Source organism: Stigmatopora nigra, chromosome 9 (genome assembly GCF_051989575.1).
Source record: "Stigmatopora nigra isolate UIUO_SnigA chromosome 9, RoL_Snig_1.1, whole genome shotgun sequence".
NCBI lineage: Eukaryota > Metazoa > Chordata > Actinopteri > Syngnathiformes > Syngnathidae > Stigmatopora > Stigmatopora nigra.
The window spans coordinates 11,295,603-11,522,756 of NC_135516.1; the positions used below are offsets into that span (position 1 = coordinate 11,295,603).

The 227,154-nt window shown below is 37.4% G+C and overlaps 8 protein-coding genes across 16 annotated transcripts; 5 read left to right on the forward strand and 3 right to left on the reverse strand.

Annotated features, from left to right (window-relative positions):
• The first annotated feature begins 272 nt into the window (after positions 1-272).
• extl2 (exostosin-like glycosyltransferase 2) lies at positions 273-2,358 on the forward strand. The gene is made up of 5 exons (XM_077723631.1): positions 273-438; positions 645-1,039; positions 1,224-1,294; positions 1,373-1,485; positions 1,596-2,358. Exons 1-5 carry the CDS (start codon positions 389-391, stop codon positions 1,954-1,956), a joined length of 990 nt encoding a protein of 329 aa, XP_077579757.1. The 5' UTR covers positions 273-388; the 3' UTR covers positions 1,957-2,358.
• LOC144201195 (presenilin-associated rhomboid-like protein A, mitochondrial) lies at positions 2,184-5,992 on the reverse strand. The gene is made up of 10 exons (XM_077723639.1): positions 5,893-5,992; positions 5,419-5,593; positions 4,650-4,751; positions 4,454-4,586; positions 3,753-3,848; positions 3,444-3,593; positions 3,214-3,284; positions 3,018-3,119; positions 2,846-2,943; positions 2,184-2,710 (listed from the first exon to the last, which is right to left on the reverse strand). Exons 1-10 carry the CDS (start codon positions 5,970-5,972, stop codon positions 2,560-2,562), a joined length of 1,158 nt encoding a protein of 385 aa, XP_077579765.1. The 5' UTR covers positions 5,973-5,992; the 3' UTR covers positions 2,184-2,559.
• fgf12a (fibroblast growth factor 12a) lies at positions 5,219-36,708 on the forward strand. 5 transcript variants are annotated; one of them, XM_077723636.1, is made up of 6 exons: positions 5,219-5,277; positions 5,556-5,608; positions 20,349-20,459; positions 24,707-24,810; positions 33,414-33,612; positions 34,733-36,708. In XM_077723636.1, the coding sequence occupies exons 3-6, from the start codon at positions 20,408-20,410 to the stop codon at positions 34,846-34,848; spliced, it is 471 nt and encodes a 156-aa protein (XP_077579762.1). In that variant the 5' UTR covers positions 5,219-5,277; positions 5,556-5,608; positions 20,349-20,407; the 3' UTR covers positions 34,849-36,708. The 5 variants fall into 5 exon arrangements, with proteins under 5 accessions (XP_077579762.1, XP_077579761.1, XP_077579760.1 ...); XM_077723632.1 differs by lacking the exons at positions 5,219-5,277; positions 5,556-5,608 and adding exons at positions 15,354-16,326; positions 17,335-17,382; XM_077723635.1 differs by lacking the exons at positions 5,219-5,277; positions 5,556-5,608 and adding an exon at positions 8,651-8,750.
• A 3,978-nt stretch (positions 36,709-40,686) lies between these two features.
• Positions 40,687-71,144, forward strand: LOC144201734 (uncharacterized). The gene is made up of 54 exons (XM_077724496.1): positions 40,687-40,776; positions 41,863-41,960; positions 45,292-45,437; positions 50,204-50,384; positions 53,063-53,129; positions 54,451-54,561; positions 57,428-57,690; positions 57,815-57,885; positions 58,643-58,685; positions 60,333-60,404; positions 61,172-61,306; positions 61,397-61,441; positions 61,513-61,629; positions 61,850-61,915; positions 62,013-62,048; positions 62,157-62,219; positions 62,306-62,341; positions 62,434-62,475; positions 62,562-62,645; positions 62,776-62,820; positions 62,897-62,971; positions 63,069-63,113; positions 63,197-63,250; positions 63,335-63,398; positions 63,514-63,618; positions 63,820-63,978; positions 64,064-64,072; positions 64,179-64,268; positions 64,435-64,586; positions 64,787-64,856; positions 64,938-65,044; positions 65,178-65,361; positions 65,451-65,516; positions 65,601-65,708; positions 65,796-66,014; positions 66,087-66,248; positions 66,324-66,491; positions 66,586-66,729; positions 66,833-66,943; positions 67,025-67,203; positions 67,484-67,547; positions 67,631-67,705; positions 67,963-68,070; positions 68,161-68,268; positions 68,373-68,444; positions 68,524-68,652; positions 68,798-68,905; positions 68,970-69,125; positions 69,188-69,295; positions 69,444-69,581; positions 69,758-69,874; positions 69,953-70,141; positions 70,229-70,512; positions 70,645-71,144. The coding sequence occupies exons 8-54, from the start codon at positions 57,848-57,850 to the stop codon at positions 70,900-70,902; spliced, it is 5,007 nt and encodes a 1,668-aa protein (XP_077580622.1). The 5' UTR covers positions 40,687-40,776; positions 41,863-41,960; positions 45,292-45,437; positions 50,204-50,384; positions 53,063-53,129; positions 54,451-54,561; positions 57,428-57,690; positions 57,815-57,847; the 3' UTR covers positions 70,903-71,144.
• On the reverse strand, positions 42,901-57,471 carry LOC144201733 (uncharacterized). The gene is made up of 51 exons (XM_077724495.1): positions 57,322-57,471; positions 55,635-55,688; positions 54,896-54,985; positions 54,731-54,775; positions 54,592-54,636; positions 54,435-54,497; positions 54,008-54,061; positions 53,693-53,719; positions 53,043-53,111; positions 52,885-52,947; positions 52,670-52,711; positions 52,529-52,609; positions 52,393-52,446; positions 51,971-52,036; positions 51,431-51,475; positions 51,312-51,365; positions 51,167-51,214; positions 50,668-50,755; positions 50,549-50,584; positions 50,192-50,362; positions 49,956-50,045; positions 49,658-49,738; positions 49,373-49,443; positions 49,092-49,280; positions 48,821-48,983; positions 48,643-48,732; positions 48,456-48,563; positions 48,257-48,351; positions 47,855-48,005; positions 47,672-47,785; positions 47,427-47,591; positions 47,206-47,292; positions 46,951-47,091; positions 46,702-46,800; positions 46,533-46,625; positions 46,281-46,420; positions 46,072-46,198; positions 45,900-45,980; positions 45,708-45,806; positions 45,528-45,575; positions 45,244-45,426; positions 45,025-45,155; positions 44,733-44,805; positions 44,600-44,674; positions 44,418-44,543; positions 44,234-44,329; positions 43,866-44,075; positions 43,612-43,789; positions 43,371-43,485; positions 43,131-43,300; positions 42,901-43,040 (listed from the first exon to the last, which is right to left on the reverse strand). Exons 1-51 carry the CDS (start codon positions 57,391-57,393, stop codon positions 42,962-42,964), a joined length of 4,935 nt encoding a protein of 1,644 aa, XP_077580621.1. The 5' UTR covers positions 57,394-57,471; the 3' UTR covers positions 42,901-42,961.
• Positions 71,145-73,046: 1,902 nt separating the features above from the next.
• Positions 73,047-90,748, reverse strand: nyap2b (neuronal tyrosine-phosphorylated phosphoinositide-3-kinase adaptor 2b). 2 transcript variants are annotated; one of them, XM_077724733.1, is made up of 8 exons: positions 89,901-90,748; positions 87,112-87,306; positions 82,765-83,078; positions 78,659-79,726; positions 75,529-76,806; positions 74,970-75,073; positions 74,783-74,892; positions 73,047-74,542 (listed from the first exon to the last, which is right to left on the reverse strand). In XM_077724733.1, exons 2-8 carry the CDS (start codon positions 87,288-87,290, stop codon positions 74,518-74,520), a joined length of 3,078 nt encoding a protein of 1,025 aa, XP_077580859.1. In that variant the 5' UTR covers positions 87,291-87,306; positions 89,901-90,748; the 3' UTR covers positions 73,047-74,517. The 2 variants fall into 2 exon arrangements, with proteins under 2 accessions (XP_077580859.1, XP_077580858.1); XM_077724732.1 differs by having other exon boundaries at positions 73,047-74,892.
• Positions 90,749-95,155: 4,407 nt separating this feature from the next.
• On the forward strand, positions 95,156-167,258 carry LOC144202051 (glypican-5-like). Of its 4 annotated transcripts, XM_077724982.1 has the most exons (10): positions 95,156-95,288; positions 95,632-95,733; positions 104,118-104,279; positions 116,839-117,542; positions 126,563-126,729; positions 127,848-127,904; positions 129,744-129,866; positions 145,475-145,595; positions 154,331-154,469; positions 164,993-167,258. In XM_077724982.1, exons 3-10 carry the CDS (start codon positions 104,171-104,173, stop codon positions 165,172-165,174), a joined length of 1,602 nt encoding a protein of 533 aa, XP_077581108.1. In that variant the 5' UTR covers positions 95,156-95,288; positions 95,632-95,733; positions 104,118-104,170; the 3' UTR covers positions 165,175-167,258. The 4 variants fall into 4 exon arrangements, with proteins under 4 accessions (XP_077581108.1, XP_077581109.1, XP_077581106.1 ...); XM_077724983.1 differs by lacking the exon at positions 95,156-95,288 and having other exon boundaries at positions 95,556-95,733; XM_077724980.1 differs by lacking the exons at positions 95,156-95,288; positions 95,632-95,733 and adding an exon at positions 96,576-97,001.
• Positions 167,259-178,250: 10,992 nt separating this feature from the next.
• gpc1b (glypican 1b) lies at positions 178,251-220,545 on the forward strand. Its single transcript, XM_077724566.1, has 10 exons — positions 178,251-178,786; positions 202,628-202,786; positions 209,224-209,451; positions 209,542-209,705; positions 213,915-214,080; positions 214,618-214,748; positions 215,946-216,074; positions 216,799-216,932; positions 217,792-217,967; positions 219,486-220,545. Exons 1-10 carry the CDS (start codon positions 178,627-178,629, stop codon positions 219,695-219,697), a joined length of 1,659 nt encoding a protein of 552 aa, XP_077580692.1. The 5' UTR covers positions 178,251-178,626; the 3' UTR covers positions 219,698-220,545.
• The last annotated feature ends 6,609 nt before the right edge of the window (positions 220,546-227,154 follow it).

Sequence of the window (227,154 nt, forward strand, 5' to 3'; positions counted from 1 at the left end):
CACACCCCTTGTGAGGATGATGCATAAAATCTGTATTCATCTTTTTATTCTGAATCTCATTTACTTTATTGCAATTAAAACACCTTTGTCAAAAGTTCCCGTTTTCCAAAAATAAAATAAAAACAATACAAGAAGCTAGTTTGGTAACCGAATCAGGGGATTTAGCAATTTGAATGCACCTCCTCCGATATCCATGTCAACACCCACCCTTAAACTCACTCCTGCTCTTAAAAAAAAGTCCTTCCTAAGTCTGATTCCCACAAAATCCTTCATCATAGACCAGTAAACTAAGATTGCTTAAAATGTTTAATACCCCGCACTAAATGTTTTTGGGTGGCAGCTAGTGTTTTCCAGTTTTTCCAGAACTTCTACTACTGTATCATCTATCATGTACAACCCCGCAGAACAAAAGACCCACAACAAACTCGACAAATTCAGGTAAGCAAAAAAAAAAAAGTCCCAAATCCTTACCAAAAAACTCATAACAAACTATACATAGTTTTTTTTAGGTGTAATACTATCCAAATAACATGTGACATTGACTTTCTTTGCAACCTGTTACTGAATAAACAAAGAGGATGTTTTTCCCCGACATACTGTTGTTAAAAATTTGATAACAGTTCGAAATAAACTTCTATTTGCAGGATCCACATCCGCCAGATTGGCCGTAAACGAGCTTGCCTTGTTTTTTGTTCCTTTCTGGTGCTCCTGTTGCTGATTTTTGCCCTCAAGTCCTTCCAATTTGACAAAAGAGAATCCACGGAAATTCCAGATATGATATCTGTCGCCCAGCAAGAAGAGTTTACCCTCATCATTCAAACGTTTAAAAGAGACGACATTCTCCTGAAGGTTCTTGAACGTTGCCTGGTTGTACCTCATCTCCAGAAGATCATCATAGTATGGAACAATGTCGGTCGGCAGCCCTCCAAGGAATTACAAGAGTCCTGGAGCCATTACCCTACTCCGGTTATCTTTTTGGAACAAAAGATCAACAGTATGCAAAACCGACTGCAGCCATTTCCTGAAATTCACACTGACGGTGAGCTTACATTATGATTTTACTGACATATTGTTAACCAAAAGTCAGGAGATGGAATATAAGAATGATTACTCTTGTATAGTGCACTATATCGATACATAATGTATCTTTGAAGGCAACATTTTGTGTTGATTTTTGTGTGTTTGGATTGATATTTGACATCTTTACTCTCTTTTATCTTTAGCTGTGTTGCTTTTGGATGATGACCTTCTTCTTAGTGTTTCAGACATTAGTTTTGCTTTCACCATTTGGAAGGTAAACAGATATTTTTGCTTATACTATGATAAAATGGATCTGGATTGTCAATTTTGCATTTCATTGTTTATTCTATAGCAATTTCGAGATCAAATTATTGGCTTTGTACCCCGGAAACACGTTGAGACACCTTCGGGGGAGTACAACTACCAAGGAATCAGCTTGTCAGATCTACAAATTGGAAGAGACAAGTAAGACTATGAAAATGCTATTTATGTGCAGTAGAAACCAGACATTATTTCCAGCATTTGATCTTAGATTTGATCAAATGTAGAGATTAAATTTGGCTTGCTCCATTTAGATATTCCTTGGTGTTGATTGGTGCTTCGTTCTTCCACCATCGCTACCTGAAGCTGTACCAGGATCAGCCAAAAGCAATGCACAGTCTGGTGGAAGAGACTCAAAACTGTGACGACATTGCCATGAATTTCGTGGTGTCGCTACACCTGCGCAAACTCATGAATGCCACTTTGCCTTCTGGCATTTATGTCAAACCGTTGAATATGGTCAACCTGGAGATGCAAGCCGTCAGCGGTTTCAAAGGCATGTGGTTTCGACCTAACCATTTCAAGCAGAGGTCTTACTGTCTAACCCGGTTGGCCCAGATTTATGGTATCATGCCCTTGCAGTTTTCCAACATTATCAAGACTCACTCTACTTGAAAAACTGTGGAAACTGGAAACCATTCAACATTACATATTTATAGAACAAACTCACCAATTGTTTGTTATTCTAAGAAGGGTTAGGGTTTGGTCTTTAAATCTTTCCTTTGTACAATAAACCAAAACAGGTTTGATCCACATTTGCTTTTGGCCAAGGATGCCAGAGTTGTGACAAAGCAAAAGCTTTGTTTTAAAAAAAATCCATTTCCTTGAATTGTTAGTGTTAAAACAAGTTTATTACATGTTAAGTTGAATTGTTTGGTAGGACATAGTTTAAAAAGTGAATGATGTGTTCATCCCAAAACCTTGCACTTGTGAAAGAAAACAAAGTAAAGATGTGTAAAAAGATATTTTCTATAGGAGATTTTTTCAAAGCAGTAACAAAATAAAGTGATGAATATTGATGTATTTGACATTGTTTGTGTATAACATCATTTGTTATTTCAGATGAGTATATCAAGGTAGTAGCCCTTCACATGACTCGTTATCCATGAAGTAAGTCTTGGTTTAAAAAAATGTTGATCACCCCTTATTCAGGTCCATGTAATCCACCCATCTGTGAGGGCAGGGGGCTACATATGTTTTAGGGGACTTCCGCAAATGTCATTTAGGTCTGTGCGGCCCTCTTGCATCCGCCTCTGGCCCGCCTCCAGGCCTCGATCCACCTCCACCAGGAGTCCGAATTCTGCGCCACATCTCCACCACGCTACCTCTCTTGCTCCAGATCAACTTGTGACCGTAAGTAACGTACCATCTGCACCACACCAAAGAAAACACCAATTCATTATTCATCCACATTAGCTTTTTTTAATTGAATTATCTTGATTTGATCTAAATGTCTCTTAAACTAGCCCTCGTATTGAGATTGAGCATTTTTTTTTTCACTTACATGCCAAAGAGAGCTCCCCCGATGTGAGCTGCGTGGTCAAACACTCGCCATCCCATCAGCAACCCTGCCACATCAATGGCGACAAGAGTTTTCAGAGCCTAAAGTATAGCAAACTGGACGTTATAGGCCGTTATAAAGTCAATGGACACAATCATTAGACTGTTCTACTCACATTTCCTGCAGTCAAGGTGATCATAGGAAGCAAAATTAAGCTGAGTTTGGCATCTGGGATTTTAGCGAACAAAGCTGCCACCACTGCTATGACGGCACCTGACTGATAAGCATGAAAAAAAACATAGTTAAATGTACAAAATGATTTTATTCCATTGAGTGACATTTCTATAAAGGAGCTCAACCAAATAGCTCACCGCTCCTAAGGAAGGGAAGATGTGTCCAGAGGTTGTTTTAAATAAGTAGCTGGACATATTGGAAATAACACCTAATGGGGAAAAAAGGCAGTTCATTGAAATGCAAAGCATAAAAAGTGAAGGAATTTGGAAAAAGCCTGAATTTTATATTATGTATTTTAAAAAAGAATCCCTCTTAAAATGTATTCTCTGGTTACATTAGTTATAATAGGTTGATTTTGCATACATACCAGCCGACATATAGACGGCAAAGAACTGCTCTTTGCCCAAAAGTGAGACAATCCCTGAAGAAAATGTCCATAGAACATACATATTGGCCATCAAGTGGAGGATGGAAAAGTGACTAAAGGTTGACAGGACCATGGGAAGGCATTGATTCTCTATTAAAGTAGAAGAGATGCATAATCATTCTATTGTATTCACTCTTCATACTTTGGAATGACAAACACTGGATGAACTACATACTAATAGTAATATACCCCCCTTACAAAACGTTTTTGGCTACTAGTCATAGATCGTTGTTTTCTTTGCATACTCACTTGAGGCTGGGTTGGATATAAAATACTTCATCATACTTTTTCGTAGTACAGGAATTTTCCAGCAGCACAGAACCAGTACATTTGCCGCTATAATACCTGCCAAAGGGTCATAAATTATATGGTAAAAACTCCAAAGAGATATTTTATGTATGCTAAATTGTTGTGATTTTTAATTAAAAAAATGCAGGTAAATTATTTTGAAATATTTCCTTAACATTAATGTGATCTATAACCAATGTTCCCTCTAATCTGCACTAGTGCAATTGCGCACTAATCTCGTCTTCTCTGCGCAGCAGCCATCATATGGCGCGCAGTAAATAAAATCCAAACTTTATTTTTACATTTATTTTAATTTTTTTACCTCTTTCCCCTTAATGGCGCCGTTTACGCGGCAACCAGTGGCAGTAGCTCTGTCCACTCTTATCTTTTTTTGTGTTTTACAGCATGTTATATATGAAAAATTAGAGGGAAATTGACATGCACCTGCTTATGGCAGGTGTTATAATGGTGTGCCCATAGCGAGCAATGATGATGTCACTCACAATGGTGCTCAGGGAGGTTGTCTTTCTGATGAAAAATTAGAGGGAACATTGCCAATAATATTTATAACTGAAATGAGTAAGGAAATATCTCATTTAAGGTGATGCCAAGAAGGAAAAGCCAAATTTCCAGGCAGAGGAAGAACAAATGCTGCTGATTACTAGTAACGGTCCTCTGGCCTTCCGTGAGACGGCTCCAAAAGTCATCCGCCACAGATATGAGGAGGATGAGTTGGCGCTGGAAGTCGGTCAACTTGTTCCACCAGTCATGCCAGTACATCATGTCATTTGATCCCTGCTTTCGTCGCAGAGTTTAAAGAGGATCTGTCATTATTTAACCTTTTCTTTTTTTTCTCACCTGTAAGAGTTTGGCAGACTCGTCGTCCTTTAATGTTCTGATTCTCGACTTTTGGTTCTCGTACTGCAGGATGGCCGCGGCACAGAAAGAGCAGCCTGTAAACTGATGTGGTGTTAGATAAAAGTCTTCTATTAAAATATTTATGAAGAATACTAGGAGAAAATCATAGCAGGATATGTGTGCATGTTGTTATTGTTATTGTCACTCATTTGATATCATTGTTAGGGTATTAAATGGATCACAAAAATGGCCAGTTTTGATTGATTAAAAATCTTTTTTTGTGTTTGTATTTTTATACATTTATGGAGAGAATTATGTAGACATAGTATATGGATTTATTTTCAGTACTCATTTTCTATTAGATACTGATTATTCAAGGAAAAAATGCTATGGATTTAGTAAATGTAGGAATTTGAATAACATGGGATTTATTGAAAATCCATCTATAAAATACTAAATAATTTTTAAAAAGTCAACAGGCCAGAGTCATGTCGTCAAAAACAAAAATTAACAAGCAGATGATTAATATATTTTTTGTCGTCAATAATTGGGAGGAAATAGACTAATGACGTCATTTTTGCACGCCACAGGTGCGGGACGCCAGAAAGTTTGCCACGCGAAAACGACGGTAAATCCCATTATTTGAACTATTCTTTGTGATCTTATATCATTTCACTCAATATTTTCGCATGCATTATTATATATCATATTTTAACAATGCGATATTCTGTAAACATGAGCCAAACGTCAAATTTCTGTGAAGCCTTACCCCCACTGTAAACAGCAAGGGTTTGAGAATCCTGGGCCGGGGGACACGTTGAGTTTGAGGTGGTGGTCCTTGTGGAGGTGAGGGGTTTGTGTGTGTTTCTTTTGTTACATTCCCTTTCTTTGTTTCTGATCTTTTAGCGTCACGGCGGAATCCACGCTTCGATTGGACGTCCAGCCTTTGAAAACATAAGGTAAGCATTTTATAGAGCTTATGCCATGATTATGTGTTTCAAAAACGTGCAATCAGTTAATAATAAACCGATCACAAATTAAATGTACCACATGAATGAAAATGTAATTGATGTAGGAGACACAATAAATGTGAATAACAAAGCTATCATTTAATAATTATAGTATTACTATATGATTCCATTCCCAATGACATTTGTCATTCCGGTTAGCTGATCAGGACAAACCTACAAGCATGAAGGCGTCTTAATAAGTTTAACATATAGATTTCAATGTATTGACATACCTCAAATCGCGAAAAGAGGTGTTTTTCGGTGTAATAAGGTTTGTTTGGGTCCATTTTACAATGTAGCTTCTCCACGCCATGTTTGTGTATTTGACCTCAAACTGGAACCCCGCCCACACGCGAATTTTCAGCCAATGAGCTGCTATGTTTACACGCATTGGACGTCATGATTGACATCCAACGCGTATACTGTATTGGCCTTCTCAATTTATGAATGGGGTTAGAATAAATACACACCCACACACAAAACAAGTGTTTGGAAAGTATTCTCTAATTTGTATGTTAAAATAACTTAGTCTGCTTTGAAGGCAGGATCTCTTTTGTGAACACTGATGCAACGCAACCCCCTTGTGGCCAAAAATGGACACTTCAGAATGCATTTGTCTAAAATTCTGAGAGTGCTAGAATAGAATAAAACTCATCCCATTCGCGGATTTTACCTATTTGCAGTATTAAAAAATCTAAAATATTTTCTTTACTTTATTCTTTTTCTTGGGGGACATATGGACAAAGCCTATAAGAATCTAAATGAGCTACTATCTTTTTAAAATCTGCTCATTCTGTAATATACTTCTATATAATAAATTTAGAAAATGCAGCATCAAGTTCAACACGCTATTTTGAGTTCAGTGCAGTTATAGCTACTATCCAACTTTAAAAACACACTACCCACTGCTTAATAAAATAAAATAACTACTATCCCTTGTTTAATGCAACTAAAGACAATACCAGGGAACCAAAAAGTTGCTGACTTAACCTTTTAATAAATGCTATTTTAACAAGGACATTCAAAATGTGAAATTATCAACATTTTCTAACGTGTCAGGGGTTTATTTATGACACAATGAGAGAGAACGGCCTAGGTGAGCAATATTGATGTGGTGGCTGGGGTGTTGCTACGTATTGGCATCCGGACAAGTTCCCCAAACTTTGCATAAACTTCCCATTGACTGTAGAATTAAGGGAAGAACTTGTAATATAGCTGCACTGCAGTGTCTGCAGAGGAACTAGGGCTCACTTCCAAGGCCACATCTGCAATATACGCATTGGCCTTTAGCGTCACACTACCTCAAAGAGGAAGCTGCTTATGACGTCTTACCTAGAAATTGCTGGTCTTTGTCTAGGTTATTTGTACGTGTTTTTTTTTAAATATACAAATGATGAAAGGATAGCAGTGTGCCTTTCCTGTTGTAATGGCCCAAGGACACACTGCCTAGTTAGATGATATCCTATAGAGGATATTATCCTGTGGGTGAGCTCAGGACATGATTGCATAGCAGAGGAGAAATGTGATAAAGGATGACGGTTATAGAAGCTCACATATTGACAAGGTGATATTTGTCAATAACAATGATCAGCGTTGTTTTGTGCTGTGGTTGGAAAACACTGTGGTTGTCATTTTTTTTTATGTGTCGGATGTCGAAATCTATGTAAGAGTTCAAGTTCCTTCTTGATCAATACAGGACATTTATTTTTTTCCACAGTAATAGTGTCCCCTTTTCATAAGTCCTCATATTGATCGAGGCTAGTTTGCGTTGGTTTGTGGAAATTGCTAAATCGTTCAATAATTGATGTAATTGACGTCAGTGATGTCGTCAGTGACTGTTTACGTATATAAATTCACTTGCACAAATATGACATGCTTTTGTTTAGCTTCACTAGCTTCTATAAATGCTTTTTGGGTATCTCAGGAAACTGGAGTGGCTATCATCCAGTCCCGCAAGTGCTGACAAAGAGCTTTCGTCAACACTGATCAATGAGTCCCTTGGATATAAACTCCTTGGCTCTTGTTTTCTATCATTTTTTCTCACCACTGCACTGTTTGCTTAACAATTAACCTGTGAACTTAATATATTTCAAATAAAGCAACCACTGCTTTATTTATTTTTTGCATGACAGCGTCACCCTCTCACATTTAAAGTATATGTCAGGGGTGGGCAAACTTTTCGGCTTGGGGGCCATTTTGACTTTAAAAATTTGAGAGATGGGCCGGGTCAGCACAAGATACGATACAAATAAAAAAGTGCATCCGTTAACAGTACATAAGAAACATAAACAGAAAAAAAGGACTAAAGTATTAACATACTGATCACTCATCATTAAAGTAAAAAGTATAAAGTCAAGTAAAAAGGAATGTATTAAGAAATATTAAAATGTCAATTGAAATTGTATTTTATAATTTTTACTTGTGGAAAAAAAGTACTCACATTGATTTTTTTTAATGTACCCCTAGAGAGAGAGAGCTCAAATCCATTTCTAGAGTCAATTCAGTATACTGCACAGAAATCTCTTGCTATATCAAAAATAAGCCCAATATGAAGTTAAAAGCACAGGTCGATTTATACTATCCTTTCATTAAATATTTATGTCAGGCACCAAATTATCACTTGCAACTCCTGATTGAACTTTACAGCATGTGGTCAGCAGTTAAGAGACAGAACATTTGATATAATGTGTTAATAAATGTAATTCAGTGAGGTGTATATTACATTACATATTGTAAAATGTTGTGCCAACTTACACTAGTAATCATCTTTATCTTATGAAAGGATGTGCATTCTCGGTTTTATACATTTTATTTATGTGCTTTAATAAGGGACACAAACAACCTTCCTCCTACCATCATCATAATGGTTTAGGAATAAAGCTTTAAAAAATCAGATGGGTTTTTGTATTAGTAGATTGCCGTGCACAGAAAGAGAGAGAGAGAGAGAGGTAGAGTGAGAAGGAGAGAGATAGCGATAGAAATTGTTCTGATCGCTTGAGGACAGGGAGTAACAAAACAAGGTCCGGAAAGCATTGATGGTGGTTCGCCTGAACTTCTGCACCACAATAGGACATGGGGGATAAAAATGCGGGTAAGAAACCTTCATAGTTAGTTCCTATTATGATGGTGAGGTTGGTTTTCTATTGGATCCATTCTGAACCACATTTGAACTGCATTAGAAAGGTTATGCACTATATATGTGGCTTTTTGTATTTTCTTGCATCAATGTACTTGAATAGGGTGACGTAAGAAGAAGATGTGGTTGTTGTAGCACGTGCTGACTTTCAAGGTTTCTCTTTCTTCGTAGTACTTTGTTATTCTGCTAAACTGTAGGTAGGATGAATGTTTCCCAGTGTATTGATTGGATAGTTGTCGACATTTACTTTTTTGTTTTAACATGGCACTGTACATTGTCAGTGTCATGCATTACTATGATTTCTGCAAAAAAATAGTTACTATACTCTATATAATTTATAGAATGAACTTACTGCAATTAGCTGGCAACCAATTCAGTCTGTACCCCACTTAATACACATAGTTAGCTGGGATAGGCTTTAGCTCCCCTTGTGATTGGTGCCAAAGAATAACGTTAAACAGAAGTTTTGGGTAGTCTCATTTGGGCCATTTTGCTGCATTGTGATGATATAAAACAGGGGTGTCGGATTCAGTTTGATTCGCGGGCCTCATTCATGGCAATTTGAGCTGGTGTGGGCCGGACCATTTTATATATATTTAGATTTTTTTTATAGATCTAGAACAATGTTTATTTTAGTTTGAAAAAATATTTTTAGATAAAAAAAGAGATTTTTGAACAAAAAACACAGGTGAGTCATGAGTCATGTGCGCTTCATGTAAACATGTAATGCTTTGATGTCATGTTCACGTCATAGAATAACAGTTGGAGACAAAAATCATAGTTGTCATCCTTTGAAATCTTGGTATCAAAGAACTGTGTTCAAGTGAGTTTGAGGAGCTTCATATACACCAAGGTATTGTTTTGACATCTTGGTGCTAACGTTAATTTCAGAATTTTTTCCATACAAAAAGGTTCTTAGTCTCCGTAATGTAAGAACTTGATGGTGCAAAGAAACATTGTACTTGTAATACAAAGTCACTTAGTTAGGTCCAGCTTTGTTTGTGCAGATGATTGTTTTTGTAACTTTGAGTTGACATAAAATGGCATAACAGCACATGTTCTTAAATAGTCTTGAATAGAACAGATCGCCTTTCAAGGTGAACTTTTCAACTAGCATTCTGAGCATTTATACTGTGTGGAGGTGAAACTAGAGCAGGCTTATCTTTCCATGGTGTCATCATATGCAGACGATAGTTTCTTCCCAACTCACACACACAGGGTATCTTATTTTTAGGAAGGTTATAAAGCTGTGTCATAAAACCATTTCAACAAAAGAATAACCTCCAGTTTACTTTGTCCACTGTACCTTTACAACACATTCTGTGCATATATATTGAGGACTGTATACTTCAGAGAGAGTTGAATATTCAATATAAAATGAATATGCCCCTCCCACTTTGCATTCCCTCACGCAATACGTATCTCTACTCTTTAACTGACCTTCTCTTATCTGCATGGCTACTGCTGCTTCTGACAAGATATTTTGCTGACCCAAACAATAAAAGCAATATGAAAGCTGCCCACAAATAGGCGCAGTTTATTCCTAGTTGGATAATTGCTATCATTTATCATTCATTATCATTTGACAACAATTGTGTGGTCATTAAAAATGTTTTCTTGACATTATGACAAGAGTATTTTAAGCTAAATATGTATTCTAGTAGTAACATATGGTATACAGGAGCTGATATTTTTTCTTTGAGGATACATGCCATATTTTATGACTTTTACTTAAGTAAAATAGTTGAATCAGCACTTTTTCTTGCATCAGGCCTTTAATATTTAAAAAAATGAGTATTCAAGTAAAATGCTCTAGTGTAAACACTTGGAGTCTCTCCCCCCCTCACTTGCAAAGGCTCCTGCACCAGCACCACCACCATCAGCACCACCGCCCCTCCCCCCCGTCTTTTTTTTACCCCCCCCTGCTATTACGTTCGCTGCCGGTGCCGTACAATTGGAGCACGGCGCCTCGTCCTTGCGTTGCCCGGAGAAACGAGCAAGAGGAGTGCGGATGACGGGTTTTTAGACGTAGCGGACGAGAGAAGAAGAAGAAGGTGGCGGTGGCAGCGGAGGAGGTGGTGGTGATGGTGGTGGTTTAGCCCCCACTCAAGATGCCTCTTTTGAGCCTAATGTGTCCTGCAGACTATGCCCTTCCAAGGCTGTAGAGAAGGAGAGAGAGAAAGAGCTAGAGAGAGATGAAGGCTGGCTGTATACGCTATGCTTCCTGACCCTGCTTGCTGTGTTATGTTGTGCCGTTGTTTGGAATGAGGAGGGCTCTCATCCAAAAGCCAAATCAATGAGGATTCTGAGGCCATTCCTTCAGAAAGGAGCGCATATGCTGCAGTGTTTCTGTGGACAACGATCGAAGTCGACCACTATCACCGACGGTGAGAGACTCTCCCACCACCGCCACCACATACACCACGCTCGCTTTGCATGCTCCTAAGTGGGGGTAAGGGGGGGGGGGGGGATAAGAGTGTAGGATCATAGTAAGGAGGTTTGAAGAACAAGGTGGTCGAGTGGTTTCATTGGCTGCGCACAACAAGTCGAGTGCTGCGGCGGGCGGCTGAGTCTCTCCTCATAGCGCTCATCATCTGGCCCGAGTTGAGTGTGTGTGTGTGTGTGTGCGTCAGTCAGCTGCGAGCCCCACATTCTTCCACGCACACGCCGGTGCGTCGAATGCGCGCAAGCACCCCCAGTCAAAGTGTTCCCAATACGATCAGGACCATGGATAGCGCCTAATAGCACAGCACCAATAGGCCCAAGATGCCAAACTTTTCCGAGCTGCACTACTCTACTGCATGCTCCTCTATGCAGTACACTATGCAGAGGTTGTCAAAGTAATTAAAGTAGTACTCTATACTTCCCTCACCTGCCAGAAGGTTATAGTTTAATGCCTTCTCATCATATTTGCTAGCTTTGTGTGATTTTTAAATCAAGTTCAGGAATTCAGTAAGTCCTCTATTATAATGAAACTGATATGCCATATTTTCTTTTATAGGTTAGAAATAACCAAAAATGTAAGGAATAACCTACTAAAGTGTATACATGTGTATACACTAAGTGTATATATATAACCCTACGTCCTTACCACCAATAAGAATGCCATTAGGAAGCAATTACAAATGAATTAATACTTAATTAGCTAACACATTTTAAGCTTTAACTGCTGTACCACCACAAGTGACCACTTCTAACTCTCAGAGACTTTTATTCACAGCCATGCAGTTATTAGCATGATTAAGGTCAATTTGAAAAAATATGAACTTTTATTTATTCAACACAAAATGTACTTTATTGAAACTGTGCAAAATTCATGTGTTCAACAACACCAGAAGCAGAATCTATCCAATAATTTCTATTGTCTTTCACTAAGAGCAATTAGAATGTGATCCCCATAAGTATATAGCCTGAGTCCTTACAGGTCAACAGCTACTATGTAAAAAACGAGTTATTAATTCATTTATAGCACCACTTTTGAACCGTCAATTAACCAATTAAAGCCATTAAGTAAGGACAGAAGAAGTGACCTTTTGCATGTGGTGGTTAAGGGAGCTTTTATAGGTCTCTCGCACTGCCCCCTTCATGGTTATAAATCGTAAAAGGGATGTATAAAAAATTAATGAGATAACTGATGAGGTAAGGCTCCCACTTGTGGAAGTGGATTTCTCATGCACAAATGCTGTTATAACATAAATGTATCATTTTAATCATGACACATTCTGAGGGGAAAAAAGAATGTAATGATCATAAATTTTCCGACTATATTGCGTGCCTCACTTTCCTCCTTCTCACCGCACAAAAAATTATCATATTTACATGATTTTCTTACAGAAAACAATATTTTTTTAAATTTACATATAAACTGTACTGGATAATAACCCGCAGGAATATTTACACTAACAAGCACACATAATTAGACCATTAAAATCCATAAATAGGCCGCATTGGATTATTAAATTCAGGGTTGATCGATGCAGAAAATGATATAATGATAAAATGTGATAGTAATTGTAACTTTCAAATCAAAATACTCCAATAGATCTGTAGGAACCGAATACTTACCTCCAGATAAGTAAGTCAATATAGTTTGCTGGCTTTTTACACTCATTTTTGAAAATGTATAACAACCCCTTTAGACTCTACAATTAAAAGCAAGTATGGTGCCTTGCTACATTGTATCCCCTCTCAAAATTCAGGCCAGTCTATTACGAGCTCCATCAAGCACAGCTGACTCCTCCGAGACAAATGGACCAAAAGCAGCATGCACTTTTTTCCCCCCAGAATCTGCATAATTAATATAAATGTTTTCAATAGTTCTCATAGCAGATAGAAAAACTATCTACAGCTCCATGTTCAAATGCCAGGTTTATTCATTCTACCACCGCTCTGTGCAATTTGCATGTGATTAACCAATTTAAATTGAATTAAAACTAGTTTAAATGTTCAAGTAGAGTTTTTTTATGGCTGCTATTTGTATTCATAACAGGAAAAAAAATCAGGAATTCTGGATAAAAGCAGTTCTGCATTGATTATTGAACTATAACATTATTTAGTAACATATTTGCATGAACTTTAATTAAAAAAAGCCAGGAAGCTAAAACAAAGTTAGAAAAGGCCACTGAACCACGCAAAATCAAATCAGGATGGACACCAGTTTCAGCTTGTTTACACACAATACTGTTCTCTGACTTGCTGTATCAATTGCTTGTTTTGTGATAGTTGTTCTGCAATGCTTTACTTGCAATGGCCTCAAATGTTGCCAAAGAATTGGGGGAATGTCAGCTTTTCACAAATTATTTTTGCTATTTCTGCTGCATTTCCAAGGTCCATAGTGTGAAAAGCATTTGTGAATCTGAACTTTGAATTCCAGCAGTAAAACAATCTTTTGGTTTTTACCCACTGCATGTGTTTTTTAGTATACATAAAAACTTGAAGTGAACTATTTTTGTGCAATATACTAAAGCAGCAGGCCACCTGTCTCAAGGACACCCATGTGATATACTTGTCCACATGCAAACCTGGTGCAAGCATAGCTTTAAAACAACTGTGGTTAGGTCTTCCTCCACAAGAGGTCAGTACACTTATAGAAACGAATTACAGGACAATATTGTCATCGGATTTAGAGTTGGAAAGGCAACAATATACCTGCTCACTTTGGCATGATAATCAACTTTTGTTCATATGGCTGTCTTGACACAAACGTCAGTTTTATATGTACTCGTTGTCATTTCCCTTAACCTCTTTGACCACCAATTGACGGACTCACAACGACATACACACAACACAACCATCCTGAAAGTAATAGGTGTTTTTTATAGGTGTCTTTACATATACATTCTGCCAATTCAACAATAAACCAAGACTATGACATCCTATAAATGAAGTATAATGCTTGTTGGCTGCAAAATCTTGTCTTGCTATCTTTATTCCATCTTTCTGGCAGAAGCCTCTTATCTCTTATCTCACTTTCAGATAAGGGAAGTGTCAATTGACTATATTCACATCTTAAGTACCGAGGTGTTTAAATAAAAGATTTAAAACCCTGTTGGGTGGGAAAAGTGTCAAACTGAGCCTGGGAAAAAACCTTTTAAAGATTTATACACAGAGAAGGTGATTGCTCGTTCTCACATTTGCACATATTCCGCTTAAATACGAACAAAATCACTTAGTATTTAACTCGTAGGCTCTATTTGGTGGTGCTGGATGTACAATCCATTTGACTGGGGAACAATGTTGGTGATTTTAACGGTTTGGTATGAGTTTTTGTTGGTAAAATTGTTGTTTCATCAGTGCAATTCCTTGTTTTGTTATCTAAAAGCATGTTGCTTTGTCTGAAGTCTTATTAAGAATCCATAATTTTAAGAAGTGTGTGCCTTATAGAGGATAAAAGGAATTTAGGGTTCGGTTTGTTTGCATAGTGGGCAAAACTGGCTTGATAAAAAGTGGTTGTGTTAATCTGGAATAAAAAATTAAAGGCTTCTGGTCATGAGTAATGTAATTAGCTTCAGTAACACAAAATATTTGGCTTCTGATGAATATAAATGTTGTTGTTGTTGTTTGTTCAACAAATGTTATGTCACTTTCATTTATGGCAGTACATTTCGAATATAATTCCAGATTATCCTACTGCTAATCTAGTACTTTGTGTCACATTTATTCATTCTAACTAATTGAATCACATTCAAAAATGTCATATCCTAATCTACTCTCCACACTTATATAATAATACACTTTTATTCAAATATACATTCATAAACTCCACTATCCTTGACATAAAATATATTCCTTCCTTTATTATTTCATACATAACCCTTTCCTTATCATTCCTAAATGGAACAATAGTAAAACATTTAGCAGTACTATCCAACCCATCCATTTCCCTTTTTTATCTTCTTATTTATTGACATTTTCTGGTAGCGTTTTCTCATTGCATGGCTTTGACAATTCCTAATACAATCACGTATGATTGCGTTAAAAGAGTTGGAGAGAGAGGGAGAGTAGGGAGGAGGAGGAGGAGGAGGAGGGAGGGAGAGGGGCGAGAAGAGGGTGAGGCAATCCATGGAGCGTTGACATTATTCGTCGGAGATGGAACAAACCCACAGCAGGCAAGCAAGCGGCAAGACGTGCTAAGGAATGTGATGCCACTCTTTTTTTGGGCTTCCCGTGAGACTAATTGTTGCTTTTTGAGACGAAATTGAACCTTTACTTCCACCCCCATCCTGCAGGCTTTTATCACATCTCTGCAACACCCTTTTACTGCCGATTTTTTTCATTTTTCCATCCATTCTCACTCCCCCGTTGCATTGAGAGGTACCATCGTCGGAACCGGAGTGTGCCGTGTGCTTTGCGGGGGCTCATCGGCAGCTCCTTGCACTGCGCCGTTCGGAGCCACTGCGTCTTTAATTCACGTCTGGGGATTAGAATACTAAAAGGAACCATTTTTTGGGGGGAGCTTGATGAAGAAATGTTAAAAGAAGCTTAGAAGGAAAGACTCGGCTGTACAAAACTGTCCTGGTTGGACGTGGCGGTCCTCAACTGGAATTCCAGAGGGTAGAAGCCCCTCCAAAGACAACCAACTTATCAAGACTGTTGCATGTGTGCACTGTGTCGATTTGATAGCAAGTCCCCCCAGCTCAACAAAGTTTTGATATACTGCACAAGGATGCAAGTTGAATCTCAATGACGCTCCGGGACTGAGAGTTCCTCATCAGTATGACATTTATTTAAAGTGTCTATCAGACACTGAAAATCTCCCCCCTATCTCCTGCACTTGCTTCCCCAACCTAACCCAAACGAGACTCTTGGGTATATTTGGACTGGGTTTAGGGGGAGATGGCTGCAATTGCCAGCTCTCTGATCCGCCAAAAGCGACAGGCGAGGGAATCTAACAGCGACCGTGTTTCCACATCCAAACGTCGACCCAGCCCCAGCAAGGACCCCCGTTCTCTATGCGAACGGCATTTTTTGGGGGTCTTCAGCAAAGTACGCTTCTGCAGCGGCAAGAAAAGACCTGTGCGACGGAGACCAGGTCAGTGCGGGTGCTCCGACCAATACACACCTCCACACACCGCCACGTCAAACGCAGTGTGTGTGAATGGACCCTCTCAAACACCCCTACCCCCCCTCCCACAAACCCAGCCCCAAAAAACCCTCCATGTTCCACTTTGGAGGAGCAGAGGCATTGTACTGCAGTCAATGGTTCCCATCTGACCCACAGAATATCGATTTTTTTCATTTTTTTTCTTAATGGCGCAGAAAAAAGTCCACCTGTTCCATTCTGACGCCCCCCCAGCCCCCCATTTCCCCCGCATATCGACCTGGATGCAAAGAACGTGCCTCCTCTTTGACAGCGGACACGTTTCCCCTAATCAGAATACGCAAGTCGTTTTCTTGACATGCATTTCTTGTACAAAATAGCCCCCCTGATGCAAAAAAACAAGCTTTCAATTGTCTATTTTCAAATGAATAGTTTTCCAGAGGAGGGGGCTAAATTGCACCGCAGTGCACCACAAGGCTCTTTTCAGATTAAATGTTTTAATGGTAAATGTTTATTGCAGAGAGTGGGAGCTTTACTGCAGTATGCCCTTTAGTGATTAAGCGCTACTCACGCTTATATTGACGCCACACGACTATTGTGTGTTGGTGCACAGTGATGTAAGTCATCACCAGGTAGTTAGTTAGTTATAACTGGAAAACCCCACTAACAGAAAAATCCAGACTGATTAAAACCTCATCTGGATCAGCACCAGTAAACAATTCCACTACCATAAAATACCCAATGAGAAAATGACTTTACCACTATTTGACAGGTAGGTACCCCCACCCCCCCTTTGGACATGACATAACACCGTACCTCCATGATGAATGTGAACCTTCCAACCACTACTAATGCAATGACATTTTTTTGAGTGCATAAGCCAATTCATTGGAGTTTTTCTTTAATTTCATTTTATTTTTTTTAATAAATCAAATCTGCCTGTTTTAAACGCCTGTTTCTCCTTCTGTCCCAACCACACCCCCCCCTGTACTTCGTAAGATGCACCCTCGAAACCTCCACAGGTGTCCCATAAGGGCTGCAGGCTAGGTTAGTAGCTCAGCCTCCATTTGTGTGTGCTGTGTTTCTTCTCCTCGTCTTCACCCCCATCTTGCGCCCATGTCGACTACCCCACCCCACTCTTCTTTTCCGGCCGTTGGGGTTATTGGGAAGGGATATAGTATACTTATATAGAGGAAAAGGGGGCGGAGGGGGGGCTCCTCTGGGCTTCAACACTTGTCTGATTGCTGACTTTTTTGCTGATTCTTTATTTTTTTTTGTCCTCATCCCTTTGTGTGGCTGTATTTTTATTATTTTTATTTTTAAAAAGGTTTGGCTCTCCCTCTTCATTTAATTTCTGCTTCTTTTTTAATTTTGGTCATTGTTAGATCAACCCCTGGCTCTTCCTATGAAGTTATGTATTGTGTTTGTTAAGCTCCAGTGTAGGTGTATATTGGTGTGTTGATGAATATTGTGTGTTTGTCTCCCGCTGTTAGAACAGGTGATCATTCACCATTTCATGGCCATGACACCATTTTGTCAGCGTGCCTAAATGTCTTGTCCTGTTTAGTATTGACTGACTTTATATATATATATTGGCTGCTATCGGCTATCATGCAACTGACATACACACAATGACAATCTTCCTACACTCAAAAGACACACACTTACTTTTAATTGATTGTAACTGATGAGTCAGTCAGTCAACCATGGTCGCATACATTTGTCTAAGTGTGCGAGTAATTTACTGACGTGTATCATCAGTGTGGTTGTTCTCACTCAAGCACACACACATTCAACTTATCCAGCCTGTGATGGATGATGAAATGGCTCGTCCGTGGAATGGATGGGCTGGCCCCCATGGGGGTAGGTAGGTAGGTAGGTGATTGGGGGGATTGATGTCTTGGTTGATGTAGGGTTGAGTAGATAAGGATGCATTACATGGGATAGCCTTTAAAATCTATTGAAGTCTTAAGGAAAGACCTGTATTTTTTTCTTTTAATAGAAAAACATATAAAGGTTTAACTTGGTAATTTGTCCATTCTACAAATACAATTCTAACATTAGCTCTTGTTTTTGGGACATTTAGTTTTTACAAATTTGCAATTTACGGGAAACTTTTGCGACCTTGGAAAGTAGACAGTAGATTTACTGCTTGTCTTGAAACTTGTAGTCAAAAAGTACTTTCTACAGTTTCTTTATTGGCCCACAAGAGGATTCTGTGTCTAAAAAACGTCATGGGACACTCAAATGGTTTCTTGTGCTCGACTTGACTTGTCCAGTATCAGTTTGAGTAACTTTAAGGTTGTCATACTGATCCAACACTATCAGTTATGTAACACAGGCCAAGTTTCTTAAAAAAAATATCTGTTCTTGATAAAATATGCTTATCAAAGCCTGCTACTACAATCAAAACCTTAAAATGTCCATCCACAATTTCTACAAACCATGTCTACTGCCATGCTAACTATTGCCAAGGGAATATTATTCCTACCAAAACTGTAAAGCTTAAATGGTCAAATGCCAATAGCAAATAGAAAATTTCCTTCAAAACGGAGTTATTTATACATTTTGGGTCACCCTTCATGTTACTAATGTTTGATGATGCTTACTGCAGTCATTTTAGAAAAACAAGTTCCCTCCATATTTATTTTTTCTTTAGTGGCTTTACGAAAAGGCTTTGAAATAGGATTGTTTTTAAAGACGCATGGGGGGGGGGGGGGGGGGATAAATGGAAGAAAAAAAATCTGCTTGGATTTAATGCTGCTATGAATTTAACTGGGATGTTTATGGAATTATTGATTCGTTTTTTACAACATAGCAGGATTTAAATTATGACCTAAGGGCATGGTTTAAAAGGGGTGTGGTTTCTTTGATTGAGAAAGAATTGCAATAGTAGTCAAGGACAGAAACTAGATATATTTTTAAGAGAAGGTATTTTAGGATGAGTACAAAAAAGATCACAAATTTAGGAAGCCGGTAAGCTAATTTTGATTAGCAGTAAAGGGTTATTTTGCTGTTTATTTGAGACAGTGGTCACATTGGCTGTATCCACCATTTTTTTTTTAAATATAGGTTTCGTAGCAACATCCCTCTTTTTCAATCGACTGCTGTGCTTGCAGCAGATGGCCAATGATGAGCTGACATCAGCTAGGCATAAGTTGAAAGAACCGTGTTCATTCGGCTGGATCCTCCTGATTCTTCAGCTCTCCAGAAATGGAATGAAAGAAATTGGAAATTGCCAAAGTGTTGCTTTTCCCAGGAATGCGCTGACCTCTAGCCGTTTTTTTATGACCTTGAAGGACAATTAGCATGCTGATATTCTTTAACTCAGATAACAGATTTCTCCCTTAAAACTGTATTGATCAAGGGACATTCCTAGGTTATGCAGAATTGATAAACCATCTTAGAAAATGCTTGCTTAGAGTTTTTTTGGGTGATTTGAGAGGGGGGATTTTTATTTAGCAGACTATATTATTTTCTCATATGATTTGTTCTCTCTCTGGCATTCTAGATGCTCAGTGTTAATGTTTATTATTCATTTTTTTAACCTGATATCCATTTTCCTTCTGCGTCTTGCATAGTTAGTTACCAGATGACATAGCCTCAAAATTAGATGTCGGTTCAAGGTTATTGTAATAGCAAATCTCAGCAATTTAAGCTTAAAAACAGCACTGAAAATTATCAAAAATCCTGCTTGTTGAATGCCTCTTTCAAAAAGATTCCCTCACTCTAAAATCTGCATGTACTATGGCTACATTTGATATATTTTAGAAGATATATTACCACATATTGTCGAAATATCAAAATAAAAGATATTGTTTACCCGTCTCAATCATCTCTTATTTTGGTTCCCACTTTAACTTCTACTGTTAAAAATGTTTTGTTTGTTATTGGACTAATGGTTTACATATATATTTTTGTCTAATATATTGCTGCCCGCCTGGTGGGTTGTGGCTTGGCCCATTTTGTGTGTGTGTTTGTGTTTGTGTGTGTGTGTTGTGTGCGTGTTGCAGAGCCACAGCTGAAAGGCATCGTGACACGATTATTCAGCCAGCAGGGCTTCTATCTGCAGATGAAGCCGGACGGAACCATTGATGGCAGCAAGGACGAAAACAGCGACAATAGTGAGTCTACTCTTCAAATCGTTTTTAGTAACGCCAGAAAACATTGAGTACCACTTTCTGAATTCACCCTGTATATTAACAGACTTTATCCAACTCATTCTGCACTCCTATTAAAGGATGTTTTCAATCAGGCTAATCAATTTAAACCCAGCTCTTGAATATACAGTGTTCCCTCGGTTATCGCGGTTAATGGGGACTGGGACCACTCGCGATAAGTGATTTTTTTTGTTTTACATTAGAATAAAAAAATTACCCCCCTGTATACAGTACACCATATAGAATACGGGTAGAGAGAGTGAAATTCATGTTATAACAAAAAAAACTGTAAAATATGTTGTTTCAATGTAATATTTGTATTTTTTTCCCCCAAAAAAATCCACGAAGCTCTGAGTCCGCGGTAGCTGAACCGCGAAGTAGCGAGGGAACACTGTAGTCTACTTCTTGTTTACTACTGTAAACAAAACAAACTGTTGCATAGTAGTCTTATCTCTGTACTATCATTTATGCCATTTGTCATCTTATTTAGATTTATTGAACACTGTGGTAAGTGTGGTTAATGCAGCAGTTTCTTCCTTGCAATAACTCGAACTCCTACATGGGAGTATTGTTGTAAAGGTTACTCTGTGAACCTTTTTATGGTACTATAGTACATCTATGAAACACTCTCCTATCTCCTGCGTATTAAAACTCATAATATGGACATTCCAAAATGATAAGATTGTGTAAAACCAACCAAAAAACTACTTATACTATATGTAAATAAACGTTTTATAGTTTATTTGGCGATATATAGACTAAAATCCCCAAACAGAATGTCTTCAACTTTAAAGTTCCATCAAGATATGCCGTCATTTAGAAAGCTTTTCATTGGATAGGAAAAAGAAAACCAAAGGTCATCATAAAATTGTCCATCAGTCTGGATTGAAGCCAAGTATGAAGGCAATCATGATCTTTCTAGTCTAAAAACATCTTACAAGAGTTCTACGGCCTGGAAGCACCTCCAGTGGAAGCTACAAGCGCTTTCTCTTTAATGAGTTTAAACCCTCATCGAGAACCACTTGCACATTAGTGTCAAGGCAGTGTGTTTAGAAAGAAGTATTACTACTACACAGGGGGAAGATAGTTAAGTGAAAAATATTCCCATTGTGCTCTCTGTGCACTTTAAATTGCCTTCTGTTTAGGGGCATCTATTGTATTCTAGAGGTTTTTTTTTTGTAGTATGTCGAGGGCTTCCCCCGCCTTGAGGTAATCCTCTTGTTAAGTCGCAATGTTAGCCCAGGGATGAAGGGCTGCGGTGAATAATTCAGCCGCATGAAACTAAAAATATCATGGTCTACGTTTGGACCCGATAAATAATTCTCCATATGTTATGCTGCAAGCACAGAGAATTTTTAAGGTAGAAAGAGAATAGGAAAAGTGCGGGTCGAAGCTTGAGGCGGACCAAGACTTTTGTATTCATGGATTTATTGATTGAGAGGCTGCTTTATTTGAATAATAGATTTTGCCTTGTGCTCTTTTCTGACTTGCTAAATCATCAACAAGCAGATTTTTTTACAGAGAAGATTCTTAACAACTGACCTGCATGTAAAGTTCAACCAAAACCCAAAGTGTTCTGCGGTGATTTTTTAAATTATTTTCTCAACTTTTTTGTTTTGTCAGTTATTTGGACAAGGTGTATTGACCCGATTACAATGTTCAGTAACTTCAAAAATACAAATATAGAGGTAAAAATGACAGCTAGTGAAACTTCATTCAATTAATCAAAAGCCTATTTGAGCAATATTAATTGTTATTAGTTTGAACACCTTCCCTTGATTGACTACAGTAATTGGTGGCATGTAGTGAAAGATATTACTTATTAGTTTTGACACCTTCACAGCCAATCTGTGCTTGATGCTCAAAGGTGAAAGATGGAATGAAACAAGACTATCTAATCACGACAGCAGCTGGGCACTAATGAGGAACAGTTTCTCAAGCCAAACAGTTGAATTTCAGTGTGACTTTATAGAAGTAAAATACCTGGCTATTAACCTAATCTGGCTAAAGTCATCAAGTCCAAGTTTTTCTTCAAATATAGAAGGCAGAGGTTTAAAATTAAGTGGATTGCTGACTTGGGTTGTGAGCAATTGGGTACTACTCTCGTCTTCTCTGCGCAGCAGCAATCATCTGGCACGCAGTAAATAAAATCCAAATTTTTCTTTTTTTAACCCTTTTCCCCATGATGGCGCCGTTTACGTGGCAGCCAGTGGCAGTAACTCTGTCCACTCTTATGTTTTTTTGTGTTTTAAAGCATGTTTTACATGAAAAATTAGAGGGAACATTGACATTGAGACGTGATACTGGTGTGCCCATGGCGAGCAATGATGATGTCACTCACACTGGTACTCAGGGTACTCAGGGAGGTTGTCTTTCTGCCCAGACCAATGAAAAACTAGAGGGAATGTTGATTGTGAGTCACGCCATTTAGAAGTTTTAAGAGATACAAGCTGTTGCCTGATAAATACTTTGAGTAGAAATCTGAGTAAATGTATAAAAAAGTTTCTAGTGAACTGAGGTGGAAACATAACTGGCCATCACACTGACAAATTGACACTGTTGGAAGGCAGATGGAATTTAAAGTGAGAGCCTAGAGAGGGTAAGCAAGGGACACGGGAAGAAATAAAGCCAAGCTGACGGACCAAAGTTAAGAATTTAGTGCGCGAGTGGACCGTTATGCCTTTGCAACATTTTTTGTCTCAAGGGTATAGACATTTGCCAATGTGAATAGGCTGCATCAGTGGCTCAAGGATCACATTTGCACCGTCAATGGCTCTGGGCAACTGTCGATATTTATTGATTGGAATCGAATCTCTGTAGAGGACAGTCTTGTGTTAGCACGTTTGTCCTCAATCCCCGCTAGCCTTATCTGATGGCCCACATCTCCAACTCGCCGGATAATCATTCCCCCACCCCAAAAAAACCTGCAGTGCATAAAGAATGTCCCACATATCATCCGGAACCAAAGTCTATGAAAGTCAAAGTCCTGTCCTCACATTTATTCGGAGTCAAGCTTTAAGAATAGCAATGACTCTCATGTATTGTATTGGGACGGAAAAAAGACACATTGTCTCCAATGTGACATTTCCTGATAACCAATGGCCCGGATGATGAGAAATTCTAATAATCACTTTTCTTATCTTTGCTGGGGTCAACATCTTGAGGGGGAATTAAGACCTTTTTCAAGAGTATCTTGCAAAATGGTTTAAATATTCAAATGTGCTTTCATCCTGGGGTATTTGAATGTGATTTATGAGGATTTAACAGCCCCGCATTATGCTACGATTAGAGTAGTTTTGAATATTTCGACGAGTAAATTCTGCTCATCTCTGTGTTTTAGTGCAGCCTTTCAGCACTATTCAGCATTCAGTGATGACGAAATGAGATAACGGACGAGCCTATGTTGCAGAGTCAGTCAAATCTGATCAAAACTGCAAGACGTTATTGTGAGGAAGCAGAATAGCTGAATGACTTTTTCTTGTATTACTTTTTTTGATTATGTATGGCTTGTGTCAATTCTTTTGTTTGTTACATTTAACATATTGTAGTAGTCTTGTACTTTGCATAATAGTGGCTAAAATGGGATATGTGGGTAATGTCTGTCAACAAAATGAATAATACATTGTCTTATCACTTTGCATTATTTAAATATAGCTTCACTTAGTGGCTGTTTAAATACAACACATGTAGACAGATAATATAGTGGTGTATGGCAACAGTATGTGTTTCATTAATTACATTTAAATGCACCATTAAAAGCATGTTGAAGCTATTGCTTTAGATTTTGGTTGATAAATTATCTTTTTTGTTTTTTTCTGACAATTCGTGTCTATAACAAAATATCTGATCTCAGACCAGTGCCACATTTTTACTCTTCTTTATGAAATACTTAGTGTTGCAGGTTCATTTTACCTTTCAAACATCACCATTAAGCAAAATGCTTTCATCCCGTTTGACAAGAAAATGAATAAAGTCCACATATTGCCAAACTTTTACTTCAATCCTCTTTTTGGCAGCTGGAGCTCCCATTGTCCATGTCTTGTTCATTTCCTTCAAAGCTGTCCGAGTGCCAGAAAAGGCAGCAAAAGAGCTACTGAGATGAGATACTGGCGTCTACAAGAGTTAAGTGAAAACTAAATTGTCTTCTTTTTTCTTTTGTGTCTTTTGTATGCATGTCCACTGCTGCCCCGCCCCGACTCCTGCCTGCACAGCTCTGTTTAATCTTATTCCCGTGGGTCTGAGAGTGGTGGCCATCCAGGGAGTGAAGAGTGGCTCCTACATCGGCATGAACGGCGAGGGCATGCTCTACAGCTCTGTAAGACCCATATTTTCATTTTATATGTGTGTGTTTGCAAGTAGTACTTATGTATTCTGCACATGTTCTGTTCTATCCTCTTTGATGAATATCCAGCATTAGCACAAGAGCCCTTGTGATGTACTGTTGTTTTGTTGTGAACCACTCATCCTCCCACTTTGTTGATTAAGCAGTGCGATACATGTTTTTACATTTAATTCAACATGGAGTTCAGGGAATATTGTTTCAAATTGCTCGATTTCGTCTCTTTTCCAATGTGAGATACATCTGTCAGCACAAGATACGATACATATAAAAAAGTGCATCCGTTAATAGTACATATGAAATATAAATAGAAAAAAAGACTAAAGTATTAACATACTCATCACTCATCATAATAGTAAAAAGTATAAAGTACAAGGTAAAGTAAAAAGGAATGTATTAAGTAATGTTAAAATGGAATTAAGAAAAGATAGAGGGGCTGTAAAACACCAAAAACAAATAAGAGTGGACAGAGTTACTGCCACTGGCTTTCGCGTGACGGCGCCATCTTGGAAAAAAAAAACCCAAAAACATTTGGACAACGTCGGTGGGCCGGATTAAAAAGCCTAGCGGACCGCACGTGGCCCGCGGGCCGTAGTTTTCCCGTATCTGGGCTAGACTGATTTCATTCTATCCTAAAACTCGTAAAAAAACTCGCAAATCTCTTAGGGATGACCTCCCTTGCCACTCTGTCTAAATAATGGTAAATGGTTCCCAGACCATTGCGTGATTTATTGAAATGACGCTAAATTGAGCACCGCCGTCGGGCCTGCACGCATCCCCATCATGAAAGCATCATTTGCGTCCGGCGGCTTGACAATTAATATAAATTAAAGGCCGGTGCTCTCGTATCAAATGGCAGCTTTTGCTCGAACAACTATGACACTCCATTTAGCATGTTAATTATCTGTTTTATTGGTCGACAAATGCAAAAAAAATGACCTTTCTTGCCATGGAGTTAGTGGATATGCTTTTGAAAAAAGGATGTGACTATAGGAAGTGCATTTTAATTAAAAAACATGAGGCAAATGCACTTTGGTCATCTCAGTGGAATGGGAAGCATGGGAAATCAGCATGCATCAGTCGGCAGAATTGCAGGAGGTGAACTTATCAAGCTTGTACATTGCTTGTAGATCAAATTTGCATATGGATTGCGAGGCATATATTGCAGCATCCATTTGGAATGATCTAGTAGATACCAGTTTGAGAGGTTTTCCTTGGCAATGCTCTTAACCAAATCATCTTTTCCCATCAAAATGAACAGAAACGCCATATTTGCATTGAAGCCTATATGTCAAAATACTGTTTGTGTATTTAAATAGGAAAAATTTCATAGTATTTTACTATTTAAAGCTCCTTTTTTGTAAATATGTGCTGGCCTAAGATGTGTTTAAGAAAGACAAATGGTTAAACTGTTCATTTTCTCTTCTTAAACCTCTTTAATTAGGAGAAGACTATTATTAGCTGCATCATTTTTTCAATCTGTTGCTTACAGGATTCACTTTAATTGGTAATAGTTTTAAATACAGGAGGTTTAATTTGCTTGGCCTTATTTCAATAGGAAAATGTAGCTGGAAATGGAGTTTAATTGTTGGAAGCCTGTTTCTTGAAGTAGTTATCAGTATTTGCCAAAGTCTTTATTGCATAGTGAGTTAAATTGAGTTAAAAACAGTATAGGTTTGTATGATGTAGACCACTCACAAATTTAGCATCCACTAGAAGTGGAACATTAGTCTGACTACGTTTATGACACTTTCCCATGGCGTAATGACAGCCATAAAATAAGCCCTTCACTTTTTAGCCTTAATGCAAGTTCCATTTGATATTGGTTTGCCCATTCCGTTCTTCATCTGACATTAAATATCTTAGCTATCTTCGAGCTTAAATATATTCTTTTAGTTTTGTTTCTGTCCTACAATCCACCATGTAAACATAATTGTTTCTCCTGGGATCTTCCCTTATTTTGGTCATACTTCCATTTATATATCTTCATCTTTTCATGGTGTTTTGAAATTTGGGAAGCAAATTAGGTACTGTTCGCTTTTTCCACTGCTGGTTTTCATCAGTTTAAGTGGTCGTCGTTGATTGGCTTGATGGAGCCTTGTTGAAGCTTTTGCTGATGAGGCTGTGGGTGAGCTATGTTGATAATACTTATGTGGAGTGTTTTAGCCCTGTTAGCATATGAGGGCTGAGCAACTACAATGAGATTCCCCTTTTCCATTATTCATAACTTTGTTTCAAAATGACCTAGTTTACTGTTGCATAACATCATCATCATATATCTATCCATCTACCTCTATGTCAGTCTGTAGTTACTATATTTTCACGACTATAAGGCGCACCACATTTAAAGGCGCAACCTCAACGAATGACACACTTACATTTTTTCCATATATAAGGCGCACTGGATTATAAGGCGCTCTGTCTATTTTGGAGAAAATTTAAGACTTTTAAGTGTGCCTTATAGTCATGAAAATACGGTAGTTCAATTGTACAGCATATTATAATATCCACAATTCATTTTACTACAATAAATAGGAGTATGGATATATTTATCAGCTTTAGTTCCAAACAAAAATTAATAAACTTGTTGCAGGGGCATTTTGTAAGCATTTACAAATTAGTACAGGTATAAAAAATTCACCCAATGAGTCATTTTATGTCCTGATGACACGGCACATCTGTTTTTTACCCTTTATTTCCGTTAATTAGCTTCGTAACTAACAGATGGACAAAACAAACAATGTTGCTTTAATTCTTTTATTATTCTAACTTTTGTTAACTCTTCAGTGCCCCGTTAATTGGCTTCTGTTGTTTTTAGTACAATAGACTTTAGTACAATACTGCATTTTTTTCATGTTTCTTAAGTTGGCTGTCATGTAGTATCTCTATCCAAGTACTCGTAGTACTCCGACTAACCGCCCATCCAATGAGAGGAACTATACCCATTCTAAATTCCCTACTTCTTATTTATGTTGCCGAAATAAATGACATGACACAGTCAAACCTTCACTGAAGGTCCTAAAGGAGGACTGAGTCAAAGTTGTAGAAGGTTAGAGTTGTTACGTTTTGTTCAAGGTAAAATATGAGACAAAATAGCTTCATAAATCTGCTTTATCATGTTTTATGTGTTCTAGGTGCTTCAGTGGATGATAGAAAATCGCATTTATTAATTATTAATCTTCCCGATCAAGTTTTATTTAATTGTTCCATCTAACTCAAGCTTTTATTTCATTTTCCTTGATTTATTGACTGATCATAGGTAAAGTAATTACAAATTATTGAACAATATTTTATTTAAAAAAAATTGGTAATCTATTTTCAAGACCACTGGGACGTTAGTTGTTTGCGATTTGATTTCAGTCATTTATCATAACAGTCTTCCCTGGAAGGACTTCAACAAGGTTAAAAGACAATTACATGCTGACTATTTGGAGTAAGCCTGAAAGAACACTAACATAGAGTTGAAGAAAATACACTTTGAGTGAATATACTAGTCTTGACCTGAATTCTTGACAGAATATAAATTCACTCCTTGGGGCTTCTGTGGTAGCCCTAGGATTTTATTTTTTATTTTTTCTGAGGCAAAGTCTTTCAGGTACATTGATGGCTGCGGCCCAAATTCAAATGAAAGTCCTTCCAGAATCCTCTGCTGCCTTGTGCAAAGTCAAAGAACACTTGTTATGAACACTGATTACGATTCGGAATGTGTTCAACCTAGTTCTGCTGGCAACCTAGTTTGATATCCATTACATCTTATTGTCGTTCTTTTTGCTTCATCTGCCAAATTACGTCAATACTTTTGCCTCCTCACAGGCACGTGACGCAAATCACTCAAAAATCACCCACTTAAAAAAAAAACATGGGCATAAAATGGCATTATAAATCATTATTGAACAACATTGTGATGTACTAGATGTCAATCAATGTGTTCTTTTGTGTGAATATGCCATCGGCATACTCAGTTCTCAAAACAACAATCTATATTCTTTCATAAATTCAAGTTAAAATAAAAATTAACCTGTAAAAGATGTGATTTATGCCATTGAGCTAATTAATGGGGCTCATTATTTTAATTCAATTTTTTTGGTGTAACTCATGCATACATATTAGCAATACAATACTATGTTACTAAGTTAAAACCATCTAAAATATCATCTCATAACCCTTGCCTGGGAAACCCATCCATACTGACATTTAACATATAATATTAGAATAAATATGATCCATAATTCAGTGTTTTGTTCCCCAGAGTTTTCTTTTAATGGCACTTGCGAGAAATACCCTTTGCTGATTCACAGTTCTTTCTTTATTTAATGTAAATTACGGCTGCGGGTAGTGCTAGATGGGCGATAGGAGGTCTTTATATTGAGAATTCTTGAAATGGTCATCAGTATTTAATAGCCTGCTCTCCCTACTTGAAACAGCATCTATTAAAAAAGAGGTTTACAATTTAGCATAGATTTTCTGTTTAGAACAGCATTTCCAAACTTTCATTGAGCCAATGTACTGATCTTATGGCTTGCTATCAACAAAAAAACTTTAGCTTTATATACAGTGGATTCTATGAACGGAATAAGGCTTCACATGTTAGTTTTGATTAAGTTTTTGTCTTACTGTTTACAGCTTTGCTGTTCGTTTAAGTCATTTAGATCATCCAGCAACTAAAAATTAATTCTGTAACTTGATTTATTAGGTTAATGTGTGTTGTCATCATGCGAAAATGACTAAAAACTTGATATTTTATTTCGTCTGAACCAACTGAAATGAAAAGCAATTCAGTTGATTCATTTTAGCTACTCAAAACACCAACATGTTCGTTTGTAATTTATGGGTGAGCTTCATTTTAGGGAGTTAATGATTTTCACAATCAAATTAGGTAATCTGTGAAAAGAATTAGGGTTAGAAAACCTCCATGCATCACATATATTAGAGCACCATTCTTTCTCAGGGAGGCTGTCATGGCACAAAGTCCTTTCCAAACAAAACAGCTGCAAGGACATTGGTCCCAGAGCTGTTGCGTGTGGAGAAAGAAGCTGTTGGGAATGATAAGGACAGAATGTAAGTGACTTTGAAGTCTGACAGCGCACCTTGTTTGCAGATGACTGAGTGAGAAAAATGAGGTGAGGAACGCGGGTCACAGTCTCTCATGATTAATGAAATCTCCTTAATGGATGCGTATGAAGCCCCAAAAGCACACAATGAAGAGGAGTAAACACTTAAAAAGGAGTGCAATACACTTGCACGCTAAAAATGCCTGCCAAATGGCTTGCTTGCAGCATTGTTAATAATGCCAGAAAACAAGTAGGAGTTGTGACATTTCAGGATTGACCAGAGTAACTGCAAAAAAGCCCTCTTGGAACTATTTCTTTCTATAGTGGGATGTTACAACATGTATCCTGGTAAAGCATTTTTCGAGCATATCCTGATAGATCTGAAAATACAACTTCAGGAACAGGTTAAGAAAAAGTGAGATTAATTTAATAGGAAATAAGTTTGTTACCAGACTGCAGTCTGTCGTTCTCGCAACTCTCCGAATGAACAGTGGGTCCGTCTTTATATAGGAAAACAGGGTAATATTTCTAAGACAGCGTTGTAGGACAAAGTTTATGTAAACAAACTTTAGGCTGATATGGTTAGACATTTGCAGGGCTAAGTTGTATACACACGATATTTTTTTTAAAGCTCACACATAATGCCACAGCCTATCTTACATTGCGCGATTCGAACAAACAATTGCAAGGCCAGCTAGTTAGCCCGTCTTAAATTCCACGATCTTAACAAACAATTATAAAACCAGTTTAGCCAGTCTATCCTTCATTCTACGATCTTAACATACAATTGTAAAACCAGTTTAGCCAGTCTATCCTTCATTCTACGATCTTAACAAACAATTCTAAAACCAGTTTGGCTACTTAGTGCGACAAGAATAAACAATTATTAAGCCAGTTGGCCTCACCAGTTTCATGAATTGACGAGAGCTAGAAATATTTCACCTAAACAGGAATCACAGATAAAATCATTTTTTAATGTTGTTTTTTTTTGGAGAATAACTCCTGATTTGGTCTCATAACAGAGTCAAAATGGCTGATACTTGATGGTCTGCCCAATGACATTGTCTGCCTTACGCACACAAGAAAAAGCACCCATCGCCAGACTGGCAGGACGTGACCCGTCATGCCTCAGCAGAGATAGAGACCTCTGCTGTTTGACGGAACGTCCACGGGCCACAGATAACTTGCTGTGCCCGAACCTGTCCTCTCTGCAGTTGACCCACAGGAGAGGTCCATATTGCGTTGACCACATTGACCTCACCTTCCCAAAGTCCTTTACGCTGCTTGCCTTGCATGCTTTTCTTTTTTTTTGTCTTTTAGAAATGAACAGGCAGTGACTGGAGCTGTGTATTTGCATCCTCACATGCACAGCGTGCAAAAAACACATTAACACCTTTTTAAAATGGTCACCTTCAGCAGGGAGTGGAATTGGCCAACTTAAAAGGGCAGAGAAACCTGCTGAAAATATTGCAAATGCACTCATGCACATTGCATACAACAAATATTCCCCTATACATACAAAACCTGTTTAAAATTAAATTATGTTTATGTAAACCCAATCCAGATGTTCTGCATTGCTAAAGTAATCTACACAAATACAACTTTTCTCATTTTCATGGTCTTAGTAAAGATTAGGAAGAGTGAAAATGAAAAGTCATGCTCTTCTGTTTATTCTAAAAATATATATATTTAATTCATTTATCTGAGAAATGCTTTTTTTCTAAATAACCCACCTCTAAACCTCTTCCAATATCCCACAGCGTTACCAAGTAAAGCCTTTTTCTTAACTGGCAAATGTTATTTTGTTTTAGGGTCTTGAAAAATGTAGAAATATAGTCACGTAATAGCTATGTCATCAACCTGTACGCTTAGAAGCAATAGATTACTTGCTTGGTATGTAGTACTTGACTTGTGACTCCCTCATGAGCCGGTACATTTCCGGCTAATGTTGTACCAGCTGAACCGTCAAATTGCGTTTACACAGTGCATACTGTGTAAATACCGCCGCATAAATGGACTTCATTGCATTTCTGAAAGGTACTTATATTTTATACCATCATAGTCTCGACCACGTGAGATGGACCTCAATCGGCCATTTGTAAGTCTGGCTTTCATTTTCTAGATGACCAATGGGGTACCTTTTCATTTAGGTGTATGCTGTGATGCTCATATCATAGAAAACCTATGTTTAAGAATTTGTAATGTCGAGTAAATTAGCCCCACTATTAGATAAGTAGCGGTAGTATTGCAGAACACTTTCACAGATACATTTACAGAAGTAAACAGATTCATGTGGTTCTTCAATTTCACACTTCATAGGTGGACAGGCACTCTAGAGAGCCAACTATTTGTATACAAGCTATTAAGTCAATTTTCCATAATATGTCCCCTATAAATGGATACAACGCTGCATAAAACCAAGCCATCTGTTTTGCATCAACTACGCCAGTTCAACTTGTCTCATTTTCAAGGTGTCTGCTTTAGAAAAAAGACGAGTAGAGGGTTCTCTTTTAAAGAAAAAACACATTACCTCTAAAGGCATCCGCATTATAAGGCGCACCCTCAATGAATGACATTTTTTTCCATATATAAGGCGCACTGTCTATTTTGGAGAAAATGTAAGACTTAAGTGTGCCTTATAGACGTGAAAATACGTTAATTGTTATTGACTTCCAGGTATGAAGCACTCACTACACAGTCACCTCTAGAGCCAGCCATTGTTGATGTTTTTTTTGTATAAAATCTTGCAGTGGGGCAGGAGCTATATGATGGAAGATGTTGTAAACTAAGATGGCATCTGCATATTTAACAGCATTGTTTCATTTCAGGCGTTTTTGTTTTTTTAATATCCGACAGTGGTGGTTTTTCGTTTTTCGTTTCTTTTTTTCCATATATAAGGCGTACTGGATTATAAGGTGCACTGTCTATTTTGGAGAAAATGTAAGACTTTTAAGTTCGCCTTATAGTCGTGAAAATACAGAGTTGCATGGAGACATGATAAAGATCCTTCTGTGGGTTTATGGTAGACTTGAGTGGGACTTTATGCTAAGAGAAAAGCAAGCCGACCATTGGGATGAAATGCATACAGAGGGATGAATAAGAAAGAGAGGCAGCGATAACACAAGCATAACATAGATCATTATTTGCCCCCTCCCTACACTGTCAAGTCAGTAATATAGCACACGGCCGATATCTCGTCCTCTCCATCTTTTCCGCGTCTCATTGACTTTCTCCTTGACGTGATGGTTCTATAATGACATGGAGCGATACAAATCTTCCATTGCTTCTCATTATTCTAATAAAACAACAATACTGTTTGAATTCCCAAGGACTTGTGTATGTGTGCTGTGTTTATTGACCTTGGCAATATTCACATAGTAGTAGTGGGAGCCCAATTTGAGCGAGGAAGCCAAAACAGATGCTTTTTCTACTTCAAATGGATTGAATTTTTTAGTCATTGACCTCTATTCTAATTAGTTTTGATACGGGGGTGGCCCATTTGTGATGAATGCATCTCCCTCTTCACAGGAAATGTTCACACCGGAGTGCAAATTCAAAGAGTCGGTTTTTGAGAACTACTACGTCATCTACTCGTCCACCATGTATCGACAACAGGAGTCGGGCCGAGCCTGGTTTCTTGGTCTCACTAAGGAAGGACAGGTCATGAAGGGCAACAGGGTCAAGAAGACCAAACCCTCATCTCACTTTGTACCAAGGCCCATTGAAGGTAAAACACATTCTTATTAAATGTCATTTTTGTTGGCTTAATTGATCAAAATGAAATCAAAAATTTCCCACAACACATCCTATCTCAAGTTAGTTTTGTGATGGCTCCACTGTATGCCAAAAAACGTCCGAATATGTCCCTTTGTCCTACATTTATTGTCTCATAATAATTTACACAGCCACAGAGAACAATAGACTATACTATTGCAGTTCATTGTTCTCTATGGAGCTTAGACGACCAAACCGTTTGTCCTCCAGCCGAATAAAAACAACTACTACACAATATTGCGCTTTTACTGCCATTGATTATCCATTCAGGCTGGTTCTGTATTATAATTCCCTCAGCAGAATCTCATCAGTCAAGTTGATGAAAACCGAAATAATTAAAAGTAGGGGACGGTGAATCAACTCACTGCCTTGCTTTTTGTGTTCTGCTGAAGAATGGGAGGGATAATGAATTATTGTTCAAACATTAGATTTCATTATGTCAACATGACAAATGTGTGGTAGAGTAATGAAATGTATATATTTTCATGTCTTTAATTGAGTAGTTTCTTTCCTAACTCTTTATTTTTTCTCTCTTTTATACCTTTCTATTCATTCATAATTTCTGCATTTTCTCATTCATCGCCACCATTTTGTCATTTCAACCATTCTTTATGACAATTGCCATTTCCTCATTTAATTTTCCCTCTTTATCAATCCATCAACTTGGATTCATTTGACCAAATTCCCAACATTTTTCCAATTTCATCATTCCCCATCATAATTTTGCCCTCATGTTAATTCAATCAAATTCTCATTTCCCTTTGTTCCCATCATTTCTTTGAAAATATTCTCATCCACGTCTCATATGTTCATATCTTCATTCCTCCAACATATTCTCATATGTCCATCTTCATTCCTCCAACTTATCCTTCTCATTTTCTCACCCTTTTCATTTTCTCACCCTTCTCATTTTCTCATCCTTCTCATTTTCTCATCCTTCTCATTTTCTCATCCTTCTCATTTTCTCATCCTTCTCATTTTTCTCATCCTTCTCATTTTTCTCATCCTTCTCATTTTCTCATCCATCATCTTTTCTTCCATCTTCTCCTCCCCTTTTCTCACATAAACCACAGTCTGTATGTACCGTGAGCCTTCGCTTCACGAGATCGAAGAAAAGCACCGCTCCCGGAAGAGCTCAGGGACCCCCACCATGAATGGAGGCAAAGCAGTTAACCAGGACTCCTCATAGCAATGGAAGGGGGCTTCCAATGAGAGACATAGTATGAAGAACCTCAAACCCCAGCTAACAGAAAGGGAACTTAGGAATACACCCACCCTTAACCCCCCCCCCATACACCACCAACATATGCACTTCTTTGCTGAAATAATGTCGTCGTCATGGCGACCGAGGAGATACTACTGTACTCTCATGGCAAGAAGAAACAAACAATGAACTGTTGCCTGTGAAAACTTTTAAAAGAATTAATATGATACAGAGAAAAACTATATATCTATATCTATATCGATATAAACATTTTCAATCAGGACTCGAACGATATTTTATGCAAAAAAAGAGAAAAAGCTGTGACACTATGAATCGGTAGCCCCTCCTTTGGCGTAGATCTCGTTTTCTTAGCTTTAATGTGTTTATTTTACATATAAATTCGCTTCTAAGTCTTCTGTTGTGTTAGATTTGCAAATAACATCGGTTTAATACACCAAATGTATAGCCGTTTCTTTTTTAGGAGGGTAATGGGGGACATTTTGTTAAATTTACATTCATTTTGAATCACATTAGCTGCTCTCTGGATGAATGTATTAATTGATTTAGTCACAATGCTTAGGATGGGAACTCAGGTGTGGATTTTAGGTGTGACTTCAATATTCTGTTCGGAATCGGAAGCAGTTTAAACAGAATGCAACCTAGGATGTCTTTAGGCTATATTATTAGTAAATGTCTTTACGTCTGTTTCAAAGGAATGAACTATTTGATAATCCGTAGGTTTGAAATCGGGCGGTTTTCTTACAAAAAGGCATCGGTGAAGCTTAAAATTCATTTGCACTTCATAGAATTTTACATTGGTTAGTCAAATTCTTGAACCTTGATCTAATAAGAGAAAGAACAGGTGATATTTTATTGTGAAAAGAATCCCTGTCTAATGGAAATGGTTGGCGACCAATCAACTGTGACTGTGAAGAGAACCAATTAGCTTTTTCGGGAGTGGAAATTTTGTGTGTACTTTAGATTGCCCTCGTCTCAATACTCTAAAATGGAGTGTCTTAATATTTTGTTTCAGAAAGTGTTTGTTTTGCCCACGTTTTTTTCTTAACCTTTAACGAGCCACGTCACATTTTTATTTTTTACTGTATAAAAAAAATCTCATGGGTCACATTTTAACAAAAAAGTATATGCAGTTAATTCAAAATATAAAGCAAATCCAGAAGATTTCTTGTTTTTAAAATGTTTCAATTAATTCCTCTCTCTGAATAGTTTTTATTTTATTGTTATAGCAGTTATGTGGTTTAATTTAAGCATTTCTTTTCCTTTTTTCTTGAATTTAATCATAAAAAACCCGCTTCATGCTGACAGCCAATTGCACAAATTTTTGTGGCTCGTTACTGTTGTGTAGTAAACTAAAAAGTACTTTCTGGAAGGTTACAAAAACTCCACTTTAACACTTACACTTTTATTAGACATAAAACTGAAAGTTAAGACCGATGGCTAGACCAGCATATAAAAAAAAATCTATATATTAAATGAATATACATAAATATCTTTTATACCGAAGTTTATATTGGTGCAAATGTAGACTCAAATGCATGCATGTCATTGGTTATATTAATTGTTGACAGCATATTAAAAGCGTTCATGGAGAGAGAAAAAAAAAGATTTATAAAAGGATAGTTTAAACTTTAAAGCAATGGCTTTTATTCTACGTAATTTACATCGTTATTTTTATGTTTGCAGATGATTTCACTGCATTAAAACACACCCATATATGCACTATGACTTGTGTGGTAAAAAAAAAAATGCATTGATAATGAAAAAAAAAACAATCCGAATGAAGTTAGTGATTGTTTAAGAATAAAGATAATGTTACCAAAGGCACCCTGCTATTTATTTCTTGCTAATAATGACTGGCAGTTGTTTTGCATCTCTCATTGGTGGACTACATCCATCAGCTTGCGGCTTTTTGCATTCCCCCTAAAATCCAATCCCGTTTTTTCCCTTCCACTATCAATTCACCTGGAGTGATTTACAGTCTCGCTATCCTCTTAAATACGCCGTGTCATTTTGGAATGGTGCTCCCTTCGCCCTTATTTCTTTCGTTGTCATGGAAACAGACCTTCCATGTTGACTGCATTGAAAATGAGGAGGAGGAAGAGGAGGAGGAAGAGGAGGAGGAGGAGGGCGAAGGCTACCCTGACTTTCAGGACGTGCCGTTGTCTTGCACAATGACTGCAGTACCCTGAAGAGACAAAAAGGAGGACGAAAAAGTCCATTTTAAGATTTTTGTAGGACAGAAGCATGTTGCACCTTATTAGAAACTGTAAAAAATACATCAATTCACAGTACTGCCATTTAAATCAATCAATATTTAGGTAAAATTTAAAATGTAGAAAATACAGATAAAACAATTTAACAGGGACTTTTATTAATAAATGTATTGAGGTGTACAGATTGCAATACATATACTTTATTATTTTAATTGTTTGTAATTAGTTTTATTATGGAGGATAGAAAAAAAACATGGCTTTGCTCTTCTTGGCCTTGTGAAGGAAAAAAAACATTAAATTATTTTGGCTTTGTGACTGACACTGTAAAGTACTTTTTTATTTTTAAAAATTCACGTTTAAATGCTCTTTTTGGAAGTTTACAGTTTTATGAATAGCAAGTTGTTAAGTGGGGAAAAAAGCGTCATTTTATGAGTGTTTATTCCACTAATATTTGAATAATGTTAACTAAATAGACTCCTTCAATTCACTTTAATTGCAAAGATGCATTCATGTGGGACATTTAAGACACCCATGGGATTGTGTAGAGGTTACCTAAAGTGCACCCAGTAGCAACAAACTCCTTATTAAATAATAAAAAAAAGTTTCTTGCTTACATTGTCAGCAGTTTGTGGAGAAAATTGGCATTACATAAATAAAATAGGTACTTGATGCCAACTAATCGCATGTAAGATACGACCACATAAAACTGTCAAGGTATGTGTGTGTGTGTGCTTGTCACTAACCACGATATTGCTGATGTCTTCTTGTACCCTATTTTCACGACTATCAGGCGCACTTAAAAGTCTTAAATTTTCTCCAAAATAGACAGTGCACCTTATAATCCAGTGCGTCTTATATATGGAGAAAAAAACAGAAAACCAAAAAGGAAAAACCACTACTGTCGGATATTAAAAAAACACAAACGCCTGAACTGAAACAATACTGTTAAATATGCAGATGCCATCTTAGTTTACAACATCTTCCATCATATAGCTCCTCCCCCACTGCAATATTTTATCCAAAAAAATCCAAAACATCAACAATGGCTGGCTCTAGAGGTGACTGTAAAGTAGAGAGTGCATCATACCTGGAAGTCAATAGCAATTACCGTATTTTCACGACTATAAGGCGCACTTAAAAGTCTTAAATTTTCTCTAAAATAGACAGTGCGCCTTGTAATACAGTGCGCCTTATATATGGAAAAAACAGAAAACCAAAAACGAAAAACCACTACTGTCGGATATTAAAAAAACAAAAACGCCTGAACTGAAACAATACTGTTAAATATGCAGATGCCATCTTAGTTTACAACATCTTCCATCATATAGCTCCTCCCCCACTGCAAGATTTTATACAAATCAATCCAAAACATCAACAATGGCTGGCTCTAGAGGTGACTGTAAAGTAGTGAGTGCTTCATACCTGGAAGTCAATAACAATTACCGTATTTTCACGACTATAAGGTGCACTTAAAAGTCTTACATTTTCTCCAAAATAGACAGTGCGCCTTATATATGGAAAAAATGTCATTCATTGAGGGTGCGCCTTATAATGCGGTGCGCCTTATAGTCGTGAAAATACGGTACTCACTTTTTTTTTTTTTTTTTACTTTACAGTGTCTGACCCACGGGACGTCCTCCCCGTTTCTCGTTTCCGTTTTCTTTCTCTTCATTAAAAATAATTGGTCTTTGCTCAATTAAAGCGAACTACTCCTTTGATGTGCTGCTTTTTTCGCGCTGCGTTCACTTGACGTAGAATATGAGAGAATCTATTCTAATTTGTTTACTTCCTCATGTAGGGCAGATTCACAAGAGGGATGTATCTAGGTCTTTACTCATCCAAATTGTGTTTTACTCGTTGTACTGTCACAACATTTTTGCAAGTTTGAGTTTAAATACTTATGCCATTAACCTGTGGTTATGCTCATTATCTCAGTATACATAGGGAGTACTTCACATGCTCTATGTCGGAATAACAAGTGCAAGTTTAATCCGAATTTTGTTTTGACTAGTGCTGACACAGCCTATGTATTTCTGCTAAATAATTGAAAACATGCCTTTTCGTACCCTTTCCTACATCATCTTTAAAAGAGAACATTTTTGTTTCCCTTGCTTCCCTCTCTAAGGTCACCTTGCTGGTGTTTTTCCCTTCACTCCATCATTGCTAATCTCCACATCACTTCTGTTTCCACACATTGGCTCACACTCAACTGTTAACATGGGACTAGTGGACACATTCACCCACTCATTTTTGGTACGCCCACCCTACACCACCTCTGCTAGTGTTTGTCCATCCAGAGAAGCTTAGGAATTTTGGATTTATAGCAGTGAGTGTTTAAAGGGAATGTTCATTTTGTCAAATTTTGAGTAGATGTAATAGATGCAATGTTAAAATCTGATTTAATCTCACTCTGGAATATATCTTTTTTTTAATATATATTTTCTAATTTCAACCTGAAATGTAACCCTTGAAAAAAATATTTTCAGTATACACAAAAAAATACTACAGTCTTTTTGAGGTAAAATTTTGACATACAAAACACTGACTAAAAATGCAGATTTGTAGCAGTGAGTCTTTAAAGGAAATTATGTCAAATTTTGAGTAGATGTAATTAATGCTATGTCATAATCTGTTTTAATCTCACTCTGTAATATATCTTTTTTTTTAATATATATTTTCTAATTTCAACCTGAAATGTTACCCTTGAAAAAAAATATTTTCAGCACACATACAAAAAAAACACTACTACGCTTTTAGGTAAAATATTGACAAAGAAAACATTGACCAAAAAGGCAGATTTGTAGCAGTGAGTGTTTAAAGGAAATTATGTCGAATTTTGAGTAGATGTAATTAATGCAATTTCAAAATCTGATTATAATCTCACTCTGGAATATATCTTTTTTTTTATATATATAATTTCTAATTTCAACCTGAAATGTAACCCTTGAAAAAAATATTTTCAGTACACACAAAAATACTACAGTCTCTTTTATGTAAAATATTCACAAAGAAAACACTGACTAAAAAGGCATATTATGGATTTCATTTATTGTGATGAGGATTTAAATAATGTTGAACAGTATAAACGTGGGAAAGTAGAACAGACAATTCTTAAATGTACAATTTAAACACAATGTATTTTATATACTGTGTGGCATTAGAATTAATACTAAACCATTGCAAAAATGAGTTCATTTTCAATATAATCTATCCTAGTCAGGTTTGGGGTGGGTAAAATAAATAGATTGATGGGGAAAATAATGCATTTGCATGGTTAGCAGGCAGTCCAAGATTTCCAGAAGAAGAATCTGCATCCGTCTTTGCGATCTTGTTTACTCTGTCTCCTTTCCAGTCCTCTTTGCTTTTTCTTTTCCACTTCTATCATGTCCAGAGGTTTTTCCGGAATCTGATGACTGTTCAATTTGAAGAATTTATTCAGCAATTGAATGATTTTCTCTCTGTCTGTCAGCACCTATGCAAACAAAAATACATGTAAATGCACAAATCGGCATAGTACTTAAAATATGTTGGAATTATTATAATGTATCTAAAAGGAAAATAGCAAATATTAACATATGTTTTTCCTTATAGGATGTTGGGAATTTTGTATATTACAAGAACCACGGATGAAAAAAAGACAGCAGAAACATCCTTTGACGTTAATCAAGGATATTTTAAGGTTTGTACATAGTTTAGGATTCATTATATGCCTTTAAAAATATATATTTTAATCAAAGTATTGTATAAAATTGAGTCAAATTCACTTAAAAATACAAATTCGGTTGACAATGTAAAATATAGCAATGACTAGAACCTGTGTACTTTTGGGAAGCCCTGTTTTATACAATAATTTTCCATTTTTATTTTTTTTTATTCTAGTGTAATATATTTTGAAATTAATTATCTGTAATTTAAACGTTAATCCTCACAGAAAAAAAATATTAATACATATTTGGTGTTCCTCTAAATAATACAATATCCCATCTATGTACTAACATTCTACAGTCTAATAAAACCACCAGCAAGTGAGAACTGCAATGTAAAGTCTAATATCTAATCTGCAATTTCACGGATGAGCGCTTTAAGATATCAGAGTGACAAAAATCTGACAGATGACTACAGCATGTCATATTGCCAGTGAAAAAAAACAAAATGGAATCAAGATTACTTTCTTTATTTTTCATCCTCACAGTATTTAAGATGACATTTTGCATGTCATTTTTGCACACAAGGCACACCTCCACAGTCAAATCTAATTCTACTGAAGAATAAGTAAATATCTCTAACCAACTTACCTGGTTCTCGTATGTTTGTGTAATCCATGGCATGTCTTCTCCAAGTTGCAAGTTCTTAAAATTGTTTTCTGGCTTTCCAATTGCTGGCAAAACCAAACAAAAAAGTGTCAACATGCATAAAAAAGACCCCATTTTACTTGTCTCTATTTCCAGAGGTACCGCTTTCTCACACAATGTCTTTTTTAAGTCTAGCAAAGAGGCTGGAGGTTATTTAAATACCGCAATGATGGCCATTCTCATGTGCTGTAAAAGTAACCCATGTATGATACAATTCAAATCAACATGTCATTGATGTAAGGAAACAATGACGCCATGAAATTAGCATGTGTCGTAAAGTGGAAAACGAACACACACACACACACACACAGATGAGTGCGGGACATTCGTAGGCCATAAAGGTCATTTGTTTCACGCTGGTGAGTTTTTAGTGTCAAGCCCTAATGAGATTTCTGCTCTGCTTAACTTAACAGGGTTGAAATGAAAACGACTTGTCACTGTTTACAGTGTTTACGACGACGCATGAATGGAGTGGTGACGGGGGTCAACCAACCGTTTTTTTACACTGCAGGTACTACCTAAAGTTCATATACAAATGGAAATAATAACTTGTTCAAATCAACCTAAATTAGGGTTTTTTTTTATTAGGTGTTCAGTTCAAATGCATTTGATGTCTATTAATGTCAATGGTCGGGAATCTTTTATGACAAAGAGAGCCATAAACAATTCATATTTTCAAACATTATTCCTTTGAGAGCCATACTCAGAATTTAAAAGAAAAAATACATGAAAATGTTGATGTCTAGGTGTTGCTTTTTTGTCTTATGTGAATAGAAAAAGGAGATAAACTTTATTACATTAACCATGCGGTCTATTTGAAAAAAAATGCATAGTTTAACATGCAAACTGTTTAGCCAAACATATTTAAAAGCAATGGCAAAAGTGACTCAAAGTTAGCATATAAGCAACGTAAGAATTTCCACTCAAAAACATGACATGGACTTTTATGATGGTTGAATTGAATGAGTGAGTCATTGTTGCCACGTCAACACAATTTGAGATAGCAATGCATGCATTTTCATTGTAGATATCTTCTAAGTTTTTTTTTTTAATTGACAGCTGATTACATTGCTCTGAATATTTTCTTTCTTTTTATTTCCTTTTAGAAGAATGTACAAAATTGGCAAAATGTACATACACAATGTTTTGATTCATCATTTTATTCATTGCTACCCTACAGATTTGTATTGTATGAGTAATTCTGGGTTTTTAATCAAAAAGATGATAAACTAAGACTGGTTACAGGAAAATGTCATATAATAACAATGATGATTGAACATTATTTCAACATTATTATTGATTTATTGGCCTCATGCAGATATTTTTTATTGAAATATTTGGATTTTCTGGACCTATCACCATAGAAAAATATTTTTTCTTTCAAATTTCAGAACAGACTTCATCGTTTTTACCTTTTAACTTAGCCTTAAAATAATTTTCTTGTGATTAAATTTGTTTTTCATGAGATTTACTTAGAAAAAGTGACGTATATCCAAAGATACTTTAAAGTGGCTATCGTTTGCGGCAAACCCGACAACGACTGATGATATTTTCTTGAGAAGGCCCCTTCACCGTTTGAGGAACGGGTTTACTGTAAGAGAGAGAAAGAAATATACAAAAACAAGAGTGATTAGGGGAAAGTATAAGAATTTGATCCACAGTCAATTCCTACTAAATATACCTGAACATATCAGGATTGACAGATGCCAGCCAGTAGCTGTATGAATCAGGGTAGTAGTTGCAAGTCCCTCTGCCATGACACTCTATGAACGGCACTTGGCGGAAATGTTCAAGGCACGATCCTGGAGAGACCAATGGCTGGGAAGAGCCTTCTGCGCCAACACCTGTTTGCTAGTTGGATAAAAATCGCAAAGACACTTTAGCATTGCAGAGTATATTGAGTATAGTATGAGTATAGTACCATGACGAATGAATATCCACTCCAGAGGGACTCCCAGTCATATGGACAGCTTGGTATCTGAGTTGTCTGACTATGGACTGCTATGATATTAGAGGTAGTTTCACATACTGAGCACCTAAAACCAAAATAGAGACCGTCAGTTTGTATGTTTTGTCTGATATAGAAAGGGAAAAAGTACTGAATATGGTTATTTGGTCTTGTCCGGTCCTTATGACTTGTCAATAAAATTCCCTATTAATACCTGCTGATGTGAGAGGACAGTCTTTGTCCTGTAATGGCAACCATGGAGGGAAGCATAGGCTCTTCAGTGGATAGCCAATAGGAATAGTCATTACGAGAAGCGTAACGGCAGCTTGACTCCGTGTCACAGAAGAGGTAGGGCATGGGGGAAAATCGAGGTAGACAGCTTCCTGAGGTGCCTGAGACGTAACAATATTTAAGTCCAATATACATTGGGATATGTCAATTCTCTGAAGCTTGAACAGGTACTCTTACCAAGGTCTTGACCGTGAGCTCGCTCATTTCCGTTAATGAAGAGGAAAGAGTAGCCGTAGTAGAGAAGGGTGGTGCCTTCAGGGCAATCAGGTAGACGAGCACTTTGACTATGTCGTGCTATTAGGAAGCTGGTCACAATGCTTTGATGACTTCGTCCTGGTAATCCTTTTTGACCCTTGTTGCCTGGGTTTCCATGGTCTCCTGGGGGTCCTGAAAAAAGGGAAAATTAAACTATTATTAGAACTGTCTACTTGAGATCTATTTTCTATCATGTGCATAGGCTTTTGTTCATAAATATTTAGTAAAATAGTTCATTTTTTTATATAATTTACTTATGTTAGAAGGGGTAATCAGACTCTTGCTCTTACCTGGCAAACCAAATGGTCCTTTGTCTCCCTTGGGACCAGCAGGTCCAGGTAATCCCTCTGAGGTACGACCTTGAGCTCCTTTTCTACCCGGGGGACCTTTTAAACGTCATATTAAATTGCAGTTTTGTGTTAAAACTGTGGATTTTAGATAGATACTATAGTTAATACATTTAAATCTTCAGACCTGATGGGCCTCCTGGTCCAGCTGGCCCAGGGTAGCCATTGGGACCGGGGTTTCCAGGACCACCATGAAGGCCTGGGGGTCCTGCCTCATATATTACCCTGCCATACCCTGGTTCACCTTTAATGCCTGGAGAAAAAAATAAATTAGACTCTGGAATTTGGTCTTCCAAGTAGTGTACTCACCAGGTCTTCCTGGAAAACCTTTTCTCCCAGGTGGACCAGGTTGGCCTTGTTGGTACCCAAAGTCTCCCTTCTCACCTGGAAAAAAAACAGTTAAGACCATGGTTTTTTATACAATGTGCAGTAGAAATCTTACCAGGGGGGCCATAGTTTCCAGGAGGACCTGCATCACCTGTTGGTCCTCGTTTTCCAGGTGGGCCTTCTGGACCCTGAAAAAGTAAACCAGGCAACAAATTTTTATAATAAAGTAATTTACAGACAAAAATGCTACATTCTGACGTCCTATATCACACAAACTTAAGACAAAGATGAAGGAAATAGCATAATGGTTTTGATAAATGTAATCTATCAAAGCCAAGTCTTACAATAGTGAAAATGTATTTAATCAGCTATCAGTTAGAAAGGGAAAAATAATAGTGTCAACACACAGGTCCACCAGGAATTCCTGGTTCTCCACGGGGTCCAGTATAGCCCGGGCTTCCTGCAGGGCCAGGGTCCCCTCTGTACCCTTTAATTCCAGGTCCTGGAGGACCTGGAGGTCCAGGAGGACCAGTGTAACCTTACAAAACAAAAGTAGAGTTTAATGATTCCGGTGATGTGGGATTACCAAATTGAGTTACTTAGTTTGAATATAAATATTGTGCTACCTGGATTTCCACGGTCTCCATCAAATCCAGGATTTCCTTTTTCCCCAGGGAAACATGGTCCTTCTCTTCCTTCTGGTCCTCTGGAACCAGGCGGCCCATTTGGTCCTGGAGATCCTCTGTCTCCTTTTACCCCAGCCAGTCCATACCCAGGAGACCCAGGGGGACCAGGATCTCCACGTTGGCCTACAAAAAAGGTAAAGGATTTGGGGAATTCAGCAGTTACTTGTACACTTAGAATATTTTCAAATTATTGGTATCATCACATCAGAGAGGTTTAGACTCACCTGGTAGACCCGGCAAACCACGCTGACCAGGTGGTCCCACATTCAGACCTATATATAAAGAGAAATTGGAATATTTGAATGGCATCACAATGATGTAAACCACAACTTTCTATTTCAAATGTCTTTGTTTGAAATTACAACTTTATTTTTGCAATAGACACAATTTAGGACATCTCTTACTTGTCTCTCCTTTTTGGCCTGGTGGTCCTGGGTATCCATCTTGTCCTTGGTTGCCTTTGGGACCCGGAAAACCACCGCCCCCTTGCGTTCCTGGGTCACCTGATAAACAGAAAACACACAAGATTACTTAACTTAATACAGAGCTGCTTACTGTGATATTCTTCATTATTAAGATAAATCCATAGACATTGCCTGGTGGTCCATTTGGTCCTCTATGTCCTTTGATTCCCTGTGGTCCATCTATCCCTTTTGGTCCTTGAAATCCAGGTGGACCTGAAGTGGTGTTGGGATTGGCATAAAAAACATCTTTATTAGTAATTCAAATACATAAAAGCCCTCAAAATGAATACTTAAGGATTGAAACCATTTTGTCCAGCGTATCCTGGTTCTCCCTTAGATCCAGGAAATCCTGATGAACCCGGAGTTCCAACAATACCAGGTTCTCCTTTTTGACCCTTCCTTATGTGTGTGCTACTCAATCCTGGTTCTCCCTGAAAACAATGAACATCTATTATTTCTATTTGACACGTGCATTTGATTCAATGTAAATAGTCAAGTTACTTATTTTCTCACCTTTTGTCCCATTGGACCAATTGTGCCATGTCCGTCATAGTTTGGTTCTCCTTTTTCTCCTTTGTTACCCCTTCCACCTGATCGTCCATCCACCCCAGGCGGACCAGGGAATCCTTGGTCCCCTTTTGGTCCATTTGACCCTATGTAAACATGATATCAACATCAGCAGCGATTCAAATTGGGAAATTTATAGAAAATTAATCTATTAGGTGTACAAGATTAGCTATCAAATGAGAGTAGTATTAAACTTACCAGGATGGCCTGGTTTTCCTGGATCCCCCGGACTCCCTAAAGATCCTGGGCCTCCTTTTGAGTATGATGGAAAACCTGGGTCCCCTGGGCCACCTGGACAGAACATATAGCATTTGCCAAAACTTGTTTTGAAATCACGTTTGTTTCACAAGTAAAAAAAAGTATATACCTTTTTTCCCTGGCCGCCCTGATGCTCCCCTATTTCCTTCAAGTCCTTTTGGTCCAATCCTTCCGGTATCTCCCCAGGGACCAGCAGGCCCAGGGGGACCTGATATTGTCCAATTAAATTTGTAAATTATAAAAAAAACACTACAAAAAAACTAAAAACATGTGCTTCGTTGAAATGATAAAAAATGACATACATATTAACCTTAAAATTACAAAAGATATCCACAAATGTATTGGTAACTTAAATCACCTGGTGGGCCAGGGTCTCCTGGGGGGCCAACCTTTTCTATAGGTACTGGAGAACCAGGCCCAGGGGGACCCTTTGGTCCTGGATCCCCATTCTCTCCCGGTGGACCACGGTAACCATTATTTCCATCACGGCCAGGATCACCTGTAAAAAAGTTTTGAAAAAGGATTGTAGAACTTAAAAAAAATGTAAACTATACAATAAATAAAAGCCAAGTTGGACTTTTTGGAAAGTGATTTGTGGGAATTTCTGTCTTACCAATTCTCCCTGGTTGTCCTATTGTTCCAGGCAATCCTTTTAGTCCAAATCCTGGTAATCCATCTGGTCCAGGATCTCCTCTTATTCCTGACAAAATCCAAAAAATGTAATGATTAGCCAAACTAGGTTTTTTTTACAGCACTTAATGTTGTCAATGGAAATGTAAAACTAGGAATTTCCTGTATATGATCAGGAAATCCCTATGTGAAGTACTATCATACCTTGGGGCCCCGGTTGCCCATTGTGCCCCTTTATTCCTTTTGGTCCATTCGGCCCACGGGGACCTGGTACGATGCGGCCGGGAAAACCGGGCTCACCAGTAGAGCCAGGTCTACCAAACCCAGGGATTCCTCTATTTCCCTTTTCACCTGGATTTCCATCGGGTCCTGGGACAAGTTAAATGAAGTGACTGAGCACAATTTCATATCCTCTATGTATTTGCTTATATTTTAGAAATGTCACTTACCTGGTAATCCCGGTTTGCCATCTGGTCCTGGTAGTCCTGGTGGTCCCTCTGTAGCATCAGTACAAAAGCCTTTGGGACCCAATGGTCCTGGTCGACCGATTTCCCCTTTAGTTCCTGTACATGAGATGGAAGCAGTTGTTTGCATTTTTTTTCCTTTTTATTATCGTAGTTATCAATGAGAACCTTTTCCTCCTGGAGACCCCGGATTTCCCGGCAACCCCGGGCTTCCCTGTGAGCCAGGTGCCCCAGAATCTCCTTCAGGTCCTTGAGCTCCATCTTTCCCATAAAGGCCAGGTACTCCTTTTGGTCCCCGAACTCCATGGCCACCCTCACCCTGAACATAATGAACAGAAAGGCTGTAGAACTTGAAATGGCCATGTGTTTACACGATAAAGGGCTCTCAACCTTTTTCTTAAACTTAAACAAGTCCTTCTCCCCCTTTTTCATGGAATTACTTGAAGCAGTACATATACTCGTATTGCCACCACTTTCTTTTATATACTACAATTCAAAATCTGAATACTGGTAAAATTATTAACCTATTGCTGTTTATATTTATAGCAGTTTATAGAAATAGTTATTGACCTTTCTGCCTGTAGATCCAGGAAGGCCTTCTGAACCTGGATTTCCAGGAGGACCAATCCCAGGTGTACCTGGTCTTCCGGGCAACCCCTTTTCCCCTGAAAAACACACAAGTCCACCACACCTTGGAATACAAATACTGATGCAACACAAAATCTAAATATGAAGTTAAATCAGACTAATTTGGCTGTTTATTAACAACCTTTTTCTCCTGGGAAACCTGGTGGACCAGGACGAACGCTGTCACCATGTTCTCCTTTCTGTCCTTGGAATCCTGGTCTGCCTTTGAAACCTGGATCTCCTGAAGCTCCTAGAAATGTGTTTATTTGGGAACAGTGTGAAAAACAGGCTTATGGAATGTAATTTTTGGATTCATTCATGCATTTTACCTTTCCTTCCTGGAAATCCGGGTTGACCTTTAAACCCAGGTGGTCCAGGATAACCTTTTGCTTCCATGTGGGCTGGTTCTCCTTTCTGGCCTACATAGTAAGATAAGAGAATAGAGGTAACACCTTTTCTGGCTCTTAGTCTCTCAGATTTATGGATTCTGAAAATGTATTTATCCACCTGGAGTTCCAGGTCTCCCGGGGAAGCCAGGCACGCCTAAATTCCCCTTACTTCCCCGAGGTCCATGTGGCCCAAATCCCACTTCCCCAGGGTAACCTTGTGGTCCTGGTCTGCCCGAACGTCCTGGTGGACCTGGAAAGCCTTTCTCTCCGTCTTCACTATACTAAAGTTTAGATCAAGACATTTTTTTCAAAGCATTTTACTTACCCAAACAGTTGAAAAATGCAAATATATTGAACAATTTAAGAGATCCAGATTAAGACGCTCTCACCGAATCCCCACGAGGACCCTGAACACCTTTGCGACCTTTTAATCCCGGAGACCCAAGGTAGCCATCTACTCCAGGCGGCCCAGGATAGCCCGTGTCTCCTTTCACCCCTTTTGTTCCTGGTCTCCTATCAAAATATGGGTCTCCCTTTGGCCCAGGGAAGCCTGGAACACCTGTTTTACCAATATCACCCTTGGTAGAGCAACAAAAAAAACAACATTGAGGAGAACACTAATCTGACATTTTTTTTTTTTGGTTTAAATATTAGATGCAACTTTTCTAACCGGTACTCCGGGAGAGCCTGGAACTCCTGGAAAACCTGGGTCACCTTGATCTCCTGGTCCTTGATTATATCCTGAACAACAAGTGTACAGTGTAGTCAAAAGTGTACATAGTGTAGGATACTATTGAATACATTATATTGGTTGTAGTTTAGTAAAACAGATTCAGCTACTACATTTTATCAACCCAATGACGATTCCAATGCAACAGTTGGTGTGGTCAAAACAATTCCAAAGTAATATAAGTTGAAAACTTTATATGAACAAAATGATTAGGGGTATTTTTACCTGGTTCTCCTTTTGGACCACGTGGACCTGGGAATCCTATTTCGCCTTTTTTACATTCATAGCAAGGTTCGCCCTTTTCCCCTGTAAAATCAGAAATAGTCATTTTTCTATATTTTTTCTTAAATTACTATTATGTCTTGCTAAATTCAATTCGAACTGTAAGTCAGACTTTCATCAATTTGGTTGTTCTGATGTACAACCTGCCAAAAGATGCTCGAAACTATCTATAAATCAATTTAACATATTGAGATTGGACATTAATATAGACTCAATGATAAAATAATATACTTTTCCTTACCTTTCGTTCCATAACTGCCTTCATATCCTTTAAGTCCGGCGTTACCCCTGACTCCCTTGATTCCTGGTTCACCTCTAACGATTTCCTTGCCTAGAAGTAACAACAAAATATCTTAACATGTGGGTATAATGACACACAATATCAATTATTAATGACAATATCGATCAGATATTAACATTTGACAAAGTTAGACTAAGGTTTACAGAACATTTTTTCAAAAAAACGTTACAATTAACCTTTTTCTTCAGGTGGTCCAGGTGCACCTTGATCTCCCTGCGGTCCCTGATCACCAGGATCTCCTTCTAGACCAGGAGGTCCCGGATACAAACCACCTGATTCGCCAGGATCTCCTTTGGAACCTTTATACCCATCAGGACCTCGTGGCGTAGGTATAATAGATGACTCCCCTGCACGTACATTGAGCAAGAGGTAATTTTGAAATGTTTAAGTATACATATGGATTGCCAAAAGTCTTGTAACACAGCATCTGGATGCAACTCCAGCGTATTATTATTATTTTCATATCGATAAGCTAGTTGTCCCATTACTTGAGGTGAATCTAATCTTTCTAACTCAGTAGATTAGTACAACACCTGGTGGTCCTTGAGGTCCTGGAAATCCCACAGCACCTGAATATAAGAAGTCATATATAGTGTTTTTTTTGTTGTACTTCCATAGTCAGTTTGCCTTTTGCTGCTTTCACTGTATTCACCTTGGCTACCAGGAAAGCCAGGTCGACCTGCATTACCAGGATCACCATTATATCCTTTGAGCAGCAACAATTCATCAGGTGGTAAAGTCTGCAAAAAAATAATTGTTCCGAATTATATTGCTTTTCAGGAAAAAAAAGCCCTTATTTGTCCTTTATCAAATTTAAAAAGGACATTGAAACAATCACATAGACTGCTATTCCAAACTACTCATTAATTACTTTTACCTTTACCAAACAGCAAAGGAAAACCATAGTTTTTCATTTTTTCCATACTTACTCTATTTATGGAACTATAGACAAAAATTCAACACTAATTTCACCCAACTCTCATCTCCAAACACTAAATCTTAGATGATAATTCCCAAAAATATGCTCCGCACAACCCCAACTATGGAAACCATGACTTTGGTGAAGCAAAAAACTTAATGAAAGTGTTGAATTTATAAGAAAGGAAAGCAAAAAAAAGAGAAAAAAAATTTAATCTGAATTTTTTGATTACTTTCATTTCCCCAGGTGGACCGGGAATTCCTCGATCTCCCTTTTCACCCTAAAAAAAAACAGAGCATATGATTGTCGCGTTTAGTAAAACATGGCAAAACATTTCCAAACTCCAATAGTATGTACATGCGAAGTAATTTTAATACCTGGCCTCCTATTGATCCTTCATATCCTGGAGCTCCTTTAGGACCAGGCCTTCCCTAAATATAGAACAATATGTTATAATCAGCTCAATAACACCACCATGTGCAAATAGCATCCATACCGTAAATCCATTTGTTCCGGGATCACCATCCTTTCCTATTTTCCCCTGCAAGGACAATTAAATGAAATAAGGACATTGTGTCCACACATTCAATCAAGCTTATATATGCTTACAAAAAGAAAACCCGACACAATGTTGCCGCAGGCCTGAATGTTCATTTATTTCCCCATCAAAGTTCTTTTTTGGCCTGGATGCATTACATGCCAATCATTATAAAAGCAATAAACGCTTGTGACTGAGGAGGACATCTTTTGTATTATTCACTCAAGTTTGCCTGAGGATTGCAGACTCGGCAATTTTACCGCCACATATTCTTGGTCCATTTGGCTAAAAAATGGCGGCCTTCATAGATGATGCATTTTGAGTGACATTATTTTTAATCGGATGGTCCGGTCAATGACACGTGATACATTGAATGAAATTCTTAGAACTCTTAGTTGGCCTTTTATACTGCCCTCTACAGGCCGAAAACAATATGGTCTCCTCTAAATTCGGAAGAAAAAGATGAAATACACTGTATGGACATAAATGTTTACTTACCTCAGGACCAGTTGGTCCTCTTTCTCCCTTTTTTCCTTTTATGGAGTAACCATAGCCAGGATCTCCCTGAAGAGACAAAAGTTTTGACACTAATTGTAATTATAATAATGACGATTCATTGTGTATAGTACATATATTTTTGTTGTTTTATCTTTCGTTTTAAATACCCCAACAATTATATAAGGATGATTTAAAAACGAGTGGAAAAATACTCTGGTAAAAATATAGAAATTTGATGAAGATGAAAAATAATTAAGTTTGAAGACATTTTTTGATTATTTTAGAAAGTATTGTTAACATTTTTATGCAGTTATCTTATTGTAAAAAATATATTCTTGTATATTCTCCCTTAAATTGCTTTAATTGCGTTTTAATTATTGCAAGTAAAATATTGTGCAGATACGAAGTGAAGTTGAACTTACTGGAGAACCCTTACAGCCTTTTTCGCCATTATCTCCCGCGTCCCCTTTCGGACCCTAATAATGGAAAACACATCCATGAATAATTATGACATGTCTAAAAAGTCAAAAATAATCCAAATTTATTCTTTTGTAGTACCTTTAACACTTCACCATCTATGATGTACTCCTTTATTACCCGACCCGGTGGTCCAGGTGGTCCTTTAGGTCCTTGTCTTCCCTAAATGTAAAGTCATGATTCATTTCTAATAATTACAACTGTATATTTAATATATCCTACCTTTATTCCTGCTGGTCCAGGAGCACTAATTCCCCCTTGGCCCTAAAGGTAGTTAAAAAAAAGTCAATATTCATTGCAATAAACATTTTTTCAGGGCAAATTTATTTAATATTACCTTCGATCCTGGTTTCCCAGCTCGCCCAGGAGACCCCTGTTATAAATAATTATTACTTCATCTTTTAATACAGTACCATGTAACTAACTATCTTACTCACATCCCGGCCATTTAGTCCAGGTTCACCAGTTAGTCCAGGAGAGCCGCGGAAACCTGGATCTCCCTAAGATACCATGAAACATATATTGCCATCATTAAGATACACACAGTTATGCAATATTAAATTGTTCCATATTGTTTGTTAATAGCAACATTTACCGGCTGCCCTGTATTCCCAGGAGGTCCAGGTGGCCCTGGAATTGGACCCACGGATTCTATAGACTCACCCTGCAGAAAGACCCAAAGGTATGTTTAATAATTCTTACCCATACCTTGTAGATTAATTTTATACAAACTCTTTTAGGCAACTTTTAATTAAACTACTGGAAATGGATGACAAAGACCAAAGTGTAGTAATTTAGCTATATTTCCTCTGACTAACACAATGGTTAAGTGAATAAACTTAATAAAAAGGCAATATACAGTGGATATATGTTAACCATATCATAAAATATAACAAGTAAAACATAATTCCTGTGATCTTTCTTATAGCAAAAGCAACAATTTCATTTTTTATACCTAATGTCCTTTCTTGAAATGTGATTGAAAGGGCAATTCAGCTTGTAATTTAGTAGCAAATATCAAAGCTAATATTGAAGCAAGTTATTAGTCCCAATTGAATGTATTCCAAAATGAGTTTGGGGAGCTCAGGGAGAGGCTCACCTGTAAGTGCCTAGTCATCTTATAAGGATTTACCATCCCTTTTTTTTAGTTACATCAGGCAAAATCCTCCCAAAAAAACAAAATCAAAATGGTAGTCCTCTGCACTTGTTCACTCCTCCTAAAATAAACACTATTTTATTACTGACCTTTGGTCCAGCTACTCCCGGTGGACCCTGTGAATTAAAAAAGTAAGTCAAGTTTAATATCAAACTTACTCAAATATGGAAGTTAACATGTGTACTTGTGTTACGACTCCCCCTGTGGTAAGATATACCAGGGAGTCGCAACTACCACAGCAGAAGGGTTCAGTCAATGATGCTGTAACAACTTGGGAAATATAGTTTCAATTGGAAAGATTGGATATCCTCTTTTCACAACAGTAATAATCACATGTTGCTTTGTTTACATTGTGAATACCCGTTTAATTGTGGCAGTCATTAGATATTAAAAAATTATCTTACCGGAGGTCCATCAGGTCCAGGAATACCAGGAGTACCGGGAATACCATTTTCTCCCTAAAACAAACCAAAAAACCACTTAAACCTTCAAATGGGAATTCCAATGTAATTGAATTCAACAATTTATAATATGACGTAAGCAGATATATATATACACAGTGAGTGAAAAAATAACATTAGGCAGCAAGTTGGCTCAAAAAGTACCAAAACCCTGTCAAACAGGTGCATTAAAACGTTTAGAGGTCAATTTAAAATCATCTATACTTTTTTTGGTGCCTTTTATAATCGTAAAATTTTACCTGGAAGACAATTTACCCAAACTGAACAAACAGATAAAGTTGGAATGTCAACACGTTCTACTCTCACTCAGTTAAGTTTCCGTTTCCCTTTTGAAAGAAGTGTTATGTGAACATGAAAGCCTTTATCTCACATCTGTTCCATTACAGCCGTGACCCCCCGGTGGCCCTGGTGGACCCTGCAGACCAGGAATACCCTGCGAACAAGGACATGCACATCAGAACTCAATCAATCAGAGGACAAACATGTCAACAATTCAGGTAAATAAACCAGAGTTAAAGTGCACCGACCGGTAAACCATGGGATCCTGCAAAACCTTCTTTGCCATCGGGACCCTGTCACACACAACAACAACAAATTTAATGCCTGCTCTTAGTCCAAACTTATACATCCCAAAAATACACACAGCAATGTGTTTTATGTTCTTACCGGATCTCCTGCAAGACCGGCATGTCCATCATGTCCGCTGTCGCCCTGCCAAAGACAGAACATAATGATGAATACACATTACCATTTCAAATTTTGGGGGTATAGATTACAGTAGATATTCTATGTGGTGTTTATTAGTTGAATTAAAACTGGGATAAGGTCCACCTTGGGTCCAATTGGCCCAGCATGACCATTCGGTCCTTTACGGCCTTCTGGTCCTGGAAGACCTGGAGTTCCTGGAATACCCTTATCCCCCTATAAGGGACCAAAAAGTATAACAGTAGAAAATTCAGATCTTGTTAAGATTTTCTAATAAGTATACAAATCCTAAGAAGACCAATCCTATGAGAACATTAAATGAAATAACAGAGTTATTAATTAATTATTGCTTCTGAAAACCAATCAATTGTAATTCCTATCCACAGAAACATCTGCGATTCTTTAAAGTGGGCTATGTAAAGAACATTAAACCAGAAAAGTTTGGATTTAACTTCATCTGGTATTTCTGTACAGTGAAGGACACAAAAATGTTGAGAAGCTTATTCCTGTTTGTCCATATGAGTGCATGTGTGGGCCCATTTATGTGTATATCACACTTTATTAAACATGCTTAAGAGAGGACATAAAAAAAATCAAACCAGACTAAAAAGAAAACTAAACTGTTATAACAGCTGCTAATTCAGACATACACAAATTCAACAATTTCTCCGAAAACAGTAAACATGCAGAGAAAACATCTTCAAATACAATAACACATTCCAGGTGGTTCAATTACATTATTGGCTTGATTTTCAATGTTAATGCTTACATTGAAAAATTCAATTTGTAATGAATACTGCTTCTCCACAGACTAAACTGGCAATTTTAACCAAACTATATACAAAAAATGATTGGTCACACTCACCCTGGAACCTTTGACTCCGGGACAGTGACATGGTCCCTTTCCTTTGCATACGCACTGTAACAAATAACACAGTCGACTATAATACTTCTTTTCCAAGAACAATATGATCATATAGTATGAACAATCAATGTATTTGATAAGCTTTAAGTTTATTCAATTCCCCATCTTGTTTATGTATGTGGAGGGACGCCTAGGATATCAATACAAGATCGATTTCTTCCAATAGCCGCAAGCCATCAATTTACATAGCACACTTTGAGATATGTATGCAATTTTTTAGCTTTTTCTCAACGGAATTGAATTTACTGGAGGTTTTAGAAGCTAGTTTATTTGCTTTATGATTGTTATTAAATGGACGCTGAAGATAACTTAATGCTGTGGATTCAAAAAAGGGAATAAAGTCGGGATAAGTGAAAAGTGTGGAATTAGTGTAGCAATAATCCTTTGTTTATGACAACAATATATGAATACTTATCATTTTTATTGGCATACAGTAAAGTGAGGGAGGATTTAATTCAATTTAAAAATATTTTATTATATTTTTGTAGTTATATATTATATTTTTATAATTTTGTGTAGGGATGTGCCATGAGATGTTTCTCATTTAAATAAATTGGCTCAAAAAATGGTTAAGAAACATTGATATTATTATTATTGGAAGCAGTGAGTATATGAAGTATTAATAAATGGCTGAGATATAGCAACCAACTCTTTTCCCTTTTTTGGGGTGGAGCTAAAATGGGGTGAAATTATGACAACAGAGGGTATGACCCGGACCTCCCCTAACTACTTGGCACTTTGAATCCTCTAGTGGCCATGCAGTGCATTTGCATCTTCCTTATCTATAGTCATTTAGCCTGTTTCTACCTATACAGCAGTTCAACTTAATGCAATGCCCATAAACATCCCAAAATACATTTTCCCCTAAATCACTCTTTAAGAGAGATCATTACAATTTCAACTTTTCAGTAAATTAAAATCAACTTTCAAGTTCGAAGATTTTACCCTTTACTGATTGATTAAGTCAAATTGTTAAAATGCATACATATAAAATACATATGAAAAAACATTTTTCATCTAAATGACAATAATACTTTGTACTATAATGACAATTACTGATAATTTACTTCAAATAGCATTCTATTCTAGACACCAATTACTAGCACATTGTTTAGATGGTATAAATTAGGGTTAATTACTTTAATTCCTTTCAGGCAAGAGTATATTAACTGTTTTCCAATTAGCAGTGCCATATTTCACAGTAAGTAAAATAGCATTTTTAGGTCTTATTTTTGTTTCATTTTGTAGCCTGTTTTGAAATTGCATATTTTAGAAAAATATGCATTTAGTCAAAGTTTTGGAAACACTGGTCTAGATAACTAAAGTCATTTTCTCCTATTTTTTGCATCATTGTTATGTTAAATTTCATTTTCCTCCCAAATTCATTTAACAAAAAAAGCCCACCAACATAGCCCACCACAGAGAATTCTCCATGCTTACATTCACACACAAACAAACTTCTCGCCAGTATTTTGGCAGGCAATCCCACTCCAAACAATAAAAGTCAAACCCAACTTGAATGCAACATAGAATACACTTTTTCTCAAAATATCCCCAAAATAAAAGCAACTTTTAGTCTCATACAAGCTAACCAAATGATTACCATATCCTTAACAAATATTCTTACCTTCTTGGCACCAGTATCCATCAGCATTGCAGCTAAAAGGATAAGAGGAAAAAGTAACTTTCTTCCCCCCATGATTATTTTTCTCCCCTCGTCCTTATCTCTGCAGAAATGACAAGACGAGAGACGAGAGGACTGTCAGCATCAGCGCATGGATGCTGCTGGGACTGTGATACACAGCTTGCACAGTTTTTTACATTCATTTTTACACTCCTTGATTACGTGACCCTGATAAAAGGGGGAGGAGCATAGATGACGTCCGGCCTGAAACTACAAGCTCATCCTCATCTGCCTCACTTTTTTCCTTTCGCCAGTTGCATCTTGTTGGACATCATCCCTTGAGTAGAAGGGAGTTTGACTGCCTGAATTCGGGTGAGGATGATTCATTTTTTTGTCATTGATTTCAATGGGGAGTCATTTGTAGGGGTGGAAAGAAGTCATGTTTTAAAATGTTCTATTTTATCAATGTTTTAGGCAGTATTTGTATTTGTTACAGGTGAGCTGCTGAGTTCAGTGGTTCAATGGTCAGATGCAGGCCAAGATGAGATTGTCATGTGCAGATCTCAGGTGAGTTCAGTTCATTTTAATGTCTTGACATGTTCAATTTAAAAAGAAATGTGTTGTCATTTAATTGTTTTTATGTGAAAATGTCATTGTGGATATGTATGCAAATTATACAAAATTTTGAGGTTCTTTTGAAATAAAATTTATCTTTTTTTTAAACAAATCTCTGTAAACCAAAATAGTATTTCTGCTTATTTTAATGGTGTCAGATTATGATCAATTTTGATTGAAATCTAATAAAATTAGAGTCAAAGTAAATAGGGAATAGGCTCACTTTTGACCCAAGTGAAGATAAACGGTTCAGAGAAGGGATAGATTAATAAATCCATTATTCAATTTTTTTTAAACCAATATTGTGTCGAGTTCAGTGCACATGTTGAAATATGTTGGGGAGAGATAATGTTAGATTTTCCAGATTTGTGAAAAATTATATGTTACATTTTGTAATATATTTTTTTTCTGAGGGACCATTTAAAGGCTCAGATTTTAAACAATTCTAATTTTTGTCAGTTATTAGCGGGTTTAGCCTTTAAAAGGCTAAATTTACATAAACAACCAACACATCTGCAGTCGCAATTTGCCGAATGTTTACATTTAAAATTGGCCTTATAAATTCTGTATATGTAACAAAAAAATGATTTTTTTGGGGGGTACTTTTTTGTAGAGCATTTATTTACTACATGGATAAAATCAAGAATACATTTTCCTAGATTCTGATACCAATAAAATATATATGCAGTCAATATTTTTATCTTTACAGGTGGATCCTCGTTGTGCTCATCATTGCACCACAGATTAATGCAGTAAGTATTTTATTCCATCTTTTACATACAAATTGTTCATTAATGGAATAAATAAGAAGTATTTAAAATATCCGTCACTTTAGTGAAATATTATAGCCCTTCTTGCATTTTATTCTGATATTCTGTAAAAAAGAACCCCTGCTATGTTGCAATTTCTTATCCCTTACTCCTACTCATAATCCCATTTGGATTATACCAGTGTGAGCCAGTTTAATGCACACTGTGAACTTTATTGCTGTGTTATGATTTGATTTTTATAAACCGCGTCTTTCAGCAAAGGGCAGCTGTACATAAGAGGATGTATAAACAACTCTTACAATCCAAGAATTGCAATCATTTTACTTACCGAAACAGTTTATGTTAATTATTCTGTGGATATTTATATGTGGATATCCAACATATACAATGGTAGTCAACATTTATTTGGATGAAGTCCAGCAAGTGACTAGTTAAGAAGTGATATGTTGATGCATTGAATTGCATGCTACATTTTTTTGATACATTTTTAAACAATGTTTAACACTTTAAAAGTCTAATTTGCATAAAACAATTCATATTTTCTAATGTTATTCCTTGAGAGCCATATTCTGAATTTAAAAGTCAAAATATTTGTAAATGGGTGCCCTTTTTTGTCATTTCACAAATTTTAAAGTGGAAAAAATACTTTTGACAACATTCTTATGCAGTTGCTAATTAATGAGTTTGCATTCCAAAGGTCTAATGCAAAAAAAAATGAAGATTAAAGCAGTTCTGAATGTAATATCTCAGTTCTGTCACCAGCTCTTGCCGTATTTTAGCTCACAGGTTAGCAGAGAGCCAGATGCAACCTTCAAAAGAGCCACATGTGGCTCCAGAGCCATAGTTTCCCTATCCCCTGGATTAGGCCATGATTTTGCCTCAACATGGCACCTCCCAATTGCATTGGGTTTTCTTTTTCTTTGTCTAATTCTTATTCCAGGAATGAAATATTGATCCTTATTTGGACTAAAGGTGCCACAATGTATAAATACTTCAATACTAACATTTGATTTTAAATTCTAATTATTCAAGTAGGCTGGACAGTTCCCCTTATCCCTTATTATGAATTCCTTACATTTCTTTTCTCCTTTCTAACCAACTAAGATTTTGTCATTTCTTTTACACAAAGTGAATATAAAGTATTTCAAACTAAATTAGTATTGACTTGGCTTAGATTTCGCCTGTTGACAAAGCTGAAATCAACATAGATTTCAGTATCTGCTGTATAAACCTCCTCCAAATAAATATTTTGGCTTGTTAGCAAAACATTTTGCGATGTTTGCCGGGGATGTTAATGTCTCCGTTTTGGCTGGGAACGAACGGTCTGCTTTTGTAGGTGTGGAGTGGCTTGTTAGCAGCTTCTCAAACTATTTGAAAAATGATAAAGCTCCCACATCTCTCGCATCAAGGTCATAGCCATATTTGGCCATTTGTGAAACCTGTTAGGTGCATTCCTATTAGAGGCTTTCCACTTTTCCCAGGAAAGTCAAAATGTTCAAGGAATCACAAGGAAGGGCCTTAACAGGACCTCATAGTCATACACTTTCTCTTATTCTAATTAATAGTTACCAATCTCTTAATCTAATCAATAGTTTGTGATTAAAATGTATGCTTTTTATTCTTTTTCAGGGAATTGTGGATGGTCCATGTGATGGTAGAGACTGTACTCAGTGTCGATGCCTCCCTGCTAAAGGTGCAAGGGTAAGTAGTATTTCTTATCAATATTTTCTAATCAAATCAAATACAACCCGAAAAAAACAGAGATATATTTAAATTAATCTTTTTTTTTAACAGCACTCACAATTCCTTTCATATTCTAAAATCCCCAATGTAGATTATAAAATAAAAATAAAAAAAAGACATTAAACACTTTGACTAAGGCAGACCAGTTTGTAATATTTAGGGCCCTCTGCTGGTGAAGAACGAGATCATCCTACGAGATGTTTTCAATAGTGTTTTGGGAATTACTTTTGTTTTTATATATATTCTGAATCATTTGATATTAGTTATAGTACTTTGAAAGTTTACAAATTTGGGCATAAGAATTATGACAAATATAATGTGGATGAATGATATTTTACTCATAAAAGTTGGCCTACTCTTCATGAATAACTTCTTCTATCTATAACTGTAATTCCTAGAAACAGGCAGAACAATTAAATTATCTTAAATGGCAGAAATTGCATATATATCTTTCACATAAAAATATGATCTCACTCATCTTTATGTACTCTGCTGCAGTTGAACAAATTTACCAATGACCGCGCAATTGAGTTGCCGGGTAGATTATCCATTCGTTTTTAATACCTATGGTTTCTCAATTGGTTTACATCAATACTAAATTGCATCATTTTCTATTATTTCGTGAGGAAGAAATCCAGATAAGCAACTACAAACAGTAAACAATACATAATAGAGTGACTTAAAATATATATATATATATATACTATAATATGGTTTCTTTTTAGGGCTCGCCTGGTAAAATAGGCAAGCAAGGACCAAGTGGGCCAATGGGACCCTGGGGCATTGTGGGACGCCATGGAGAGAAAGGAAGGATGGGAGCGCAAGGATCACCAGGACCAGAAGGACCCAAAGGAGGCCGAGTCAGCATATTAATTCAAATTAAGAATCACTACAATGTGATGAATGAGAAATGTTTTAAGATTTTTTTTTTTATCTACTGGACATTTTAGGGCAAAACTGGTCCGCCAGGTTTTCCTGGAAATGAGGGCTCATTGGTGAGTCAAGAAATCCATTCAGAAATCCAAAGTCTTGTACAATTGTTAAGGTATCTAATTATGATTTTTAGGGTCACCCTGGAGCAGGTGGTGAGCCCGGTTATCCTGGAATAGATGGCTGTAAGGGGGCTCCGGGTCAACCTGGTATTCCCGGTTTTCCTGCTCCAGATGGTCTACATGGATCTCCTGTGAGTAGAAACGTTGCCATTTTCTTTTAAAAACTGCAACTACAACATTATATTTAAACACTATTACATTTATTTTAACAACATTTGAGCATTTCACATCTACACTTTCATTTACATGCAAGCAATATTCAGGTTTAAGAGCTTCTCATATGAAATACAGATTTTTTAAAAATATTTAATATCCATATCAGCATAAAATAATTGTATTTCTCCTTACCAGGGATTCAGTGGCCCAAAAGGACAAAAAGGAGATCCCACATTTGCTGATTACCCTCCTGGACATCCTGTGAGATTTTAAAATAAGGAATAATACTTTATTTAAGGCTGTTATTGACTTTGATCACTGTTATTTCTATTTACATAATTGTATTATTTTCTGACAGGGAGATCCTGGTCTACCTGGAGCTCCTGGTCTACCGGTATGCACGTTATATTTACATAAATTAAAATATTATATACATATACATTACATCCTATGTTAAAGCTCACTCTGGCCCCCAAGTTACATTAATTTCCTTTTTTTTTAGGGTGAAGTCGGCCGTCTTGGACCTAAAGGCGATTTTGGTGTTCCAGGACCACCTGGAAATCCAGTAAATATACTCTATTTTATGTCATGACTATAATACACGTACTTCTACCATTTAGTGATCACCAATGTCACTTTTACCTTAATTAGGGCGCGGATGGTTCTAAAGGTCCTCGAGGACCACCAGTGAGTTACTCGCCATATAAGAACTTTTTTAAATATTATAATACTATTAATCTACATGAAAAGGATAACAATATTATGTTATGTTTTGTTAGGGTGACCCTGGAAGACCACAGCCAGGCACAAATGGAGATGATGTAAGATGCTAATTTTGGTTCAAGAATGACCTTGTTGATAGATACCTGGTGCGAAGATTTTTACTACTTTACATGTACTGCATTAGGGTGAACAAGGCCGACCTGGTGAACCAGGACCACAAGAAATCATTGCATTGCCCCCTGACTTCCTCCCACCAAAAGGTTCCAAGGTGTAGTTGAATTGTTGCAAATCATGTGATTGATCTTGTCAATCATCATGAATAAAATATATATTTAAATGGATATATATAGTTATATGTATACTCACAAATATTACTCATCTGTGCTTTATCCTTTAAGGGTGACTCCGGTTTTCCGGGACCATGTGGACCAAAGGGAAAACAAGTGAGATTTATTATTTTGGTACTTATAGAAATCAAGGTGTTCTTCATATTGTATGTTTTTTTACTTTAACCAAAAGGGTTATCAAGGAGATTCATATGACATTCCCGGAATGAAAGGAGAGGATGGAATTCTTGGTTTTCCTGGACAGCGGGCAAGTTATTTCACAATCATAATGAATACACATCGGAAACTACCATTGAATGATACACTTATATGGATGAATTTGTTGTTTGATTTTTTTTTTTTAGGGTTTCCCAGGGTTAACTGGTATCCCAGGACAACCGGGACTTGAGGTAAAACCAGCAATGAAAGGACCAACGAATTCATGATATTACTGTAAAATATCCCAATTTACAGTATGTGTTTTGAATTCCAGGGTTTTCCAGGAGACAACGGGCTTCCAGGTCTTATTGGGAGACCTGGCCCAAAAGTAGGTTTTCTTTAGGAATTATAATTAAAGATCAACTGCCACTTTTCAATATCATTTCCCAATGAATCTTGTTACATTTAACAGGGCTACCATGGAGAGCCAGGTCTACCTGGACCTACAGAGTATCAGAAAGGTTCTGCTTTCAGAGGTGAAATTTTCTTTACCCTTTGTATTTGGCTACCGACTACTCATTGCAACCTACTCTTACTTTGAGTCCAGAAAGGTCTCAATTCATATTTTAATATTTGGTTTTATATACACAGGAAGAAAAGGTGAAACAGGATATCCTGGAGATCCTGGTTTACCTGGTGATCCTGGAATAAAAGGCCTAACAGGCCCTCCAGGCCCAAAAGGACTCCCACATCGAGGTTTGAAGTTTGTAGTTAGTAATTTAAACCTGCATTACTTGAGTTAGAGGTAGTCAGTGGAGTATTTTAGTAGTAGTAGTAGTATTGGAGCATATTGTATGCTTGGTTTTTACACACCAAATGAAATAATGCTTATACCTAAACTGTCTGTTAACAATGAGTCTAACATTGTGTAGTTGACAAAATGGTTTTATTGCTTAGGTCCCCCCAGTGTGCCTGGTCCACCTGGAGCACCAGGTCCCAAGGGATTTAAGGGAGAGCCAGGGAGGTTCACAGACTTAATTAATTCAATCCCTGGACCAAAAGGAAGAAAAGGAGTCCGTGGAATTAAAGGTGTCATTGGACCTCCTGGTAAACCAGGTAAAAAAACACCAAGATCGGATTTTCTCACTTATTTTGTAGACATGCTCTAAAATCAAGTGTGTTTTCTGTGTGCTCCACTTAGGTTGTGGTGGTGAGTATGATGTCCTTTGTTAAAGCAACTTTAATATCAATGTATCAAAGTATCTCTTTTGAAATGTCACTGTCTTACGGTTGTTGTTTTTTGGTTGATTTTACAGACCATGAATGTGTGCCTGGTTATCCCGGCGAACCTGGCGATCTAGGACCCCGAGGCCCGCCAGGAAATATAGGACTCAAAGGAGTTAAAGGTGACAAGTAACTTTTCTGGGGGGGTACATTTCAGTAATCAAACAGGAGAGGAAAAAAAACATGTCTTTGCTGGCAATTCGTTTATTTTTTAAAAGATCGGATTGCACTTTGAAGATAGTTGTGTTAATTTTTAGTAACTATTTTTATGGTTGATGATCCCCACAGGATGCGAAGGAGACTGTAAATGTGAGTTTCCTGCTGGACCACGTGGTCTACCTGGTCCCCCGGGTTTTCCAGGAGATCCAGGATTACCTGGAACTCAAGGAAGTAAGGGCAAACCAGGATTGAAAGGAGAAGATGGTCCCCCAGGGAAGAATGTGAGCATTTCTAATTTACAGTAATCACTATACAGTGCTTAATTTATTAATTGAATCTCCTGTCATAAAGGTTTACACTTTTTTTTTAAATGTCAGAGTTATTGAAGTTTTTTTTAAACCAGCTGTTTGTCGAAATGGAAACAAAAAACGTTTTGAACTAAAGGATTTGCTACAGTAATTATTTGCTTTTTTTTTTACAGGGTTTTAAAGGGTATAGGGGTGAAAACGGAATAAAGGGTGAAAAGGGGGATAGTTTTTTCACAGCAAAAGGTGAGTAGAGCCTAAGTTGTTAAAAAATTGAGTTCCCCAAAATATATGTATATATTTATTCATTTATTTATCATCAAAAAGGTATAAAGGGAAACCAAGGAGACAATGGGAATCCTGGTTCTCCTGGGAGACAGGGTAAAGGTGGCCCTGATGGTCCTCCTGGACAGAGAGGGGACCCTGGACCAACAGTAAGTGTTTTTACTGTAGATGTAAAGGATAGAACATATTGTTTACTTATATTCTTTCTTATACATAGTTTCATACATGAAGCTTAAATATTTTGGAACTGGTTTGGAATTCTTTCTTCACACATTTTTACAGGGTGACGGTTTCATAGGTAGGCCTGGTCCTAAAGGAGACCCAGGTGTAGTTGGTTCCAAAGGTTTTCAAGGTGTTCCCGGGCTGCCGGGTCCTGGTGTACCTGGTCCCCCGGGTCCTGTAGGAGAGAAAGGAGATGATGGGTATCCGGGTATTCCAGGGAACCCTGGGCGAAAAGGGCCCCAAGGTTGGAAACTTTACTAACTCGATCAAGTTGTTTATTTAAAAAGCAAGTGCATGTGGTTTAGAAAATAAAATCTCACTTTGTGTCATTAGGTGAAGCATGTTGTCATGGTAATACAACTGGATCTCCAGGTCTTAAGGGAGAACCAGGCTCACCAGGTAAGACTTCCGACAGCACTTGCCTGCATTCTCGACTTTATGCCGTTATTATATCTATATATATGTTCATTTGAAACTATTTAGGTATACCAGGTTGGCCTGGAAGTGATGGAATCTCAGGTGACATAGGAGACCCTGGACCTAAAGGCATAAAAGGAGAAGATGCTGGAATAGGAGTGATAGGACCTCCAGGTTGATAATCACATTTCAAAAATCTAATGTAGCGGAGCAATTTTTAATAATTACTGAAATAAATAAACATTTGGTATTTTTTAAAAGGGCTACGAGGTTTAACTGGAGATCCAGGTCGCCCTGGTACAAACGGAGATAGCATTGATGGTCCTCCAGGCCGTACTGGGCCACCAGGACAACCTGGAAGGAAAGGTTCCCCTGGAGATACACTGTATACTTTGCCGGGTGCTCCAGGTGATCCTGGTCCCCCTGGAAATAGAGGAAGGAAAGGGGGACCTGGCCGTCCAGGAAGAAAAGGAAATCCAGGCAAGAGGATGCAAAGTACATTTACTAAACATTAGTTCTGCCAAAATAGAACATTTGACATTATATACACAGGTGGAGACGGCCCACCTGGATGGCCTGGTCGTAAAGGAGAACAAGGATTTGATGGAGACCGTGGAGCTATTGGGCCTCCAGGCTTACCATGTCCATCAAACGAGTTAATTGGCCCGCCTGGACCTCCAGGTCCTCCTGGAAAACCTGGACGAAGGGTACCAGGTGGGTACACATTTTTAAAACTCCCAATTGTAGATGTGGTTGGATTTCTTCATCTTTTAATGTCGTACCATGTAGGCTATCCTGGCCCAAAGGGCTCAAGGGGAGATATTGGGCTACCAGGTCATGGTCATATGGGTGACAAAGGTGAGCGAGGTCGTCCTGGTGAGCCTGGGCCCCCAGGACCTGTAGGCCTTGCTGGTCCTCCAGGAGATATTGGAAATGATGGCTGGCCAGGACAGAAAGGTGAGCGATTTCTGTCAGTGGAACTCAAATTAAAACAAGGTAGAGTATGTAAAACTTAATGGAATCCGAACTTGTTTTCTCATTCAATCATAAGGTCAATTGGGATTTCCTGGCCGGGATGGGATCGAAGGTTTACCAGGCCCTCCTGGGAATCCAGGACCCGTAGGCAGGCCGGGGGAAAGAGGATTTAATGGTCAACCAGGTGGCACAGGAGAGCCAGGATATCCTGGTATTAAAGGTATAATGTTTAAGGATTTACCTGATTTGCTATTGACTCAAGCTGAGGAAACTCCAACCAGAACCTTTGTGGCTCTGATGCATGAAATTTTGGTCCCATTTAGGAAAACGTGGTCCTAGAGGAGATCCTGGTCCAGCAAATGTTGAGAATTTTAAAAAGGGTTCACGAGGACTTCCGGGCAGAAGAGGACAGACTGGTCCACCAGGGCCAACAGGCAATTGAGATACCCTTTTCTATAAATAATACTGTATGGTTTTGAAGATAAAACATAGAGAAAACCTTTGTTTTTTTTTAGGTGGAAAGGGTCGAAGAGGAGAAATTGGGAATCCAGGACAGGATGGGTCCCCTGGTTTTCCAGGAGCCAAAGGGGATGTTGGCGTCCCAGGCAGATCTGGTATACCTGGAGATCCTGGAGAACCTGGGCCAAAAGGTTTTCCTGGACAAAGGGGATACCCTGGAAATAATGGAGATGTGGTACAGAAATGATCTTAAATTATTATCTTTGTCAATTAATATTGATAACAATTATTATGTTGTACACAATTTCACAATGTACAGAATTTTTTTTATACATTATAAGCAATTTAGAATGTTATTTTTATACACTCCATACCCTTCAATGACATTCCATTACTTTTGCCAGTTTTTACTCTTTGTCTTTGTTTAGGCAATACAAAACACATTCATAGAAATATTAACAATTCATGAAAGACATTTAATTATACTGAAAATGGACATCTGTGTTATGTAAAAGGGTGATCCAGGATTAACCGGTCGTCCAGGAAATCCAGGCTTTCCAGGAAATCGAGGAACCAAAGGTATAATCTTTAATCCCAAGCAGTTGAACTAATTTGTTTAGCATATGGTAGAAATTGGCTAAAGCACAGAAAACATTTTCCAGGTGATCAAGGAGAATCCTATGGACACCCTGGCAGACCAGGACATAAAGGAATTAAAGGAGAAAAGGGACAAAGTGGTAAATTGAAAGCATTGCATTCTAAAAGTGTTGATACAAACACTAACATTCTCTCTGTTCATATTTATGTTGTCAATGGGTCATATTTTGGTCATTATCCGAGTGAATACACTTGTAAAACTCTGATGAAAAGGTATCCTAAAATTTGGTAGGACTAAAAGCCTGCAAACTTTGCAACTGTTGACCAATCTGACCGAAAAAAATACAAACAAACATCTTAAAATGTCACATTCGATAACATTTTATATTTTGTCCAGCACGGAATGGGGATCCAGGGGACCCAGGTGATCTGGGCCCTAGGGGATATCCGGGAAATCCTGGAAGGCCTGGCATTCCTGGTGAACATGGAAGAGATGGTGGACCAGGTAATTTTTAGTATCTACTTGCCAAACTGATTAATTTAAGATTTTTTTTTGGCCTTTGGAGTCTGTCATTTATGAGATAAATTTTTGTAGGTTCCCCTGGACCTATTGGCCCACCGGGTCATCCTGGTGTTCCAGGTGTGGAAGGTGATAGTGGGTACAAAGGGCCTCTGGGCCCACCAGGCCCAAATGGACCTCCAGGTACAGTGTTATAAGTATTGAATGAAAATGAATATACTGTATTTTGTAATTTATTTTAAGCTTTTTTTGTCAAATCATACATATGTTTTTGATTTCTAAATAAGGACCTCCTGGGCCTCTTGGTCTTCCTGGACTAAATGGTCTAAGAGGGCCAAAAGGAGTGAAGGGAGGAAGTGGTAAGAAGATCTAATAGTAACACTTTATTTGTTGTTATTATCTAAATTTGCATCTTAAAGATGTATTTGTCATTTCCAGGAAGAACTATCAAAGGAACTATAGGACCAGAAGGCCCTCCTGGAGATAAAGGTTCCATGGGACGGCAGGGGGATCCAGGGCCTTCTTATGCTGGTCCGAAAGGCCTTATAGGTCCACCAGGTGACCCAGGTATGAAATATCCAATCCATCAAGATCAAGAAAAAACCCATTGCATCAACAAATGCAATAATAAATAAACACCATTGGTCAGTGTCCTATAGTTGTTGACATTGATTTCAATGTTGAAATTAATTCAATTTATTTCCTTCATTAGGTAGACCTGGTCTTCCAGGAGAAGCTGGTTACCCCGGGAGACCATGTGACAAACCCTTGCCAGGACCAATTGGAGATCCAGGATACAAAGGAGCTCCTGGGCCCGAAGGTGTCTTCATGTCATTTTCATGCGTAATGTCCTTTTTATTTTATATATTTTTTTCTCTATTTAGGTCCTCCTGGTCGGAAAGGTGAACCAGGGGTTGTTTATGCCAGCAAAGGAGATCCAGGGCCAGATGGCCCACCTGGGCCTTCAGGTCAAAAGGGCGTTAAAGGGTCTCCAGGAACTCCAGGAACATCGTCATATCCAGGACCTCCAGGACCAAAGGGTAAAATCACCTTCAATGTTGACTCAAAACTTCTATTCTTAAGCTTTGTTGCATTTTGACAGGTAAGAGAGGCCCTCCTGGTTCTGAAGGTTCTCATGGATCTAAAGGACCAAGAGGAGATCCTGGGCCACCGGGTAGGAATGGAAAACCTGGACCACCTGGAGACATTGGTAAGTATCACGGAATCTACTCCGTATAAAATACGATTAAAACTTATTTAGGACTCTAGAGTGATAACCAAACATATTACTTTTATGTTTTACCATGTTGTATAGTCATGCATTGCTAATGAATTACCTAAATAACTATCATAAACAGGTGCTAAGGGGGATCGTGGAGAGACTATTATTGAAGAGCCGGATAGTGCACCAGATGGCCCACCGGGACCACCTGGTTACCCAGGACCAATTGGCCAACCAGGCGCCAGTGGTCCACCTGGGCCTAACGGACCAAAAGGCAAGTATTTATTTATACATATTTGAAAATCTGCATGAGTACATATGTTTATGGATGCATCAGTTCTGAGTTTGGGGTCGATTCAAGGCATTGTATCTCATAGAGTTCTTATGCCTTAGTTGAGATCTGAACTCGACTGAGAAATATTCATTCAACATTTTTTATTCATTTTTTAGGACCAAAAGGTCGACCTGGTTTACAGGGGGGCCCTGGAGGTGTTGGCTTTCCAGGTCCTCCAGGTCCAGTCGGTCAAAGAGGAGATTCTGGTCAGCCAGGATTTGTTGGGCCTCCAGGTGACTCATTTAAATCACATGTTCTGTATTGTATTTCATTTATACACATATAATATCATGTATTTATCCATTTTTCAGGCAGCCCAGGTGCCATTGGTGACCCAGGAGTACCGGGTTATACCAGGTTAACGAGTTCAGGCTTCCTATTGGTTCTTCATAGCCAGTCAGTTGAAGTTCCACAATGCCCTGAAGGCAGCAATAAGCTTTGGATAGGCTACAGTCTAGCCTACCTAGAGGGACAGGAGAAAGCTCATACACAAGACCTTGGTGGGTAAAATCAGGCATGGAAGTTAAGTGAACAAACGTGAAAGTTAGATTGTTTGACTTATGCTAAATATCAATTCTATTTTTCAGGACAAGCTGGCTCCTGCTTGCCAGTATTTTCCTCCATGCCTTTCTCTTATTGTAACAAAGCTGCCTGTCACTATTCCGCTCGGAATGACAAATCCTATTGGCTCTCTACAACGGCCCCAATACCAATGATGCCTGTCTTTGGCCAAGAAATCAGATCTCATATCAGTCGCTGCATCGTTTGCGAGACGCCATTACCCGCTGTGGCTTTCCATAGTCAGGATTCTACAGTTCCACCATGTCCATATGGTTGGAGAAGCCTTTGGACTGGATTCTCATTCCTCCTTGTACGTATGATTAGAAGAATGATTGAGTTATTAGTAAGAAAAACTGGAAAGTGACTGACTTTATTTAAAGTCCATTCAAAATAATGGCAAATTTTCTTCATTTTGATCTTACTAATCCTTTTTTTTTTTTAGGAAACTGGAGCAGGCGATGAGGGTGGTGGTCAATCACTGTCATCCCCCGGTAGCTGCCTCAAGGACTTTCGGACTCACCCAATCATTGAGTGCCAAGGCGGAAGAGGGGCTTGTCACTACTTTGCCAATCTCTACAGTTTCTGGCTAACTACTGTACACCCTGCAAAAGAGTTTGCCAGACCCAGGCAAGCCACCATCAAGGCTGCTGAAGAGCAGCGACACAAGGCCAGTCAGTGCCAGGTTTGTCTTAGACAGTAGAGAAATTCCAGGAGATTTTGGGCTATCTACAGGAGAAGGAGGCTTTGGAAAGTCAGGTGCTCACAGCTCATACCAACAATAATAAGGTCAAAGAAATTTTGGTATCCAAATTAAAGGTAACAAGCATAGGTACAATTCATACATTTACTGTAATTGATTTATTATGTTTAACTACTCTTGCTCGCTCATTTTGAATTGATTTTTTTTTTGTCACATGTACATTTTATCACACTAAAGTGCCATCACCAACACGTATGATTGAAGTGTTTGTCTTATTGTGTTTTTAATTGTCTTCTCTTATAAGAATCATAGATTGATTATTTGATAATGCTGTCTGAATGTATTGATCCAGATTGCTGTATTGTTCATTTCATGATGATAAACTAGAACTTTCCCACAGGTATGAATTTGAGTGTGAATGATTAGTCTATGTGAAGCTCTGATTGACACACCACCAGACATGGACATTTTGTCCTCGCCACCCTGGACAAGACTTGAGTTTTGCCAGCTGTTTGCAAGGTAAGAGAAATTTACCTTTTCTTTCAACACCAGAAATGTCAACCTAACACATTTCTATGCAGAAATTCATTTTTTAGCATGAATACAAGTTGATTGGGCAACTTATACTTTTACTTTTATTCTTTGAATTGTCCCAATAGACAGCATATAGCCTGAAATCTTAATTCTAATTCTAAACTGCTTTAACAACAATGTCTACTTTTTTCTTTGACATAATAATGAAAAATTCATTTCATAATCAGTCATTCATTTCCATTACATGTTTCAAGTTCATATTTATTTATTTCTCTTAACAAATCCAAGTGACAATCAGAATACATTACTCTTCTTTTTTCCCCCCCTCTCAAACATGATTTTCCATTTTTTTAAATCTTTTGAAATACGCAAAAAAAAAACCAAAAGAACACTCAGTGCAATAAGACAGAGGACTCTGACAGTGCGGTGCTCTCTCTACCTTTTCACAGTGCACGTTTATACACACAAAAAAGATTGTACATCATCATTAATACATTTCCAAACTTCACCCCCCGCCACCCTCCAATATTATGGTTACGGGGCTAAAGTTAACATTTCAAAACAATCATATTTTTTCCATTTTTAGATTCAACTTGCATACAGTGTAGCTTGGCACACACACAAATACAGACGTCACTCCCTCCCACTCACTCATACAGACCAGTACAACATAGAGGGGGTGCTGATTCACACACCACAGGAGGAGGAAGGTACTGCACTTGCACTCGAAGGACTGTATCTCATCTGTCAAACCCATACAATTTGGCAATGTGGACATTGCATTTTCATGTGCAAAAGGGACCAATTGAGATCATGAAAGCAGAAGATTGAGGTAGAGGGAGAGAGCAGAGAGGAGAAATTGATCTTTTTTACCAGCCTTATTGAGCATGATGGAAAAAATGATGAGCAGTGCAGTTTTCTTGGCAAAACCTCCACGTTTTGGTGGTTTTTGTGCATCCCTTGTCCTTATCGTACTTTTTTTTCTTCATTTTTAGGAGTTGTTGCCATAATATAGGTCCTTGATGATCTCTGTAAAAGTTTCCAGCCATTGCTGTGTATTCAGGGACAACCAATCAGCCATTGACAGTATTTCACACACATACAGTCAATGCTAAATGACCCCATTTGCTTCCCTGCCAAATAAACACACACATGGCACAGTTCGCTAGTTGTCACATATTTTAAAAATATATACTGTATATAAGCTTCATCTTGAAATGTATTTCTTAAGCAAGTGCATATGGCTATTATAATCTGCAGTAAAATCAAGACATGTTCTCTAAAAGCTCAGGTGTTGATTGTACAGGCTGGTAGTTGGCATCAAGTATTTACACTGTTTTTTTTTTTAGGATTTGAAAGTGTGCATGGCAAAGGGAAAGGTGTCACCATTTAATGGACTACCTGTTGCCATCAATCCCATTTTTAGTAGCCAAACCACCCAAAGTGCAACCACACAGTTTCACGCTTAAAACAGGCTTTGGCTGGTTTGGGAAATTATACTGTTTAAAAATGTATATACTAATTTGCTACCTTTCCAATACACACACCCGTATTGGTGTTGTACAATGCTACAGAAATAATCACACTTGAATCTAAGCCCCCCCCCCCACCCCAACTACATGCTGCCAAGTTTTTCCTTTAAAACGTTTTTGACTAAGTTGTTGTTTTTTACAGTATGAAGAAACATACGAACTGAAGGATGTAATGATTCCAGTTCCTGTTCTAGCTGTAATTTTTACAGTAAAACAAGGTATGGATAGAAATCTAAAGCATGTTTTTCTTAGTGATGGGCATTTGATTCAATTTCTCGGACTGAATGGGAAAGAATAAAATTAATGTTGCAAAGTTTTAACTCATTTGCTGCCAAGAATGTTTATATTCATTAACTGGAATCTGACCGTGTACTGCTATTGTAGTATTATTAATTAAAAAGTTAAAATAAGGGCTTTTCACATTGAGTAAAAGGTGTAGTAATGCCAACATGTGAGACAAGTTTAGGCACCTGACACTTAAATGTAGTATGTAGAAGGTACTAGGCGAGTATACTGTGTGTATTGGTAGCAGTAGAAAGTCTATATCATAACTGTGAGATAATATGATGCAGGTGATGAATTAAATGGGAAAAATAGCTGTTGATGTTCAACTCATGCCATGCGGTAAATTAACGCAATTCTGAATGGTATATCTGTAAAATACATTAATATTTTTCCATCAACAAAGTTTATGTTCTCCTAATTTGGCCAGAAACCCCAATTTTAGGTAAACCTAACCCATGTTTCCAAAGATGATTACTAAATAACCAAATGGGTTATATTACAATATTCTTAGTCTAAAAAAAAATAGTCAAGATGGATTAAAATTATGGGTGATTCTGCTTTGAAAATAATTTGCAATGATTGAATCCATTCATTTTTGATTTTTCAGATAGTGCTACTGTTGTATTGAGGGCTAAAAAAATGCTGCCAGTGTGGGTTTAGTTCACGTTCCCATAGCTGCCATGTTTCCCTGTTTAGGCGTCATAAAAGTTGAGATTGAATCAAAAGCGGCCATTACTTTAAATTTCACTATAAATGCTTTAAGACACAATTAATCAACAATCCGTTCTACACTTAACAATCTGTTGAACTCATCCCCAATGTTGACACAACTCCTCAACTTACAATACGACAGTGAAAATGTCAAATAGACAATAGCAAGTGAATCATTCATTTTAAGTTCATTTAACCACACCAAAAAAAACAGTTACGGGCATATGAATGATGCGCTACCTTAGTACATGTATTAATTTAGCTCAAAGTAATATATAAAACATAAACAAAAACGAATCAAACAAATATTAAATGGCATTTACAGCTACTATACATACTTTAAGATGCTCTTTAATCCCCATCTGATTTAGAAAATATCTATTCTTCAAATATCTACTCTAGTAGTTATATTACAAGAATCCAGCCACATGAAATAGAAAAATATCAAATATCACCAACGATGATAAGAAAACATGACAACCTGATCAAGCAGAGATATTGCTATGGTAACACCATTGTCCTTTGACATCAGTAAGCATCATTCCCCAATGCTCTAGTAGTAGGTTGTCTCCGTCCCCCTACAGGAGAAGAAGAGAATCAAAACGGATTGTGTGGCAAGATGTAGAGGTGTATTTGTATTAAGTTAGATGGCAGTGTCCCAAAATACAGTGGTCTGTGTTGGATAAGGAGGAGGACGGATCTTTTTGGCACCACTGCTTTTCCCACAAGGCGGGAGAACTGAGCCACTCTCTTGTTTGCATTGACTCCGTTCGTGGTGTTTGTCCTCATTCTTGTCCATAGGAGGCTTCTCAAGATACCTTTGCAGGTGAGGATGTTGTCTAGAGCGGATTTCTTTACAAAGTGTACGCTTTCTCTCGATCTGTTCCAGCATGGTGGTGTCTCCACATATCCATGGCATCTGGGGCATCTGGAAGGGAAAACACAGAAATGGGGTAAAATGTTAGTACTGATATGTGCCGTTTTTTAGAAATTAGTTGATTTTACCTGGTTCTGATGGGCTTCTGCTGCTTTTCTTTGTGGTGTCCCCAATGGAGATGGGTTAGCAGACAAGGAAGGTGAACGGGCATATTTTGGTGCTGCTTTCAAATCTAAAAAAGACAAGAACAAATGTGTAAATATGAGAGTTTTGCTAGTATTTTTTTCCCCAAAAACCCATGCAAACTATATTTTGTTAGTGGTCAAAATTGGGTGTATTGGTCAACGTTTTATTTGGCTAATGCAATTTAGATGGTTTGATTTTATTTATTTATGAAGTGGCAAGGCTTGGTCTGACTGACCTTTGCATTTGACATCCATATCTCTCTATTTACTATTTAATTTAGTTTTTTGTTATGTTAGCATTGGATGGCAAAATCCAGACTAATACCGTACATAGTAGTTATTTCTTTAACTGGTTTGTAGCCATTCCGACTTGGAACAATAAAAATCAAAAGATTAAGTGACCATGTCCAACTAATGTGACGTGTATCCATTGCTGATATCATATAAAATTATAGAAATGTTGAGCTTTATGGATAATATTCTTTCTGTAAAGAAGTCTTACCATTCCCAGAGCCCACAGTCACCGTTGGACTACTCGTTGATCGATTGTGATGAGTAGGAGTTGTGGTTGTCGAATGGTGGCCCGATGCGGTACTACCATTCTTCTCTTGTGCTTTCGTTGAGTCCATGCCATGATTTGCTCTGTTCTCCCGCCTTGGCGTTCCGTCTGCTTTATATCCTCTTTCTTTGCTCTCATACCTGTACTCCATCGCAGTTGGACTTTTTGTAATTTTACCATCATAGTAATGCTGATCTGAACCATTCAGACTTCTGTCCTTACTATCTCGTCTAACTTCAAGACCAGTTCTACTCAGATCCTTACTATCCTGTCTGGGTAACAAAGGTGGTGGTAAATCTCCACCATTATGAATATTTCTATCTCTCCCCTCATGTTTGGATTCAGAGACATACCCAGTTCTGTCCTTACTGTTACTATTCCTGGATGTTTCTTGTCTGGGAAGTATCTCTGGTGGCTGGTCTATCCTCCCTTCATGTCTGTGCTCTATTTCATTTCTCGCCCTTTCTTTGCTGTCTTGTCTAGGCAACAAATCAGGACGATAGTCTTTGCTATCGTGCCTATATTCTGAACTGGTTCGAAATCTGTCTTTAGTCTCCTGTCGTGGTAGAAGCTCAGGTGGTTTGTCTCTACTTTCGTGCTTTGAGTCCACTCCATTCCTTACTCGTTCTCTGCTATCTTGACGGGGTAAGAGTTCCGGTGGATGGTCCAATAGTCTCTCTCTACTTTCATGTCTGCAGTCTACACCATTCCTAGAGACTTCTTTACTGTCTTGTCTCGGTAACAACTCTGGAGTCTGATCAAGGAGTCTTTCCCTGTCTTTGCTTTCTATCCCATGTCCCGTACCCTTGTCTTTGTTGTCTTGTCGTAGCATCAGGTCTCCATTGCTAATCCCTTTATCTTTTGAGTCTCTTCTTATCAATGGGATGGGTTCTACAGAACTGCCGCTACGGTCTTTAGAGTCCCATCTCACTGGAATGGGCTCCACGCTACTGTACCCTTGGTCTCTGCTGTCTCTGCGAACAAGCGGGGCATCCATACCACTTCGTTCTTTGCTGTTGCGCCTGTGAGACAGTGATTCTACATTGCTAGATCTATCTCTATCCTTTTCTCTGTCTTTTTCTCTGTCTTTGTCTCGGTCTCTGCGATGAGAGGACTCTTTGCTGTGGCGTTCCTTTGAGTCTCGTTTGGATTCTTTGCTGTGACTGTGACGTTCCTTTCCTTCACGTTTGGATTCACTGTGGGACTTGCTTTTGGATTCCGCTGTGAGAAAAATGAAATGGTTAAAAATAGTTACTGATCAATTGAAAGAGTAATTGAATCAATTGTTTTCTGACTTAGATGCACAGCTATAAATAGTATTATAGATAATGCAAAAGTGGTGGAGCAGTGATGTCATTTTGGACAAGACATGCTTTTAATACTACGGAATTTTGATATAGAGTAGACCATCTGGTTGGATTGTTGCATTGTAAAATAACTTCCTCTAGGTGGCACTAACTACATAATCATTTCTGCCCACATGTTGTATTACAATAATTTGATCATAGCTTTTTGATTTTCAAGAAAAATAGTCTTACATTTTATCAGTTTTAGCAGTACCAAAGATTGCAGTAGTTGTAAAGTGACAGTAAAACAGCTTTTTGCAGTATTACATCTTTCAAAACTCAGCCATTTCTATTGCTTAAACCCCTTTCTTCGGTTTTCATGATTAGCTCACATCATTTTTGGACATTTCTGTTTTTACACACATCATATTCATGCGTATGTAAAGATTAGTGGCACGTCAATGAATGCATGTGTGGAAACATAATGAAGACTGCATAGAACACTGGTTTACATCACAAGGGGGAACTGGGGTTCTATAGAGCTCCTATATAGGATCTTACGTAATAGTACAAAGCATGGGCATTTGTCACATATGCAATCTCTGTGTTTGCCTGTTTTAACCAATTGGTAAGTGGGTCAGGCTTGTTGTTGAGGCTTGGGAGGGGAAAAAAAAGGATTCTCCTAATTTTATGATCATACTCGTGTGTACATGTATTGTATAAGATCAAACAACAACACATGAGCGCATAGTATTCTTGTACTTTCCTGGAAATGCAATATGTTTCATCATTGAAAAATACTAGAGTAGATAATTCAATTGCAAAGTTCCATTAACATTAGAATCAAGACACTCTAGTAAATTGCCTTTTTGCAGCACCATTTTAGATGAAGACTGGAAAGACAAGAGCATCTGTAACATGCCAACGAGGTGTTAAATTGCAATTGAGTGCTATAGCTCAATGCACATCAGGAACGTCTTGCACCGGCATGTCCTGAGCTGTGATTGGCTGCTCTATGTGCAGGGAGGGAAGCTGCAAATAAGAAAGGGATTCCTTCTCTTCCTCTGTTGCTATGTTGTAGTTGCTAAGAGTACGGAGTAAGGATAGATTTGTGGGTTCCCTGGGTTGTATGTGGTGTTTGTATGAATTATGGCTTTCATTTTCCCTATCGTTTATCCACACAAGGGGTGCTGGAGCCTATCCCAGTCAACTATGGGCAATTGTAGAGCTCAGGGAGATGGATAGGAGCAATTTAGAGGTATTAACATGCCTACAATGCATGTTTTTGGGAAGGAAGGAACTGTAGCACTCGTAGAAAACCTATGGAAAGTCAACTTAGGAAAGAACCCACTGGCAATTGAACCCTGAACCTCAGAACTGTTAGGTGCACATGCTAAGACCTCGTCCACTTTGATGAATTGAAAACAAAAAACATGGAACCTGGAAGTTAATCTAATGTAAACTATCTGATTAATTTGGTTTCCACAATGTACTTTGTATATTCCAATTGTAAATACTAGTTGGAAATCAAAATCTTTTTACAGTCTAATGTCATAGTAATGTAACATATTGACCTACTGTCCATTTCCTCAATAATCCTTTCAAATGTAATAATCATATCTGTATCAGACTTAGCTTGAAGCACCTAGATTAAATCGACTGGGAGTTTAAAAGGGAACTACAAGAATCTACCATTGACAAAAATATGAAGTGATTATGCAGTCTAGTAGTAATCATACATTTTTGGTGTACTGCTATGATTAATGTAATTGTGTCAAATGACTCACACTCTCCAGGCTCTTTGGATTTTCGCCCACTGGCATTTTTCTTAAGCATGTTCCTTCCGGTAGTAAACAGGTTGGTCAGTTCATCCAATGGGCTTGTGGGTGTCCGTGAACGCCCTGTTGACACATTCTGCATGGATCCATGAAGTCGCCCTGCGGCATCTTGGGGTGGCGAACCTTTTCCATGAGGGGTGGCTGAGGCACTCCTTGGCAGTCCTCCTGGAAATGGCACGGGAGTGTCGAAAGGCGGCGTTCGCATTAAGCTCAAGGGCGTGAGGCAACGGCCCATGCTAACTGGCGATGGGCATGCCGAGTGGCTACGCTGATAGGACGATGAGGTGGAAGATTTGTAGAGAGTACAGGATAGAGGTGGCGCCGAAGAGCGTCCAGAAACGGTTAAGGTCGGAGTTGCCGTGAGTTCTCTACGGATGTGTGCGGAGGACGGTGGCTCGGTGGACGAGGTTGGAGATTTGCTGTACTGTTGGTTCTCCATCATTGGCAATTTGGTAACATCAAGTGGAGTGAGTGGGGACTCGTCTGAATTTGGCGAGCATTGGGCCGGTGCTGGTGGGAAAACCAGCAATGGAGGCCTGTGAGTAAGTAAATTAGGAAACGGTGCAGGAATGTCACAGAAAGGAATGTTTCTCGGTGTAGAGCATCGACTGAGAGGCTCCGGGTCGTAAGGTGCAGGTGTAGGACATGCGGAACGACACCCCACCGGGTCAGTACGGTACTCCATATCATCCAGCATGGGGTATTTCATTTCCTCATACACGGATTCTCCGGGTTCCTCGTCCTCACTTTTCAGGAGTTCCCTGGAACCAACGTCTATCCCGCCCATCTCGATGTAGACAGGCTCGTCCTCACAATCGTCCGTGGGGCTATCGTCGCTCTGTGGTGGGGAGTGGTTGCGTTCACATGGGGAGCCGGTTCGGTGTAGCCCTTTGGTGGGGCACATTCCGCCGTGGGTTTTGATGTAGGACTCGTCGAAGGAAACACTTAGTTGTGTGTTTGGATTCCTCTTAGGTTTGGGGGGTGGCACCCGACGGCAATCCTCACCACATCCTTGAGCTATAAGAGACAAGATAGAGAGGCTCAGTTAGGGTATTCCATATGAATACATCTACAGAAGTTACAAGATCCAGACTACCGTATTTTCACGACTATAAGGTGCACCGCATTATAAGGCGGAACTCTCAATGAATGACATTTTTTCCATATATAAGGCGCACTGTATTATAGGGCACACTGTCTATTTTGGAGAAGATTTAAGACTTTTAAGTGCGCCTTATAGTCATGAAAATACAGTAATTGCTATTGACTTCCAGGTATGAAGCACTCACTACACAGTCACCTCTAGAGCCAGCCATTGTTGATGTTTTGGATTTTTTTGTATAAAATCTTGCAGTGGGGGAGGAGCTATATGATGGAAGATTTTGTAAACTAAGATGGCATCTGCATATTTAACAGTATTGTTTCAGTTCAGGCGTTTGTGTTTTTTTAATATCCGACAGTGGTGGTTTTTCGTTGTTGGTTTTCTGTTTTTTTTCATATATAGGGCGCACTGGATTATAAGCCGCACTGTCTATTTTGGAGAAAATGTAAGACTTTTAAGTGCGCCTTATAGTCGTTAAAATACGGTATTTGAATATCAGTGTACCGTAAGATACTGCAGTATGCCTAGTATATGTTTCACAGATCATTTCTGTTAGGCAATTCCCTTTTTTTCCAGTCACTGACTGGCGGTTTGGTCATTACAATTAACATTTCTATAGCTTTTTTTTTCTTCCAGAATGAATCATTGAATGAATTTATATGTTGATGCGATGCAACATGTTGTGTGGTTCATTGGGTCAGATGTAGGTCAATGTGCATGGCTAAGAGCAACATCTTGAGTCAGATATGTGGGAACGATTCAGGCATATGCATGTTTCTGGGTCACATATATACCAATGGAGCAGTATGCAAGTCAGTATCTGGGTCAGACATAAACTCACTGTGGAGCCTTCTTTTTGATTGTGGTGACGTAGCATTGCGGTGTGAATCCCTGATATGGTGCAGAGAGTTTATATGATGCGTTTCGTTCGACCATTGGTTGTAGTAGAGTACGTCATCACAGAATTGTGTTCCATTGAGCCATCTTCATGGAGTAGCTATTTCACATGTATTTATGGGACAGTCTTTGATTAGAGTACACCTTCTGTTGTTAAGCCCACTTGTGGTGAGTGTTTCTGAGTGCTAGATCATGCCTAAACATTTTCAAGCTGCGGGTTTTGCACCTTTAATAATTTAGACAACAGATGGCCTAGACATAAGCATACTTCCCCTAACTATATGACTCACCAGCATCCTGACAGTCATGCACACAAACAAACCACTGTAAACATGTCCACAATTGGCTAGATTTTATTCATGTTGTCCATGTCAAGTGGAATTAACTGTGGTAAGCCTGATGTGATAAATGGGTCTAGAAAGAAGATGGATCATGCCTTAATAATAATATACATGAGATAGGGGTACAAACTCAACTCAAAAGAACTCCTTATGTATTTTGTGAGATATTTTTTCCAATGTATGAGTGTTAATAGGTGCAGATAGTACTCATTGATCATGCTGTTTCTACACAAGTGAAAAAGTATTAATATAATTGACAGAAATGAAGTAAAACTTGATCATTTCGTGTTCATTTCTCACTGCATAGTGGTTTCTTTTGCAGCATTATGCAGATGGGATGTTGTTTTGATATTTTTATTGTGTTGTTACTATGTGCGTGCATGTTCTTTTGAGCAACATCTTCATTTTTTTTAACAAACACGTTTCCGCGGTGGATCAGTTTCAGCAATACTCGTGACAGGCCCTCCTCCCTATCCTTTTTCTCCCTCGATTGCTCCTTTTTTTTACCCCTCATCTCCCAATCATGTTTACCGCAATCCGTACCTCCGCCCCCCTCCATCCTAGGGGAAACTAAATGTAGGTCATCTGCTCCTCCTGAATGAATTCTACTCTACCAAGCTCCTCCCCTTCTCGCTACAGTGCATGCAAACCTCCCCCTCAACCAGGAACACCCTCAGTGCTACGTCGCCATTGGTAGTACTGCTTCATACTCTAGAATTTCTGTATCTCCATTGGACCCTCTCACGCAGGGATGCTGCTATTGGCTGGGTAAAGAGGGGGTATTTTTTCTGTGGGATGGTTGCCGTGGTGCCCAGGAAGATCTGTGCACATACACGGACGTCCCCACCAATCTCAGTCAGGTTGGGCGAGTCCCCTGCATCACATTGGCAGTTAGAGATGTGAACTGAAATTGACACCAACACCCTTAGCAACCTGTTTTAGTTGGCTAAAACAGCCTGGTTTTAATGAAGAATGGAATTCTGTATTTAATATCCGTAAGGGAAAACATTTTTTAAGCTCTGTTTTTGTTCGAAATGCTCTACATTAGAAAGGAGAGGCTGTTTTAAGGATGCTGTGGATGATCCATGGCTAAATGAGAATACTGTGTTTATTTTGCACAAATAAATTGACTGTGCTGCAGGGGGTTAAAGTTGGATTTCAATTTTGCCGGCATTACATCAACCCTTGCCACTTGAAGCCTGTATAAAAGTTTAGGCTTTAATTGGAAAATTCTGTTGAACTATATAATAGTTTTTAGACAAGGTCACAGAAATGGCAAGTTGGTTTGATTGTGCGGAAAAGAAATAAACAGTATCAGTAATCTCAACCATCTTTTGGGCTAGAGTTTGTATAACTTTAAATCAACTGACAATATTAGTTTATATTGCAAAATAAGTGTGTTTTTTTTACATTAGTATAATTCATTCAAATATAGGCTGTTGCTATGTTTTGGGTTTGGCAGTACTGTGATGAAGCGTTAAGTCTGTGTGCATCATGGGTTAAGATTTCAAGATTCAAATTTGCCTTGAATTTGGAGTTTGTATGCTTGCCAATTTACTGGGGCATCTGGTAATCCAATTGTTGGTGACGATTGTTCGACTGGACTGGTTGGCTAGATGTCATGTCATTGTCAGAGGGGCAGGGTTGAAGAGGGCACCTCAGAGGGGAGCTAAATATAGCGTTGTGCTTTGGTGTGAAGTGCCACCACCACTCACCATCACATCTTTCTCCCCGGCAGGCGGACACGGGACTGTGGTCAACTGCCTCTGACGACATGCTCAGCTTGGTGGCTGGGTCCCTCCTGGGCTTGGGTGGGGGCTGCTTCCTGGAGGTAGGACTTCCCACCTCTTCGTCACCACCCCCACTGTTGTTGCCACCCACCGAATGGAGAGACTGGGATCGTACAGAGAAGCCCTGCCCACAAGCCAATGCGTGTGGATGAGGCATGGGCATGCGTTCCTGGGGGTCTGGCAACGTGATGGAGCCCATTCGTAAGTGCTTCCCTTCTGTTGCTATGTCTTCCCCTGTCCTGCACAAGGGCAAAAAAAAAAAAGCTGTTAAGAATAACAAGTATACATATATATACGTGTATATATATATATATATATATATATATATATATATATATATATATATATATATATATATATATATATATATTTATATATTTTTATATATATATATATATATATATATATATATATATATATATATATACATACATACATACATACATACATATATATACACACACACATATATACATATATATACACACACACATATATACATATATATATACACACACACATATATACATATATATACACACACACACATATATACATATATATACACACACACATATATACATATATATACACACACACATATATACATATATATACACACACACATATATACATATATATATACACACACACATATATACATATATATACACACACACATATATACATATATATACACACACACATATATACATATATATATACACACACACATATATACATATATATATACACACACACATATATACATATATACTGTATACACAAAGACCATCAAATGTAATGTACAGAGCTACCTTGAGGTACATTAATACTGCCCCCATCTAAAAGTTCAAAATATTCACAATACTTTACAGTTTTCTCAATTTAGTCGTGTGTAGATTACCTATATGACTTAGAAACAAGAAGCCATGGCATCCCGGTCCAAGTTTATGTTCCTCTCTCTTGTTTTCGCTCCCACCATTTTTTTTTCTATGTGTAAAATCGATAATAACAGCTGTGCTGTTACCCTCTAAAACAACACCCTTCTTTTTTAGGGCCAGGCATTGATCCGTGTTTAACTTCCGGATGGGGCTGACACGGCAAACATAATGACAGTCATAATGACACTACGGACGCCAATACTCCCACCCTATGCTCTCTGCGTGTGCACAATCAATCACTATAAATTCCCAATTGGTTTGAATGGACTGTTAATGATGTCTAAGTAGAATGCCCTAATGGGCATATGCATCACAGAGGAATCTGGAGCTCAACACTTATAAAAATATTGTTTTTCCTATGTTAGTATACTTAAGTGATACCAAATTTGATAAATACAAAATTATGCATTTTTTTATTCAGACAAAATAGACAATTTGTTAGTTGAAAAATCAGATAATCAGCATTGTAACTTGTTGCTTGTTTTTTCCTATTAGGCATATGATACCATTGCAAGTGGCATGTTTTTGTGGGACTTTGCTGACACCCACTCTGGCCAGCTGCTACACAGAAGGTGCCTGGTGGGGTATGGTCCGAGCCCTAATCTGCCTGGTAACCCACCGTACCCATAGAAACAAGATAGAAGCCTGCTACACGTGCACAGATTCATGAGGTACGTATATCTTGTTTTCGCATGTACAGTGCACAGAATTTATTTAGTTTTAGTATATTGCATGTTTTCTAAACATCTCACAATGCAAAACAACTTTGTAATTGCACTTTGCATATCTGAAAATAATTACAGAATTTTTTTGTGAAGAAATTTCCTCCTTCCAAACCATTTTTTTTTTGGTTAAGAGCTTTTCACAAGTTTTAATTCTTAAAAATAAGTCTTGGGTTATGATGCATTTTTTCTTAATGAGAGGAAAAATAACTGTTTATATTTCAATATACATAATTGCAATAATTTTAACAAAAAAAATACTTTTTGAGGAAAGTTACTCTTTTTACTTATTTTAAAAAATATTAACATTTCAACTCTGCTATTTAGTTTCCAGATAATTTAATCAATTTAAGTAATATAATCCTCATTCTATTAGTATTATTCTTAGACTTTTTACAATATCAATCACAGTTAAAAAATAGTACATTTATTTATAGACTATCTGTCCAGTGATTGGTCATAAGTATAGTTGCAATTACATAAAAAAAACACCCTGAACATGCATTTATATGCTTGACAGTTTATATGCATGGCAGTGCACATAAAAAAGATATATTAAATCCATATAGGAATTCATGGAGTGAAGCAAGGCCAGCCTTACTCAAAACTAACGTGTTGATCTGATTGGCCGCCGGCTATTCCAGCTGTCACCAGGCAGAAACACATCTCCTGCAATGGTGCTCACATTTAATCACTAACAATTTCCTCTCTCTTTGCACCCCACCACTGTTTCTCTCCCAACTCTTGCAACCATTTTTATTCTTCCACATCTTTTCTCTCATGCTTTTAATGGATCTATTATTTTTTTACTTTACTTGCATTCCAAAGCAGCCGTATGTTCATGCATGAATATAAGCGTGCTCACACGCTCATTCATTCCCTGTCAGTTGCAATAATTAAAAAAAGGGAGATTTGTAGGGGGGTGGAAGCTTTGGGGGGTCACTAAATTGACCTAAATATATGCCTCATGAAAAATCCAGTTCTTTTTTTTTTAGGCTTTTACTCCTCCAGTGACTATGTATGAATATTGCAGTATTGGGCAACAGTTCAAAAGTAGTGCAAGGGTAACAGGACAGGAAAAGGATCTCTCCTCGGGCATCATCTTTTCCTGGAAAATTCAACATTTTGCCAGCTAGTTTTATCTGGTTCATGAGCAGTATAGTAGAAATGATAAATAAATAAAAAATACTCTCTTGGCATAGTATTATATCCTTTTGCATGGGTGGAAAGTAGTAAACATTTATGTATGTATATATATATATATATATATATATATATATATATATATATATATATATATATATATATATATATATATATATATATATATATATATATATATATATATATATATATATATATATATATATATATATATATATATATATATATATATATATATATATATATATATATATATATATATATATATATATATATATATATATATATTTACAGTTAGAATTAATTTGGTTGATAGCACACTGGTTTAAATGGTCAGTAGTGATTTGATGATTGAACTCATGTGAAATGATCTATGAAAAGAGTAATCGTAAATAAATAGTTATTTAATTTGCAAGAAAACTTGCATCCCCTGACCAACCAAAGACAGAATGCATGATGGATGAAGTGTTTATTCTATTTCTTCTTCCTTACTTTCTTCCTTCCATTCTTATTCTTGTTTACTTGCAGGTATCCTCACACCTGGCACACATCTCTAGCCTCACGCTGACCTTACACCCACCCAATGTTCCCTCTAAGCTGCACACATGCGCAATTGCGCAATACTCTCATCTTCTCTGCGCAGCAGCAATCATATGGCGCGCAGTAAATAAAATCCAAACTTTTTTTTATACCCCTTTCCCCATGATAGCACCATTTACAGTGGCAGTAGCTCTGTCCACTCTTATGTTTTCCATGTTTTACAGCATGCTTTACATGAAAAAATAAAGGTAACATTGACCTGCACCTGCTTATGGCAGGTGTGATACCGGTGTGCCCATAGCGACCAATCATGTCACTCACACTGGTACTCAATGCACTCAGGGATGTTAACTTCCTGCCCAGACCAACCAAAAATTATAAGGAACATATCACCTACCTCTGAAAAAAATAAATATCAATCTAACTGCGCCCTATTCAAGAAATTGCAAAATAAAAACAGCTCTGCGTTTTGACGGTCACAAGTCTCATTTGACTGAATCCTAAAAAAAATAAATAAAAAAGACTCAATGTGACTGGCCCCCACCACCCCTCTTTTCGCTTAATTCTAACAGATCCCCCCCAAAAATGGAGCAGTGATGACCTAAATCCAAGTCCCAAATAGTCTAACGGTGAAAAACTAATTATCTTCATAGATCATGGGTGGCGTAGTCTGTACTTGCAATCCTCCAAATGTGGCAAAGTGCCTTCACCACGGGGACCCTGCGGCCACGTGCCCCAATTCTTACAACCTCTTCCTTCTGTGAACCCAGTGACATTTTACCTTAAGATGTAGAGCAAGCTCATATACACATAATTCCCACAATATCTTAAAAAAAACCCAATATGTACATGGTTGTAATGTTTCTATTCATTTTTAACATGGATTTAGTCATCTTTCTTACCGTCTTATGGCTTCTTCTTGTTTTCTTTTCTTATCGTTTTTCTCCTGCAGGTATATTCTGTTCTTTTCATTCCTGGCGTGATCCAGGTTTTGAACCAGCAGGCCGTTATAGGCTTTTAGTCCATTTTCTTCGACGTATTGGAAGAAGCGAAGGGTTTCTTCTTCCTTGGAGCTCATCATTCTTTAAATGATTCCGCTGGAATTACAAAATATGGTTTGGATTTATGGTTTTAGTGGGTTAAAATGACATAAGAATCATTTTTTTCAAGGTTATTCGTAGTGGGAACAAAACCAGAGTTGGGAGGGATAATTAGTCATCACAGTTTTGTATTTTTATGACGTTTTTTTCTCTTATGGTTGCTGTGAATAGCTTATGCTGCTAAGCAGCTTTGCATCATGTCCATTTCCGTGGCTGTTTCAGATAACATCCTGGAAAATATGACAGTATCAGTACAAGGGTGTCAGACTCGGGGTGGTTCGGGGGCCACTTTAACGTCAACTTGATTTCATGTGGGCCGGACCATTTTAGATATTTTATTTCGATTTTTTTTTTTTATAAATGGATTAAATGAACTAGATTGAAGGCCCTGAATATTCCGTTTTTTTATAGATCTAAAACAATGTTCATTTAAGCTTTTTTATATTTTTTTATGTTTTGCAAAATGATTTTTGAACTAAAAACACAGACAAAAATAATAATATTTAGATTTTTTTATAAATGGATTAAAAGAACTGGATTAAAAACCCTGAACATTCATTTTTTATAGACCTAAAACAAATTTATTTTAGCTTTTTTGTATATATATATATTTTTTTTTAGATTTTACAAAATAATTTTCGAAAAAAAACAGACTAAAATTGATTAAAAAATGACAATTATTGATTTAAAAGGGGGGAAATCAGGACATTTAATATACATCTATACTCTTCATTTAAATTTGATCCCAAAACAGAAAGTCGGCACTCATCATTTACTTTCTCGGGCCACACAAAATGATGCGCCGGGCCAGATTTTAACCCCAGGGCCACCACTTTGACACCTGTGTAGTAGACAGATGAGCACACTAACAACACCAGTCTTCTGCTCATATATAGATACAATTTTTCCCCTTTTTTATCAGTGCTTGGTTGCACATTCTCTGTCTAAAATTGCATGCTTTGACCAAGCCAGGCTGTGATTGCAACAAAAAAAAAAACGAGCTTTGATCTGTAAGGAAAATGTGTCGAGGGCTCAGATGAGAAAAAATTTAACACTCCTGGGAATAAGCGCACGGATTAATTTTTACTCGACCGCAGTGCGTGGTTTTGAATGCACCCCACAATCGTCTTGTATTTGATATCTAAAAATAGTCTGCACTAGAGTTATTCCTTTCTATAAAAAAGACTATAACTGACAGCATCAGTGACGTACATTGCGCCAATTTGGTGGACTTTGCATGCAAAAACCACAGCATGAATGAGAGTTTACTTCCTCCTCCTCCTCCTCATCTTTCTTTCTTTCTCAATTGTTTGCAGGCACTTAACATCCCAGATGAGACATTATCGTCTAATGAGGACGTCAAGAGTTCAGTATACGCCCGAATGAGATCGTGTTCAACTTTATTACACGCCATGATGCAAATGGAGAAGAAGATAGCTCATGCTGTCATTATGTAGGTCAGTGTTTTCAGATGAGCCCTAAGACTCACGCTTGTTTACGTGTGAGAGAACCACTGAATGTGCACATGGAAAGGGGGGGAGGGGTCAGTGATAACTGTATATTTGCTTCTATGTGTGTGTGCTAGGATGGGGGTTAAAGGGGGGTTCGGTTGGGGGTACATGGAGGGCAGCCAAATAGAGATTGCAGAGCCAATTGGGAAGCAGGAAAATTGTCTGACCATTCTAAGCATCCCTCTACCTTGTTTTTGTCTACGGATAAATCCAGCATGGCTCCGGGGTTGCCAGGTTTACATGCTTAGTGATGAAAATTCCCACTTTTTGGGGTCGCCTTATAAGTGGGAGGGGTTTTATAGTGTAAATCAGGTCACTGAAAACCCCAAATTTGCCTTGTTGTTGATGAGGAGGTTTATTGAGATGTTGGGGAGGGAAATAACTGTGTTTGAAAGGACAGAAGTGCAGTAGTTCATCGTGTGAAGGATGGCGCGTTAGGAAAGCACAGTTCAAACGGTGTTGGAGCTGATTTAAGCCTGTCTGCCTAATCCCTGTAAGCCTGCAGCAGCAGCAGCAGCAGCAGTACTCTGCACAGGGAGTCAGGTTGTTTATCGCACTGTTTTCATCAGCCAAGCCTTTCACATTGGATTGCCCTCCCATAATTCATCAATGTAAAAACGCTACTCTTACTTCCTCATCTCCATAAAAAACCTGTCAATCTGGCAACCTATTTACCTCACTACAACCTAATTTACCGCCCTCCCCACCCACCTTCACTTTATTTATGTTCTCCAACACATTATTATTATTATTTTTGTTATAATGCCGGTTATGCTTCTATTTTTTTTAACACAGACTGCAACAATTGAGAAACACAGATGTGCACTTTTGCCTGAGATGTAAATGAAAGTGGCACACAGTTCCTGTTTCCAGGCAACCGTATGACAGGAGAGGGGCAGCGTGGATATTCTGCGGACAGATTGTCAAAAAGATTGCAAGGCCAAAAGCCGGCTGATGCCATGCGTGGATTCTTATGTTGTCGCGTGGCAGAGTGCACCTGGTGCCCTCATATTAGTCCTCCTCTCCATTTAAGCACGGATAAGCAAACTTTTATCTCCTTTTTTAAATATATATACTTACATTGGGCCTGTATCCCTGTTGTTATCTTTCCCAAAGTATCTTCTGTCCCCACCGAACCTTTCCACTTCGCACTTTGACCTTTCCAGGAGCACTTGTGCACAATTCCTCTTACATCCACAAAAACGTCCATCCATTGTATGGTCCAATGTGTCAGCTAACTAAAAGGACACCTTACAACTAAAGATGAGGCAGGTACAAGAGTCTAAGTCCCAGTGTTTCCTCCCCTCAGGTGGAAAAAAGGGGGAGATTTGACCCCGTTGGGTCCCGATGATAGCAAACTCCTATCCAGGTGCCAGTTTTGCCAGTCGGAGTATCAGCTAGGAAGACGCAGTAAAGCCGCACCCGCCGCCAACACCGCCAGGAGCATGCCACAAATACTCGTTCTCACTTCAAACGCCGCTTCGGAAACCAACCTGGGCGCTTTTAAAGAGGATTTTAAGATGATTCCTTTCGTCCGATGGGAAAAAACATAAAATTTCCCGCATTGGAACACATGGTGGGAGGAAATTCAGAGTCTTGAAGGTAGAATGTCCCTTCCTTAACCATTCCAGCTGGTCCTCACAAAGTCTGGACTGTCAAGTCTGTGCTGGAACAGATGACAGCAGGCTTTCCAGTGATAGATCAAAACAAGAACACGCCCACCGCTTGGTGTAGCCACCTTTCGCTACAGCGTCATCCTCCTCTCGACCTCTCCTCCCTCCTGCCGCTTCTTAAAAGCATCATGCCACGCGGAGTGCCTCATTAAGCGCTCTCGTACGAGATAGGTTTATATTTCTCCTCTTGAATGCCTTGTTCTTTTTTGCTCGTACTGTAACTAGAGCTTAAATGTGTTTTTTCTGCCTTCAGCACCATGGAGAGCTCCCGTTGTCAGAAAGGGGGAAAGAGGAGTAGGGAAGGGGGGGTGATCTTTCTTTTTCCTGAGTGGAGAGATGGGGAGCAGAGTAGGAGGAGCCAATTGGGTTGCCAGGGCGTGACCCCATTAGACTCAACCTCCTCTTCCCCTGGCAACCGCCCCCCCCCCCCCCCCTTCTGCCCCTCCCGCCATCTCCCACATCTCCTTTACAGCTCGTAAACAAGCCCGAGACACAAAAATACTTTGCTGCCAATGCACTGTGTTGCTCTCAAGTGTATTTGTTACATTCACAGCAGGCACAACAAAATCTAAACAAAACAAAAGAGAAGCTAAACCATAACAGTGTAATGCATACCATAACATTTCGTTTTTGCAGAGGTCACAAGCTGGAATTCAAGTACAACCTTCAAATATGTTTGCATATGCAAATAAAGCAAGGCATGCAAATAACAGGATAGTTGCCAATGGGAACAGGGATTAAAGTAAGTAAAGAGTTGAACCTGAGTTGCATGGACTGTCTAGAGTCTACAGTCTGTCTGGGGGATGATGTTTAAGGGCTTTTCATATGGTGTGTTTGATTGTTTATGTGGTGGGAACAACTGCTATATATGGTACATAATTGGAGGGGGGGGGGGTAACAGTCCGGTGGTGGGGTGGTCTTTGCTCGGACGGATTAACACAGTCGACACAAAAGGATTAAGCAGAGATCTGTTGTTTTTATCAACCCGTCCCTCCATTTCTCCTCACCGAGCCCCTTCACTTTCCTGTTATTTGTCTCGCTATCCCTTACTGAAATGCTTTCACGTGCTAAAAATTGTCCAAAAAAAAGTCTGCAACAGTTTCCCTTCTTAATATACTTCCAAATTTAGACCACCAGTGTTGTCAGTGTTTTCAAACACTTGTCTCATGACATCATGCTGCATGCCATAAATAGCCAATTGCTTATGATCTGAGTCCCATAAACGCTCTGTCAAAAAGTAGTCACCCCCTATTTTCCCTGTCTTTTGTGAGCAATGTGCTCGATTAGCCAGACACAAAGAAAACAGCTCTGTACAGACTAAACTAGCGCGTATACACAAAGAATGTACGGTGACCTCTTTGCATGGCCCAAGTGTGCAAAAAAAGGATCTTATTTAGATCCCATAAGAGTTCAATGAACACAGACAGTGAGGGAAACCCAAAGGGTGAACGAGGTTAAACAAATTTTTCCACCTATGTGCACAACAGTAGCATATTGTTTAGTGAACAGCGGTGGACACTCCCTCGGGGACCGGGAGGAGGGTGAAATGTTAGTTTTCATTTCACACATTCACTTAATACATGCTTGGAAGACCTTTTGAATACATTAGTGGATGAATGGTTAACTGTATTGTAATTAATGTACCGTATTTTCATGACTATAAGGCACACTTAAGTCTTAAATTTTCTACAAAATAGAAAGTGCGCCTTATAATACAGTGCGCCTTATATATGGAAAAAAATGTCATTAAGTGAGGGTGCGCCTTATAATGCGGTGCGCCTTATAGTTCTGAAAATACGGTATGTATTGCTATGAGCTAGCATTAGCAAAGTATGATCTAAAAAGATTAAAGTGGATTTATTGATGTAAAAGAATGTCATGCTCAAAATGATAAGATATATGCACATCATATATATATATATATATATATATATATATATATATATATATATATATATATATATATATATATATATATATATATATATATATATATATATATATATATATATATATATATATATATATATATATATATATATATATATATATATATATATATATATATATATATATATATATATATATATATATATATATATATATATATATATATATATATATATATATATATATATATATATATATATATATATATATATAAGACCTATGTTGTTAGTGTGTAGATAATTAGATATTTATCTTGTTAATCAACTATTTTTTGTATTTGTTTATTTTAGATAATCCCAGAGGTCTCACAGCTGCGAGTGACTGACATCCTATGCAAGGTGAATGCCGCTGGGATAGGATTTAGAACCCCCCATGAGGGTACATATAAAACTAGGTGAAACGATTTGTCCTATAAAAATGTGTCTGCCCTTTAAATAATGACAAATGTGACCTGCTATATCAAAATGAGTTGACCTCACCCATTTTCCACATCATACACATGGGAAATATGTCATGTCTCTTTAAAGCAAGATGTCAAAGTGGCGCTCCGGGGGCCAAATCTGGCCCGCCGCATCATTTTGTGTGGCCCGGGAAAGTAAATCATAAGTGCTGACTTTCTGTTTTTAGCATCAAATTAAAATGAAGAGTATAGATGTATATTAAATTTCCAGATTTTCCCCCTTTTAAATCAATAATTGTACATTTTTAATCATTTTTCTGTGTTTTTAGTTAAAAAGTCATTGTAAAATCTAAAAATATATACAAAAAAGCTAATATAAACATTGTTTTAGAGTTATAAAAGAATTCCACCTCAGCTAACATCCTCTCTTTGAATAACCTGGCAACCTATACCATGTTTTTATTTTTTCCCAACTAACTGTGACATCTATGACAGCGAGTTCTCTTGTCTGGACTAATATGCCCCGGAGAAACTTCCTGCCGTGAACTTCTCTCATGCTTCAAACGATGTTGCATTGATCGATACATTGCTGTTAGAGGCTAATGAAAAGTCCATAAAAGCCATTAAACCAATCAATTAGCCATCATGAAAGGCACAACGATTGGAAAACACATACAGTAGAAACCTCGCTTTTAAATGTTTGATTAAGTCTAGTCTGTAAATGATTGGCGTCTAAGGATTGAGGTTTCGCAATGGTAAAAGACCAATCATTTCATAGTATACAGGAATGTGATCCCTAACAGATGCTCTCTCCCAAGCAGGTGAAGAGGGCTGGACAGATAGTGAAACTGTGGCACTGAACTTGTCAGACTCTCATAAAAGATGCAGTCTGGCTTACTTTAACCACTCACTTCCTGGCCCCAAAAAGAAATGGAGCATATGGCTTCCTTTCTGTCTATAAATGTGCATCGACATACTCCATGTTTCATATCTGCTGGTAAGCACAATCTTTATTCTAAGCTCAAGTACTCCAATGTTACTTCCTGCATGCAAAATGCTGCAATATGTCATATTTATAAACCTTTTTCTGACTTTACATAGTAATGGATACACAGAAAAAAATATTAGACACATATTTTACCCATTATTAAGTACTTTTCCTTACCACCAGTGATACTATATGGTCTTATGATGACAAAATTACACTTCCACCCTCATTGATCCAAATCTATTTTCCAATATTATCTTAACACATTCACCAACACCATCCAGATTATTTACACCTAAAAATATAAGGTCTGTTTTCCATTTCCAGTCAATAAACAGCTATAGTAAAGGTTAATATTGAGGTTAATCACACTTTTCTATGTTAATTCATCACTACTTCCTCAGGAGACTTCAAGATCAGGCTTGTATTTGACCAACGACCCTCAACACTTTTGCAAAGACGCCGAGGTGAAAATGGAAGACTGGAAAGCGTAATCTCTCGAACACTCAGTGGAAGGCTCCAATCTTGGGGGGTTTAACCCTATGTAAGCCCCTTAAATCCCAGTTTAGACGGTAAGAAATGATGGGCTCAAGTTAGGTTCAACAGTGTATGAAGGTATGGGACACAGTATAACTAAAGCGGAAAATGGGCTTTATTTTTTTTATTTATCTCCTATGGCATTTTTCCTCATGCTTGTATTTCAATATGAAAACAAATGCATGAGATTGTTAACAGACCCATGATTTTTTAGACCATGTCTTCCAACTAGGCTGCCAAATTTAAACTTTTAATAAATTGACAGCTTTCTCGATCGTGCTAATCGATCATTTTTCAAATTAGTACAAATTGTTTGCAATTATTTATTTAAAATGAAGAAACACAGGAAATAATCTACAATCTTCCTTTCAATTTCATCATAAAACAGAAAATTGACACATCATTTACTTTCTCGGGCCACACAAAATGATGTGACGGGCCAGATTTTGGACCGCGGGCCGCCACTTTGACACCAGTGGTTTAGACATTGTTTGTTTTCTCTTACCTTTTTTTTCATAGTGAGTCTTATTACTGTAATTATGTTACAGGTGACTTTCTCTCTAAACAAATAGTTTTGGTTTAATGGAATTATAGAGAAATATATTTTTTATAAATTAATTTAATACAATTTTGAGTTTAACGTTGGAATTAATAAAACAAAGTAGGACTATAATAATAATAATAATATAAAAATGTTATATATTCATTTCATACCAGTTAAAAATGACGTTTAATCATACCAGGTGCAAATAAGGCGTGTGTGATTGAGGAAGTAAAAAAAAAAAAGGAATGTTTGCCATCTGCTGGCTGTGAGCAAACAATACAATATCTTATGGGCTTCATTTGCCTACCAAAAGTTAATTATTTGTGTTTTAATGACGATCCAATTCAACCAGCAAGAAAGAAAAACACACCAGAAGGTAAGTTAAACAAAAATATATAAATACACGATATCATAGTTTTAGAAAATTAATACAATCCTGAAATAGCCTGAAAAGCCTGCTAAAAATACAAGTCACTTGCACTCTAAACTGTGAAAAATCATGTCCCCAAATAACATTCGTGTAACTAATAATATATATTTGTCTTGTATGCATTTTAACATTCAATTTGTATGAATAAGTGACGTTGATTTCTGACGTGTTTGGTCAAACAAAAGAAGATCAGGAAGTACTGCAGTATTTTGCTCCACGTTTGGCCATCCATTAATGCAGAATAAGAAAAAGTGATAAAACAGTTTATTGTGATTATCTTGCATTTCAGGTTGTTGAAATGTATGAAATGAGGATCTATTATGAGGCAAAACGAGCCACATTGACCAGTTGATCCACTTCCACTATTCATTGATGAACACGTGACAAAAAGGTAATGTTTGTTTCATTTCTTAAAGTCCAAATGTACTGTGATTTTGTCAGCAAATGATTTTATTTTATACATTTTCACCACTAAACGGCAGCAAACTCAATACAATGTCAACCTGGCTAAAATAACTGCACTTGATGTGGCAACTTGACTAAAATTAAAATTTAAGGAAGATTGATTCATCAATCTGCCATTATGATTGACTCTCAATATGAAATCTTAATCTTTACTCTCTAATCTTGTGGAAATTTGCCCAAAACATAATCCATTGCAGAGGATTTATACTTTTTTTACCAGTAGATGGGAGCAAACCCATTACATTATTAAATGTATTGAGTTAGTCTAATGTTAAATGAGAACTGTGATCCTGTACATAATTGATTGGTGGTGACGATGCAAATATGCATAGTATATGTATTTATGCTTTTTAAATTGATTTTTTATCATAAAATTGTTGTTTGACTCATTGGCTGCCATTGACGGTAATGCACGTCTAATCATATGGTTCTTTCACATGTCTTCTGTTTAATTGCTGCTGTTTTAAAACTAATTTAAATTGTTTAATCATGAGTGGACTAATAAACCATTTAAAGTGGATGATGTGCCTTCACTGCCATCCCTCCCTGTTAAAAAAAATGGACGTCAATCGCTGTCATTGACATTTACTGAATGAATTAAATCAAGTAGTCAGTTTCTACAAAGCTTATACGTGCGTAAACGATACGTGTACAAATAGGGTTGAGTGGGTTTTATTAGGGGCTCGAGCCAAGGGAGAGGAGGGACAGTAGAGGTGGTGGGGGGCGTCATTGGGGGGGCTGCATTCTCATGGCGTGGACGAACAGACATGCAGACACCCAGCGAGCGTGTCACGGAACAGACAACACACCTCTCCCGACTCATAATGTGAACACAAACTCAGTCTGGATCAGGTGTTTAAAAGCTACTCGTCGCTTCTTTTTGGACTAGTCCACACACACACATATATACTAACACACACACACCCACAACCACAGACAGCCACAGGCATATACACTCCCCCTCGGGGCTCCATCCATCCAGCAGGCGCTCCGGTCCGGTGTGACATGCGGCAATGTCCCGTGCAGGAATATGCCCACGCGTCCACTCTCGCGGAGCTTTGGGGATTTTGCCGGCGCTCTTATTGGCGGCCAGTGTGCTCCAGGTGGGCGCGTATAGCTGTCATGAGGTGAGGGCCGCCTTCCAGATGAGGCAGGTCGGTCCTCTGCATCGCGTCCCGGAGATACCTGGCACAGGTGAGACATGTACTGTCCTCTGCTGTAAGGTTTGACTGGACTGATTGTAGCTTGTTGCCTACTTGTACTTTTTTGAAAGTTTGGCACACAAATGACAGGAAAACGAGTGTCTCTAGATTTTTTTTGCATTTGCTTGGATTTTGTTTGGGGTACATTTAAACCCTCTTTTTTTGATTTGTCGACTCTGTAAACAAGCGTTTAGAATAGTGTATATCTCAATGGGCAAGTTAATAATACATTTTCAGCACCATTTACTTCATTTTTTTAAACTCAAGTACTATGTCATTAAAATATATGTATAATGGAAACATTGGATTACATTTTGTTAAAAGAAAAAAACATTTTATGCTGAAAAACATGTTTTTCTAACATGAAATGCTGTTCAAATTGCATTAATAATGATTATTAATGACCATAATGAATAATTGTAATAAGTGGTATTTGTATAACATCATAGAAAATGCTGCTTTAAGAAAAATTGGACACACATGAATGGAAAAACTGTTATTTTATAATTTATGGAGGATGACTTTCAAATGCATGTTTATGGACACATTTTGGGATTATCGATGTCAAACTTGTTTACATTAACCATACACCATTGAATTAGACTACATAACTAATGTTGATGCCTCTGAAATTTTGCCCTTTAAACTGAGTAGATGCCATATAGAATGGAATTTCCCTCCCTCCATTTTTCAATATGAAGGCTTGACATGAGAGAGGAGCAATGGATAGCTGAGTGGAAACTGCATCCAAACTTTCTGATATTTGTTTGTGAAGCTGTTTGTGGTCGCTATTAGCAACAACGGGATGACCATTTCATTTACAAGAAATAGTTGTGGTTTAGTGCTTAGAGACAGTCAGGTCTGGGTTTTCGGTTTATTAGCGACTAGTGGGAGTCAGAACCAATTTTAATGTGCCTGGAAAATGAAGTATGTCATGCATTTGTATAGAAAAAATCGATATGATGATACAGGCTGACTCAAATGGAAGTCAATATTATTAAATAATCTGATTGGCTCAGAGATAATAATGTTGTTAACCAAATTAAAGCATCTAAAAGGCAAGAAAAATCACTGAGGTGCAGCCCTTATGAGGATAATCAGTACAAAGGATGAATGAATGAATCCACTTACAAATAACTGTAAATGATTGCATTAATTTATTCTGTTCTAGTACCGTATTTTCACGACTATAAGGCGCACTTAAAAGTCTTACATTTTCTCCAAAATAGACAGTGCACCTTATAATACAGTGCGCCTTATATATGGAAAAAATGTCATTCATTAAGGGTGCGCCTTATAATGCGGTGCGCCTTATAGTTGTGAAAATACGGTAATCATTTGAAGTCAAAACTAAATAGCTTCCCCGTCTTAAGCCAGAAAAAAATAACCATAACTCACCATTCCAATTCTTTTGGAAAAGAGGAATATGAACCACTTCATAGTAAAAACCAAACAATAATTTCTGATATTTACAATACTCTAAAGTTTCTGCTATCACCTCCTGAGTTGCAGCTGATCAAACACTAGCACTAATATTTATGAGTACATTTTGGGCTTCTTGTTTTACTTTTTATTTACACTTTCCTTGAGTGTAGGTTGTTTTGGGTCAGGCACGATCATGTCTTCAAAGTGGTTACCAGCGCTTGGGGATGTTTGATTGGGAGATTTGCTCTGCATGTTTGTGTGTGTGTGTTTACAGAGTTGACATTTTACAGATCAAATGCCAATAAAAGCAAGGCTTGAAATTTGATGTGGCAAAACTTCAGTTTCTTTCACAGTGTGATGTTTGTGTCAGGATACAGTACTGCGTTTCATTCATGTGCACTGAACAGATTTTGCTAGAAACGTGCCAGAAGTAGCATAACATATTGCTAACGGGAAAAATGCTCACTTAAAAAAAAACCTTTGCACTGTGTGAGACGGCATTTTTTTCATGTGGTTAGAAGAAGTTTAAATACTTTTACTAAATGGAAAGGGAACCTATCCTTATATCTTTTATTTAGATATTTTTGGATTGTATCCTGGTATGTCAATGGGATCTTTGCTCAATGTTTCTTTAAGATTAATAGCAGGAGCTAGGTTTCTGGTTAGTGTTAGAAATTAATATACATTTGCTTTTCAACTCTTTTTAGTATCAAATTTAAGATCAGAGAGGGCTCCAATGAATTGCTTACTCTGGAATTGTGAGTGTTATACTACTTCTGTACCGTGATACGAAGCCAAACGCCACATAGTTGAGATTAGGTCATAAAACCGCTTGGAAGGCCGACATTGAGCCATGTTACTCAAACAACGATGCGTTCCTGACATCTTGGACAACATCTTCAGATGCTCTTTTAAAAGCACTACCTATCTGATTTCAGGAAAACATGTATTCTTATTCTTTTTCACAACTGCCAGTTGAAAAATTACTGATACATTTACTGTCATGATGAGCCTAATGAGAACATGATGTGTGTCTCTGAAATATAAAGCAATCAGGTCATGTGTTAATGGTAGGGGGAAAAGAAACGTTTTGTGTTATCACGTCTCCACATCCTCAACCAGTCAGACCATCAAAAGTCTTGGCAAGCCCTCAAAGCTAAACACGGCCTTTGATTGGCTGTAGATTCCCTATTTGGCTTCTTCTTTTAACTTTGCCATTTCTTGCTGAGAACGCAAACACATGGAAGACACATACTATATCATACAGGAAAAAAAATATCTGCGCATCTGTGTTTTTCAAAGGTCAGACTTCATTCAAATCTAACATTTCCAACTCAGCATTTAATTGAAAAATCTTAAAAAAATGTGACTAAGTAACAAATCTCAAACATCTTGGCGCCAATGCCACAATCGCCTCAAAGATTCTTTGTCTGTTACACCGGTCTTACCCATGTTGCGCCAGTCCGAAGCTGATTACCATGTCTGAGTCTGTCTTTTGACATCCCTTATTGCATTTCAGTCAATGACAATTATATGTATGCTTTATTTTCAATGTGCTAACATGGCAAAATAGCTTTCAACAGAAGCCACATCTTAAAGACCCGTTATTTGTGTGTTAGATTTCAACAGTTTTTATTGCCAAGGTTTCGGCACCTCTGATCTAATACCGCTTAGTCATGTCTATATCTCTCAGCACGTCAGCCTTCTGCTTTGCCCTCCTAGCGCTCTCCGTCTGACCCCTCGTCTTTGCCATAGCTTTTGGACCATGTGCTAGCTAGAATCGCAAAGCAAAACAACAACCACTTTTAACCTTGTCCAAAAAATGCAGGTACGCTGCAAAGACTCTTTTGAGGTGTGTTTGTACTTGGCAAGGTCTTACTCAAGCCCCACCCCCTCCCTTTGCAAAATCATGGGTATCCTGTATAAGTTAAAAGGAAACTAGTTTCCTGAAGCTGGAGAACCTCCTAATTGCTTGTTTTCTTAACAATGTTTTTCTTGTTCTCATGTAAAAATATCAAAATAACAGTGTCAGGAAAACTTAACCCTCTTCTTGAACTGTTTCGAACCATATTAAAGGGAGATGTGGCTGGTAAGTAATTTTTTAATTGCTTGAAAAACTTTTGGGGAAAATACTGCCCTCTCAGCAGTGTTTAACTCCAATACTGGCCCGGAATATTACACATGGCATGTGAGCAAGCGTTGCAATTAGAGTTGTGACTTGTCCAATGAAGGGTACTGAGCTGTTCAGGAAGGAATTGTTCCCTAACAAGGGAAGACCCCTTTTTAGCCGTAGTTTCAATACGGTAAATTACTTCAGAGTTATTTGTCACCTGAAGATGATTAAGAGAATTTAAGATCCAGGGTTGAGCCTCCAGAGTTAAGTAGGTGAATGGTTTAGCCAGGCAGAACAAATTCCATGTCTACGGATTACAAATGAGTTAGAAACTCTTGTTTTTTTTTTGTCTCTTTCTCTCAAAATTGAGTGAAATAATTTTACGTTTTATTTAGGAAAAGTTCTTAGTTCTTTTTCTTTTCAATCAGTTTTAGGCCATTCATAAATTGCAATCTAAACACATATGGGAAATTCTATAGTAAAATAAATGATTTATGTCATGTCAAAAGTGCTAAAAAAGGAAGAAAAAAATATAGATGTTGACACTAACATACATTCTTTCCTAAATTGAGAAATGTATACTATTTTGTAGATTAAAATGTTCATCTGTAGTCTTAGGACAGCTCATTTGATGATTTTTGAGACATTGAAGAAATCCAAGCCAGTGGTCACTTGATTGCTAAGCCCTTTTAATCAGAAGCTACACTGCTGCCAAACTGCCAGATAAATTACAGTTGATCTGCTTCTTGAATTTAAACTGAATTGCTACCTGAACCCCTGCCAAAACTCCCTAGTAGCCATTCGACTTAACACGGGGAGAGATGGGTGCCTCTCAAAAGTCATTGGTAGACTTTCAACTAGAAATGAGCAAAACATATGTTCAATTTTTTACCTTTCTTAGACAGAAGGCACCCTTTGCTATGTAAAACCTTCAACAGATACTAAAGACTCAGCGGTTGCTAAACGACTGCGAACATATGCAATGTGGCTGCTAACGATCTCCCTCAAAGTAAGCACAGTATATTTGTGACACAGTCAGATGGTCTTTTGGTGGCTTGAAGAGTCCAAATTTTTGTGTATCAATTACACTCCATCTTGCTACTCGCGAGGGACAGTGAGGCCGGCCTGGATTTCACTGCAAGTCCTTGACATATTCATTTCATATCATAGAGATAATGTGCTGATACCAAGGCGCTGTGCTCACTTTGTACAATGAAGTCGTAAAGTGTAGTCATTCATTCTGAAATTCATTGTATGTAGCATATTTTCAGTGCTGTAAATCACACTCTTGCTCGTTTGGCTGGGTCTGCAATTTATACTCTTATGGCAATTGCAATGAATTAGAAGAGTTTTTTTTCTTTCTCCATATTGACAGCTGCAAGAAGGCCGCTCACAATGTACCCTTGACTTGAGAGTTGTTGGAGTTTAGAAGTGAGACTGGAGATAAAGACTTTAATGGTTTTGGTAGTAATTTGGAGTGAGATTAAGGGTTAGGACACATGTTGTTTAGGCTATATCTATCCAAATATCTTTTAATGTGACATTAACAAATACTTATGTTCATTTTATCATTACTATCACTTACATTATTAACTTCTGGTCTTTAATCAAATAAAATTGACCCCAAAAACGCGACTTATACTCCAGTGCAAATTACATATGTCCAACCCTTCCATCTTGTTCATTTTTGACTGTTGCTTCTTATACTGAGATGCGACCTATATTCTGAAAAACACAATGCGTCGCTTATTGGTGTGTGTGTATGTTTCCTCATGGTAATTCCTTGGTAAATCCAATATTAATGTATAATCTGATATTATGTAATCTGCATCAGCCCAACATGTGCATACATTATCAATAACCTAATGTTTTATTTTTTTGAATACCTTCATATATGTGAGTGACTACTCCATAACCTATAATCAATACGTCCCTTTTATATTAATTGACGAGCCCAAATGGGAGGGAAAAAAATAATTTGCTACTTTATGCAGCCTTTTAATGCATTTTACAATATATAGGGTTTTACTAAAATAATTTGAGCAGGAGTACAGTGGCAACATTTAAGAATAACGACGAGCTAATGAGTTGGAAGGGACAAGAGATCCGGTTATGGCTTTGGCGTCTGGCTCTCAGATGGGAACAAATGGAGTCACGGCGAGTAACGAAGAGCCACCCCAGGCCTCGTGAGGATATGCCAGGCAAATATGAGAGAGGGGGGTAGAAAGGGAAAGAGAGGGATTGAGAATGCAACCCTATTGTGTTTCATGGAGGGATTTGGTCGCTGAGGCACTGGTCTTGCGGTCTGTCCTAAGGCCATATTTTAGGCTCCGGTTACAACACCTGCCTTCCAGCCCTTCCCCCCCTTTCTGAGTGAGTTATCATATCAGCCGACTATATGACGAGGATCTCTAAGTGTAGTAGAGTTTGGGCAAGGAAACAAGTGGAAAAGACTGTTTGAATATGTCCAGCTAATTGTGACCACTTTAAATGATGTCATGGCTGTGTTTATAATGGTGTCAAGCAGGTGACGCTGGCAGGACAGGGTGGCCTCGTTTTGAGCTGATGTAATAGTCTGATTGAGCTGTTTATTGGATCATCGTTTGGGTCATTGCCTTCATGTGCTTCTTGGGAATAATGCTAAAACGAGCGATGTCGTGCTCCCTTAGGAAATGATTACTCTTTAACGCCCCCTTCAAAAGATATACGTATATATATCTATAACTCATGGCTGTTTGTTTTTGTAACATGTATTGCATTTGCACTTAACAACAACAGTACATGAATATAAGCTAGTGATATTTATATATTCAGCAGAGAAAGTATTTATAGCAGGAAACGTAGTTGAATACTTGGTCTACTTTCTCACCCTCCCATGGTGCCCCTTCTGTCTCCCAGCAGAATTATGGGCTGTTTATCTGCGTGTATACTCGGTGTACTATACAAACACACACATACTCAAAGCTCTACACTGGACACTCATATGAGATATACATAAATCTGTAGTACCCGGAAGCAACAGGACTATATTGAATTTTTGTCTTTTGTTTTGCAGAGTTTTATTATTAGCAGTATTAAATATCAGATTTTTAAAAAAGATTAAAATATAAATTCAGTTCTACTGAATTCTACTGGAACTTATACGCGTTTTTAATTGTACTTATTCAAGTCTTTAACTTCTACTTGTTATATTCCAGAACTCAGTTCATAGTTTTATTATTAGCAGAATTAAGTATAGGATTGTAAAAAAATATAAAATGAAAAATTCAGTTCTACTGAATTCTACAGAAACTTATATTTTTAATTGTATTTATACAAGTCTTTAACTTCTATTTGTTATATTCCAGAACTCAAAGCTTGTTTTGTGTGACCTATTGTAAACTTGTGTCCTAAAGATATTAATCATTAATTTGTGTATACTTGCATCTAAGCTCTAGAATTGAGAAAACGGGATCACTAAAGTATTAACCAACATCAACTGTAAAACTCAAGATTTTTGACGCCATTACCCTGGAAAATTGATTAACCGATTGACCAAGACATTTATCCATGTCTACTTTTCTCCTCCAGATGTGGATCTCTTGGTCTGCAAACATCAAGGTCCATCTTGCTGCACCCGCAAGATGGAGGAAAGCTATCAATTCGCCGTGAAGCGAGAAACCCTCCACAACATTTATGTCTACAGTTATGAACTGAAGCATCTGATCGCTAGCCACTCCGATACCTTCCAGGGTAAGTACAAAGACACAATGTATAAGGCAGGGTTGTGAATAGAGATTATTTTAGCCTTCAACTAAATAAAAATAAATAAATAGTAAAATAACTAGTTAGATTTAAACTTTTGCTTGCCGATACAATTCCTCCAGTCCTTGGTTGACCACAATACTACTGTATAACATGTCAGCTTGACCTTGTGATAACAGTTCTGCCCAAATTTGATCTATTCACCAAGAGTAGCACAAACCCACATTGTTGAAAGACACGGGATGTTTTTGTCTTCTGTTACAATATCATCGGAAGCTTGCAATTACTCTCAGAAGACAATGGGCTCCTAGGACTTGGGCTTTGTTTTTTTTACCCTGTAATGAATGAGCCAACACCACTCATCTAAGTTCCAAATATGGATGAAATGAATATGTTTCACATTCATAGAATTGCAGTGCAGTCAAATATGTCTTCTCGGAGGTCCCAGGACTCGACTAGGGCCTCTCCTATAGTTTTTTTTCCAGACTTAAACAAGCAGAAATAGTTGAACGTGTTTCTGGTATTTGCCCATTTCATCATCATTAAGCTTCTTCATGACTTACCTCATGTGTGAGCCGTCTGACTGAATGAAGATTGAGTGCTTCACGCACCCCACAAAGGCTAAGATGGAAGAATAACAATGTCATATCAACAGTTAGAGGGGAGGTAGTACAGTATAATAGTGCTGAAAAAGATGACATCACAAACCATACACTTGCAGAGCCTTCTAAGGACAGTCTTTCTAGCTGTCTGTTAGTTATTCAAGTATTGTGTAGCAAGTGGCTCATATAGTGTAAAGAATATTATGTATTGTTTTATCGGATGCCATTAAGACACAGTAAAGTGGAATGTTTCAACATAATTACCTCTTGGTACTATAACATTAAAACTACACATCACCTGTAAGGTTTTATACAAAGTCTACTGTAACCTTGTCTGAAAATTCTATGGAAAAATACACATGTTTATTGTAAAGATCTGCCTTGTATGTAGTTATTACAAAAGAGAAGTATTAATACACCCCTATTCTCACATCATTCTTAAACCAAAAAAATATTCCCCTGACTTAAACCCAATAGGCTAACCATTAGCATAGGGTGCAGTCTCGTAAATCACAGTTAATATGACTTTAGGTATACTAATGAAAACATTTGTTCAGACAGGATATTTTATTTTAGGAACTTTTTATTATCATAAATTTCTGTTCACTATTTATTTTTGTCTTTTATAAATACCACAACTTTAAGATAATGGGACTTGTATTGTTACAAGTCTTACTAATGGGTGAAGGAAGTGCCCATGGAATGAAAAATGGTACGCATATCTGCATGTGTGTGTTTTCATTGGCCTAGCCTTGTTTGGACAGTGCAAAAAAGCCCTACTCTGCTTTGTCATGAGTGGGAGTTGTAATGTCATGACCCTACAAACACACACCAAATGCTATGTGCCTTTCTATCCCAATAGTTTATTCCAAGAGTGTATTCATATGTTGAACTAAAGTTTCATGTTGCGTAAACACCACCAAGTCTTAATATCTTAGTTCACCAAAAAGGCCTGTTGGGTGGTTTCATAGTCTTTTGTTAAAATCCCCTATAACAATAACCACATGCTTTCTTATCCTTTTCAACTTTCTTGTAACACAACCTCCAGATACGCCCAGACTGGCCTTTTCTAGTTTCTTTTCTCGCCTTCATGTAAACAAACACACCTTCCTAATCCACTTTGCTAGGAGAAGATGACTTGACTTCCATCTTCTGATGATGGAAGGAAGGTTTCCATTGCAGAATAAGTTCTGAGTTGGCTAGGATTAAAGTTGCCATCACTGGCTTTATCATGTCAACCTGTTGACAATTGCTCCTGGGATTATCTTACATTCCGGATACTTTTTGTGAGATATCCTTGTGGGTTAAAATGTCCTTGTTGACTTGTTTTAAAGCAACTCTTAAAATTGCTGTTGGTTGGCCTGTCTAGAGCTCCCCATTGATTTAACATGTGCTGTGTTTCTTGTTGTAATACAAAAAGTATGTTGATTTAATCTTCAAAATACTCTCAAATGTCTGATATTCATGGTTTGGTTCTTCTGGATCAGTAAGTTGAATAATTGTAATTTATTATTTATATCCAATCACTGCACAGTTCATTGGTTGAATGTTGTAAAACTAATGTAATTTAGATTTCAACCATTTTTATCCACAATTGAACATTGAACTGTCAGAATTAGGGTTGTCATTCTATGTAGTATCAAAGGATAAATTCTATGTGTACTGTAGTACTTCCGAATGTCTCTCTGCATACAAAATATTCAGTTTTCTCCCTTTTAATGGCTTCATAAATAATTGTTTTATTAACTGTTATCCCTTTTTGTGTCTTTCTCGCATATTTCAGGGAAAATTCATTAACTTTATCTTATTTTTTAAAGGATTTCATTGGTAGTACTGGAACAAATTAATGCCATTACATGTCAAATGTGTCTCTACTTGTGAAAAATTCAAGTTTTGAAGTCACTTCTGGAACTTAAGGTGGCACCACTTTATTTTCTTCTAACGTTTTATGAATGGGTGGCGGTAAGCGAAGAAGGTGGTGGGATACAGTATTTGATAGCAGCCAAATACCTTACGCTATGCTATATGTGAGCAGGCATACATAGTATTTACCACCATCACTAGACAGACAGACAGACTGACTGCTTCCCGGCTCAAGTTGTCCTCACAAAAGTTGACACGTGCTTTTTAAAGAAATGGATTCTCCTGGCCTAGATAGTTGTCTACTATCAATACAAGGGTGTCACATCTAAAACTATAGGTGCCCCTTTATTGGAGCTCACAAAAGGAAACACGACAAAGTGTGAAAAAGAGCAAGAAAAAGTGTGTGTGTTAGAGACACGACGGCTAGGACGTGGCATTTTCTCACTCAGGCGACATAGAGTAATTAGCTGATGCTTGTCTCATCAGCTAGAAACTCTCCAGGCTAAGACGTTGCTGGCTAGAGTGGAGAAAAACAAAGGGTTAGTCACACGAAATGTTTGCAGTCAAACTCAAGAACATGATTGCGTACTTACATATACACTCTTTTTAGACCTTGTAGGACAGTAATTGATTGCTATGAAATACAGCATAGGGGAATTAGTGGGTTGCTGGTTTCAATATATATACACACTGTCGTTAAACACTTCTGATTTGTCTGGAAGTTGTCTTTCATTTCTTTAGTCCCTTTAGTCCCGTCATCAATTCCCACCCTCTTACTTTCTCACTCAATGTCTGCATGTATTTTTTTTCGACACAGATGTTTTGACCGGCAGATGTATTACTCTAGAGACCGATGTTTGGACACAGGAGGACATGGCGCTGTACCATGAGCTCATACTCAAATTAGGGGGAGGATATCCGGAATCCATCCCTACACGTCTTATTTAATCACATAGGGCGGGGAGAAAAAAACTGTTTATGGACCTAATAGTGGAACGAATACATTGCGTGTTATAGGGTGAATGTGATAGTGTCCCAATACTGTTTTTGTGTTGTAGCTACGCCTCGGTGAATCCCTTGAGTAGAAAAGATGAGTTTGCGAAGTTCCGGCCTACTCGGGTGGGGGAAGGATAAGGCCAAGTAGTGGGGGCAAAGCTTAAAAGACTTGTGGAGTCATAAAGTCAAACCACAACTGTTGATAATTACCGCCCAATTTCATCAGTCTCGCTCACCTAATATATAGACTTGCAACACTCCCCCCCCCAAAAGATGCAGGGTAGAGTAACAAAGCTCTTTACGCATGAGAAACTTTGCACATTAGGGTCGTAATAGTAAAGTTCACTTGTGGCTTTTATATAAGAGTCCAATACAGATCGCCTGTCCCTCTCCATATTCTGAAAATGAATTATTATCTTCGCATTTTTTTGTCAGCATATCTGTAATGCTGTTTCAAAAGGATATTGGCAATGAAGAATTCTTACTTTTGTCCATCTGTGTGTTACTCTGAGTGTTGACGGCTCTTTCTGTACTGGCTTCTTTAACAAGAGCGGGTGTCACGGTAACAACTCGCTTCCTCGGCTTGCACACTGCAAGGGACCCACATATTGGCTGCCAAGCATGCACACAACACAATGAAGCCATAAATGCATAAATCCTCATCCATTTTCTTCCTTGCATCATTTCTATCATAATTCAACTCCTCTGTTAGCATATATTTCAACTTTCAGACTAGATTGATGAAAAGAATATGGCAACATTCCCAATGTCAGTTCAAACTGGAAGGAAAAGTACCTTATTTTCAGCTAACATTATCTTTCCTCTGCAGGAAATCTGCAAATTCACACTACAACACAGACTCTTGATATGAACAAAGCTAGAACAATATAACAATTATCATTATTCCAGAAGGTTCTACTGCGAAAAAAAAGAATATTAAATCAGTTCTAGATGTAATATCTCAGTTCTGTCATCAGCCATTTCCATATTTTAGCTCACAAGTTAGCAAAGACCCAGATTCCCTCATCAAAAGAGCCAAATGTGGCTCCCGAGCCATAAGTTCCCTACCCCTGCTCTAAAATATGCAGTAGTTTTGCATGTATTACTCCATAATCATTCCCTTCTGGTTACAAAACTCCAATGGCAAATTTACTCATGCGTACAAAGCCAAAATGTTGCGAGAACTGACGAAAAACATTGAAAAAATTGAGAACTCGGTAGAATAATTCCTTCAGTCCTGGCAAGTGGAAAGGGAACGAAGAGTTTGTATCTGTGGAACAACTTGTATTGTCTTTTCAATCTAAAAATTGGCTATTGGCCATCCATGGCTCTCTTCCTGGCTGACTTGGTCTCTTACCCACCCATTCAACTAGCATTCACATCCACTACATTTTACAGGCCATAGGGGACACTCTTCTACTCCCACCCTGTCTTTAGTCCTCGCCTCTGTGGCTCCTTGCACGCCATTAAGGATTTCCCCACAGTGGCCTTTATTTGCTCATTCCTCTAGTCATTCTTCCAATGAGTTCCAAGGAAGAGGAAGTACAATTCTTAAGAGAAATGTTAGGTGGGAGTAAAACAACATTTAGATTAGTCTCTTGGGCTTGAACTAATTTGTGTGATGCAACACAGTTCTACTGCTGTAAAGTTCGCTTAGTGATTCATGTATATTTGTATTCAATAGAAGCTATTTAACATTTTTTTTCTATTCATTTTTGTTGGTCGGATAATCTCCATTTTAGCCTTTTCACATGACCCATTTTTGTTTAAATTGAGGAAATGAAAACAGCAGCCCACGCCTTTTTGAAAATGTTAACATTTTTCAATTTATTCCCTTTCATCATCATCATCATCTGAGTCTTTGACACTTATGGATTTCAACGTCTGGTTTGAGTTAATCGTTTGCCAATAAGAATATTTCTGTATTGGCTATGTATCTAGAGGCAAATTTCACCTTAACAACCCACTGTTTTTCACAACACTTTCATCAATCGTTTTCTCCTCAGTGGGATTCTTGTTGCAATGACTCACTTGGTAGAATGATAAAGCCCTGGCAGCCGTTTTGATTTTGCATGGAATTTAATGTGATAAATCTCAGTCTTAGATAGATGTTTTATCTTTTTTTACAGCCTGTCACTACAAAACTGAACTGATATCATGCCTGAAGCACTTGTATTCAATCTACCGTATTTTCACGACTATAAGGCGCACTTAAAAGTCTTAAATGTTCTCCAAAATAGACAGTGCGCCTTATAATCCAGTGCGCCTTATATATGGAAAAAAACAGAAAACCAAAAACGAAAAACCACCCCCGTCGGATATTAAAAAAACACAAACGCCTGAACTGAAACAATACTGTTAAATATGCAGATGCCATCTTAGTTTACAACATCTTCCATCATAAAGCTCCTCCCCCACTGCAAGATTTTATACAAAAAAAATCCAAAACATCAACAATGGCTGGCTCTAGACGTGACTGTAGTGAGTGCTTCTTACCTGGAAGTCAATAGCAATTACCGTATTTTCACGACTATAAGGCACACTTAAAAGTCTCAAATTTTCTCCAAAATAGACCCAGTGCGCTTTATAATCCGGTGTGCCTTATGCATGGAAAAAGTTTTAAAATATGTCATTCATTGAAGGTGCGCCTTATAATCCGGTGCGCCTTATAGTCGTGAAAATACGGTACATTGAATACATTCAGCGAAAAATCAGTGTAACATATTTATGGAACTCTAATCACCAACAAAGTACATATGAAGGCTTATACATGGACAATGTTAGTCCATTTTTTTACCATTTTGAATGCCAAAAACAAAAGGATTAGGGTACTTTAACTATGAATACTGCCTTTTCACTTTAGCCCAAAAATATGTCAGTAAGAAGTGTTCAGTGTACGTTTTTAAGTGATTTACCAGCCGGAAATGAGTTTTATGACATTTTCCTTTACGTTGTGATTCCATATATATATTCTAATTATGGATTGTGATGACACATGCTGGTCCTTTTAACACTATATCAAAAATTCCACTGTGATTTATTCCCCAGTAAAAGTACAGAGAAATGAAGGGGTTACTGTAGACCCCTGGCCTTTTGTAATGCTTCGGACCAGAGCTGCTGTCTGTCAGTCTGTCAACAGTCTGCCCCCATGCTGGCCTTCAGAATATAACCCCTTGGTGGTATTAGGAATTTGAACATGCCTCCAAACACCCCCACACCACCAATGGCTTTCTCCTCAGCCTCACTGTCTCTTTTGCCCACGTCCTTCTCTCGTTTGTTCGTCCCCCGGCCTTCGATCATGTTTCCGCTTTGCGGCCAGAGCGGATAGCAATGATCCTCCCTCAAATCTGCACCTCCACCCCTCCTTCCCCATCACATTACAGTAGTGTACCCTGAATATGCCCTGGCATCTGTGGAATTGTTTACCTTTAGAGGTTTTGATATCACTGTGCTGCCTATTAAATTACTATCATGCTGATGGGGGAGATAGGAGATTCTCACAACCTTTTCCTTGGGTCATCTTTCACCATCTTTCACTCCCCAATTTGATAGAACATCACAGCTGATACAAATACCAAGCATGGGTTAACTAGAAAAACATTTGTGATTGGTATTTTCCAGTTTTATGCATTGGTTGGACTGACCGCACCTCTTAAAGGGACGGCAAATATCTCCATCTGACGTCAGATGAATGAGTCATGATCCCGCTTTAGATTCTAGACGTGTTGTTTGGCTGCGTAAGATGATGATTCAACTGATTGATTCTTTGTCTTATTAATAGTTTATTACCATTAAACAGTTTGCTGCAAGGTTAGAGGCCGACAGAGATTGGATGACATCGCAGCTCTCAGTTGAAACCCAAGCCTGGTGGCATTGGGTGAGAGATGCTTCTCTACACAGTATCTTTCCTAATTAAAACAGGCCTATGTAATCCACACACGTGTCACTATGCCGCATCTGTCTGTGTTGACCTGTCTGAAACTAAAGTCGAAGACACAATTAAGATGCTTTTTCCTGAGAAGTTGCAAGGCCATGACCAATCTAGGATCATTGCCAAGACGGTAATGGCGCACAGGTCTTCAGCATTAGATCAGTATCTCTTACCTCATTATCACTTCAACACAAACGTGTAATCCAATACATCCTAACATCACAGGTTTAGATTTTATTTAAAAAGACAGAGCATGTGTTAAAAACTTGTGCTCACAATGAAGGGGTGCCTTGAGTTATTTGGGGAACTGTAAAAAAACGTAGTCGATATCAGTGTCGCAGAATAAAATGACTTTGGTTGGCATTTATCATGCCAATGCACATTAAAATCTACCTCCTAGTAGACTATTAAATGCATTACTACATCTTGGAGTTTGACCAAAATGTTCAGGGGAAAAAATAAAGGAAAGGTTTGATTTTCAGATATCTAAATGAATTAACCAGGCATTTTCCTCTGGAGGGGATATTTGTGCCAAGTTAGTTTCATCCTTTTTATACCTGCCTTTGAAACTGGTGAGGGGGAAATTTATGTTGGGAAGCTTTTCTGTCTGTTGGGATTCACAGTGTGATACAATCCAATAACAGTAAAAATGCATCCAAGTGCTAAAGAGGTTTTGCTGACCCACACACTTTGGGAAATGAGCTGGTGTGCATTTATAGGGGAGCAAAGGTTTTGTAGAGTTTTTGTAAGATTATTCATTAAAATTGATTAACCAAAATATATATAATTTCATTTTATGACTGACAAATATCCAAACACAGTAAACTATCAAAGTATCGAGAGTTAATGGGTTCTTTGATTTGTTTTCGTATTGTTTTTCCGATTTAAAATATATATATAGATATATTCCCTGATCAAACCTCGTTTGTTTTAACTTTGTGTGACTGGTGTTGTGCATTATTGTATATTTTGAGGGAAAAATTGGAATATTAACATAGCTTTCAGATAGCTAGATGCTAACCACAAACTATCAAATGGGTAGATGCCATATGCTTGTCATTTGTGATCAAAAGGTTGAGTATTCCCTTATATACGTGTATATAGTTTTCAAATATTTACATTACTGGTCAATGTAATAAAAAAGCGATTTTTATACTTTTTTAAATTTTTTTATTGAGTATAACGTTTATTTTTCTTAGCCTTTTTAAAGAAATCCAGATCGGAAAAAAATTGAATGCCCCTACATAATGTTGCAGTGTCTCCGAGAGTTCAAATTTTTAGTTGCCAAGTTTTTGAATAAAAGCCTCGCTAACATACAATGACAGTTCTATCTATGGAAACACTTTAATTTAAAACAGACACTGAAATAAAAAAAACTGCCTTGCACGCTCTATGCAGACCAATGACTTAAAATACATAACAATAAATACAATCAAAGGCTTTAATTAGTGTAAAATTTTCAATTTAAAAGTCTTTTTCATCCAGAAATCACAAAACCTCCATGCAGGGTTTCCTAACTGTTAAGTTATCATTAATATCTAAACTCTCTGTGAAGGTTAGTCACGTTTTTGTAACCCAGCTCGCTTCTAAAAGCCGAGAAGGACACTTGACTGACAGAATTCCTTTTGTAGAAATGAATTCAGATGCTGGATACAGTGAAATAGTCCATTCTCTTTAGGGAATTCTATTCTTTACACAGTATAATCAGGCTGTGCGAACCTTATGTCAGTGCAGGCTGTCTGGTGCCGCATGTCTGCGCTAGGTTTTGGCAAACCACACCACTGATGCCGTGGCTCCGTCGCCCTGTAACAATACTGCGGACTTCAACTCACACATGCTTACACTCATCTTTCACAATACCGAAATGCCTCAGAAGTCAGAAACCAATGTGTTGCAAAGTATGGTAACAATATACTTCTGGCTTGAATTAGACATCTGCCATTTTTAAAAAAAAAAATTTATATTTATATTTCATTCATATTATGGAAACAGCCACCACATAATGGCAGTTTAGCAGCACCATGTCAAGGAGAAGTTACTTCCTATGATTGAAACTCAATGTTGTCACCAAGTTGCCTGGTGAAAGCTTTCCAAAACCTCATTTGGGTCAACCAAGGAAAAAAAGACATGTTTCCTGTAGTTATCCTGGAAAGTTTTTAAGTTTTGAAGCTGGTATTACTTGGCTGTTCTTAACAAATTTGAAGTAACCACTTCATGCTAAACTTCAATGGCTTCTTAATGGGAGAATGTGACAGTAATGATGTTCACCCGCAACTGCGTGTGAGGTAAAAGCTGGATTCAGATCCTGTGGTTGAGAATGAGGCCTTCAAAGTGCCTTTTTTAGTTTCTTGTGTTTTGTTCTAACTCTGTTTCTCAGTACTGTAAAGCACAGAGAAGCCCACAGCAATTGTTTTGATTTATCACAGTTGAGGCACTGAGTCAGTATGAGCGTGGGAGAGCGCGTTCGATAAAGAACAGAGAAAAGCTGAAAATGATTTGTCAAGAGATCCGGCCGGAGTTTCCTTTCCACCCGGATTGTATTCGGAAAGGTGAACTTTTGTCAGGACCGTATAATGTACACGTAGGTAGAAACGGAAGCGGAAAAATGCTAAAGTGTGCCGACCCCCAGGGGCCAAATGAAAGCAGATGTCTTTTCAAAATGTGTCTTCTACTGCTCTTTTATTCAGATTTTTTTTCACTTTTTGTAGTATTGTTTTTTTCCCTCACTGCTGATCCTCACTGTGATCATCCCCCCACCTCCTAATGAATGATAGTTTTCAATAATTTTGAGTACCGTATTTTCATGACTATAAGGCGCACCCTCAATGAATGACATTTTTTCCATATATAAGGCGCACTGTATTATACGGCGCACTATTATAAGGCGCACTGTATTATAAGTTGCACAGTCTATTTTGGGGAAAATTTAAGACTTTTAAGTGCGCCTTATAGTCGTGAAATTACGGTAATTGCTATTGACTTCCAGGTATGAAGCACTTGCTACACAGTCACTTCTAGAGCCAGCCATTGTTGATGTTTTGGATTTTTTTAGTATAAAATCTTGCAGTGAGGGAGGAGCTATATGATGGAAGATGTTGTAAACTAAGATGGCATCTGCATATTTAACAGTATTGTTTCAGTTCAGGCGTTTGTGTTTTTTTTAATATCCGACCGCAGTGTTCAAGTGGTAATTTTTCAAATAGTCATACCCCGTTTTGTCTATGAGGCTAACATACACACACATACACTCATATAGTAGTTGTGTGTAACTGGAGTCTCTTGGTATATCTTGTGGTATGGCTGTCATGTGGCTGTGGAGCCTTCCAACTTGGCTTGACAACAAGCAGGCAGACCTCACAGCTACGATGAGAAACAGAAAGACCCCAAACTGAACTGAAACCACAACTTTACCAACTACCTGTAATTATTCCTCTGATGTTTTGTCTTGAGTGACTATGGTAATATTATCTATACTTATATTATCTGACCCTACAGACAAGCAGTAACCCAATAACAATAGTATTCCTCAATAATGTTGAAGTAGAAATAAAGTGACACCTTGACAGCATCAGGATAAATTGTTAACTACTGAGTTGTAGACAAAGGAAGGCGGGAGGCATGCCCACCATGAACAACATCCAAACTTAGACTTTCATTGTTCCATTCGCACGTTAGGTTTCGTAGTTTAATTTCAATGGGGCTCAGAAAAAGGCAGTCTATAGAATTATGGAAAATCAAATCGTTCAAGACATTTCATTTTGTTTATCTGTGCAAAAAGTTGAACAGCATAGGGTTGTTTGAATTGGAATTACTATCTAATAAGGGAGGAAAAACTGGGGCAATGTTATGTTCTATACGACAGATGTAACCCATAATTTTGGCATACTCTATACTGCTCTCATATGAGATCTAAACCGATAAGCATTCACACTGCAATGGTTAGTCTTGGGCAGCTGTCGCTAATGTTTGTCATTGTAATGACATGCATCTGCCGTCTACTGAAACATAAAGAGGTCAAATAATATGGCATGATGTTTACCCAATTTAAAAAAATTTAATCATTTGTACTTAGAATGCGCAACAAGGCAGTGTACTAAAACCACCATTCAAAATCATTATGCAGAACAAGTGGCCTTATCATAGAAAAATCCAACTTTCAATGTCATTTATTTTAGAAATTCACAATAATATCCACTGGAAATCATTGGTGAGTGTAAAAGTTGTGACTGTTGATAATGATGGTTGTATATTTTGTAGTGTTACACACACGTGCCCTTTCCTGCCCAGCCGGGAGTCCCCATGTGTCAGACATATTAGTGCAGCTGTTGAGATTGAACATTGTTATCTCTCTGTCTGCACTTTGAGACACACACACACACACACACACACACATAGGCAGAGTTAGAAATAATTATACAACATCACAACTCATTCATTTGCTATGATCCACAAGAAGAAACCAATTGGAATAGCAATTTGTGCAAATGTTTGTAAACACACGAGTAGTTACATAGGGTATACCATAGTTTCCACCATTCCTTTATATCCTAGCATGCTTCTAAGTTGACATCACGTCCCATAAAAGTAGCGTGTAGCATCCACAGCTTGCGTACACAAACACTTTTAGACATGTAGTCAATCTATGTAAGCATGGATGTTTGTGTGGTTACTGTAGACCCAATGGCATTTGTCATGTTTTCTGTATTTTTTTTATTGTAGTAATTGAGATATATTTTAATGAAGGAATCAAGTTTCCTGTTCATTTTAGAAACATCGATGCATGTGTAAATGTTGAAATGTGCCTTAAGAAACGTATAACAGGCCCATGTACTGGTATGCAACTGCTTGGAAGAGTAAGGAAAAGTATTAAGATATTGTTCGATTGTTTGTAAATTTTGGACAAGCCTTGGATGAAACAATTGTATTCTTGAGTCTGTTTTCTCCCTTCTGTGAACTATTTGGCTCTCTGAATAAGTCATTACATACTGGCTTGATGACATAATACAAAATGATATCCTAAGGAAAGTTGGCTGATTTTGCAATGCTAAATACCAATACAAGCCGGGTTTAGCTCTTTAGGGGCCTTAAATCGGAATACATATTTGGACAATTGTTCTAAATGCCTTCCATTTCTCTTTTGCTCTTTTTTTTATAGACATGTTCCAGTACCTGTTATCCTTCTCTCAAGGACACTTGAGTTCTCTCCTAGAAGGAACCTACACTCCACTTTCTCATCAAGCTCTACCACATGTTAACCAACTTTTTGCCTCACTGTCACTTTACCTCCGTGGAGCCAACATTTCAGTAGAAGCCACAGTCCAACATTTTTTTAACGACCTCTTCCCACTCGTCTACACACGACTTATCAATCCAGGCTTTGTCGCAAACACGGCAGTGGACAAAGAAATGACAGATTGCCTACGTATGATCAGACAAGACGTTAACCCCTTTGGGCCACATCCAGTTGTCGTGGCCCAAGAGCTTTCTGAAGCAATGAGCGTAGGACGACAAATGGGTCTGTTCTTCGAGGAAGGTCTAGAGGTCTTGAATGCCACAGAACACCTTACTTTGACGAAAGACTGCGTTAAAGGCCTGGTTAAGATGGTATACTGCTCCCATTGTAGGGGTCTGACTCTCATCAAACCCTGCGTGGGTTATTGTCTCAATGTCATGCGTGGCTGCTTGGCAAGTATATCTGAGCTGGATCAACCTTGGAGGAGATACACTAACCTGTTGGAGCAGTTAACCCACGCCATGGTTGGCCACCATAGCCTGGAACTCGCACTTCTTGGAGTGCGTGGCCACGTGAATGAGGCTTTGCTGTATGCACAACTGCACGGTCCACTCATCACAGCCACAGTAAGTACACACCACAGGCACGTTGATCTGCAACTTCTTTGTTTTACGGATATACATTGGCAAAGGTTTATGTATTGATTGGAAAGGGATTTGAAGGCTACTTTGTGGGTTATGAGATTTTTTTTCTTTCCATCAATGCAACAAAGAGTAGCACACATTGCATTAATGCTGCACAGTGTTCAAATTCTTCACAGAAAAATTGTGTTTATACTGAAAAGAAAAAGCCAAGGCAGCTCCAAAAAGCCCAGACAGCGTTGAGGTTAGAACGGGGAGATTTTCCAAACTTGCAATTTGACGAAAAAAGGCGAAAATTGGAGTTAGTTTAGAGGACCGGAATTACTTTTATCCTTATTAGGATTGTAATGAGTGAAATTTGTTTGGCAGATGCTTGTCATAACTTTAATATTGGAGTTATTATGGTCTAAAATGTTTCACAAAGGCTGCCAAGGTTTTCTTCTGAGTAAAAAAATGGGCTATTCCTTAAGAATTTTCCTTAAATTCACATACTTTGGCTAGCATTATTGTGTAATGCGTACATCAGGCCTCATTATAAGTGTTATGTTCAGTTTTGCAGTTCACTAAATACTGTGTGACATTCAAACCATAGATTAAAATAACACACGGTTAGATCTACAGATTAAAGACTTAAATCTGTCACTGATCCGTCCGCATTCGTATACAGTTTAGTTCACATCAAGGTTTTGGGTAATTATGCTCCATTAGTTCATTTAATTATTATTATTAGTGTATTTTAACTCATACTTGCATATTTACCATGATTCCAGAGAAAAATTGTATACTTTATACCATGTAGTACATATGGAATATGCCCCCTAAAGTAAGAAAAACAATATGATGCTTAATGGATATGCCAACAGGGGAATTTTAAATGCATATAATGGTAACATACCACTCTCATAGATACTATAACATTTTCTTGCCTTAATGAATGTATGAGTCAGAGTCCAAGTGGGTTTCCAAGCACAAATGAGCTGCTGCAATAGACCAGTTTGAATCAGGCCATATAAATTAGACCCAGTCATCTGGAAAACGGCCTTGGGAATTGATGCCAGAAAAGAATGTGTTCCCAATCGGACACTGGTGGCTCCCATTTTCTTCCCTCTTGTATCAACCCCTCCTCTTTGCTGAAGTGCTGTATAGTATATTAACAGTTATTCCTATAAATGAGACGCCTTATTTGCATTCCTATATGTTGGACCACTACAATAAGCAGATATGAGGATTAAATTCAAATCTCATGTCAATGCTCATAGACAAAGATCCTTTTTATTAGAATATCTGAGAAATATTGTGTCTCTGTAATTGTAATGTTCAATCATTACATTTTTTTTACCTATAAATAAGACCCTTTTAAGAATAAGTTCAATATATCAAAGAGTACTACCCATTTGTTAAAAAACACACTTTAAATTTCCCACAGAAAATACTGCAAATCCAAGGAAACAGTTGGATTCAAATAATACTATTTCTTCTCTTAATATACCCCCAAAAAGCATATTCACAGAGGAATATATTGAAACTGTAGTACCCTGTGTTGTAGGTAACCATTGGTCTTCTTAAATATGAGTATTTTTAATTATACCTCAGGGAGCTGTAAATGAAAACGCTTAAGTCTCTAATGCCCAACTACTGTGTCAGTGTATCCACCTTCACCTCGACACCTTGGTCCACTCCCCATCCAAGCAAAAACACACTTTATGACCAATTTCATAATATACTATGCACATTATCATTGCCATCTTAATGCAAAGTAAATAAAGTGCAAATACCAGGTTTGACCCACTATTTATCTTTGTAATGTATATGTTTTACATATCAAGTAGCCCACAAAGAATACATATATATTTATTTACATTTTCACAAAGTAAGAATATTGTATGAGGAAAATGAAATATTGCCACTTGGTGGTTTTGGCCTGGCATATAATCCCCTAAAACAATTTTTGCGGTCGCTCTCTCACACATAAAGTTCCGCTCACAAGACAGACTTGACGCTATATTGTGGATAATATAAAACTTGGAACCTCAATGTGTTACTGTAAGCTCATGTGTGTACTCTATGTCCAAGTATCAGATTTTTAGGAAATATTTTAAGAGCCTAGATAAGTTTTGACACTAGTATCGAAGACTGAAAGGCAAGATGGCAGAACCATACAGTGTATTGTAACACAGGGGTAGGGAAACTATGTCTCGGGAGCCATATGTGGCTCTTTTGATGGGTGTATATGGCTCTCCACCTTTTTAAATCATATTTTTTCTTCATTAGACTCTTCTGCATGCATCTTATCATTGATAGTCATTGATTAGCAACAGTGAAATCATGTTTTCAAAAGAATTCAGACTTTTTTTTTTACTTTCAAAGTGGTGAAATGAATAATAAATGCTCACATTTTCATGTATTTTGTACTTTTAAATTCTGAGTATGGCTCTCAAGGAATAATGTTTGAAAATATGAATTGTTTATGGCTCTCTTTGTCAAAAAGAATTCCCGACCCCTGTTGTAACACATTCCTGCTCATATTGAGATTCACTCTTGATGGATATGTGTTGCGAAGGAAGTGGTTATGGATATTAGTGGAGCATTTGGCTGGATTAAGTTGAGTTTACACAATAAGGAGGAACTGAAAGAGCATCCTGGAGATGTCCCTACTGTACTATGGAATTTTTTTTGTTAAATTGAGGCTCCAGTACTTGGTGGTCCTCTGTTCAAAGCTCTCCTGGTCTTGAGGCTATATTTTTTTCTTCGAGATCCCATTTCCATTATGCACAGTACATGCTCTTCTTGACAGAGCTTTACTTGGCTCTACTTGTCTTAGTTTGGGGTGGTCGATTTTCCACTACAAAATCAGTCATCGCTGGAAACATTTGGCATCATTCCTGTGAAGTAGCATTAAATGCATGGACGGAATGAAACATGGTTATGAAAAAGAGCAACAATGGAAGAGTAATTGCAGTTTTTCTTCTATATTTCATAAGGTCTATAAACATCTTCCTGAAAGGACGTTTTTTGTCACTTGGGATGTCTGCTTTTTTATCTCGAAGACATTCTTCAATTGCTAATAATCATCTTGGCATGAATGGCCTAGATTAATGAAATTGACTACATATTTGCAATCAAAATATGCCATACTTATTCTTCTCTCTTTTTGGTTTTACCCCAGCTTCTCATTAGGGTTCATGCGGGAATAATAATGGCAGCCTTAACCTCTAAATAATGGAAATAATTGCTGCAGTTTAAGTTCACCATGGTTTCATTTTTAAGAAATTGCAAACATTCTGCTTCATATAAAATGCATTTCTTTTAGAGAGGTTTGCTTTTTCAGTTTATTGGCAGTGTTTAACGTACAGTTTGGACTGAGTTTATTTGGTTTGGACAAACCTAACTGTGTTCCCTTGTTTGATCTTCAAAAATAATTCCTGTAAATGTGATATTTGAGTCGAAACAGTGGTGGTGGATACAAAATATTCTCCTGGCCAATCCATACTCATCTTTATAAGCTGTATGCATCATTGGCATTCTGTCCAAGCCTCAAACTGACTGACTGACTTACTCAGCACTCCATTAGCTAATGATGGTGGGCCCAGCCTTCCCCCTTCAGACAGTCACACATCTTTTTCTGGTCGTTCTTCTTCAGTATAATATGCTGACAATATGAAGTCGCCTCCAAAACCACAAAAAAAGAAGTCCCTCGTCTTTTCTAACCAAGAAATAACCACATGATTTAATGTCAAGTAATTAATTGCATTTTAGTAGAAGAACATAAGGCAGTGTTCCAGAGGACATTGATTTTTTTTCTTTGATACGTGTCTTAAAATGCTAAAAACATGTTTTGGTTATCCGTAAAAGCCCTTAGGAAGTGAAGTTTCTTTGTTTGTTGTTGTTTTGTTAGCTTTTTTTTATTTCCCTATATCCTCACAAGGTTTACAGGGGGTGCTAGATTATCCCAGCCAACTATGGGAAGTAAGGAACAGGCTGAATTTATTGCCAGCTAATTCCTGCAGAGTTACATTTATCTTATAGGAAGTTTATTAGTCTGTTCAGACATAGGAAAGACATATTAAACTGTCCATTTACTGTTGGATGTTTATAAATGCACTATCAAAATAGACGATTCAGTTTATTACACTTTCTTCCTTTCTGGAGTACTTGGTTTTTCATTGATTTTTGTCAACAAAAGCCCAAATTTTCTCCTTTTCCCAACCAAAATAGCCATTTCTATACACGTCTATGTATCTTAGACCACAACAGGAGCAGCTAGGTGACCACTAGCCAGATGTTAGGGTAGCCTTCAATCTACAGCTGCTAAACTTACCCCAGTCATTGCAATATTGTGCAGCTGTGGCTACAGCTGTGACACTTACATGGATGCCTACCTCATCTGTGTTAGCATTTCATTGGTAATTGCTGGTTCACTGGGTAGCTTCAAATGGACAAAGAAATTCCTCATTCCACATGCTCTCTCTTCATAGTCTCCAATGGATCTCAAGGCACAAGGAACTCATTTGACCTTACTCCATCTATTGACCACATCGTTAGAATAATGCCACTGTAATTGCGATATGTTTCCACGTATTGTGCCCAGAATTTTCCTAATTATGTACTTAAAGATGTGAAAATGTTGCAATTCAAACTAACGCCCATAGTTACATGGAACAATCAAGAAATAAATGTGGTTACAAGGCTGTCTGTTATTAAGTCTGCACTCAGGCAGCCATACCAACGAGCTTGGCCCTTCTTTCCGTAGTTTTCAGTTCAGTATGTTTTGTACCCTGCTCAGACCCCAGTTTGAGGATGGGTGGGGTCACTCTCTTTGCTTTTGCTATAAACCTTCCAAGTGGAGTGAGTTAGAAAAGTGTTCCTCTAGTGATTTAGATCTCAAGGACTTGTCCCTGTGATATATTAGGGACTGAGTCTCATTTTAATTAGCAATGACCTCATTCGAACATAATACAGAAAAAAAACTTTGAGAAGTTGTGGGGGTGGTGGCTGATTGACACGGATTGCAAACTGCACACTTAAGAAATGAATTTTAGAAGACCTTGAAATGTGTGAAAGCAATGGAAAATTTGGGAACACAATAATGGTACCAAACTCTTGTGTATGTGGAAAATGAAGTCATTACCATAAATCATACAAACAGACTTTTCAGTAGCATGAAACTACTGTAATTCATATGTTAATGCATATTGATATTTAATACTTGAGATATCTCATCAATATGGAAAGAATATGAAAAGCATTCAGTTTGCATATTAGGGTTTTAAAGCCCACTCTTGGACAAAGAGTGGGCAGTTGTTTCTGGCAAGGCAAGGCCGCCCAATTGCGCTGCATGCAATGGGCGAGAAGGGGGTGAGAAAGTTCCCTCAGCTTTACTGGGTAATCCCTTGATAAATAAACTAGGAAGGCAAGACCACCACTGCTATCTGTAAACCAATACTCCCCCAGAGGAGGGATGGCCCTGGGCTGGGTTAGCCATAGCTCATTTTCTTGGTGAGCTCTTTTTACACCCACTTGCCTCAAGATGATACACTTAACAGACACAGATATTGACACGTTCATTCAAAAGGATCATAAATATATTTCATGTATACTGTGTCGATGTTAAACATCCTGCTTTTCATTTATCTTCCATGTGCATAGGGGTAGGAACATCGCATTTTCTTGATTGTTTCTGTTGTTGGCATGGTCCTACCCATCAATCTTGATCGGTCAATGTCAGAAGGCAATAATACAAGGGATGTTTTGTAAAATTGCTGAAATTGTAAATGTAGAACAAGGACAAACATATTAAACTCTTGTGAATATAATTTTAAGAGCTGGTTTCAACAGTACTTGGATATTAAATAGTACTTAGATATTATCCTCTCTCATGAATCAACAGTGGATATTTAGATATTAAACTCTTGTTGAAAGCTGTTTTCAACAGTACTTACTCCCGGTCACCATTTGACTGGCGACCAAAAGACCGGGGACCAAAACATCCTGCGACCAAACGTCCGGCTAGGGTACAAACATATGGTCCAACACTAGTATGTGTGCTCAAGCTCAACCCGCATAGGATTTTCCTTCTCACGCCATCTTCAGGTCAAGAGATAATTGATTTATAGGCGGGTTCTTGTCCTGGTCGTAATTCAAGATGTCACTCAATTGGTCCTCCGGATTATGTAGTCATGAGAGAAATTTTAAGGGAACAAAACAGTGTTTCTTGAGTTAACCCCAGAACAAGAAGTTTGTTTCTGAAGGATGTCGCATTCTGTTTATATTCGCATGTTTTCTTAAGGCGTATAAACAGTTTGTGTTTTGTTTTTTCTAGTCCAGGGTTTTTTTGGCTGATCTCCTCTGGCTTCATCAAACGCAGAACCTCTTTGCACTCTCTGTAAAAATAAGGCGGTAGTTCAAACAGAACTAGGAATGACCTCCTGTTGACGGTCATATTTTCCCAGGATGTTTACATTTTTGTCTCTAAGAATAGCAAAGTGTCATACTATGACAGGTGAGAAGTGATATGGATTAGGAGAGGGACTATGAAAAATGGAGTTTTGTCTCGTAAATGTACACGAAAACTCACATACACTTGTTAGAGATAAACACTGTCCCCTACTAAAGGGAACACAAATTCATGATAGTCTATTTATCATTGTGCTATGCTGAAATGCTGTTTGTCTAAGACTGTGACCACTTTAACTTCTTATTTTATCCATATTAAGGCTTTAGATCAGGGGTGTCAAACATACGGCCCGCGGGCCGGATCTGGCCCGTCTGGTGGTTTGGTACGGCCCGGGGAAGAAGGCTGCATTGTGTAAAAAAATATGAATTTTCTTTAAAATTTGTAGTTCTTGTATTATCCGCTACGGGGCGCAGTGTTTTAGTACGTGCAGGCAAAATGAATTGACATTTATTTATGTTCTTATGTTATTCTCTTGTTCATAATATATTGTTCATAATGTAAAAGGAAAATTCTTTTAATACACATTTTGATAATTTACTCATTCTTTGCACTAATTATTAGTATTAGTGACTAATACAAAGGAAAAAAGTGGGCTTATTCTTAGTTCTATGTAATTTTGCAATGAGTTTACTGGTCCGGCCCGCTTGATCTCAAATTAAGATGGATTCGGCCCACAGACCAAATGGTGTTTGACACCCCTGCTTTAGATTGTAAAAATCAAAGTTGGATCTGGAAAATGTGTGCAAAATATCAGTTGCCACTGCTTTGAACAATATCATAATTTTGTTATTTTTCCAACTCAAAGAATAAGTATTTTGTGGGCTATTTTTTGCTACATGCTATAAATGACGCCATACCTACCAGTGGAAAAAAGATGTCCCTCCGCACATGTCGATTATTTAGAGACAATCGAGTAGTGGAACACATGCAAAGAGCGTTTGGCTTAACTTGCAGATTCCATAGGCTACTTTGAATGGCAGTTGCCATGCTCTATCTTTTCTCACTGCCATAATGCTATGTGTATGTGTTTGCATGTGTGGAATGTTTGCATGAACATGTGTGGAGGGACTTGCATGTGTGGCTACAAGGCATTCCACCACATGTGAGTGTTTTATGGGTCCGGTGGGACTTAAGGTTAATGCAATAAAACAACCTTACCCGTGCCCTGCGTCTGCTTTAAAAGAGGATTTAAGGCTGAGGAGGAGTAAAAGACACGTAAAAAAAAGTACTAGGAACACAACGTAGTGTGTAAATGTACAATATAGATGACAGTTCTATTGCTGTGAGGAAGTATCTGTCTAACCCACTTCTGAATACTCAATGAGTGAAAGGTGGAAACCTAGATGCAATCTCTACTAATAATAGCCGAATAATTGGGTTAGTGTAGATTTTTTAGTAGCCGAGTGTGACATTTCTGAATTGTTATAATGTTTTATCTAGATAGGGGGAGCTATGTGCTTTTGGGGGAAAAACAGATGTAAATGCAGGTATGTTTTGTACATTCAGATTGATTGTAAAGTATCATGTCAACTTTGTATGGGTACACAAAGCCAAGAGATTATCGGATGTAACCACTTCACATGATGTGAAACCACATTTAAACCACTTTGGTCCTTCTATATTATTTATTTTTTGATAGGATTCTGGATGTCCCATTTCAGTCTTGGTACTATGACAGACATCTGGTTCAGGGCAGGAGGCTTGGGATTGTTGTGGACTTGTGGTTTTGTGTGTGGTGTACTGTGTTTGTCATTCGAAGTACACCACACTTTGAGGGCAGTAAACCACATAGCAATTTTTTCCTCATCATGTGTGGGCTCATTCAACATTTTAATGAACATGACTGCTTTTTTCTGTGAGATATTTGATTTTTTTTCAACAATTCACTTGATGTTTACCCCACCAAAGCTTCCACACAATCAACAGCATTATTGGTATTGTTATTGAGTTGATTAGTAGTATAGCAATAAATAAAACTAGCCATTTGTTGCATTCCCTAAACCATAAAACTTAAATGTATTACCTCTTTTCAGCATTCAACCACTGAAATCATTACACTGTCCTTCTCCCTAATTGAAGAGCACTAAATAATGTTACCCATAGGCTTTTAAGCCAATGAGCTGTCATTGATTTTGGTTTGTAGCAACAATTCTCCTGAATTCTCGTTGACCCTAATGCCTCTTCTTCTCCAGTACTGACTTTAATAGCCCACTTGAGATCCTTGCCCCCATTTCCAAGCTGCACATAGCGTTAACCTCCATGAGGTAGTGGAATGTTGTACATTTCACTGTCAGCACCCTCAGCAACCTTCCTTGACTGCGTTTGGGTTCTCTTTTTAGAGTCAACGCTGGGAAGCATTTAACCCCTTTAATAAAAACGGATCAGTCATTCCTGCAATTCACCATAAGAGTCAAGTCGTGTGCTCTCAAGTGAGCAGGTGTCAGCTGGTTTATGGAAGTCACCCGCCATAGCTCCACCACCCCTGCTGTCATGTGTTTTCTTAGCCTAACAAGTGTGTCTATGTTTTTTTTCCCCTCTGTGTTCCCCACAGGTAGACAAGGTGTGTGGCCTGACGACTAGGGCGCCTACTGGCATGCAGCCTACCGGACCTGAGGTCACGACCCCAAGCGGCGGGGTCTCACCAACTCGGCTTCCTGATGCCGCTCCATTCAAACCTTTGCCAGAGCAATGGCTTGGGCGCTTTGCTCATTTGAGAAGGTAAGACAAAGGAATTGGTGGGAAATGAGTTATTATAAGGCTGAGATTTAAATAGTGGTGTAAAACTGTTAGTTTTATTCATTTTCACTCAAATATACATATTACTGACAATAATTTACACTGTAATCACAAAAGTGTATTCTATTATGATTGTTTATTTCCAAGTTTCCCCCTCAAATGTTTAGAAATGCCCCTTTAACAATTATTTTTATGAAATGACAAAACTGCGACTAACCAGATCCATTGTCAAAGTTGCCTCCAATTCGAATGCAGCTTTAAGACCCCAACTTCACATTATCATCTGATAAATCATCATAATTTATCCCCCTTTTAAAGTCAAACCCTTGTTTCTCTTCGCTGAAATACCACACTCAACTTATCCACCCCAGACAAATGTTTGAAACCACACAGCCATCTTTTTCATCCCCCTTCTACATCGCACATGTACTCCACCTGGCTTTTTAGGCAGTCCTCCCATACCCAAAGCAACTGGCACTAACATGTCACCCAAGCATAGGTAAGCTTAATCATCACAAACCAACTATTTCCTGTTTACCCAGACAGCCATACCGCCGAATCTTAACACACGCCGGCCTCCAATGAACTACTAAGTCCAACAAACACATTTGCGGCGTTCCCTGTCTGACCTTGTTTCCAACCATGAATCACTACTCCGATGCCAACTGAACTGACAGGTCCAGCCTGGCATTGCCACCATCATTCATTCATTCATTACAACATGATCCAGGGTTCCCACAGTTTTCCAACCCTGTGTGGGAGCTGACCACTAAACAGAGATTTTACTGCGTTGCTGAAAAAGAAAGTCGACAAAAAAAAGTTTCGTTTCAGCGGAAAGAAATTTGGATTCATGAATTGAAGACTTTTTACTAACATAAATCATACATGACATGGCAGAATTTGTGGTCATAACGTAGATGGAAAGGATTGTGAATCTCATTGTGTTTCTGCATGCGCATGTGTCTTTTCCTTCTTACCACATGGTCATGACGTGCTATTATTGTTTCTGTTTTCTGTCTCTCACCCCAAAACTTTGATTTCCCCTGCATCCTCCTTGCTTGCATCAATTTCAACCGGACTACAACTCCCATCATTCCCAGCTCGCTCCCACTGAAACCCTCCAAGAATAATAAACATAGTCTGAGAACACTCTCTAGGTAAGCATGCATCCTAGTAATTGTACCTCCAACCATCTTTAATTTTGCTGTTGACATTTACATTTTGTTTGTTCCATTGTCATCAAAATCTTACTTCATTCTTTTGAGAATGAAAAAACAATTGCCAACTAAAAAGCAATAGTTTTTACAACCTGGATTTTTGTTGTGCTTATATTTGTGACAATTTCTTCTAATGGGTCTGGGTAGAATTTAAGCCTACACACAATCTGCACTTAAATCTGTATAATGTATCTCTAAATATAGTATACATGATTAAAAGATAATCTTAGAGCGGTGCTCGGACGTTTGGTCGCTGGTCTTTTGGTCGCTGGTCTTTTGGTCGCTGGTCTTTTGGCCGCTGGTCTTTTGGCCGCTGGTCTTTTGGTCGCTGGTCTTTTGGTCGCCGGTCAAATGTACTTGGATATTAAACAGTACTTAGATATTAAACTCTCTCTCATGAATATCATTTTGAGAGCTGGCTTCAACAGTAAACTCTGTCACCATTTGACCGGCGACCAAAAGGGACCAAAAGACCGGCGACCAAACGTCCCGTTACCAAAAGACCAGCGACCAAACGTCCCGTTACCAAAAGACCAGCGACCAAACGTCCGGTCACGTCACAAAGCACACGTGGTCCCAAATTTGCTTTATTCAATTGTTGTTTTTCTGTTTTTCATCATTTCAATTTTACCCAATGGTGCACGTCAGCATTGTAACGATTTTCTCGTCTAATATGTATCACTTTAGTTGACATAAGTATTAATGTGAACTAGTCCCAATTAATCGCTGGCTAGTTACGACAAAGTCTGCTGGCAGAGCCCCCTTCAGACCGCCTCCTAGTCAGCCACAAGTGTACACTAGTCATGCAGTGAAATAGTGATTGAGGGCTAATATTTCTTGTTTTTATTTAAGCCAGACTTACTAGGGACCCTGTGGCGTTTAGACCTAAAAGGACTTAAGATCAAAGAGCCATAATAAGGATGTTGTGTACATTACGTCAGTGTAAATTCTCATTTGACCAAGCCACTGTGATCCATCGTGTCAGAATCCAAGTACATCTTTAGAAGGAAATAGGCCTTTTCGGATTAATGGCAAAAATGTCAACATTCAATAAGTCAACTTGGCTTCAATACAACCTTTCTTGGGTAAACCTGATGTCTAAAGTTAAAATGGAACGAACTAGCTCTTTGTAGACTTTGGAACATTTATCTTACCTCCATTGTCAGGTCACTTAGCAACCAGTAGAGGGCAAAACCAGGCTTCACTGAGGACAGTTGCTGTGAAATGCACCCTAGCTCGCACAGGGAGCGTTGCTTGGGTGAGGGAGGGAGGGGGGGTCATATGACAGCCATAAAATGTCCAGCTTTCCATTGACCCTTTTGGTGGAGACACATAAATTGCTGCCATTGGTCTTTGAAGGTGGATTTCAACTTTTTATCGCTCATCTTCATTGTCCTTTTTTTGTTAGCTTTGATTGCCTTGAATTTCATGGAGGTGCTCTAGACAAACAGGTCTTTAAAGGGACATATCAGTTATAGAATATATATTCTACTTGGTTTGAATATACGTCAACTCTCCCACAGAAAGCATCCAGGGAAAGTAATGCTAGTTGAGGTTGAGATGAGCTGAATAAGCACACTAAATAAGGTCTTTTATAGTGAATATATGCCTTTTGCACCACTAAAATAGTTTAAAATGAAGATATTTCCATGTTGTTCTTTCCAAAGTCATATCTTAGACAGTTTTGTTCACCAAAGACCTGTATGGATCTTCACATGTTAGATAGATATGATAATGTATTGATGCAATGGCTCTATCTCACATTTTATCTCTTCACAGGGACTTCTTGATGTACCTACAGCGCTACAAGTCCTTTTATGCAGCACTCCCGGAGATGCTCTGTGAAGGAGAGAACGTACTGGATGATGCCACATGCTGGAGTGGAAATGAGGTGGTGGAAAGGTGAGATACTTGGACGGGAAATGTGTATTTAATAAGCCATTGTGAGTGTGAATGAACGGTTTGTCCAAAACTCATGACAAAGTTCAACTCCTTCATTTGAAGTCACAAGTTCAAATTCCATGGTAACCTCAACTCTTGGCACTGCCATCACTTTGGCTTTGACGAAGGAGAAACAAATGTACATAGCGGCCGTTTCCTCGATACAAGAAAGTCTAAAATCCCAGGGTTGTTATTGCTACTTGAATAAGGTCATATTTTCGCTACTCATTGGCTATGATGTAGTTGAGGATTTGAGAAAATATGAGTTGTTTATGCTACCCTAAGGCGCTGCCCAAGTCATCTTCTCCTACCATACTGTGCCAACCACATATTGACCAGACCACCCATTCATTAGAGCTTGTGACACTGTGTCAGCGCACAAAGTACAGTTGTCAGCCGGTCTCGGTGTGCCAACTTCATGATCAGTAACATACGATTTTCGCAAACACCAGGCTCAAAGCCAATTTTGCACCTGAAGCAAAACAATGTTTGCGAGATGACTGCCAAGACGTCCAACCCTTAAGATTAGTGCTAATGTCTCTTAATATCATATAATCACGCACTCTCGGTTAAAAGCCAGTTCTTTTCTTGTGGTGTCAAGTAGTCTTGGGCGAAAAAAAGAAAACAGAACCCCGCTGAGACATTTGGCTCCACTCATAAACTCTTCAGACTGCCTTTTGTGGAATGAATCACTGGGAGGAAGACGAACCCAAGAGAAGAAGAAGAAGATCCGTTGGCGTTTCGATACCCCCTGTGCCTCCCTGTGCCCCTGATTAGGGCAGCATGGTGATTCGAGGGGGGAGGAGGGAAACTTGGCAGCATAAAGACCCATTGTAGAGTCACTAGAGTGGGCCACAGCCCTGCCATGGGGACCCTCAAAGCTTTTTGGGATGAACAAAGACCCTGCTATGAGGGCTGCATGGGAAAGACTTTGCAACCACTACTGCTGACTGTCCATAACGTGCCTGGGAAAGTTAGATGAGAAGCTTGGGCAGAAAGTTTAATGGCAAAATATGAGAGGAGATGTGGCATATGTATCAAAATCGACTTTTTATCCCCTATGGATATGTTGGGTTTTCCCTACAAACATCCACGTTGGCACATCCATCAACGCGAGGTTCATATTCTGTTTAACAGCTGGAGGAGGGCTTCATGCAATGGTAGCGTGCACGAGTAAGAGATACACATGCACACCATGGTATGTTATAATACCTCCAAGTATATTGAAGGCAACAGGGATTGAAATTCTCTTCCTCTTTATTCACTATTTGATGACAGAAGTGGGAGGGGTGGCTAGCTGTTGTAAACAGCCAAACTTAAAGTGCGTCCTGGCATGTGTTCAAACATCTTATGAACATACACATGTAAATAGTTTACACTCTCTGTCCGGAAAGATAAGATTATCCAAAATAAACACGCTTGTTTTAGTTAGTTCGGACCATGTCACAACACTACTTAGACTCAATAAATCATGGGAAAGAAATATATCCAAAAACAACTGTGGTAACAACAAAATGAATATGATTCAAGTTAAACATGGCACAGACAATAATCATGATAAAACAATAATGGGAGAAGAAAAATAAACACTCAAAACGTATTTGGAGCCGATAAACAACATTAATGCTGTAAATGCAATCAAGTCAAAGTCAAGTCAAAAGCCTTTATTGTCATTATGAGGAAAACTGGTAGTCCAATTGCTATTATTTCACCTAATTTGAATACATTCTATCTATGATTAGAATATATGTTTTTTATTTGATGATTGCCTTAAAACAAAAATTGAAGAAACTGGTTTCTGCATAGAATACTCAATGCACTCTGCTTATTGCTGTCATTAGCTTTCTAGTGTTTTATGGGCTGTAGTTTATTCTGGGATGTGTGATTTATCACTAAGTCTCAGCTACAGCCATGGAAGCAAACAATAACAGTCAAAATGGCCTGCAAAGCCTTGCTTTCTGGCGCCTGGTAGCCTTACCACAATATGATATGCTGCTCTGCCTTGAAATTGCTTGATTAAATAATGTGTGTCATGAAAGAGTGCACACTCCCTCCGTCTTTGAGATAGGAGCATAAGTGGAAATTTGGGAGAAGTAAATAAACTAAAATGAAAAGCATTTGGTACTTAAACACACTACTGAGGAAGCCCGTTGTTATCACAAAATGAAAAAAATCTATCACATCGTTCTGAGTCAATACAGACTGCGGTGATGAATATTGTTTTTCATATTGCTACGTGATTTGGTTTTTGACAAAACCGATGCCAAGAAATTCCTTCAAATACGTTTAGTAAGTCAAACAATTTTGTGTTATAATTCATAACTATACCGGTCTTCTATAGTACTTTGTGTGTGTATATATATGTCTATTTATAAACAAGAACACGTGTGGGTTGTGTAATGGATCTGTACTTCATTGTTATTCAAGATGGATGAATACTTAGCCATGACTATATTTTACGTGATCCCAAAGATTCATTGCGAAAGACGGACCACAGACGGCGTACGAGCCCCCGAATGCCTTACATTTTTATACCTTTATGACAATCCATTTGTTTATCATTTTAACATCTGGAATTCATTCCATCCGTGCGGCAAGGGAGGGAGGGAGGGAAGAGTGTTCCACCAGGCAAAAGCCATGACAAAAAAAAATCCTTTTTGCTTTCTTTTGCACATTTTTCAATTTACATTTATGACATAGTCCTTCCTAAATGCTACCAACAATCCCTATCCTCTGTTTATCCTTAATTCATCTTTGAGAGCCCATTCCTTTCCCATAACCCCTTTGCTGATGTAAATGACCTTCTTGACATTGTGGCATTACTGCTTTCATATCATCAACACTTGCATTTTAGCTCCATACATTTTTACATCAACAGTAAAAGCAATTTCCGCACTTACTTTGTTTGTTAAACTTGAGTAGTAAAGTTATTAAAATTTACTTTATTTATATACTTGCACGTTTTGCTCTGCCTTGAAAAAAATAGTGTTTATGGCTTTCCAAATGTCTAACGTGAGAATTTATGAGAGGCCTTGGAAGCGTTATGCATTCGTTTAGTGTACTTCCAACTTTCCAGCATTCTATTGCAATGAATGGGCTACAGTTTCACTTCTGCCGCATGCCTAGCCTATGGATGAGTTGATGTAATATAATTAAAGTACCACAATAGGTTTACTTAGTGAGGTAGGGCATTCAGTAAGCATTTTTTCTCACCCCTTTTGCATGACATTGCATTCATAGTAGGAAATGATGAGAAACAGGAGAGGGGAAAGGATGTAGGCGTGAGGACACAGTGGATGCAAGGATGAGGGTGAGATAATTGATGGAGGGAAGAGAAGAATGAGAGATGTAGGTCAGCTGTAGGAGGAAGCATTGGCTTTGCGACTCCATCATAAAGGCCTCGCTGTTTGAGTGGCTCATTATCTTGTGTACGTCCTGTATCTTAATTTGACGTAGATTTGGATGTATCACGCCATTGGACAAAAGGCAAAATGCTTACAAGCACGTACTAGGAAGGCCTGGTTCCCAGGACTCTAACTTCTATTAGTGACATACACTGCAGGTTAAAGTTATGAGATAGGAAGATAATAGGCATAATTTTGATTTAAATATGGGGTAATTCAATTAGTATTTGAGTTTGACACTGCATAGCTTTTTCCAATCAGTAACCTATTTAATTTTGGTCCATTTTTGGAAGGATTTTATAAGAAATGACACTCAAAAAATGCATATACGTACTAATAACTGAGCCAAATGTAAGCATTTGACCTCCCTTCTTATTAATGTAATAGTCAGACTGGTTATTCCAATATTTTAGCTCTACTTTTAGAAAATAGCATTGCTTTGCCATCCAGTAGTACTGCATATATTTCATTTATATTAAATTATCATAGTAGTCGTTCAAGTACTGTATTTTCACGACTATAAGGCGCATTGCATTTAAAGGCGCATCCTCAATGAATGACACATTTTAATTTTTATACATATATAAAGCACACTGGATTAAAAGGCGCCCTATTTTGGAAAATTTCAGGCTTTTAAGTGCGCCTTATAGTCGTGAATATACGGTATTCGAAATGTCAAAATGTGCATGATAAGGGTCATTGGTGTGTGTTTTTTTAAACTAAGAAGTTTCTGCCTTAATGGCTTGTCACATATGCAGGTCATTGGTTCTGCATTTCAATGCATTTAAAAAAAAAAAAATACCACTTTGGAAATAGAGCCATGTTGTATAAGAAAGGACTCCTAGGCACCTACAAACTCTCTTTGTTGAGTCTGCCTTTTAACAGCGTTCAAAGGCAGAGAAAATCCACCTTCTAAACTACACTTTGATCCACACACGCATCTCGTAAATGCGTGGACACGGGATTACGGCCTTCCATGGACACATTCACGTAGCGCCATCACAGAATTAGGGCAATTTAAAGTGAAGCCGCCTAACTTTTTTTTTATCTTTCTTAAGCAAGTCAAGTGTTTTTTTTGTCTCAATTTTTCGCCGCAACGTGTTGAACTTTGTCTGATGTTCATTTCCGGGGTTCACGGCTTCAACGAGTCAAAGGTTTTATGTTGCATGTCAGTGTGACTTCATGTTTATATCTATGTGGTATTTAGCATTAGGGTGAAAATATGAGCATGTTGTTTAGGTCCATTTTCCAAATTTTGAAGTTTTAAGAGGAAGTCTAACGAAGCGGATAGTTATGTGAGTGAATGACAGCTACGGAAGGATCGAGGTGAAGCTACCACAAGCTCACGCTGTGCAAACAACAGCCGTACAGTAATGCACTGTGGAGGGTGTTTGTATGCATGTGTGCCTGTGATCTGCACACTGTGTGGTAACCTGAAACCACAGGGAAAACTTTCCTAGAATTCCAGGTGGGTTTGAGTGTCATAGCTCGCTCACTGGGACCTCATGAGTGCTACTGGGAATGCTGTCCCTACAAGGAATAGCGACAGACTGCAGGGAAAGTCCCTACACCTTCACGCACAAATACTCTAATGTACAGGATAGTCTATACATAGTCTGTGAAGTGAAATGTAATCTGTGCAGAGACCACTGTGTAAATCTGTATTCCTTAACTAGAATCCAACCATTTAACTGCCAACTATAGGTGTCTATACAGTATGTCAAGGACATTTTTAAACTGGTAGGTGTGGTAGAGGATTTCGACCAGTTTGGGTTATGGATTTTATGGTTGTGATGAAGAAGATATATGTTTAGGAGGAAGGAGAGAACACAAGGCGTAATGTGTGTAGGATTTTGTTCCAAATGATGCAGTGTAGATAGTTTAAGCAATGAATTTTGTGCTGAAATTAGCAGCATCCAATGTTCTGTCTAAGCTAGCGGGTGCACAATTGCGCACTATTCTCGTCTTCTTTGCGCAGCAGCAATCATATGGCGCGCAGTAAATAAAATCCAAACTTTTTTTATTTTTTTTGTACCCCTTTCCTCATGATGGTGCCATTTACGCGGAAGCCAGTGGTAGTAGCTCTGTCCACTCTTATGTTTTTTGTGTTTTACAGCATGTTTTATATGAAAAATTAGAGGGAACATTGCATATGGCAGGTGTGATACTGGTGTGCCCAAAGCGAGCAATGATGATGTCACTCACACTGGTACTCAGTGCACTCAGGGAGGTTGTTTTTCTGCCCAGACCAATGAAAAATTAGAGGGAACATTGGCAGAATCTGACTGCAATGAAAAGGTGTCGTCTTCGTTGATTGAAGGGAAAACCTGGAAGCATTTGGCTCTTTGTAGAATTGGTTTCAAACATGCTCTAGATCGGAAGATTAAATCACTTCGGGTTTGAGATTGGCACCGTTTGGAGTCAAAGAACAAGAATTGAAGCTAAAAAAAAACAGCATGTTTTAGATTTCAAGTCAGGCTTATTCACATTCAACATTCTTGTTCAACATTACTGAGTGACTTATACTATTTGGGCGACGCATCCAACTTCCAATCTGTTGCTGACTGACAGATAGGCCTGCTCATGATACATTTTAAGGTTGTGGTTGGGATTCTGGCCCAGAAATGTCAATGTCAATACTACCAGCTGCCTGACTTTCTTTCAATAACTAACCTTTGGCTATATTTTTTAAGTCTGTCTCTCTGCAGTTTGATCAAGCCTGCAGGATGAAATATGCACTGTTATTGTGTGCATGTGTGTGTGTGTAGGGGGAATGCCAAGTTTGGCTTCACGTTGAAATCCACTGAATGCACATGGCTTGGTGGTCTATGTTTGTGTATGTCATGTATGTTCAGGTTGCGTGTTTTATAGCAGGCCACGTAGACCGACCTTTTGCCCTTTCACTCAACACCTTCATCGTCAACTACTATGCATGTACTATGTAAAGTTAATAAGTTTGTTTGCCTTATTTCGTATGGGTGTGTACATATATATTCCCTGGCCAGATGCATCATTGGGTACACCTGCATAATCCAACAAGGTTTGTGTGTGTTCAAATATATGTATTTTTTTTACTTTAGAGTAATGCGGTTTTAGTTTGCAGCAATGTAGAACTTTCAAGTTTTGAAAAAGTTCATTATATTGGAATTAAATTTGTGTAGCAACACATGGGATACAAATAATCACACCATATTTACTTGACAATCTGCAAAACCACCATGATGTGATGCTATTATCCTCTTAGAGGTAGTAAGTAGTCTTGGTTGTTTTCTATTGCAGTTTACTTGTTAATGTAGGAGTATAATATCTAGATTTTTCTATTTTAATGTTTATGAGTGGAATCTAGGGAAGGGATAAACTTCTATCTCAACTCACAATGATATTTTTACTGTGTTTGACAAGTAAACTCGTCTCTTAACCACCCAAGCACAGTTTTATAAAGAAATAACTTGCTCTGTCTCAAACAACAGCAATAAGAATCAGCAATGCTTGTTGTAGTTGTTGTAAGACCAGTTTTTGGACTTAGTGCATTTAGCAGGTGTCCCTTATAAAATGACCATAGAGTGTCAGCTGTCACGTGACTACAAAATAGGAATTTATGTGGAAACACCACATTTTCATTGTCAATTGTAATCCTCCGTGTTAACTACGAGTTTACTTGGAGCCATAGATCACATTGTGGTTTAAATCGGACAGACAGACAGACAAACAGGTGGCAGGACCAGACCAGGGAATCATGGTGCTTCCCCTCCAACCCCCCACCCACATCCATCCACCTGTCTAAACTCCAGGGCATAGTTTACTACCCTGGCCTGCCCCTGCTTGCCCTTGTTTGCCTTCACATACACCAAGTGTCCTTCCACACCCTAAACCAGAATTACACACCCCCCAATAAACAAAAGTGGAATGTAAACAAAACAAAATAGTCAATGCAGTCAATGCAATTGAAGGGGAAAATGCAGTAACAACATACTGAACAGTATTAAACATAAGAATCTATCCGAAGAATAATCTACTATTCTGCTATATCTTGCAATGTGCATTATATCTAGGTCTTTATCCTAAAATGGCCTTGTTACTGAACATTATTTTGTAAAATGTGATATTTGATGCTGTTATTTTGTTTAGAATTGTCATTATAGTATGCAAGTGGTTAGAATGTTGGAAATGCCAGTGTAGGTGCTTCTGTGTTGAAATAATCAGTAGGTCTCTAGAGTCTTTGATTGGAGAGAGATGCTTCCACCTAGTGGTTAAGTATTATCATTGAAGATAGTTTTGTGATGTTTTTTTCTAGTCCTCAACCACAACAAATGTCTTCAAGGGCTTCACAGGTCACAGTTGAGTAATAAGAACAGTAAACTTTCCATATGTATGAATAATTGTGGGCGTGAATGATTGTTTGTCTACAAATGGCCGGCAACCAAATCAGGCTGACCCCCTTAAAGTTCCATTGTTAGCCAGAATAGGCTCCAGCACCCCTAGCAACCCTCTTGAAGTGAATGAATATATTATATAAGTCAATGGTAACAAGCAGTTTGTTTACTCCGGCTATTTTATTCTTCCTAATTTGGTTTTCTGTAGAAATGTGATGTCAAGTGTATACAATTCCTAATACCGTTTCCCAATGGCTAAAAGGTTTACAGAAAGTCTGTTTTAATGAGAGTGCTGATTCCAAGCAACAGGCGACTCATTGTGATGGCAGGCAGTTACACCCTGTGACAGGCTTAATCTAGTTCGGGGAAAGTTATGTCTGGATAGAGTCACACGGAAACCTGTGTAACTGTCTCCAGATGCAACTGAAAACAACGGCTGAATCATTTCCATTTTTTGAATCACTCCCATTAAATGTATGTTAAAACAGATAGTCAGAAACTGAAATGGCACAGCAAAATTTGATTACGATAGTAACGCATAGATTTATTGATTGATTGGGTGTGTTTCCTTGTGTGTCTTTTCCACATGATTGTATGAGTTTCACCTGCTGTGTTCCAGGTGATTGTGATTGTCATCAATCCCTGTCTATGTATTTAAACCCCGTGTGTTTGTGCATCCGTATGTATTTTCTATCTATTGTTATGTCCGTCTTTCATTAGTGTGTGTCTCCTCTGTTAAATTAGCTTTTTGTTAATTTTTATCACAGTTTTATTGTTTTTAGGATTATTTTGGACTTATTTTTTCTATTACAAGCACTCAAGTGCCTCCAAGTTTTTAAGGAGGCCTTGCACTACTTTTTAAGGAAAATAATATGGCTTTTAGTGCATGTTATTGTCCACAAGAGCGCAGTATGGCAACTAAAATCAGTTCCCTATTTCACTTTCCCCACAAGGTCCTTTAGTTCAACATGTCCAAGGATAATGAATACAGCAATCCTGACTTCCAACATTACTCTTGAGCAATGTAAAACTATATAAATACATTTTTAGAGCTTATGACCTTCCACGGCATTGTGGTCAATCGATCACATAGCTTTTAATGGCTATATCACCTTACAGAGATTCACAAATGAGACAAGGAGAGTGCGTACTTGCCCACATATTGTCGGCGAGATCCGTTTGTCACCAAGTGTGAGTCACTTCAAGCAAATGAATGCGGCTCTCTGCGCCAACCGTAATTGTTTGATAAATCGATCTGTGTTCATTAGTCCGTAGTAGTACTATGGAGTTCAAACACGGCTTGCTGGTTTGCAATGGCAAGTAATAGCCTGCTGATGAGCCACACACACTTAACATTGACTCTGCCTATGGGATGATTACAAATAGATGGATAAAATAGTCTGGCCATTAACTTGGCTACATGGTAGACTGGTATGTGATTTCTACTAAGTGTACTAAGTGAATCATTATTAGTCATTGATCTCACTCATTTTATGTTACTCCCTTTTTTTGGTCCCTAGGGTTGGTTCAGTTTGCTTAGTGAGCATACCAAGACATGATGGGACATGGGCTAAACTGACAAAACAAAGTACTTGTTGAAATGGACAAAATGCCTCGTTTTTGTAACACAAGTTAAAGACTAACTGTTTTGAAATGGCTTAATCTAGCTATAAATTAAACTCAAATGTGTAACTGTATCTCTTAGTGTCATGCAATCCCCCCCAAAAAAATGTATCCTTTCAAAATTAAACAAAAAAAATGATAAATACCCAGTCCATTTACCTAAAATGGAAGAGTGAAGATAAATATTTGTTTACATCTGCCCTGTGACACTGAGTGGTGACCTCACTAATTCTTTTAAGACTCTAACGAAACCAAGTACCAATTGCCGTCTTAATTCAAATAAAATGAGGGGTATTATACTAAATTCAATAAGAGAGAATATGATTAGTAATTTATGAGACAGCTGAAACTATCCCTGTAGCAATTATTTTTTATTACAGCAATTTCACATTTTTAACTTGTTTATGCTGCATGCTTAATGAGTACATCAATTTCATGTTGCATCCAGAAAATAGATAAAAAAGAAGGTAGGCTGACTTGCTGAGCTCAAGAGGGAAAAAAAATGAAACTTTATGATTATGTAGAATAGGATTTATGGGAGATCTATTAGAAAAAAAGTGATTAGGAACTAGATCCTATCAGTTGTTGACATAAAATCTATATTGTGTAAATAGTAATCGCTCTTTCTGCTTTCTATTTTGACGAGTAATTAGACTAAACTTATTTTATTGTTGTTAGTTTAATGGTTTATTCCAAACTGGTGGTTGGAGCTCCACAATGGCTACTTGTCCTTTTGGTCAGATTCTGCACAGGTGTGTTGCCTCAGGTGCCTGTCTATGACCAAAAAAAAAAACAGTAAAATGTCATTGATGTTAAGCTTCTTGCTTTTGCTGTTGCATGGTTCTGGCTGTGTTCAACTCTGCTTCCCTTTCTGACTCATCACTCAATATAACAGCATTTAACAAGGCTGCGGAAGGCCGTGACAGAGGGGCAGCCGCTCGGCTATTAGCCAAGTCCGCAAAAATTCCATGGCTCTCTAGACTCGGCTTCTAAACGGAGCAAGAGAGAGTATATTTTAAGACTGATTCCAGCTTAGTCTATGTGGTATTTCCAAGTATCTGTTAGATCATTGTCTCGCTTGGGTGTTCCACAGGACATATATGGACATGTAAAGCTAAAAATCACAATTTTAATGAATAACTTGATTAATAATATTACTTTTAGTTCTCAGATGAGTGAGGAATTAATTTTAGTGCAAAAATTAGCATTTTTTTTCGATTTTGTAATATGACCAAATTGAAATTTAGTAAAGGGGTCAGCACAAGATATGATACAGATAAAAAAGTGCATCCGTTAACAGTACATATGAAACATAAACAGAAAAAAAGGACTAAAGTATTAAGATACTCATCATTAAAGTAAAAAGTATGAAGTACAAAGTCAAGTAAAAAGGTATGTATTGAGAAATATTAAAATGTCATTTAAAAAAAGATAGAGGGGCTGTAAAACACCAAAAACAAATATGAGTGGACAGAACTACTGCTACTGGCTTCCACGTGATGGCGCCATCTTGGGGTAAAAAATAAAATAAAATAAAAAATTTGGACACCGTCGGCGGGCCAGATTAAAAAGCCTAACGGGCCCATATATGGCCCGCGGGCCGTAGTTTGCCCATCACTGAGCCAGAACCTGAGGGTTTTAAAGTACTTGTTTACTGACTGGCTCACAACAAATTGCTGTGGACAAACGAGAAACAATAAATACATACATAAATAATGGATCCAAATGCAGGGCTGATTGTATCATGACATTCGGAAAAGTACACTTTTTTATTTCAGCCTGGTTGCCCTGAAAATGACCTCTTGTGCTTTTCCGTCTGCTGCTTCTTGCACTTTTCATGATCTTTGTATTTTCATACTATTTAAATGCCTTAAGGCTGCAACAGTATGCGTAACTCACAGTTTATTGGAACAACGAAATATTTTACGAATGCTAAAATATGTATGGAGCTTGTTTTTTTATAAATTAGGTAGAAATATGGCTGTGGTTAAAGAGTTAAAGGGTCTTAGTGTTAGAAATGTCTTCTTTTATAGGCTTCAGGTTCTGTAACATTTGAGTGTGTTTGCATACTCTTGTTTTCAGTGCTAGGACTACAGTGTACACAGATAAATCAATCTGATTAAATGTTTGGAAAAGGGCTTTTGACAATTGACAGTTCATGTGCTGAGAGTTAGATCACCAAACGTTACGAAGATGTTAGTAGTGTGAGAACACTCTGGCCTTTTCCGAACAAAACCTCCACTTCAGAATACTTCAAAGTTACTGTCTTCACTCTGCTCGTAAAAAAAAAAAAAAGTTAGGCTGGACATTCTTTCTCTGCTTGCTCATGAGCAGTCTTTCACTTTTTGTACTTGCAGATTAAAGTTTCCAAGCAGTACATTTGTAAACAATGTTTTCATTGTTGTTGAGTGGTGGGTTCTTTTGTTTGTATGATTTATATGGAAAACACTTTTGGTGAAAGATATGAGAATCCTAATGCAACGTTTTTGATGAAAAGAGCTACAAACAATTCATATTTTCCAATGTTATTCCTTATGAGCCATACTATGAATTTAAAAGTCAAAATACATACATGTAAACAAGTGCTTTATCAATTTTTTTCATAATTTCACCACTTTTAAAGTGGAAAAAATGAATATTTTTAAATAAATATTCTTATACTGTTGCTAATCAATGAGAGGATGCATTCCAGAAGAGTCTACTGCAAAAAAAATGGCGATTTAAAGCAGTTCTAGATGTAATATCTCAATTCTGTCATCATCAGTTTCCATATTTTAGCTCACAGGTTAGCAAAGAGCCATATGCACTCATCAAAAGAGCCGCATGTGTCTCCTGAGCCATAGTTTCCCCACCCCTGCCCTAATAGAAGAATTTTTTTGTCTGGCATTGCCCTTTTATGTCGATTATCAAGACCACAATTTAAAAAATAACGACTTCATTCCGTCTAATGCTTCAAGGACAAAATATTGCATTGATATATTATTATTGTGATTCAGTATATGTTGTGTCATAACCACTTCACTTAGTATCTGTGAATAACCTTGAATTTTTACCTTGCACAAACAAAAAAGGGGCTCTTCAACATGAATCTTGTTAATCAAAATAAATAAGCAATTTTCTGTTGTTGCCGGCAGCAGTACTTCTTGTTGTCAACATGAAAACAAAGCAAGAAAAACTAGGACACACACACTTGCTCCATTGAAATGTATTTTCTATCATCCAAGTCATTTAAAAAAATGTTTCAGACAATAGAGTTCTCATAGTACTCATTCATTGTCAACTAATCATTGTCACATTACTTTAATGACCAACATATTACACGATTTAAATGTAATCATAAGGAATAAATTGAGTCTATCTGACTTAATGATGTATCTTCTGTTGAGATGCAGTTTTTCTAACTCTGCTCCTAATAATATTTATGCAATAATTTAGCACTCATTCTTTGTGGCAATCAGTAAAAGATTTGTCTAGATGATTATATTGTTTGTATAAGCTATATAATTAACCCTCTAAGCCTTTTAAAAATCGAACAATATTGTTCATTAAGGCTTTTATTATTATAACTTTGTCTTGGAAGCAGTTTACTTTGGTTAAAAGTCACATTATACAAAGCCTTTTGACTTCATAGTGATAGATAGCAATGCTTGAAGCTAATTAGGTAAGAAACCCTACCTGATGGTTGTTTTTTATTGTTAAATCAAGCTATTTGTCAACTGTAAAACAATACATTTTTATGTTCAATGTCAACAACATGAAGAGATTAAATAGAGATGACAAAAAAAATGCACATTATCATTTTGTATATAATCATATCCCCAAGGATGGTGTGGGTTTCTAAAACCTTGCAGGCCAAGCCTAATGATCATATAGAAGGCATTTTTAAGTGAGTCACTTGGGGCTTTTCCCTTTGGTAATGTGGATTTTTTTTTATTTTTTCCCTTTTTTTTAACCTCCCCTTCACATATTTACTCATTCTTGAAATCATTCATTGTCATGCAGCATGCCTTTGTTAGCCACATATCGACAGGAATTCTGAATTGCCTCGGGTGACTTTCAAAACAGTTCAGTGCCGAGTTCAAGTTAAAAGGGGTTGTGGGGGTGTCCTTTTTTTGCTCGGGGCATGGTAAAACAAGAGGAGTCAAAACTCGCCGTTGCCAAAAGCACATCCCATGGGAATTCAGCATAGGGTCATGTCTTGAGATCAATTCATGCTGGTGCAGATACTGAATTATTAGCAGTGGTAATTGTAATCAAAAATGGATTGTTTTGTTGTACTGTTTGTGGAAGAAAAACAACTACCATATTTTCACAACTATGAGGCATTATAAGGCGCACCCTCAATGAATGACATTTTTTCCATATATAGGGCGCACTGTCTATTTTGGAGAAAATTTAAGACTTAAGTGTGCCTTATAGTGGTGAAAATACGGTAATTGCTATTGACTTCCAGGTATGAAGCACTCACTACTTTACAGTCACCTCTAGAGCCAGCCATTGTTGATGTTTTGGATTTTTTTTGTATAAAATCTTGCAGTGGGGGAGGAGCTATATGATGGAAGATTTTGTAAACTAAGATGGCATCTGCATATTTAACAATATTGTTTCAGTTCAGGCGTTTGTGTTTTTTTTTAATATCCGACAGTGGTGTTTTTTTTGTTTTTGGTTTTCTGTTTTTTCCATATATAAGGCGCACTGGATTATAAGGCGCACTGTCTGTTTTGGAGAAAATGTAAGACTTTTAAGTGCGCCTTATAGTCGTAAAAATACGGTAAGATGAAAACAGAACTCACAAAAACAAAGAAAATCCCTTTTATGTTGAGTACAGAGGCGACAGTTGTTAAAAGCCTTACTGAATAAATTAAGAATTTGAATTGGAAACTTTACCAAATTAATATTCAACCTCGAGGACTTGTTTCTAAAACTAACACGGCATCCTAACCATGATGAAAGAAAGAAATACAGAAAGAAAGACAACAGTGAGTCTGAGCATTTGCACACTGAATGTTTATTGATTTTTGCAAATGTGGAACCCAAAGATAAGAAACCACATCCATCACTCACATGCTATAATTTGCCTTATTCACTGTAGTTGTTCAGTAATCAACAAAACCGTGCATTAATGTTCTGTCTCAATGGAATTTTAGCTTTTGACATGTCCTTTTGTGTATGCTTGTCATGTTATACTGAACATGCCCTGAAATGAAAAGTAACAGGCCTACTAATTCCATGCCTAACTGACCCGACCACATCCCTTTTATTAGCTTCCATTTTGATGAGCTCATTTCCTCGCCAACAACTGGCAAGCACGAGCCAAATCGGACGTGTGTAACATGGAAAGAAAAAGGCACTCATTAACACACAAGACGACACGTTTTAACCTCCTCTTTGAGAACTGTTTGATTCTCGCATTAATCATGTCAAAGGGTGATAAATCCCAACTAGGGGGGGGAATGTTTCATCACCTCCCAACTTGATTACATTTCAAAAGAGGATGGGATATCCATGCATTTTAAGTGCTTTATAAGATTGTTTTTTTTTTCTTCTTTTATAATTTCATCATTCTTACTGTCCAAAACACTTTCATATATTCACTGCCATTAATGAATGTACTCATGAATTATAATTTTCAATGACTTGAATACAGTGTTCCCTCGGTTATCGCGGTTAATGAGGACCGGGACCACCCGCGATAAGTGAATTTCCGTGAAGTAGGGATTCCCCTTTAAAAATGCTTAATTTGAATTTAATTCCCAATTTTTTTTTATTTTTTTAGCCCTCTGTGTACAGTACACCATATAGAATACGAGTAGAGAGCGTGAAATTCATGTTATAACGAAAAAAACTATAAAATATGTTGTCTCAATGTGATATTTGTATTTAAAAAATAATAATTCCCAAAAAAATCTGCGAAGCTCTGAGTTCGCGGTAGCTGAACTGCGAAATAGCGGGGGAACACTGTATTTCAAGATTTAAAAAAGTATTTAAAGTTCAGAATTGCATGTGGTTAACATCGATTTTGCTATAGATTGCGACTTAAAACTCAGTGGTGCCAATTAGGAAGCAAACTGCTAATATTTATTATTTTTCCAGCATTTTGAACTCAAACAGGCACTTTTACACCACATACAAAAGCAATGACATAACTCATATTATTTTCTATTCCCAGTTATGCAGGCAGAGTTGTCGGAAATGGTCTACACGCACAGAGACAAAATCCAGAGGTCAAAGTTCGTACCCCAAATCCATCACTTGCTGAAGTTAAGGAAAGGCTGGAAAACTTCAACCAGGTAAGATGATTAAAATGTACATTACTTGTATTATTTGCTCTTTAGAAAGCTCAACATCTTAAAATTGGTCAAATGCTGTAAAACAAGTTTCTTAACCTTATTAGAGCTTTATATACACTTTCACTGAACCTTACTTTAGTGTAAAATAAAATCAGATTTTTGGGGGGAATTTCAAGATAGTGTTCCCTCGCTTATCCCCTTCAAAAAAGCTTAATTTGAATTTAATTCCATTTTTTTTACCCCCTGTATACAGTACACCATATAGAATACAGGTAGAAAGAGTGAAATTCATGTTATAACAAACGAAAACTGTAAAATATGTTGTTACAATGTAATATTTGTATTTCTTTTTCTCCAAAAAAAATCCGCGAAGCTCTGAGTTCGCGCTAACTAAACGGCGAAGTAGCGAGGGAACACTGTATATTATTTCCTCGCAGCACTGATTGGCCAAGCAATGTCACATGATAATGGTCAAGCAGGGCATGTTATTGTGAAAAGACATGATGAGTCAATGTGTCTTAACCTCCGCTGAACCCTTGAGACCCCTAAGGTTCGATTAAACCCACTTTAAGAACTACTGCTCTAAAACAACATGGTCGTACTTTGGATCTTTTGGATTATTTAGAGTTATATTAAAAAAATGTAAGAAAAAAATACACTGGAGTTAATGAAATGATGTGACTCCATAGAAGTCCATTTTTCTCAATGGTTTGCATCAGTTAACAATCCTCATTAACTTAACTTCCTCCCCTAGTTGAAGAATTTAGCTAGATTTAAACCCAATAAAGGCGATTGAAGATGAAAGAGGGACACTGACAAAAATGGAATGACTGTAGAAAGAAAGATGAGACACGGGGGATCAAGAGGTCACCAATGAGTGGCAGAAAGGCAGCCATGACACAAGTAGCTTCAAAGTAACTCGGTTTGTCATGTAGATGGGTTTTAGCCATGAAAGGAACCAAGAAGAAAAGGGCTATTTCACACAGTCCCTAGAGGCCATTTGACGGGATGGACGGAACGGGATTGGGTTCCCCCTCTGAATGTTCTGGCCTTTTGTTTGCCCCCCCGCCCAAATTATATCCATAGATAGTACAGCAGGAATTTCTCTTTCTGGATGAATTTAAATCCTTTGGACTCTCTTCTGTTTATATCCTGTTTTATTGCTTTTCCTCTTAGTGCAGCACAACTATCTGAATTCCTTTTATCTGATGTGCCTTGTGCTCTGCTAATGCATTTCTGTTTTCTCCTCATTACTTTCCTTCAATTACCCTTTAAAGTCAAGAGATATTTGTTTCAAAATCATTACAGAGAAGGAAGATAATTGTAGGGAAAGTTCAAGCACTGATAACGATATAAAGACCAATTGTAGATATTCCATACATAGTTTATTATAGTATTTTTAAGTAACTAGTTGCCATACTACATTCTCCTAAGTCAAGGGTTGGGAACCTTTTTGACGAAGAGAGCCACAAACAATTCATATTTTTTAATATTATTCCTTGTCAGCCATACTAGGAATTTAAAAGTCAAAATACATGCATGTAAAAGAGGGCATTTTACATTTTTTTTGTAATTTCACCACTTTTAAACTGGAAAAAATGAATCTTTTTTATAAAATATTCTTATTCTGTTGCTAATCAATGAGGATGCATTCCAGAAGAGTCTACTACCACAAAAAATGAAGATTAAAGCAGTTCTAGATATAATATCTGAGTTCTATCATCAACAGTTTCCATATTTTAGCTCACAGGTTAGCAAAGAGCCAGATACACTCATCAAAAGAGACGCATGTGGCTCCCGAGCCATAGATTCCCTACCTCTGTCCATAGTGGTCATCCAATAGCCAGTTCTCATCATAGATAGGACTTTTTCCAGCCATAAACGGGACTGTCTTGAATCTCAACCGGCTTTGTTTTCATGCCAAAGGAGAGAAAAGGAGACTATAAAATAAGATTGTTAAACTGTATAATGTGGCAGGTACTGCGCCTCAGGAATTGCTAAACAAATGTATAGGAACATGTATAACATGTGTTTAAGCCATTGTGATCCCAGGCATGTACTACATAGTTCTTATACTTTTTATACCCTTCATCAAAGTTACTATTAGTTTAGATTGCAATGAAAGTATTTTCTTCCAAAGTCATCAAACTTGAATGTATACTATTTCACACTCGTTGACTGGTTTAATGGCCCACAACTTGTAGACGCTTACTGCTTCCAATGCAATATCCAATGTCAATACACAGCCTATAAAATAGCTCCAATGAAAGAATCTATTCATTTATATGTTTTGTGCAAAAAGCCATTCCCCTTACACCAATTGTAAGGGATTTTTTTCTCTCTTAGTCATGCAGCTTATAAGAACTGCAAGTAATTCACGCATCAGCTCAAAAAATCTATCCAAAAAAACTCCCTCTGTCTTCTTTGGCAAGTGTACAGAGGAAAAAAATGTGCTTGCGATGTCAAGTGACAATATTTTCAGTATCAAATCAATAAAATCACTTGAAATATATAAAAGTCCATTTTCAGTCTACAAAAGAATTTTGTCTCTACCTAAAAACACGCATTAATTCTCAGCTCAATTGACAATCTCCTGCACAGTAGGTATAAAATTGAATGTCTTTGACTCATATACTGGCTGTCATAGACCCCTAGATAACTATGATTTTGATGGATATGTAGACAATCACTGTATTTTTGTGTTATTTATGGATTATTCGCTTACATTTAGGAGATTTTTTGAAACACTAGCCTATTGCCATTTTTGTCTAAGGAAGTTATTTAAAAATATATATTTTCTGGTCTTTTTAGAACATTTAAATACCCTCTACTTTCAGGATTAGTGAAGTTAAAACGTATATTTTTACCTAGCAGTCTGCGGCACTAAGAGGATTGTGCAGAGTGAGATAGTTGATGTATCACACACACCATGGCTGCCTTATCCACCCATGACACTTTCCTCTTACAAGGCTCGTCTTATAACAAAAATATGAATTTACATTCAGGCAGGTGTGTAGCAACAGAATGTTTGGGTTTGTCAGGTGGATCAGACGCCTTAAGTCATATATTATATGCTATGGCGTCTCCTTATTGAGTCAAATATACAAAAAAAGCTCATAATAACACTACGGAACTCAACCTAATCTCTTGACCTGCAGTAAAACGGGTCATTAATGGAGTTACAGTCCTCCCCTGTCTATTTTATCTGACTATCGTCTGCCTTTGCTGTCTCCTTCTTAGTCTGGTAGCATTGCTAAAGTGAACAATAAATATCTCAAAGTGGATTTTTGATTTCTAGCCATTAGTCCAGCTGTTAAGTATGGGAATTCCTTTACAATGGTGTACTTGTTTCCAATGGAAGTATTAAAACCAGATGATATGTCGGTTTGTCAATTGTAATTCACTTCGTGCCGGAGAAGAAAAGCATATCATTCTTGCATGTCGATTTTCGGCTCTCGTTGACACATTCGCACGTTTATGCAAGAGTTACAAATGGCGGTGAAGACTATTGGAAGCGGGCCAGGATTTTCAAGATGGTGTGTGATTGATGAGACTGACTGGTGCGTTTTGCTGTGTGTTTTGGCCGGCACCCCAAAACAGGTTCTACATCCGAATATGCTTAAAATCACAGACCCTAGACGCCTCTCTTCTGCACTTTGAATTGGCTGTTAAGGGGATATGCCGCGTTGCAGAATTAGCATACAGTTTTTATGTTAATTTTGTGCTCTTGAAGGATATTTGAGGACAACAAACAAAATTAGTTAGTTTTTTTTTTTTGGATGACAGAGCCTTCAACCTTAAACTTCCTTGCTAAAATATGTGATGCGGTTTCACTGCACATAAAATTTCTCAGGCACCATCTGTTCATCAAAACTAACATTTATTTACATAAATACAGAAGCACAGATTGTAAAAAGTAAATATATATATATTTATTCTCCTCTTGCTTCAATATTCCATTTGATTGGCTCTATTTAAGTATGGTAAATAATCTGATGCTCAAAATGAAAGTAGTGGTAGAAGGTTGTCATATCTCTGTGTAAATTTAAATATATATTTTCTTTTATTTTTATATTTGCTTAAATGATTGAGGGAAAGATATATTAAAGACAATGTTCGCTCAAAGAAATCTCATAACATCAGTTTGCCATTAGGTTGTTTCTGCGAAGAATTTACTGTTGTACTGATAGTACTTTTTGCTTTGAGTCTAAGTATAGTACTTACAGTTTGGGTACTGGCCAATTCCATTTGTCAATACTTAATGATGCCATTGCGCCACACAAATCATGACAAACTCTTCCACAATTGGCTAACGTTTTGACAGATATAAAACATTTTGCTGTATGAAACTGTCCTTACAAATCAAGCTGCCTGTCAGATCTGAAAGGGTATCTGTATGAAGTATCAGTGCAGAAGTACATACAGCATCCCTATTGAATTACTGTAAAACTTAATTGGTTAACATCAGATTAGTTTCCACTCGTATAGTGCTTTTCTACCTTCAACATCCTCAAAAAGCTTTAATTCTGTCTCCGATTTCAACACTCAGGCTTCAGTATCTTGCTCTAATATCTAATAGTATACTTATAGTATCTAATACTTTGACATAATCAACAAAAGAGGCCAAAGCCTTTATGTTGGGATACAACTTCTCTACTATGACTTTAAAAATCATCGTTAAAATGCTAATATAATCACAACTATTCTTAATAAGTGATACACTGATCAATATGAACAAATAATAGAGCCTTTTAAACCTGTAATAGTAAAAAAAACATCATTTTAAATTAGAATAATGGACATTGTTCCTATTTTCAAAAAGTAGCAACCATCAGCATAACATATTTATCAAACAAAACAGTTTTTTAGTCAACATGAAACCAACAGTCATTTCTTCATGAACATTGCAAGACGTTGAGACATTTTCTTTTTTTAAATGGGTGTGATTGACTTGCGGTAGTTACCAGAGGTCATAGCCAATAAACTGTCACAAACAGTTAAGAGTACAAGCCTGTACTAACTTGCAGTAGAAGGGTGTGGGACTCACTAGCATTATTTAAACATGCTCAAGGCATGACGCCAACCCCTTGAGAAACAACGCTATTTCCAAATATACACTATTTCTAGTCTCTGATTTTTGTATTCCCAATTTAAAACAAAATCCCCATTCCGTAAAAATGTCATTGGCTTTCTTATTTGTAGAAGAGAAACAACTGAGGAAGAAAAATGTGCTGTAGTCATGTCCATACCATTCCAACTATGGATTATTTCAACTCCCAGAGAATCACTTTTAATCAACTCTAGCCAAAACGGTTTGGCCTTTACAGGTGTCTGTAATCCCACAAACAATATTTTCTATTTATTGAATAAGTAGCAACGAGGGAGGGTTCTTACTTCATTGATATGCACTACTTTATACCTCCATGGTTCTCTAGGGCTTTGTTAATTGGCCAATATTTTTACTCTTTGCTACAGAGTTAATTTGACTAATGACACACATAAAAGCCATTACCTCAAACATTATAGTTTTTGTCAGATATGGTCATCATTCATTGTCATATGCTCTATTATAATACTGTAGTTAAGATGTACCATATATTGCTCATACATAAATAAGGCATTCTGCACACAACTAAGACCTTTTTGGTATTTTTTTTATTTTAGATAATTATTTTAGATAAGAGTCCAAAAAAATGTCAGTGTTTTGTCAGTTTTTAATGAAAGAAATCCATTTATGTGGGAAATTGAGTTGTTTTTATGATTCAGAGGTCTAAATAGTTTTGACTTGATTTAACTTAAGTCTTTGGGTTATTATAAATAATGTATTTTCTTGGATGCTCTTGTAAAATGGAGAGGTTTGCCCTTTCACCTTGTTTTTGGATAACCATAAGATGATTCCCACGTGTGTTACTTGTAAATCCGCAATTTGGGTTTGAAAGCCCAACAAAAAGCGTGTTTTTTTTCACAACTATATTCAGAACCAACTGTTTTGGAAAGCAGCCAAACCGCAATTTCCTAACAGCAGAACTTTAGTTTCCACAGCAACTGCGCCTTAATTGATTTCCTCTCTAATTATTATGTTTTAAGGACAGCTGGTCCCAGCACTATTGTGTTAAACGGATGCTTAAAGGCAATGTTATTAGTGTTATACGTAACTGCATATCAGGATGGTGTTGGTTAGCAACTTTCTGGTGACAGTTAATTGTTAACGCATGCAAAATGGCGTGATCTGCTCCATGTACAAAAACAACCAAAAGTCAATGGGTTCCTATTAGACCTGATTTTCTATTAGTTCCGAAACATCTTGATTAATGCTTTGTGAAAATAGCGTGCCTCATGTGTTTTGCACAAAGGTCAAAGTGTGACTTCTATGAACTCCCTAATCAATGGCTTATGTTCCAAATGGCATACAGTACTTTGATATTAAACTCTCTCTAATGAATATAATTTTGAGAGCTGGTTTCAACAGTAAACTCTCTGACTGGCGACCAAAGGACCGGCGACCAAAAGACTGGCAACCAAAAGACTGGCGACCAAAAGACTGGCGACCAAAAGACTGGCGACCAAAAGACCGGGGACCAAAAGACCGGCGACCAAAAGACCGGCGATCAAAAGACAGGCGACCAAAGGGACCAAAAGACAGGCGACCAAAGGGACCAAAAGACCGGCGACCAAAAGACCGGCGACCAAAAGACCGGCGACCAAAAGACTGGCGACCAAAAGACCGGCGACCAAAAGACCGGCGACCAAAAGACCGGCGACCAAAAGACAGGCGACCAAAAGACAGGCGACCAAAAGGACCAAAAGACCGGCGACCAAAAGACCGGCGACCAAAAGACCGGCGACCAAAAGACCGGCGACCAAAAGACCGGCGACCAAAAGACCGGCGACCAAAAAGAGCGGCGACCAAAAAGAGCGGCGACCAAAAAGAGCGGCGACCAAAAAGACCGGCGACCAAACGTCCGAGCACCCATCTATTGATGTTTATCTTCTTGGGAGCTTTTGCATTTTAACTAATCTGAATACAAGGGGGTTTTATGGTCAGTTGTTTATAAAAGAATTGTTGAAGTTGATGACTTTTTCCCCATACAAAACCATGCCTGTTGTCCAAGTTGCTTGTTAGGTTCCATTTTGCATTCACATCTAATATTCTTAATACTTTTTAACTTTCTAAAAGTGATGCCTTTGTTGTTGCATCAGTAGCGCATGCCTGACGTGGAGTGATGGAACAAAGACTACCTTCACCATGTCAGGCAGAACAATGGGTCAGCAGGTGGTCCATTTAGCAGGCTCCATGCAGACCGGGAGGAAAATTGTGAAGAATTATTGGAAATTGCTTCAGGCTAGGATGAGATGAGATTTATTTTATGCCTTGGGAAAAGATATTCCAAATCTATTTAGTGTCCCTCTTGGCAGGATTGCGTTCAAATCTACTAGATTGGTAGTCATTTAAACAATCCTATTCAAGAATAGTGTTTAATGTCTGCATTGTAGTTTGCGTTGAATGTATTTTTTCCACACAGCTATGTATAAATCTTTATTTTATTTCATTTTTTTACTTCATACTTTTATATATAGTAAGTTTAGAGCTGTGTTTAGCTTTTCTTTAGCTGTGACATCATTTTATTTATGTGTTGTCCAGTGAGTTATCCTTTTTTTTTAGATGCTTAGCCATCAAACTGTGGAAAAAACAAACTGTCAGCCCTCCCTATTCAAATACTAGTTTTGACATCCATCAGCATCCTTGGCAGCCAATAAATTTATGCCGCACACTATTTACCGTATCTGCACAAACCCAATACTGCGCCATTTATCAATCACATTTGCCTGTTTCAGCCTGTGTGGCTGGCCTTAGTCAAGCATCTGTTTTGGAACTTTGAGAGACGATAGACAGAGTGATTCTACGTTTAGTTCTGCTTTGCCAATAATCCTTGTAAATAATGTAAGTGAAAATAAGTGGGGAGTCCAGAAAGATTAAGTGTTCACAAGGGTTGTGTTAAGTAATTAGAGTCCCATCGGCACATGTCTTGGGAGACTCTGAAGGAATCAATACTGCAACACATGCTTGTTTTGTCACAAGGAGTTTCTGTGGAAGGACAATAAAGATTCCGAGCCCAACTGTCCACCAAGGAAGCACCCACTGTCCTAATGTTACATCACTTAAGGGAAAAATATGAACAATTTCCATCTAGAGAAGAATGTATTTGTAGCTTTTTCATTTTTTTTTGTTCAATCACCTTTGCCTTGAACTCTTTCATAGCAATTTCTGAGCAGCTGTTTTCAGATAATGCCATTTCAGAGCATAATGGTATTGTTAATATATTTTCAGATTGATAGGTAGGAATTATCATTTAAAGCAAGGGTAGGGAACTTATGACTCGGGAGCCATATGTGGCTCTTTTGATTAGTGTATATGGCTCTCCGTCTTTTTAAAATCATAATTTTTCTTCATTAGACTCTTCTGTATGCATACTCTTATTGGTTAGCAACAGTGAAATAATGTTCTCAAAAGAATTCAGACTTTTTTTTACTTTCAAAGTGGTGAAATGAATAATAAATGCTCATATTTTCATGTATTTTTTACTTGTAAATTCTGAGTATGGCTCTCAAGGAATAATGTTTAAGAAATATGAATTGTTTATGGCTTTCTTCATCAAAAAGGTCCCCGAACCCTGATTTAAAGCATAAATTGACTATTGTACAACAAAAGTTATATTGTATTATTGGTTTTGCAGGAGACGCAGGATAAATTTCCAAATCTGGGTCAGTTGGAGACCTGGGAGGAGCTCGGCAGTGCAGAGACGGAGGGTAGCACCTCAGATTGTGATGATGAAGATGGGTGTCAAACCTCAGGAGATGGTCAAGATACAACCTGTGAGTACCTTTGCACATTTAAGCACACATTTCCATTCATTTTCACAAGCCTTTTACATCTTTGAAAACACTCCCTGGCGTATCTTACCTTGCAATGAAAATAGCCTTTCAGCGGCATCTTTTGAACATGACACAACAGGCCATTTTTGCCTTTGAAATACACATGCAATAATACGGAATGTTGTTCAGACTTGCATTGCCTTTCGTTGACATTGTTGAAGCAGAAAACTGTAAGATATGAACTATTACATAGTGTGCTTTACTAACGTGTAAAGCTGGATTTAAAAAAATAACAAGGTAGGAAATGTAAGAATACATGGATGGTGTAATGCACCGGTGTCAAAGTGGCGGCTCGTGGGCCAAATCTGGGCCGCCATATCAGTTTGTGTGGCCCAGGAAAGTAAATCATGAGTGTTGACTTTCTGTTTTAGGATCAAATTAAAATGTATGTATATTAAATTTCCTGATTTTCCCCCTTTTAAATCAATAATTGTAATGTTTTAATCAATTTTCTGCGTTTTTAGTTCACAAAACGTTTTGTAAAATCTAAAAATATATAAAAAAAAGCCCAAACATTGTTTTAGATCTATAAAAACTGAATATTCAATTGTTTTAATCCATTTATTTAAAAAAAAATCTAAATATTATATCAATAATTGCCCACATGAAACCAAGTTGACGTTAAAGTAGCCCACGAACCAACCCGAGCCTGACACCCTTGGTGTAATGGGTACAAAAAAAAACTCCAAAAAAAAGCATCAAATAAATCTCTTAAAATACAAAACTCCACACAACTTAGTAGTTTTACCCCCCTTCAAGCTCTCCTTAACAATCAATAACCATTACACTGCCAGTTCCATCCCACCCCGGACAAATCCTTTTGGCCTTGCTCCCTGTTGCCATGTGGATAATACATGCTGCTGGTATTTCTTAAAGCTCTACCATCAGTATCAGCAGTATCCTAGCAGCAGCAGCAAAAAAAAAAATCAATCAAAGCCACCGTGTAAGATTTACAGAGCAAAACCCTATAGTGTGTACGTTAAGTATAAATCAATAACCTAGTGACACCAAGATTAGGTTTATTTGTGATCTATTGTGACCTTTTATTGATTCTAGACAAATGATTAGTATCCTAAAAAATGATACTCCCCTTTTGAAATTGTACAAAATGTTCTGTTTAAAAGTATTTTATAGTTTATTTCATTCATTTTTTAAATCCTAGATACAGTTAAATAATACTGTTCATCTTTTATTTAATAGACTTGGGTCAAAGGTTTTTTTGGGGGAAGATTAGAAAGTCATTTTACTTTCCATCTGCTTGCTGTGACAAACTCCCAGGGTTCATGTTAAAAGGGGGCATGGCCGCCCATTGTTCTGGCCACAGAGACTTCATTAGCAAACTAATGAACATTGCTAATCTAGACAGAACAGACTCACTGTCTCTTTTATCACTTAGATGTGATAAAAAAAAATGCTGGAACTCTCACTAGGGAGATGAGGGAAGCATGTGTCTCACATTGTTGAACATTCTGCATTCTAAACTAGTAATAATGAGCATTTTTTTGTCTAGTCAGTTCTGCTGGTCAATGTGTTTTTAACACAAATTGGTGTATTTGATAAAGCAATGTCTTTTATTCATATTGAATTAATGAACATTGCTTTAATGTAAGATAAAGTGTTTAGTATAGCCTAGACATAGTCACCTCTCCAAGGAGATTTATGAGCTATATTTGATCTTAAATGTGATAAAACAACTAAGTCTTATGATAATACCAACTGAGTCAGTGGCAAATCAGAGATGTGGTGTAGAATCCCTTTGATTCTTAAAGATTAACTGGGATCAGCACCCAACCACGTGCATATGCATTTACGGTATAGAAAGAAGACTGGTTGCTTGCTCTTTAGCATAGATGAGTTTAGAGGATAAAGATGGAAATGTGGCTCTCAGGCTGAAAAAATTGCCCAATCCTGTGTTTTAAATACTGTATATGCCTTATAAATAATCTAATCCCCCCCCCCCACACACACACACACATACTGCCTAAAATATAGAATCAGGAAGAGAAACAATAAAAAGAAAAACAATATATTGATAATGATGCCATGGCTTGCCTTGAGCATTGTGTCTTAAGGTCAACATTGTGTTACTGATCTTGGCTGTTTTGTCTGAGAAAATAAAAAAAAAATAGACTACCCACTTCAAACAAAAGCAAAGATGAGTGAGAACAAAACCATGAATATGCGCCTCGTGGCAGTCCAACAACTTTAATCTAGAATTTTGAAGGCCAAAATGTGAAAAATACTTTATTCCCACTTCTACAATTTGCATATTTGGTCAAATTGCATGATGTCTTCCTTGCTTAATCATGATTCACAACCTACCCTTGCCTGGAGACATGTTAGTGTACTTTATGTGCCAACTAAACAAGGCGCTCACATTAAGAGCTGTCATGGCCACAGCCAGAAAAATAAATCTGAGAATCTTCAGTGAACCATATCTTTCCTCAACCCCTGCAGCGCTGAGGTCGTCTTTTCTGGTTCGTTCTGTGTTGTGCCTACCATATTAGCCCGAGAGTCACTAATAGTTGGGTTATTTATATTCTAACTAGAACATTATGTATCATTTGGTAAAACATGGGTATATTTAATTACCTTCCACAAGTAAGAACATAAAATCTATGTCTGAAGGCTTTGTATGTGAAAGTAAAACTCTTCTAAAATTTATTTTTAGTGATTTTTGCCAAAACAGACCTGGCAAAGATGTTCCATATTGAGGGAAATTAAATTTCAATTACTTTTTCACTGTGTACTATGAATGCAAGAATATGCAGAGCCACTGAAACGAGCTGAATAAGTGAGAAGTGAAGAAAGTCATAATAAAGGCACTATAATTCATGCAGCCAGGGAAGTGCAATTCTCTTTTAGGAACAAACACCATCTGTCAGTTAGTGAGTACATCGTGACTGTCTGTGGGGGCATTGCTTGTATAAGCTGCAGTTTGCTATTGAGGTCTGGAACTACTGAAATGTTTTGATGTACTAGTTTGTAGCTTTTTGGAGGGAGCATGGTTATGAAATGACAAGATAAAATATTGTTTTAGGTATGCCATTTTATGCTTATGTGATATGAACATTCTGCCATTTGTTTTTTAACCAAAGCCATTGTTTTTATACTACTTTTCTTAGACTTACAAGTAGATCTTTGACATACAGAGTTAAAATGCAATGGAAGTACAGTGTTCCCTCGGTTATCGCGGTTAATGGGGACCGGGACCACCCGCGATAAGTGAATTTCCGCGAAGTAGGGATTCCCCTTCAAAAATGCTTAATTTGAATTTAATTCAAAAAAAATATTTATTTTTTATTATTTTTTTTAGCCCCCTGTATACAGTACACCATATAGAATACAGGTAGAGAGAGTGAAATTCATGTTATAACAAAAAAAACTGTAAAATATGTTGTTTCAATGTAATATTTGTATTTTTTTCTTCCCCAAAAAAATCCACAAAGTTCTGAGTCCGCGGTAACTGAACCGCAAAGTAGCGAGGGAACACTGTACTACTTTTCTTAGACTTACAAGTAGATCTTTGACATACAGAGTTAAAATGCAATGGATGTACTGGATTACCTTCAAGACTAATATAGACTGCTTCAGACCTTGACTGAGTTGACGCCATTTAAGGGAGGATATGGCAGTAAAGATGGAGTAGGGACCACGTTACAAGGCAGGGGTCTAAGAAAGGACATTGTATTTACAGGCAAGGAAGTAACAAAAGAGTCAAAAAAATGATTTTAATTATACGGTGGGATGGAGGTATTTGGAAAGGTGCTTATCATAAATGACAAACGCACTGTGAAGCTCATGTTAAATACACTTATAAAGAAGAGTTACAGGCCTGCTCTTGCTGGGGTTGGGAAGAGCCAATCTACTTATTCCAGGCCTAACTGAGCCAAAACCCTTTGGGACAGCTGGCCGACAGATGTATTGGCTGTATTTTGATATGGATATTACCAGTATGATTGCCATTTCCTTTAACCTTTCATGTAAAGCTTAAGGGTATAGGAGTTGACGCTCTAGGGAAGGGAAAGTTTTAAGAACAACTAAAGACAGATTTGCTTGGAAAAGGGTCTGGTCCACAGGTGGATATAGAAGGAGTAATTCACTTTTGTTCAAGTCCCTGTATTTTTTTTCCCTTGGAAAACCCTCCTGGGCTTATAAACGAATATTTCCAGTCCCTGCAGTATTTTATCATAATTACTCCATCTCAGTTTTTTTTTTTTTTACCCGCCGAGCCATTTCCATTGTTTTTAATGCCATCTTCCATCTTCCCTTACTGTGGTCCCCCTTTTTGTCATGGTTTGGCACACACTGCCCTGTGGTTTTATGGCACTGGGAGAGGATTTTAGCTGCAAGGGCTCCCTAGGCGCATGGTCATCAAAAGCGTAATGGTTCTCATTAGCTGGCATCATCATTTCCTTTCAAAGTAGTATCAGTGAAGACTTTATGATTGAACCCCTTGCAGCACTCCTTTGGGACTCTTGTCTGGACAAACCAAGAATCTTAGTGGCAACAGGTAATAAAGTAGAGGAAGTATTAAGAGTTACTACCTGATATATTTGGGAAATTGATACTAAGGAGACAGGATTTGGAATAGTTGCTTGGAACTTTATGGTATAGTCAGAAAAGGTGCTTTAAAAATGAACTACAATGAATATGCTCATTTTGTAAGATTCCATTTCAGTATTGAAACCATTTTCTAAGGAGTTTAGTGCCTTTTAAAGATAGTTAGATCGCTTTACAGCCTTATAAAGGCTTGAATTTTGTGGAATGAATTTGATTGTCTGCAAAATTCTCTGACATTAAGCGCCATGCTCTTTCCTACTTGTCAGGAATTGATAGACTAAACTTTTTAACCGTGAAAGATGTTCTTTTTTGACACTTAAACAGCTGTAGTTACTCAATAGTGGTACTACTTTGTCTATTTCCATCATTTGAATTGACTACAGGGTGTTAGCATAAGACAGGCTGAAACATAGGTGACCCTATTTCATCTGTAGTAACGTAATACTGAATAAATGAAGGAAAACATTCCATTGATATTGAAAAACAGAATATATGGATAATCAGGGCTGAGTCTGAACCTTGTCTCAACCTGTTAAACTCGAGTGTGAGTGAGAACATGAGAAAACATGATAAGACTCTTTTTTTCTGAATATAGGAATCTAGCCAACAATGAGTCAGGTTTAATATTTATTGTAAAATTGAAGTAAGATTGCATTAAAGTAAAGCTTCATGAGTAAAAGGCCGTTAAAACCCTTCATATTTACTGGATTATAAGGCGCCCTGTCTATTTTGGAGAAAAATCTAAGACTTAAGTGCGCCTTATAGTCGTGAAAATACAGTACTTTTTTTTGGGGGGGGGGGGGGGTTGTTTTTATTATGCGTGGAGGCCACTATTGGTTGAAGTACTATTGTTTATTCAATATATTTTTTTGCATTTATCAGTGTCAGTACAGATTTTTTTGTTTTCCATCCTTATTCTATTTCAAACTTGACTGTCGAAGCTAAATACCATATGTTCCATATATAAGGCGCACCACATTATAAGGCGCACCCTCAATGAATGGCACATTGTTTTTCTATTTATAAGGCGCACTGGATTATAAGGCGCCCTGTCTATTTTGGAGAAAATTTAAGACTTTTAAGTGCGCCTTACAGTCGTGAAAATACGGTAATTAGTCTTCAAATGTAATGATATCTGATGCAAATTAAACGTTTTAAGACAAGTGAAAACAGGCAGCAAGACATTGCTGTATGACTCACACTCCAACGTCCTCACATTTGTTGTACTGTGAGGCTGGTTTAAGATTTGATTTGAAAACTCAGTCAGTTATGCAAGAGATGACATCAAAGTATCCATCTCACCCCCTCAAAATCAAACATTAATAACATCATAGCACAAATTTTCCCCTCCAACCCTTGTGAATTAAGAACACTTTGAAGATGAAAAGGGAAATAACTTAAATCAGTGGAATTCATAGGAGGCTCATCATAAGGGGACTTCACATCAATTGCGCCTTCTCTATTGTTTATTGAAGAAGGTGCAACCCAATGACCATTGAGACTCACTAAAACTCAACAATTGTATTGTTGTATCCTTCTCACATTTCTCAAAGGACAACCTAACTCATGTGAAAGTATTTAGGATTAAAACATTTATATAGATGACATTTTTTTTGTGTGTGGATTATAAGATAGTCATATCATTGAAATCAGTTGATTTCTTGTTTTCTAAAAATCTGTTGTATTCGTTGGTGGAATTCATTGTTCGCCCATGACCGCTTTTGCTATTTGTTTCTGTATGTGTTTGAGAGAGGAAGTAAATCCCAATCCTGCCAAATAGTCCAATAGTCTATTACAACACTGAGCAGATTCTGGCAGAATGACCTTTGCTCTAACGTTGCTGTGCAGCAATGCCGGTTGCTTGGTTATCTTGATGCTTAAATTTGTACCCCAATGGTGGCCTCGGTCTGCTCCTTTTTATCCCATTCGGAGCCTATCCAGCTCCCATAGGCGTAAAATGTCAAATTTAATTCCTAGTTTTGAGTATTTGTGGGGTTATTAGTAAAACAGACTTTGGCTAACATGGTATTCTTTGGGAAGTGAACACAGAGATGGACTAATGACTTATCGTTTTCTTGTATATACTATTTCCGACAAAGCGCGTTATGCTATGGTAGTTTGAATAGAGGAAATTTTCTCTTCCATTGGAAAAATACAGTCGGTCTTTGACATTTTGTAGAATTATTCAGATAAAAATGCTGTTGTGTGCATTTTTGACTATGACATGTAGCCTTCTCAAGCGTGAAGTGTTAGCTAAGCTGTATGGAGAATTGTCTGCAACTGGTCTTGAGGGGGGGAGGGTATCAGTGCCGCATAGATCACAGCAGAGGAGGATCTCAAGACAAGTCTTAAAACTAATTTGGCAGTTTGGGTACATAGAAGAACAACATGATCTCGATAGATGTGTTCTCGGAAACTCTCAGTATTAAATTGTCAATTTACTAACGATGCATTCCCCTTTATTGAGCTTATTTTACCAAAAAAAACTGAAAAAACGAAAGAAATCACCTTACTTGTTCCTCATAAATGTTAACTGCTTCCATCAAAATAGCCTCCCTTAAAATTCAGTTATTCATTTCTGAGTTAAAGCCAGATAATAAACCTTATAAGACATACATCCACTTAAAAGGAGGTAAGATACCTTACACCACTCTGCCTCTTCTCTCTCTCTCTCTTTGGCTGCTAAACAAAGAGGCTGTTGGACTCACCAACAAACATTTCAAAAAGGTCAGACATAGCAATGGTTGAGCAGAAGAGCAAGTAGAACATGGACGGACAAAAGCAAATACATTTTACTGACTCAATGATACTCCTGTACAAGTTCAAGCACACACCAAATAAGGATTCATTGCAAACCAGTAATAGAGACAGTTATATAGTTTGTTAAATCATGAGCTAATAGCACAGCTTCGTTCCAAGTGTTGAAAGGCCACGTTAAGGTTTTTTTTTTTTGTACATGTCAAAGGTCTTTCCTCTTAATAAACATTACTTTAACACAAGGCCAATGACCTTGTTAAGAATGAGAAGTGTAGACTCTTTAACACGCAAGCCCTCCACTTGGATGCATTTCTCATCAAACCCATCATAGAGAGACCTTCAAGGTCAATAAGAGTGTGGGGGGGGGGGGTGAGAGAAGAAAATGTGGAGTATGAGGGAGGGGTTGTTGCAACGGTATAGTAGTCATCCAACACATTCCCACAATGTGCTATCAATCAAAGCTTATTTCTGTCTTGATGCAGGAATGAAACCTGTCACAGGTGCTACAAAATCCTTTTATGCATGTGTCATACATCTGGGTAAATATTTCACCCAAAAACTGTAATCCACTATCCAAGAATACATTTCCTTTCAATGGAGTAATGATATTTTGAAGAATGTTGGATCAAATCAAGGAAAGAACAGATGGATCAGGAAATATGGATTTTAAAGTTGGTGCAAATTGATAAAAAACAAATATGTCAGTCTGGGTAACAAATATTTAGTGTTGGCCTTAAGTGAGGTCTGCTGTTCTATAAATATACGTTTCTAGTTGGAACTATAAACTACAACACAGCATGCTTTAAATCAGTAGTTCGTACAAAAAAAATACTTCAAATTATGCTACTCTTTATGTTTTTATGACTACAAGAGTTCACTTTGGAACAGCTGCACATGCTAAGCCATGGAGCCAGCGTAGCTCCATTCCTTAGTTATTGCTCAACCAAGAACCCCGTAAGGCTTACACAATACACATAAATAGACCAACTCGCATTTGGTTAGCACACACTGACTAAAGTTTCTTGAGAACTCCTTGTATACATATGCAGAGATCAAAAAGGGATGAAACAAAAATAAAAAATTCAAAAAAAAAAAACAGAGGGCAGTAGGAAAAAAAAATGCAGCTTCTCTTAGGGCCAAATTATTTTACCCCCCAGAATTTCCTGTGAGACATCTTTGTGTTGTCTATCCCACTCACCTTTCAACCCCATTCTTCACCCTCCTTATCCTCGTCTTCCTCCCCCATCCATCCTTCCTCTCTTAGCCATAGCCTGAGGTAGAGCTTGTCCTTGGTGCTGTGACTAGGCATGTTCCGACCAGCTGTTTTTACTCCCTAGCCAATTGGATTTACTGTATAGTCTCCAAAACCCCCCTCCAGAAAAAAACCCAGCATATCCATCGAGCAATGCATTAGTGGTCATAGAACAAAATGAGAGTCATTTCACACTTACTCATGATTTGACCGATTGACCCACAATGCCACATGACTAAGCCATGTGAGACTGTAGCCACATTGGGTTTGTGTAAAACTCACTGCAGGCTATCTTCCCTGACAAATACTTTGGTGAAATAAGTAGCTACCGTATTTTCACGACTATAAGGCGCACTTAAAAGTCTAAAATTTTCTCCAAAATAGACAGTGCGCCTTATAATACAGTGTGCCTTATATATGGAAAAAACAGAAAACTAAAAACTAAAAACAACCACTGTCGGATATTTAAAAAAAACACAAACACCTGAAATGAAACAATACTGTTAAATATGCAGATGCCATCTTAGTTTACAAAATCTTCCATCATATAGCTCCTCCCCCTCTGCAAGATTTTATACAAAAAAATCCAAAACATCAACAATGGCTGGCTCTAGAGGTGACTGTGTAGTGAGTGCTTCATACCTGGAAATCAATAGCAATGACCGTATTTTCACGACTATAAGGCGCACTTAAAAGTCTTAAATGTTCTCCAAAATAGACAGTGCGCCTTATAATCCAGTACTTATGTTAAACTCCACAAAAAATGATTGGAATCATGTGTTCGGTACTATGATATAAATGCTTAAACTAGTCGCCAATGTTATTTATTATATGCAGTGTTATTGGACATAGGAATTGTCTACGTAATCAGCCAGGTAGCTCACATAGTGATTTAGCATTATTTGGAATTGTCGACTTCTCTATCCTGATGAGAGGCAGCCCATCCTTGCCGAAAACAATAAGCGCAATCAGATTTGGAATGAATGACGTCTTTGTCTCTATTGTCAAATGGGACAATAAAAACAACCTATGCTGGGAAGAAGTCATTCTCTTTAGACTTCAGCCTAGCCCATATCACACATGCATAATAGAGGTGAGGTCTGGAGAAGATGATTTCATTGCTTTTTTTTATTGTCCATTGTGTGTCATTTCTATCTCCACATGATCATAGCGTCCATAGACATTTCAATTTTAAACGTGGTAAGATAAGCTTTCAACATGTCATAGCTATAGTGCTTTAATGTCACCTGCCTTGTTAAGTCGCGAGTAAATTTACTCAGCAATTTCATCCATTTTTATGAGATTTGCCTCATTCGTTTACAGTTCGACTAGTTTGAAAAATTGACCTCATTTCCAAGTGCAAGATTACACTCTTTAAACAATTGGCCCTTGACACAATACAGTACACTGCAATCTTTTGTTTTTCTTCTCGTCCTTTGAGACTGGCACTCCTTGCTTGCTAGTGATAAGGCAGTTATTTTTCACATTTGAAAATTGCACTAGCCTATTTATATTTGTTTTTTTTAAAGATCCTTCAGGAGTTTTCCTACAATTTCTTATTTATCTTACTACAACAGCTACGTATAGTTCCAGTTTTGTAAATAACGGTTTAGGCAAGGTTATTTCATGTTTACAATCATTAAAGAATGTTTTGTAAAGGCATAATGGATGACTTTGATGGTAATTAACTGACCTGAAACCAATTGAACACCATTGAAAGTCATTTCTACTCATTGTGATAAACTCAGTCACAAACATGAGCGTAAACAGTCTTCAAATATTTAAAAAATGCATATCTTTGAGATATAGGAATATCTGGAGAAACCATGACCCTCACATTCCAAACTCAGGGAATAATTATATCTCTCTTTTCTTCCTTCTCTTGATTCAGTACACACAAAAGACTCCAATGAAGTTGGATCTATTGGACCAGAATTGGATGGTCCAAAGCAAAACCCAGCCAAGCCCCCATCAGTACGAGTCATAGGGGGCTCCCCACCGAGCAGCTGGTCAAGACTCCACAGCTTCGTGCTGGCCATCCTTTCACTATACTGGCAATGGACCTTGTTCTGATCTGACTCATCAATGAGAAACTGAATTACAACCAACAACACACACATGAAATTATAGACTCCAACTTGTTGGATGATAGAGAAAATAAGGCCAACTTAAATGGGAGATTCTCCTCTACGAGATGGTTTGTTTTTTGGAGCTTACAATGTGTACATCTGCAAAAAAAAGCCCATCCCATGCCAACCTGCGTATACTACACATTGACAGCCTTGCACTCTTAAAGACACACCTTTTGGCCATTTAGAAGAGGACTACATCATTGTGACTTTACATATGTCAATAATAATACTTTTTTACCTTTCATTTCGCCAGCAGAAACCACTTCATCTTCTAGAAGAACTCATATTTCCTGTATGAGGATTAGGAAATGCATGGTAGATTGAAAAATCAGTTTCCAAGGCATCTAACCCAGAAGAGCAGATTTTGATATCATCTCATGACTGAAGATCTTGGCTCATTTTAGAATGTAACCCATTTTTTTGGCAGGTAAGCCCCCACCCAACCCCAATTTCCACATATGCAAGTAGGTGTTTGTAGTCAGTAACTGTATATATACTGTAGATGGAACAATTTACCAGAGTGGATGAGATTCACAAGCCACAAAGCTCTTAGTGACTAATAGAGCTTTGTGAGCTGTTTAAATGGTTTGTAGTCCTCTGCTTTGGTGATACAGGAATGCCATTTCTATGCAAAAGAGAAAACAGCCACTTAAAGAGCATAGAAAGAAAGCCAGTATGCTCTTTGATTTTTTTTTGAATGTTTAACAGGCATCCTGTTTTGTGTGTTAGTGGAACTGCATTCTAATGCATGTACTCAAAAATAGCTGGATCAGCAGAATTTTTTTTAACATTAATCCGAAATATGAGATGGAAGTTGAATCATTTTAAGGGTCCTGGAAAAATCGGCATGCCAACTTTAGAACATCTCCTTTTCATAGCATCTTTTTTAACTATACACAAACACTCGATTCACATGGTAGTTCAAATTCCAATTTCATTCTATAATAAGATCTACTTATACATATTGTTACATTTTGTTTAGGGAGCCTAAATGGTTATTTGAATGCTGCTAACGTTAATTTTGGTCCCCCTTGGCCACCATCTGCAATAATTTTGTTTACTTAATGACTTGACATGACCCTTTAGAATAATATTTGGGTTATGTATGTCAGTATAGTTTAGATTTGGGCAACAGGAGTGTTTTTATTTTGTTATTTTATGTTCATTTTGAGTCACGTGGACGGACATATGCGACTGTACACACACAGGTAATTGACAAATTCTAATAACCCCCAACTCACATTAAACAAGATATTTTAGATGTATATTTTTATCCCCCAATTGGCTGTTACCTGATATTTTTGAATCTTAAGGAGATTTAACAATATTTGTAAGAAGCCTTGTTCTTATCTGACAGGTTCATACTTGTTTTTTTTCTCTTTAACTTGCCATGATACATGATTTTGCCACTTGAAATGAAGAAAAAACAGAAAAAAACGTAAATCATCATAGTACGCTTAGTAAAAAATCCCAACATAATAGTGTTAGAACACATTTTTTGAAATGTTCCGGCTCTGGTTACAGATTAAGATTCACAGTGGTAGCCATTGTGCTAGTATTTCTTAATGACTTCATTGTGTGTTCTGTTCTAATGCAAGAAATGTTTTTCTTTCAAACAGTTACGATAACAAGTAATGCCCCCCCAAACCCCCTCCTAGCCACCCACCCTAATGCCGAACGTTCCTCACAAATCCACCAGATTACAAGTAAATCCACATTTGTTTCCGTGCAAAAAGGAGCTAAACAAGCAAACGACACTCCTTATACAACAACTCCCATCCTGCTTTCCCTTTTTGTGTATAAATGTTGCCGCTGTTGTTGGAGAGAGAGTAAAGCACGTCTGATATTCATGAATGTATAATCTGCAGGGCTATGCTAGCCAATACAGTATTAAAATTGGCAATGCCTAAAAGATGCACATGTACATTTAAACTCTGTTAGGTTAATATTGGTGTTTAATTCCTAATTTCTATCACAATATAAATAGATGTTGGACGAATGGCAAAATTAGGTGTGGGCAATAATGCATGGCAGTTGAAAATGTGTCAAATTTTGTTCATAAATTTCTTTCCCATAAATCACATGCTGCCATTATATTGCCGCCTGTGTAAAAATTGTACATATTTAAGTAACTTAACTTGCTTTGTCTCTTATTGCATCTCTTTTTATGAAGTTTTATTTCATTTGCTTTGCTCTTTCAGTTTATTCTCGACCAATGAGAATGCACCTGTAGCTGGACAAAAACAACTTAGTCGATCAAAGATAAAATCTTAAACATTAGATTGCTTATCACACTCATTTTAAGGAAAACAATGTTTCCAAAAATGTCTACTTTGGTTTTTTTTAATGTTAGTATGTCGTTGCGTACTTTAGCTGTCTAATAAAAAAAGAATGTGAATGTCTACATTCATGACACGGAGAAAAAATATGAAACATTTCATCATATAATAATGATATTTGTTGCACAAGTACTGATTCATAATGCAAAAACAGGTTTGTAATGCCATTCTTGCGTCTTAAAACAAGAAATAACTTGACATTTCTTTTTCAAATGACTAAAAAGTATGATATTTGCTTCCTAAAACATAGAATAAAAGTCCAAAATCATTAGTTCCCCCCAAAAAATGAAAACATTTGCTACATCCTACTGGTAAGAAGTCATGATTGTTATGCAGTGCACTGTTTGACCTTCTCTATTTTCATCAAAGAGGCTACGGTGTTAAACATATGAGTCTGTGCTTCCAACCGAAATAGAATGGGCAAAAGTAGGTTCATGTACTGACATAGCCATTGCCTGCAACCCTCTACTCGCTCTGCTGATATGTAGCTGACCTGTTGGATACTGGGAAAGTGCCTATTCATGGACTCTGTAAGTCAGCATTAATACAAGAAGTATCACAAAATATCACAATGTTTAGTTTTATAAAGTCGACCTGTCTCATTTCTAAGTCCATTCCTTCCAATAAGTATCAGATTCCAAACCAACGTTGAGCTAAACCCACGTCCTCAAATGGATTCCAATGTTATTCCATTTATTGGATCAGGTACAATTAAAACAGTTCACGATAAGGGTTTTGTTTTCCCATCATTAACGTTTAAGGACAAGATTTCAATGGCTGTACTTCAGGCACTTGAAGCCTCTACCACACCCACACTGTTTTTATCATCAGCCTATCAGCGCAAATAGCTAATGACACTTTCCTGGCAGAGTGGACAGAGTGGCCGCAAGCCCTTACATCGACATCCACCCTAATACCAGTGGTTTCATCCAACTGGTTTCTCCCACTATTGCAGACTTTAACTTGCATGCAGACTGTATTAGATTCCTGGAGTCTATTTTATACCGCGGCTGTCTGGCCCGACTGTAGACAGCGGCAAAAAAAGTGTCCTTTGCAAGGATATCAAGCCTCGTTTTACCAGAGCTAGAATGGATCTACTTTTGTCGCCAACCCAAAAGCCTTAGGCTGTCTGTCCTCTTCTTAATAACCACTCTTTGTGACACAAACCAATAAATTACGCAAACAAAGCTAACAGTCTCCAAATGGCTTTTTTTTTCTTCTCATCCCACATAACAGAAACACTTAAAAAAAGTCAACTGTTTATTTAATACTGTGGTTTACACTAGATGACAAGATAGCTGACACATATTTTTTTATTTCCAGATAGAAATATAATCACACTTGTTCATTTCTATGTACAGCCTTGGGCTCTGTTTACGTGGATGTTTTGATGGAGAGTTGTTTATGAAAGCTTTTTAATAAACACGTTATTTCCTTCTCAAGTTCATTTTCAGATCTGCTTTCCTCAAGAAGATGCTGACGTCAAAACACAGTCATGAGAGGTATGTGTCAAGAGGTATTCTTATACGTTCTCAGGAAATCTCGGGGGGTCCAGAGGTTTTGATGCACAGTCTCAGGAAGATTAAAAAAAAAAAAAACAGAAGATGGCCAAGCATAGATAACAAGCTATTACTTCAACACCTGTTCTTGACTGGACGTTTGGTCGCCGGTCAAATGGTGACAGATAGTTTACTGTTGAAATCGGCTCTCAAAATTATATTCATGAGAGATGGTATAATATTTAAGAGAGAGAGTTTAATATCTAAGTACTGTTTAATATCTAAGTACTGTTTAATATCCAAGTACTGTTTAATATCCAAGTACTGTTTAATATCCAAGTACTGTTTAATATCCAAGTACTGTTTAATATCTAAGTACTGTTTAATATCTAAGTACTGTTTAATATCTAAGTGCTGTTGAAACCTGCTCTCAAAATTATATTCATGGGAGTTTAATATCTCAATATCTACTGTTTTTAACAGTATTTGGATATTAAACAGCACTTAAATAACAAACAGTACTTAGATATTAAACAGTACTTAGATATTAAATAGTACTTAGATATTAAACTACTTAGATATTAAACAGTATTTAGATATTAAAGAGTACTTAGATGTTAAACAGTACTTGGATATTAAACTCTCTCTCTTAGATTTTAAACTCTCTCATGAATATAATTTTGAGAGCTGGTTTCGACAGTAAACTCTGTCACCACTTGACCGGCACACAAAAGACCGGCGACCAAACGTCCAAGCACGGTTATTGACTGTGGCAAAAGTAGAACCATCATATTCAATGTAGAAGCGACATCAAGCCAAATGGGTTCTGCAGCACAAATGTGACATCTTAAAGCTCACTTTCATTGATTCTCTAAGTCCAGTGAGTGCTTCTGCCACTTCTGGTGCACAGAATGCTAGCTTACTGTCAGCAAGTGCAAGTGAGAGTTGGGGCGACATGAGGTCACAGCTGCTCAGCTGTCCGTCTGGTCTATTTTAAATGGCAGCACACATCAGCGCTTCTGTCTCAGCAGCTCAGCCAGCCAAGTCCACACCTCATCTTCTCAACACGCATCTAATCTATGCTCAACATCGTCCTGTCGTGCTCGTGTCGTAAAAATTTTCCGACAATGGACTACTCGGCGTAAACTGTCGACGGACTGACACTTAATAGTTGTTGGCCTTCTCATGCATTGTGTGCTGGCAAAAATAACATGGCTTTTTTTACAAGCTTTGCACACATACTGAGCCACTTTTCAACTTTAGAGGGCGCGTAAAATCCTGATGACATTTAAAGGTACAGTGAATCGATAAAAATTAATATTTTATTGGAGAAACTGTACATGTGGTTTATTACAAAATGCATCTGTCAATCTAGGCAAACAGGAAAATAGTATATGACTCATTACACAAGTGAGGACAAATTAAGTGGACATTTTTTTCATTGGCTCATTAATTTCTTCATTATTCGTGAAATTTTCAAGAAGTCAGGGACACAAAATGCATTTCAATCCAAGGAGAACTTATCAATGATGGACCAGGGCGAGGGACAGTCAGGATGTGAACATTTAAAATGATTGTGTACAATGTTTTGCAAAAGATGGAAGAAGGAATCACAGATAGAAGGGAAGTACCAGTAAAACAAGGGTAAATTAAGAAGGATCATATGAACTAAAACAATTAATGAAGAGAAATACTTAGTTAATAACGTATCTTTTCTATACTGCATTATTACATTGGTTAATTTCAAGGTATTTTAAGGAATATTGCAGGTTTTCTAACAGAAGAGAAGTTCTAATGCAGACGTTTAGAGTCTAAAATGTTTACTATCCACAAAGGACATGGCTATCACCTGTTTAAATACAATCAAATAATTTTCTTAGAATTTTTACATTAAAAAAAGTTGGAGGGATTAGCAACACAGAGTTATATCTGCAATAACTGACAAAACGTGTAATAATTTGCTTTGGTCTTTCTCATCATTGGCCTCACTAATCAATTTCAATCACCAGAAATAATGTATGTGCGTGAATCGCAGTCACACGAGACTGGTCATCATGTCGAGTTCAATTCCCCTTCAGACTCGCTCTATTTGTCAAGACTTGCTACTTCTTCGTGTCCTGGAAATGGATGAGCATAGCTTTGACTGTCCCTTTTGGCTCCCTTTGGTGTCATTATACCTTCCCAGATCTATTTCTTACTCTTTCTTCTCGAATCATCATCATTATTGGCACAGGACAGAATTGTTGTCTACTCTTACTGTCACTCCTGCTACTTTTCTACTCCATGCCAGAATTTCTAAATTGGTTCCATCAGAGTTTATGTTGTGACTGGTGTGTAACTTGGGGATCATGTATTATTCAAAGAGGGTATCTGTAATAGAAAAGTGACTTTGAAATGCTTGTACACAAATTAAGGAAAGTTGTTGCAGTTGAGTAAACAAGCACTCTTGTATGAGGAAAATACTGATTTTTGTGTAATGAAATGAAACCTCTTGTGAGCAAACATTGTCGGCCCGGAAAGAAGGTAACAACATATTTTTCGATTTGAAGGCAAGACAAAGCAGAACAGATTAAAAGATGCTATCTTAAATGGGTTGTATTGAGTGAGATAACGTAGCTGTGACAGTGATTTTTAGCTCCCTGTGTTGTCAACCCTCAAATAAATTACATTGACCTTGGCATTAAATCACGAGGCTAAAGTACAAATATAAATTGTTTTAAATAACAGCAACTAAACATAGGATTTAACCTTGTTCTATTTATTCGCTACAAATATATTACCGTATTTTCACGACTATAAGGCGCACCGCATGATAAGGCGCACCCTCAATGAATGACATTTTTTCCATATATAAGGCGCACTGGATTATAAGGCGCACTGTCTATTTTGGACAAAAAATTTAAGACTTAAGTGCGCCTTATAGTCGTGAAAATACGGTAATTGCTATTGACTTCCAGGTATGAAGCACTCACTACTTTACAGTCACCTCTAGAGCCAGCCATTGTTGATGTTTTGGATTTTTTTTGGTATAAAATCTTGCAGTGGGGGAGGAGCTATATGATGGAAGATTTTGTAAACTAAGATGGCATCTGCATATTTAACAGTATTGTTTCAGTTCAGGCGTTTTTGTTTTTTTAATATCCGACAGTGGTGGTTTTTCGTTTCCTTTTTTTTTCATATATAAGGCACACTGGATTATAAGGCGCACTGTCTATTTTGGAGAAAATTTAAGACTATTAAGTGTGCCTTATAGTCGTGAAAAAACGTTACGCAAATCAATCAGTTGAGTTGAATTCTTTCCAGTTTAATCGGAGAAACTTTTAAAAAATATATAAAAATGCTAATTGGACAATAACTTTTACCACACTCCTCGATACCCTATCTGTAGAAAGTCAAACTATGACTTATTGGTCAAGTGGAAGTGCCAAAACATATTCCCTCTCCAAAAAATGATCCTAGTAGATAACTCAAATCTAGCCCAATTATAATTAGTATACTATGTACTTCTTCTGTTATGGTCTGATATCATGAAAGAGGTTATCTCGACCTTAGAAATTATTCATGCACTTCTCTACTTATTTATTGATTATTTATTCATTTGTTCTTGTTATTTTTGGACTTCATAGTGAAGCTTTAAATCTCATTATAATTGTATAATGACAATAAAAGCATTGTTTTATCTGGGAAGTTTTTTTCCATTCATCTTGACTGGCGCCAACCTCATTCGGCACTTCTCACTTGGGTGCACAAGTGCTTATAATTCGCCATAAAATCTTTCACTTTCTCCTTTTAAATAGTGTTCTTTCAATCTCACACCTGATTCTTGCTTCACATTTCTTTGGATTGATCTCTTGCCTTGTCATTTTCTGGTTATCGTCTCAGCCTTTACAGGTTTTTCCCATCGTCCTTTTTCTGATTTCAGTTTGTCGGTTTGATGTCATGCTGCCATGATATCACAGTCTGGTGCTTTTATCCTCCATCTTTACCCCATTGAACTTCATCCTGGAGATATTGAATAGACGAATGACATTCTGGTTTGTTTGGCACAACAAAATGCAAATACTCGTTTGTGACTCACTGAGAATTAAAGCATCATGGCAACATTTTTATTTGTCTCACTTTGAATGTTGCATCCCTCTGTGCTCTGCTTATTTATATCCTCCTTCTGTGTTATCATGCTTCATAAGCTTGTCTCACCCTCTGGGTTTGTGCAATGGTTCTCATTTTTTATCATCTGTCAGTCAACCTCCTGTACATTTGCAAAATGCTCCTTTTGTATGTCGGCATATGTGACAGACGCTTGATACATATTGCAGATGAACTTGTAAAGGAGGAGCATAATGGCAGACATGGGGACTTAAAACATTGCAATTTTGATTTTTATGAATTCATTATCTGTACTGCTTATCCTCACTTGGGTTGAGGGGGTGCTGAAGTTTATAGCGGCTAACTAAGGGCAGTTTGTGGGGGACACCCTGAATTGGTGAACTCGATTTCATGTGGGACGGACCATTTTAGATATGATATTTCAATTTTTTTTAAATAAATGGATTAAATAGACTGGATTAAAGGGCCTGAAAATTCAGTTATTTCATAGATTTGAAACAATGTTTATTTCAGCTTTTTAAAATATATTTTTAGATTTTACAACATGATTTTTTACCTAAAACACAGAAAAGATTTAAAAAAAAATACAATTATTGATTTAAAAGGGGGAAAATCAGGAAATATAATATACATCTATGCTCTTCATTTCAATTTGATCCTAAAACAGAAAGTCGGCATGCATAATTTACTTTCCCGGGCCACACAAAATGATGCAGCGGGCCAGATTTGGCCCCCGGGCCGCCACTTTGACATCTGTGATTTAGAGTTACCCACTGTGTTATTGGGAGGCGGCCTTGCTAACCACTTGTCCACTGTGCCGCCACATTTTGGACTTTTCTCACTGTTTTGAAAAGGTAAAACCACAACCTCATGCTTTTCTAATACATTATTATTATTTCTATTCTATCATTTCAAAATCTATTGATGCATTTTATGTCATATATCAACTTTATTTGTCTTGTCAATGTATTCCTTTATTTTTCCATGTCCCAACTCCACCACAAGAAACATTAAGAGATCATCAGCGTAATGTCATGTCTACAACCTTGAATTTAACATCTTGAGGTAAGTTAGATCCTTTTTTTATCTTAAAAAGTTGTCATTCCCTTATTTGTAGCTCACCTTATGAAATATATTGTCGACACCCAAGCAATAGGCCTCCTCACCATGACTACATGTAACACAACAGAGACAGACAAATGAGTTGTAAGGTTATTTCTCATTGCTGGCATTGGACCCTAACCCTTTTTAATCGGTCTCCCAAACTTCCCCTGGCGTACTGGTCCTCATTAGAAGGCCTTTCATGGTCAGGCCCAATAAAAAACTTCAATGGGAAGAAAACACGGCTGCTGTGCTGCTGAGCGTTAATTATATAGACACATCAAGACAGTGGAGGACCAACTAGTTTCTCTGTCGCAGAACTATGGCCACATGTGGAAAACTGGGGTACACACACAAATAACACACTAAAATGTAGTGTACACAGAAGCTATGTTCTTCTAAATACAAACACAATTTAAAAAATCTGAACATAACACAATTTAGAAGAAAAATGTAAATTAAGCCAGGGCGACCCAGTGGAGCGAGTGGTTAGTGTGTCGGCCTTACAGCTTTGGGGTACTGGGTTCAAATCCAGGTCATGTCTATCTGTGTGGAGTTTGAATTGGATTGGATAACTTTATTTATCCCGTATTTGGGAAATTTTGTTGTCACAGTAGAAAGAGGGTGAGAATACAGACACAGCAAAATACATTGTAAACATAAATAGATAGGTAATTAGTAAGTTAATAAATAAATATATGAATAAATTTATAAATAAATAAGCATGTTGCTGAAATATACATGTTTGTGTATATACATCCATATACATATAAATAAACACATATATATATATACACATAGATGTACATGCATGTATAGTTGCATATTCTCCTGTGTGGGTTTCCTCTGGGTACCTTGGTTTCCTCCCCCATTTCAAAAACATGCATGATAGGCTGAGTATTTATGGTTGTGCCCTGCTTGGGTAGGGCTCCAGCACCCCCCACGACTCTAATGAGGATAAAGCGATTCAGAAAATAGGATGAGATGAGATGTAAACTAAGTCAGTCTGGAATTCCCTTTTTAAAAAATGGGTGAAGTGAATATCTTATCTATAATATTGGAGACAATTATGTTTAAACATAGGAAATAACAGTTAAGTTACACTTTGCGACAAGTTTGACATCAGTTATACCAAAGCTAGTTTGCACTGGAAGTCATTTAGAAAATACCAGCCAGGATGTGTCAGAATGCCAAAGAAACTGGTAGGCTTATTAGTTTTGGGGTGTGAAGTTAAATAAATTGCTGGATAAAGTTTCCTAACTCAGAAAGTTCCAGCAATGAGTCTTTCCCAAGTTATGTGTTGTAAAGCCTGAGCCAGCTGCGGGATAACCGTTTGAGCCTAATGGATTCAGTGTCTTTATTGGGAGAACAATAAGCATGTTGCTATATTCCGCACCATTTGATATGAATAAATATTAATATATTTTTTTTAGGTCCACTCTGCACGTTATAATGTCAGTACACAGCACGTTAATTCAAATTAACTTGAACACATACCAATTCTGGTGTCATCTTAGTTTGTTTTTGTTCCATCTTGCAAGCAAATGAAGACTGTTTCATATTTTTGGCTTAAGGAAACTAGAACTGTCACTATAAAAAGATTTTCATATTTTCCCATGTTGCTTTTCTTTGGTCTTTGTTTTTTTGGGTGTGCCTGACCACAGTGTCTTCACTCATGTCGATCCACAATGGAAAACTTTAGGCAAAAAATGTGCTCAACAGACTTTCAAAGCTTTTGTTTTGTAAAACAATGTGTCACTATCTCTTTAATATGCCTAAGGCAAAGAGAAATGAAGGGTCCAGCGGCGGTAAATAGTGGAATATTTTATTTAATCCCAGTTCTTTGTGTACATCCGTAACCTGGACACAGCCATAGCCTTCCCTTTTTATTAATGTCATTTTAATTTGGTGTAAATTCCATGGATGAAACAACTACCGTATTTTCACGACTATAAGGCGCACTTAAAAGTCTTAAATTTTCTCCAAAATAGACAGTGCGCCTTATAATCCAGTGCGCCTTATATATGGAAAAACCAAAAAACTAAAAACGAAAAACCACCACTGTCAGATATTAAAAAAAAAAAAACGCCTGAACTGAAACAATACTGTTAAATATGCAGATGCCATCTTAGTTTACAAAATCTTCCATCATATAGCTCCTCCCCACTGCAAGATTTTATACAAAAGAATCCAAAACATCAACAATGGCTGGCTCTAGAGGTGACTGTAAAGTAGTGAGTGGTTCATACCTAGAAGTCAATAGCAATTACCATATTTTCACGACTATAAGGTGCACTTAAAAGTCTTAAATTTTCTCCAAAATAGACAGTGCGCCTTATAATACAGTGCGCCTTATATATGGAAAAAATGTCAATAACTAATCAGTGAATAGACCAAAGTGAACCAAACTATGGGAACATAGCTAACTAACCTGCTACAACATGATCTTTTTTCGCAATAATGCAGGTGGTTGGCACACCGAAAAAGAAACATATTGACAAAAGTGAACTGTTTCAGACAAAATCCATATCAGGGAAACTCCTGAGGACCAGCAGGTGACAGGTGAAAAGCATGCTGGGACTCGCTGGCCGTTAAATTGAGCCGCGAGGAGTGATGTGGCAGCTTCTACGTGCTCAGCAAGGAGTGGAAAAAAACCTCAGTACTGACCTGTACTGTACAGGCGGCGGGAGAGTGCACTGTGGGGGATGATTGGGCATGCCTACAGTTCACCTGGGACATCTGCTGGGCTCCGAATCAAGTTGTCAGGACGCGTTCACATTCCTGCACCATTAAAAGACACATTCTGCCTGCTGTAAAATGACAGATGTGTCGTTGATAGCAATGACATGTACATTGCAATAGGTAAACATACCATAACATTATGTGAAAGCTGAACAAATACCACACTTATCTATAACATTTTATGAACCGCTTTATCGTCACTAGGGTCGCAGGGGGTGCTGGAGCATATCCTAGCTGACTTCAAGCCAGAGGCAGGGAACACCAGGAATTACCAATCGATAGGGATAAGTAGACAAACAACTATTTATGCTCACATTCATACTTAGGGGCAATTTTAGAGTGTCCAATCAGCCTACTTTGTTTTTGTAATGTGGGAGGAAACTGGAATACCCAGAGAAAACCCACAAAGGAGTCCATCAGGTGATAAATAGTCCAATGTAGAGCTTGACAAGGTGCTGGATATTTCAGACATGCAAAGTCCACACAAATGGACTTACCTGGATTTGATCCCAGATCTCCCAATGCGAAGCGGACGCACCAACCACTAGCCCACCGGGTTGATAGGTCACACCCACATTTCCATATTATACCTTTTCTTGATGTGATGGACACTAGTGTGGACATTAAGACTATTATATTAACTTGCCATTGGAAATGTTGATTCTTCTTCATATCAGTTTCAATACAAAGTATGATTGTTTAGTTATTTTCCTTAAATAATTCAGACTATAACAAACCTTTGTGTTGTTTTTTTTAAGGTTAATTCTCTCCATTCAATGTAATGAACATCACTATATCATTCCAATTTCAATACAATGTATGCTTATTTAATTATTTTCCTTAAATCATTCAGCCTATTCCAAACCTTTTGTGTTGATTCTTTGGGTGGGGCTGGAACATATTTTATTAATGACATTCCCATTAATTTAAAAAAGGGGAATATTATTATCAGTTTTCTTCTAAATTACCAGTGTGAAATTAAACGCGAATTTAAAGTTTCAACCAACATATGATTTTCCCCATTTACGCATGGTATGAGCAATTTTTTAAAAAGACATTTCCCCTTACAAATTGCTCCCACAGTGCGTCAGATCTAGTGAGAATTTAAGAGATAGCGCTGAAAGAGGAGTGCTAAGTGCGCGTATCTCCCAGTTGAGATCCTAGTCATCAGTAAGCCCCCCTCCCACCCCGGGAACGCCCCCTTCCTTCCCTCCCTCCCGGACTCCTTCCTTCCCTGTCGGCTCGTCCTAATTGCCGGTATAGACGCGTCGTGCATGAGGCTGCGCAAAAGCAGGCGGCACCACGTCAAGCTCCACGTTGGACTATTTCTCACCTGACGGACTCCATTTAATTAAGATCTCATTGTCTTGCTTCTTATTTCACCTGGACGCCAACAAAAGTGGATTTTTTAAAGCTCACCGCGTAACACGATAATATTTTTCCTATTGTTTTTATTTTTTTTTAGGACCGGACGATTGCCGTCACTTCAGGATAAGGAAAAAATATTGAGCGTTTTTTTGTTTGTTTTTGTTTGTTTTTTATAGACGCCCTCTGGATTGTTGTATCATTTCTTTTTGCACTTGACTGAGTTGACATTGTGCCGGGATGGATTCTCGAATCGTGGAAGCTCTGGTGCTGTGCTTGTTGATGGCCACAGCCTGCGGGGACAAAGGCTCCGGTAAAGCCAGGAGTTGTTTGGATATACGGCACTTTTATACCGGGAAAGGATTCTCCTTGGATGGGGTTCCACAGTCTGAAATATCCGGTGAGTGTGATCAACTCTGCAGTTATCTCTATCCTTAAAAAAAAAACACCACGTGCTGGCTGAAAGAGCTTTCAAAAGCAAAATCAGGATTATTTAGTATTTTAATTTTGTGTAAAAGTGTATTGATGAGAAATATTGCAATCCAAGAAATGTCTATTTGTCTATCTGTCTATTTGTCTAACTGTCTATTTGTTTATCTGTCTATTTTGTTTATTTGTCTATCTATCATCAAACAAATCATCACAACAATAGATATCTTAAACTGAAAAATTGTCTATTTATATTTTAATTGTTTAAAATGTGCATTCATGAGGTAAAAGATGGGAGGTAAGTGAACTTTTGGATTGAATACTTGGTATAATGCTACTTTGGCAGTAGAAACCTTAATTAAATGTTTTGGATAGCAGCAGATTTGCCATAAACTTAAGTATTTGAATAAAAATTTGACCCATCCTTCTTTATAAAACTTAAATTTTCTCTCTTGAGGTGACTACATCTTGAATAGGTTGACATCAGGAGTATAATTATGAACTTTTATAAAGCAGAGAGAGGTTGAAAATGTATTAAAGTCTAGGCACATCAAAACAAATTTATCTGTCAAATAAACACCCAAAATAATATTGTGACACTAGTATGAAAATATTTTGAACACCTTAAACATTCATACTGCTGTGAAGCTCTGGTTTTATATTATATAATGTCAATTATGAACTTCTGCAAGTTTTTTGTCCTATTTATATCATGGGAAGGGTTTTTTTTTCAATGTATTTTCTTGCTCGTGAAATTTTGGCAATGAAACAAAGCTGAATTGAAGTCCGTAAATCTGCATTGAAATATTGTTGTTCATTGACAGCTCCTTCAAAAATATTTGACACTTGCTGGGTATAACAGTTTGTTTTATTGTGGACTCTATTTTGCTGCAGACATATGCAAACACATTCGCTCGCTCGCAGGAGCCTGCCTGGTGGCTGGGAATTGTTGCTTATTATAAATGAGCAGCCGGTCACTTGAGTGTGAGCTGTGAGCGCACCGTGTTACTCATCACTGTGTCATCCATAGGCTAATGTCAGCCTCTCTGCAGCTCAGATGATTACACGTGTGCCTCTTTTGGAATTCGGTGGGTGGCTTTCACACATGCATCAAAACATGCACTTGCACATTTCATAGTTTGTGCTGTGGCAGGTACCGTACATGCACTGACAAGTAAGACAGCAAGCACTGTTGCTGAATATGAAAAAACAGACGACAATATTTATTTGGTAGTGTCTTATTCACTGTGGCCGGGCGTTTGGTCGCCGGGCGTTTGGTCGCCGGGCGTTTGGTCGCCGGGCGTTTGGTCGCCGGGCGTTTGGTCGCCGGGCGTTTGGTCGCCGGGCGTTTGGTCGCCGGGCGTTTGGTCGCCGGGCGTTTGGTCACCGGGCGTTTGGTCGCCGGTCTTTTGGTCCCTTTTGGTCACCAGTCAATTGTACTTAGATATTACACAGTACTTAGATATCAAACAGTACTTAGATATCAAACAGTACTTAGATATCAAACAGTACTTAGATATTAAACAGTACTTAGATATCAAACAGTACTTAGATATTTAACTCTCTCTCTTAGATATTAAACTCTCTGTCATTAATATAATTTTGAGATCTGGCTTCAACAGTAAACTCTCTGTCACCATTTGACCTTTGGCCAAAAGACCGGGGACCAAAAGGGACCAATAGACCGGCGACCAAACGTCCGGCACCCTTATTCACAAGCCCAAACAAAAAAAAAAGTAGAGGGCAGTAAGTACCATAGTCCTTTCTTGGATTGGTATTTTCAGTCTGTGAAGATTGCAGTGATTTTGCTTTGACTTGTCATGTCACCCTACATCAAAAGATGCAAAGGACCAAATAGTAATTCCAGACTTTGAATTTAGGTCTGGACTATAGTGAAATAATTAATGGCCAAGCTCTTCCTCTCTTGCTTTCTTCCCTCAAATGTGTGTAATCCATAATGCATTAAAGAACTCCCTCTTTAAATCAATGATATGGCGCTCTGCTCAACTCCAGGTTAGGTTAGTGAAGTGGCACAAGGAAGTGGAAGTAAGCTTTGACTTTTTCCTGTTTCTCCATCTCTGAGGTAGACGACATAAATATCTACTCTGGCACTCTAGCCAAGCATATTAAAACCCTGAAGTAAAAACATGAAAGCTTCACTTTATGTGTGCCAATTATGCGCCACCTGAATAGTGACATTTGGCCAAGGATGTTTCCCACTGTGACCACCGGGGCTTGATCAACCTAATGTTTGGTCCAAGCTGCACTCAAGGTCACCTAGCTAGTGTGTCTCATCTCATTTTATGATCGCCACCTCAGAAATAAACACAAACTGTGGGATGCAATAATATGGAAGAAAATACCAGAACATTGGAGCTAGTTCAAGATTAAGTAATGGTTGCCAAAGATTAAACTGATTCCCAATAGGCTTCTTTTTTAGATATAAATCATAGTGTGGGGTGTGTGTCATAATGATTCAATAGAGCAACAGATTTCATTTAACACAATCAAATTAACTTGTTACCTGGAAATCTAATAAATATTTAAAAATATATATAATATAGTATGATTCACAACTTTTTTATGTGACATTGTGGAAACTTGAACTAAATTTTTTAATATTTTTTTGGTTAAATCTTTCATTTATGATTATCATTTATACTATTACATCCTTTTGGGATTGGGGGAGGATCAAAAAATAATAATTTTGAGTTTTGTTGGACAATCCTAGCCAATTACAACATTTAGTTTGTCTGTATATTTCATTCTTTAAATAAAGCGTCATTATAAATTATTAAAAAAGCAATTTAGTATCTTAAATTGTGCAGAATTCATAATGAATCTCTATATTTAACTTTCATAATTGCTCTTCTCTTTTAAACCATGAGTTACATCATTAAATGATCATTAAACACCATGAAAGATAGATTAATTAAGTCGGAATGGTGTGTACTACTGTGCTGAAGTCAGCTGGGGCGCTGTTGACTTAGACCTAATTAGTTTATTGACGAACAAAGGCAATCCGTGCCAAGTTGCTACATAGTGTGACAGGTGCTAAATTGTTGTTTTCAACAATACATTGTTGATTTCAACAAGTCTAACTTTATGTACAACTCTTTGCCTCCATTGTTGCTAGCGCCATTGCTCCTCAAAGCTTGTACGAAGAGAGAAAGCAAGGCGCAAAAGTTTTCCCCTTCATCCGCATCTCATTACGAAAAAATAAGTTTTTGCTAAAAATTGGACTTTGTCACATTTTATTAATGTAATAAAATTCCAGTTATTGACTATTAATTTATTGCAGGAAGTGTAGCCTTGGAATAAATACTCGTCCATTTAAATTATTGTTTGTAGAATGGTTTAATAGAGCGAGGGACTAAATTTGTTAACAGAACCAAACCACACTTGGCTAGAAATGATTGAACATTATCGTGTAATTAGTTTTGTAAACGGCTTTCTTGTCAATATTTCATGAAAGAAATAGATGATTGATTTTCCCTCTATTATTAACATAACCCTTCACTGTTATGCACTTTAAATTAGATTAAAGAGTTGGAATTTTCACGCCCTGATTTGAAAACAAACAAACAACAAAAAGGAAAGAAAAAAAATGAAAACAAAAGACGAGCTGTTGTAACGTGTGTAGACAGGGCCGGTAATGTTTTGCCCAAGCACGGGTATATCCCTGTGCATCGTTGGTGTTGTTGTTGATTGCCGCTTGCCAGAGACTGACAGTGTGCTGCTCTGTGCTCTGAAATGTCATCTGTAAGTGCTGTGAGAGATTGTTGCTCGGCACCCCTGCTTGGAGATGCACACTGACTCCACTGTGGTAGAGAGAGAGAACGACAGGCCGGTCGCTCTGCACGGTCTCCCACAGCAACAGGGTTGTTTTGAACGCGGCTGCCGCGCCGATATGGCTGCAGAAATGTTTAATAAACACATCCTTGATTGATAATGGATTGTTTAACCATTGTGTAGTGATAGGACAATAACTAGGAGATCACATTGATGCGTGACCGGATGTTTGGTCGCCGGGCGTTTGGTCGCCGGGCGTTTGGTCGCCGGGCGTTTGGTCGCCGGGCGTTTGGTCGCCGGGCGTTTGGTCGCCGGGCGTTTTGGTCGCCGGTGTTTTGGTGTGTATTGGAAGACAAGAGCAAGTGACAGCAACCTTGAGTCAAGTAAATGTCCCGCCTTCTTAGTAACCATGGTGAATTCAGAATGAAGTTGCAGCGATCAATGAGGAATCTCAACAACAGATTTTAAGAATACAATCGTTCAAGAAGATGCTGTCAGAAGGACGTACTTTTAAATAAATGAAAATACCGTTATTGCTTCTCCAATTGCATTTTCTATCAAGTTTCATTGATTATGAACCACATACGTTTCTTCCATCTTGCCTGATTTTATTGGATTTTTTAAAAGTTCCCATTTTTGTGTCACTCTGAACTGTCTTGAAACTTCAACCAGAAAAACTGAATGTAGATATTATTATGGAAATGCTGAAAAATAGAGATACACACTTTTGTATTGTAATTGCAGGCAGATTTACACAATCGATCCCATTCACAAATGGGACTTTCTTTATATCTTCTAGTCAACTAAACCCTGACATTGAATTCTAAGTTTGCCTATTGTAAGTGAAAGTCATTACCAGACTAGCTGATAAGAGTGGCAAAGCTTAATTGGATGCTGTGTGTATACACATGGCAAAATATCGAGATCAAACCTTTTCTGCACCATAGTTACTTGTTTCTTTTCCTCTTTTAATTATCACACAAGTAGAAAAATGTAACAATTGCTAGGCATAGACAGAGTAAAACATACCCAGTGTATTCTTGTCTAATTTACTGAATTAAACATGGAAAAACTCACTTTACTAGTATATGTATGGATCAGGAATAGTCAACGAAATACGGTTTTTCCCACGTACAATATAAATATAGAAAGTAAATAGTTGGAGTGACTCATTTGTGGAGAGCAAAACTGTTGATTCAAGGTCTGGGTACATGATGATTTTAGGCTAAATATAAGAAGGAAGGCAAAATCATAACCACATACGCTACATTTCTCATTCAAAGAGTAGAACTTTGTCCTGCTATTGACTTCCAAATGTTTCCCACATGTTTGCTGCTCATTTGGCATGCTTCCATGCCACAGGAAATGTGCCATGAAGGCGTTGTTTTTGCTATCCCTTCTCACTTTTGTGCTTGCCTTGAGTTAAGACATTGATTTGACTGATAAAGTGCAGCCTATACACTTCTGTTTTTTATGTATCTGGCTAGTATAGTTTTGAATTTTAGCTCATCTTTTCTACTCATTGAATTGTAAGTTCACAATTCCTACTAAATCAACATGTGGAAAAAATCTGTACTTTGTTCTTTTATATAACTTCAACTACTAATGAGGTTCAGCAGGACTTGAACCTACACCTCATTGGAGACTTAAACGCATCATCAGCCACAAGGGCTTGTTATGGCAGGATTTGTTTTATGACCCTAACGTCATATGAACTTGTGTGGTTCTGGTTCTTACTGCTTATGGACACAATACTGACCCTAACATTCACCGCCCAATCCTGTATTTAATGCACAGTGTGACTTCTGCTGGATGACACACCCCAAAGAAATACACAACTCTACACTTCTTGTGCAATAGGCCTTTACTTGGCCTCCACTTCTTTGCAATGGAGGGAAATTTGTCAATACGTCAACTCTACAAGTATTTGCACTTGATTTAGTCAATCCCAGCTTTGGGGTTTTGGTTTTTCTGTGTTTACATGTTCTCGCTGTGGCAGTGTGGGTTTTCTCTGGGTACTGCAGGTTCCTCCCACATTCCCACAAAAAAACATGAGTGGTATTCTGATCAAAATTGTCCCTAGGCTTAATTCTGAGCATAATATATTTTGTTTTATTGTCTATATGGGCTGGCAACTAAATCCGGGCGTACCCTCCCTAGTTCCCGTTGTTGGCTGATATAGGTTCAAGCACCCTTGCAAACCTTGTGACAGACAAAAAGCACCTTGGATAACAATTTCATGTCCTCTCAAAAAATGTATGACAACATATGAGATCATTATTATTCTCGGCAGTGATAATAACTTGAAATATGAGGAAATCTTGTCACCTTTTGAGTATTCACTATATATGTTTTTGATGGAAAATCCCATTCATAGATTGCAATCTTTTGCTATTTTATTGTGTGAGCCAAACATCAAAAGTCAGCCTAGCTGATTGCTTCTCACCGATCAGACGCCACTCTCCTGATATCATCTTTTCCTCTCTCTTTATATTCTTTTGCCTTCCTTCACAAACCTTTATACATATTTTAAAGCTTGTCACCATCAGAAGATATCAATCTTATATCAGTAAAGCGCTATTTGATCGGCGTACCAATCAGTAAAATTTACTCATCATCATCATCATCATCTCTCTAACCTCTGATATATGCTTCACACCATGCATAAATAATTAACTCTGAGTAGTTGCTTGTTATTAAAGCATCACATTGGCATATGCATATGGCCATAGGGAATGGAAGTAATTGGGTTTGTATGGGTTTTTGTGCATCCATGTGTATGTATGGCCAATATGGCAGGTGTTTCAAGACTTGTGAATATGTTCTGTCTTTAATTTGCACCCCCTTGAGGTGAAAACATCAGCTTCCATAATCACTCCCAAATCAGTAACATGTTTCCAGTTGCAATGCTCACTCCCACAATGCATTGTCCTTGTTGCTGACATGTTCCTTTAGGGCTTCTTGGCAAGAACAACATGGCGGTGTAGTCCGTAGGATCCAACATGTCCACCACAAGTATGAAATTGATTCTAATTTATAAGGGAAAAGTGTCTTTTATTGTCATGACTCACCAAATATATATTTATTAGACTTTCAAGTTATATTTGCTCTTTGTCCAAGCCAATAACACATGTAATCATTGTCATTTATATTCATTTGCATACTAATTATCCTCACAATGTTTTGGGTGTGCTGGGGGGGATTGTAGGCAAGAGGAAGGGGACACCCTGGATTGGTTGCCAACCAATCGCGGGACACAATGAGGCAAAAAACCATTCATGTACACACTCAAAGCTAGGGACTATTCTGAGTGTACTACAAGTCTGCCAAACATGTTTTTTTTGGGATGAGGGATGCAACTTGACTGCTTTATTTGCACTTTTATTCAGTCTAATCCTTGAGATCACCCTTTCCTTCTCCATTGGATTAATTCTTCTGATGACGAAACCACTATTTTCATTTTTTTTAATTGAAATGAATGCATTTATTGTAAAGATGCATGTAAACTGAGATTTGAAGATTCCCCATATGGTCCACACATAAATATGTCGTCAGTCATGACCATTTTTCCTGCACTTTCTCTTTGCTGCCCATTCCCATGTCTTAGCGCATTTTTCTGTAATTAGATAGCAAGATCTGCCTTTAGCTGACATCATTTTTTGTGCGGCTCACAAAACTCCCAGTCGTGGTTTGCTTGTTGGGCTTGACCACTGCGGCTATTTGGACTTTAAGAAGCTGAAGATGGAACCATAGGGCATGACCGGAGCGTTACTAATGTCTTGGAAGACAAGTAACGCAAAGAAAAAGCTTATAATTACATGCAATTACTGTCAGTTTCATCCTGTTTGCTGGTAAAAGATGTGTTTTCATTACCTAAATGGCCACTTTTTTTGCTCTCTCACAGTATGTCTCATGGTCTCCAAACATGCTGTGTCACTAGTTCCAGTCCCTTTTCCTTCCCTCTTACGTTTTCATAAAACACCCATTTGTCCATTTGGAGCCTATTCAAGCCTATCCCCAGTGATTAGTGGAGTATATCCTAGACTGGTCGCCAGACAATTGCAGGGAACATAAAGACAGACAACCACTCAGGCTCACTGGGATTCGGCTTCTAGGAATAATTGTGGTAGATCAGCAAGGTGGTTGAAGTAAATGAAGCCGTAATTCTGTGTACAGGGTTACAGCACGGTTATTTACCTCCAATTTCCCCCCATAGAGAATAACAAATTAGTCACATACTCTTAGCTCTTTTCAAAGCTGTGGTTCCTAAATTCAATTCAGTGTGTACCTTGCCCACTACCCATAGTTTTATTGTGAAAGGCTTCAGTACCTCAGCAGTCCTCGTGAGGATCAGCAACTCAGAGGATAAATGGATGTTACCAGTTATTTACTGTTATTTGACCTACCTTCCATCACAACAGGACATTGCATAGAATTATTTGAGAAACCTATGGCTCGGGAGCCACATGTGGCTCCTTTGATAATGGGTAAACCCGCTAAACTGAGAGTTAAAATCTGGACACTATGTCTAGAGTCGCTTTAATCTTCCAGTTTTTAATTAAACCTTTCGACATGCATGCATCCCATTGATTAGCATCAGGGTAACAATTTTATCAACTTTTTCTACTTGAAAGGCAGTAAAATGACTAAAATTACATGTTTTCATGTATTTTTTTACTTCTAGTAAATTCTGATTATTGCTTTTAATAAATAACAATTGAAAATATCAATTGTTTATGGCTATCTCTGTCCAAAAGGTTCCTGACCTGTGGAAAATACCCATGTCTAAGCATTATTGTTGACATAATTGATGTTCATTCATACTTATTAGTTGCTGCTCTTAATTACAGTCAATTATAGAAAGCTAACATCATTAAATCCTGTGCATTTTATTGATTTTACAAGCTGAAATCTATGTAACAAGTGGTTCACTTCCTAATAGTACATATTCCCCTTGGGACTGATGATAGCAAGCAGTGAGCTAATGAACTTGAAATGACAGTGACTTATTCAAGACCTCATTTTCTCCCACTCAGTCAGAACAGAGGACATTGCTATCACTCCATTTGGTTTCATTTGCGTTGGGTTCTTCCTTCTTTTCTTCCATTCCGGCATCGTCCTCTTCTCTCATAAATATTTGACGTCTTCCAAATGAACTCTCTCAACTTTAGCTTTGCGCATGGCTGCTCACCTCGTGCACTTTTTAATGTGTTTGCTTTGCCTGTTAGACTGTGTGCCGGATTCAAATACACATGCCTACTTGTATTGCATTTGATATTTTTTTAATCTTTTTCATCAAATCTGACAAAATTAAAGGAGTCCCCATGCATAGAAGTGGTAAAACCCTATTATTTTATGCCTATACTTTGCTGTGTGGTTGGAAATATTTTTTTTGATGACTTATTGCTGTGATTTTTTTGTCTGTGATATCATGCGCTCTATTTTGTATGAATTTGCGCTTCTCTTAGCGGCAAGTGGTTTGAACTAAAAGCCTTGGGTGTAAATCTTTTATTGGTTTTGTTACACTCGACTCCTTAAAAAACTAAATTGTTGAAATAGATGGAGCTATGTTTGTAAAATTATTACTTCTATAGTGCTAGTTTGTAGTTGAAGTAGTTGAAAGTATAGTTAGGATAAAAATATACAGACTGAAGATGGAAAAATGGCACTTTATTGCCTATATATTGGATCTGAATTGTTTTTTTTTGGAAATGTTGGATCTGTTGCCTGTAAAAACACAACAACAATCGTTTAATTTAGTTACAATTTTACAAAGCTACTCTACAGTACTACATTGTTAGAGTGCATTGGATCCTCTTGTGCAGTGTGTCTTCCTAATGGCTCTTGTACCCTGCTAACACCATCACATTCTTCCCAAGAGGTCCATTTCATTGCTCAGTCAAGTTAACTCCCTACTCGAGATGTGCATTGATGGATGAAATTCTTCCGCTTATGTGTGGTTTAATTGTGTTTCACTGCATATTCCCAAGTTGCAATGGAAAAATTCTTCTATTTATTTGAGGACTGCAGAACAAAATTGGAGTTGAGGAACTTTATTCAGGAACAGGTTGAGGTTTTTTGCCATCCAATGATATTCAGATGCATTTTAACTATTTTTTTGGCATTATTTATTTTATTTTTTATTTATTTATCCAATTAAGTTGAATTGTCTTTCCTGCTGATAAGAAATGAGAGGTATAGCGTATGTTGAGAGGTCTAAAATGTAGTTATATCTCATTTTTTTGCCTATTTATAAAGAAGAAATTAATAAAATAGTAATGACATGAGAATAAAACTAAACTAAAACAAACAAAATCTTGTGTAGAAATGTAGTTATCTCATTTTTTGCCTATATATTAAGAAAAAAATAATAAAATAGTAATGACATGAAAATAAAACTAAACAAACCTCATGTAATTCAAGGCACTACTATTTTAATATTTAATGTTTGCCACTTTTCATTTAATAGTTGCTTACAAAAATGTCCAAATGAGATATTTTTTTATGGATTTTCACATTTTCCAAGAACCGAGTTGACACGACAATAAACTTTAATCAAAATTCCTAATTCAAATGGGTTTATATACTTAAGAGTGCCACTATGTCCTGACGTTAATGCTATGGCTGGATATGCTTGAAATAATTTAATGCTCTTAAGGTTGAAGACATTTTTTTTGTACTTATTTATAACCCAGTTCCATATTTCATCATAAGCTCCCTCTTTCCCTTTCTGAGCTGTCTTCAGCTTCCTTGCCAAGCTCACCTCATCTCTACTTCTTTTGTTTCCTTGATGAAGCACAGCTGCTCATCTCTTTTTTTTTTGTTTTTTTTTACCGTCAAGATAAATGGCCTGGGAGTTGAAGGATGTTGAGAGGTTGTTTTAATATATTACTTTATATATATTGGACACAGGGCTCATTCTAATGTCTCCTCAGCCCCCCATCCTGAGCCTCTGGCTTTTTGACTGTTACATAAATATATTTTATGTTAATGTCTATGACAGTAAGTGTCACTTGGCTTCATATTATTCTCTGCTTGTACTCTGGATATGAATTTAATGTTAAATACATTTAAATGATTTAATTGTAATCCTGTGTGCAATGAAGATGAAGAATGAAGAACATTTTATTGTCATATGACGTAAATATCAACCTAAAATTACCTGGTTTCTTTCAAAGACCCAAAGTTAATCGAATTATAAAGAATTTTTGCAAGAAATATGAAGAACTCCGATTAAAAACACCAATCTAGAAGCAGATGAGTTAACGGAACAGCTATATTTTCAGCAGAAAGTTGACAACAAAATAAGATGTGATGAATTTATTAATATCTGCTTCTCTTGTCGTTGTGCAAGAAAAAAACTTACATTTCCCTTCAGATTCCACAAGATGCTCTTAATATATGTCTAGTCAAAGTTGGCCAATAAAACAATAAATCCAGTGCTAGCCCATAACTTTGATTCAGTATTATATAAAATCCTTATATTTAAACATCCATGTATTTACAAGTTCAGATTTATACACAAGTGCAATGAAAAACAGGATGCATTATTAATTCTATTTATAGTAACATGCCCATATTGTTTTGCAAGTGTTATTATGTTGTTCCTTCTATAGAATGGCATTAAATTGTAAATATAATCTCTAAGGATAGTCTTCACTCTGGCAGCAAACCTCTTGAGTTGCTCTAAAGAAGCACACTCACCTGTCAGCCTGCAATCTTTCCCTCCACGGAGCTTTCTCCATTGTTACCTTTACACAAAAGCACTTAACTGTCTCTCCAATGGCCACGGATGGTTGTGTTTGGCAGTTCTTCTCGGCTAAATGACATGATGCAGTCTTTGCGAGTCGGACGGTCTTGTACTGAACTCACATTTTGCAAATAGCCCACTTCCATCTTGAGAACACAGTGCCTAATGCATAACTGGACTGTTACTATAAATACCTCATAGAATATGCTCACCGTTGTATTGTTTTATGTGATTATTATTTTATTGCCTTCTACTGCGAGAAGGGCTCTTACTATTCACTGATGTGTTATAACCCAATTGAAGCGGGGTAAGAGAAAAATCTTATCCATTTAAATCTAGAATGTGCGATTTGGTCTCACATATCTGAGGCATAGCAGCATTTTTTATGGGATTAAAATAACTGAAACGTGCTAAATTTAAGGATTGCTTCTTGTCACTATGGCTTCAGTTTAGAGAAAATCAAATCAGGGGTGGGCAAACTTTTTGGCCCGGGGGCCACATTGACTTAAAAAAATTGACAGGTGGGCGGGGTCAGCACAAGACATGATACATATAAAAAAGTGCATCCGTTAACAGTACATATGAAACATAAACTGAAAAAAGGAGTGAAGTATTAACATACTCATCACTCATCATTCAACTAAAAAGTATAAAGTACAAAGTAAAGTACTAAGGAATGTATAGAATCCTACTTTTTGTACTGCGTTTTTGGGTGGGTCAAGGTAAAACAGTAGTTATTTAGGGGCAGTTTTGTAAGTCAAAGTACAACAGTAGTTATTTAGTGGCAGTTTTGTAAGTCAAAGTAAAACAGTAGTTTTTTAGGGGCAGTTTTGTAAGTCAAGGTACAACAGTAGTTTTTTTTAGGGGCAGTTTTGTAAGTCAAAGTACCACAGTAGTTTATTTAGGGGCAATTTTGTTAGTCAGAGTACAACAGTAGTTGTTTAGGAGCAGTTTTCTAAGTCAAAGTACAACAGTAGTTATTTAGGGGCAGTTTTGTAAGTCAAAGTACAACAGTAGTTTTTTTAGGGGCAGTTTTACAAGTCAAGGTACAACAGTAGTTATTTAGGAGCAGTTTTCCAAGTCAAAGTACTACAACAGTAGTTATTTAGGGGCAGTTTTATATCATCTCTCAAAAGGTTTAAAAGATAAAGTGCATGTTGAACTATTTAAAAATGTAGCCTCTTCTTTGTAGCGGCGTACTTTTGGGCCAAGAAGTTGACAGATCCACACATCATCTCCAGTCAGGGCGTGTCGAAAGCTTAGTGCATACAATGGCTCCAGAACTTGTATAAACACAGCACACCTGTTCCACTGACGCAGTAAGGGGCACATCTCAGATGAAAGTAGACCTCCGCCTGTGTCTTCAAATGTCAATCTGTGAAAACAACCAGAATGTATGTTGTTCTTCTATTTTTCCATCTCACCATGAAGAAGGGCATGATCTAATATGCCCATTCTGGCTTGGCTACATGTTTGCTGATAGATCTGATGTTAATTAACTGTGTCCTTTTTGTCCGATGACTGATTCTGTTGAACGCGATTGGGCACGAGTGTGCGTTTCAGGAAGGCTGGGCGGGCACACAATGGTGGGCTTTGTGGGTGGCTGTAACGTAGAGGACAGGCTATATGATGTCAGATGGGTTTTGGCCTTGAGTCATGTAGGCAAGTCCAGTATTCTTCCTTATAGTTTAATGACTGCTCCTCACAGCTGGTGGAGGGTTAAGGTTGAGAATGAGCAGGTGGTGGAAAGTAGCCTGCTGGCTTTGGGAAGGTACAGTAGTGTTTAATTATAGTGGTTGATATGGTGCACACAGAGTGGAGAGGAGGATATATTTTAATAGGTCTTTCACGTCAAATTGTCATCATGCACTTGGCAGCAAGATTCCGAATGAACTCACTCGATGGAGACAACGATCCACTGGCAATTTCAGGGAGCTTCCGCCAAAATAAATAGAAAGATGATTTATCATGCTTACTTTAGCTCCTTGCCAGGCTTCCTTCCTCTTTTGGAAATTACCTTCCAATTTGACAGTAGCGCCCAGTTGCCATATGTCTAGGCCTTTATTTCTTTTTGCTATTTATCTGTCTTGCCATTTCCATTTACTCTGCAGCTCTATTTAAATGCCTCTATCGTCTTTACCTCTTTAGCGAAGAAGGTACAAATATATATAAAATGCTTGTTCTATTACAAAGTACTACAATGACAAACAGCAATTTGGCATTTTAACAATATGGACGTGTTACTATAACTACTCTTAATAGAAAAATTCATACACTGGTATACAGATGCCCTTTGATAGTGCTTTTTTTTATCTTTTCTGTCTCTCTCACTCTCTTTCTATTGTTGTGGGGCTGTTTTGCTTCAGCAGGGACTGGACCTCTGAGAGTGAGAGCTTGTTCCTTCAATGTCTCAACACAGTCTGAGTCCTCTGTCACTCAGCCACATCTTCCTCAGTGTCATCCATGTACCCTTTTAACCAGAGCCAGCAGCCTGTCCAGCCCTGTTTGGCCACCCCATCTGTTTTTTTTCTGGCCTTAACTCCCTTCAGAGAGAAGAAACCATTGAGGCTTTCAGCTCTGGCCAGCACTTTCTAATGACTGTTTCCACTGAGCAAGAAGCTTTGTCCTGTGCCCATTACCACATCCAGTCATTCATGAAACCAGCATTTCTCCCTCTTCTTCTTTTCTTTTTTCTTCTTTTTGGCACTTGGACACTCACCAAGCAAAGGGACATTCCATTTATTATGATGGAAAGATGAGCTGTGATCAAACCAGCTTCTGTTTCATTTTCAACCTCACTTGTTAATTTCAGATTTCAGCATTTGATTAAGAATCACATGCTTGAGTACATTTGATAATTACATTTCTTTTCCATAACAAACACCTGATCCGATGTGTTTGAAAATCAAAATCCTACGTGCTGGAAAAACTTCCCATTTCATGACTTGTATTAAAAATGCAAAAGGGATGCATCCTTGTTTTTGAGCGACAACAAACATCTATCATCAACGTAGATGCTTTCCTCTAGGTGGGTGGTTTACAAGAATGAGTAGTCGCGTGTACAAAGAAATCAAAAGTTGAAAGACTCTGACTCGAGAGGGTATCCAAAATAGATTTTTTTTTTTTACCTGAAAAAGACAGGCATCTGAACAAAATCTGAGGATAAGGAGGACAGAGAAAAGCCAAGCTGTGCAAGAAACCTTATGTTGTATGACAGAAAAACATCTTAAGCATAAGTCTCAAAGTCAAAGTATACATAAACAGCCAGAAAAACCGAGTACAAGAACTTCCAAGTTCAGAGAGCAGTTTTTTTTCCCTTTTCTTTTTTTTGTGTTAGTGTCAAAGTAGCTATGAAAAGGCCTCTTTCAGGCTAGATTTGAAAGAGGGATTAGATGGAAGCACAGTGAGCAAAAGAGACAAACATTCCTTCGCACATTTTATACACTTACCTGTCAAAACGCCACCACAAAGCTACTCTTAAATGGGCGCCAAGCCAATCCTTTTGATTGCAAAGGCCTTAGGTGTGTCACTAAAAGACTTAGCACCAGATTCATCATCTTGAAACAGCCCAAAAAAAGCCGACATTTATATAATATGTAATATTCACTACATGTCTTCACAAACATGTTTTTTGTTGCTCAAATGAGTTTTACCACTCTTCTGTACTGAACTGTGAGTTCTACTTCTAAGTGTTTATTTGTTATTTTTACTTGGTTGACGTAAGATTTGCTTGAGAAATACTAAAATGGTGACTTACAATAATTCTTAACGTGGAATGTGGTCTGTGTTTGAGTTCTTTGGGTTCATATGTGGCTTATTGAGAACAAACAACACAGTACTATGTGTACCGTATTTTCACGACTATAAGGCGCACTTAAAAGTCTGAAATTTTCTCCAAAATAGACAGTGCGCCTTATAATCCGGTGCGCCTTATATATGGAAAAAAACAGGAAAAACAACAACGTAAAATCACCACTGTCGGATATTAAAAAAAACACAAACGCCTGAACTGAAACAATACTGTTAAATATGCAGATGCCATCTTAGTTTACAAAATCTTCCATCATATAGCTCCTCCCCCACTGCAAGATTTTATACCAAAAAAATCCAAAACATCAACAATGGCTGGCTCTAGAGGTGACTGTAAAGTAGTGAGTGCTTCATACCTGGAAGTCAATAGCAATTACCGTATTTTCACGACTATAAGGCGCACTTAAAAGTCTTACATTTTCTCCAAAATAGACAGTGCGCCTTATAATACAGTGCGCCTTATAATACGGTGCGCCTTATAATACAGTGCGCCTTATATATGGAAAAATGTCATTCATTGAGGGTGCGCCTTATAGTCGCGAAAATACGGTATATGTGTATATAGCTCTGTTTTTCTGTGTGCTCTACAACTGATTGGCGGCCAATCTAGGGTGAAGTCTGCTTTTCACCCAAAATCACCTGGGATAGCCTCCAGCAAGCCCCGCAACCCTTGCAAGGAAGCGCAATCCGGAAGATGAACAAGAATGGCATTCATTTCCTCATAGGTTACATAAATTATGTCATCCAAAATGAATTCTTACATCATAATTCCAGTGCTTTGCAAACATCGTGAAAGGCAATTTCCCATGAAGCTCAGTGAGTGTTTTTCCCAGTAAACGGGGACACAGCTGGTGCTTGTGGGGTCTGGTCATTGGTTTCTCTTCAATGCCGACTCTGTTGTGGTTTAAGAAAGAGATGACGTGTGATTCTGAAGAACAATGATATGACATCCTTATAAGGTTGATCAGAACTGAGATGTTTATTTTGGCTTCATCCCTTATTATCTTTTGTTTTCCTTTGTTGGTCTTTTGTGAGTCTTTCTAGTCCGCCGCTCCCTAAGACAAATGGTGTCTTCTTTACTGAAATGTTATCTTTGTCTTATTTTACTTTATTATTTTCAAAATTGACTGTGTGATTCTCACACAGGTCCTGCTCTTTTGCTATATCTACCAGTCAAATTCTTCAGTTGTAACTTTCTGAGCTCTTACCGGTTACTTAGTTGTGCTTGAATGTGTCAGAGTCCTTGTTTCTTTGAGTGGCTTGAACAACAGCAGGTCGTTTTCTATCCTGTAGAGGTTCACGGAGCAGCAAGCTTGACTGCTTTGTTTGCACTGTCACCGTAAGAAGCTGAGATTTCTACAAAAGAGAGGCTTATGAGAGAGGTCAAGCTAAGAAAAAAAATGCCTTGTGTTCTCTTGCATAGTTGCGCACTTAGATGTATTCATTTCTGTTTCTATGCTGGGTAATGAAATAAACCACCAATTTCATAGGATAGACATTTTTTACAGCTAGAAATGCAGATTGAAACATGAGTAATATCGTCTTTTCAAGACATGTGTGTCAAATACTCCTTTAACAAAACTTTTTGTTAGGTTTTGCTAGATCACAAGTGGAAAACCCATCTACCACCATAGCAAATAACAGCATAACAACACACCCTGTCCTCCAGACTCAGAAATGAGGTCAGCCACAAAGTTACTCCCTTTCTTTGACATTTCTTCACTACGACTCTACATATATTTTCCACTTCTGTAGATAATTCAGTGAGCTGACATATGGGCAAGCTCAAGTTAGGACATGTCTAAAAACCGAAGGTGTAACAAGGCCAATGTTTGCCTCTGCATATTTGTAAAAAAATAGTTCACTCTGCAAGGGAAAAATAAGGCAAAGATAGGATTTAGGACTGGAAAAAGGGAGACTTTTGGAGTGAAATGGCCTGGAAAACACGACTAGCCATCGGTCTTTTTGACAGAGCCGTGACTAGACCTGCTCAGTGATTCAGGCAGGTTGTTTCCACCACTGAAAGCAGCTGGCACTCACACCCCTTGTGGTAAATACTGTTGACGTGTGTTAGCTTGCTGTGATAAAACTGGACAAGAGATCAACACAAAGTACTCCGAGAGCAAGAAGACTTGACACGCCTATGTGCTTATTTGTGCAGTAAATCAAGCATGGACAAGAACAAATTCAATACCAAACAACAAAATCTGATATTTATGTTATACATACCATACAATTAATACATAGTCCTTTTACCCCTTGAATTTAAAATAGTATTTACTACACTTTTTTATTTCACCATTGTATCACAATGTTGTTTTATTACTAACTTCAGTTAGAAAAAAAAACAATTCAACCAACTCAATCTGTCACAAAACATGTAGTTTGATTATTATAAGATTTAAAATGTCATGCTTAAGACTTACAAATAGAATCATAATAACAACATCCTACATTTCCAATCCACTACAAACCATAGTCAATTTTCCTAAATACTTATTTACCTCCCAGAAGTTAAATACTGCCTTCCTCTATTTTTTTCCTGCCTTGTTTTCTCACCCTGTCTCTTTAGCAGACATATTTTATACATACTAGGGCACATGTAATGAGTGCAACATGGCACATCACCATGTCGAATCCATTTCCTCGTTAAGACTGACACTGTCACACTTTCTCTGAAGTCTGATATTGTGGCATCTGGTTTACATTTACTGCTATGGGAAATAATAAAAAAAAAAACTGGGAGCTTGCACAGTTTGTGGTTTTAACGTCTTTTCCCTAACTTCCCATTAACTTTGGGTTAAGCCTACGATCAATTTTGCATATAAAGCCAATAAACCATTCTTGTTTTCACTAAACATTGAAGCCATTTCTCAGTGGTCTGCTTATTTTTGTTATTTGTGCCTGCAGGAGATAGTAATAACCATTTCCTCCTCCCCTGTGATATTTGGCTCTGACTCATCATCTTATTTACTTCTTCCGCTCCCGACTCTACTCAAGTCATCCCGTTGGGTAATATTAAGTAGCACCAGTTATTGCCGTTTTAATGAATAATGTACACATGTTCAGTGTGCATGTTATTTTTCTCATCACCAGGATCACTGAACATGTCCAATCTTATTGAGTTGTGTAGTCGACCATATTTTCTTCTCGTCTTTATTGTATGAGCGAAGTAAGTGACTCACTCGGAGACTGTCAGTACCGTGCGGTGGACTGGCGAGGGAAAAACCCCGAAGCTGAATAAAAAAACTGGCTGAAATACAGTGCTGGTTTGTTCTCTCAACCCATCCTTATCAGGAAAAAAAACTTGTATCTCAGATCATCTTATCTGTTCAAGAGAACACTTCACATTAATTTTTAAACGTACTATTCATTAAAATTGCACTCAGACATATTGTACTCTCTTTAGGCTATGTTCTCACTACTTAACTGTATGAAACAAATTGGCTTTTGCTTGTGGAATTTAGCACTTTTACACCTTTTCAATTCGTCCACTGGTGATGCCATAGCATCAAGCGGAACTGGGTAATTCAGCCAAGGTCACCATGGTATCGGATTACACATGTCGGGCGAAGATTAGCAAAAGAATCACTTCAAATTAGTTTTATTCAAATGCGACATTACACGGCTTGCCGGTAAAAAAAAACGCTTTAATTCTCCGTGACCAGTACTTAGATATTAAACAGTACTTGGATATTAAACAGTACTTGGATATTAAACAGTACTTGGATATTAAACAGTACTTAGATATTAAACAGTCCTTGGATATTAAACTGTACTTAGATATTAAACTGTACTTAGATATTAAACTGTACTTAGATATTAAACTGTACTTCAATATTAAACAGTACTTAGACAATAAACAGTCCTTAGATATTAAACAGTCCTTAGATATTAAACAGTACTTGGATATTAAACTCTCTCTCATGAATCTAATTTTAAGAGCTGGCTTCAACAGTAAACTCTCTGTCACCATTTGACCGGCGACCAAAAGACCGGCGACCAAACGTCCGAGCACCTAATTCTCTTAGCAGTTTGCTTGAGCAGAAAAAAATGAAAATGACTGTTTCTTCAGAAAATGACAGATCGTAGACTTTATTCCGCAATTAAACTGTGAAACAAATTGCTGCTTCAGTACAATTGTGACTATAACGCTAACACTTCCCACTGAGATAATCATGTGTTACGAGTTCTATTAACTATACCAAAGGTCAACTGGTATGCTGATATTGCACGTTAAAATGATGATGAAAATGTACCACCATAATTCCATGGCTGTATACCTACCCCCTTCTCCACCATGAGGAAGCTATTTATGTCAGACTAAGGCTGGTTTACATTACCAGATGAGTCTGGCAGTCCGGGGTCACCAACGGGGGTCATTCGGGGTGTCAGGCTGACATGCAAGGTGTTTGTTGTCGGGGAGAGATTTGAATGTTGACGAACAGTCTGGTTTTGTTGCTGCTAAATAGTTGATCAACACAGTTTGTTGTGTCATTGGTTAAACCTATAATCCACTGTGCAAGTGTATATTTGTTCATTGTTCGCCAATGAATGGATTAGACTTCTAATCTTCTGGGACCAGCATGGGTGAACATACATATGCACATTTTCTCCATTCAAAATAGTACTGTCTAGTAATTCAATGAGATTAATCATTTCATTGATTAGACGGCTATTTAATGTGGTGTGGTTTAACAATTAGCGCTGCTTGGAAGTTGATCAAACATCACTTAAGACAGGGGTGTCAAACCTTTGGTCTGCGGGCCGAATACAGCTTAATTTCAGATCAAGCGGGCCGGACCAGTAAACTCATTGTAAAATTACATAGAACTAACAATGAGCCCACTTTTTTTCCTTTGTATTAGTCACTAATACTAATAATTAGTGCAAATAATTAGTAAATTATCCAAATGTTTATTAACAGAATTTTCCTTTTACATTATGAACAATATATTATGAACAAGAGAACAACATAAGAACATAAATACATGTCAATTCATGTTGTCTGCATGTACTAAAACACTGTGCCCCCTAGCGGATAATACAATAATACTTTTTAAAAGAAAATTCATATTTTTTTTATACAATGCAGCTCTCTTCCCCGGGCCGTACCAAATCAACCAGGCGGGCTGGGTCTGGCCCGCGGGCCGTATGTTTGACACCCCTGACTTAAGAAATAAGCAGCAGGATGTTTTTTTAAGGACTACGTAGTTTCATATGAACGCAGGACGCCTTTGTTTTGAAGCCTTTTCAGTGATTTTTTGTAGCCTGTGTTGACACAGATGTAGTGCATAACCTTCCGTAATTTCCCACCAAATTATGATTACTCTGAGCGTAACAGCAAAGTCGAGGCAAAGTGACCAGACATGAGATGGAGAGGGTTATTGTTCATTTCCTGCTAAGCTCTTATTTTTTCTTTCCATGTCTGTTGCCATCTCTTAAGGCTGTTGCCTTGTCATTCCCTACCATACTTACTCCCAATACACTCACCCTTTACCCTGAAAACCCCTAACTACTGTTAAATAAGAACATTCCACCCTGGTGAGCAATGATAAGCGTATGGTTAAGAAATTTTGCTCCGTTTAACATCTGAGTCGGTCAACAAAAAGAAGGAAAAGGGTACTCGGGGGTAGAAATAGGGTTCAAAATGAAAATGAACCCTTATTAAATCAACACACATGCACTCACCCGCCACACATATGTATTTAAGTGTAGAGGTGGTTGATTGGCTTGCTGCCTTCATACTGATTGGCCTCACAGCAGGAGGTTGATGAATGCCGAGCAGAAACCCTGTTGATTTAAATATATTTGAATAGATCATTGAATTTGGTGCCAGTTATTCATGTGAGGTACTGTGTACACTAATTTGTATGCAGGATGCACGTTTGTGTTTGTGAGCATGTTTTGCCCGTCAATCATGCCTTCAAATGATGTTCAGTTAGGCTGTGGGGATGATTTGGAAGCAATAAAAACAGGAAATGGCCAAAAGTGGCTAATCTCTAATGTATGAGAAGCGGATTTGTAACATTAAATGAAAATGGGATTTTGACTGTCTCTTTATGTAAAAGCATTGGGATTCCAAACATGCCAAGTAGTTTGGATTAAAAAAAAGCTTGCTCTTAAGTTTGATTTGTTGTTTTTGTTGTTTATTTTTAATGAAACACAATTTCAGTTATATTATAGTTGAGAATGTTGATTTGACTGTGATTTAATCACATTTTTAGGACTTAACATAAAATAACAATTGAAACAGCCTTTCTTTCACCTTGCACTTGCTTTGTTTGTTGGTATTTTCATCAATATTGACATTTATACCCTTGGGATTATAAATCTAATTCTGCTTTCTTATATTGTAGTTGACAATGGTGTCATAAACATTTATACTTGTATTGAAAGCTGTTTTTGTTAGACTATATCAGATATGTGCCCTCAATAGATGCAAACCAACTTTCACAAACACACTGCTCTTCATAAAACTATCCCTATTTGTATCTCGAAACCACCTATGATAGTTTTATGCTCCATTGCAGATGACCTTTTTATAACTGCCAGGCTTATGTCTGCCTTTGTGTTTGTCCAAGTACAAGTATTTGCACCAGTAGACTTTGGCTTAAAAAAAAAACATCACGCTGAATATTATTTATTTATAAACTGGACACTAATGCTGCCCGTATGTGAGTTTGTGAACGTTCTTTGCATGTCCTTTTGAATGACACTCGGGGAGCAGGTTGTACGGGAGGAACGTGATATAGGACACAAATGTGCACACAGGGTGCAGACATTTAAAGAAGCAGCCCAGTGGGTGACAGATTACAGCTGACCTCTAAGCAGACTGTGCATTATTTTAACATAAATCTGCTCTTTTCTCATTTATATGTTGTTTTTTTTACATTGTTTTTCCACTTCCCATTGCTTTCTGCCCTCATCTCCATTACTTAATGTCCCCAGGCTGATGTATCTACAAGCTCTTGTGTCCTCGCTAGTGGATTTAAGGTGCTGAGAGGTGGTCAATTACCTTATGGCACTTGACTTTCCACTTCACTTTAGGTATTCGAGGAGGAGTAGGAAAAAAATGGCGGATTATGTTTAATGGCTACAGTTTAAAGTTGGCTTTGATGAAGTACTTGAAGGAGAGTTATTGAAATATGGTTGGCAGAGGTCAGATGAGGTGATATTGGGAAAATTGTAATTGTTTTTTAGATGAAGAAAAATGAACATATCTTCTGCTTGATTTTTAAAAAACACTGAAACAATGTCCCGTTTTGACATCTGGTTTCTTAAAAATGTTCCTGTTTCAGATCCCCTTCATTTAATAAGCTGCTTAATATGAAGTTTTTATGTGATATTAAGATTAAGTACAATTTTGGGGGGAAAAAACGATTATAACTTGCTATAAAAGTTCAATAATCCTGGACTGCATGATTTATGTATGATGATTTATTAAGTGTATCACTTAAGGGTGCTATCATATCATTCTTTGTTAATAACTGGCCTATTGGTATGAAAGTAGCTGATATTGTAAAATTCCGTAACATTTGACAGTAGTTCAAATGTAGATAACACATTGGAAATATGCCTGCAAAGTGTACAAGTGCCATGAAATGTATTAAAGTACATCCGCATAATAAGAAACTCAACCAGGGGAGACAAAGGCGAGGAATAACAGCAGGAAAGTTGGGAAAGACTGAATGTTCATCAATGTAGAAGTCAGATTCTGTCAGCCGGGTTCATCTAGAGAGGCAATAATTCAATCAGGATGGAAATGTTACAGTCGGCACTCTATTTGGAACATTTCCTATTTTACTGTAGCAGAATACAAATGAGCATTAAAAATGTTTTGCCTTCTGAGAAAAGATCTTGTGTGTTTTTGTTTCTCAAAACAATTCAGTATATTGGAATCAACATTGGCGAAGTAGAATAATTCTGAAGCCGCAAAAGCTGAAGTGAGCTTTTTCCTTAAATTTTGAATGATTTTTTAGACATTGCAAAGTGTATCTTTTCCACCCAGAAAATCATTTTTTCCTCTATCTGGTAAGTATTTTTATATTCTAAGATAAGAATGTAAGTAGAAATATAGTGGGTGGACAGGTTGTCAAATGAAAGGATCGTTAAAATGTCCAAAACTAAGTGTTATTATTTCTGGAACAGTAGCACAATTCCATCCATCGTGCATATGTACGAATGTTTGTATAAAAAAAAAAAAAATGAAGTGAAATTACCATCTCTTCAAATGCAAATGAATGCCACCCACATTTTATTCACTAAATGCCTCCCTTCATTGAAGTGCAATTTGCGTCCTACACGGTTTTGTTCTGATATGTTTGGCAGCTTTGACAAGTTGTTTGCAGTCACATACATGCTATTTGAATTTATTGCAGCTAAGTAACTGTGAGTTGACATTAGTGACTGTGACAGTTTTACTAATGTTTTCTGCCTTTTCTTGCCTTGTTTCTACAGGTGAGCACCTTCGCATCTGTCCCCAGGGTTACACCTGTTGCACCAGTGACATGGAGGACAACCTAGCCATGCTGAGTCGAGGAGAGATGGAGGGACTTCTTAAAGACGCCGGACGGTCCTTGCAGGTCTCCCTCGGAGGACAGTTTACGGCCTTTGATGGTGAGTTTCCTCAATTAGTTCCGAGTTGACCAAAAATCTATCGTGACCGGACATGCAGTTTAGGTTTTTTCCGAGCATTTTGTAAGCATACGGTAAGTGCTTTCTGACTTGGGTTTGTTGGGGATTGTTATCTTACACTTGAAATTTTTAAACAAGCTGAGGTGAGAATGGGTCAAGCATCAGTGAAACAGTTGAATCCAGCTTTTATTGCATTCGCATCTAGGCCAACATATTCTCCAATGCTGCACAAATGTGCTGCTTGAGGGCTTTGGAGTTGTTGTTTTTTTCCAGTTGTTGTCCTGAATAATTTGTTTTTTGCAACACATGCCATTGTGAGTTGTTGAATGTATTTTAATGATAAAGGCTGATAGAGTCCCATCTATTGTAATAATTTGTGCAAAGTTAAAAGCAAATGACTTACCCTGGATATTTGTATTATAACCTATGTTTTAGGTTAAAAACTAGTGTAGGGTTTCCTTACTCTTTCGTGTAATATATATTTTTATTACCATGGTAAAAACAAGGGAACCTAAAAAGGGCAAATCTATTTTCCTTTAACTACTTCCCCTTCTTTGCAATTCACTGTAACATGGCAATATTGCACACTACTTGTCCTGACACATCTGTCTATGTTTAGCAGGGTGTGGACTAGCTAGGGCCATGTGACTAAGTGTAGGGTGTTACTGCTCCTGTGCAAGCACCCTAGAACTTTTTTTGGTACACTGAGATTGGAAAAAGTCCAAAGAAAGCCACTATACCACAGATTACAGGACTAACATGCACTCATGGAAGATCTGGGTCTAGCTAGTATATTGCAAACTATATGTGAGCATGCTGATGTGGCTTTATTTGTTTTTCAGGATGTAATTTAAATGCATGGGATTGGTAAGAGGAATTGGTCTTTTTTTGTTGGTAAAGATTGCATACAGCTTTATGATGTAAGCTTTTAAAAGGGTAGAACATATTGTAGGAATGGGCAATGTTATTGTCGGGTTCGAGTTATTATTGTTAACATTATTGTTGGGGATAGAGGAAATGAGCCAGATAAGTATGTGTGGAACAGATGGCAGGAGAAATTAATGGTATGAAAATAGCGTAGATAAAAAGTAGTGGCAGACAAATTGAAATGACAATGTATGTAAAAGGTCATAGAGGACATTGAGAAAGAGATGGGATGGAAAGATGGCGGATGGTAGCCAGGTGTGCAAGACAGACGGAAGCCTGAAAACAGGCAGGTGGTGACAAAACTCATTGAAGCCATTTACTATGGCATCTGGAATGCAGGCTTGTGTGTATGTGGGAATGTGTACAATCACCCATCAGCGATTTGATGAGACACACAACAAGAAATGCATCAATAATTTTGCATTTACCAATCCGTGCTCATGTTTATGCAACTATTCATTCGTATCCGTTTTACAATGTGATTATTATTGCGCTTGTAGTTTGAAGCGTATATTATTATCAAGTTTTAAAACAGATTAGGATAAGCAAGGTTTCTAGCTTCAAGTCTATTTTCCCGAAAGTGTTTCAGATTAAAAGCTTTCCACATCATTGCACATGTAATGTGGTAGGATTCTGTTATGGTTATGTACATATATTCTTATTTAAAATTACTTTGATGATGGTTATGACTTCAATAAGTCAATGATGATAATACAAATGAAGGCTCCACTAACATCTTTTGTACATATGCTCTATATTTTATTTTATCACATGTTTTTAGCCTGACAGTTGGCGCTAATCACATATAATTGCCTCATTATTATGCTGCATGTCATATGTCTCACCCACTCTATTACTCACATTGAAATTTGCCGATCATTAATGTCATAGATTTCCCACAACACAACAAAGAACAGAATAATAATTACAGTAAAGTTCAAGAAACGGTGAGTGTCTCTATTAAATGCTTCATCAGCTGTCAAATGACTTCATGTCCTTCATTAATGTCAGTTTTGCTCTTGTTTCACTGATGAATATTTTAACTAAATATGTCTTAGTCTTCTTTGTTATGCCATTTATGAATTATATTGTTTGTATTAGGGTTTGGATGTTATTTTTCCTGCCTGGCAAGCATACTTCATACAAGGACGCATGCACAGTCATTGGACAAATTATGGTTATAGATAAACATTCTGGGAAAATGCACTTAAAATGCTGGATAGGTCACTCCACTTGTCATCCACTCTCATTGAAAATCCTTTAGTTAATATTTTTTACTTGCAAAACAATGATTTCCTCTTAACTCTGCTGTAAGCCACCTTGAAAAAAAGATTCTTCACACTTCCAAGGTCACCCAAATCATCTATTGCCATTGTTGGATTGATTAGCAGAGTTTATATTCATGCCAATCACATACAGTAGCTCTTTTAGTGCCAAAGCCTCATTAACCTGAAAGTCATGAGTCTCTTGTAGCGATATATAGGATGCTAGAGCATGATGAGTGAAATGTGTGACATAGTAGAGACAGAAGCAAACAGTGGGGTGTTAGATAAAAAGAAAAAAAGGCCAGTGGGGGGTTTGTAATGGTGTAGAAAAGGAGTATAGATGAATATAAATGAAGAGTTTTTTTTGCTAACTGATGCATATGCAGCCATGAAAATGAAGATAGGAAGATTTCTATAGAAAAGCCTGTTGATAAATGATGCCCAGATGTTGTGTGTTATGCATCAACTCTTTCAATATAAGAGACATTTTATTAGAATCCAAACGTAAGCAAATAGTCACAGTACATTTGGATCGAGTGTTGTTATTGATGGAGGGTGACACCGTGTGTAATGGCGCCTAGATCCTCCTCATCTGTGCCTTCAGTGTACCCATGACGGCCATGTTTGCTTATGTCTTCTGTGTTTATTTTACTTTTACTGCCTTTGCACAGATGGAGAGAGATAACAAGAAAAAAAGATACAGGGAACTTTCAGGGACCCATGGAAACGCCCCTGAAAGAGCAATTTGAGAGAAAGTGATAGTAGGGCCGTAGCAATGATTTTCTAACAGAACCTTGTGGAGGTTTTGGTCATCGGTTATTGTGGTGGAGCCTTATGGGATTTTGGGGGAATTTTTGCAGACCAAAGTAAAAGGACTGCTGTGCTATGAGATTTACAATACAAAAAAATGTATTTGACCCTCTTAGATTTACAATACAAAAAATGTATTTGGCCCTCTTTCAGGAAAAAAAAATCTAGGTACATAAGTACACACCACCATGTTTTTTGGAGAAAAAAACATGTTTGTACCAAAACTCATAAATTGGTGGTTGGCCAAATTGCCTAAAAAGTTCTTCCAAGAGATGATGAAAGTACAGAAATTGAATTTGATATCCACCAAATTGGAATAATTTTAAACCCAATTTTCCATCAAAACAAGCTAATCCATAACTAGGTTTATCCAGTAAAAAAATGGTGTTTACCATATTCTACAAATTGTATGATTTTTTTTTTTTTTGTAGAATGGTTAAATGCCTTAACCTTGAGCCTTTACCATATATGCCTTGCCATTTCTTTGATTACCATATAAAATAAACAATGGCATTCAGCATTTATTAAATAGACAAGGCAAAGAGAAACAAAAGCAATTAAGGCCGTCAGATCTTAAAGTGATATGAAATTGCTCGTGGCTCAAACCTTCATTTGTCTCCACTTCTCCCGAATTTATTTATACTTCTTCTTTTTCCCCTTTCGTTTCTATTGCGCTGCCAAAGTCAATAAGTCTCTTATTTTAAATTCATGGTCTGTTACTTTGATAGAAAATTACCCTGTCAGTCCTCCAGACCAAGTACTATACTTGCTGGCTATCTTCTTTAGCTTTTTATTTGATTTATTTGTCAGGCTATTTTTTTTACTGTAGTGAAATATTTCCATTATTTGCCACTAAATTAAATATTACATGGCTTGCCTTTGTGATCCGACTTGTTCCATCAAGATTGGAATCATGTCCTGCAATTGCAGAAATTGTGGTTGCAGATAGCTTTTTATTTATTCATTTACTTTGAAGGTGAGTTAATGTCAAAATCCAATTTGTTTCACTGTTTTCGTGTAGAGCACAAGTCAATTGCATCCACATTACAAAACTGCCAATGTCTAGCCAACTCAAATGAGTTAATCTATCATTCAATTTATTTTTTTATAGAAAATCATCTTGCAATCAAGATTATGCTGTGTTTTAAGTCATTTCTTCAAGATAAATCATGCCAACACACGAATCATTGCACTAAAGCAGGGGTCGAGAACCTTTTTTTTTGACAAAGAGAGCCATAAACAATTCATATTTTCAAACATTATTCCTTGAGAGCCATACTTAGAATTTAAAAGGAAAAATACATGAAAATGTGAGCATTTATTATTCATTTTACCACTTTGAAAGTATTAAAAACGTGAATTCTTTTGAAAACATTATTTCACTGTAGCTAATCAATGAGTGAATGCATGCAGAAGAGTCTAATGAAGAAAAATTATGATTATTAAATTATTTTAAAAGGCACTAGAGATAGTTTCGGCGCAACAGTGATGCTCCCATTAGTGCGTTCTGGACTTATTTTACCACACAGGTTCGATGAGAGCCATATATACCCATCAAAAGAGCCACTTATGGCTCCCGAGCCATAGCTTCCCTACCCCTACACTAATCCCACGGTCAAATGATTAAATATAATCTTAATCTCAAATCCAATGTTACAGTATCATCCCATCTCCACAGTTTTGTTGGTCATTAGAGTGGTTTACAAACCTAAATATCACATGCAAATCCTCCTCCATTACTACTAACTAGTGTACTACTTCTGGCTGTAAATGGTAGGATTACAGTTGATAAACACATTGAAGTGAATGAGTTTGAAATGGGTGCATTTGTCTTGCAATTCAATATAACGAATAATATACAAAAAGCTTCAGAATTTCCTGGTGCTTTTTTCTTTTGACTTCAAACTATTAAACACTAGAGAGAAGCCATGTATGAGAAACGCAATTCTGGATCATTGGGCGCTCTTCATTGCTACATCCTACCATGGGATATTGCCTGGCTCAGCTGACTGACAGTGGAAGGAATTTGGAGGGTATTGCTTTTATTTACAGTACATTTCTTGTCAGTAATCTGACATTTGATCAAGTTGACGGCTCTGCAAGGTTGGGAAACAGAAGATCATGTTTATCGCAAGCCATCCTATTGCTATACTTAATCCTAACTGAAGGAATCTGATAAAAACATCTTTAAAAGGCATTTCAATATAGTTTAATGTGGATGAAACTGCCCACAGAATGTTGGAATGTTGTGAAAAATTATAGTTTAACTCCAAAATTATGGTAAGAAGTAAAAAAAAAAAGTCACCACATATAGTTTACCCTCTATATATCCTCTGTGTACTCTGTATGAGTTTAAAACTACAATTTTAGACAGGCTGTCTAACTGTTCCTTCCCTACAGCGTGAATGCTGATGATTACATGGGGAAAAAATTGGGAGAGGCAGCAAAAAAGGTGTTGCTACCTGGTATTTCCCAAGCACAAAGAAAAGGTCATTTTATGCCTACAGAAAGAACACTGAAATTCTTATCCAGATCACTAAAAATAACATGTTTATTCAGTTTTTTAAGGGATGTTCTAATATAGTTTTTAATGTTAAGTAAGGCTCACCTTAGTAATGTTAGGCATCCTTTGTAGAGCATCAATAAAACATGCCTGGTTTTATTGTTACATTAGATATTATATATATATTATTCATTACAGGGAAAACTTGCATATTCATGTTTATGGATATTTGTGTTTTGTAGAAAATGTCACTTATTTGCAAATGGTCATTTTTCCCCCCAGTTTTTTCTAGGTACCCACTTCCAGCTTAATGTTTTTTTCCACAAGAAAATTGCAATAGAAAGTAGCATCCATTTTTTTTTTTTTTAGTTTACTGTAGTAGTATTTGGGTTTGGTCATTTTGTAAATCCTGCTGACATGATTTTTTTCTCTCTTTTATAGTCTCTTTTAAATACATAATACATTGATGTCAAATATACAATATAGGTTCATTTCACTTTAAAATGTAAATAACACTAATAGAATAAAATCCAATGAATGTTAATGGTACAAATGAGGCTAAACCTGAAAGCTGAGAGAAACAGATACAGCAGTATTTTTGGTGTATGTCAAGAAGTACATTTCCAGGTCGAGGAGGACATATCGAGCAGAACTACTACTTAGATAATTCCATGCAGATGGGTCAGAAGAGCTTAGCATTTTAACATGTTATGTAACTAAGTACCGTGAATGTCCTCAGGCCTTGCACACACATGGGCAACTTGTTCCATTTCAGGACAATGAGCACAGAAAAAGAACAAAAAAAACCTCAACTACAAAATGTACGCATATCATTACTATGATCTACAATTCATAGTTTTGTCCTGTGAATACTTCAGGTTGTAATATTCCACTTGTTTTTTGATATTTTTCAGGTTATTTTCTGGAGTTGCTAAACCAGTCAGCCACCACACTACAAGAAACATTTGCGTCTACTTGGAAATCTTTCTACTCGGAGAATTCCCAAGTATTTGCAGAGCTTTATGCAGAATTATGGCACTACTACAGAGGCTCCAACATCAACCTGGAAGATGCCCTTAATGATTTCTGGGCAAAACTACTTGAAAAACTGTTCTCTCATGCAAACAAACAGTATTCCATTGGTAAATACTACAATCCATATACTTGTGTAGTCATTTAACTATCATTAAAAACAACATGTTCATTGAATGCATGTGTTTTATTGACTTTAGGGGATGACTACTTGGAGTGTGTATCTAAACAGTTGGAGATACTTCACCCTTTTGGAGATGGGCCACATGACCTTAAAACTAAGGTGACACGCACATTTGTGGCCGCTCGTTCCTTTGTTCAAGGATTGGTCGTCAGCGGGGAGGTTGTCCGCAAAGTGTCGCAGGTAATATGTCTATTCTACCTTCATCTCACTTGTTTTTTTTTTTTGTTTAATTCACTTCTAAATCATATTTCTAAGACACAATGGTGACTAAAAAGCTTCCTTCAAAGAGAAACTGTGATCATTAATATTGCCTAGTTTTGTACCCGCCATTCTGCCTCTTTTATTGTTGCTGCTGAAAAGGACTGAGTACTATAAACATTTTTCCTGACGTTTAATCTCTCCCGCAGTTGACATTTTCGACTATTTATTTGTTGCAGCATCCGTTTTTATGTCTTCATAATACATATCAGTTTAGCGCCTTGTGAGAACATTTGACTTTAATTCAAGGGTTTTTTTTAACCTATGAGTCATTGTCATTCATTGAGTTGTATTTCATTCATTTCATTGTTTTCTAATTTCATTATAATATCATTGTTTTAACCTGTTCAGGATTATGAGTTATGTACAACATATACAATGTACACACACTGAGCTAAAATAGATATCCGACATGTTTTGTTTTTCTCATATTTCTTTTAATACTACTTAAGAACTTCTCTGCCCACATCACAGGTGTGACAGCTCAACAAGCTTATTTGACAACATAATTATTGCAATGAAATTTTTAAGCAGTATTGTGTCATGTTCTCTCATGTTCTAAAAGAAAAGCAATAAATGTGGAAAATAGGGTAGGGCTGACTTCACAGTTTGAGCAAAAACTTCAAAATAAACATTAAAGTTGTCAATTTTCAAGAACAAAAGGGCCTGAACTTGAGAAGAATAGATGAAATACTTTGTAGTACTATAAAGATATAATGTACAACAACAAACAACTTAGAACTTGAAGACTTTTGCAGATTTTTTTTTCTTTAAACATTTGAACTCGTTCATTTAAATGGTAAATTTTATCAGTACAATTCATTCTTCAAGAGGTCGTCATAACAGTAACCATCTTTAACTTTTTTTTCCAGTATTTTCTTGCGTCCCTGCTCTGTCTCCTTAATCTCTTTAACCTGTGTGCAGTCATGTGGATTTGATTGGTTAAAGTCACGTGGATTGACTTAACCCGCATAATTTGTCTGTCATGCCACTAACATTCATCCCCGTGTATTCTCCTAAAGCGGCTATATCTTCCTTGCAAATGTTTTTGTCCAACATATAGCTAAAGACTTCTACAAACATTGCATTTTCTAGTTTGGGAATAAAATGCAACATTGCTAGGATAACAAAACTTGATTCTCCATTAAAAAAAACATATCTGGCAACCCAAAAGGGAAGCTATTGTTATAATATTTTAATCCTGGTGGCAGTACCATTTTTAACCACCAATTTTACACATTGCGCCTTTAAAATACTACGTTTTTAAGCAAATACATATCTTTTCTTTCCACCAGGCTATTTGGAAACCCCTGCTATTCCAAAAAGAACCATTCCAAAAAATATACTATTATAATGTGTGTATAAATCGACTTATAGACCCAACTTTGATATGTGAACACGCCAAACGTACGTTTTTCGAAGAAATCTTAAAACTAAAGATGGCTAATGGTTTTTAAGGATGTGCACATTGACACTCGGTGTTACTCTTCCAGATCAGTGTCGTTGGAAACGAGCGCTTCTATGAAAATTGATCTTGCCTCAGGGAGTCATCCCTGCAACACCACTTAATGTCAGCTCCCCCGGCTAAAAAAAAAAAATGTCTCACGGGTCTGTGCCGGGGTTAGTGTCTCCCAAGAGAAATGGTATCCGCCATGGATAAAGAAGGAGTTGTGTTAAAATCACAGTTAGACGGAGAAAAAATCATTTTAGCTGGAGGAACAGGAGGCCAGTATTGATGCATGGGTGAAAAATGGATGCTATCAGAAATGGGGGTGAAAGAGGTGTCAAGAGTGCTAGTCCCATGAGAAATAGACACATCATGTAAGAGAACAGATGTTGCAGTCATGTGAAATAATATAGCTCTTTACTTCATGAAATATTAATGGCCAAGAATGCTAATATTGCGAGGGAAACTGCTCATTGTGGTGCTGCTGTGTGACTTTTGCAAGAATAATGTAGCCATGAATGGGGATGGAGTTGCATCACATGTTGCAATAGGAATAAGTAGGTTAGGGTAGTTTAAAACTTTATTTCATCTCGTATTTGGGAAATTTCTTGGTTGAAGTAGCAAGACAGATACTAGATGGTGCTTAGACTTTTGGTCCCCGGAGTTTTGGTCCCTTTTGGTCGCCGGTCAAATGGTGACAGAGAGTTCAATATGTAAGTAGCGTTTAATATCTAAGTGCTGTTTAATATCGAAGTACTGTTTAATTTCTAAGTACTGTTTAATTTCTAAGTACTGTTTAATTTCGAAGTAATGTTTAATATCTAAGTACTGTTTAATATCTAAGTACTGTTTAATATCTAAGTATTGTTTAATATCTAAGTACTGTTTAATTTCTAAGTACTGTTTAATTTCTAAGTACTGTTTACTTTCTAAGTACTGTTTAATTTCTAAGTACTGTTTAATTTCTAAGTACTGTTTAATATCTAAATACTGTTTAATATCTAAGTAAAGTTGAAACCAGCTCTCAAAACTATATTCATGAGAGAGAGTTTAATCTAAATATATACTATTAATTCATGAGAGTTTAATATGTAAGTACTGTTTAATATCTAAGTACTGTTGAAAACAGTGATATTTAGTGTATGTCACAATTTATAGGGATATGAAAGTCAACAGTAAATAATAAGAGGTACAGTTCATCAATTTATCATTCTCATTTAGGTCTCCTTATTTACGTAGTGTTTCATCGAGTCATTTCTTCTTTTCACCCCATTTTCTTCTGACGGATGATGTTTTATTGGTGCCGAAGGACACTAAAAGGATGTCATCAGGAAAGCAAGGTCGGCTGGATAATTTGTGTAAATAATTAGCCTATTTTTTTTCGTGAATTGACGATGTGTCACTTCAACAATGTCGGGACACTGCAACCACCAGAAATGAGGTCTCGCTCCATTTACTCACTCTCTGGAATAACATACAGCAATATTCTTTAGCCAATGTCTGTTCAATGCCATTTTTGCCAGAGTAAGATACAATGTCAAATGCTACTTTGGGTGTAGACTTTAAATAACTAAACATATTATTTTCAGGGTCTTCACACATGCTTTATTGATTACTTTTCACTTCTTTTTCCAATTTGAGCTGTTTGAGGACACAGTATGTTAAATAAGAAAATAAACACAATTCATACATTGACCAATACATACATATACACATAAATGAGATGCTCACATCAATCTAATAGTAAGAAACACTTAACACAAGATAATTAAACACCTATATACAGTTATACAGCATTTACACTTGTTTTGTTAGCTCACCTTTGTCATATTGCTGTAAACTAGCAAACTTTATTAAGATTAATTACACAGTTTAAATGTACAAAATGTAATTATCTCCCAATTATCACAGCACCCCCCCCCCCCATTCCATATTAATTCTCACAATCAATATGTATAAGCCAGGAAACTTGATTAAGGTTCTGTCCACCGATGTTTTTTTCTCAAGAGTCTGTGGAATATTGGTTTCAACTACTTGTTTACCCTTGCCATCTTTATTTCTGTCCCACTTTCAGCTTCTACCCATATTTATCAAACACTTGTTTTTTGGTGTGACTTTAGCATTAGAAGCAATGGTGCCTAAAAAAAGCATCATACTGTTCCACATGCTAGCAAAAGACAGGAGCTTTGTATGCATAGTTAGGTTTTCTTCATCCTTCCTTCTCTTACATTTTGTTCCTCACAATTGCTTCCTAAGGTTTTGCATGCATAGCTGTACACCCTTGTGAGCAGAGCTTACTGGTATTAACCCAGTTTCACTTTTTTTTTTAAGCACCAAGGCCTTTTTCCTTAGGGCGCAGCCTTGTGGAATAGTACAAGGATGGATTGAGGGCCTGAGTGTACTTGCATGGATGTCAAAGCCCTTTCATCACCCGTGGAACCAATAAAAAAAAAAAATACAAGACTTACAAGTGGTTGCCATAGGAACTAACAAATGAAAATCTGCTGCAGTGTTACGAAGGTCATCGTAGAAGATAACCTTGCACCATTTGTTAGTTCTATGTTACTTTCTGCTTGGAGTGATCCCGTCGGCAATGTGCACTTGTGTTTTTATGAGGAAAACAAGTCTGAAGTCACTAGTGAGAGTCTTTTTTTTTTAATGCTTGGTTCTCATGTCCTCCCCAGGTGCCTTTGAGCCAGGAGTGCATGCGAGCTATCATGAGGATGAATTACTGTCCCCACTGCCGAGGTATGGCGTCCGCTAGACCTTGCGTCAACTACTGCAGCAACGTCCTGAAGGGCTGTCTGGCCAACCAGGCAGATCTGAACACAGAGTGGCGGCACTTGGCAGGTTGGTCAACAAATATGTTGGTGCTTGGACGTTTGGTCGCCAGTCTTTTGGTCGCCGGTCTTTTGGTCGCCGGTCAAATGGTGACAGAAAGTTTACTTTTGAAACCAGCTCTCAAAATTATATTCATCAGAGAGAGTTTAATATCTAAGAAAGAGAGTTTAATATCCAAGTACTGTTTAATATCAAAGTACTGTTGAAAATAGTAGATATTTAGATATTAAACTCTCATAAATATCATTTTGAGAGCTGGTTTCAACTGTACTTAGATATTAAACAGTACTTAGATATTAAACAGTACTTAGTTATTAAACAGTACTTAGTTATTAAACAGTTCTTAGATATTAAACAGTACTTAGATATTAAACAGTTCCTAGATATTAAACAGTACTTAGATATTAAACAGTACTTGGAAATTAAACTCTCTTTCTTAGATATTAAACTGGCGACCAAAAGAACGGCCATGAACACATTTTGTCAACATGCTCAATGGAAAGATGAAGCTCGAATCGGCTGAATTGTTTTGTCTTATTTTTGTAGAAACTATGATTCAAGTCTCCGATCGCTTCGATGGCCCATCTGGAGTGGATGTGGTGGTCCTCTCTCTTCCCTACCGTATATCAGAAGCGATGATGGCCATGGTGGAAAATATGGAGTCAACCAACAATAAGGTTAAAACAAAAACATAGATTGAATTTCGTTATTTAGTGAAAATGTTTCATATATGAAGTCTGCGAGAACACAGTGCAGAAATACAGCAGCCTTGTACACAATCTTTAACCCGGCTCAGTGTCATAGATGGTGTCACCCTCTGACTTGAGGGGCAAATGCAGTGGTTGATACTTTCCAGCTGCACATTAATATGCATGTCCCACAGTGTACCCATAGTATTATAGTAGATTACTTCCTGGTTACATAACTTGATGACTTCAAAGCAGGATATGTTGTTTTGTTTACTCCCTCTTCCCTAAAAGCAGTCTAAAGAGACACACGGTATGTTACGGAGGATGTGTTAATGCGCCTGAGAGTCATTTTCAGCCTTTGGTTTTAGCACTCAATTTCCTCTAGTGACAGTTCAATCTCCGACGATCCCTCCTCAGTTCGATTTAGGGAAGAGGCCTGCCTGTAGGCTTAAAAAAAGGTTATTAATTTTTAGTTGGATGTGAAAGTTGAAATACTGGAGGCCACCCTATGAAGGCTAGACTGGGGTGTCAAATTGATTGCAATCTTACAGTATCTCTAGGGCTCCATTTATATCAAGCCTAGAGGGGATCTTTTATTTGTCAACGTCATCTGATTGACTCATGGGATAATGTAAATGAACAGCACCAGTTATTTTGATTTGTGGCTACCACTAGATTAAATGCATGGTTAAACAGTAAATAAAGTTCTATTATGTTGGTTTGATATTAATAAATGGCTAACGTTTGAAGCCATACAGAGTGAGTTGTGTAATACTGTATTTTTAAGGCAAAAGTATGTCGTAATTTGTTTTTAATAAGAACATAATATGGGAAATTATTTTAGGTTTTATATATATAAACCAGCATCAAGCTGTTTAATGCCAACAACAATATCAAGTGACTTTTTATCTTTTGTCACCCAACAGACTTTTGTGTCAACATTTATATGAGGAGAAAAATATGAAAAAATACATATATGACATTGACATGATAGCCATTTAAACTGTTCAAATGGATTGGATTTCTGCTAGTGGCAAACTCATTTAAATTCATAGCAGGAGGATAAAAAGAGCCTTATGATTGGGTGTCTATCATCGGCGTCAATGACACTCATTCTCAACATTCTGTTTCTATTTCTGCTCTTTTTAAAAAAATATATATATATATATTTCTATCATTTTTCAGTTGTTCCTGGCATGCGGGCCGCTCAGAGAAAAATCAGTTGGTGGTACAGAAACAGACATCTCCCCAAAGAACGAAAAAGTTTCAATCGAAGAGAGGTCGGCGAATAGTGCCAACAAACTTGTCCAACTGGTAAGCTGAAGCTAATATGCCAATTACTCTCTGGTGACAAAGTCTAGCCAATATCACGGCATGTTTTATGGAGCAAAAATAAGTGCTAAGAAAAGACAATTCATTCTTTTAAAATGTCGGTTTCACCTTTACACTTGTGAGGTCATAAGAGAATAGGGAATAACTCTTTGGGTGGATGAATTAAGCCAGGGGTGGGCAAACTTTTTGGCCTGGGGGCCATATTGACTTTAAAAATTTGACAGATGGGTCAGCACAAGATATGATACATATAAAAAAGTGCATCCGTTAATGGTACATATGAAACATAAACAGAAAAAAAGGACTAAAGTATTAACATACTCATCACTCATCATTAAAGTAAAAAGTATAAAGTACAAAGTAAAAAAGAATGTATTTAGAAATATTAAAATGTAATTTAAAAAAAGATAAAGGGGCTGTAAAACACAAAAAAACAAATTAGAGTGGACAGAGCTACTGCCACTGGCTTCCGCCTGACGGCGCCATTTTGGGGAAAAATAATTAAAAATTGACAACGTCAGCGGGCCGGATTAAAAGGTCTAGCGGGCCTTATTTGGCCCGCAGGCCATAGTTTGCCCTTGTATGAATTAAGCACGCGACTAGGTTCATCTTTTAGACCTGTTTAGTTTCCACGTTGGGAAATCATGAAGGGGAATTTAGGGACAAAGTAGAAAAGAACATCTGTTGTCCCCCCGCTGTGCTCCAGGTCTCTGACGTAACCATACAGCTGAGGAATATGCAGCCATATTGGATTTCTCTCCCGAGATTGCTGTGCAGTGATAGAGTGGCCACCGGTGAAGGAGCTGAAGATCGGTGTTGGAATGGAATGACCCGTGCCAGGTAGAAAACAGAAGAATCAGGGTTTTTTTCTTAGCTGGAATTGATCTATTTTAATTTTGCCTCAAGCATTTTTTGAGAGGGCTTTCAAAAAAACTTTGAACCCTTAATAATTGAAGCTTGCTCACCTTTGATCGAGTGGAAAAAGGCAGACTGCTCTATATCTTTTTAACATATCAGATCAGATCAGATCAAAATGACTCGTGTAACCCCTCAAGGATAGACTTGGTATTCTTTCAATCTTGTTTAATGTAGATTTCTCTATTTTAATTCTATTTTGATCCATATTTTTACTCTGTTTAACAGTGTAACATGCCTGAGGGTGAATTCTGAATTATAATTAATTGTCAAATTATCGTATAAGACGGTTATTCCATTGAAAGTTATGTGGTGTGGTGCCTTGTGATACAAGTTACCAGACTTATGAGGTTTTTTTAAGATACAAGCTTTTGTTCTGCTAATTTTTACCTATTTGATTTGATTTCCGAGCAAAGAAATTGACAAATAAGCACATGGACTTTACCCATTTTAGCTTGATGCTAAAAAAATCAATTAAAGCAACATGCCCACCAGAATCCATTACGGACCATCAAAAATAATTTGAGAATATACGACGATTAACAGGAATTTCTTTTGTCCCCATAAAGAATGAATATTACTTTAGTTTAGTGAGCATGTATTTATACATATATGTATAGTCTATATACTGCATTGTTCACTCATTTGAAGGAGCCACATTCATTGTTTAATTATTCTTATTGATTATTCTATCATGCTATAGTATGTTTTTTTGTTTTTAGTTGTTCAGTTTTCGTTTTTTTTATTTGATTTTGTTAAACATGTCTTTGTATGTCTCTGTCAGGTACCTCCCCGAGGTCATTGGCGACGGTTTGGCGAGCCAGATCAACAACCCTGAAGTTGAAATTGACATTACAAAGCCAGACAGGGCAATCAGGCAGCAGATAATGCAACTGAAGATCATGACACACCGCCTGAAGAATGCTCTCAATGGCAATGACGTCGACTTCCAAGACACCAGTGAGTACAATTCCATCTGACATATAACATTTTACATAACCAGCTTATAAACTCTATTTACACACAAACATTATTACTCAGAATCCTCACATATATCACAATACAAGAACTCGATTTTTGGCTTCCAAATCAAAGAAAAAGTATCATTTCTAAATAAATATTTACGTCAATTAACTCAATTCAACTATTCCACATAAATGCAGCTTGTGTATTGGATCTTATCACAATATGCTCATGTTTCTGCCTTGTCGTAATACTTTAATGCTCAAAAAGGACAAAAATAATTCATCGGAGTAAAAATGGAGCACGGCAAAATAAAAGCTGAGAGAAGAAGAAAATAGTGAAAGAAGCTAAAGTGACAGTTTTGTTTAAACAACTTTACAGTAGGGAAGCAAGTAAGCAACAAAAGGCACCATTGTCATCCTGCATCAGTGTAGACTCGGTTTGAGTTCTCACAGCAGGCACATCTCTCCATCTCTCTTGCTGCTATGTCTAAACAGAAGGTTTAGCAACTAAAAACAGGACACAGCAGACAGAAATCGAATGTGACTGACCTTCCCAAGAGCACCCGCTGGACTTTTCAACACTCAACAGCAGAGCTTAAATCCGGACAAATAACCTTCACGAAATAGTGGCAGCCAGAAAAAGGAAAACAAAAACTCCTTTCCTTCTATCTGTTTATTTAAGACCTATGATACAAAAAATAAGATTCTTGCTGTTTTCTGTGAATTTGAATTTGTTAACAATACCACTAAAAAGACAGTTCTGAAACATGCCATAAGGCAAAATCCATTCATGGTCTGCCTGGTGCTCGGACGTTTGGTCGCTGGTCTTTTGGTCCCTTTTGAACATCTAAGTACTGTTGAAAACAGTAAATAATTAGATATTAAACTCTCTCATGAATATAATTTTGAGAGCTGGTTTCAACAGTACTTAGATAGTAAACAGTACTTAGATATTAAACAGTACTTAGATATTAAACAGTACTTAGATATTAAACAGTACTTAGATATTAAACAGTACTTAGATATTAAACACTTCTTGGATATTAAACAGTACTTAGATATTAAACAGTACTTAGATATTAAACAGTACTTAGATATTAAACAGTACTTAAATATTAAACAGTACTTAGATATTAAACAGTACTTAGAAATTAAACAGTACTTAGAAATTAAACAGTACTTGGATATTAAACAGTACTTGGACATTAAACAGTACTTGGACATTAAACAGTACTTAGACATTAAACAGTACTTAGATATTAAACAGTACTTAGATAATAAACAGTAAGATACTAAACTCTCTTAGATATTAAAAGCTCTCATGAATATAATTTTGAGAGCTGGTTTCAACAGTAAACTCTCTTTCTCCATTTGACCGGCGACCAAACGTCCGGCCACGCTATATCAGGGTAAAGGACACTGAATAACCCGGCAAAAGAACTGCACAAATGTGAGTTATTCAAATATAGTCGAAGTATTGCAAGTTCCCATCTTTGTGATCTCCTGTTCTCAGGCGATGATTCCAGCGGGTCTGGAAGTGGCACAATTTGCAACGACGAGGTGTGTTCCCGGGGCCCTCAGTTCGGCAGCCCCGTGACTGAACGACCCGTTTACCCTTACCCTCCTGAAAACAAGAAAGTGGTGAAAGGCTCAGTCAGTCAAAACCTTCCCTGTGTCGTCACCTATCTCATTTCGCTGCTCGTATTGCTGCTGCGGCTGCGATAATCGGCAGCGAGAAGAAAAGGCCAGCTGGAACTGTGGTTGGGTTCGGGCTCTAATGAGGGTTCTAAAAGGTATGGGGGAGGAGCCTAACCGGGTGTGGGAGGAGCCTAACGGTGTGGGAGGAGACAAACGGTGTGGGTGTTAGTTACTCTGCCAAAACTACACTTCGTATAAAGAACTTGGACAAACTTTTTGGGGGATTCGGATGAGAAGAAAAATGGAATTATAAGTATTCATGCGCTCTTGTCATTACTCTATTGCTATAATATGACCCTTTCAAAGCTGATTGTGTTATATTTTAATGTTTCTGGTGTTTGGAGTAAATGGAAATCTGACCTTTTACCGACAAGATGTGTAACACTAACACTCTAAAATGGAGAGGAAGACACTCATTAATGCATTTCTTAGTCCTCCCTCAATGGCAGAGTACTTTGATAGTATTATTTATTTGTCGATAACTGACTAGAGATCCCAGAATGGTTTAATCACGCTCTAATATTACAATCAAAGTCTTTTTATTTGTCAGTAAAGACTGACCTGGATTGCACAAGCCTCTATATCAACACTTTCCAATCATATAATAAGTACATATTGCTATGACTCATGATCGTTTAAAGTGGGAGAAACTGGATCTTCGACCATGTCCTCCTTAAAGACACCCCCCACCCTTGGATTTTGTCTCAAATGACAGCAAAATGCGACACCCCCCCCTGCCCTTATAGATTTTGTAGGTCAGAATTTTGACCGTCAGAGTAGAAGCAGGTGTACTATGGTCAGGTTGCTGCAGGGCAGCAATGCAAAGTGCATCCTATCTAAAGACGCATTGTTAGTGAATTTTCACCTTTTCAACCCCCCCCCCCCCCCCCACCCCCCCCCCCCAATTCTGTCATTTCATCTAAATGGCCGCCAAAAATATCTATTTGCTTTTTGAGAAGCCTGTTTTTTTTCACCCGTCCTTAAAAGTCTCTGCCAATTTTACTCTTCTCAGTTCAAATGATCTAAGCGCCATCTTTTGTTCTTTTATCTCTTACAATAGAGGCAACACACGTCATTGTGTGTCAGACTTTATTGGGAACACAGTCTTTGGGTATGATAGCCTGTCTTTTTCCATGAATGTGCAGAAATGTGGAGATAGTTTGGGAAGAATTCTTAAATGTTGCTTTGTCGTCAAACGTTTTGAGTTTCAAACTGCATATATTCATATTTTTTTTTATTTTTCACGCTAATACAACATCCCACCCCTTGCGTTTCTCAAATTATATCACATTTATTTATATAGCTCTTGTTTGCAACTATTCTCAAAGGGGTCATAGACCCAAAATTGACAATAACGATGTCATTTCATATCTAAAACTCTCAGTCAGATGTAATAGAAGTCAAAACTTTAAACCACAGCTAAGGGGGATAAAAAAAGATACCTTAAGAAGGGACCATAATTATTCTTGGCAACAAAAATTATTCTTTGATGCTTTTCAGGCCATATATAGGTTCCCCAACCACCGATTCCCATTGCCACCATTCAAAAAATTACAAATATGCTATGTTCACTGTATTGTATTAAGTGTACTGATGATAGGCAATGCTGAAATATGGAGTAGATAAGATGGTGGATGCTTTAATTTTTAATTTTAAAGTGAACCATTACTTCAGTAGCACACTGGGACAATCCACTACAAACCAAACATAAAAGAATATTGGAAATATGACATTATTTGTTGTTACAATGCTGCATGCTATTTTAGGCAATATATTTCTTTCTATATTATAGAAAATCCACCTTGTAAGGATTTGTGGGATGAGATGCACACACATGTTTGAACATGTGCCAAATATCTACACATTTGCCAATTGTATTGAATATTTTTTTCGAAATATTGGCTTTTTTTGGTTTGATAAGACAGGCAACAGCATTGCATATGGAAAGACAATAAAAATTGGTACATTTTCCAACAAAATAAAGTAAACTAAACTACTATGTTAGCTCATTAGTAATCAAATTCCATCCTCAGCCTACAATGGCTAACCTTACATTTTCATTTAAAGTAACAGATACTAGAAATTGAGAATATTAAGGAAAATACAAGATATTTTGTATTGATTCCTTAAAAAAAAATGCCATCAGGGAGCATTGTCATAAGACAAATAATCACAAGCAACCTTTTGGGTCATTTTTCCCCCCTTTACATAAAAAGATAATTAAAAAAAATCTATGTTAAAATGTTGGAAATTGGGCACAACTTTTCCAAAGCTCATTTAAAATATAGGTGATAAAATGGGATGTGTTGTGTAACTACAGATAGATGAGTGTATATGTATGTATGTGTTGCCATTTTCCAGTAATTTCTAGCTTTCAACTGCCTTCGCCACTTTGTACAATGTTGGGGTCAACATTGACATAAAAACAAAAAATGTGAGTATGAGTAGAATCACTTTTCAAAACAATAGAAGAACGGGGGGGGGGGGGGGGGGTCGCAGAAAATACAGAAGGGGGTTGATATTTGGCAGCCTTTCAGATGATACAAAAAACAGGATGTGAAATTACACATTTGTCCTTATAATGAATTCAAAGGGACTCCAGCTGTGACGCTGACATTCCAATTCAAATACCACTTCTATAATTATATTAAAATTCACAGTGTGAGCATTCACATTTTTCACCTGCTTCCTTTCTTCGCCTTTTTTATTTTATTCTAATCAAAGTGTGCCCGCTACCCCCTTTTTTTTGTTTGATTAATGACAACCTGCACTTTTTATGAGGCCAACAAGTGTCGTCGTCCACTGAAAAGACAAAAGACGATATGCAAAAGAAAAAAAAAAAAGAAATTATTATTGATTTGAGAATGAGGACACTAATCTCGAATCGGTCATCATTTGAAAAATGGTTGAAAATAGAATTAATGCTATTATGCTGAATTACAAAATTGGAGAAATATCTGATATATACCAGGTTTGGCTTTCTTTTTTTTTTAGTTAGGTTTTTTTGTTCATTTCTTAATGGAAATCTGTGGTCGGGAAAGAGGTTGAAAAAAAGAACAATGCAGATGTCTTGTTTGCTGTTGTATCTAAAATCTTCAAAATTGTCAGTTATAAACAAGAGATTTTCAATTTTTCTGTGTACTGTTTATTTCAAGTCAGTCTCGTCATGGAAGTGGGGGAGCTTAAATCTCTTTTTAATTTAGATTGATAGATGAAATACAATAATAATTCAAATCAGACTCTGATTGACTAGTTTCAGCATAAAACTAATCATTTGATATTAAGATAACTCAAAAAATGTTTAATTATCAAGTATTTTTCTTACAGTAAATGAGGTTTTGTCCTCTAATAATGTCTCACTAGATAATTGTATCAAAAACCTAAAGCTTTTCCAATTGTATGAATTTTCTGCATTTTTTTACAAGTACAACATTTATAGGATGCACACAAGAACAATGCCTGCAATGCATTGCCATCTAGTGCAGCCTTAACATTATTACATTGTTCCTCAGTCAGAACACACCTAATGGTTTATTTTATTTAATATTTTTCTCTAAATATATATCTAGGAAATAATATTTATTTGATTTAGTTTTTAAATATATGTATAATCAAAAATTAAGAACCGTATTGTAGATTGTGAACTTCTTAGGCTACATTATAAAGTATATAATACAATATCTGCATAAATGTACATGAATATTAAACCAAAATTAAGTAGTAACTATACTATTGCTGTAAAAAGGTGAGTAGTTTATAGTAAGTTAAGGATACTGGCTTGTTTTTTTCTTTTTACAGGGTTGACTGCATTGACAAATAGTTAAGTCTAGAGGTGTTTGTTTGTTGGGGGTCTTAGTCTCTTTGATATAATGCCAATTGAAAACAAGACACACTAAAACATGAAATAATTATGCTTGCATTCCATCTGTAAAGCGTTTTCTTTGAATTCAGCAACTAAGTTGACAAGATAATTGATGTAATTTACATGTCAAGTCATTTAAATTATAGTTGAATGGAAAATCTGGTCATAATTGAAATATTTCAAATGATAATGTCGCCCTATTTTCCATATTATTTGTCATTTATTGGTTTCCGGTCCAAACTGTGGTTTGATCTAACAAATCTATATGTTGTTGACAGTGGATAGTTAAATGCCAAATGGATTTAAACCAAGGGTGGGCAAACTTTTCAGCCCGGGGGGCCACATTGACTTTAAAAATTTGACAGATGGGCCGGGTCAGCACAAGATCGGATACATTTAAAAAAGTGCATCCGTTAACAGTACATATTAAACATAAACAGAAAAAAAGGACTAAAGTATTAACATACTCATCACTCATCATTAAAGTAAAAAGTATAAAGTAAAAAGTCAAGTAAAAAAGAATGTATTAAGAAATATTAAAATGTAATTTAAAAAAAAGATAGAGGGGCTGTAAAACACCAAAAACAAACAAGATTGGACAGAGCTACTGCCACTAGCTTCCGCATGATGTCGCCATCTTGGGGAAAAACAATACATTATTTGGACAACGTCGGCGGGCCGGATTAAAAGGCCTAGCGGGCCAGATGTGGCCCGCAGGCCATAGTTTGCCTACACCGTGTTCGAACATATTCACTAGTGAGGAATTTAATAGTGTAGAAATGAAAAGCCAGTAGTTTGATCATGACTGATTTGAACCATGTGTTGTGTGTGTATAGTGCTGCAAAACTCTGGGATGTCAGTGTGAGACTTGAAGAGAGGGCAAAAGTAAGAGGAAAAAGGATGTTGTTGTCACAGTGTCCCTGTGAAAGCATCAAGGGATGACAAAGAGTGGGATGGCCTGTCACATGGAGCCAGCAGCATGTGATGAGCTGTCAGCTTTGGCTTTGTTTCACCTCATTAACAAGTCCACCTCCAAAATGTACTTTATGAGCCTCTCAAGTGAGGAGACTGCTCATGATAACATGCTTTGGCGGATGCTAAAATAAACCATTTGCCACATGTCAAATGTTGGCAAGGTCATTGACCTTTGTTTGCAGGAGGCAACAACTGACATACGGAAGGAAGGTACATAAATCTGTGAGGTTAATGAGAAACTTTTTTTTGAAAAGATGTTTCTGATTGGAAAAGATCAGGTGAAGAGTCAAGAACCCCAATTAACCTTAAATGAGATTTGAATATATTATGAAGTATATTCATTAATATCATACTGTGAGTAAACTGGCATGAAGTTTATTGAGTCTAACAGTCAGAAAATCACAAATTTCTCATAAAAAAACATAATTATTTTGATCCCTATCCACATACTTTAAATTTAAAATTCCCTCACCTTCCTTTGCATGTAATGAGATATTTCACTTAGTGGTGCATGATGATATTTATATCTATGCTTTGATAGGAATCAACATTGTAAAATATGTTGAATAATTTTCTTATTAACAATAGGAAAATCTGAAATAATTCATTTGTTAGATAAAGTCTAAGTAGGATTTTAATGACTGTTTTTCAATCTCCAAATACAATTAGAAATACAAAATTAATGTATGGATGCACTTTTTGTACATGGCTTACCTTTTTTCAAGATATATTATCCATAGTAGTTTTGAATTTAATCCACGGTACAACAAAAAAAAAAACACAAAAAAAACTTCAAAATTATTCCATATCATATATTTTTATGTAAGTCCCTTATATGACTAACATAGTCAATCAAAATAATTCCATCTATTTTCTCTGAAACATGCAGCTGACAAAGCATAACTCAGTACATTTTAATGATGCTCTTATTCATTCTGTCTCATGACTTTATTCCTCTTTTTGTTAACTCAGCTGCATTCATAAAGATAAATGAATACATTCAAACAATATGAATGCTAATTTATATTCTCTCTCACGGGTAGACAAACACTGACCATCTGTAATAATGCTTCTGTATCATGTCATTAATTTATTCCACAATGACTTCAATTGCATTTTTTTTTAAGAAAGGTTATATAGGAACAAAAAAAGAGGATGAGTGCAAGTTGGGTTTGTGACATCTGTTTGTGATTCTAGTACACTTGCACCTGCACAACCGTTTTAACCTTTCAAATGTCATGGTTGAATCTCAAAAGCAAAAGTGTGAAAATGTTAAACCGAATAAGTCTGGTCATAAATGTTAAATTTAATGAGTATGAGTCAGAGAAGGCCTTGACACAGGAGAATCACATCTGCAGAAAATAAGATTACCACTTTAAAAATGACTTTTTTCCCATTACACAATGATTCATTATGTATTTTTAAATGATAAACTGGCCACTAATTGATTTCCCAAAACTCTCATCTTTCATTATTTAATACAGTTCCTTCTTATGAAGATATTTATGGAGAAAACATTAATAATCCAACTGAAAAAACACAAACAGGTACATTTCTGCTCCATTGCAAATACATGGAAAAGCTTCAGTTATACTTTGAATAGTATGAAATATTTCAAATATGCTTAATGCGTCCCAGATAATAAAGCCATAATTACTTTCTCTTGAATTGTGACCCAAAAAATACAAGGCCTGAACAACCACTGTGTCCTGACCCTCTCTATTTGAGGAACTGTATTCTTCCTTGGCTCTGTGCTCCTATTGTTAATGGCCAGCATCCAGACATGTGAAGATAGATGAAGCCAAAGCCTGTCCTAATAACCAGTGCATCCCCACAGGCTGGGAGTAGCAGTGCACTCCTTTGTCATGAGGCTCTCTGCACTGCCTCTGTATTGACTCTGGCTTTTCATTCCTACCCTATTAAATTCCTCACTAGTGAATATGTTCGAACACACGGTGTAGGCAAACTACGGCCTGCGGGCTACATCTGGCCCGCTAGGCCTTTTAATCCGGCCCGCCGACGTTGTCCAAATGTTTTTTTCCTTTTTCAAGATGGCGCCGTCACGTGGAAGCCAGTGGCAGTAGCTATGTCCACTCTTATTTGTTTTTCATGTTTTACAGCCCCTCTATCATTTTTTAAATGACATTATAATATTTCTCAATACATTCCTTTTTACTTTGTACTTTATACTTTGTACTTTAATGATGAGTGGTGAGTATGTTAATACTTTAGTCCTTTTTTTCTGTTTATGTTTCATATGTACTGTTAACGGATGTACTTTTTTATATGTATCGTATCTTGTGCTGACCCAGCCCATCTGTCAAATTTTTAAAGTCAATGTAAAGTTAATTATTTGAATGCTAATAAGCTTAAATAAGATCATAAGCAAGTATTTTTATGTTATTTCTATGGACATTTTGGCAATGAGTGCCCCCAAATTAAGCATGAATCCTAAAGTAAGACATATTTGACATTATCCAGCTAAATAATAGGAGTTTATAATAGGATATTATCATGCATATTGTGACATTTTGAGTTTTCTACCTAACTACACGTGTAAGTAATGATGTAACTCACAGCCACACGTCAAAGTAAAGGTCAATACTGCAGACTGGTCATGCAGAAAGAAGAGAATGGCTGCTTGTTT

Bases quoted from the DNA above. Each gene is read 5' to 3' on its own strand.
- LOC144201734 (XM_077724496.1), top strand. From the start codon at position 57,848: ATGCAGGCCAAGATGAGATTGTCATGTGCAGATCTCAG. The intron at 61,307-61,396 runs GTCAGCATATTA...TGGACATTTTAG, and splicing joins AAGGACCCAAAGGAGGCCGA to GGCAAAACTGGTCCGCCAGG. The intron at 63,251-63,334 runs GTAGGTTTTCTT...TACATTTAACAG, and splicing joins TTGGGAGACCTGGCCCAAAA to GGCTACCATGGAGAGCCAGG.
- LOC144201733 (XM_077724495.1), bottom strand. From the start codon at position 57,393: ATGGGGGGAAGAAAGTTACTTTTTCCTCTTATCCTTTTAGCTGCAATG. The intron at 52,037-52,392 runs GTAAGTTCAACT...TTGTCTCTTCAG, and splicing joins AAGGCTGTAAGGGTTCTCCA to GGAGATCCTGGCTATGGTTA. The intron at 46,199-46,280 runs GTGAGAAAATAA...CATTGTTTTCAG, and splicing joins TTGGTCCAATGGGACAAAAG to GGAGAACCAGGATTGAGTAG.
- gpc1b (XM_077724566.1), top strand. From the start codon at position 178,627: ATGGATTCTCGAATCGTGGAAGCTCTGGTGCTGTGCTTGTTGATGGCC. The intron at 202,787-209,223 runs GTGAGTTTCCTC...GATATTTTTCAG, and splicing joins ACAGTTTACGGCCTTTGATG to GTTATTTTCTGGAGTTGCTA. The intron at 216,933-217,791 runs GTAGAAAACAGA...TGTCTCTGTCAG, and splicing joins AATGGAATGACCCGTGCCAG to GTACCTCCCCGAGGTCATTG.
- LOC144201195 (XM_077723639.1), bottom strand. From the start codon at position 5,972: ATGGCGTGGAGAAGCTACATTGTAAAATGGACCCAAACAAACCTTATT. The intron at 4,587-4,649 runs GTGAGAAAAAAA...CGACGAAAGCAG, and splicing joins AGTCTGCCAAACTCTTACAG to GGATCAAATGACATGATGTA. The intron at 3,285-3,443 runs GTATGTATGCAA...TTTCCCCATTAG, and splicing joins TGCCGTCTATATGTCGGCTG to GTGTTATTTCCAATATGTCC.
- extl2 (XM_077723631.1), top strand. From the start codon at position 389: ATGTACAACCCCGCAGAACAAAAGACCCACAACAAACTCGACAAATTC. The intron at 439-644 runs GTAAGCAAAAAA...TTCTATTTGCAG, and splicing joins AACAAACTCGACAAATTCAG to GATCCACATCCGCCAGATTG. The intron at 1,040-1,223 runs GTGAGCTTACAT...TTTTATCTTTAG, and splicing joins TCCTGAAATTCACACTGACG to CTGTGTTGCTTTTGGATGAT.
- nyap2b (XM_077724732.1), bottom strand. From the start codon at position 87,290: ATGATGAGCTCCAAGGAAGAAGAAACCCTTCGCTTCTTCCAATACGTC. The intron at 83,079-87,111 runs GTAAGAAAGATG...GCCCTTGTGCAG, and splicing joins CAAGAAGAAGCCATAAGACG to GACAGGGGAAGACATAGCAA. The intron at 76,807-78,658 runs GTGAGTCATTTG...TTTTTCTCACAG, and splicing joins ATCCAAAGAGCCTGGAGAGT to CGGAATCCAAAAGCAAGTCC.
- LOC144202051 (XM_077724980.1), top strand. From the start codon at position 96,821: ATGTCCCGTGCAGGAATATGCCCACGCGTCCACTCTCGCGGAGCTTTG. The intron at 126,730-127,847 runs GTAAGACAAAGG...CATCATTCCCAG, and splicing joins CGCTTTGCTCATTTGAGAAG to CTCGCTCCCACTGAAACCCT. The intron at 127,905-129,743 runs GTAAGCATGCAT...ATCTCTTCACAG, and splicing joins AGTCTGAGAACACTCTCTAG to GGACTTCTTGATGTACCTAC.
- fgf12a (XM_077723632.1), top strand. From the start codon at position 16,131: ATGGCTGCAATTGCCAGCTCTCTGATCCGCCAAAAGCGACAGGCGAGG. The intron at 17,383-20,348 runs GTTAGTAGCTCA...TGCGTGTTGCAG, and splicing joins CCATAAGGGCTGCAGGCTAG to AGCCACAGCTGAAAGGCATC. The intron at 33,613-34,732 runs GTAAAACACATT...CATAAACCACAG, and splicing joins TGTACCAAGGCCCATTGAAG to TCTGTATGTACCGTGAGCCT.